At 46.2% G+C, this 244904-nt stretch overlaps 5 protein-coding genes across 14 annotated transcripts; 3 read left to right on the top strand and 2 right to left on the bottom strand.

Annotated features, from left to right (window-relative positions):
- Positions 1 to 12374: 12374 nt before the first annotated feature.
- On the bottom strand, positions 12375 to 37354 carry EIF2B5 (eukaryotic translation initiation factor 2B subunit epsilon). Its single transcript, XM_084638810.1, has 16 exons — positions 37150 to 37354; positions 33803 to 33927; positions 32724 to 32909; positions 32448 to 32625; positions 32201 to 32281; positions 31338 to 31415; positions 29897 to 30209; positions 28983 to 29128; positions 28477 to 28615; positions 27656 to 27757; positions 26307 to 26414; positions 25211 to 25301; positions 23904 to 24027; positions 16984 to 17109; positions 15254 to 15364; positions 12375 to 14164 (listed from the first exon to the last, which is right to left on the bottom strand). The coding sequence occupies exons 1-16, from the start codon at positions 37303 to 37305 to the stop codon at positions 14099 to 14101; spliced, it is 2130 nt and encodes a 709-aa protein (XP_084494936.1). The 5' UTR covers positions 37306 to 37354; the 3' UTR covers positions 12375 to 14098.
- A 117-nt stretch (positions 37355 to 37471) lies between these two features.
- ABCC5 (ATP binding cassette subfamily C member 5) lies at positions 37472 to 131542 on the top strand. Of its 6 annotated transcripts, XM_084638804.1 has the most exons (31): positions 37472 to 37916; positions 51840 to 52117; positions 66827 to 67009; positions 90114 to 90274; positions 90538 to 90693; positions 91498 to 91645; positions 96219 to 96452; positions 96551 to 96724; positions 98379 to 98526; positions 99057 to 99205; positions 99982 to 100089; positions 103037 to 103387; positions 105681 to 105752; positions 106325 to 106449; positions 107053 to 107125; positions 107612 to 107815; positions 108752 to 108895; positions 110935 to 111037; positions 111993 to 112177; positions 115440 to 115586; positions 116018 to 116147; positions 116982 to 117135; positions 117271 to 117399; positions 118062 to 118248; positions 119010 to 119099; positions 123283 to 123472; positions 124342 to 124501; positions 125358 to 125436; positions 126312 to 126425; positions 128195 to 128359; positions 129946 to 131542. In XM_084638804.1, exons 3-31 carry the CDS (start codon positions 66881 to 66883, stop codon positions 130045 to 130047), a joined length of 4311 nt encoding a protein of 1436 aa, XP_084494930.1. In that variant the 5' UTR covers positions 37472 to 37916; positions 51840 to 52117; positions 66827 to 66880; the 3' UTR covers positions 130048 to 131542. The 6 variants fall into 6 exon arrangements, with proteins under 6 accessions (XP_084494930.1, XP_084494931.1, XP_084494929.1 ...); XM_084638805.1 differs by lacking the exons at positions 37472 to 37916; positions 51840 to 52117 and adding an exon at positions 65046 to 65156 and having other exon boundaries at positions 90117 to 90274; XM_084638803.1 differs by lacking the exons at positions 37472 to 37916; positions 51840 to 52117 and adding an exon at positions 65046 to 65156.
- A 3915-nt stretch (positions 131543 to 135457) lies between these two features.
- On the top strand, positions 135458 to 168123 carry RNPEPL1 (arginyl aminopeptidase like 1). Of its 2 annotated transcripts, none has more exons than XR_014712947.1 (11): positions 135458 to 136346; positions 146838 to 146978; positions 147588 to 147739; positions 150009 to 150125; positions 151925 to 152160; positions 160270 to 160383; positions 161449 to 161561; positions 162880 to 162988; positions 163945 to 164172; positions 164374 to 164631; positions 165321 to 165456. XR_014712947.1 is itself a non-coding variant. In XM_084638809.1 (11 exons), exons 1-11 carry the CDS (start codon positions 135591 to 135593, stop codon positions 165591 to 165593), a joined length of 2382 nt encoding a protein of 793 aa, XP_084494935.1. In that variant the 5' UTR covers positions 135458 to 135590; the 3' UTR covers positions 165594 to 168123. The 2 variants fall into 2 exon arrangements, 1 of the variants encoding a protein (XP_084494935.1); XM_084638809.1 differs by having other exon boundaries at positions 164374 to 164516; positions 165321 to 168123.
- Positions 168124 to 183885: 15762 nt separating this feature from the next.
- CAPN10 (calpain 10) lies at positions 183886 to 212943 on the top strand. 4 transcript variants are annotated; one of them, XM_084638678.1, is made up of 15 exons: positions 183886 to 183947; positions 186552 to 186628; positions 186717 to 186918; positions 188907 to 189038; positions 189309 to 189505; positions 192629 to 192846; positions 193238 to 193379; positions 197269 to 197435; positions 200312 to 200595; positions 202605 to 202807; positions 204695 to 204747; positions 204865 to 204950; positions 205574 to 205773; positions 206214 to 206259; positions 212480 to 212943. In XM_084638678.1, the coding sequence occupies exons 3-15, from the start codon at positions 186775 to 186777 to the stop codon at positions 212507 to 212509; spliced, it is 1902 nt and encodes a 633-aa protein (XP_084494804.1). In that variant the 5' UTR covers positions 183886 to 183947; positions 186552 to 186628; positions 186717 to 186774; the 3' UTR covers positions 212510 to 212943. The 4 variants fall into 4 exon arrangements, with proteins under 4 accessions (XP_084494804.1, XP_084494802.1, XP_084494805.1 ...); XM_084638676.1 differs by having other exon boundaries at positions 204695 to 204950; XM_084638677.1 differs by having other exon boundaries at positions 183942 to 183965; positions 204695 to 204950.
- Positions 212944 to 214622: 1679 nt separating this feature from the next.
- LOC311526041 (cytochrome P450 2J2-like) lies at positions 214623 to 244406 on the bottom strand (the record flags this gene model as incomplete). The annotated part of the gene is made up of 9 exons (XM_084638680.1): positions 214623 to 214801; positions 215177 to 215318; positions 218341 to 218528; positions 219306 to 219447; positions 220299 to 220475; positions 224388 to 224548; positions 235943 to 236092; positions 236695 to 236857; positions 244236 to 244406. The coding sequence occupies 9 exons, from the start codon at positions 244404 to 244406 to the stop codon at positions 214623 to 214625; spliced, it is 1473 nt and encodes a 490-aa protein (XP_084494806.1).
- Between the last annotated feature and the right edge of the window lie 498 nt (positions 244407 to 244904).

Below are 244904 nucleotides of genomic sequence, written 5' to 3'. Positions count from 1 at the left end.
GAGCCCCCCGAAACCACAGAGCCCCCCACCCCGCTTCCCTACAGCCCCCCGAAACCACAGAGCCCCTGCTTCCCTACAGCCCCCCCGAAACCACAGAGCCCCCCACCCCGCTTCCCTACAGCCCCCCCGAAACCACAGAGCCCCCACCCCGCTTCCCTACAGCCCCCTGAAACCACAGAGCCCCCCACCCCGCTTCCCTACAGCCCCCCCGAAACCACAGAGCCCCCCACCCCGCTTCCCTACAGCCCCCCCGAAACCACAGAGCCCCCCGCTTCCCTACAGCCCCCCCGAAACCACAGAGCCCCCACCCCGCTTCCCTACAGCCCCCCCCGAAACCACAGAGCCCCCCGCTTCCCTACAGCCCCCCCCAAAACCACAGAGCCCCCTGAAACCACAGAGCCCCCCACCCCGCTTCCCTACAGCCCCCCGAAACCACAGAGCCCCTGCTTCCCTACAGCCCCCCGAAACCACAGAGCCCCCCACCCCGCTTCCCTACAGCCCCCCCGAAACCACAGAGCCCCCCACCCCGCTTCCCTACAGCCCCCCCGAAACCACAGAGCCCCCCGCTTCCCTACAGCCCCCCCGAAACCACAGAGCCCCCCACCCCGCTTCCCTACAGCCCCCTGAAACCACAGAGCCCCCACCCCGCTTCCCTACAGCCCCCCCGAAACCACAGAGCCCCCACCCCGCTTCCCTACAGCCCCCCGAAACCACAGAGCCCCCCACCTGCTTCCCTACAGCACCCCCCGAAACCACAGAGCCCCCGCTTCCCTACAGCCCCCCCGAAACCACAGAGCCCCCCGCTTCCCTACAGCCCCCCCTGAAACCACAGAGCCCCCGCTTCCCTACAGCCCCCCCAAAACCACTGAGCCCCCCGCTTCCCTACAGCCCCCTGAAACCACAGAGCCCCCCACCCCGCTTCCCTACAGCCCCCCCGAAACCACAGAGCCCCTGCTTCCCTACAGCCCCCTGAAACCACAGAGCCCCCCACCCCGCTTCCCTACAGCCCCCCGAAACCACAGAGCCCCCCGCTTCCCTACAGCCCCCCGAAACCACAGAGCCCCCCGCTTCCCTACAGCCCCCCGAAACCACAGAGCCAGCCACCCCGCTTCCCTACAGCCCCCCAAACCACGGAGCCCCCCACTTCCCTACAGCCCCCCTGAAACCACAGAGCCCCCCGCTTCCCTACAGCCCCCTAAAACCACAGAGCCCCTGCTTCCCTACAGCCCCCCAAAACCACAGAGCTCCTGCTTCCCTACAGCCCCCCTGAAACCACAGAGCCCCCCGTTTCCCTACAGCGCCCCAAAACCAGAGCCCCCCGCTTCCCTACAGCCCCCAGAAACAATAGAGCCCCCCACCCCGCTTCCCTACAGCCCCCCGAAACCACAGAGCCCCTGCTTCCCTACAGCCCCCGAAACCACAGAGCCCCCTGCTTCCCTACAGCCCCCCTGCTTCCCTACAGCCCCCCAAAACCACAGAGCCCCTGCTTCCCTACAGCCCCCCCGAAACCACAGAGCCCCCCACCCCGCTTCCCTACAGGCCCCCGAAACCACAGAGCCCCCCGCTTCCCTACAGCCCCCTGAAACCACAGAGCCCCCCGCTTCCCTACAGCCCCCTGAAACCACAGAGCCCCCACCCCGCTTCCTTACATCCCCCCGAAACCACAGAGCCCCCGCTTCCCTACAGCCCCCCAAAACCACAGCCCCCCGCTTCCCTACAGCCCCCCAAAACCACAGAGCCCCTGCTTCCCTACAGCCCCCCGAAACCAGAGCCCCCACTTCCCTACAGCCCCCCAAAACCACAGCCCCCCGCTTCCCTACAGCCCCCCAAAACCACAGAGCCCCCCACCCCGCTTCCCTACAGCCCCCCAAAACCACAGAGCCCCTGCTTCCCTACAGCCCCCCCACTTCCCTACAGCCCCCTGAAACCACAGAGCCCCCCACCCCGCTTCCCTACATCTCCCTGAAACCACAGAGCCCCCCACCCTGCTTCCCTACAGCCCCCCGATACCAGAGCCCCCCACCTTGTTTCCCTACAGCCCCCTGAAACCACAGCGCCCCCGCTTCCCTACAGCGCCCCTGCTTCCCTACAGCCCCCTGAAACCACAGAGCCCCCCACCCTGCTTCCCTACAGCACCCCAAAACCACAGAGCCCCCTGCCCCGCTTCCCTACAGTCACCCGAGAGCACAAAGCCCCCGCATCCCTACAGCCCCTGAAACCACAGAGCCCCTGCTTCCCTACAGCCCCCCGAAACAACAGAGCCCCCCACCCCGCTTCCCTACAGCCCCCCGAAACCACAGAGCGCCCCACCCCGCAACCACAGCCCCCCCGCTTCCCTACAGCCCCCTGAAACCACAGAGCCCCTGCTTCCCTATAGCCCCCAAAACCACAGAGCCCCCCACCCCGCTTCCCTACAGCCCCCCAAAATCACAGAGCCCCTGCTTCCCTGCAGCCCCCCCGAGAGCACAGAGCCCCCCACCCCGCTTCCCTACAGCCCCCTGAGAGCACAGAGCCCCGCATCCCTACAGCCCTCCCGCTTCCCTGCAGCCCCCCAGAGCACAGAGCCCCCACCCCGCTTCCCTACAGCTCCCTGAGAGCACAGCCCCCCCACATCCCTGCAGCCCCCTGAAACCACAGAGCCCCCCCACTTCTCTACAGCCCTCTGAGTGCACTGAGCCCCCCCCCAGCTTCCCTTCAGCCTCCCGAGCACACAGAGCTCCCCCAGCTTCCCTATAGGCCCCTGAGGGCATGGAGCCCCCCCAACCTCCCTACAGCCCCCACCACACAGAGCCCCCCCTTTCCTACAGCCCTCCGAGTGCACAGAGTCCCCCAAACCTCCTTACAGCCCCGAGCACACAGAGCCCCCACATCACAGAGTTCACCCCCACTTCTCTACAGCCCCCTGAGCTCACAGAGTTCCCCAACCTCCCTACAGCCCCCGAGCACACAGTCCCCCCATCACATAGAGCTCCCCCTGCTTCCCTACAGCCCCCTGAGTGCATAGAGCCCCCCGCTTCCCTATAGCCCCCAAGCACATAGATCCCCCAGCCTCCCAATATACAGAGTCCCCAACCCCACTTCCCTACAGCCCCCCAATATTCAGAGGCCCCTAACCCATTTCCCTACAGTCCCCCAATATACAGAGGCCCCCCCCAGCCCATTTCCCTACAGTCCCCCAACACACAGCCCCCAGCCCCACTTCCTTACAACCCTCCCTGAGTACAGAGTCCCCCCTGCTTCCCTACAGCCCCACAATACATAGCCCTCCAGCCCTACTTCCTTACAGCCCCCTGAGCACACAGAGCGCCCCCCATCCCAGCTTCCCTACAGCCCCGCAGCACACAGAGCCCCCCGCCCCCAGTCCTGGCTTCCCTGCAGCATGCAGAGCCTCCAGCTTCCCTACTTCCCCCCAGAACAGAGCCCCCCAGACCCAGCTTCCTTGCAGTCCTGCAGCACAGAGTCCCCCACATCCCTACAGCCCCCCAACACACAGAGCTCCCTTGAACATACAGCTCCAGCTTCCCTACAGCCCCCTCCTACACCCACCAGCTTCCCCCCCACCCCCCGCCACAAGGGTCCAGCACAGCCCCTACCTGAATATACACAGCTTCCCCCAGCCCTAGCTTCCCTACAGCCTCCTCCTACACCCACCAGCTCCCCTGTGATGCTGGCAGACCAGGTGCTAGCCGGGCTGGTGTAACCTCTAGGTGAACTAGGCGGCCGCCTAGGGTGCTGAGATTTGGGGGTGCCAAAAAGCGGTGCCCCCCAATTTTTTTTTACACTATTGATGGAAAACGAATGAATAAAGAAAAGAGAGAGGTTGTTCTCTCGCACGTTACAGCTATAGCCTACGCCAGCTCTGCGTGGCGGGCACAAGCGTGCTGCTTCACGACGGTACAAAGCGGCCAAGGCGTCGTCCTTTTCATCGCGCGTGGCCGTCACCCGTCCTGACAGGCCGGTTATAGTGCTAAGTTGACTAGGTTTCGGAGATTGTCGACAGAGGCTAATTATTTTTGTTGAGTTGTTTCAGATCTCAGTCTCTGGCACTCGCTGCTGCATCATTTCGCTAAAACTCTGCGTCAGGTGTGTGCGTATGTTAAGTATTTGAGTGTATATGTTTATCATGTGCGAATATACGTGTGTAGGTTGTTGAAATTTGTCATACTGATATTGTCAGTTGTTGTATGACGGCGTATCCGCCATTCTAATTTTCAAAAAGAAAAGGAGTACGAGTGGCACCTTAGAGACTAACAAATTTATTTGAGCAGAAGCTTTTGTGAGCTTATGCTCAAATAAATTTGTTAGTCTCTAAGGTGCCACTCGTACTCCTTTTCTTTTTGCAAATACAGACTAACACGGCTGCTACTCTGAAACCTGTCATTCTAATTTTATAATTTGTATTATTAACAATAATTGGATATTCTGGAGGGATAGCTCAGTGGTTTGAGCATTGGCCTGCTAAACCCAGGGTTGTGAGTTCAGTCCTTGAGGGGGCTATTTAGGGATCTGGGGCAAAAATCAGGGATTGGTCCTGCTTTGAGCAGGGGGTAGGACTAGATGACCTCCTGAGGTCCCTTCCAACCCTGAGATTCTATGATTCTAAACATGGAAGTTTCATCTAGGGCGCAAAATATCCTTGCACAGGCCCTGGGCCCCACTGAACATTGACAAATGCATAGCTGGAAACCAGTCTGGCTCGTCTGTGCGTTACCATGGTTAAAAAAAAGATATAAAAATGTGTTTAGTGTTCAGACTTTATTAAATGCTTGTAGGCTGCTTACTTAAGGGCATGGCTACACTGGAAATGCCAAAACACTGTCACGGGAACGCTCCCGCCGCAGCGCTTTGAAGTGTGAGTGTGGTCGCGTAGGAGCGCTGGGAGAGAGGTGTCCCAGCGCTCCTGGTAATCCACCTCCAGGAGGGGATTAGCTCTGAGTGCTGGGAGAGCAGTTCCCAGCACTTGGAGCCTGTCTACACTAGCGCTTTAAAGCGCTCAGACTTGCTGTGCTCGGGGTGATTTTCCACCCCCCTGAGCCAGCAAGTTAGAGCGCTATAAAATGTGAGTGTAGCCAAGCCCTTAATCTTACTAGCAACATCTTCACCCCCTGTTATAAGGTAATATTTAAGTGTTTGCTAAAACTGTAAAACCCACAGTCGGGAGAAGCATTTAGTGTTAAATACTATTTACCTTACCTCCTCCCCAACAAAAGAAGAGCCAGACAAACCACAGTGGAACATCAGTGAACAAAAGACTTTGTTGATGGCTTCCCTCACGCCCATGAAGAGGGTACCTCATCCTATCATAGCTCGAATGCTGGGGGAAGGGAATAAAAATCCCTGTTAAAGAGAAATTATCATCCCTATGCTGCTTGGCATTCAGAAAGGGCAGTATTTCTAAGCATAAGCAAGGGATCCCCAAGCTGTTTAGTTTGGGTTAGCCCTAAAGAACATAGAGAGCTTGCATATCACCTTTTGGAACCTAAGACTAACTCATTTGTGTGTGTTACGTTCCCCTGCTTTAATCTTGTAAATAACTCATATATTTTCTTAATCTAACTAAAGATTTATTAACTACTACAGGATTGACTGCCAGTGTTGTCTTTGGTGAGAGATCTGGGATGGAATTGATTTAGGGTAAGTGACTGGTCCTTTGGGATTGGGAGTAACCTGAATATTATTGTGAGTTTTGGTAAAAGGGACCAAGGCAGCCTCTCCTGGGTGGCAAGATAGACCAGAGCACCTGCTCAGGGGGACTATGTGTGACTCCATGGGAAGGTTGTTCTAGTGCTGGCAGAGTTCACACTTGTTACTTGGTGGGTGAAATTTAGTTATAGAACACACAGCCAATTTGGGGTTTGTGTCCTGCTTCTTGACAGTCTGCCTTGAGGTTGGCACCCATGTTCGTGAGCTTCTCCAGACATCTTGATTTCCCACCTCCCTTCCCCTGGACTCTGGGACAGCTCCCCACTCCTGAATACACACAGCTCCCCCAACCCAGTCTTCCCAGCAGCCCCCTACTACATCCACCAGCTCCCTGCACCACCAAATACACATAGAGCTCCATCCAGCTCCAGCTTCCCTACAGTCCCCTTCTATAACCCCAGGGCTCCAGGACAGCCTCCCCCAAGACACACACATACCCACCCCCCTGAGCCCTGGCTTCCATACAGCCCCCTCCCTTACACCCATCAGCTGCCCCACAGAGGGCTCCAGGACAGCCCCCACTCCTGAACACACATACTTCCCTCCAGTCCCGTCTTCCTGACACCCACCAGCTGCCCCCACTCCTAACAGAGCTCCAGGACAGCCTGAACACACACATACCATTCATCTAACCTGCTCTCAGGCTCCCCTGTAGGCTCCAAACCCTCTCTCCACCCCAGAGCTCTCTCCCCCACCCCAGCTTCCCTCCAACCCCAGCCCCCGCCAAGGGACACCTAATTGCGACTCCTGGTTCTCCTACAAACAAAGCCCCACATGTGTGCACGGACCCTGGGGTCTCCCAAGCTGTCCTTTGACCCCCCCACCCCCTTTCTTTCTCACCCCCACCCCTTTACGATCTCAACCCCTCGCAATCATGTGCCCCCCCCCCAGTTCTAACACTCCCCATCTCAGACTCCCTCTGCGTCTCTGACACCTCCCTTCTTTGCTTCTCCACACTCCTTGCGATCTCCTTGGATTTCCCCATTAGTGCCCCTGAGGGCTGCAGGGAAAACAGTCCCCTCCCAGCAGTAGATTCCTCATCAAACGCGTGCAAGTTGGTGGCTGGTTAGGAAAGCTTCTTTCTACCTGAGACCCGGGAACTCCTTTCACCTATGTGACTAATGTTATCCCTTTGAGAAACGGTCTCATTGACGAGCAAAGTTGTAAGGGAGCTGCTGGGAGCGTTAGCCAGTTCTACTGGAGAGGGATTCTGTTGCACTGTCTAGTACCCGCACATGAGGGTGCTGTAGGCAAAACAGTGAAGCCAGGAGAAAGCATCCTACTGCCAAGGGCTCAGCACAGACGAGACTCTGAAAAATCACCCACCGTCAGGGCTAGAATCCCATGTGTCGGGAGGATAAGCTGTTCCCCTTGGAGGGAACAGGCCAGTTTCCTTGGGTTCCCAGACATCCAGGGTGGAATCCCCACTTGATAATTTCCAGGCAACACTGACAAGTCTTGTGACTGTTGCCGATGGGCCTGGGTCACTCAGGCAGTGCTGCTGGCAGGGAGCTGCACTCGCTTGGCTGGGAATCTATTAGCCTGACATTAAGTTTAGCTCCGCACCCCCTGCCAAAAACAAACAAACAAAAAGCCTTCAAGAATAGCTCCTGAGAGTACGACGCCTACAGCAGCATAGCTCTGGCGGTGCACCTGTGCCGATGTAGTATAGATGTCTACTACGTTGACGGAAGGGGGTTTTCGGTCCATCCACCTCTCTGAGAGCCAGGAACTAGGCTGATGAAAGAATTCTTCCGTCGACCTAGCTATGGCTCCAATTTTTCACAGCCCGGTGTGAGGGAGATCAATCTAATATTTAACTGGAGCCCTAAGCACAGAGCAGGAAAAGTTGGCAAATAAGCAGCAGCTATAGGAGGCAGGAAGAGGGGAATGGGTGGTTTTTCCACTTCAGCCCTGGGGAAATTGCCACATGCCTTGGTCTGGAGTTCTTTCTGTAGACAATGGCCCTTCACGCAGAATAGTGACTGGCAGAGGAATGGTCCAACTCCACAGGGATCTTGGCAACAGTCCCAGCCGTGCAATGGTCTAGTTTAATGTGCCCCTTCTCATCGGAGAGTGTCATCAAGGCATGAGGGATCCACTGTAACTGCCCTCCTAATGCAGTGTTAACGCCTCAAAGATATTCAAGGATGTAGCATAACTCTCTCTTCTTGTGTTGTAATGCTCTTGGACATGTGGAGGTCTGCTGTAACAGCTCCCCTCTCAGTGTGTTTGTATCCCCCTATGGTGCAACTTCAGCTCCTGCCTGTCCAGCAGGCGATGCCCTGGGACCATACAGGGAGCTAATGTTAAAGATTTTCCTGGGTGCCCACAGGTGGGGGTGGCTGGTACTGGGAGGGTCATCCTTCTGCACTCCCAACTCCTGGCAGACTCTTTTCTGCTAGGTTTCAGAGTAACAGCCGTGTTAGTCTGTATTCGCAAAAAGAAAAGGAGGACTTGTGGCACCTTAGAGACTAACCAATTTATTTGAGCATGAGCTTTCGTGAGCTACAGCTCACTTCATCGGATGCATACTGTGGAAACTGCAGCAGACTTTATATACACACAGAGAATATGAAACAATACCTCCTCCCACCCCACTGTCCTGCTGGTAATAGCTTATCTAAAGTGATCATCAGGTTGGGCCATTTCCAGCACAAATCCAGGTTTTCTCACCCTCCACCCCACCACACAAATTCACTCTCCTGCTGGTGATAGCCCATCCAAAGTGACAACTCTTTACACAATGTGCATGATAATCAAGTTGGGCCATTTCCTGCACAAATCCAGGTTTTCTCACCCCCTCACCCCCTCCCAAAAACCACACACAAAAACTCACTATCCTGCTGGTAATAGCTCATCCAAAGTGACCATTCTCCCTACAATGTCCTTTTCTTTTCTGCTAGTAAGGCTGCAGCACAACACGAGGGAGTTTTCAAAGTATTCTCTAGTGGCAGGCTCCTCAACGATAAGGTAGGTGCGGACAGGCCATGTAAGGTTGAATGGAGAAATTAGACTGTACGCACTCTGTAGTTGTAATGTTGCTCCAGCTCCATAGTTCAAATCCTGCAGCTCATATCATTAACAGACTCATTACCGCAGCTGCTTTTTAAAAATAGGATAAGTGATTAAATACTCCCAGCTGATAAACACCGACTTAATTGCTTGCAAAAGTCTTGTTATGTGTGATTCACTCAATGCATGGGAGTAAAGACCCCAGAGCCAAGGAAATGAGGAGTAAGGGACTAGGCTAAGCAAGCCAGTTCCAAAAGGAATCCTTGCTGAACAGACTGTAGGCTTAAATCTACACGAACTACGGGTCCAGGGGTGCTGAGAGCCATGGAACCAAACTGAAACCCTGGATATGATGGAAACCCCTTCAAGTCAGGTGTGGCACCTAGTTCCAGCACCTATGCTGAACTGCCACAGCTGCACCACTGTAGTGCATCATAAGAACATCAGAGCGGCCACACTGGGTCAGACCAAAGGTCCGTCTAGCCCAGTATCCTGCCTGCCGACAGTGGCCAATGCCAGGTGCCCCAGAAGGAAAGAACAGAGCATGTAATCATTGAGTGATCCATCCCATCGCCCATTCCCAGCTTCTGGCAAAGAGGATAGGGACACCATCCATGCCCATCCTGGCTAATAGCCATTGATGGACCTATCCTCCATGAATTTATCTAGTTTTTTTTTTTAACTCTGTTACACTCTTGGCCTTCACAACATCCTCTAGCAAGGAGTTCCATAGGTTGACTGTGCGTTGTGTGAAAAAATACTTCCTTTTGTTTGTTTTAAACCTGGTGCCTATTAATTTCATTGGGTGACCCCTAGTTCTTGTGTTAATCATAGAATATCAGGTTAATCATAGAATATCAGGGTTGTTTATAAGGAGTAAATAACACTTCCTTATTTACTTTCCCCACACCAGTCATGGTTTTATAGACCTCAATCATATCCCCCCTTAGTCGTCTCTTTTCCAAGCTGAAAAGTCCCAGTCTTATTAATTTCTCCTCATACGACAGCTGTTCCATACTCCTAATAATTTTTGTTGCCCTTTTCTGAACCTTTTCCAAGTCCAATATATCTTTTTTGAGATGGGGCGACCACATCTGCATGCATTATTCAAGATGTGGGCATACCATGGATTTATATAGAGGAAATATATTTTCTGTCTTATTATCTATCCCTTTCTTAATGATTCCCAACATTCTGTTCACTTTTTTGACTGCAGCTGCAGGGTATTTTCAGAGAACTATTCACAATGACTCCAAGATCTCTTTCTAGAGTGGTAACAGCTAATTTAGACCTCATCATTTTATATGTATAGTTGGGATTATGTTTTCCAATGTGCACTACTTTGCATTTATCAACATTTAATTTCATCTGCCATTTTGTTCCCCACTCAGTTCTGAGAGATCCTTTTGTAGCTTTTCAGTCTCCCTGGGACTAACTATCTATCTTGAGTAGCTTTGTGTCATCTGTAAATTTTGCCACCTCACTGTTTATCCCTTTTTTGAGATCATTTATGATCCTATGTTGAATAGGACTGGACCCAGTACAGACCCCTAGGGGACACCACTATTTACCGCTCTCCATTCTGAAAACTGACCATTTATTCCTACCCTTTGTTTCATATCTTTTACCCAGTTACCAATCCATGAGAGAACCTTCCCTCTTATCCCATGACAGCTTACTTTGCTTAAGAGCATTTGGTGACGGACTTTGTCAAAGACCTTCTGAAAATCTAAGTACACTATATCCACTGGATCCCCCTTGTCCCACATGCTTGTTGACCCCCTCAAAGAATTCTAGTAGACTGGTGAGGCATGATTTCCCTTTACAAAAACCATGCTGATTCTTCTCCAACAAATTATGTTCATCTATGTATCTGACAATTTTGTTCTTTACTATAGTTTCAACCAGTTTTCCTGGTACTGAAGTCAGGCTTACTGGCCTGTAATTGCCGGGATAACCTCTGGAGCCCTTTTTAAAAAATGGCATCACATTAGCTATCCTCCAGTCATTTGGTACAGAAGCTGATTTAAATGATAGGTTACAGACAACAGTTAGTAGTCCTGAAGATGCTACCACGCTGATGGGAGAGCTTCTCCTGTTGGTATAGTTAATCCACCTCCACGAGAGGCGATAGCTAAGTCAATGGGAGAAGCCCGGATCTTGACATAGCACTGTCTACACCAGGGCTTAGGTCAGTATAATTGTGTCGCTCACAGGTGTGGATTTTTCACCCCCTCTGAGTGATGTAAGTTTATACTGTAAACACCTGGTCTAAAATTTTGTAGCAGCTAGTGAGCACCACTGCTTCCCATGGTGTAAACACCTCCATAGTCTGGCTACAGGTATTTTTAGCACGTCATGAAAACCTGTTCAGACCAGTCTGTGATGACATAGTGGTAAAAATGGTCGGTCTTGAAGTCTTTAAATCAAGACTGGATGCATCTCTGAAGATATACCCTTGTTCACACAGAAGTTACAGGCTTGCTTGAGGAACCAGTGGGTGAAATTCTCTGACCTGTTTTATGCAGGATGTCAGGTTAGATTATCATAATGGCCCCTCCTGGCCTTAAAAAATACATGAATCTACCACTTCCATCACTCCTAAAAATGGGTAGCTAATTTTACAGCACAGTCAAGACCTCTAAGAAAATTTTTTGCATTCCACCTAACTTCTGATACTAGACCAGAGAAAGCACTAAGCCTCGTCCGCTCTTCAGCATTGTAATTAACTCTTTCATAAAATATATAATTATCTGCCCTTTAGAAGTAAGAGTGTCTGTACTGCACTATGGCTGTCCCTTGGAGGAGGAGATCAAGTATGTTATTTTGAGAAGCCTCCTTTGTGTAAAGCACAGACCTGGAGACAGGAGTACAAAAAAAATCCACTCAGAAGAGCCCTGAAGGATTAGGACAAAGTCTGGCAACATAGGAACATTCTACCTAAATCTCTATTGTATGTGCCTATAACCCCTGGGTGAGAGAGAGGCTCACAACAGTAAGAAATGGGCCACTTTAGCACAGAGAATTCAGGCTGTGAAATGCAGAACACAGAAAGCAGAATTGTTTGTTCCTTGGCACAAAGAATCCAGATCCTCTGCTCAAAACAAGTTAGTTATGCAATTACAAGCAAAACCCATTTGTTTTAAACCATCTTTATACTATTAAAAAAATACTCAAGACATCCAGGGAAATTTTAAGCTGCCTGGATCTTGCAGCTGGCTTGCAAACACACTTGAAAAAGGGCTTTGTTGCCACCCTCTGCCCCTCAAAATCACATAATATCAGGAGGGCATAGTGTTATATACACTTTGTAACTCTCAGCATTGGTTCATTGAGATTTAAGATGCATCTTTGTAACTTAATTCTGAATAAAAGGGAGCCTCTCCCGGCTAGTAGAAAACTGAAGTGCAGGAGTTCTAATCAGGTAAACTGTTCTCCAGCTCCTATCTTAGATGGTGGTATTGCTGGACATGGTTGAACAATTATCCCAATTCCATATTGGGCTGATTTCACATCTGCATATTATAGGCATACTTGGATCCTGTTGAGAAATAAAGCTATTACATAAGTCTCTTCATTAGACTACGTATGAGCCCTGCTCAGGCTTGTGCCATGATCAGAGACATCTGTTCAAAGTAAACAGAGGAGAGAGGTCATTGTTTACACCAGGATGTTTTTAATCACTCCCTGAATTAAATATTGGCAGATATAGAAAGTTCATATATCAGCTATTTTCCCCAACATTTACAAGACTGGGTTCCGTGATGCCAGAAGCCGAGGGCCTTCATGCACAGTCCTGGCAACTGACCCTGTGAGTTCTCAAGTTTGCCCCCTTCCCAACATCCATCTTTAAGAGGCAGCATTTTCTGACCCGCCCTCCCGCACAGATCAATGTCCCCTCATTTAGAATATGTGGCATCATCCAAAAAAACCTTGAGTGGGCAGCTTCAATGTATTCCCCTCACAGAATTTATTCCAGATCCCTCCTAAAAGGACAGTGGCATGGTCAGCATGCTTAACATATGACCTACCTATTAAGGGTCAGCTGATCTGCTCCATTCTTGGGGGAGAACAGGGGCGGGAAGTGGCACAATGACATTTACAAGAATGCTGCTCCCGAGGGCTCTATTACCTGCATGGAGGAGGATGCAGTAGAGGGATGGATGGAAAGGACACATTCACTCCTGCTGCATACCCATGCATTACCCTGCAATTGCTGACCCATAGATTTTTCCCCCAAAGGAGAAAAGCAAAGCTAGCTTTTAAAAAATAAATAAATAAATAAAACACCTGGTTTGAGCTAGTGTGTCTGTCGCTAGCATGGGAAGCAGGATGAGAGAACATCTGGTGTCACAGCTTGCATGCTCAGAACCATGCAAATCCCTGAACCAGGGGCCTTAACAAGAGTCAGGCATCTTGTTCCCTTTTACAAGTTAAAATAAAACCTCACCCAAAGAGCCAGCAACTAGGGTGACAGAGAAGGTAGGTCATATCTGGGGCATAATCCTCTATACAGTACTTTATTCACTAAGTGTGTTTCTGTTATTAGCTAGCCCTCCGTGAGGTAGGAGAGTGAGTATTAGCCCCACTTTACAGAAAGGGAAAGACGCAGAAAGGTTACATGGTTTTGCTATGATCACAGTGCAAGTCCATGTCAGACCCAAGATTTTAACTGGCCAGGTGTGCCTGATGGTAAGAGGTTCTCCCTCCTCGAAAGACAGCACAAGTGCCTCTTTTCATTCCAGGCTGCCAAATGCCTTGGGCTTCCTCTGACAACTGTGCTTTCCCCTGCCAAAGGAGTTCCTGAGGCCCAACCCTGTGCTTAGATCACTAAGCCATGTCTGTCCACCTGCCCTGCCAGTGTCCCTTCAGAAGGGGCTCTCCACAAGTGAGTGGGAATGAATTGTCCATTCTTTACAGCTCCAGGAACGTCAGTAACTCCCAATAACCAGGCCATATAACCACATTTACACAAACCAGAAATGGTTCAAACCCCAAGAGTTAGATTTACATGGAATTCGTACGTATTTGCCTGTCACCTCTACATTAGGAGTGAGTGGCTCCCTCCCAACGGATAGCTTATAATACATCACAGTCAGGCCACAGAAGGATCTTGGACATTGGTGTCCTGCTTTTCCCTTGTGGGTCTCATGCTGTGCTGTGACTATCCCGCGTAAGATGCCATTTCCGGGGCTGGGAATACACAACAATTAATGCTGGGATTGTCAGTCACTTGGATTTCAGGTCCCACACCTACGCCCCCTGCACTGACATTGCTCTTGCTCTGCCCCCCTTGCCAGGCAAAGCCTGGCCAGTAAGAGATCCCTCCCTCCTCCTCTAAGGGCAGCAGGAGTGCCTCTTCTCATGGCAGGGGGCCAGGTCAGTCTTGGTCGCCCTCGGACGACTCTTCTTCCGCCTCCTTCAGCCACTGGATGAACTTTTGAAGCTGCAGGGACAATGAAATGTAGTGAGGAAAAATAAACCCCTGAAAACACCTACTTTAATGAGACAACTGCAGTTTCTTGGCATTTGACCACCTCCACATTAGATGGGGGGGCCGAGGAACAAGGAAAACAGACATAAAAATGGACACTTAAATCCAGGTGGTGTGGGCAGTACAGACTCTTTGGAACCCCCAAAGGAGGCCTCATGGCCAAGGTACCCCCAAAACCCTAATAAAAAGAGGCAAAGTCTGCTTGGGAGAAGGGAAGTTTGGACCCAGAGTTGTTCCATCAAGGGCTCATGAGAAGGAGGCATGACAGCTCCACCTAATTTTCAAGCCCATAAGAGGGGCAGTGCAAGGAAAGCTGCTGCTAGTAGAAACCTACTCCCTGACGGGCTGCTGAGGGTATGTACTTTGCTCATTTTGCCTTCTGAACCCTGTTTAAATAAGCAGCTCCAGGCACGGACAGGTTTTTGTAAAGGGAGTTGACTTCATGTGGGCTCTAAACTAAGCAGATCTGGTCTTTTCCTCAAAGAGGGTTTTCCTTCTGTACTTTTTGTGGGAAAGGCTTTGGAACTGGGCTTGGCCACATCCAGGTACAGAGTTCCAACTGATGGAGAGGAGCTTTATGCTTGTTGCAGCACAAGCCAGTTATAGAAGAGCTATTCTGATATCAAGCCGCTCAGCAGAGCCAGTGCTCAGCGAACCACGCAAATGGATGAGGAGAGAGAGCCAGGTACAGCAGCTTCAAAGGAAACATGTAAGGAGTGATAGTTCATTTCCGTGAAGCCCATTTCAAGTAGTTGCCTAGCTTAGAGAGGCTTCTTCATTACTCAGAGCATAGGGTGCTCCCAGCAGGTTCTCGAACACCTGTCAGTAAACATCTCCCTCTCCCACTTCCTCATCCTTCACCCCAACCAGAACACTCTGGTTACCGCAGAAGAACATGGCAGAAAGCCAGGCTGAGCTGCCGTAAGCCAATGCATTGTGTGTTTCATTACCTGCCCTGCTGAGAACCCAGCTTTACCAGAACCACCCCTGCCCCAAGGCTGACTGCAGCTGCTAGTGAATCCCTCCAGGACTCGAACTTACCTGCTGGTTTTTACGAAGCTGCCTGCCCTTATCAGATGCATCCCGCTGAGAAAACCAGAAGAGAATCATCTCCTCTGCCAGGATTTCCAGCTGGTAAAAGGTCATCAGCACCTGGACCAATCAGAAAACCATAAATGGGGCAACAGAACAGGCAGTTCTTCTGGGACTGGTTCACTTAATAGCCAAAGGCTGTGTATGACAATCTGGGACGCCCACCGCAAGCCTCAGTGGGCGAGAACAGGGTGTATATCATTGTGCTTTTATTGTCCCCAATACCAACACTTTCCCTGCTGACACTGAGCCCCTGACGTGAGGTAGCTCTGATGCACCCAAGGTCCAAATCACAGCTCCCCTCACGGCTTTCAACTCCAAGGATGCAGGGAGGGGTATTTAGGAGTTGAAAGCAACGAAGGACCCCAAGGGGGCTCCACAAAGTCATCTTCCGCTCCTTGGTAAAGTACACTAACAACAACCACCGAAAGGGATCTTTCAGGAACCCCTTGTGTCCGCAGATCCAGATGCACATAATTCTGGCAGCTGCAGTAGGGAAGAGCACTAACTCTGGTTGTCCTAACCAGCCAGTCCTAACTCTGGTCGTCACATCTGCAACTCAACCCCACATGGCCTTTGCTAAACAGTGCCTTATAGTGGGCGTCAAATGCAATTGAACATTTGTAGAATCAAGCTCTTGCTGGACACCATGATGAGAGGAGGATGCTAATGCACTCTCGCTTGGGGGGACCTCATCACCCCTCTGTGCGCGGCCTGATGAGACACTTTGCAGTCAGTCTCCTCACAGCAGAGGACTGATAAAAGCTGGGCTACATGTGCCAGGTCCAGTAATGAAGTGTCATTTCAACTCCTGGCCACCAGGGAAAGCCAGGCTAGAACAATGGATACATGCCAAACAATCTCTGTCATTCAAGGACATGTTGGCTTACTGAGCTGAAGGCTTTTGGCATCAGTCCAGGCTAAGTGCTCATGCCATGAGGCAGAGGCACTGGTACCATGAGATAAGATTCCTCCTTATTGGGGAACCAAGGTGTAGGCGGGTTTTCAGGACAGCTCTCTTCTTGAAGTGACGGGTGTAATGCTGTGCAGGCACTTGCAGAGGAACTATTCACGGAAAGATTTCTAATTGGGGAGTTTAGCTGCAATTTTAGATGGCAGAAATAATCCATTAACACAGAGGGAGCGCGTGTGTGTGTGAGACGTGGGTTTAACACTTTCCAAGACTGACACCTACAGTGGAAAAGCAGATCAGCCACACGCTACCTTCATTTTGTTCATTGATTTCCACCCAGTTCAGCCTGAATAGGAAATCCCACCCTCTTTCCAGCCTTGCCTATCTCCCATCTTTAAGTGTGACAAAAGCCATTTTATACCCCCTCGCTTTTGGGTCCAAGGTGGTGGGTTTGGGTGCCTTCAGAGTGTGAAACTGGCTTCTCCTCCACTACAGCACCATGGAAGGGGTCCCTCTGGGTTAGATAGCTGCTAGATAGCAGCTCCAGATTTCATGTCAACCAGTATCCTCCATAGCAGGGCTCAGAGGCCTGGACAGATGCAGAGGAGAGATTTTAATCATGTTCATAGATGTTCTTTCACCCACCCTTCCCAACAGACACACTAGCTTTCCTTTCCTGATAGATGACAAGCTGATGGCACCAACAAACCACAATTCACCACTGAGCTAGTGGAAGAAGAAGTCCTTGCTGCTGTGAGGAACTTACTTTCGCTATGGATGTGTGGAGGCCATCATGTTCCAGGAAGAACTCCTCAATGGCAGATAAGGCATCCAAGTGATCTGATGCCCGCTTTATGTAGTTCTTAAACACCGGGGACCAGTTCTTCAACAGCTGCAGGAGGAATTAGGGTAAAGAACAAATGCTCTTGGATTATGAGACCTTTAAACACAGATAATGTGCATGTTCAATGCAGTTCCTCAGTGGGAACAGACTGGTCTGGGGAAGCAAAGCACTGTAGAAAGCCACTCGCTCATCACTCAGACCACCTAATTACATACACAACACCTTCCCCAAGAGCTGAGTGATGTTAAGGGGGCAGCTGGGGTTATAGCACAGGACTACGAGGTGACAAGGCCACTTGTGTGTCTGTGTTTTCCTGTCTGTAGCATGAAGATGACGTGTAACTATCTTGCTGAAGTGCTTTAGGAGCTATAGATAGAGTGCTAGGTATCACAAATGAGTTCATGGGAGCAGGGAACTCAAAGGATGTCACTTCACAGCAGACAATGGCGAACAGAGGTACATCACTGAGACTGGGACATGATCACTCCGCAGAGCAGCTAGAGAAGGTCTAACTGAAAAGGAGTAACTCTTAAAAACAGAGCAAAGACTTAAGTTATGTCTACACTAGAGATCTTACAGCAGCGCCGCTGTACGGTCTCCTGGGTAGCTGCTCTGTGCTGACGGGAGAGAGCTCCCTCGTCGGCATCATTCAATCAACGAGCAGCAGTGCTATGTCGGCAGGAGACCCAGCGCTGTCCACACTGACACATCTGTCGGTGTAACTTATGTCGGTCAGGGTGGTGTTTTTTCACACTCTTGAGTGACAAAAGTTTTACCAATGAAAGTGCTACTGTAGACACAGCCTTAGTAACTGTACCCTGCACTGTCCGTCCCCTTTAGCTGAGCCCAGACAGACACAGCAAAATGGGCTGCCTCCAGAACAAATGCACCATAAGAGATATTCCCAAAGGCTCAGTCTCCATTTGCTTGTGTTTGTCTGGAAGCTTCGTAGGACACTGCAGCAGCTACTAGAATCTGTTACAGGTAAAGGGGAGGAGAGATGAGAAGCAGGAAGCTGTCACATTACTGGCTGATCCCTCCCCAAGGTTTATTTTTCATTAAACCTTTCGCGTAGTGATTTTGTGCTGCATTTCTAGCTGAGAAACGGGAAAGTGGATGCTGCCTAATGGGGGTCTGGGCTTGGGGAGGAAAACTCGAGGGCAATGCAGGAGGTGCGCATCCTGATCCCAAACCACAAGATCTTTTACAGCAGGGGTTTTCAAGCTTTTTCCTTCCGAGGCCCCCCACAACATGCTATAAAAACTCCAGGGCTCAGTGGCAGGCAGGGGAGCTCCAGACTTCTGCCACCAGGCAGGTGGAGTGGGCCCTTGGGGCTTCAGTCCCATAGTTGTGCCACAGCTTCGGGCTCCAACCCCACAGCTCTGGCTTCAGCCCCAAAGGGGGAGCTGGGGCTCTCCGTGGCTCCACTCCCAGTTTCAGCCGCACGGGGGTGCCAGGGCGCAGGCTTCTGCTGCAGGGCCCCGCAGCCCCCAGAAACCAGCTCACAGACCCCTCGTTGAGAACCAATGATTTATAGCACTAGAATAAGAGAACAACTGAACACGAAGTTGCCTGATTGATAGTGTGATGAGCCAGGGTGTGCAGCTCCCATTAACATGCTGTGGGAAGCAGGATGTTTATGTCAGTGAAAAGAAAAGGAGGACTTGTGGCACCTTAGAGACTAACCAATTTATTTGAGCATGAGCTTTCGTGAGCTACAGCTCACTTCATCGGATGCATACTGTGGAAAGTGTAGAAGATCTTTTTATACACACAAAGCATGAAAAAACACCTCCTCCCACCCCACTCTCCTGCTGGTAATAGCTTATCTAAAGTGACCACTCTCCTTACAATGTGTATGTGCCAGCAAGGCCCCTCTGCCATGTACATTGGTCAAACTGGACAGTCTCTACGTAAAAGAATAAATGGACACAAATCAGATGTCAAGAATTATAACATTCATGAACCAGTCGGAGAACACTTCAATCTCTCTGGTCACGCAATCACAGACATGAAAGTTGCGATATTACAACAAAAAAACTTCAAATCCAGACTCCATCGAGAAACTGCAGAATTGGAATTCATTTGCAAATTGGATACTATTAATTTAGGCTTGAATAGAGACTGGGAGTGGCTAAGTCATTGTGCAAGGTAGCCTATTTCCCCTTGTTTTTTCCTACCCACCCCCTCAGACATTCTTGTTAAACCCTGGATTTGTGCTTGATTATCATACACATTGTAAGGAGAGTGATCACTTTAGATAAGCTATTACCAACAGGAGAGTGGGTTTGGTGGGGCGGGAGGGAGAGAAAACCTGGATTTGTGCTGGAAATGGCCCAACTTGATTATCATACACATTGTAAGGAGAGTGATCACTTTAGATAAGCTATTACCAGCAGGAGAGTGGGGTGGGGGGAGGTATTTTTTCATGCTTTGTGTGTATAAAAAGATCTTCTACACTTTCCACAGTATGCATCCGATGAAGTGAGCTGTAGCTCACGAAAGCTTATGCTCAAATAAATTGGTTAGTCTCTAAGGTGCCACAATTACTCCTTTTCTTTTTGCGAATACAGACTAACACGGCTGTTACTCTGAAATAAGTCAGTGAGTTCAGTTTCTTTTTACAAGGGTTAATTTAAAAAGAGAGAAACCAATGGCTAAGTTCCCCTGCATGCCCATGGAGATACACGCACTCTTTTACCATGCTCCAGGGATAGCAGCTCCCTCAGAGAATGAATGGGTCTGCCCACTGAGTGGAGATGACACAGCAGCAATAGGGATTTCTCAGGAGCTTTGGGCAAAGACCTCCCACAGCCATATTCCTGGCTAATCAATACTCACTTCTCCCATCAACTCCTGGGAGGAAGCACCTTTGCCAGCTGGAAAGCTCAGACCTCTTCATTGTCACTGTGACACTGGCAGACCAGGTGCCAGTTCATGCCAAGGCCCTTTAGGCCTCACTGAACACTGACAAATGCAGAGCAGGAAATCAGTCTGGCTCACCTGTGTGTAGGATTGTTAAGACAGGTATTGGACTTATTTCAATGCGTAGAGCGTTTAGACTTTATGAAATGCTTGTATGTTGCCACATACATTAATCTCACTTATAATCTCTATATCCCATGCTACAAGGTAATACTTAAGTGTTTGTTTTATAATTGTAAAATGTTTGTTCTGAAACTACGTAACTTACCAAACAGGAAAAAAAACTTCACCTAATGCAAAATGCTGGATTCCTACAGAAGACGTTGTCTCCTGCCTATCAGGAAGGACTACTGAATCCAAATGGGCCATTGTGGAACAAAGACTTTCCCCCACAGCCCTGAAGAGGGTAAGTGCCCAATCCCTCATCCCATCACAGCCTGAATGCTGGGGGAAGGGAATAAAAATACCTGTTGAGCCAAATGTATTATTCCTTTGCTGCTTGAACTTTGAGGGGCAAGGATTTCTAAGCATATGCAAGGAATCCCCAGCTGTTTTGCCTGGATTAGCCCTAAAGCAGTGGTTCTCAACCAGGGGTCCAGAGCCCCCTGGGGCTCCCTGAGCAGGTTTCAAGGGGTCTGCCAAGCATGGCTTGCATTAGACTTGCTAGAGCCCAGGGCAGAAAGCCGAAGCCCCATCACACAGGACTGTGGCCTGGGCACCGAGCCCCACCACCCGGGACTGAAGCCCAAGCCAGAGTAACTTAGTTTTGCGGTGCTCCCTTTGGCGTGGGGCCCTAGGCAACTGCCCTGCTTGCTACCCCCTGACACTGGCCATGGCTTTTACATACAGAAAACCAGTTGCCGTGGTATAGCCGAGCCATGGAGTTTTTATAGCATGGTTTGGCCGGGGGGGGGGGAGGGAACGGGATGGGGGACGACGACTCAGAAAGAGAAAGGTTGAGAACCCCTGCCCTAAAGGATACAGAGAGTCTGCTTACTATAGAAGTTGCTGTTACCTTTTGAAAACCGACTAACTCGTGTGTGGATGATTACTTGCTTTAACCTTGTAAATAAGAGTCATTTATTTTTCCTAGTTAATAAACCTTTAGTTAGTTTATTACAGGATTGGCTACAAGTCTTTGGTCAGAGATCTAAAAATGCAAATTGACCTGTGGTAGTGACTGGTCCTTTAGGATTGGGAGTAACCTGAATATTTTGTAATTTTTGGTGTAAAGTGACCATCCATCACAGAGTCCATCTTGCCTGGGTGGCAAGATAGAGTGGAATGCCCAAGGTGACTGTCTGAGACTCCATGTTAAGGCCGTATAGTGCCTGAGGAGTTTACACTTGTTACTTGATTGGTGAAATCGAAGTATTTTGAACTCACAACCAGTTTGGGGTTTGTGCCCTGCTTCTTAGCAGTCTGCCCTGAGCTTTGTATTCTCACTCCTGAGCCCCTCCAGGCAGCATGACAGCCACACAGGGGACCCTGGGCAAGTTTCCAAGCCTGCAAAGGCTGTGAATACAGAGCACCCAGAGCAATTCCCAAGGCATAAGGCAACACTGAATGGCTCCGGAGTGCCACATTCCATCTCCTCTGCTGGTGGCAAAGTTTACTACAAAAAGAAAAGGAGTACTTGTGGCACCTCAATTTATTTGAGCATAAGCTTTCGTGAGCTACAGCTCACTTCATCGGATGCATCTGATCAAGTGAGCTGTAGCTCACGAAAGCTTATGCTCAAATAAATTGGTTAGTTTCTAAGGTGCCACAAGTACTCCTTTTCTTTTTGCGAATACAGACTAACACGGCTGTTACTCTGAAACCAAAGTTTACTACGACGGAACACGTTCGGGTCTTTGTGACTTCAAGCATCCAGCAGGGGGGAGGAGAGGAGATAGCGTGGGAAATACAAGTAGGATGATTTGTATATTATATCAATGACGATTGGCTCACATGACAATATCTGTAATAGTGCACAAGGGTAGAGTGGTCCTGATGTTGCAGCTTCACAACTTAAGGCGCTACTGTACTACAAACAATCATCATCGTGGTTTTCTGATCATTTTCCCTCATTGCAAAGCTAATGGAAAAACCATGGGCTCAGCCCCATTCTCGTCCACCAGCTCCTCTGACAGGATGCTGCCGTGACGCTTCCATGTCTCTCACTTGCTGGACCAGCAGCTCACTGCAGGATCCAGCAAGGAGCGGCGCTGTATCTTATTCAAACTAGGATCCCAAACAGCAGCAGACTTCAGGCATCCAACTCTCCAGTTGTGTTGCTTTCCACATACAAGGAGAGTCTAGCATCTGCTCCAGTGTGCGCCCCAGTACTCCACTTTCGTTAGGGTACCTTCTGGCCACGAGGAATGGTACATTTTCAATTAAACCTTATAAGGAGAACTGAATTAGTATGAACTGAATTGTTCAACTGCTGCACATTTCCAACAGAAGGCATCTCCCAAAACTGAACTAAGTCACATGTCTGGATCCATCTGGGGAAATGTCTTTTCCCCCACCCTCCCCACCCCACACAATCACACTGCCCAACAGAAAACACAGGAGCTGCCCACTGTTGCTGCCCATATCCCACAAGAGGCAGAACAATCCAAATCAACCCTTTGCAACTAGGAGCCAGACTTGCTTCTTCTAAAACATGCATCATTGCAAGCACTAAAGGGTCACTCAGTCCAACACACACACGCATCAGAGGCCACAGCAGAAAAAGCGGGAACCTGTCCACCTCCTCCAAACTGAGACCAGAGGTCCTGGAACAAGCTCTCACTGAGGGTCAGCAGGTAACATGGCAGCCCCTTTTACACAGCCACATACACCCAGGGCCTTTCTAGGGGTGAAGCAGTGCCCTGCATCTTACTCAGAGGCAGCCAGGTCCTGCCTCTGTCTCTGCAGTGGACACTGGAAAAGTTACCAGTATTAGATCTGTACTGCAGGCAAGTAGTACTCCTGGTGACTGACCAATAGGACTGTGCCTCTTTTGGATCTATTCTCTAAGGAAGGGATAATATTTCCAGTCCTCACGCACAGGAGACAGAAAGCAGCATATGCTACTTAAACAAAAAAGTCTCTTCCAAGCCAGACACCCAGCTGAGCTTTGTCAAGTGGAGTTAACATTGTTGATAATTTTACTGCTTTAGGAGAATCAAGGGAGGCTCATGAGCCAGCAAGTTCCTTGAATTCCCGACAGGCCAGTCCCTAGGCTCAATGATCCTACAGCCAGCAGGTGGCTGGAGGACCCAGACCCACTCCTATGCACCAGGAGAGAAGTCCCAAGAAAGAACAGATAAGAAGTAGTCTTAATTTTCCATTCCCCTATCTTTTAGCTGCTGCTGAAGCCTCCTGCTCTCTGGCTTTCTTGACTCTCATGTCCCTCCAGCCTCACCAAAATGTACTTTCTCAGGCTCTTTATTTCTCTGTCTTCACTTTCAAGATTGTACCATTCTGAACCGACCTGTATCTTGCCTGCTGGCACAAACTGAAGCCCTGTGCGCTATTGAGTCCTTCTCCCACAAGTGCCTGCCCCACTTACTGCCATGCTGTTGTGTACACTGGGAATGTTCTCCCTGCTTCCGCAGGCCATGCAGCCTCCCAGCTCCTTCAGATCCCACTTCTGAACCCCACACTCCAATGCCACTTTACTAGAAGGGTGTGTCCAGTGCAAAAACCAAGAGACTGCCAAGTGCATAACTCTCCATCCCATCCCCAGCCCTCTTCTAAGGTTCATGTTCAAGTATGGTGCTCAGCACAAAGGGGAACATCCATCTGTTGTTCCTGTAATAGTGCCTGAGATTAGTCTGATTTAACTCAGGGGCAGGGACCAGGGCTCCTCTCTCTAAAACACCATGTCACAGTCAATAACAGAAAATATATGCAAACTGAAAGGAGTGGGGAGGTATACTCACAGGTATCAGCATTACACAGTAGTGTTGGGGGTCTAACTCTGTGCCGAGCTGCTGCAATGGGAACTCCATGACCACCTTACTGAGCACCTGCATCACCTCCTTCAGGCCAATGTTATAGGCATATCTGTAAGGGAAAGGGGAGGGGTTGTCAGACTGACACACCTTCTACAACCATAAATCTGTGCAATCTGGCATCCTGCCTCCAGCCATGGCAAACCACTGAAGTCTTTTCTTCTATTGCAGGACAGGAACTTCTAAGAATTCAATTCAATTTTAACTTCCAAGCCCTGGGCCCAAGTCTTTTTTTAAAAAAAACAACATGTTTAGTGTACACATGCAGTCAGAAACACACCTGCATTGCAATGGGTCTCATGAAAGACCACATTCCTAAAGACCAAGTTTCAGAATGTAACATGCTGCCTGGACAGGGACAGCACACTCACATTTACTGGTATGATGCAGGAATATGATGGGGAAAACAAGAGAAACAGACTTGTACTTGAGAAGTGGTAGGTAGAACACACCCAGTTAGACCCTGCGCTCCAACCCTCACCAATTTGATAGCTTTCAATGTGAGATAAGCATTACTTTCATCACCCCTACACAGACCTGGGAGACAAACCAGGTCCACTGCCATCTGTGCTCAGGAAAAAGTCAATTGGTTTGTCTGTGTCTCTAGTTTATAGTCTGCTCCCAGTAGAGAGAAGACTTTAATGAGGCCCAGCGGGTTTGTTCTGCCTAATTATTCTCAGTGACAGCAGACAGTGGAAGGTGAATTCTAAAGCATGGACAAGCTGAGGTTACCTAAGCATGTTAGCAGTGGAGATCCTAACAAGAGCAGACCAGAATATCACGAAGGCTAAAACCCACGAGCTGTTGTGTAAATAAGATGGAAATGCCACACCACACACAGATTCTTGGCTCTGGACTTGCTGGTTGAACGTTGCAATGTATGGAAAGCAGCAACACCCTGGGTAAACTAACGTGTGGCTTAGCTCTAAAAGGACTGGTGTCCTCCCATTCCCTTCATAGGCACCCAATGGATATTCAGTCCCTAGACCAAGAGCTCATGGAACAACAGCTAACGCTAGCTGGGGAGGTTATGGAGCGAGAGCACTCTCTTCATCGCCTCATGTCACTATCTTCAGTCATCACTAGCTCTTAAGCCCCACTGCTGAAGAAACTAACTGGATACTGATCGCCACATGGGCTAGTCACATGGTTCCCTTTCAAACCTCTTAGCATCATGCTCATTAGACAAAAGACACTTCAGAGTCAGGCACTGCAGTCCCAGGTGGAGCACTTACTTGAGAGAGTTGATTTCCAAGACCAGATTATCACAGGAGATGTTCTCCTCTTCACCCCTCTGCAAGGTACCCAGAACCTCATTCTGGAAAACTGTCACCAATGAAAGAATAGGCCATTAGATAGGAGAGGAAGAAGTCCAGCATACAGCACCTCTCACTTCAGAGAAACCAGCCCCATGACAGGAGCAGGGACAAGCCTACTAAACAGCTCCTCATTCCCCTCCATAACCCAACACATGCCCACAGTTATTCCACCTGTAAGTAACTGCAGAGTACGAGTAAAAGTAAAGACCTGCCAGATCCCACCAATTTCATCCTTAGGCACCAGTACAGGACTGTCTCCTACTGCACCACGTGTTCTCCAGGGTTGTATGCAGACCTGTTTTAAACGATTCAGGCAACAGGGCTTCTACAACTCCCTTGACAGGCTATTCCATGACCTAAGGGCTCATCTACGTGGAAAGTTATACTGGTATAAGCTAGGGGGGACTTTAAACTCATGTGGCAAGACTGGCATAACTCCCTAAGTGGATGCACTTAAACTGAAAAATAGCCACTCATACCAGAACAACAAACTCTTTCCAAGTCACATAGGCTAAACTGAAAAAGCACTCATACCAAACTAAGAGTGCCACATGGGGCGTAATTCCAGTGTAACTACATTGGCTTAACTATACCAGTAAAACTTTCCCATGTTGACAAGTACTAACACATCTTGTGGCTTCTTGGATGTGCAGCAGGGGGAGAATTACCACAATAAGCTGCTATGGAAAGGGAACAGTCTCTGACAAAGACAGCCTCAAACAACCTTTGGTCAGGAAGAGCGAAAGTCCTTCTCAACCTTCCCACCTGGGCCCCCTGTGCATATACTAACCAGCCAACGGCACGGAAGAGAATATCAAATAACTATAACAGGAACAAGAGAAATGCTGGCCAGGAAGATTGGGGGCCTCTCTGAAGAGGGAGGCGTGAGATGGAGCAAGGCAGGAACTTTCAGTGCACACCGTTACCACAGCACAGGGCTCACCCCACTACCCACAAGGTCAGGGCCCTTCCCTGCCCCTCACAGAATTCCCTCTAGGCCCAGGCCTCTCACCTTTCACGTCATCCAGCTGAGGAGAAACAGTCCGACTGTCTGGTTGCTCAGAGCCCAGGCTCAGGTCACTCTCTGTCTCACTCTCTTCCTCTAGATTCAAGGTGGGGCCTGATAAACACAGGAAAATGTAACCTTTTAAGTGGGAACCCCGAAAGCAGAGGAGCTGCAGTAATTCCCCAACTGACAAAGCTGGAATCCAGGCAGGTTTGAACAAGCTATCCTTGTATGGGATTTGCTACTTACAGATCCAGACATCCACAACCATTGAGTGGGTCCTGCCACTAACTTGACTGGGCTTTGCTAGATCCCTAGAATCAGGCAGCACAGGTCAGTGATTAAAGCAAAAGCATCCCTCCCAGCCAAACTGCTCACTCGTTGCAAGGCAAGCAATGCCAGCAGCATGGGACTCTCACTTGAGCTGGAACCTTGCAGAAAAACAGATGCAGCCTCTGAGCTGAGCAGTTCTGGTGGAAAATGATGATAACATACATGCCTCCCCCATCCCGAGGGGTGACAGCAGCAGCTTGGTGCCTGGAATGTAATGGGCTCCCTTCACCATTTAGACACAGGTTTGAAGTTTGTTATTGTGAGACAAAAGGCTGGAGCAGAAGAGGCAAGATCCGCGACCATCATTCAAAGAGCAAAGAGGAGCGTTTGGTCAACACAGTGCATCCATATACACCGTACTCTACATGGAGCTCAATGGGAGACTTCATGCCACCCAATCCCACACCTATAACTGAGATGCCATGGACTTCGCTGTTTGGCAGCGATGGAATTTGCCACGAGATCCATCCCTGTTGTGGAATTGTGCTCCAGAATCTCAGCTGCCCTTTTTTTTTTTTTCTTCTCTTCAATAAAATGTATCTAGCCTTTATGGCTGGGAAGGAAGTTTTCCAAACATGTCCTTAGCAGAACTGGGGGAGTGACATCTGCCTGCGTCTGGAGGCAGTCTGAAACAAGGGCTCCAAGAGGGATGGGATTTCCCCATTCAGCTGGAATGTCAGATTTCTAACCCAAGGTTGTTCCCCCCACTCCCTCTTCTCCAGGGTTTTGTCTAATCTGAGTTTTGACATCTCAGTAATGGACTTCACACCACTTTATTTGGGGAGACTTCCTCAGCCTGGTTCAACACATCACCTTCGATGACCTTAGATACTAATTATTATTTGTATTACTACAGCATCTTGGATCCCCTGTGATGGACCAGGACCTGCCTGTGCTAGGCGCCGCACAAACACAGAACAAAAAGATGATCCCTGCCCGTTATTAATGTCCCACTCAGCAACTCGCTGAAATTGTGTACATGCGTTTCCACTCCCAGCAGTCTACATCAAACCTTTCCTCACCCCAAAGACTCTGTCTCTGTTCTTCCTCATCCGCTTCATTCTCATCATCTGCTTTCCAGAGGTAACCTCTGCCCTCTGACCCCACCTCTGCTTTATTATAACCTGAAAGAAGAAGATGGCGTTTAGAAGGAAGGAAGCACACTGGGACAGCCAACCAACCTGAAATGGATTGGCCTCTAGTGGGGGACTGAGGGTAGGGTCAGAATGACCTGCACCAAGCTGCGTCCCAAATACTTAACCCACGGGGGGAGGGCTGGGTCTCCCATCCATGAATACAGGGTGCTGCTCTCATTAACCTAGCCCAGTAGAAGACGACCATACTGTTCTTTCATCTCGCCCTATAGCAGCATGGCCTGGCTGGCTCGACACACTGACTCTCACACTGAATCCTACACAAGTGGGGACTGACAGAACCAATATCCCATGGGGGAGGAGGATTAAGATCCAGGTACTCCCTGGGGTGCAGTGGAAGAGAAATGAGGGCCAGATGTCTTGGCATCTGTCCTGAATTGAGTAACTGTTCAAGCTGTAGCCTGTCATCTATAGAGAGCTCCTACCCCAAGACAAGCGTCCACAGATCTTTATGATGAAACAGGAGGTTGGATGCTAGAGAGGGCAGGTAGTCACCTGTTATTTGACTTGACTATTAGCTTGGTATACTGGATATCCCCCTTTCCCCACTAAATGGGCACAGATGCCAAGTTTAACATAAGACTTTTGCAACCAGCTTTGCATTTCAGCAAATTGGGACCACGGGCTGGTCCCAGAGGATGAAGCCCCACAAAAGACAGGACCCAAGTGCTCAACAAAAGCTCATGCACCTTTCAGCTTCACTTTGTTCTCCTCCTTGTTCACTCCAGAATCATCACTGAACTCATCGTCGTCCTCCTCCTCCTCATCTGGTGAGTGCAGTGAGATCACTGTGCCCGCAGGGAGGCTGATTTTAGGACCCACCACCACCTAAAAATAAAGGACGTACACATTTCTATAAGGAACAGAAGCACAGCTCCCTCCACTGCCACCTCTCATTCCCCTCCTGTCCCCCCCCGCCCCCAGGAGCCGAGGGCTGCCTCAAAGAGTCTCTCCTGGAACTGCTTAACATTGAAACATATTTGGAAATATTAGCGGTGCCTGGGCATGTAGCCTGCTAAATAAAACAAACTCCTTGCAGAAGGGACAAGGTGAAGGCAGTAGCCTATGCCCCAACCAGAAAAAAAGGCCTGGAGCACCCCTCAATCTAGCTGCTGGCCAGGTCCTCTCAGTTTCATACATTCAATGAGCAAGTCTAATAGCTCTCCAAGGGCATGTGGAGAACCTTGCAACTCACCTGGGAAGTCAGGACGCAGTGAGGATTTAATTTGACCTTCTCCTTCACTTCAGCCTCATCGCAGACAATAGACTGCCAGATCTCCACGCGGTCTGCTATGTGGACACCATTCCAGAGGAATGCTCCATCCAGGATAACTTCATCCCCTATTAAACGCCACCACAAAGATGCTGAGCAGGGCAGATCACAGCTCTCACCCCGGGCTAGCACTTTCCCAATGCTGAATGCACCAGAGAGTATCCAACCCATTAGCTCCAGAACTAGAGGGTACCCTTGTGGCTCAGTGAAGGTTAGACGTCATGGCAGAGCCAGCCTCAGATTTCAGCAGCCACTCCTTAGGCTAAGCCAGGGAAAATAAACTGAGTTAAGGTTTCTGTAGAGATTCAGCAAATCTGCAGTACCAACAGGCCTCCCACCTACAGTAATTCAGCAAACCAGGGAAAAATGAGACCAGCGGAGCTGTATTCAAGGCCATGAAGCTGGGACACTAGGAGGTTCATGGGGACGAGCATGGGATACAGAGATTTTCATCTCTAGAATACTGGTCTGAGACAAGCCCAGTAAGTTATTGTCTTAACATATGTACACGACCCCTCTTTCTTTTTCCTGCGTGCCAAGTGCCCTCCCTCTCACTTAGCTTGCACTCCTCACTATACTCCCTGCTGTGGCATTAGCTCCCACCACGCAGGCCTGGACCTCTTTAAAAATTAAACACTCAAAAACTGTACAATATATACTAGCTTAACTATTTGTAACTCCCCTCCTTCCACTTTGGTTTCCCTAATAATCCCATTTCACCCACTGCCTCCACTCCTCTCCTCCCACAAAAAGTACCTTCGATCAGAACTGAATTCACTATAATTCCAAACAACATCAGGCTTCTCCTCCCCACACCTCCCATTTATGGCACTCACCTATTTTGCAGTTTTGACCGACGACACTGTTGGTAATGGAGCAGTTGCTGCCAATGACCGTCCCCTGCCCAATGAGGACGTTCTCGTCCAGCACGCTGCCGTGGCCCAGGCTCACCTCTGCCCCTCGGTAGATGTTGTGCTTGGAATGGGTATAGCTCTGTGTCTCATCATCAGTGAAGTTCATCTCTGGAGTCATAGGATAAACCCAGCGCCGGATGATATCGGAACACACAGCCTCGTACATCAGCAGGTTGGACACACGGGCACCATACTCCTCTGCTGTCACATGCATATGGATCTGGTTCCCCAGGACCTGGGAAACAGACAGAAGCGTGTCAAGGGATTCTTTGCAGAGGAAGGCTCCCTGCACCTTAGCAGGGTTCTATGCCATGTTAAATGTCACCCACACACTTTCCCTCCACAACCCACCCCTCTTCTTTGCACTCTTGCTTCCATAAAGACGTCTCTGCTACCATATTCACTAACCAGCCTTTTCAGACACGAAGGGCATTGCTTCCATGACACACTCAGACCCCAGTGACCTAAATCACATCCCAAGTACTCCCAAACTCCAGCCTCCCAAATGCATTACAAGCCACAGTCACTATCACCCCAGTGGCTTTAGGAAGGCATCTCATTTGCACAAGCCTGCTCATTTGTTTCCAAAGACACCCACTACAGAACCAATATGATTAGCGAGGACTGGTATACAAGGAGATGCTTCAGGTCGGGATGAGGGACATTGGCAGAGCTATATGGGAGGTGGTGGAATGGGAAAACAAGGGTGGTCTTCAAGTCAAGACCCAGGGGCATCAGCAGAGCTCCGTGGAGGCAGCTAGCACACATCTGCTGACATGACACCTATCTCTAGCCAGGACTTTCAGATCCCCTATAATTGCTGAAATTCAACCAAACAGTAAGTCTGGAAAGAAGAAAGGTCAAGAGCAATAAAGTTTTGTTATCGTTATTTGTATTATGGCAGTGTCCAAAGGCCCCAAACAGGATCACAGGCCCACTGTGATGGATGGTGCCAAACTCAGGAGACAGTCCTTGCTCTGAAGAGCATAATGTAAAACATGGCACCATGTTGGTGAAGCAGTAAAGGCTGTGTCAGTTTCTAATTTAACAAGACCAAGCCTTCATATTTCCTTCCGCATACAAGCTAAACCAGGAGCTGAGAGCAGGTGCTGTTGTGAATCGCAGGAGATCTAGTTCCTAGTTTAACAGAGAACTGTTCCCAGCTCCCCAAGAACTTCCAGTGCCTATCACAACTTAGAACATGTTACAGCCCAGCACGCACAACTAGCTGCACTGACATGGAAACACCTCATCCCAGACAGCACACAAAAAGGTCCCAGCCACCCACTGAAAAGATAAGGGATAAGCCAAAGGCCCCTCTCGGGTCAGACAGAAGTGGGTCTCCCGCAATACCCCTCCTTACCTCCTCATTCACCAGCAGGCCACGCACAAAGTCATCCCGAGTCTGATAATCAAAGTTATCTGTGAACAACTCAGCCACCTGGAGACAATGTGAGGGCAAAACTCAGAGGACATTGCCAGGACAGCCCAGTTATTAACCCCGACCAGCCACTCCCAGGGAGCTCAGGAAAGTACAACACAAAAAGACACTGCTCTTGTCCTTCTCCTACTGGCATGAGAAAGGCTCAATCTCTTCCATGGGAGGTGCTGGGGCTTCCCATATCCCCTTCCATAGTGAACATTAGTAGAGTCTGGCTTTCAGAAGGGGTGGGATATTAATTCCAGCTGGTTGGCCCAGTCTAACTTTGTAATTTTGCTTAGCATGAAAGACTGAAGATCAGTTCTCCTCCTGACAGTGGAAGAACAGTTACTGAATCTAGGACATAGCAGGGAACACCCTGAACATTATTACCAACAAGGTACCAGCCAGCAAGAACTGACACTTCACTTGGTCCCCTGCCCCCAGAGATGCCATCTCTGCTATTGCAGCCTGTAACAAGCTCAGCAAGATCAGTTACTTTTCACCTTGTTTAATCTTGGACTAGTTCCTCCATTCATCTCAGACATGGACACACACAGAGGCGCTTCCTTTTGGACCTGTTTCCTCAGCAACAGACACCAGACGCTGAGAGTGCTGGGGCAGCCCAAGAAAGTATCATACTTTCTGTGTCCATGACATGCTCCATGCATGCAAAGTAGCAAAGAATGGGACCGGGGCTCTGGAATCCACTCTATGCTGTAACAATGCAGTGTGCTTCTACCATGTGAGCAGCACTAAACCAGCTACTCAGAACACTTCAGCCCTCCAGAACTACAGCAACTCACCTGTGGGGAGCAGATGCTGATATGGCAGTCCAGCAAGTCATGGCGCACCTCAACCGTCTCAATATTGCTCTGGAACAAGCTCTGGAAAGAGAAGAGAACACAGTACAGCTTGAGTGCTTCTCATGTGGGAGTCAATCCAGAACACCTCTGCACCAGCTGAGGACAACATACTAAGAATGCACTTCAATTGGTTGGAAATCTGGAGAACACTCCACAAGTCATGGCCAGCCACACACACTGCATGTACCATGGGAAAGCGAAAGCGCTTCAGCTCCTGGGTTCTTTGGTAGTGCAGGACACGGTTCGTAGTGCTGTCCATAGCAAGGATGATGTCATCCTCCTGGCACCTAGCACGGTGACCTGGTGAGGACTCTTTGAAAATCATCGTCATCACAGACACGTTCTTGTCCAGCTTACGGCGCATCCTAAACAGGAAAGGAAGAGTTTAAACAATGCCTCTGAAAAAGTGACACCAACGAGCTTGAACAAGCCAGGCCGGTGCGCCTTCTCTCCAGTCACCCACCTGTGCTCCTCCAGAGCTGTGGAAACATTGATGTTGGACACCACATCTCCAGAGACGAGGAGGAAATCAGAGCGGACTAGGGACTTGGCATCGACGTCCCTTAGCACATCACCAAGAGAGCGGTACAGGTCTGAGGTCACAATGCGCACCTTGTTGGGAGAGGTGCAGCGGCACCATTTGGACTTACTGGAGGGGAAGAAAACAGGCCAGAAGGAATGAAAAGGATGATCTTCTACCTTAGGCTAGAATATGGTGCTCCAGTGTGAGGGGTTGTCTGTCCACACATATAAGAAGCAACCATGTTATGATGGCTGGCCCACTGTTACATTTAACCATAGTTATTTCTGTAGCACAGACAAAAGAGGGTAATGCTCTGAGACGATAGCTTAGAGGACAATGACTTTCTTGTGGGCAAGATCTTGTGTAGAGATTCGTAAAAGAAGGGGAAAGACACGAAGCATTTATGCAAAATCAAAGAGAAGAATTTTAACCTGTAGGCAACAGCTGAAACAGGGAAGAGATGAAGCTGTATACTCCTCTTTAGCACACAAGCCTACAGATTATGGAAGCTAAGAACATTGTGTAGCAGAGAGTTGACCCCAGCCTGCTAAGTGCACTTAAAAGTGTTACAGAGCAAGGCCATGACTCCTCAGTGAAAGCCAGTAGTTTAAGGACCATCAGGTATACAGTGTTATTAAATATCTAACCAGGAAAGTTCTGCCTTTAAATACGAAAAAAGAAGACAGTCAAGACCTTCATGTATGCAGTCCTCAGAGAGATATAGCCCACTTACACTGCTACCCACATCCTGCTCTCCAATGGAAGAAATGTTCTCTCTTCACATGTTATTTACCCTGCTGTATTCTCAGCTATTAGCAACAGCTGGTGAATAAGGACATGCAACAAGTATGCTCCCAGGACCAGCAGAAGCTGCTAAAGAGACATTGCTCAAATTATCTCCTCGGGACAATAATGGGAGTAGCATCCAGCTTTCATTAGCCAAAGGGGTCACTGTGATATAAGACCTTGGAAAACATTCCTTTACAGTGAGCCTCAAAGGAAGATGAGGTGTTCCTTACTGTAAATGCTCCTTTATCTCAGCAGACTTCCAGCAGCAGAAGACAAAGGTTTCTTCCACTCCAGTTGCAGTTAGGAACTCCAGGGTGTAGTCAATCATGGCCACGTTTGCCAGAGGAAGGAGAACCTAGGGAAACAGGACAGAGTTAGCTGAACCAACACTGTACACCAAACAAGGTCAGCGACAAGCCAGCTGCAGGAAAGACGACTCAGCCGTGTTGGAGTAATACGGTCACGACTCCTTGTCTCATGCTCTAACCATTAGAAAAAAAATGCCAGACATGAGAGATGAAGCCACAGGAACAATGGTCTTCAGAACAAAATTTAAAAAAACAATTTTTTTTTTTTTTAAAAAACCACAGAACACTTATGCAGGTAATGTCAATACATTCCATCAACTGGAGAGTCAAGTGTTTTCTTGAAGGTAATTTAAAACTGAAGGATCACTTATCAATTGTTTTGTATCCATCATTTTCAAAAAGCATCTTTTTCTGACAGTGAGATTAAAATGAAAGAGGATAACTGTTCAACCCCAACTGAGGTACTGCTGTCTCCTATAGCACCAGAGCCTTAAGATTTGGGCAATTAAAGTACTCTCTTCTTTCATTTGCTGATGATTTCATGGGAAACATTGTTGCTGCTCTGGGCAGTGGCTTAGCCTCTTCCTCATTTACCACAAAGGCATTTGTCCCTCCCGTGAGAAAGGCAGCTGCAGTTCCTATATCATCACTAGCAAATGCAAAGCAAACAACCATAATGCTCTCTAGTCCCCAGTGTTATAACTGTTGTAGTTTGGATTTCTGGTTTATTTTTCCTCATTGTGGGGGTGAAAAAAACCCAAAACATTCCCGCAGAAATAGCTGGTATGTATACGCTATGTAGAGTCAAAATCTTTTCACACACTCCCCCTATTTATGACTTACTATAATTCCCCAGGGTCTAGACTGCAAGAGGGCTACAGGAACATTTATTGGCAATGTAGTTCCCTCAAATGAAGCACTATCTTTCATTCACACCCAGGAGAGGCAGCACAAGATAAGAAAACAAACAGCTGCTGTTATTGCATTTGAAAATATTCCCTCCAAATTGTGCACTTCGAACATGTTGTATGTATTAGCTATTACTGTCACCCTTGTCTTCTCCCTCTCCACATTGTGTTCTACCAACCTGTCATGTCTTGTCTGTAGTTAAGACTGTAAGAGCTTTGGGGCAGGGAATATTTTGTTTTAAATTTGTACAGTACTCAGCACAATGGGAATTGTGCTATAACTGAGGCCTCAGCATGCTACTGTAATACAAATAAGACTATTCAAAATAGTTTCAGAGCTGAGTTTGTCATTCTTCACCCACTCTCCTTTCAACAGTTCAGAAATTAATGCAGTGAAATCCTTCACCCCCATCACTCTCCTTTCTCTTTCAGAGTTGAAAGGTGTGCTTTTTGATCTGGAAAAAGGGGGCACAACATGACATCAGTCACATTAACCACTGGACTCCCGTTAGATTGCCTCATTTGAAAGCCTCCTCCATTCATCATAAACTGATCTTACAAGATATTATACATCAGTGTGTGCTCTACAGGTCTCTTTCCTCTCAAGCAGTTTCTTGCTGTATTTGGGTACTTTGCTTCTTAATATACTAAAATCCCTAAGTAAGGATTTAAAAAGAAATTCACAGATTCACCAAATATAAAGCAAGATAAATTTAATCCAGTCACTCCTGTATTGACCCCAATGACTTGTGTATGGCTAAAGCATGTCTTCTAAAAAGGGATCCAGTCTTGATTTTAAGACATCAAGAGATGGAGAAGCCACCAGCTCCCTTGGCAGTTTGTTCGAATAGTTTATCACCCTCACTGTTAATGTGTGCCTTATTTCTCATTTTTATTTCTCTAGCTTCAACTTCCAGACATTGGTTCTTGTTCTGCTTCTCTTCTCTAGATGAAAGAGCCCTGTGAATGTGCTTATATGCTTAATCAAGACACCTCTCAGTCTTCTTTTTAATAAACTAAACTTCAATCAACTAAAATTGTCTCCCATAGGTTCCAAAGGGACTCTAACAAATACTTTCTTGTTGGAAGATGTCATGGCAGCTTTCACCTCCAAGACCTGTCACTCCACCAGGAAGATCAAATGGGAGATGGTAATAGCATGCTTTGCATAGCAGGGCCTCTCCAGAACTGTGTATGAGCCTGGACACTTTCAGCACATGATGCAACATCTCTTTATTTAGCTATTTTATTAACTCACAGTGGCAATTAGTCCTTCGCTGGTAAACTACCAATTTCTTGTTCTTCTAGCAAAGCCAGTTAGATTGCTATCAGAGATGCAGAATGAGTGTTCCGGAAACATATTCTATTGAATTAAGGTACGTAAGGTACGTAATCTACAATGGCAGCGCTTTAATGTGGCTTGTGTGGCCGCAGCGCTGGGAGAAAGGGTTCTAAAAAACCCACCCTCATGAGGGGCATAGCTACCAGAGCTGGGAGCGCAGCTCCAGGTGCTGGTCCACTGTCTACACTGGTGCTGTACAGCGCTGAAACTTGCTGCGCTGGGGGGGGGAGGGAGGGGTGTTCACCCCCCGAGCAAGAAAGTTGCAGCGCTATAAATTGCCAGCATAGAGAAGGCCTAAGAAACAACCAGATTGGAGAATAGTGGGCACTTTATACTTGCATATAACAAATCAGTATCTCCCCCCCATCACATGCTGTTCCCAGAGAATACCACAAACAGGTATCTCTCAAATTGTTGTCAAAGACCTTTAGGGATACTCCCTATCCTTCCCCCTGGGTATATCAGTACAATTACCCCCCATTTTACAGACAGGGCAGTTGAGGCTTGGATTGCAGAAGGCTTGGGTTGGCCCAGGTTCCACAGCAAAGCAAGGAAAGCGCCAGGAACAGAACCCACGAGTCCTGCCCTCTGATCCCCTGCAGTTCCCTGGGGCTCTCCGGGGCGGGGGGGGTCGCCTTCCTCTGCAGCTTTTGGGGGGTTCGGGAGGATTTTCCCCACAGGATCAAGCTGGCTGAGGCAGCAGAGTTGGAAGAGAAATCAGAGCTGAAATGTGGGCTAGATCCCGGGAGGGGATGGGGAATTCTGCCTTCCCTCTGGTCTTAGGAGGGGCAGCAGCAGCCGATTTGCCCTTCCACCGGGGCGGGAGAGGGGAGGGGGCCGGTCTCTCCAGCTGGGGGGAGGTCCCAGTCGGTCTCTCGGGCGGGGCGGGGCGGGGGAAGGGTCCCGGATTCTCCGTCGGGGAGGTAGGTCTGGAGTCTCCGGCTGCGGCGGGAAGGGGTCCCGGCCGGCCCCGGTCTCTCCGGCTGCGGCGGGAAGGGGTCCCGGCCGGTCTGTCTCACCCGGGGCCGGTCCTTAGAGACGGGGAAGAAGCGGCGATTGAAGCTGTCCGCGACCAGCACGGCCTGCAGCGGGGGTGGCGGCTCCTCCTGCGGGTCCGGCCCCCGGGCCCCTCCAGACCCGGCTCCCCGCCTCCCAGAGCCCCGGGCCGCCATCATCCGTCTCCTCAGGCACGCACGCGGCCCCTCAGCCGCGTCCGCTTCCGGGCTGCCCCGGGTTCGGATTCCGGAAGGAGACGGCGCCTCGGCGAGGACACACCGCCCCGCGCAGAATGCGAAGGGGGACTCCTGACACGCATGCGCGTGTTCTGGCTGGGTGCCCCTCAGGCAGGCTGCGCACGTGCCCTAGGGGCACCACGTGGGCAGGCCTCCTGGCCCCTGGAGGTGTGCGGGCAGCGCCTGGAGTGAGTGGGCGCTGCTGTTCGCATGGCTGCTCCTCCTGGCTGTGTGGAAGCCTCCAGCCCAGCCCAGCTGGGGCTGCCTTGGCCATGGCCATGGCCGTGCTGGCTGCTTGCAGGGCATGTCCCCCAGGGCAAGGCCAGGCTGCCTTGGTGCAGCCTCCAGCTCAGCAGGTCCCTGCCAAAGGGGTGTTGTGATTTTCCTCAGTTTCCTCTCAGGGCCTCTCTTGGGGACCTCTCTATTTAACCACAGTGGTCCCAACTCTGGTGATTTTGTCGAGAGTCTCCTGATCACTGTTGTTTTCCTTAGAGCTCCAGCTCTCAGAGTCCAGCGGGTCTGTGTGGATTTCAGCCTTCATTCTTCAAGACAAAGTAAGTTTCTAGCCCTGGTGGCTGTGGAGGAAGCTTCAAAATGTGACGCCAGTGCACGTTAGAAAGCAAAAGGCAAATAAAAAGAACGCTACAGCCATTACTCTTGCATAACTTCCTGATTTGAGAGCCAATCTCCTGCTTTTTGGTGAGCCTGACTCATGACTTTTGAACATAAGGGGTTGGCAGTACTGTGACCACCATATAGGAGGAAGTTGCGCTGTATGTGCTGGGCTATGAAATGCAAACCGTATTGTCGGTGTGCGATGGAAAAGGGAGCACCCCAAAATAAAGGTGTGTGTTTATACACACGCACGTGGACACAGACACACGTGTACATACTGGTGTACAGTCAGTGCTACCTCAAGGCTCATTCATAAAACTGAAGGCTTGTGTATGCCGTGGAGGGCTTTGTTCTGGATTTCTTTCAAATGGTCTATCTATGTTTATGTTAGAGAAGGCAGGTCAAAGAAGTGCACCTTGCACTTGGAGCGGAAGATGGTGAGATTTGTGATGGTCCTTAGTTCCTCAGGGAGTTCATTCCACTGTCTTGGCCAGCACCAAGAAAGTTCTGTACCCTGCACAGACAGGCTTTACCCTTGTGGTAGAAAGGTTCATTGTGCCAGAAGAATGAGGTTGTGGGAGCCAGGAGCATGGATACTGCCTCAAATACTGTGTTCATTGCTAATCATTCTATCTCAGAAATGATATTGCAGAATAAAGGGGGAGTCAGAGACCTTTGGCAAGAAGGTTAGGGACCTGGAACAACTCATAATGAAGAGTGACTGAGAAGACTGGGTGTGTTTACCTTAGACAGGAGACTTGATACAAAAGGGGGCAAGATATGTAAAATAATCCTAAATGGTTTAGAGAGGGTAGATCAGGAACTTACACCCACCTTGATTCAAAAAACAAGAACTAAGTGACATTCAATGGAATGAAGTGGTGGAAAATTCAAAACTGATAAAAGAAAATACTTTTGAAGATAATGGGCGACAAGGAATGGATCACTTGATGATTACCTGTTCTATTCATTCCCTTTGGGGCACCTGGCATTGGCCACTGTCGGAAGACAGGATACTGGGCTAGATGGACTGTTGGTCTGACCCAGTATTGCCATTCTTATGTTCTCATAATCATCCTATGGAACTCGCTGCCACCAAATATAATTGTGGCCAAGAGTTTAGCAGGATTAAAACAGGGACTGGACACATAGCTAAAAGAGAAATCCAGGTTAAAACAGCAAACTCTAAACAAACAAGAGTTTGAGAAGGGGCATAAACCGTCCTGCTTCGGGACATGAGCTAGCCTCTGACTTGGGGGTCTGGAGGAAATTTCTCCTGGGGACAGGTTATCCCATGCCATCAGCAGGGTTTCTTATACCTTCCTCTGAAGCACCTGCTACAGACCACTGTCACTGACCACTAGATGGACCATCATTCTGATCTAGTCTGGCAATTCCTGCATTGCTATGTGGAGGCCTCGCATTGTTTCCCAGTGATTCTGACTGATCACAAGGGGCAATGATGGGTACTGAAGGAAGTTGTGATCTCCTTTGTCAAACTGCTGTGTCTGGGACATGGGCCTGGGGGATCCTCAAGCTCCACCAGAGACATGAAAGTCTTAATCCCACTACTCCTCACTCTGCTCTTTACCATCCCATCACCTGAGAAAACTGAGGGGACCATGGAATCTCCATGGAGCAGCAGGTCTGGGATAAGGAGCAGCCACAGCAGGTGGCAAAGGGGTCTCCTAAGCGCTCTCATATATGTACACCAGTGCTGGTGTGACCTAGTGAAGAACCCACACTCATCCTTGTGCTCGTCACCAGAGCTGGTTTGGCAGCCAGTCTGATGCGAGCCCCAGGTAGGAAGTGGTCCTAACCTCGAAAGGAGACAGGGAGATGCCCAGCAAGTGGGCTCTGACAGCTGGGAAATCCTTTGCTTTGTTGGATGCCATTGTCTCTTTGGTCACTCTGGATATCCTGCAGCCTTCCAGGCCTTTATCAGGCAGGAGGTGTTGGCAAAGACCAGTGTGAGGACTCCTGGGTCCTGTGCCAGCAGGTGGTTCAGGGCCTTGGGGGATATCACTGGGTCAGAACATTGCTGGGCATGTTCTCAATGGAATTAGCAGCATACTTGTACAGCTATGAAGCAAGTAGCAGCATTCAGTCAGGTTTTGCTTTGCTGGTGAGAGAAGCTTCATACAACAACAAGGTGCTGGAGCGTATGAGTAGCACATCAGGCTCAGAGCTCTGGTGTGAGTAGCCCACGGCTGCTGATGGCCTTACCTCACCTGCATTAGCTGAAACTTCTGTGGGTTCAGATCAATAGCGTCTCGCGGGCATTGGGAGTGAGGGCTTTGTGATGAAACCAAAGTGCCGAAGCACCCACTCTGGAAGAATAGAGACCCAAAGTATACACTTCAGCCACCACTATGGAACAGCCATTTCTGGGGTGAAACACAACAGCTGTTTAATAGCTCACAGTAACACTACACAACAGTTTAGGGCAAGAAGTAAAGAAGAGTATTATATCCAATTGCATTTGCAGGAGGATGTAGGGAAGCAGAATACAATAATCAGAGTTGAAATTTGGCTGTGACCCTGTAGTTAACATCACAACTGTTATGAAAGTGTTATGGGAACTTTTGACGGCTACGGATGGGCCAGAGACTTGGGTTTATTTCCTATCTGCCAAACTCCATGGCATCACCCTGGCACCATTCTGGAGTGAGCTAGTGAGTCCTCCCTTCTGAGTCCTCAGCAGTACTTCCTGCAGCACTGGGTGTTCCTTGGATTTTCAGTGCTGGTTAAAATTTACAACTAGAGCAATAATTAGAAAGATCATTTATTTGTTGCCATCCATCTTTGTTAACGCTGCCAGGATTGCAGCCCAATGCTCCACTGTACATGCTTGGGAAGTTGCTTGACCTCTTAGGGTCTGTCTGCACTGTAATTGAAAACCTATGGCCGGCCCATGCCAGAAGACTCTGGTTTGCAGGGCTTGGGCGAAGGGGCTGTTTAATTGTGGTGTAGCTATTTGGGCTTGGGCTGTAGCCCAAGCTTTGGGATCCTCCCACCTTGCAGGGTCCTAGAGCTTGGGCTCCAGCCTGAGCCCGAATGTTGACACGGCAGTTAAACAACCCCTTAGCAGGAGCCCTGTGAGCCCAAGTCAGCTGTTGTGGGCCAGCTGTAAGTTTTTAATTGCAGCGTAGACATTCTCTTCATGCTTCAAGTAAGGATGCTGGCAGGTAGAAATAAAGCAGCGAGGAAAGATGTAGCTGAGAAATGAAGTGCTCTGGAGAAATAAATCACCACCCCTCCTACTAAAAATAGAGGAGAGGCAACACAACATCAGCATATGAGCATCGGCTTGGAGTGAGGCTGCCTCAGCAAACAAACTGCGGATGGAACAAAGGGTCCAGGCTAATGTTAGTGCCAAGGTTACAGCCTTGGGAAGTGATCTAGAAAGGAAAAGGCAGATTTATTGTGACAGCCTTAGGGCAAAGACATTGTCTTCCTTTTTGTGTGTACACCACCCAGTATACAGACAGCTGAAGAAATCTGGTCTATCCCAGCTTCCATCGATATGAGGATTGGGCCCATACAGATTCACAACCAAATTATGGCCCAATTTATGAATTTATCTATTTATCTGTCTATCCTAGAACCCCAGCCATGGGCTAGTGCACCATGGTGTTAGGCGCTGCACAAACCCGGAACAGAGAGTCTCTACCTGCCCCAAAGATAATTCCATCCTATTTTCCTCAAATGCAGCCAACACCTGAGTCTCCAGGTTGGCGCCCTGGAAAACTGGCAGGGGCAGGAACAAGCCACTTCTGAACTAGGGGAAGTTACAAGTAAAACTTTCCACTTGGGGCAATTAGCTGTAACGCCAAAATGGCTTGACAAATCCTCCTCAGACTTGGTCAACCTGTTTTCCTGAGGCGCCAGAGTAAATTTGTAGGCCAAGCATATTTTCCCAAACAAAATGATAAGGGGGGGAGGGGACAGTATTGAGAGAGCTTTTTAATGGAAGCTGGCTGCAGCCTTAACTATGGAGCTCCCAAAAGCTCTTCAGAATAGCAAAGGGTTAAACTGCTGTCATGGTACAAAGTGTCAGCTGCCAGCCAGTTCTGCCCCATGTATCCACTGAGTCACTTCTGCTCTTGGGTTGCCGCCCAGTGGAGGGATAACCTCTGCTCCCGCTCCTTTGTGCTGCTATGGTGGAGTACAGTGGCCATGAAAGCTTCTGGGAGAGAATCCCCCAGCACAGGGATCTTGGTGGACAGCTGTAGGCTGTCCCATGCAGGCTCCCTCCCACTCCCTGGCTAAGGGGGTGCGCCACAGACAGGCTGGGGTGTGTTAGAGTGAGAGGGGATGGGGCTGAAGTCCATGCTGCTGTGGGGGTTCTGGGGAGCTCTAGGTTGTGGAGCTGCCCATAGGTAGCCCTCGGGAGGCTGGTGTAACTTAGAGCTGCTCCCTGGAACTATCTGAGTCATACCACGGGCTATTTCGGTCCCCAGCCATCCTAGACTCCACCTTTGCACCCCACCCCTGGACTGCAGTTGTGTGTGCTGTGCTTCACCCCAGGGTTTCACTTCATTTGGCCCCACAAACTCCCGAGAGCCACACAAAGGTGGGCTGGGATCTATCCACCTTAGGCATCAGCTACAGAACTGGCAGCTTCATGCGAAGTCTAGGATCGTGGTGGCTGGGGCTGAGGAGCATGAATCTAGCTGGATTGTCAGGTCCCAGGCTGAACCTGCCATCCTGTGCCTTAGAGAAGTGCCACTCTCCTGCCTGGAAATGGAGGAGTAACATACCTTTGGGAATAATTGCCACTGCAGAGGGGTCAGAGACCAGCGTGAAATGGACTCCCCCAAGCAGGACTAGCAAGGCACAACGTTCCCTGACCAGGAATTCTGTTCTACTCGTCGCGAGCCAGCAGAGTTTAGCTGTGCGACTTCCAATGAGGTCAGTGGGGATCACATAGTTTAAAACCCTGCTGGGCACTTGGAAATAGGGTCAAACTTTTTGAAAGCCCCTGGGTTCCATGTTTGCCATTGGAGGGCCAGGGCTAGGTGGTTGGGAGTTTCTGGGATAGCTGCTAGGCATGGGTGTAGTTTGTGGGAGCATGGGGGGCATTGCCCCCCAAATTACAAGCCTCGGGCAGGCACGGAATTTGCCCCCCACGCACAGCCCCATTGGCCTGGCTGGAGGTGCCCCAAACATAGAAGTCAAACTACAGCTATGGTGCTAGGGGGACCTGTACCAGGCTGTCCACAGGGTGCTGAGTAGATCCAGAAGAGCAGCATGTCCAGCATGATCTCAGTCCATTCAGTCTCGGCCTTCGCTTGCTGCTCTGGATGATTCCCGGTGGCTCACAGACCTCACAGAGCCCCCTCACGTGCATCTCCACAGGGCTGGTTCCTGCACCTCCGGCACAGCTGTCTGCTTTGTGCTGTCTCTTACCCCCATGTTTCCTGCACAAGAAACGGTATGAGGCAGTCACCTGTAGCTCTCCAGATCAGGAACCAGCTGAGTGTAAACTAACCCCTGCCTGGAATTTGGGGCCTGCAGTGTGTGAACTGCCAGCATACACCACTGCAGAGGCATGGTGACTCCTGGGACAAAGCTATCCCCTCCATCCCCTGCTTAGAAATGGAGGGTTACAATTAACAAGCTTTCCCCAGATCTGCATGGAACAATCTCTCCTCCACCAAGGCCTCTCCCCTTCCTTCCTCACCCCTCCCCTCCCTGGGCTGCTCGCTCTTCTCACCCCTGTTGTCTCCACACGCTGGGTGCCTGAACTCCTGTCCTGTCAGGTCTGTGTTCCTTTATGAGCTCTGCAGGGAAAGGACCTTGGGTTGGATTCTCTGGTCTGCTAAGTCCACTCCCATAAGCAGCCCAATATGGGTTTAAAGTGGACAGAGATGGCCTGTGGCGACTTTGTGCAGGGGAACTCTGCCAGCATAGCCACTTCCTGGACCAGACACCCCCCAGAACCTCTGGCGTAGAAGTGCAAAGCGTGTTGGGGAATTCCAGGTGGGTGGCAAGGGTGCGGTGAAGCAGAAATCTGCTATGCCCAATCCTCCACTGGCATAAGGTCCCCGATTCTTCACCTGCTTAGCTGACAGTGTAATCACTCAGTTCTCTATTCACTTAGGCCTTGCTCCACTCAGAGTAGCTTCCTGGCAGGTCTAACTTTGTGATCCCCACCTGTCTTGGTCCCAGTGGAAGTTGCAGGCTGCTTTCTGATAACCCCTGTCTTCATTGTACCAGAGCAGAGCTCGGGCAGCAGGGTGGATCATTTGCCCTGTAAATCACCACGTGCACTTACCGTGGTCTGGCTAGCATGGAAAGAGGCACACAGAGAAGAGGTGACTTGCCCAGGGTCACACAGCCAGTCAATAGCAGAGCCAGGACTAGAACCTAAGACACTTGACTCCTAGCCCAGCGTCCTCGCTAACTAGCCCATACTGCCTAGCCACAAAGAACCCTGAAATCCCCCCACCCCAACTTTACCTTGTACAGAAGGCCAACCTGGAGGCAAAGGAAAAGCTCACAGGTTTGGAGTCCCCCTCTCCCCATTCTCTATTAATCCAGCTATTCTTCATCTTCATCCTCTCCCTTCCTTGCTGCCCTCCCCTTTGCACCCTGGAAATCCTGGGCTAATGGTTTGCCAGCTCCTGCCAACCCCAGTGTCCTGGCTTTGATATTGCAGGTGTCAGCTGCCCTGATCTGCCTCCCTCTAGTGCAGGGAAAGTGAGAGTGCTGCAGGAGAAAATCACACATCCTGCTTGGAGCCGGATGTTCTTTTGAGTCTGGGTGACAGGCAGGAAGAGGTACCCTGCAAATCTGCCCCAGGCTCCAGCCAGGATCTGCCTGCAGACAATGGTCTCCACATTAGTGAAAGCAGCTTGGTGTAGTGGAAAGGGTGATTTCACTCTTACTCCCTATAGACTTTATTTCACAGCTCTGCTGATTCTTCACCTGCTTAACTGAGTTTATTGCTGAAGCATCATTTACTGAGGCCATGTCTCCACTCAGAATGCCCTGCATCAGCAATCAACGTAGCTGCTTCTGCGTGCTGACCCACACAGGGGCAAGTGTGGGCAAGGACAAGCCAAAGTTTGCACTAATTCAGCTGCTGGGGTTTACCCTGACTACACAAGCATGGGGAAAATTCCACCACAAGGTATCTCGGCAGCTCTCACATCTCTCTTCCATTGACCCACTTGCTGATCCTCTCCACTACTCGGCTCACATGAATTCAGCTACCCATCAACTTGCCTCTCTGCTCCTGACCTATGTCTCCAGACCTGCATCTCAACACAGAGCTAGCTGCCCCTGCAGCTTTCCCAGGAAAAGGGAACCCAGAACGGCGTGAAGGGCCGCCTGCCCCAGAGTCCTCTCATGCTTGTGTCTGGCCTTCACAGCCTATGCACTTGGCTCTGCACTAAACCTTGGCAAACCAGGCTTCAGCCTGAGAGCCGATTTGTTTGCTTTGTTAGAACAATGCTGAATTAGCTGAAAGCCTCTGTCTGTCTCTGACCCCTGAGAATTAGAGATCCTGGATGTGTCTCCCAGTCCAATGAAATGGAGGGGGAAAGAAGGAGGCAAATGTCCCACTATAACACCAGCTCAGCCCCCTGTTTCTTAACTGGATAGGCTCCGGGAGCATGGGCGGCGGGTATTATAGGCCAGGGCGGGCTAAGCCTCCCCTGACCCGGGCTGTGGTCCCACCCATGTTGCATTCCGAGGCCCCAACCTCTCTCTCTGGTTGAAGCCAGTGTCACTGGGGTGGAGGGAGTTGGGCCAGCAGCACAGACCCGCTCTGGAGCTGGCCTGGCACTCGGTGGGGTGGGGTTGGCTGGGACTCCTCCAGCCACGGGGGGGTTGTTTGGGGCTCATGTCTGGGATAGATTGTGCCAGCAGGGATTCTCAGAGTGGGCAAAAGGCCTCACTGGTGTGCTTAGAAGAACGCTCTCTAAGCAGGTGTGAAGAAAGCACTGGGGAAGTTTGGATTTCAGGAATACACAATGGCCAAGGAGAGGGGATCTTGAGGTCTGGGCCAGGGGGAAAGGAGACATCATTAGGAGAGCCTGAAAAGACACAAGAGTCTGAGCTTCCAGAGGTTGGAGCAGCAGAAGATGGTGCTGGCACCCACAGTCGCTGCATCCTGAGAGAGGACAGGGGTGTCCAATGCTAGATACGCTGCATGTGTTCAGCTGCCACAGGTCTGCAGAGGATTAGAGCAGTGGTTCTCAAACTTTTGTACTGGTGACCCTTTTCACATAGCAAGTCTCAGTGTGACCCCCCCCCATCCATTAAAAACATTTTAAAATATATTTAACACCATTAGAAATGCTGGATGCAAAGCGGGGCTTGGGGTGGAGGCTGACAGCTCCCGACCCCTCATGTAATAACCTTGCGACCCTCTGTGGGGTCATGACCCCAGTTTGAGAACCCCGGGGTTAGAGAAACAGGAAGGGCAAGTCTGGGCTGTCTTTCCCATTCAGCATCATCAGAGCCAGCCAAGCGGGGAGCCAGAGGAGTTGTCTGAAGACAGGCTTGTCTGGGACAATGACAGAATTGTTCCCTAGAGTCTGGGAACCAGCGGCAGCTCTCTCCCAGGAGAGCCTGAGGGAGCCAGGCTGTGCCCCTGTAGCAGACCCCGCTCGGTGCAGCTGCTCTCCGGCCCTAGCTCCCCTTGTAATCAGCTGGGACCTGGGGACTTGCCTCTTACTGCCTTTTGTCAACCCCTGGCTATCCCCATGGCACATCTTTATCTCACCCGACCGCAGCACTCACCCTTTGCCTGCCAGCCGCTTATTGGAGCTATTGCTCTGCCTCTGCTGGCCTGTCTCAAAGGCAGGGCTGTTTCACTTCCCCTGTGGGAGGAAGCAGCCCTAGTAGTTTTCTTGTTTGGGGGAGCAGAGGATCCTCCCTGGCTCTGCCTGCCCTTTAGCCCAAGGAGCGAGGCCCCAGATCTCTGAGCGGTCAGTGATGCGGAGGACAAGAGCAATACTTCCCCATTTACTCTGTTCCAGCAGCTGCTGGCACCTGATTTGTCAGTCCAGGATGCAGGCAGCAATGCGCCCTGTCCTTCCTGCTTTTGTCACCTGCGTAGCAGACACCAGGTTGCAGGGCTTGGTCAAGCCAAAGCTGTCTGGGCGTTTCTGAGCCCTGCAAAGTCCTGGATGCTGCCTCTGCTGCAGGGCACCTTGTTCAAAGGAGAGGGTGACTTGGCACCAATATCAACCCCCCCCCCCCCCAGTAATCCCCAGCATTGTGCTTACAGGGCTCAGAGATCTCATTCCAAGGGGCCCAGAACTTAACTGCAGAAGAAGGCCTGAAATCATGATTTTTCAGTAGCCAGGTTGAGCAGATGTTGTTTATTGTCTTGGGACCCACTGAGCTGTGCCCATTATTCGCCTGTGTAACCACTGACCCTGTCACCGTTACCCTTGGCCTCTCCGCCACACCCCGTCTATTGTTCATCACACTCACTCATGCCTCATTTCAAAAGAGATTGTTGCCCCATGGGGCAGGGACTGTGTGTTCCTGTGGGTTTGTGCAGCACCCAGCACACGGGGAGCCTTGTCCTGTACAGGGCCTCTAGGTGCTATGGTAATACAAGTACAATAAATAATAATAGCAGTAAACTTTGATCCTTCGGGCTTGCAAATAGCCATGGCTGGAAACCTTCCGAGCCTGTGTCTCCCTGCAGCAGGTATTAGCACCCGCACCTGTGCACAGTGGATGTAATGACACCCCCATCCCCAGGAGGGAGTGGGGAATTCTGAGTCGGTGGCATCTGACACCTACTTTGCACAGGTGTCAGTGATAACATGAGGTGCAAGGAAGGGCAAAATCTGGCCCACAGACACCAATAAGCATATTAGGTGACATCCAGAATAGAACTCAGGGCCTGCAGCTGTAAAAATGCTAGCCTGCTTAGTAAAGAGAACGGCATCCCACACAGGCAGGGGCTAAATCTCCTCCATCCTGTAGGCAGGCAGAAGTGGTGCACACACAGAGAGGCCCAGCTAAGAGGATGGTCTAATTTTGTCACCCATGAAACAGGCTGTAGGGGTAGAACAGCCTGTGGCTGCAGTGACATAAAGATCACTTGACAGGCAACAGCCCGGATGGAGAACTGGATTCAAACCACTTTTTGCTGCTTCCCTAGCTCAGGTGCGGATGCCTAGCCTGTGCAATGCTGAGTTGGTCCTTTGTCTACATGAGGAAGCCTGAGGTGCTGAGGCCCATACTGCTTGCTGGGGGAGGGGCAGATTTCTCTGAACAGGGCCTGCAGAGATTTGGGACCCCAAGACACTTTTTGTAGAACAAGACTAGATGTCTTGAACCCTCCCATCCAAGACTTCTCCGAGCATGAATGAATTGGGCTTCCCAACCTCCCTGCACAGCAAATCAGCATCACTAGCTTTACTTTGCAGATGGGGAAACTGAGTCTTAGAGAGGAGCCGTGACTTGTTCATGATCAGAAAACAAGTCAGAAGCAGAGCCAGGAACTGAACTAAACTCCTGGCTCCCGGTCCTGTGCTTTAACCACACAAGATTAGCCTTGTCGTGCCTTTATGGCCTTGGTTTTAATGTCCTCCCTGTCCCCAGGCCATAGGGCTATGGGTGCTGGCTACTCCCTGCGCAGTGCCATGCGGCTGGGTATAGCTGTCCTAGTAACCCTTGGGGAGGAGGGGATGCAGAAAGACACACTCAAATGGTTTGATTTTTTTAACACTATAAACACTGCAGGGGCTATTGCTTATTTTAATCTGTCTGGATGCTTCTAGGATTCTCCCCCCTTGCTAAGGATGGGTAGCAGGCCTCATCTTCGCTGCTCCCAGTGCAGTGACTCCTAGCATGTTATAAGTGAGTTGAGAGGGAGCTGGCGATGAGAACCGGTAACCAGAGAATTTTGCTACTAGCTGACCTGGCTAATCCCAGATTACACACGGGGCTTTTTGTGTTAGTGGCTGAAAAATGCCCAGAGGGCTTTTTTCCCAGCGGTAGAGCATGTGACAGGACTGCACAGCTCAGCAACATACAGATCCTACAGACCTATGTTTTCCCCATTGAGCTGTTCCTGTAGACTTAACAAATGGTCTCAAGGGCTTGGCCTAATTGGTAATTTCTCTTTGGGGTCTCTGTTCACTGGAGAGTTAGCTGGGGCTCTTATTCAGGTGTTATTCCTATGTCCCCTCCTGTCCACACACAAGATTCTGTCAGGTGAATAGGGTGGTACCTTCACTCTGAGCTAGCTGGTTGGCTAGGGGGTGGATTAGAGCAGGGGGTCTGCTTGCATGCTGATAATACACGCACGTTGCAGCAAGTACACAAGCTAAGCACCTGAATGCTCTAGTCCTCTCATGCCTTGTGCCCAGATGGGCAGACAACCTCCCCTACAAGTCACTGGACGCCCGCCCTTCCCCAGCTCCTCACTAGGTACAAGTCACGGGGAAAGCACCATGAAGCAGCTCAGCTCAGCGCAGAGTTAAGGACAATGGGTTGTGCCCTCGGAAGTCCTAGCGACACACACTAGCGAGTGCAGCAACAGTCAGGGCCCGGTAGCTCAGGTGTAGCTTTGCAAGGGCAGCCACTCACACCTGGCCAACCCTGGTCCCACCCTGGGCTATCACTGCAGTGACTCTATAACCTTATTCTCTCCCCCCCCCCCCATCAGCTCCTTGTGAGAGCAGAGAGCTGGGGGACTAAAGAGCTCCCCTATCTCTGACTCAGACTCAGACAAGACTTTGGTCTGGTGTGGAGCTGAGCACAGGTGCTGACAATTGGCCCTGCTTCAGCACCCAGCCACACATGCTTTAAAAGGGCAGTGCACAGAGCGCCTTAGGGCTTAAGGAGACTATAGATAGCGGCTGCTGTTACAAACCTTTACAGACCATTCTACTTGTTCTCTGGAGCCCAGCAGTTCAGAGGCCTGTAGTGGGGGAAGGCAGATGCTTCCCTTTGGCAGCCAAACAAAGTAAGTTTTCAATTGACAGTCCTGTGATTCATTGCCACTCCCTTAAGCAGCTACCTTGTAACTTGTTCAAGTAGCAGGACAGCCCTGGCCATGCAGCCATATGTGGGGAGAGTTGCATCCCTTAAAGGTCTTGCTGTGACCCCAGAGACCCAAGTGTACTTGGGTTGTACCTGTAGTTACAGAACCAGACATACCGTTGCTCCTTTGTTCCTCCCGCCCAGCTATGTGGGGCACTGTTTCCCCCAGGATTATCTTGCTGCCCTTCTGCTTTTTGTCCTGTTTCTCTTCTCCCCTCCCCCCCCCATCTTAAATTCAAACTGAAGCTATGCCCTGGCCTGAGAGAGACCGGCTGGGACTTAATTGGGTTCTTCCATCTCTTGTTCTCCTGGTTTTGTGAGTCACACGATGTACTCACCTTATTCTATAGCACCTTGGCTACCTGGCATTCTGGTCCGTTAGTCTGTGCTAGTCTTACAAGAGGCCCCCGTCTGGATTGGGGCTCCATTGTGGTAGGTGCTGTATGAACAGATAGCAAGGTCTGGTCCCAGCCCCAAAGAGCTTTCAGTGTAACTAGATGGAAAAAGGATGGCATCATTCCCACTGAAGGACCTTCTGATGAGAGACTAAAGATGCTTCAACTATTAAATTTATCCCAGAGATAGACTTGATCAGTCAACAAGTACCTAGGTGTGGAGAAGATTTCTGATCACAGACTGCTCTTTAACCTAGCAAAAAAAGACATTCTGAGGTACAGTGGCTGGAAGCTGAGGCTAGGCAAAGGCTAGCACTAAGGTATGCATTTTTAACAGTGAGGGTAATTCAAGGTTGGAGCCACTTGCCTAGGGTGGTGTTGGATTCTCCAGCATTTGCAGTCCTTAAATCAAGACTGGCTCTTTCTGAAAGCTCAGCCAGAAGCTATGGGCTGGATGGAGGAGTTACTGATGAAACTGTCTGGCCTGTGTTATGCAGGAGGTCAAACTAGATGATAGTAAAAGTTTTGTAAAATCTCTGAATCTCTTTCCATCCCCCATGCCTCAGAGGTGGCATGCTAAGCCAGCCCTTTTGCTGGGGCTGGACACTGGGAGTGGGCTTGAGCTCTGGGCGATCCTAAGGGTTGGGGGGGTTGGAAAAGGGAAGAGTTCCTGGCTCTAGTTCAAGAGTGGGGCAGAGCATCTTTTGCTCATGGTGGAATGGCCATGCCTGCTGTCCATCTTACCTCAGCAGCTTTGTCCTTGTTCTCTGTCTTTAGCCACTCCCATTCCAGCTGGGTTCCAGGATAATGGTACCTGCTGGTCTCCCAGGACCACTTCTCCTGTAAAATATTTTGCTTCATGTAAAATTAATGTTGCTAATGCAGACCTGGTTTCTGCCTGTCCCTGCCCTGAGTGGAGCTACTGTAATGCTGCTGTGGGTTAGCAATGGAGGTAGCGCTCTGGGAGCTGCTACTGTGGTGAACAAAGAAACCCACCTGCTCTCTCTGGAGGTACCTTCCCGTTGTCCAGAAGCTTCCTCTAGGGGGGTCCAACAGTGCCATGCTGAAACATCATCCCTGTGTCATGGGGGGGGACAGTGAGTTGTCCAAGGTCACGTAATCTTGGCCAAGTTGGGAATAGAACCCAGATCTCCTGAGTCGTAGCCCTGTGCGCTAGCCACTAGACCATGCTGTAGCAGGATTAGATATGTGTGCTGCCTGCCAGTTTGGGGGTAGGGGGAGACTGTTCCGTGTGCCACGCTGGGACTATTCCATTCCAAGTCCTTGTGGCCCACCATCTGACCTACTCCCCTTCTCAGAGAGTGGATGGACAGGTCCTCCAGCTGCTACATCTATTTTCCAATTTATTGCATCCTGTAGCCGTGGTTCTATGTATATTTTAAGGTCACTGTTTCTGACCATCTCTGCTTTTTTGCTGCACAGGGAGGATGAGCCAATCCAGACACCCCACCCCCAGAGCCACATTGCTGCTTGCACCATCACAGCTGTTAACTTCACTGCTGTCCAGTGTGCCTGCATGGAGAGGGGGTGACCCGTGGCTGGCTGCAGCACAGAGGAATGCGGCTGTCAAGTGGTTAACCAGTTGCAATGGGAGGCACATTAATTTCTGCTCTACTGTGAGGAGGAACCCTGTTTATTAAATGGAATGTCACCAGGCCAGAGGGGAAATGTCCTTGTCCAGCCTCAAAGAGGGTGTGCTGGTGAGTAACAAACCCATGCTGACTTGCAAGTGTCCTCTGAATCCCAGATGAGTGGCTTGTCTAAAGCCTTCTGGCTGCTCTGGGTAACTGCACGGGCCAGAGCTTTTAACACTATCCTGATCAAACACAAAGCAACTGCCTAGCTGCAGAAACCTCTGCTGAGATGAGTCTTGTCTGAGTGATTACACCAGTGGTTTTCAGTCAGGGGTACGCCTAGGTCTTCCAGGGGGTACGTCAGCTCATCTAAATATTTGGGTAGTTTTACAACAGGCTCCATAAAAAGCACTAGCAAAGTCAGAACAAACTAAAGTTTCATACAAACTATGACTTTTTTATATTGCTCTGTATACTCTACACTGAAATGTAAGTACAATATTTATATTCCAACTGTTTTATAATTATATGGTAAAAATGAGAAAGTAAGCAGTTTTTTTCAGTAATAGCGTGCTATGACACTTGTATTTTTATGTCTGATTTTGTAAGTAAGTAGTTTTTGAAGTGAGGTGAAACTTGGGATACGCAAGACCAATCAGACTCCTGAAAGGGGCACCGGTAGCCTGGATAGGTTGAGAGCTGCTGACTTACACAGCTGCTGGCTGAAGCAGTGAATTCCAGACTGTGCAGCGATTCAAACACCCCTCCAATAGCCCTGGATGTTGCCGAACAAATCCACATTCACCCAATCTGAGCTCAGGGTTACACCTCCCAAGCAGCCATTATTGGGGGCGGGGGAGTGAAGGTGCAAAGTGCGGGGAGCCCTAGCTGGCACATGTGATCTTTCTGTGTAACCGTCTATGACTTCATGTATTTCCTCTTAGCTGATGCCACCGACTGACTCTCCTGACAATGTTTGTGATCCTCCTATACAGCCCCATCAGGTTCTCCTCCCAGTTACTGGGATTGCTCCATGGCACACTGCTGTTACGCTGCATGCTATGATGGGGCTCCTAAGTCTGGCTGTCATGCCAAGCAGGACTACCTGGAAGAACCTGCTCCTGCAGCTGAGTTACCAGACTGGGAAAATGGAAGCCCCTGGATCCCTAGATGATACAAGAGCACAGTTAAGCTGCTGGGCCTGCCTGGCTAGCTGTCCTAACTTTCCTCCTTCAGGGCAGAGGCATCTCTTTCAGGGCTGGCTCTAGGATTTTGAGGCGTCTCTGCAAGCACCCACCCCATTCCATTCTGTGATGTTTGTAGGGAGGCAGTGGTGCAAGGAGAACCCAGACGTGCTCGGGACTCCAGTGAGTGGGTCAGCACAAGAGACCGGCAGAAGGGGCTCTCTGGTTTTGCTGCTGTCCCTGTGAACTGGCAGCCTTGGTAAATTATGAGTAGAGCCCCACTAAATTCACGGTCCATTTTGGCCAATTTCACGGTCATAGGATTTTTAAAATTGTAAATTTCATGGTTTCAGCATTTAAATCTGGAATTTCATGGTGTTGTCATCATAGGGGCTCTGTCCCAAAAAGGAGCTGGGGGGTGCAAGGTTATTGTGGTGAGGGTTGCAGTACCGCTACTCTTACTTCAAAACAGCTGCTGGCAGAGCTCTGCCTTCAGAGCTGGGCATCCAGCCAACAGCCGCTGCTCTCTGGCTGTCCATCTCTGAAGGCAGTGCAGAAGTAAGGGTGGCAATACCGGGGCACACACCACCCCTGCCTAATATAACTGCTATCCCCCATTTTGGGTCAGGACCCCTAATTTGAGAAATGCTGGTCTCCCCTGTGGAATCTGTGTAGTATAGGGTAAAAGCACACACAAGACCAGATTTCACGCGGGAGACCAGATTTCATGGTCCGTGACACATTCTTTATGGCTGTGAATTTGGTAGGGCCCTAATTATGAGAATCAGGCTTGTGCTATTTGAGCCTATGCATTAAATTAAAGAATCTGCAAAAGATCCCGTAGCATCTTGGTCTGACCCAACCAGTAGCTTCTGAATTAGTGTGGAATTTATTTAAAGGGTGCTGGTCTATTTTACACTAGTGTGTGTTCTCCTTACCCCCAGAACACGTACAGGACTGGTAACAGCAAGGCAAACTCCCCTTCCTTCCTCTGCCCTGCCAACGTGGTCCAGCTCTGACTTGCATCTCTAGGGGGATGAATTCAGTATCCAAGGTCATTCAGTTCTTGGCTTCTTTCTTGAAATATCCAGCCAACGTGTCAGTTCGTGCCGTTTGGGATGATGGGACATATTTCCACTGCCCAATGAATGGAGACCCACCAAACTGATCTAATGTAGGCTGCCAACAGATGGTCACTGCCAGTGGCACCTGAATTAATTTTGAACAAGGAGCCTGGAGCTGAAAGGCTCTGTATCCTCCAATCACCCAGCAGGTACCAGGACATCTCTGGCTCCTCCTGGGCTTCCCCAGGTACAAAATGCCTGCATCAGCATCTGTCCATATTTGACTGGAGTCTGGCACTTTCCCTTGCAGCCCTGGGGCCTGAGTCACTAAAGATATTGACTCAAATGGCTTCGTATGTGAAGTCTGACTGGCTGCACGGCTACCAGTATCGGCGCCTTGTCTGACGTGGATCAGACACTGATGATGCATTCCTGAGCTCCTGTTCCTCTTGTGGAGCTGAGGTTTCCCAAGGGATCCAGAAAGCTGATTTCGTCCTGCTCCGATCCTCTCAAAGCCGAGATCGCTTTCCAAAACCCAGGCCGGGGTCCCTTCTTTGGAGCCTGAGCCCAAGAGTCTGATATTTCCCCTTCGTGCCCGGGGTCCTGTATGACAGCCCTTGGTTACAAGGTGAGCAGGTGGGGTGAGGGGTGTGACATCCATCCAGGGGTGTGACAGCCATCAGTTTCTGTAAGATGCCCTCAGGAGTCTGACAAAGGTATTAACTAAACAAGCCCCTGATGGATCCCTCCTAGTGCTAAGAGCGCTGTCTGATCAGAGCAGCAGAGTCTCTCTCAGTGGCTCACCACCCAGCCTCATAAACAGAAGCAAAAGGCCCCCTGAGCCTGGGAACCTCCGCTCGATCTGTGGGAAAGGGGCAGGCTGGGGCTGTGCTCAGAGGAATCTGGAGGCACATTGGAGTTGGTAGGCAGCACTGACCAGGCCAAGCACTAGCTACTAGGCAGTCTGCACCCCCGTGGAGGGTTCTAGCCAGGCTGTGGGCTGAGTGAGCAGGGAGAAGCCCATGTGACCTACTGGCTGCAGCTCTGGATGACCCTGAGTGGGGCAAGTCCTGGTACTCTCATAAGTCTTGAGAGGTTAATCCTTTGGGGCCTGTACCCCATCCTGCTGAATGCTGTCTTAACGGTGCTGCACATCAGCTGCCGGGAGTGCTGGTTAGTGACAGGTGAGGCTTCCTTCTGTGCCTTTAGGGTATGTCTACATTGCAAGTAAAACCCCACTGCTGGTCTGTGCCAGCTGACTTGAGCTCCCAGGGCTCGGGCTAAGGGGCTGTTTAATGGCAGTGTAGATGCTCTGGCTGGAGCCTCCACTTGAGGACTCTGTGTGGTGGGAGAGTCCCAGAGCTCAGGCTGCAGCCTGAGACTGAACATTTACACTGCAATTAAACAGACCCTTAGCCTGCATCAGCTGGCATGGACCAACTGCAGGCTTTTAATTGCAGTGTAGACATACCAGCTGAACCAGCCACTAAGGGTAACACCAGTGCTATCTAATAGGATTTTTTGGGCTCTGCCACTCTACTCAGAACCCAGGTGCTGGTTAGGAGGAGGTCCAGAAAAACGTTCTCGTGGTCTCCAAAGTGAACCAGGCCAGCCAAGAAAGCATGCTGCACTTCAGATGTAGCCAGTGAAGAGTGCAAGGCAGGTGTAGGGCCGTCCTGGCTGTTCAGCCTGGGAAGGAGGCAGCAGCAGCTGCCTCCTGCACGACCTAGAAGTTTTTGCTGGTGGCTGCTGTAAAAACAGGCCTGAATTTCCAAGAGGGCTCAGCACCCACAATTGGGATTTGAGTTTCAAAAGAGCCTGTTTTTTTCTCTACCTAAAGAAGTGGCTGGATTTTTCCAAATACTCAGCATATTGGGTATAGGTGAGGTGCCGAGCTCTCTTGGAAAAACCTGGCCTTAAGTGTCACAGTGGGAGCTGCCAGGTGCTGAGCACTTGGCCATGAAGCTCAGGTAGGCCTTAATTTGTGCTGGGGCTGAGCCCCGGGGGGCACCTCTAGGCTTGCCACATCAGTCATGGTTTGGTTAAATCTGTATTTTATTAGTGTTTTTCCATAACTTCTATCACAGCAATTCTCAAACTAATGGGGTCACCAGGGTTGGCATTAGACGTGCTGTGGCCCGGGGCAGAGGTCGAAGCCCGAGCTTCGCTACCTGGGGCTGATGTCGAAGCCCAAGCCCCATTGCCTGGGGCAGAAGCCCCCTGGCTGTGGGGCTCAAGCTTCAACTTCCGCCCTAGGTGGTGGGGCTCAGGTTACAAGACTGGGGGGGCTTTGGCTTTGCCCCACCCATCCACCTGGGGTGGCAGGGCATGGGTGGGCTCAGGCTTCGTTTCCTCCCTCTTGAGGTGCTGTAATGAACTTTGAGAACCCCTGGTCTATCACATTGATGGGGCCTGGTGAAGTGATTCTCCTGATTTGAGGAAAGCAGCTGTCAGTTACAAAATCACATGCTGACATGACCTAGCTAAGTAAACTAGCTGCTGTTTTGATTGTCCCTGTGCACCTCCAGAAGCATGAACACCCCTGGCTTGTCTAACCATGGACTCTTGTCTTCTGGCCCTGCTGGAAAAGAGTATGCTGGTACAGGCAGCAGGACTGATTGTAGGAGTCAATGGAAAGGAATAGTCTCTTGTACCATTATCTCTGGCCAAGGATTCCAACTGCTCCTCAGTCTAGAGACTGGTTCTCAACTGATAGCAGCCAGGGCTTGTATTTAGCAATAGTGAGGGAGTTGCTTAGGCCTGAATTGTTTTTTGGGCCCTGGCTGGTTCCAGTGCAAATACAACCTGCCAGAATACAGAGCTGAAAACAAATCCAGGAACATGGCCTCTGGGGACCTGTCTCTTGACATGACCTTTGTCCTCACAATGTAAATTTGCCAAGTGAAAAAACATAGGCAGATCTGGGAGGGATGGGGGAGGTGCGCCCTATGGTTTGAGTGCTAGATATAGGTCCCAAACCAAAACTTCTACTCCACATCCCAGAACCACGGGGAGTGGGGGGAAGGGAGGAGGTAGGGTTTGAATCAGAAGCATCCAATCCAATTTCAAGACCAGCATCTCTGTCCCTTTTTGCTTCAGCCTTGTTAGACTGTAATTCTGTTCATTTACTAACCAACAGCTAGAGGTGGCTAAGCCTTAACTCTTGTCCATTCCTTGCCTGTAAGAACGTGCAGACATCAAACTCTAGCTGTGGAACAGACTTCTAATTTAGCCGTCACTCTGGATCTGGCATGAGCAGTATTAAATACAGGGTCAGCTATTGTTAAGAGGCTGATCCACTGCTGTTGTTTAACATATGTTTTGTCCTTGAAGATATCAGGTTTCCTAAAGATATCAAACAGTCCCACACTCAGTACAGATTAACTGCTCTGGGCTTGTTCCATATATTTAATTTTACTCTTGACTTTGCAATAGTTGACCTTCTGATTCCATTAAATCTGATCCCAGTCAAAAATAGTTTCAAACTCGTGGCTGCTGGATTTAACCAGTGCATTATCTCTTTCACAATAAGGAAAGGGCTCTTGAGGCAAGGTAAAGTTAGATGGAATGCTCTGTCATGTTCCTTACTGCCTGACCTAAACAATAGAACAGGGTGAGCTGTAATAGTGAGGTTCCCCTTTACATATTCACTTTAAACTGGAAATCTCACGAAACCAAAGCTTTCTAACACAGACCTGATTGATACAGTGAGAATAGCCTCTTGCAAGACTTCTGAGCTTGGCTAAAACCAAAGGCACAGAGAAATATCCCAGTAATATGAGGTAAGCAGAGCCTTGTGCATAATGTGATTGTGACTTACATTGCTGCAAAATTGTGGATTATTTTAAATTGCCACATAAACTTTGCTTCAGAAGCTTAACTTTCATTTAAGCAAAAGTAGTAATCCTTGGCCTTTATGGTTGGGGAAAATACTAAACTAATGCTGTGATGTTTGCCTGAATCTGCAGCTCTGAAAAAGTGTGAGCTGCCCAGTTCATTCCAGTGGGGGTTAATTCTGAAACACAATGACAGTTTGAGTGCTAGCATGAACTATTTCACATGGCTGATCACTTTTGCAGAAACATCCAGCTAATGTATGTGTGTGTCAATTTTGCATGTAGGGGCAGATGTCAGGGGAGGTACGCAGTGAAGCAGCAAGTTGCGAGGGTGGGGAACAAGGAATTAAAACTTCCTCCAAGTTTTAGTTCCTCTGCTGCTGCTCGAAAGAGAGGGAAAGAGGGGGTAGATCCCCTCCCCAGCTCCAAAAGCATCACATCCCTCTTGGACACCAAAACCAGCTTCCATATCTTCATGCGTGTCAAAAACCCCAACTGCTCCATGTCCAAACAGATCCTGCTTTCCCGCCCCCCTGCCCCACCTTACACAGCATAGCTACACTGATCTGCAGCATAAGGAACGTTGGGAGCAGCATAAAATAAACTGAATATTGGAATACACCAGTCTCACACACACACACACAGAGCCCTGATTGGATTGGGGGGGGGCAGTGTAGGAGAGAGAGCTTGGAGGAAGTAGTGATGCACTATTTGGGGTCCCTGGTGCATAATTTAGATCTCATGTGTCCTCATAGGACCTAGGGCCTTGGAAATCCGTTGAATTAACCCACCTTTTATTTGTTTAGAGAGCTCTGGGTTGGTTTTCAGTTGCGAGCTGAGGTGTAGATTGCTTCGATCTGATCCCATCCCCTTGCCTCCACACGACACTTGGTTTAACAAGGGCTTGGGGCAAATCCCAGTTACCGTAGCCCACCAGCTTGCAAGGTGGCTAGCATAGTAGGTAATACTTCCCATCTAAGGGGTGCAAGTTGCAGGGACCATCAGGTCCCTCATGAAAAAGCTGAGCTCCTGAAAGATCTTAACCCTGGCATGAAACTGGAAACTAGCTTGCTGGGAAAATTCCACTGGTGGGTGGGTGTGTAACTGTTTTTCTGCCTGCCCCACTGGGACTTCGTATCTGTCCTGCACTTATCCCCTTAGTACTGGAGTGGCTTACATGAAAGTTGATTGTTGTCTCTGCTGGGGAGAGTGATGCATAATCCTCTTTTGTGTTTATATATTCTTACTGTGAGAAAGTTATGGGGAAGGGCAATCTCTTGCACTCTGTTCTGAAAGCAATGAGATCCATGGTCATTCTAATCTCTTACAGAAGATGTTCTGCATCTGATGGGGCCCTCTGCAAAGAGAGCTCAGATCCCAGTTTTGAGCTCCTGAGACGGCCAGTGTAGCAGAATCTGGCTTTGCAAGGATTTGAAATGGTTAATTTATTGTGAATAGCATAAAACACTTGTGAAGTGTGTTGGTAACTCTCATTTCCCATTGCAAATGGCCCATTAGTACAGTATGTGCCACAGTTTTTCTTAAATTGAAATTGTGACTGTCCCGTTTCCTACCATGACAAAACTGCCACCTTTGTAATGACTTCTTATCACAAGGTTATCCCTAGCTGTTAAACTCGCTGGCTTGTAGGAAAGCAGAAGTGACCTCTGTCACTTGACAATTCCAATCCAGCCTACACTGCACACACACATCCTTTCCAGTGCTGCACTTCAATTACAGGACCTGTTGATATCTGGGTAAATCAGACTGGTGTTCTGGTATTGGCAGATCTGACATGGGTGAGAGTTGAAAAGAACATAAAGTCCCTAGCGTGCTGTTACAACTTACTGAGTGGTGTTCCTGAAACAAGCTGGATAATAGCCAGGACTGGTTCTTGGGGGCTGAGAGATTGATCGGGCACCCCTCTATCAGTGAGCAGAATCTAACTAATAGCAGAAGCTCTGAGAAATCTTCTGTGGAATCAGAAGGGTCAGAAACTGAATGTATGTTCAGGTCTAATAAAAGATCAGCCACCATAAAGTGGATTTAAAAAACCAGGGAACAAGCTGATTGCAATCCCTTCAGCTCTCCCCAGGGCTTGTGCTTTTTATTGGAGCTGGTGGGAACTAGGGTGCCTCAGGCTAGACAGATGGTCATAGGACTCCTGGTTGACGCAAGGAAAAGGAAGTTAATTTCTCAATCCTGTTTGTTTTGTGGCTGAACGCACCACTCGGTGAGAAAGCAAAAGCACAAACTGTTACCGGAATCGAACCTGGGGTCTCCAGAACTGTACACATGAGCCTCTGCAGCTTGAACTGAATTCCCTACCTGGGAGCTGCTGTGGCAGAGTAATAGCCACTGTGGACTGTGCACACTGGGGCCGAGTAACTCACTGAACAATGAGTTGCAAAAGAACAAAACTAAGCAGAGTGCAGGTGGCATCTAGCTTTTAAAGTTGTCAAGCAAGATGCACTCTCATGCATCGTCCTACCTGAATGAAATACAGGGATTGAGCATCCTATTGGCTAATCTTGCAGGATGGGGAGAGGCTGAGACTGGTGGTAACTGTTAGACTAGGTATGCACTAGAAGTGCTTCATTATGCATCTCTGCTATCCTGCAGCATCTCCTGCTATTCCAAAACTAGGTCTCTTGATAGACCCTGTCAGTCAGCCCACACTTAGTTAAATTACATTGTTTCTCCTTTGTGGACAAACTTCCTTGGACTAGGAGCACAGCCTCCAACTCATGTCCACTTAGGGCCTTAAGCAGAATTTGCAGCTAGTCGTGCAGCAGAGATAAATTATTGAACTAACCCACTGTCACATCTCCTCCTCTTTTTGTAGCTGATGTTGCCTGGTTTTGTCCAGGGTCTGGACAACATTAAAACTGCAGTCCAATTTTATTTTTGTGCAATTGTGCATGTTACTAGGCTTTCCACTGGTGGGCTGTGGTGTGCTTCTAAAAGGAGATACCATACTGGTGATCCAAACCACATTTGCAGTAATGCTTAAACTAGCATAGGAGTTTTAATTGGGAAGAACTCCTGAAGCACTCAGCAATGTCTGCTTGTTTCTACCCAAGAGACTGAAGTAAGTCTGGTAAGTTCAGGTAAGGTAACTAAGTAATTTTCTGCAACATGTGCTCTGATGCAACATGTGCTCTTCAGTGGGTGGATGCAAGTGCTCAGATACAATAGTGATGGATGTGGTGTAAACAGCTGGATAAAGGCCATCACTTCCATACACTGAATGTGGATTTTCTGGGTAACTTGGTGACACTCCACTTATCAAATCCAAATGGCTTAGATCCGACAGTAACTTGGTTTGATTTAAGCTTCATCACCCTCCCTTCTGCGGCTCTGGCACACTTCTACTCCTGATTCTTTCTGCATCTTTGGAGGCCAGCTGTTCCGAGCTGACTTTGCTCCTTCTCTGCACAAGTTCTCAGCTTTTGGCTTGCTTACAGGGTTGGTTTCTTGTTAGTGGGTCTCAAGACATTAAAATAGTGTTTACATTCAAGTGGCAAACAAACAGGTTGGTAATCAGAATGAGGTGATCGTTAAGGTTCCGTATCCTCTAATTGCCAGGGCTAGAAGCAGATACTTTATGTACTCTGAATCCCAGCTCTGATGGTATCCCACTTGTCAGATGATAGCAAACATTTTCTAGAGTTGGTGATTCCTCAGACACAAGTCTCAAAAGCTGTCACTGGTCCCTTGGTTTGGCTATGTCACTTTTTAAAATTCCTGTTCTGGGACTGAATATAGAATCAGTGACATTTTTTAATTCCCTACGTAAAGTCTATCGTTGGTCATTATGAGGGAATGAACCTAGCACTAAAAGCATGAATTTCTGCCACTGGAGTTAAATAAAATAACTCCTCTAACTGGTACATGCATATCCTCTGGACAGGCCACTAGCAGAGACTCATAATGCAGACCTACCAGTGGGTTATGTCTACACCAGTATTTTTCTTCAAATTTCCTATCATTGCACCAGCATGGGGTGTCTATAATTGTAGGAATGCAAGTGTGAATAGGCTGCTGGTGGTTCAACCACTGTTGCCTTGACCTGACCTGAGCAAAGATAGGTGATTCTGGTTAAAATGTCAGCACCTGTTCTTCTAGTTTTCCTACTATTCCTCCCACCAGTGGAGCCGCCCCTGTGCTAGTGGAAAGGTGGCGGACATAAAGGAAAATGCCAGATAGTCACAGCCAAGCACGCTCTACTTCTGCTTCATTTATTGGGATGACCTCCTCTCCTCCACTTGTCTTGTCACCATCTCATTTTCAATGGTTTTGGTGTTTTTGCTGAATGTTCAGTCTTTCTGCATGTCTCCAACCAGATGCCACAGAATTGTTGAGCGCTCTCATTTCTTCAACTTAAAAAAAATAAAATTTAATTATTTTCCTGTTTCTTCCACAATTCAGGCTCCAAAGACTCACTTGAAAGCTACTCTGTGCCCTTCTGGGGTCAGGAAGGCTGAGAATTACATGCTGGATCCCACTGGTAACAAGACTGCAGCATGCAGATTTGTTTAAAAAAGCACAATGCAAGCATTTCTGGATCAAGGGCTACTTCCCCATTTTTGTGCTGGAGGACGAAGTACACTTGTTCCTGGCCTTCTTAGAATTATGACCTTGGAATGAGACTCAAGGCAAACTCCTCATTGGGAAGCCTGTGTAAGGCCCACACTTGGTACAGGATGCCCAGAACTCACAGCTGTGTTAAAATATTTGGCAGGTATTTTATTCTGGTCAAGATGACTCATGTCAACACACTATAAAATAAATTATTTATATTTAATTTAAACCATGCTGGGTTCTTGGATTATTTCTCACCATCAGGGGACTAGAGTAGATGACCTCTCGAAGTCCCTTCCAGTTGATTCCTCACACCCTGTACTACTTTGGTTGTGCTGTTTAATTGCAGCTGTGTGTATTTTTATACCAGAACTTGTGTGTTGTTAATAGGAGTCCAGTTTTATAATTCCATTCAAAAGCGTTTTAGGTTCCCTTTATCCTTCTGGCTCCTGTCCAGATATCTGCCCTTGTTTATAAAACATGGAGTGCACCCTGTCACTTGGTATGAAATAATCCCCAAACACAATAAAATTCCAACCAAACCAGTTTGAAATTGCACAGCTGAGTTCTCAGTGGAATATTTTAAGGGAAGACACATGATTACCCAACATATTAGCCCTGTGCTTTCATGGCTGCCCTGCTGTGGTCATTGCTATTCTTCTGCCTTTGGTCAGTAATTGGCTTGTGGTTCTGCTGTTCCAATATATTAGTGTGTCCTCCATGGAGATGATTCTCAATTTTGCCAGAAATAGTACAGGCTCAGAGTGATGTGAGTGTGCTCATGAATGCTCCTGGGGTTATGTATAGGATGACCCTGAAACATCTGTCAGTGGTGCCATTATTAGATAGAGGCTTGGAAGGATTGACTGATAAAGATCTAATGTTGGTAAATGTCAACTTCATAGGCACAACCAGTGAAAAAATATTGCTATTGATAGACTGAAATGTACGAAAAGGCAAAGAGGAATGGCAATTGAGAACTTAGTCTGATTTAAGGATATTTGTTTTTTTTGACATGTGACGTTGACTATATGTATTTAACCTTTTCCATTTCAACGTCTTCATTAGATTCTGGTCTCTCGCATATTCTCACACAACTGAACATTTAAACAGAGACCCATTTATTAAGCATTTTATCTAAAGAATTTATTAAGTAAGGTTGGCAGAATTCAATATTTTTTATCTGTGCTCTTATATTCTGGACCCAAAACAAACATTCAGGGTCCAGTTTACTTGTTGGTTCCCACATGCCAGTTTTACAGTGAGTCTGTTTCAGCATCTTGAAAAACACCAGCTTTGATGTAGAAAGTTTACTGACAGGAGAACAATTGCTGTACAGATGGGCACCTGTTTCATATAAATTGCTTACCTGCGACATCAGCCAAGATTAACTTCTGAAAGTAACATAGAATTGCTGGGCTGGGGTAAGGCTTTTTAAAAACAGAGGAGAAACTAGAGTCCCCTTGTTTTTAAGGGTCTTTGCTAGTGAAAAGCTGCCATCTGTTTCTTAGTGGATGAAGTGTGTTTAGGGATACAGCTGTATTCTTATCTCTCAATCTGTTAATATCCATGAAGGATGTGAGGGGAGAGAAGGGGGTCTAGTTGTTAGTCAGGATGTGGGCGCCTGAAGGTCTGGCTGTGGTAACTGTACCTGTCCCTTATTCATAGGGTCTGTTTCTGCTGCATGTGGCTATGTATTTTGCTATCCTAGGTTGCACTCAGCCCTGGCTGAACGATACTCCAAATGAACACGATGAGACTGCAGATCCTCCTAATGCTTTGTCTGGATGGCCTGCAGCAGGGTCTTTCCCCATGAGACACAACCTCCAGTGGAATCTGTCTTTAAATTTGTGTGTGTGTGTGTGTGTGTGTGGGGGGGGGGGGGTGATGGGTTTTTTGTGGGTCTCTCTAAGCTGCCCCCCTGCAGCCAGGCCTAATGCAATGTAAATGACCTGGCCTGGGTGAAAGAACAAGGGCAGTGGAAGCCAGGGGCCTCGCTCCAGCTGTGTCTGCCGCCAGAGAGACCCATTTCCCCCCCCCTCCCCGCCGCTATGGGCCTGGCCCTAGTCCCGTTCTGTAGGGGCGCGCGCCGCCCCGCGGCGAAAGGGGGGGGGCGGCTCCCGTTTGCAGAGCGTCCTGCCCCCACCCCCGGTCCCGCAGCGGGGTCGGACCCTCCCCCAGGTTCACCCCTCCCCCTTCAGCTCGTGGGGGGGGGGCCCAGGACCGCGGAGAACGTTCCAGGCCCGGCGGGCGCTGCGGCACCGGCCGGGAGAGTGCGGGAGCCGGCCGGCGCGGGGGCTGCCGGGAATTGTCGTTCCTGCCCCCGAGGCTCGGCTCCGCAGCCTTAGCTGGGGGGACTACGCTTCCCGTCGTTCCCCGCGCGAGACTCGGCCCCGCGCCGGCGCAGTGGGGCCGCCGGCGCCGCTATAAGGTTGTGGTTTGGCTGCGGGGGCCGCTGAGTGGCGAAGCCGCAGCAGCGGGGCAGAAGCCGGGCGAGGTAACGGCCCGCGGCGGCGGGGGGCGCGCGCGCGCTTTCCCCTCACACCCGCTCCCCCGACCGTGCGCCGGGGACTGGTGCGGCCGGGCCGCCCGCAGGGCGGGAGGGGGAGGCCGGTGCCCTGGGCACCCAGGCGGCGACCGGGCTGGGAGGGGGCATTACCCCCTGTACCGGGGGGGAGACCCCCCCCCCGGGATCCATGGGACGGGCCGGGGGGGCGCGCACACCACCTCCCCCCCGGTCCCATGGGGGTGCAGAGGCAGTCAGGGCCGCGGACCCCTCCCTTGTTTATGTGGCGGGCAGGTGCAGCGGCGCGGGGGGGGGGGGGGCTACACCCGCCCTGTGTTAGGGAGCGGGGGGGGGTGCACGGTGGCTTTGGGGCGCGGGGGCAGCGCGATGAAGAACCGCTCTCGCCCGGCGCAGACAAATAAGCCCCAAGGCAGGCAAGGGTGGGGGCAAGGCGGCCCATGTGTGTTCGGTGGATTCCTGCTCCAGTGGGTGGAGCTCTCTGGAGGGGCATAGTGGGGAACCGTCTGGTTCTCTGTGAGTAAATAGGTTGCGTGGTGGCCGGGGAGGGGTCGCGGGATATTAGAGAGGCGAGGTGGGTGAGGTGATACCTTGTCCTGGACCCGTTTCTGTCTGTCTCTCACCAGCAAAAATTGGTCCAATGAAAGATCTTACTTCACCCACCTTGTAAGTCAATAGGGCCAGTTGTAAATATGAGGCAAAGGGCATGTTACAGAAATAGCCTGGATGATGATCTTTATGCAATTAATATGGGAGGCTTCTGGTCCATTGCACCAGACCAGACCTGCTGCTACATTTTTCTTGCTGCAGTATGATTTAAGCTGACCTTTTCACAGTGACTTGTTTTTTTTAAATCAACAACTATGGAGATATAAAATGTAATGCCGTGGGACAAAGTGACTTTAAGGCCAGCAGCTTTATGGATAAATTTGCTATTCTAACCTGAAAGACTTAACAGTCTGAAAAGAACAGCAACCCAAAGCGTTTCTTTATAAATAAATGTACAGGCAGGCATGTAATCTAATGCAAATACATTTTAATGCTTGTACAAATTTGTAATGAAGATGAATAGTACTTGTGTGGGAGAAAAAATTATCTTTTTAAGAATAGGCTTTTTTCATAGTGTCTGTGGGCGCTGTAGAGAAGACTGACAATATCTTGTGCTAGATTTGCAGAGATGCATGCTGTATGTCCTATGGGTGTTGAAACTAGCATACTATTTTGAAATGCTAATATGTAAAATTACACAATCAAGAAAATAGAGCTCTAGATGTTTGATATTAAAACATTTTTGAAAAAATTATAATTTGCTAGAATCAAATGACTGATCTCTAGCAATTAAGATTACATAAGGATACAAATACTTGAAAATTATAAGTAGGCTAGATATTATAGTGGCGCTTCCGCACTGAGTCACTTTAGTCTCATGGTTACTTATGGATACCCTTTAACTAGCTTAGCAAGGGGTTCATGTGCTCTTGAATCAGTTCTCCACAAGGCACTGTGGAGTAGTTTGGTCACATGTTATAATAGGATTTCAAAATTGCTGCCCAAGACCTTTGGTTAAAAAGCTTCCTATTAATCATATAGGGTTGTTTAGGGTGTAGGACATATGTTTTAAGTGGGATTTTAATTCTCTTTAGATTTTTCTGAGGTGAAAATACAACTGTAAACCCTGGCGTTTACGGAAGGAGAAGATGAAAGACATCGACCTAGGAAAAGAGTATGTTATACCCAGTCCTGGGTATAGAAATGTGAGGGAGAGAGCCGGCTCGGAGCAGTTCCAAGAGCAGGAAGGGTTGAAATTCCAGCAAGCTAAATATAAGGTCAGTTTCTCTTTTCCACTCTCCATGTCTCTGTGTGGCTGCTTAATAAATTACATATAGCAACCCCTATTTTGCCATGCCAGCTTTGTTACCTTGAAGGTCAATGATGGACATTCTGCGTCTTGCATAGGAGAGGTCATTTGAAGGAACGCTGTACATATATTAACCTCTAGTGCAAAATTGCACTAGTGAGGGAGACTAGTGCTTAACAGATGCTCAAAACTGAAATACATTTTCTCAAGAAGTACTAAATAAACTAAACTGAATTATGCCAAATATTCTGACAGACAACATTTTCTGATGCACATTTATCAGGCCATCTGTATAATTGTGGTGATATAAAGCCAAGAGAAATCTGTAAGCACAAGTCAGGTTTAACCATTGGAATGATGCTTCTGAACACAGAGGCAACAGAAATGACATGAAAACATAAAGAGCTCTTGCTAATCAAGCTCCAGTCAGAGCTAGCAGCTTAAAGATATTCTTAATCATGCACTGCGTTTGTTCTGGATTATTTTCCTGAAGCAGATGTTTAACTTGCCTTAGTAGGAATTGTTTGTACTTAAAGGGATGAATTCGAATCTTTATTATATCCCGTATACCACTACATATCTCTAGTTCTTTACTATTTAGTGCTGATTGTGTTTCCTGTGCTGTACACTGAAGTAGTTAACTGTCCCTGCCAGTTAAGAACCAAACTCTGGCATTGGCACTGCCATTCAGCTGCTGTGCTAGTGTTCTCCAATGTTATCTGGACTGGTGAGTTTGTGATGGGTTAATAAGAATGGAGTTATGCAGATGTATAGCTAGCGGTAACCTTAACAGGAACATAAACACTGCAAGACAAATTGGTGTGCAGAAAAACCCAACTACTCAATAAATCTTGACCATCATGATCCACTTTTGTGAAAGGTGTAGCTCAGAACCAGTTATTTATGCCAATTCAAGTTAGATTAGGGATGTTTACTATAACTACTGACGCTTTTGGAATCTAGTGGGGCATATCTTTTTCTCAAGAATTTTTGTATCTAAATGCTAAGGAAGTAAATACTAGTTTAAACAACATATAAAGTAAGTGATTAATACTGCAAATGTGTCTTGCTTAGGTTTGGATTCTCTGTTATTTGTATATGCACACAATATGAAACTCTAGTAAACATGCTAATTTGTCAGGATTCATAGTAAACACCTTAGAAAGATCAGCTGTCTGAAATCCCCAGTATGAAAAATAGTTACCAGTTACTTTTTTTTTTTTCACGAGAAGTCTATGAATGTTTTAAAGCAAGTATTGAGAATGTTGTTGTAAAGGCTAATATTAAATGTCAGGTAATCTGAACTTGTGTTTTTACATGTAAAGTACCAATAAAGTAAGATAAATGGCAATAAAGTTGTGTTTTGGCAGTTGGTTGTAACCCTGGCTAAAGCATTGCAGTACTAGAGGCTGAATTGTTATAGAATGGTCTGTTCTGCAGTGGGGCAGAATGCCGAGTGTACTTGCATTCTCTGCAGTTCTCTTAGTTTCTGCACAGTCTCTGTGACTCAGCATAATATTGATAACAGACATTGTTCAGGGCAAGTCAGAACATCTGACTTCTGCTTTAATGCGGGCAACGGTAATGAAGCAGGGCCCCTCTGAAGTCATGGTGCAGCGTCTGAGCAGCATTGATTACATTATTATGATTGGCTTACAACCCAATATACATTATCCAGTAGCAACTCTTCACTGTTGAATTGGTGGTGACAACAGTGTTACCATTGGTGGGGAGCCTTGTTTCTTTTCTAGCCAATGGGTTTTTAGTCCAGCTGAAGCCATGTTAGGATGGTTCTTCTGATTGGCCTGCATCCTAAGAACATGCTCCTGCATAGGGTAATTCCTGCAGTGAGCCTATTAAAGCTGCTGGGAATGAGCTGCTGTTTACCTCCTTGTAAACTGCAGTTAGTACAGTACCCCTTGTACTGATGGGGGTGTTGTGCTTCAAATTATTCTCTTGGAACAACTGAGAAGAAATAAACTTCATGGTCATTTGCTTTGAAATTCACTTTTGAGCTACATTCAGGATAGTCTTTGGAGATGCACCTCTACGCCTGGTCCCACTGAGGAGTTCCCTGCTGTGGATGGTCAGGAAAGGCCATGCACCCTCTGAGTGTTTGGAACTTGAGGGGTGCCTGCTGTGTGGAACACTCTGTACCTTTCTCAGCCACAAGTGCGGAATTCTGAGTGGAAGGCTGAGAACAAAGGTGGGATGAATCGTCCAGGGCTCCAGGCTGGACAGGGAGCAGTAGGGCTGGGTTTATGTATTTATATATGTTTAAAAACACAAAAAACCCCACGGTCGAAGGGTTAACCGAGAAGGACAAAACAGGAAGCTATGGTAAAAAATCAGAAAACAGGTAAGTCTCAAAGAGGGGACAATAAGATTTAGAAAGTTCTGGTGTAGAACAACAGTGTAAAAAACAAAAAAACCCCACAAAAAAACCCTCAAGTCAGTTCTTGTTTAAAAAAAAAAAAAAATCTGCTGGTTGCTTATCTATCATTGTTACTCTTTTTTAGCGTGTGAGAGCATGCGTGTGTGCATGCAGATTGCCTAGCACAGTGGAGCCTGGGCAGTAGTGCCCAGAAGACCCAATCAGATAGTACAAATAAATAACGTGAGGGTCCTGGCAGAGGGCGCTCAAACAATTTTGGTCAGTATTTATTAAATGTAGAACAAACAACCTGTACAGAACACTTTGCTTAGTTTAAAAAAAAAAAAGTCAATTTATTTTACTAAACTGCTAAATGTTGCTAATGCTAGCTGGATTGCTCAATATTTGTAGTTTTGTTGTTCCTAATTACAACACAGCTGAAAACGTGAGTTGTGTGAAACTAGAGTTTCTGTTCAACAAAGTTGCCGCTACAAAGAGCTGAAATGAAAATGCTGAAATGTGGACATTCAGAGCTGTACTGCATTGAAACCGAGCCTCAAATGTACCACAGTACACTTGTTGCGAAGTGTGATGCCAGAGAAGTGTTTGCACAGCTTTTTTTTATTCTGAGAGGAAGATGGGGTGTTAATTTCCTCTTGTCCATGCATAGGAGCATGAAGGCATGTGCCTCCTCTTGTCCTGGGGAGCGGGGGATGTCCTCTTCAGTGGCTCTCATAAGTAGTGGGAGCTGCAAAGTAAGTGGAGTGCTGAGTAATGACACTTGGCCTCCTTTTGTAAAGTGCTCTGAGATCTATAGATGGAAAAATGCTATGTAAGAAGTAGGTGGTATGTATGTACGTATGTATGTATGTATTTTTTTTATTAGTCACCAGGTTCTCATGCTTCCAGGCAGGGCTGTAGCTGCATCAGACCAGACTTGCCTCTGAGTGTGTCTTCCAAGTTCTGGTTTCTGCATTTCTCTGTGTGCTAAAAACTGCTTTTAAGAAGCAGTAGTTGTGCACATCCTACTTAGTAAATTGAGATCAGCAAAATGTTCACTTGTCTCCTAAATTAGATCTTTCATGGGTGAAAGGATGGCGTATGAGCCATTGCATAGCCAAGACCCTAGAGGCTACTGGTGGATGTCATGTCAATCCTGGGTCGCTCTCCAATCCCGAGCATGTGAAGATTCTGTGTTGTTTTGCCCTAGGGAGTTCCCACTCATATGCTACTTATTCCATCCGCTCCCAGGGCGTGGCATTGTGGCCTCGAGTCTTCTGTCAAAAGAAGACTGAAAGGGCTATTCCTAAATCTCTAGGGATGGCTGATACGGGGTAGGTATAGTATTTGCTGAGTGAGTTGCTCCTTTCATGAAAGCTAAGGGTATCATGCTCACAGCACTATCAGATCTTGGCTGTGTGGATAAAAAGATATGGTATTTATCTCAGGCAGGATTCCTGAAATATTAACTCTCAGTGCCCTGTCATACAGGTAAGAATAATCCCCAAGGAAACCTGATGCTACCTGATAGAGGCATTGTCATAGAAACTTGGACCTGTGAAAAGTGTTTTGGGAAGCTAAAAATTAAAAGCAGTATAATTCCAGTGAAAATCTTATTGACCCAAGATGGACATAATAACAATAACAAATAAAAATTATACATGTGCTTTTGCCACACTGGATTTTTAAAAGCCGTGTTGTAGAAGAGACCTTAATATTCTATTTTGTAAGATGCATTAAACACTTAACTTTGCTCCTGTATAAGGAGATGCTGTGCTAATTAGCACCGTTGTGTTTTATAGTGTTTAATTTCCTGATGAAAGATGCTGCTCTCTGGTGCTAACAAATCTAAAGGTAGTTGCAGGGTTCCACAAACAATCCTTTTACTGATGCTAAAAAGCCAGTGTGTTTTACCAGATTAAATATATTCTGCATGTTTCAAAACATCCCATCAATATCTCACCAGAATTTTAATACATGCGTTAATATCCTTTGTTCTCAAACTTCTTAACCATGTACTTTAAAGAAGTATATCAGAAAGATTGCATTGCTTATATTTCCTTAGCTGGGACCCTATTGGAAGTTGTGTCCATGAAGTCCACTGCAGAAAGAGAGACATTACAAGGAATGGAAAGAATTTGACATTCCAGAAAAGCTTTAAGGGCTATGGTAGGAAGTAATTTATCAGAAAGGCCTAAAAACCAAAAGCATTTTGAAACAGTGATATGTAATACACCAGACCCTCGCTAGAACGCGCGTCTATATAGTGCAAATTCGCATATAACGCAGTTGCAGCCATGGATCCCAAATTTAATTACTTCAATTGCAATTCATTTTAATGTGGTCCCTACTATAATGCGGTTAACGCGGTACTGCGCATGGATCCCAAATCCCGCGTTCTAGCTAGGGTCCGGTGTACTCCTGGAAATTCCTGAATTTGCGGTGTCAGTTTTTAACTTGAAGCAGTAATTAGGGGGTGTGTGTGTGTGTGTGTGTAAGTAATATAGGTTAAAACACCGTAATTTATCTCCACCCTGCCCCAACGCACTCTGCTCAGGCTTAGGGTACACAGCAGCTGGGAGTGTGCTTCCCAGTGTGGGTAGACAAACACTAGCTCCACTTCAGTTAGTGTGTTAAAAATAGCGTGACCAGACATCCTGATATTAGGGACTTTGTCTTAAATGGGCAACCTGTTTATCCCCCTGTTCCATTCCGATTGGTCACCCTAGTTAAAAATAGCAGCGTGGTAGTGGCTCAGGCCATTGGTATATACCCAGAGGGTGGGTTGGGTTTGTGTTCGGGTGGCTAGCTTGAGCCACTGCTGCCATAGTCATTTGGCTGCCTGTAGTATGCTAACTCGAGAAGAGCCAATGTGTGTCTGTCTACCTGTGCTTGGAGGCATGCTCCCAGCTGCCACACAGACATACCCTTAGGGTCTTTGCCACGGGACCTGGATGTGACCGCCTCCCAAACGTGGTGCAAACACTGGTGATTGGTGCTGCACCCACATTGATTTCTTTCTGATCACAGTGACTCATCAATTGAATCAGGTAAAATCCATGTTGTCAAGTTGGAGTGGGTGGAGCCCTAGTAATTCTCTCTTCAGTCTTCTCCCATTCTCCCCATTCCTACTCAGGATTACTTCCTGAATGCTCTATTGGGTGAAGACCGTTTGCCTAGGTAGGCGTGTTTGCAGGCCTTGCAGGGATAGCACTGAACATTCATAAGGCTTAAAGGTCTCAAGAGGGCTGGGATTCAGCACCACATTTTTAGGTCCTGAAACAGACAAAGGTCCTGCCTACACTAGGAAAACTCCTAAAATTTCTCACTGTTGTTGGCACCCATTCACCTCCACCATTGGGCTGGTCTATAGTATTGGGAGCCTGAGTGTAGACTGGCTGATCAGCAATCCACACAATTGCTATTGGACATTAGTAAGACTCCTATTACATATACTAGGAGCTCTACAAATGAATCTCGCTGAGATTCAGGTGCTGGGGGGAAAAATGACCAAAATCTGTGGAAAATACTGATACGCACATTTTCCAGATAATCTTTTAAATAGTCAAGCGCTCTATAAAACCGTCTCTGTTCCCATGTAGTCAGTGGACTCAAATGGGCTTTAGAATTTGTTCTGAGCTGGCATTTTTTTATATCTGAAGACGTTCCTATGTGTCTTTAGTTGTAGGTGATGTTTGAAGCTAATCCTGGTGGATTAGCTGTAGAAATAGGGTGAAGCACCATTGGCGCCATTTATCAAGATGACATACTTGGCACAAAGTTCTGAATTTGTTTGCTTAATTGCTGCCCAAGTGAGCAGATCCATCAACATTTGGCTGTGTTGCAGGCGATATACAGGGGCAAAGTAAACATGGCTGTGTTTACATGTATGCTTTTTGAAAACTTGATGATAGCAGTCTGTTCTGCTACTTTTACAACTGTGCTCACCAGCTTGAGGCATTTGTTTGCACATGTAAAATCTCTTATCACATTGGAAGGTATCTTTGTGCATTAACTTGATCCATTTAGCAAGTTCAGATAGAAACTGTTCTAGGATTTGGCAGTTTTACCTTCTCTTCATCTTCTACTAAAGTAAAGTAGAAGTCGAATTCTGGTCACTGTCTCATAGTTCAGTTTACTACGCTAATGTGACCCTTCTGCCCCTCAGAGTTGGCAGCAACAAGGGCCGGGTTCAATATCTAGGGGATCCATTCCAATAATACAATGCAAAACCGGCTCGAGCCCCCACCCAGGGACCTGGGACAAATATATACCACCCCCGCTGGGCGCCTCCAAGAGGCAATACTTCCCCTCTCGCAAGCACAGAGTCTGAGTGTGGCAAAAAGCCTTTTAATAACAGAGAGAAACAATGTGGCATTATGTTGGGGAAACGCCACCAACAGAATTCATAACACAACCCATGAGCAATCCTCCCCCCCCCCCCAGCAAATTGGGTCGTGTCCTTTCCCTTTGGTTCTTGAGTGCAGCAACCCGAAATCACCCAAAGTCCCATGACGCAAAAGTCTCTGTCCCTGGTCAGGGCAGCCCTAGAGTTCGAAAGTTTATCTGCAGAGCTTTACCTCCCAACCTGGGTGGAAGAGAAGTAAGGGGCACCTTACATGATCTGAAGCTGACTGCCCCGCAGCTCCATAGGGCTCCGCTCCGCCAGCAAACTGCTCCATGTCCCACAAGCAGCTCCCGCCGTCCTATGAACTGCTCTGCCAGCCTGTCCACAAGGCACTCCAGCCGTCCCGCAAACTGCTCCACAATATATCTTCAGGCTCCCCCACTACTTAACACAACGCTCAGTGATTTCAGCTCTTAGTCTGTTCAGCTCTTTGGTGAATTCAGCTTGTAGTAGGGGAGCCTCAGTGCTGGCACCATTAGCCCAAAGTGAGCTTAGCAGCCTGTAACTAGACTCCTAATGGAATCAAAATTAGCTCTGATAATCCACAGTGGAGAGAGGCGGAAGTGCAATCAGCATGTAAGGCCCTCACCAAGAGGCCCATACCACCAAGCATTAATACTTGTCCCCAGTCTGTCAATTCACAGTTTTGGAACCCATGACTCTTGCCTAGCGAGTGCTACTTAGTTGATGGTGAGTCCCTCCATCATAACAAAAGGCCAAGTACAGTTCCAAGCACAGTTCCCATAATCAGGGTAATAGCAATTTATTCTTCCTGCCCCAATAACAGAGACACTGGGGATCCCACAACAGCCAAAGTGACCATTTGGGCAGCTATGGCCTCATTCTAGGCGGGGTGGGTGTGCCTATGCAAATGAGATCGGCCCCTGAAGTTCTTTTCCACAACTTGCCACACCTCACCACCAGATGACAGGGTGGAGCTCATCCTGACTCTGCTTACACTAACATAGAAGAAAAACTGCATACAAGGTACACAATCCCCAAAACCTGCCACCAGAAATCTTAGACGTCACATCCCATACTGTAATAATTAAATTTCTGGGTGTTGGAAATTAATGATTGCATTTTTTTCATTCTGCACTTGGAGATTCCGGGACTGCAAGGAACCATTCATTTTATCTAATCATGCAGTAGGATACTGGGGGATCTAAAGGTATGTCTACACTGCAGTTAAACACCCAAGGCTGGCCAATGTCAGCTGGCTCAGGTTGTGAGGCTGTAAAATTGCCGCATTGACCTTTTGGGCTTGGACTAGAGGGTCGCAGCTTCCCAGGGCTCGGGCTCCAGACTGAGCCCCAATATCTACACAGCAGTTTTACAGCCCAAGACCTGCAAGCCCCAGTCAGCTGACAGTAGTCAGCTGCAGGCGTTTAATTGCAGTGTATACATACCTTAAGAGCTTATCAGAGTGTTGTTAATTTTCGTCCATGAGTGGAAAAACACTCCTTCTTAAAAACCCATCTTTGCTTCTGCCAGGCAATTAGCCTACACCTCATGTATTGGAGGAGAAATTCCACTTTTGTGCTGTTTCTGCTCTGCTAATGCTGTGAGTAAATTGCTGCAGTAGAGGGGTGCTTACTAGAACAAACATACACAGGGAATCCTGTCACTGACAGCGTGTGTATGGGGAGGAGAGAAAGTGGTTTCTGTGGTCAAGAGGAGGGAAATAAGATACCATCTTCAGAATTTTTATTCTTAAAGCTGTGAGCGTTCCTCTCCCCTCTGATAGAACTATCCCACCAGCCTCTGAGCAGACACAGTAATCTAGGAGGACCTACAGTGTGGATCTCTGAGGCATAGGCAAGTGGGGAATGAGCGCAAGATTATTCAGTTTAGATGTTTGTATTGGCTCAACAAAAACAAGCAACAGACTAAGACACAATCCCCCCCACCCCATTCTGGATGCACTCTTGTCCACTCACCTGCCATATGATATATGGACACAACAGGCTTTGTAAATTCTGTTGAGCCTGATTCGGGACAAGGACCTTACTGTCTTCTGATCAAACAGATTGTTGAGCCTACAACCCATATTATCCAGATTATTATTAACCTCCTGAATCAGGCAACAGATTACTCCCAATCCCAAAGGATCAGCCACTTACCCCAGGTCAATGGATACTCTCCATCTTGTGCCAAAAACTGGCAGCCAGTTTCTCTAATAAACTAACATAAAGGTTTATTAGTTAAGAAAAGAAAATGAGTTAGTGAGAGGTTAAAGCAGGTAAAATACATTAACAGGTGAGTCCAAGGTTGTAAATCAAAAGTGATAGCAGAGATGTAGTGATCTGCTAGTTTTCCCTAAGAGTCTCAGAGTTACCCAAAATAACCCTTTGGAGATCTCTGTCTTGCATCTGGAATGTTCTCTGAAAGTGTCCAAACAGCTCAGAGAGACAAGATCATTCCCTGGATTCATTCGTACAGCTGTTTTCCCTTGAAAGCAATCTGGCAAGTGTTTTCATCACAGCATGGGCTTTTCCTTTGACTAAACGCATACTGGGTCTGTGTGGATTTTGCACTGTCAAACCCAATGACCCATGCTTTGAAGTTAGCATGCATTTACAATTACAAAGTTCCAATCTCGTGATGAGCAATCCAATTACAGAGATGTACACAATGTGTTTAGTTACAAACAATCTTTCATTAGTTTTCATAAAGCTTACACATAAAGTAAATTTTTATCTTTACTCTAACATATACTTTTGATCTAGGTTTAATAAAGTATGGGATAGATGTAATGTGGTGATAAACAGATTATAGGCAAGTGAAGACAAGAACATTAACATTTCTTTGATATTCACATACAAGTGAATTGTCCTATGGATTTGATTTGAGCTGGCCTGTCGGTGTCACAAATAGGGCTGTCAGATTGCGTGGTGAAGCACTCCGTTTTGAAAATGCAGGTTGTTTTATGTACAAACTTAACTCTTCCTCTTTGCACATATGTATTTTTGCCACATTCTTTAGTTACACAATCACACACTACTACTCAAATACAGTGCGTCATCCATTTTTTGCAACTTCAGCCCTTACACAACCGCTAAGGTTTTTGCTGGTTTGCAGCTAAATATTCACAAACAACACAGCATTCCTGAGCTGCATCTCTCAAGTTTAGCAAAATATCTAATCTGTATGTCCAGCTTGACTCCGTGCATCTAAAGGAGTGGTTTTTTACCCACGAAAGCTTATGCCCAAATAAATCTGTTAGTCTTTAAGGTGCCACTGGACTCCTTGTTGTTTTTGTGGATACAGACTAACACGGCTACCCTCTGATACGATGTCCAGGTTGGTGACTTCCTTTTCTCCTGGAGGTTAATAACTTAGTCAAATCAAACCACTTTCCTACAGAATAGGCAGGACTACTGCTGCTCAGTGAGAGATGTTACCATACCAAATTGAAATGTTCAACCCACAGCGATTTTGACAATATGGGGGAGGGATAGGTCAGTGATTTGAGCATTGGCTTGCTAAACCCAGGGTTGTGAGTTCAATCCTTGAGGGGGCCATTTAGGGATCCGGGGCAAAAATTGGAGATTGGTCCTGCTTTAAGCAGGGGGTTGAACTAGATGACTTCCTGAGATCCCTTCCAGCCCTGCTATTTTATGATATACAAGAATGCTAGCAACTCTTTTGTAACAGGATAAACTTTCTTACTCTCTGTGCCAAAGAATGGCTGAACTGATTTTGCTCAAACTTGCGAGGGTAGTGAATCTAGTCAGATACGCCATGAAATTTCAGCCTGGAAACTGAGCTGGCCTGTCGGTGTCACAAATAGGGCTGTCAGATTGCGTGGTGAAGCACTCCACTAATGCAGGTTGTTCTATGTACAAACTTAACTTAACTCTTAACTCTTCTTCTTCTTGATGGAAAATGGGTTACAATGGAAACTGTTATGAAGTCTTAACTATAATTGCTGCTCTCGTACTATATGCCCAAGTGGTTAAGTTTAAATATTAAAACTTGATCCATGCAAATTGTTGGAGACCTAGAATGGAAATATAAATGTTTGGTTTCAGAGCTAAGATGTAGCTTCAAATGTTGTTTTGGGGGGTGGTTCCATAAAATATAATGCTTCCCACCAGTAATCTGTAATTGGGAATGGAGCTGGTCTACATCTTCCTCTCTTCCCCATCTATTTTTTTAAGACCTGGAATTTTAAAAATATATTCATCTGTGAGGCCTGTGTATTTTCTTTGTATCCGTGTTACATAAATTAGTGATATAGTGAATGTTATGGATAAGTCTGGTGTCAAAATGTTTATTAAAAAAAATTGACTTGTCTCTGATTATGTATGTAGTGGCCAGGGCCTAGGTATGTATTTATACTTTTGGTTTAAAGACCCTGTAGAAAGCAGTTAATATTTAAAGGCCATTTCTAAACACACTCAACTCACAAAAAAAACTGGTCAAACATATTACAGCTTTAACTTACTCCCTGATTCTTAGCTAGTATGATGTGAAAAATCATTTGTTTGTAGACTCCTGCAGTACCTATGTATAGAGTGGGTGTGTTAACCTAAACCTGCATTTACATGTCCGTAGTTTAACATCGGGTGTGTATGGTTTTGTAGTGTAAGCTTCCACTTAGCCAGGCTCAGAAAATGAGCAACCACATGTAGGAAGAGGCTTTGTGTAGTGATGGTGATCCCCAAATCGCATGTACTGGCAGTGTGTGGGATTATAGAGGGTGATTGGATTTTCAGTAGCTGTGTCTCGGGGGAGCTTCCAGGCAAATCAGAGTTAATCAGTTCTAAAGTCACTCGCTTGGGTAGAAAAGTCACATTTGTCTCTGAATTGAGATGGGTGGTGGAGCAGGGAGGAGCTGTTTTTCATGTCTTCTGCAATGGAGCAGCTCATACTAGGAGGGACCCTGAAATTTTCATGCATTCTTCCATTACATGTCACTGGCAAGGAAGTGAAGTGAAAACCTGTTTCAGAGTAGCAGCAGTGTTATTCTGTATTCACAAAAAGAAAAGGAGTACTTGTGGCACCTTAGAGACTAACAGGTTTATTTGAGCATAAGCTTTCGTGAGCTACAGCTCACTTCATCGGATGCACATCACGAAAGCTTATGCTCAAATAAATTTGAAAACTTGTGTAACCAAAGCTGCATCTGTCAGAGGAATTGCAGGTTATGTGACTGCTATGATGCCTAGGACAAACCAAATCAAGGAATGAAAGTCTGTCTCCTCCCCTTTCATACATACCATTAGGTGAATGAGGTGTTCCTGTGAACTACCAAAAACATGCAAACATTAAACTCACACCCATTGTGTCGCAGCACCTTGCTGTGAATGTATTGTGGGTTGATGGGGAAGTATATGTGCTTGAGTGGCTAAATCGCATGGGGGAGGGAGGAAGAAGAGGGAGGAAACTGGAAACAAATTATTTTTAAAGTGCCTCCCCTTTTTCCCACTGAGGCACTTGGAAGTGGGCTATACAGCAGGTTGATCTTTTTACAAATATATAATTAAATACAAAGTATGCAATGAGCCTGTTGAAACCATCCTGTTCTTATAGCTACAGCATATATATACTCAAAGAAAATTGGCAGGGAGGTGAGGACAGACTGATGCAGATGTAAGCTTGCACAGTCTGGACAAAGAAGGAAATCCAGGCAGGGGAAAAAGTGCAGCATTAATCTTAGAAAAATGTAATTGAAACACTTCTCTGCCCTCAGGCAAAACAAACTAATGTTGGTTTTAAACCATAGCCAAGTAAGGCAGTGGGCAGTAGGAGCTTCTGTTAGTATCCTACACTTGAAGCACTGTTCGTCTCTGAGTTCTGCTAGTACACAGGGTACATTTAGAGTACAGTCAGGGCTTATGAGTCTGATGTCGTACGGGCAGATGAACCATCCCATTCTGTTCCTTGCAGTATATGCTGCTCTGCCTGTGCACTTAATCCTGAGCCATAGTCTTGCTGCTCTTAGTCCTTGTTTGACCCCTTTTACGTGGACTCCTGGTGCAAGAGTGAGCACACAGATGTCTCTCCTTTTGTGTGAGAACTGGTTCAGGGGAATGCTACTCATATCCATTCTCGTTTCTTGTTAAAAACGCTGCTTGATACACCCTTGGTTCTGAAAAAATAAGGGAATTGCATTCAGCAAAATATCTGCTTCTTCCTGTTACCCTGGAGCTGTCCTGGGGACAAATTAATTTAAGTAACTGACTATACCTGTAAACTATTCAGGTAAAAGCTCACATATTCCAATCTCTTAACTGCAGAAAAGATCCCAGAAGAATTCTGTACGCAGACTAGTTCTCCATTTTGGCCAGGAAACTCCCCCAACTTCTTTCTAACTTTTTGGGTCGCATGTATATTTGGGTTTTTATATACATTTAAGCACATCAAACTTTCTTCTCAAGCAATTTATATATCGGGGTTCTGAAACTTAGGTGACCCACCAATTAAATTTTTTTTTTGGGTGACCCGCCACTACATCTATGCACTGTCCACCCTGGCACTGCAACCCCAATCCAAGACTGGTGTGCCCTGGCACTGCAACCCCAATCCAAGACTGGTGTGCAGGGAAGGCCCAGGATGGGCACGGGGGAGACGTTTTGGAGAGCAAGCCTTCCCTACACTCACTCTCCAGTGGTGGCTCATGTTCCAGCCCCTTCTGAGGGTTGTGACTTGGTGCCCGGCTGTCCCAAACCAGAGTGATACTGTGATTCCAAGCACCAGGTCAGGAATGGGGAGAAGATTCCTGGGCTGGGCTTCCCCAGCCCATAGGGGGAATGGGCCAATGGGGCTATCTTGGGGAACCACATGGGGCAGGAGCTCTCTCAAATCTAGAGGTGAAGAAGAGATCAGGCTGGGTTTCCCAAACCCACCACCTGGACCCAGTGGTTCATCCTGCTCTGAATCCCTCACCCCCTTTCTGGAAAAACAGCCTTCTCCTGCTGCCAACTTAATGTAATTAGTCCTGTAGTTCACGTGGTAGTAGTCTGTGCTGCAGTGTTGAAGGTTCAGGTTTCCAAACTTGGTGTTTAATTTTGAGGGGTGCTGTTTTATTACAGTTGCATGTAGTATAATTAAAAAACACAGCATCCCCCTTGCTGGGAAATTACATAAGTTATCTTATATATATTTTTGGCTGCAGAGTCAAATACCTGAAAGTTGGGAAATGCTACACAGAAAGGGTGTCTGTGCAATCTTAATTTGTCTCCCTTGTGCATATAGATTATGATACTTTCCTTAATTATTTGAGAACATATTATCACAGGTCCCACTTTACTCAAGTCACAGGATGGATGTGCAAAGGGCATCTATAAACCTGTCGTTTCCTAATCTTTGAGTGCTTGACTTTGCAATCTAGATGTGCTTTTATTGTATTTGTATTTTAATATTAAATAACCCCCAATGCTGCATTAGCAAGATAGTGAATTAGAAAAAGTGTGGTAGGAATTGCCCCATTTATTGGCATGCATGCGTGTAGAGAGTGTTTGTCGGGGCTCGTCCCTCTCCGGGGCAGCAGGGAACCACACCACCTCCCTTAGTCCCTGCACTGGCCCCTGGGGAATCAGTCATGCCACAGGAGTCCTGGCTCAAGCCAGCCGACAGGGGATGAGCAAACACAGGTAACAGCAGTTAACAGGCCCAAGCCCTAGGTCAGGGCAGTAAAGAGTCACAGCTCAGGCCCTTGGGCAGGGACTGAGAAAACACAGGTAGCAGTTAACATGGCCAGGCTGTAATGAGCTCAGGCCCCCAGGCAGGGGCTGAGCAGCGCACATGCACGCAATGAGTCTATGGGCTTGGCTACGCTTCCAGATGTAGAGCGCCAGGAGTTAAACCAGTCTTCGGAGACTGTAGCAGGGAAAACGCTGCTGTGTGTTTACACTGTCAGCTGCAAGTGCACTGACGTGGCCACATTAGCAGCTCTTGCAACACCACAAAGAGCAGTGCATTGTGGTAGCTATCCCAGTGTGCAAGTGGCTGCAGTGTGCTTTTCAAATGGGGGTGTGTGTGGAGTATGATGGAGAGTGTGTTGTGTGTATGTGCGGGGAGAGACTGTTTTGGGGGGCAGAGTGTGTGTCAGCATGCTGTCTTGTAAGTTTAGACATTAGCAGACCCGCCTCTCTCTCTCACACACTCGCAAAAGCAGCATTTTCACACTAATGGTTGCTTTGTCCCAGAGCAGATAAGCATGCCGGCTGTCAGAAATGGAGCTTTGAAAGGGAATATCCGCATGCCTGCAGCCAAGTTCAAAACAATGACAAGAATGGCCAGCTGACTTCAGGGGATTATGGGACGTTTCTAGAGGCCAATCACAGCGCAGTAATGCAACACGTTGTCCACACTGATACCCGGGTGTTTCAGCCAGGGTGCAGCAAGCTTTATGCTTCTCGTAGAGGAGGATTACCAGGAGCGCTCCAGGTGCAGAGTCCATGCGCTCTAGGTGCCTTGCCAATGTGGACACCTCAGGAGTTAGGGCACCCGGGCTGATTTAATGCACTCTAACTTACAAGTGTAGCTAAGCTCTCAGGCTCAGACCCTCAAGCAGGGGCTGAGCAAACACAGGTAAAGAGCACACCCAGGCTTCAGGCTCTAAGCCGCCTGGGAGAGGGGGAGACTGCCACCCAATGCGTGGGTGGCCGGGGGAGATTCAGGCCCTCCACTCCACTGCGTCCCTAGCAGCAGCCAAAGGCCCACTGCTGCGTCTGGGAATCCTAGCTGCAACACACTGACGTGGGTTCTGGCAGTGTTGCAGCTAGACTCAGATCGGCTGCCTCTGGGCTACTTCCCAACTTCCCCTCTGGAGATATCTTGGTCAAGGTGGTGTCCTCAGGGAGGTCGATCACCATTGGATCCTCGGGGTAACTGGAGAGGGGCAAGCTCAGCGACTCTTCCGGGTAGCTGGTGAGGGGTAGGCTTGGCAACTCTCCTGCACACTGGTCCGCGTCAAGGATCAGCTGGTCAGGCCAGTCTCCAGATCTGCCACTGGTTGCTGGAGTGTCCGCAGTGGGAGCTGGGCCAGAGACGTTTGTTCCTCTTGAGTGAGTGCTGGGGTTGGGCTCTTATACTTCCTATCTGGCATCTGACCCTCTCGGGGGTGAGCTTGGAGTGCTCTGGTTCCACCCACTCTGGTGTCCGGCGGAACTCGTCCCTCTCCGGGGCGTTGGGAACCACACTGCCTCCCTACAATGCTTACAACTTGGATGTCATTGAATCCAGTAGATATGAGTTGAAGCCTGTTATTTTATGTATTTTCTGATGTACATGCTAGTTTACTTACCAAGTGAAATAAAAGAAACCTATGCAACAAGGCGAGATCTGCACACTGTCAGTGCTGGACAAATGATAATATAAACTGAGAGCTCAGAAGCCTTGGACATCTGAATTTGATATTCACTAAAAACACTGCTAAGTCTGTTGCTGTGCATTGATGATATAATCAATGTGTGTGTGTTGTAGAAGTCTCATTTCACTGTGGCCTTGTCTACACTGGCAGAGTGAAGCTGTTGTGTGTTCACACTGTCAGCTGCCTGCGCAATAGCATGTTCACACTTGTAGTGGCATTCAGAGTAGTGCACTCTAGGCAGTTATCCCACTGAGCATCTCTTCCTCTTCTGCCGCTAAGAGTTGTGGGAAGGTGGAGGGGGTCGTGGGGCATCCTGGGTCCTGCCCAGTGCCCAATGATGCATTGCTTCGCATCCCAGCAATCTCTGTGCTACCGTCTGCATTTGGCACCATCTTTCAACGTTTGTGTACTGCACGCTCTGCATCTTCGGTCTGCAGGAATGGATCCTGCACTGTTGACCAGTATGCTGCTCGCTCTGACTAACGTTGTGAGTGGCAGTGGAGTTATTCCTTAAACTACAAAGGCAAGAGGTGTCCGACATTGATCTCACCACGCATAGTAGCAACAACATGAGATTGCTTGTGGCATTCACGGAGGTGCTGAGCCCAGTGGAATGCTGCTTTTGGGCTCAGGAAAGAAGCACTGGGTGGTGGGATCACATCGTCATGCACATCTGGGATGATGAGCAGTGGCTGCAGAACTTTCAGATGAGGAAAACCACGTTCATGGGACTGTGAGCTTGCCCCAGCCCTTTGGCTCAAGGACACGAGAATCAGAGCTGCCTTGCCAATGGAGTAGTGTGTGGCAATTGTACTGTGGAAGCTGGCTACTCCAAACTACTACCAATCGGTCACTAACCAGTTCAGAGTGGGAAAGTCGACTGTTGCAGGGCCATTAATCTAATGCTGCTCCAAAAAATCATGACTCTGGGCAATGTGCATTTCACTGTGGATGGCTTTGCACAAATGGGTTTCCCTATCTGCGGAGGAGTGATAGATGGCACGCATATTCCAATTCTGGCACCAGACCACCTAGCCACAGAGTACATTAATTGGAAGGGGTATTTCTCTATGGTTCTCCAGGCACTTGTGGATCACAGTGGGCATTTCACAGACATTAACACAGGCTGGTCCAGAAAGGTGCATGACTCTCACATCTTTCGGGACACTGGCCTGTCCAGGAAGCTGCAAGCAGGGACTTTCTTCCCAGACCAGAAGATCACCATAGGGGAAGTCGAAATGCCCATTGTGATTCTGGGAGACCCTGCCTACCTCTTAATGCCGTGGCTTATGAAACTATACATGGGGCACCTTGACAGCAGCAAGGAGCTGTTCAACAACAGACTGAGCAACTGCAGAATGACTGTTGAGGGTGCTTTTGGCTGTTTAAAGGCCCGCTGACGCTGCCTATATGGGAAGCTGGACCTGGCCGATGACAATATTCCTATGCTTATGTGTTGTACGCTCCATAATACTTCTGAAGGAAAGGGTGAAAGCTTCACTCAGGGCTGGACCGCTGAGGCTCAGCACCTGGAGGCTGAATTTGAACAGCCAGAGACCAGGGCTGTTAGAGGGGCACAGTACAGGGCCATAAGGATCAGGGATGCCTTGAGTCAGCAATTTGAAGCTGAAATCTACTAATATTTGTTGCTGTGCTCAGGAGTGCAGTGCTTATAATGCTAGGAGGTGATTGTGATTGGTGCAGATGATGCATTATGAAGGTTTAAGAAAATTGCCTTTTGCTTTGCAGGGCTCTGTTTGCTTTCAATTAATGGAATAAAGATTGCTTTCAAACCAAAATTAATGCTTTTATTAAAAAATAACAACCGGAGGGGAGAGACAAAAAAACACATCAGCACTGTGGGGGATGGGGGAAGGGAGGAGTTGGAGTCCCGGGACGGTTAAAGATCTGTGTATGTCCAGGTATCATATTCAGCCTTGTCCTTTGGAATACAGCGCAGCAGGTACTGTACTTCAGCAGGGCCAAACTGCAGAGGGATGGGTCTTGAGTGCAGTGGGTACTGGGAGTCTGCAGGGCTGGACTGTGATGGGGCAGGAGTAGAATGCATCAGGTACTGACCAGAGCAAGGTTGTTAAGGGTGTGTTGGTTGTGTCTGGGGGGCGTATGGGAAAGAGTTTTGTGATAGCAGCTGCAGGGGAGGGAGCTTCTCGGTTTATAGTGTTAGGAACGCCTGGAGCGTGTCTGCTTGGCGCTCCATAACTTTTAAGAGCCCCTCTGTGGCTTCGTTTTGGTGCTGCGTTCTCGTTTTGGTCCCTCTTTTCGCTGTCCCGCCACTCCTTTAATTCTTGTTTTTTGGCCACGCAGTGCATCATGACATCACGCAAAAAGTCCTCTTTAGTTCTTCGTGGCTGCTTTCTAATTGTGCGCAGCCGTTCAGCCGGCGATAACAAAGCAGGAGGCTGGGCTCCCAAGGTCATATCTGTGAAGCCAAAATGCAACATTTTACAGAAGCAGTATTTGCAACACACAGACCACTGATTCTATTCACATACCTGTCACTAATTGGCTGACTTCAGACAAGCACACACGGGCCACAAGACCCCCAAAATGTTGAGTAACTGCAGGGGCAGGGGAAATGAATGTTCCAGAACCGTACTGTACACTGGCACGTGGCTCCTCTGCCTCTGGGATGGTGTTGCCATCGAGTATTGCGTCCAACTCTTCGTAGAACCGGCAGCTTGTGGGCACAGCACCGGAGCGGCGGGTTGCCTCCTGCGTCTTGTGGTAGGCGTTCTGTAGCTCCTTCATTGTGACCCTGCACTGCATTGTGTCCTGATCATGGCCCCTTTGTCATGCATCGTTAAATCTGTCCGTAAGTATCATCATTTCTATGGCTGGAGTGCAGCTGAGACTGCACAGCCTCCTCTCCCCAAATGCTGATGAGGTCCAGCAGCTCAGCATTGCTCCAAGCGGGGGATCGCCTGGTGCACGAAGCAGGCATGGCCACCTGGAAAGATACGCTGAAACCACTGCATGCATCACCGAGCAAACAGGAAGGGGACTTTCAAATTTCCAAAGGAATTTAAGGGGTGGGGCTGACGGTTGGTCACCTGAGGGCAGGGCAGTAGAGTTCAAACTGATGACCAGAGAGGTGAGAACAGGCATTGTGGGACACCTCCCAGAGGCCAGTCGCAGCGCTGTAATCGACCAGGGTGTCTACGCTGGCACTGCGGCGCTGTACCCCGGCGGAGAAATCTCTACATCTCTCATCGGGCTGTTGGTTTCTTTGTTTTGTTTTAACAGTGCTGCAACTGGGCAGTTTCTGCGCACTAAGTGGCGTGGCAGTGTGTACATCTCGGGAGTCGCACTATAGAAAGCTGCTTTCCTGTGCCGAAACTTGCCTGTGTAGATAAGACCTAAGGCTTTATCTACACTTCAACTGCTATAGGGGCACAGCCGCAACACTGAAGTGCTTCAGTGTAGCCACTGAGTACAGTGACTGGAGGGGTTCTCCCGTTGCTGCAGTTAATCCGCTTCCCTGAGAGGTGGCGGCTAGGTCAGTGCAAGAATTCTTCTGTCAACTTAGTGCGGTCTACACCAGGGACTAGGTCAGCTTAACTACATCGTCCAGTCCACACCCCCTGAGCAGTGTAGCTGGATCATCTTAACATTTTAGTGTGGGTTTGGCTTAAAACTGCATGCTTTTAATGGCTTTTTTTAATATGACACAGAGCTGCAGACCTCGTTATTATACAGCAGTGTGGTGCACTGCTTTCTGGTGACTCAAATCTGGCATTTACAGCAACTCATCAAGCTTCTGTCTGCTGTGCCAACACCATGAGATGCATTCTCCTCTTGCTGCCCAGGGGTTTACACACACCTTTCCCCTTGTGTATTGAGAAGAATATAGACTCCTTTCAAAACCAGTTTCCTATTCATGTACCATTCAGTCACTTCTAGGCATGTGAGAGAAATTCTGTTGAGTGGCAGCCCAGGATAACCAAATTGTTTACATAGGGTGTGCTTTAGAAAGAAATCTTTGGATTGTCTAAAAGTTGAGAGACCGGGGTGGGTGGGGCGAGTTAATTTGGACCAATTTCTCTTGGTGAAAGAGACAAGCTATTCAGCTTACAGAGGCTCTTCTTCAGGTCTGGGAAAGTGTCACAGCTAACTACAACGTGGACCAGAGTGTTAACTCCTTATGTTTAACACATGTTGCAAGAGGCCGTTGGAGGCAGTTACGACATGGACAGCCACAGGACAAAGGAGGGTTAGTGAGTTAGATTGTTGTAATGGGCCATATATACAGTGTCTTTACTGAGTCCGTGATTTTTAGTGTCTAGCTAAGTTCTGAATTTAAGCTCCCAGACTCCTCTTTTGAAGGTGGTGTGCAGGTTTCCTTTGGTAGAAAAACTGAGAGATCAAATAGGCAGTGATTGTTTTGCGAAAAGTGTTTACCCATGATTGATATGGTGTGTTTTGTCATTTGTGATTTATCTGTGTGAGTTCATTCGGAAGCATGAGCTTTATCTGCCAAATACAGCTTCTTTGGTTTTATTTAGATTGTTGAATTTTAAGTGATTGGTTATTAATATTTGCTCGTTACAAGACTATCCAGCTTCCAGGTGTATATTGCAACTGTGGCCAGTACATTCTAAACTCTCCTCTCCTTGCCAGACCTGCTATTGGGGCAGTATACGGTACATTCTCTGCAGCACTGGCTTTACCTTGGGGCTAGTCTACACTGGGAATGCTCCACCTCCACGAGAGGCATAGCTACCAGCCCGCTCCCAGCGCTGGTGCACTGTTTACACTGGCGCTTTACAGCGCTGAAACTTGCTGCGCTTGGGGGTGTTTTTTCACCACCTGAGTGAGAATGTTGCAGCGCTGTAAATTGCCAGTGTAGATAAGCCCTTGGAGACAGCAGCTAACTCTACAGTGAGAAGTGCTGGTCCCGAGAATTTGATCAGTGTTGAGGTGCTCGGACAGCTCTGTCTGTGTCTTGGCAAACAGAGGCAGCAGGGCATCATTGGCTAGGGATTGCACTGCTGGATCCAGTTGGGGAAACTGTGCCAAAATGGTTCCTATTGGGATCTAGGAGCTGCCAACTCAAGTCAAATCTTCTTCAGTGTTCCATGAGATGTTTGCTCCTGTAGAAAAGCTTCTGTGCCCAGTGCATTACACCGGCTAGGCTTGTGTCCTCTTCATGTCACGTGGGCCACAGAGAGGGGCCCAACTGTCAGGTCTGTGCTGATAACTGGAGGATGCAGCGGTAAGGTGGGTCCAACAGACCTACTTGCTTGGCTGTCACTTTTTAAGCGAATGGTAAATGTTGATTTGGGTAGGCTTAGTAGGAAGGCATTGCCCATAAGAAGTGAGTCAGTTACATTATATTAAATAAAATCTTAATTCAGTCTTCAGTTTGTACATATGCCTGAGTCAACGCACATTTGTTTAGATTTAGATGGTAAGCTCTTTGGTGGTGGGACCGTGTATTTTTGGTTTTCTGCAGGGTGCCTGGCCTACTTTGGGGTGCTATTTAAATAAATGAAAGGTGAATTTATGCCCCTCTGAATTTGTCCTTGTCTCTTGTACACATTGGGGTATATGGAGGCCTAATAATACCATAATGCTTTGCATGTTAATGGACTGTGAGCCTGAATCCCAGACAAATATCAATACTTCTAACACAGTCATATAACCAGAGAGAATGGGAATCAAATACTTGGTATTGATGGCCTTTTAGGACCTTTAACCCAGAGGCCATCATGCTTCAGGAGACTACTAGCTAGCTACAGCTGATATTTTCAGAGAAGTAGAATAATCTCACCATTGATAGGGCAGTTAACGGGGAAATGTTGCATGTTGTATCCGTGTGAAAAGTGGCAAAGATTTTAAAGTCAGGATGCTGTACAAAGCATACTGGTCTCTCTAAGATCTAGAATATTCAGTATCACTTTTTTCATGTAAACGGGCCTAATCCTGCTCCCATTTAAGTTATTGGGGTCAGTACTGAGCACTGGGCTTGTGTACACTTTGGTACTATGTCGCCTGGTACCCTTGCTATGTCTGGCCCCTCAATAAAGGGAGTTTCATGAGACTCTCTGACATGTTGTATGTCCAGAGTGCTACTTTCTCCTCCCTTCTTTGGAACTCAATTCCATCTTTTCAGACAGCTGTGAAAATATCTCTTGGCCAAGATGAGGGTAGCGTATTTGCTTCCTCGGGAGGTGCCATGAAGCAATGGGAAAGGGATTTTCTGCTCTCAGGAGGCTCCTCTGTGAACAAGTGTAATTGCCTTTTATTGGATATCCCTGTTCTGTATTATGAGAAAGTAAATGGCAACGGTTGTGAATATCAAAGGAAATACTTTTTCACACAATGCATATTTAACTTGTTGAACTATTGTAGGGTATTTTTGAAGCTTAGAGCTTAATAGGATTCTGAAAATGATTATACCTTCGTATGGATACAGATATCTTGAATTACACTAAATAGGATACAGGTTAATAAGGTATGTTAGCCTTCATGTTTCAGAACATAAGCCAATAACCAACTGCCTAAACTTTGGAATAGTCCTCTCCATTGGGCATGGTGTTACCTAATTGTCCATCATGAGCATTCTACATCTTTCTCTGAGCATTTGGTACTGGGCCAGAGACCAGTCACAGGGCAGGATGGACCATTGTTCTGATCTAGTCTGGGAAGTCTATGTACTTAATCCTCTGTAACCCAAAACATATGGATACCATGCTACTATTTGAGCTCCACCATTCTAGAAATCCAGAGAGCTAAAGTGGATCTAGACTATATGGGACCCCCGCGTTGATTTGCTGCCCCCAAGCTATCAATTTGTCCCCAGAGATCTTTAGTTACAGTGATTGCTCTACATTATCACAGTGATCAACAGCAGTAACAGGTATGAAGTTGCTGGAGACAGAAATGATTGATTTTAAGACTATCGTGGGACTCTTGAATTTCTGACTCCATTGTCTTGTTTGTAAAAGCAGGTGGAATGTCAAGATGCCTTGGAAACAGCAGCACGGGCAGAAGGCCTTGCGCTGGACATCTCCGTGCATTCCCAGCTGAGAATGTTGGATGAGCAGCATCACAAGGGCAAATATCACCATGGCTTGAACTTGCTAAAACCCATACGGACTACTTCCAAGTAAGACTTTGTGCTAAAAAAGAACTGATCTGGCAACCTCAGCCTTCTTGAAAATAGACTGTCAGAATGTGATTGCAGCTCTTAAATTTGTTGGTTGATGCTGAAATGTCATCTTTGAAAATGTATTTAGCAAGTATTTATTTGTGTAGACCATGCAGAATTCTCAGATGATGATTGTATTTGGAGGGGATTTTGTTTTTCTTAAAGGTTATTGCAATAGTTTCTCTTTTTCATTTCATTGTAATTTCTCCCTCGTCTTTTAGACACCAGCACCCAGTAGACAATGCTGGACTTTTCTCCTGCATGACCTTTTCATGGCTCACTCCTCTGGCCCGCACAGCGTACAAGAAAGGGGAGCTGTTTATGGACGATGTGTGGCCTTTGTCAAAGCATGAGTCTTCAGATGTTAACTGTAGAAGGTAGGGATATGCTGGTCCATATTATTTCCCTTGTACTCTAGCCCTTTGCAGCCTGGTATATACTGTAGTCTGGTATTTTTGAAGATATTTGCATGTGCTAATATTGAAAAAGCAGCTCTTAAATCCTTTCTATCAGAGGAGGGGATCTTAAACTTATTTATCCTGGGGCCAGTTTCTTCTGAGATACACTGGTGTTTCAACCTCACTGACTTCAGTGGGGTCGCACTGCTGTAACTGAGCAGGTTTTATCCCCATGGGTGTTTCATAACTGCTTTTCCGCTTTTGCTCCTTATCAGAACTATTTTTATGTTTTTAAACAAGTTCTGGGGGTCTCAGCCCAGATTCTGAACATGCAATGCTGAGTTAATGACCAGATAACAATGATAGTAACCGAATATGGTCTGATTACAGGCCAGATCCTGCAGTCAGGCTAAACTGTTGTGGTCAGTGAGATATTTGCTCAGGGCAAGAGCTATAAGATTTAGCCCCAGGGTTTTATTGCAGGATAGAACAGAAAAGGGGAGGAGGTGGTGAGATTTGTGTTCCTAATAGGACTCTGGATAAAGTAAAAAGCATTCTAACTTTTTCAGTTCTGCTCAGTGTAGAAGCCTCTTTGCACAGAAATTCAGGATAGAACTATTTTCCCTGGCTGTGTAGAAGATGCTATCCATGTTATGAAGCTTGATGGTTTGTGTTGCTCACAGTCGTGTGTCTAATGAGACGTTTATCAGAGAATAACCTTTGAGATATAGCATCTGTTGTCCAGTAGAAAGATTTGTAACTCCTGGTTTGTGCTTCTTTTAGGTTAGAGAGACTATGGCAGGAAGAACTGAAAGAAACGGGACCTGAGGATGCTTCTCTCCGGAGGGTTGTATGGATCTTCTGCCGCACCAGGCTCATAATTTCCATAGTGTGTCTGATGATCACGCAGCTTGCAGGCTTCAGTGGACCAGTAAGTAATATCCATCCTTTTTTTAACAACCATAGAGGGCTCCATCCCATGGCCAGCTCTAACATGTTAAGGTTTCATTGCAGGGTCACTGACACAGTATGATTAGTTAGAAATATTGGTCCTTACAGTTTGCTGAGAGAAGATGATGTTTCCAGAACGAAACAGCAATGCAAGATAGCTTTCATACGGCTGGTGGATCATTTACTGATGGGGCCAGGTTTCTGGAGAGGTAGTGGGTTTAGGTGTCCTGAAAGAAAAACACACTTGGCTTTTCTCTCTCGTTTTGAGTGTAGCTTAAAGTTCCTCCTTAACTGGTGTGATCATATTGCACTAAATTCTTGCCTAAAGTTTTTTGCTTTTAGATAGGTAATTATTTTGGAAGTAAAATTCAAACTGGCAAGACATCACTTTGTAGAGCATTCGCATTAATAGTGCAGTCTGCAAGAAATGAAACTGAGTGGTGGTGTTAGATCATTATTTAAAAACCAAAGGAAATGGGGCTCAGGAGAAGTCTGCAAACGTGGGTATCGATGCTACAAGGATTGATCAGGCGGGTTACGTTTAGAAGCATTAGAATATGGAATTGCCATTAGGAACTGCTGCTGCTTGCACTAGTTAGTAATGAAGATTCAACGTATGGGCCTTGACATTCACACCATTTTCTTGTCACCTGTTTGTTGCACATGTTGTGCAGATTTACAGTTGCGATCTTGACTAAATTTATTCTCTACAAATTTCCCTTGAGGAGTAGGAGCAGTATTACTGCTTGTAGTACATGTTTCAGTGTGCTGTTAAGATGGAGGTTCATTACTTGGGTAAGTACAACGGGGGTGTGTTGTTAGGTTTAAAAGTCTTCTAAAAATGTTTTTCTTGCTTTTTGAACCTTTTAAAAGTTTGCCTTGTTTCTTGTAATAGGAATAACAATAATTGTTCTCTTGGTATTGTTTCACAGTAATAACTAATTAATGATAATAGCTTGTGGTAATTATGAAACACTTGGACAACCTGTTGAGTGCACTGTTGATTATCAAAATGTTGAAGTATTAAGGTTTTAACAGAACCAGGTTCCCCCAAGAAGAGCTTCTGTCATTGTTTCACTACAGGGCCCAATAGCTGCTCTTATCTTTAGCAGAGAACTTACAGCAGGGTTGTCCCTAATTTCTTTAGAATAATTGTATCTATTTGTCAGAGCCAAACTGCTGAGTGGGAAGAAACTTCAATAGGTTGGGTTTTTAGGTTCCAATTCATGCTCAGTTTGGATGCTTTAAAGTTATCCTTCAAACATTTGCCTATATCTAGTCAAGATTGGACTGCTCTCTGAATAAGGAAAGTGCCCTTTTGGGTTCCATCACTTGGAATGAAAGATGAGTCTTTACCACCCTCCCCATAGTGATACACCTATGCTGTCTCCTCTGAAGTATCAGTGCTTTCTTGTACTGATGCACCTTTTCAGTCACATTGAAATGAGAAGGGAGATCTGGAAAAGCACTTAGCTTGTCCACATGTATTGGTGAAAATTACCAAAATGGAGTTAAACATTTTCCCAAACTTGAAAATTCTGAATTGAACTTCCATGACATTGGAATGCTAGTGGAAATGGCGTAGTGGTGGTCTCACTAATAAGCATTGTGATGGTTATAACTGAGGGGGTGCTTATTGGATTTCATATTTGGGCTTTTTGATATCCTTCAGGAGTCTTGCACATCTGGCACAATTTCTAACCTTGTAGCCTGTTCAGAGACTGCTTATTTTCCTGTGTCAGAATACCTTCTAATAACCATCAGAATGCACGAGTGCAGGTGAGATACTTCTCATCTCCAGTTGATACAGTTGCTGCCATTTAACCAGCTGCTAAACCTTTTATGTTCAGATGGAGGGGAGGGGCAAAGAATATTTCTAATTTACTAAACAAAATCAGTTTAACTCCAGGCCTGAACAATTTGTATGTTTGCTCAGAACTAGCCTTCCTGTTTGGGAGATGGGGAAACTTGCTATCTTAGTGGAGTACAGCTTGACCGTTCAGACAGTTATTGGAGGGGGGAGTGGTAAGCCGTTTGAGGTAAGTTTCCCACTCTTCTAGTTCCGCTCCAGTCGCAGCTTGCTTTGTGCTGTCAGATACTGGATGTGGGTGGGGAATCTTTCTCTGTAGTGGAACCAATGACAGAAGCTGTTCTTTAGAATTTTCAGGATGGCTGTATTCTGCGATCAGAATGAGACAGTCAAGCTGGTCAGAATCCAACGCCAAGAGTAAAGGTAAGGTAATGTTTATTCAATGGGAATGCTTAAGACAGCCGAGCAGCTAATACCAATTACTATGGTAACAATCGCAGGAGTCCCTTTCCCCACTTAGTTTAAATTAAAATTTTTAAAGCTTTAACTCCAATTTTGTAAAGAACTTTGCTGGATTTCTTTTTTTCATTAAACTTCTTCAAATGGAATGTTTTGAAATGTAAATGCTAAATATTGTGACTTCTTTTTCCTTTTTCAAATTCTTTAATCTGCTGTTTCCTCTTTTTTTTTTTTTTCCGTTTGAAATGTTTTTTTTTTGTTTTTGTTTGGTATAATGTAAGCATTGTCTTTTATCTCACCACGGGAGATGCTGATTCTATAGAACAGTGCTGAAAAATTGCACTTAAAAGGTTTTGGGAGGAAAGAGACCCCAGGAAACATCTGCTATCTTTACACACCTTCCCTTGGAGACTTTCAGCAGTGCTGTGGGGTGCGAGAAAATGCTTGCTGTGCTGCGATCATGCTGAGTTACAGCTCGTGAGGAAAAGGGGGGCTTTTGACTCCCACTACTCAGTGACTCAGTTGTGTATGTTGGATTGAAAACAGGAAAAGAAGCCAATCTTCTCATTAGTAACTGCAAACCAACTGTATACAGTTGTGGCCAAAACAGTTGATGTAAAGCTAAATGTAAGTGAGGAAAAAGCTGGAATACAGTAGTTCTGTGAATGTGAGCTTCTCACATTTGATCAGGGACTAGTGTGTAAATTTCTCGATGGGCCATTCCAGAACCTGATGGACATCTGGCTTTAATTCACACTTCGAAAGTGAATAAGCAAAACTATATACAGCATGTTTCCTTGGTTCTGGGATACAGAATCAGCCACTTCAGGACAAACGCATTCAGCCTCCATTTTTATCTGTTGTTCGGTGCTGGGCTATAGCTGCTGTTACCTTTGCTGAAGTAGTGCCTTTTTGTTTTTCCTCCCTGCTCACGCTATGCAGAACTCTTATTTGCAAAACCTGTTTTAGCCAAGAGGACTTCAACAGACTGTGAAAGGCTTTCCAAATCATTTCTTTGATCTCACATTTTTGGCATTTTGTTGTGTTGTGGGCAAAGGTAATTCTCAGCTCTGTATTAAAGTACCAACGTCTAACCGTATAAACACCAGCGTCTTTAAGCATCTTTGTCGAAAAGCCTTCTTTAGGGAACCTCCATTTGTTAGCTGTGAGGCCTTACTGTAGCATACCTCTTAAACCAAATTTAAGAATCCATGCACCCTCGGGAGCCTGCCTGACTAGCACTGCAAGTTTCACTTCTTCTCGGACTTTGTGAACATATATCGGTTCTGTTTTTGTATCTTTAATTTTGTGTGTGTAGTTTTAACTTAGTTCGCGTCAGAGGCTAGACTGTTTGTTAGATTCTAGCCTTTTATAATTCTCTTGTATGTTCAGATTGTATGTTTATGCGATGCTCTTCCTGTTGTACAGTGTTTGTGAGATGTTACCCATTTTAACATGGCACTTGATTGTTTTTAAATAAAAGACTGTTATTTCTCAGTTGATAGTATTTAATGCTGCTGATGAATGTGATTTACATGATGATATACTATGCTGTTGGCTAACACACAACTGGAGGTGGGAATCAGTGGTTCTTGGGGCTGTCCTGTCTTTCGGCAGGTGATGTTTGAAATGTGATTCCTGAGGTAAAATATTTTTGTTTTTGGAGGGGGGAGGTGGGTGGTGGGGCAAAGCATTTTTTTTTTTTTTTTTTAATAGTCTGGTATCACTTACCTGTGTTTTCTGCATGTTCTTTTCTTTACTATTAAACTGCTGATGTTTATTTTCAGGAATGTTTTGCAAATGCCCTTCTCACTCTTCCCCAGTACAACTGTAGGTACATTGTTCCTTTTTATCAAATAAGCACGTTTGACGCAAACAAAAAAGGTCTTAATGTCACATAAAGGAATGTCTCTTAATGTGTTCAAATGTATAAATACAGACTATTTTTAAAAACTTTTTTGTATGATAAAGCATTGCTTTCAACTAACTGACAGATTTATGTTAAGTTAGAAGACCTAAAGAATAAGAAGTTTTTATTGCAAGGAATAAGATTCCAAATTTCAATTCCCCATACCTGCTAAATTTGACTCTCTGCTCTCAGCAGGGCTTTGTGTAACAGTACTGTGTGTTTTGACCATTTTTATTTCTAGAAAGAAGATTCCATGTAATACAAATCGCTCATTGACAAACAAAGCAGCCCACTCATTTCTAACTTAACATAAGTTGTTGCATGGTGCCTCTGGTACATTGGGGTGTTCATGCGAGTTTGCATTTCTTCCTGTAGGCTTTCGTTGTGAAACACCTTTTGGAATACACGCAGCAAAGTGAGTCCAACCTGCAGTACAGCTTGTTGTTAGTTTTTGGCATCCTAATGACGGAAATAGTGCGCTCTTGGTCTCTGGCCCTAACCTGGGCTTTAAATTACCGCACTGGGGTCAGACTGAGGGGAGCTATCCTGACAATGGCATTCAAGAAAATTCTCAAGCTGAAGAATATCAAGGACAAGTCTCTGGGGGAGGTGAGCTACAGTACCCTGTTGGAAATTACCGTACAAAAAAGGATACTTGTTGATTACCTCCTTCTGAGGATAATACTTATGTTGTTTGTATTTTTCAGCTCATAAACGTATGTTCCAGTGATGGGCAGAGAATGTTTGAGGCTGCAGCAGTTGGCAGTTTGTTGGCTGGGGGCCCAATTGTTGCCATTCTAGGCATGGTTTATAATGTAATTATTCTAGGCCCAACAGGCTTCTTGGGATCTGCTGTCTTTATCCTCTTCTACCCGGCGATGGTGAGTAAGCGGCATTCAAACTCTTATACAAAATAGTTTGGAAATATTCTTGAAATGTGCTTCACACCTCACTCCAAGAATATCCGTGTCTGTGTACTGAACAGAAGATGTTGATAGATACTGGACTAAGTCCCTTTAGGGTCCTGCATGTAATTTAAAAGACATTGAAAAGTAAAAGTTCAGAGGCAAGAAATTCAGATAATAAAGGGAATTAGAAATAATAATAGAAGTGACTGATGGAAATAAATTTTGGTGAGATGGAAAATTGGCAACTAAATCATGGAGTGATACGCTTCCAGGCTGGATTATTGTAATTCACTGGATTTGGTACTGAAGGTGAAAAATGCAGGGTGTCCAGCTTGTTCAGAACATGGTGACTTACCTCAGCAGCAGGCTGGGAAGCCAAGAGCACACCACTTCTGTGCTCCTCATCCTCTGTTGGCTTCCAGATCACTTCTGATTAATCTTCAAGCCTATGGTTCTGATCTTTAAATACATGAACCGATCAAGACCCAGTTACATCAGAGACAGTCTCTCCATCCATGAACCACGAATGCAGTTCCATTCCTCTGTGACAAGAGAGCTGACATAATTAGGACAAAGTGTGCTGCACCTGGAGAAAGAAGTGTTATTGGCCAAGGCGGGCGGTTGGGGAAAGAGCCACCAGGAAAACAGAGCCAAAATCTGTTTGTCTGTAGACCACACTGCAAGACTGCTGTAATTTTCCCATTATAATAAAAATGTATTTTTTTGAAAAAGTTACTCATGAGTGAAGGGCAGAATCCTGCAAGATCTCCTATGGTCTAATTTATCTGCTCAATAGTAAGGGAATAGTGATGAGTACAACAGGTAAATAATTGGATTGTGACGGAAGGGGTGGAATTTAATAGCCTTGACCAACTATTTTCACTATTCACCTCTCTCCTCCTTACTGCTTTCTGTATCTGAGAGGGATTAAAAAAGGAGTAAGGATGCTTAAGATGGGACAAACAGTTGAAAACTGTTTAGTGAGGTGGGTTTTCTTCTGGGTTTTAGGAAAGAGAAGGGGTAAATGTCACTGACTGTTGACAGAGTGAGAAATGTCTATGAGGACATGGCTACCATCTTGTCTTAGACCTGATTAGTAAAGGTGCAAATATATTGTTTTACCACCCTTATACAGTAGTGTTGCTGTAAGATTTGGTATACTAAAGAAATTGCTCGGCATGTGCAAGGCCCATCTCTTTCTTGGGCCTTAGGGGGGGAATGAGTATGGGATGTGGATATGTTGGGTACCTTGTATTCTTCTGGTGTGAGGGTTCGTTTTATTTGAGGCTAGTCTGTATTTTTACTTGAGGGATTTTAAAGAAATCTAGTTTGGTTAAATATTAGTAAAAGCACTGAGAGCCTTTTGGAAATCTGAATAAAACTAACCCAGTTGAGAATAGAACTAGAGAGAGAGCCCAGTGTTCAGTGCATTTATGCTTGCTAAATGAAGTGTGATGCTCTGAAGGGGCGTTTCCAGCTCATCACTTTGGCCAGGGAGGGTATCCGGTTGTCCTGTCGTTGATGTCCCTTTATCAGACTACTTGCTTTCTTCTATAGTTAGTGGAATTGGATGCATTTGCCATTTCTGAGTTGCTGCTAAGATGTATGGTGCCTCTTCTTGTTTCAGATGTTTGTATCACGGCTCACAGCTTATTTCAGAAGGAAATGTGTGTCAGCGACCGATGAGCGTGTGCAGAAGATGAATGAAGTTCTTAACTACATTAAATTCATTAAAATGTATGCCTGGGTCAAAGCATTCTCTCAGAATGTTCAAAGTGAGTACAGACACTCTGTAAACGCATCTCCCTTTAAAAAACACGCCACCCAGCCACATCCTGCTGGATCCTCCTAGTTCACTTCGGTAGATGCTCTTGCATGTGTGGTGTGCTAGATCATCCATCCCTCGGACGTCCTGCTATTCTTCTTTACAATGGGCTGGCATGGCAATCTCTGTTCCAAAGTCTCACCTTTTAGCACAATGCTTCCCTCTAACTTTTGGGCTTAAAGACCTTTATTAACATTGGAGTGGCTTCTACTATGAGTACTAATCTTGACTGACCTAGTACAAATTGGTCAGTTTTTAAATGTAATAAGAGTGATCAGGATGCCAGCCTCACTGAGTTACACGTACGCTTATTTTTCTACCCTCCTGTAAAGGTAGCTCTTTCTAGAACATGAGAAATGCTAAAGCAGAAGAGGGTAATTCTCTCTTACTCCTAGTGTTCCCAATGCATTAGTTGTGCCTGCTGCATTTGTATCTGTCTGAATTGCACCTCAGATGTGGTGGTGGTTTTTGTATTTCTAGAAATCCGAGAGGAAGAACGTAAAATCTTAGAGCGTGCAGGTTACTTCCAGAGCATCACTGTGGGAGTGGCTCCAATTGTTGTGGTTATTGCCAGTGTCGTGACGTTCTCTGTCCATATGATCCTTGGCTATGATCTCACAGCAGCTCAGGTAATTGACTGGCTCATCACAGAATGTTGCTTTATAATATCACTCCTGCAGTAGCCTTTCTTGGTTAAACTGTTGTAATCCTAAGTGGGTGCAGTTCAAAATACCCCAGATCTGTGAGAGTCTTCTTTATTTTGTGGCTTGGCTCACAGAAGTGAGTATTTGATGGCACAAAGTAGAGGCAGGAGTTACGCAATCTTCCTGTGCACAGGTTGGCCAATGCTATTAAGTCCTGGCCTCCCAAGAGCAGGGGCTCAGGGCCAAATTTTCATCTGGGAAGAAGACCCAGTATCCTCGTTTGTGGGCATGATCTGCACCTGTGTTCTCTTGGCAGAAACAGGCTTCTGCAAAAAAGAGACTGGGACACTAGAGGTTTTTGCTGAAGTTGTGCAGCTGGATGTAGGAGACCAGTTTATCTTCCCTTGTGACCTAAGGTAGAATTTGAACCCAGGTCTCTAGAAGTGAGAGGCTAAAGCCGTAACCTGCAGCACCCTGTAGGTCTTCTGGTTATGTCATTTCCAATGGAACTACAAACACTTGGACTATATCTCCCCATTTAGTTTATTCTAAAACTCTGTGATGGGGAGGAACCTGCCTTTTCCTGTATCAGGTTAGAGTATGTTATATTTAAATGGCTCGTCTGGAATTGCAGACCTTTCCTTCTCAAGTGGAATGGTCTTGAGTTGCTGCTGTTGATGGAACTTAATCCTTGGTGGTTTGGAATTGTTAATGGATACTGCCACCAAAAGCTTTTTGTTTTGTGTCTGTCCTGTGTTTAGGCTTTCACAGTGGTCACAGTCTTCAATTCCATGACGTTTGCTCTGAAAGTAACCCCTTTCTCCGTGAAGTCTCTATCTGAGGCATCTGTGTCTGTTGACAGATACAAGGTGAGTGGTCTTTTGGCCATATAATTTTATCCTTACGTGTGGAGCATCTCTTACAATACATGAATGCAGTTGACTATGCTAAGGAATCATTTTAATGCCAAGGGTATTTTGGAGCAGGCCAGAGGTTGTTCTCTGGTTATATGTGCAGCTCTTACTCCCTGCAGAAAGGGTATAAAACCTCATACTCGGGGCTTAAGCCAATCGCAAACTATTAGGGGTTAAGATGACACCTTCCTGAGGAGCAGGCTGTCTCACATCTGATGACTGCAGGATTTCTTGCACCTTGCTGTGAAGCACCGGTGCTAGACACTATTGGAGACAGGATACTGGACTAGGTGGGGACCACACATCTTATCTAGTACAGCAGTTCCTATACTGTCTTTTAAGAGCAGTCTCATAGAGGAGAATTCACTGTAGCTAGAACTCAATGGTATATTTCCTCAGTGAAACCCAGCATGTGTTACATTTGTACTTCTGCAGACTAACTTTCCAAGAACTGGGAATACATTTTTTTATTTGTAACCAAAAAAGGTTTGTGGTATTGGAATTCTGTTCCATTAAAAGAAAAGGAGGACTTGTGGCACCTTAGAGACTAACCAGTTTATTTGAGCATAAGCTTTCGTGAGCTACAGCTCACTTCATCGGATGCATCCTTATCCTCAAATAAATTTGTTAGTCTCTAAGGTGCCACAAGTACTCCTTTTCTTTTTGCAAATACAGACTAACATGGCTGCTACTCTGAAACCTGTTCCATTAAAGCATCTGAAGAGTAATCTGTGTCCAAGGTGTAAGTCTTTAGTGAGCATATGAGTCTTTGTCACTATGATCATTTTTGAATTTTAATTTCTTGATTTTTAAATTATTTAAGGTCCTTTTGATCACTTCTTTCTCTGCTCCTTGACCACCAGAGATTGGGCCCAAGCTAGAATATCTGGACCTGTATACCTGAAGTTCAGGTGTCCTGATCTGGAATGCTGATTTTGATCCATCTGTACATTAACATACATTTAAATGGCAGAGAAATGGGAGAATTCCTAACCTATGTGTATATAATAGACCTTCTCTAATATCCAGTATTAATCAGGCCAATGGTCTGTCCTATCAGCTATCCTGTCACCAACAATAGCCAGTATAGCAAGTGCTTCAGAGAAAAGTGCAAGAAAGTCCATAATGGAGAATAAAGGAATGTTTCATCCTAACCTCTGGCAGTTATTGGTGGCCCTATCGCCCTCCTGTCCCATGATATATGTAGCCCAAAATTGCACTGTTTTTTCAGCCATATGGTACCACCAATACATGTCCAATTTGCTTAGGTGGTTGTTCTAAACCTATGTTAGTGGAGGTTTGCAGCTGCAGAGCAGAAAATGTAATGGATGCTAGAAATGTGTGTGGAGGGGAACAGAACAGGAGAGAGCAGTGACTTTCAGTTTCCTCACATACGAAGTACATGTAGTTGTCAGTGACAAAGCCTCAGACTCTCTACTCTTGCTTTAACTCTAACTGCCAGAAAGAAAATGCCTAACCCAAGGTGGTTGTTGCTTAGATAGATGTATATTCATGTGGCATGAAGAATTTTGGGAATAAAATGTAACATTGCAGTCTGTCTAAACTAAATCTAAGGCAGTAAACTTGCAGTTCAGATCACAGAAACACTCTTCTCTCACCTCTCAATCTCTGAGAGCACACTTGTGTTTGTGCTCTCCCAGTGCAAACTCCCTGGACAAGCCAGTGATCTGTTTTATCTCTTAGATAGTTCTAGGCTTTTAACATCTCACTGATGTTTCCAAACATGACTGTGTATCCTGAAGTCTGCATACAGGTAATGTCAGTTAGATGGACTTCATGTAATCAATGGCATGAAAGAAGCCTGTGCCTAAGTACAATCAGACAGCGCAATCTACAGTGGAATACCTGGGAAATCCAAAGGCTCATGAGGCACCTTCTTCATTTGATCCTAATTTTGAATCGCCCTAAAATCAGACTTCTTTTAAATTCAAAAACACTGAAGGCAGTGTCTTTGTGACGAGGGGAAGGTGTGAGGTAATATCCCTCAAGTTCTTTGAGGCTCCTACTGTCACCTGTGCAGAGGGTAATGGGCTGGCTGTGGTGGTCGGTAATACTACAAATAGAAACGTAGCTGACTGCTTGGCTCTCTCCTGTGTCTGACGCTTTCTTGCAGGTGCATGATTTAGAGGGATGACTCACGAGTACTAGAGTGATTCTTGTTGGCAGTTTAAAATGCTCCTAGTTGAAAAGTGCCTGTTCAGTTCAAAATGCAGGTTGTCTAATTGAAAGCTGTTTTATCGTGTGGATTTGGTAACTGAACTGTGGGGAAAACCTCTACAGAATCTGTAACTGTGGTCTTAAGGAGAGATGGATGTGGTGGAAAACTATACAGTGGACTTTCTGTGTTAGTTGTTACTGCTGCACATTCCCAAGACTTCACAAATGAGCTAACTTTGTCTCAGGTGGCTTTTTCCAGCAGAAATTATACCTCTTCTGCATGTGGGTGCAACAAGCCATCCCATCCCTTCTAGTTATGGGAAAAGTCTGTAAGGAGTTGTTGTGCTAGGCATGTGAGCACCTTTCCTTCATTCTCATGCCCTCTGCTATTATGCCTTATATTTGGAAATATAATGCAAGCAACTGCAAACATCTTTAAAAGTGCTAACCTCCCCTTCCACTCCACCCTACAGCATACATATCCGTGTCCAAAATATAATAATTCTGTGAAAGTCTTACAGTATCTAAGAGCTTCCACCTCATTCAGGAATGCTCAGGCCCCTTAGCAGGCCTGGAGTTAATTTACACTAATGAGCTACCTTTTGCTCTTCAGCTTCCTCCTACTGTACAGCCTGATGTGTTTTGCTGCATGAGTGTGCCATAGGCTTGTCTCCAGTCTTGACCAGGTGTCTCATCTTTACACCTCTCTCACAACTTCTATCAGAGTTTGTTTCTAATGGAAGAGGTTCATATGATAAAGAAAAAACCAGCCAGTCCTCACATCGCGATAGAGGTGAAAAATGCTACCTTGGCTTGGGAGTTCTCCCACGCCAGTGTCCAGAGCTCACCAAAGCTGACCCCTAAAATGAAAAGAGACAAGAAGGTCACCAAGGGCAAGAAGGAGAAAATGAAGCTACAGCATGAGGGACCGCAAGCGGTGCTGGCTGAGCAGAAGGGCCATCTTCTAGTGGACAGTGATGACCATCCAAGCCCTGAGGAAGAAAACAAAAACATCCATCTAGTTAACTTTCGGCTTCAGAGGACTCTCTACAATATCGACCTGGAGATTGAAAAGGTGAGGAGAAAAAACTATAGCATATCCCAAGAACCCTCCTGACCTGGCATTCCTGTGGAAAAGGCTGTCTTAATTCGTATTAAATGGAGCAGATCACTGCTGCCATCTCTCTCTAATATGCATGTGCAGCCCATGACAACTGTAAATACCAGTATGTAATGTCCCATCTTGATCCAAGCAGCTGTGCCACTTTTATCCACCTGGATCATTGCAAACTGGTACCATTAGTTGCAGAACTCTGGGCTCTATCACCCCTGCCATGGGCTCAGTGAAGGTTTTGTTTGTTTTCAGTATGGTATCTATCATGAGCAAGCTATTAAGTATGCAGAGATCTTAACATTGCAGCAAGGGTTTTCAGCACAGGACTTATTTCTACAGCTGTTTGTAACTTTGCAGATATTCAGTTAAACTGAGGACCTTGTGCAGGTGCATTTGGAATGATCGACATTGCTGTGGTTTAGCATAGCAGAGGTGTTTCACTGAAGAATGTTTAGTCCTCAGTACTTCTTTAGAAGGATCCAGAGGGACTTATAGATGCTACAAGCACCTGGAGTTTAGGTGGATAAAAATACGATAAAATGTTGAACAAAAACATCAAGCTTAATCCAGAGCATATTTAATAAAAATGTTTTTGTACGTCCGACTACCAAGTTACTTGTTGGAAAAACTCAGAAAATCTTTTGTATAGTCAGATGGTGGTGTATTTTAAACCCTGTGACTTAAACAGTGTGACCACATAGTCATAGGAGTTTTCAGGAACCTTGAAAGAAGACTAAATTCATGTTTGATAGTATAAAGCTACATTGTTGTAAAAGCAGGAAAAACTTATGTACAAGAGCCCAGCAGTGTTCTTATCCGGTACCAGCAGCTGACAACTTTTTTTTAACAGATGCTTAATTTTTTTGGTTCTTTCGTAATCAGAGTAATTCTGATAAATTCATTGGGCATTTAACGTGGTGTCAGTAGGACTTTCTCTGTTAAGTACCATTCAACACTATTGTTAAACTGTTGACTAGGACTCAGACTACTAGAAGCTTAGAGATTGTGATTAGAGATGGAAAAGACTTCTCGGATCCCATCCCTTCTTTCTAATTGGGAGCCAAGGCAAGATTGGCAAGGAGCTGGGATTGTTTAGCCTGCAGAAGAGAAGAAGGAGGAGGGATTTGATAGCTGCTTTCAACTACCTGAAAGGGGGTTCCAAAGAGGATGGCTCTAGACTGTTCTCAATGGTAGCAGATGACAGAACGAGGAGTAATGGTCTCAAGTTGCAGTGGGGGAGGTTTAGATTGGATATTAGGAAAAACTTTTTCACTAAGAGGGTGGTGAAACACTGGAATGCGTTACCTAGGGAGGTGGTAGAATCTCCTTCCTTAGAGGTTTTTAAGGTCAGGCTTGACAAAGCCCTGGCTGGGATGATTTAACTGGGAATTGGTCCTGCTTTGAGCAGGGGGTTGGACTAGATGACCTTCTGGGGTCCCTTCCAACCCTGATATTCTATGATTCTATGATTGCTCCCTATTGCCCTATTTCCAAATGTGTTGTCCAGTCTGTTGGTAAAAGTTCCAAGTGATATGCTTCTAGCTCTTCCCAGAGAGGCTGTTCCTAAACCAGAGCCATCTCACAATCAGGAAGGTATCTATCTGATAGCTGTTCGGTGCAATACGTAAGGATATAATCAGGAATAATGGAAATGAGAGAGATTTAGGCTATCTTCACTCTTTAGTGTTAAAACCTTAACATGTCTTGGGCTGTTACCTTTCCTCTCCTCCCCCTTAGCTGTCTCCTAGACAAACTGTGCAAAGTTAATCTTTCCTCATAAGTCAGTCCCTTCACTCCTTTGGTCATTTTGGGACTGATCCAAAGCCAATTGAAGTTAATGGAAAGACTCCCTTTGGTTCAGGTAGCTCTTCAGTGCTCTGTCCAGTCAGGCAATATCTTTCTGGTATTGTGGTGCCCAGAGGTGAATTCAGCATTTAAAGTTTGGTTGCATCAGAGCTGTATGGAAAGGAATTGGTCACCTGTCTTTACACAGAGGAAAGCTTAGTGGCTCAGCGGGTTAGTGAATCTGCCTTTCACCTATCCTGTTCACTCTCAGTTTTAGTTGCTGATGGAAAATATTCACCAATTGTTTTCTTAGGCTAGACTTGGTCAATGTCTCATTCTTTCTCCCATTTGATATACCCCATTTCCATTAGCTTTAGTGTTAAATCCCCTTTCTCTGTTTGAGATACTGCAGATAGTCTAGGGGGATTGATTAATGTGTTACCAGAACTTACATTTTTTTCTGTTTTAGGGAAAACTTGTTGGGATTTGTGGCAGTGTGGGGAGTGGAAAAACTTCACTTATTTCAGCCATTTTAGGACAGGTGAGAATTTATATTTTTATGGTTTCTCCCTTTTTCTCTTCTCTGCCAGCAGCTGCATTTGTTTAATTGGTCTCACTCCATATGATGATTAATCTGACCTATAATTTAGATCATACACTGATCAAATAGATCACATTTAGGTTACAAACAGTCTTAAAATTGCTATAATCCATTAGATGAATGCTTTCTGGACTGTGGAACAGATTTTCATAAGGGCTCTGTATCCAGCAGCTTCTTCTGCTTTCCTTGGGAATTGTTCGTGTTGAGCAGTTCTGAAGATCTAGCTACTTCATTTAGGTGCCTATCTAGGGCCTGAGCTCTTGTGACAATCTATCCATGTATGCCCAGTATTTGAAATTCAAGCTTTTGTGAAGTTCAGAATAAACACACGGTATTTGTGTGGGACCTTCAAAAAGACAAACACATACACACACTGGATCTTTGAGTTACATTGTATGCTGGTTCTGCTTCCTATGGAGATTTCCAGTGGGGTCTGTCTTGTTTTATATAGGGGGATTACACACAAACCCTTGAAATAGCATAATTTCAAGACCTTCTGTCTTGTCTTCTAGATGACCCTGCTGGAGGGTAGCATTGCAGTGAATGGAAATTTTGCCTATGTAGCCCAGCAGGCCTGGATTCTCAATGCTACGCTTAGAGACAACATCCTTTTTGGAAAGGAGTTTGATGAAGAAAGGTTTGTCAAATAGAAACTTTCATGAGCCTGAAAGCTTAGGGATTCTTGGGCCAGCATCAGGAAAGCTGATGCCAGATAGACTTACCCCTCCCTGCCTAAGTCACCTGCACCAGAAGGGAAGTTCCATCTGGCAGATGGTAGTTGGTGTTTCTGCACCCATCCTCTCTAGGATGGCAGCTTTAACTCTCCTAAGAACACTGAGGTCTGATGGTAGCTGCTGCTGTGGTGAGGCACTGGCTTGGTGCACTTTGTGGCTTCCTTAGCCATGCCCTCCTCCTATCCAGTGCAACATCTGTTCCTGCTGCACGGGTCTCTTATGTGACCCTCCCGACATACAAATTTTCCACCCCAGGGATCTCTACCAGAGTCTGTGCTGGCATAGCCTCTCAAGTGAATTTGGCTTCTCTTCACTGTGCTTCTTGTAGTGGTTCTGAAATTGGTCCCAAAGTTCTATCTGCAGTTTACTGATGAGGCAGATCAGTAGTTAATTGCTCAAAGCGAGAAGATTGTCTGGTGTTTGTGTGGGAATAAAAATAATGCTCCATTAGCAGGGTACCCTCATAAGTGCTAGTGCTCACTGCTTGTCTTATCCATATTCTTTAGGTACAACACTGTGCTGAATGGCTGCTGTCTGAGACCTGACCTAGCCATCCTACCTAATGGGGACCTGACGGAGGTAAAAATCCTGGCTGTGATAACACAGAGTAGGATGGGTGGATTGAAGTGTTAGCCTGACATGCTGTGGTGGGGTAGGGAGGGCATCAGTCTGGTGTGCTTATAAACTGATGGGAAAAATCCTCTTCATGTAGATTCTGGACTGTATGGAGACTGATTACTCCAGGTTTTTTAACTCTGTAATGTGGGAATTTTTCATTGCACTCGGAATTAGTTTCCTTAGAGAGACCTTTTAAAACTTAGATTAAAAATAATTAATAAAAATCATAGTATCTGCTGGCTGTTTAATAGGAATGTTTCAAGCATGTTAGCATTAGGGGTATTCACTATAAGTTTCCTTTTACAATAAATAAGTCGCCTAAATTTTAATGTGGCCCATTCTAATTCTCGCTGTTACTCCATTAACTGTATTAGTTACACCAGGGATCTCCGGCTTTGTGTTAAGTGTTGCAGAAAGAAACTCAATAACTTTGCGTATATTATACAGATTGGTGAACGAGGGGCTAACCTGAGTGGAGGCCAACGTCAGAGGATCAGTCTTGCCCGAGCCCTGTACAGTGACAAGAGTATTTACATCCTTGATGATCCTCTTAGTGCCTTAGATGCACATGTAGGAAACCATATTTTTAACAGTGCAATAAGGAAGCATCTGAAGTCAAAAACTGTCCTGTTCATCACCCATCAGCTTCAGGTACAGTATCCCTTACGCTTCCTTGCTTGGATCTTTTCTAAGTGTTCAGATAGAATGCTTTTTGGTTAGTCACTTTTGCCTCTTACTGTAGATTCCCATGCTCTGGTCTGTTACAACATGGCACCCTGAGGCTGTGTAGTTTAAGGGCTTGCCTACACTGGCACTTTACAGCGGTGCAACTTTCTTGCTCAGGGGTGTGAAAAAACACCCGCCTGAGTACAGCAAATTTCAGCGCTGTAAAGTGCCGGTGTAGACAGTGCACCCCTGGGAGCTGCTCCCCTCGTGGAGGTGGTTTTTTCCTCCCAGTGCTGTGCCGTGACTACACAAGCCACGTTAAAACGCTGCCAGTGAAGACGTGCCCTAAGTTTTATTCATCTGTGTGTTGTACACAGAGCATTGGCAGTGATGTAAATAGCCTATGCCAGGGCTGTCTGGTAGGTGGCTAACAGGAGCTGGGAATGCTTGGCTGAAGATGGGTCTGGTAGAGGGATGACCCGGTCAAAAGCAGTTTTTCTACTAACCTGAATACTGAAGTGCATAAAGCCTGTTTATCATTTTAGAATATGTGGGAATTGAAGTCGGTGAATCCAGCCTAGTGTTGTAAATAAATGTACTCTGAGACTGGGGTCTTGTCACCTGTTCTGCTGATAAAACTCATTGTAACTGGTATGTCTTAATTTTTAGTGTTCAAAGCCGCCTGAATGCATCTCCCCAACATTCTGCAGAAAGTAATTGTTAAATCACGCAAGCTGTGTTTTATATGTACTGTAGAAGTAATCACAGTGCTCTAATCAGTACAGGGTTCTTAATCAATCAGGTGTGCGCGGAGGAGTACTGACTTTCATGTCCAGAAGGCTATTTACTGAGAAAATTCAAGTGTGTTTTTTCTGACAATCTGAGATAATGAAGCCATGTTCTCACTCTCATTGTCTCCAGTATCTTGTTGACTGTGATGAAGTAATCGTTATGAAAGAGGGCTGTATCACAGAAAGAGGAAGCCATGAGGGACTGATGAACTTAAATGGCGACTATGCTGTGATTTTTAATAGCCTGCAGCTGGGAGAGGCACCACATATTGAGGTACTCCACTCCATTTTTTAAAATATTCTGACTGATGCCTGTACTTAGAATTCAGATGAACCACGTTCTTAGTCACTTGAAAGAAGTTTGGAAAATGACTTGCTATGATGATTTGGCAGTTTGAATCTGCTGCAGGCTGTTTTCTATTGGAGTGCCTCTCTCATGCAGTACTGCCCCTGAACTAGTTGATCTAATATGGAGGAAAGGTATTGGTTTATGCTGTCGTGCTCACAGGAGGATACATATCCCTTTCTTCAATGGGCATCTCATTTTTAGATGGTATCTTCCCAAGTTAGCTCAGCTCAGTCCAGCTCTTGGTTTTATATTTCTTCCTGGCTTCTTACCCATTTTTCTAACGTGAGATGACTGAGACACAACAGAAGTAACATTACTTGTCCAAAAGTCCTACTCAGCAAAATGCTGGAATTTAACTCCAGACGAGTCGTCATCTTCTGATTGAAACGGGCCAAAAAAAAATTTTTACTGGGGCCTGCTGAGGAGGAATTGCCGTAAATGAAACTGGGATTTGTGTGCTGCACTTCAGTCAGCTGGCCACCCTTTAATGCAATTACCGAAATGGCTTCAAGCAGGAACCATTCAGTGGGAGATTGAGTTTGTCTCTACAGTGTTAAAAGTGTGACATTTCACTCTCATCCTCTCCCCACAGTATTTTCCTCAACAGCCATGCCTGGGAGGTAGCAGTGTTCTTGCTTTTTATTGGAGAGAGTTTTCAGAATTTTGTTCTGAATGTTTAACAGAAATCAGTGCCCTTATCTTAATTGAATTAGATTAGGAAAATAACCTGGTGTGTTTATCAAGAGACAAGAGGCCGGTCATTCATGGATTGAATACATGCCTCTTACAGACATCAGACCCAAGACATGCTGGTGAGATGGAATCGTGATGTGGTTGGAGATGGGTTTAGTGGTAGGAGGTGCTTGATTGGATTTTCTTCTTGGTAGTGCTGATGGAAGAGGCAGAGGAATGAATATAATCAGTTACCTCACATGGTCTTTCTCAGTGCTGTGACGAGTGTGGTGCTGTCATTTTTAAATTAAAGCAATCCTGGTTAATATGAGATTCTCCAACCTGCTTACTTGGCTGGCCTCCATTACCTCTCCATAAGCACGAGCGCATGGAATGGGCAGTGGATTTGTAGTCCGTATGGAATTGGAAGAAAGGGCTCAATGGAGATAGATATTCTCTCTGGTTTGACAAGTGTGAATGATCTCTTTTTAGCATAAAGCCTGGGAAGATGGTCCTGAAGACGTATAAGGGTTTCAGTGGGGTTAGCCTGAAAATTGAAATATACATTCTGTTCGCAGATTGTAACTTCCTTATTTGGGAGAATGACCCAGGTTTAGAACAGTAACTCTGTGTGTGCTTCTCAGAGGTTGTGCGTTCAGTGTCTGGGGATGTAAGGCTCTCACTTTGCTCTGTAATGCCTGCTTAGGCTGTCTTGGGAGCAACACTGTATCTGGAAGAGACTATCAGCTCCTATGTACCTTCTTGGAAGGGAGCTTGGGGAGGTTTCTGAGAAAGATGTCTTGATTAGATTGTAGACTCTCTTTGAAAGAGGGATTGTATCCTCCCATGTGCATTGGCAGCACCTAGCACAGTGGGACTCTCATCCTGATTGGGGGGCCTTTGGACATTACCACAGTACAAACAGATAACAGCACAGGACAATAGGAGGGGAGAACTTACTCTGTCTGTGGTTGTCAGTCAGTCTTAGTGAAATCATGCATAGTGGACAAGCATTCTTTCCAGTGAGTGTCCTGTCTGGGTATGTACACTAAGCTACTGGAACTCAATATCTGTCTGAAAAAATAGATGACTCTCGTACTGTAGTTCTCAACCTGTGGCCCAGTCAGGACACAGCTGTGGCCCATGTGACCTCCTCAGGGCCATATAGGTAATATATGTACTGTGTGGATGCACCCTACTTAACCCAGAGAGAGCTGCAGACACAGCCCACAGTGGTAAATAGGTTAAGAACAAGTGCTTTAGTATGTTTCAGTGTAGCTTGTTTTCTACAGATTAATGTAAAGAAGAGCACAAGCAGTTCGTTAAAAAAAAACCAGGATAAAAGCGCCAAAGCCGGGTCTGTGAAGAAGGAGAAAGTGGTGAAGAAGGAGGAAGGTAACCGTGGAATCAGATTTCTGACTTTTTTATCATAGCATACATTGGTGACCCTGAAATGTTCACTTTTTGAAGCTCAAAAGTTCTGAAAGCTGCCCTGCATCTTGGTCACTTGTCTTGCCGATAGCACATAGTACACGTGTATTGGACGACCAGTGACCATCCATTAGAAATACGAGATGGTCTGTTCAGCACTATTCCAGTTTAAATAAGTTGGCACAGTCAGCTGTAATCAGCAAGTGACATGTTGCTGGCTTTAGCTATCAGCATCCCTACCTCCCACACTTCTCTTCCCTGCTGTTGCAAGAGGGGCATTTGTGTTTACCTACTGGCATGCTTAATTCTGGGGAGGAAGCAGCATCTGGGCATAAAGAATGGAAAGCTCTGATCTTCCCCATCAGCGTCTTTTTTGTTAACAATAAACTGGTGAGGATCAAAAGATGCTGATTTTGGCACCAGTCTCATGTTGTTTGAGCCCTCACATACTTTCCAGGCTGTTCATGACTCTGCCATTGAAATGTCTTCTGTGGCTTTCTTCTATTGCTTGAATCTTTGAGTTCTGTGTGCAAAGTAACAACTAGGCTCTCAGAACTACTCTGTACAGCAGTGGTCCCCAAACTTTTTTCTGTTGTGCCCCTCTTACCCATAATGGAATCTGTCCATGCCCCTCCAGAAGCTGGGGCCGGGAGCTGAGGCTGAGTCCATGGCTGGAAGCGGAGCTGTGGCTGGGGGGGCAGGGCTGGAGCAGAGTCGCAGCTGGGGGCAGAGTGGAACATTCCTTTGCACCCCCTAGGAGGGCACACCCCAGAGTTTGGGGACCACTGCTGTACAGCGAGTGTTCCTCCTATGGGTCTATGGTGATACAATCCCTTATATGTGAAGTAAACAACTTTTTAAAGTCTTATGAAGCAACTCTTCTCCCCTCACCCTTTTTTTGTCCCATTGTATTTCGTAGGCCAGTTGATGCAGTTGGAAGAGAAGGGCAAAGGCTCTGTCCCCTGGTCTGTTTATGGCACCTATATCCAGGCAGCTGGAGGCCCCGTTGCATTCCTGATCATCATGGCACTCTTTGTGCTGAATGTGGGCAGCATGGCGTTCAGCAACTGGTGGCTGAGTTACTGGATCAAGCAAGGCAGCGGGGTAAGAGAAATCGGAACTTCTAACTCTCTCTAATAGGCGGGGGGGATTACCTTCCTAGGATTGCTTGGGGTAGTCTAGGACAAATCTAACTCTACTTCATAAAGGAAGATAGTTAGGAGGGCTCTTCGGGAGATGATCTCATCTGAAAGAAGCTAGCCCCTGAGCCTTACAGAAATCTACGGGGGGAAAAGAAAATAGTCAGCAGCTCATGCAGTCTGGTGTTGGCCCCTTCTTCCTCGGCTCTGTCGACGTAAGGAATGGGAGCAGAGCAGTGCAGTGGGGGGTGGCTACTTTACAGTATTCAAGCAACAAGTGCGATAGCTAATTTTGTCCATTGCTTTGCTGTCACTGTGACCTGGACATCTGGTGGGATAACACTTTTATATTGTCAAAGGAGATGACTGTTAAGTAAAATGAGTATTGGGAATAGTTTGGGAGATGGGGATGACAACCTAGGATGGTGCAGCATTTTCTCCATTGGCGGGGCTTAGGTTGAGAGTGGATACATTTAAAGATCTGAAGGTCATTTATGACAGAGAAGAACCTTATTAAGTGAAATAACCTGGTGTGCGTGTGTGTGTGTTAGCAAAAAGCCCGGTTGGTGAAACTTGACTGGCATTTAAAGAGGTGGTGGAGAGGCAGCTTGTGTGAATTATATAAAATTCATCCCTGGTATACTGGTAATCCTCATTGGAGTTCCAGCCTGGATGTCCAAACCAGTGGGAATAAATGACCAGTTGTTCTAAACTAGCTGCAAGAAAAAAAAAACCCTGCACTTTTCTTTTTTTAATAAGAAGCAACTGAGGGAAGGTAAAGTATGTATTCACATGACTAGGCGCAGTGGAGCACAACGAGCGAGGGTTGTTAAAGTAAACAATGGGGTGCTTAACTACGATGGAGGACAGGAAAATGAGAGGATCAGAAATAAACAGGAAAAAGCCTACGTCAATCAATCAATAAATAAATAATATTAACAGTAAACAAATGCAAACTTCTGGGGGGAAAAATGACTGGCTAAATAATACTAATAGCTAATTACGTTAAATTGGACAATTTACTGCATTCTATTTTAAAATTAGCCATTTGCACATACCAAAAAGACCCCGAAACAACAACAACACGCACACTCCCTACTGTTTAAAACAAAATAAACAACCGACCAAAACTGAAGTACACCTTTATTCCCTAGCCGCTAGAGCCCATATTTCCATTCCATCAGACCAAAAGCCAATCAAATGCATACACTCTGAAAATTCAAAACATAGGTAAAGCTGTTTTGTTGGCGGAGGGGATCACTCTTCCTGTTACTGTTGTTCACCTCCATGAACCAAAGTCTTTGTTCAAGTAACAAAAGCAGTTTGGCTTTTAACTAAATGAACTGGCAATTAACACAAAAAAAGCACAAAATAAATAAAGCACTGCCAAATGGAGGTTGGGGGAGGGGGAGACGGGACAACTGTGTGTGCGTATGTGAGAGGGTGTGTGTTGCGTGCTGTCCCTTTAGCCTGAGCGCTTGTTCAGTATAGCAACAGCTGCAGCTCCCACTCCTGAGCCAGAGCCACCAGCACAGATAGGCTCCCAGTCCCCCCTCTCCAGCTCAGCAGAGACCCCCTTGGGCATGGCCACCTTGAGCATGGCAGTGGGTGAGCTCCCCAAGCGCCCCACCAGTCATGGATCAGGTTCCCAAAGAAGGGGCGACTGTCACAGTGGGAGCTGCGTGCCCAGTTCTGGGGAGGGGTGGCTCAGGCAAATTTTGGGGTGCCTATGACCCCCACAGGCTCCCCCCACCCTCCCTGCAGCACTGCCCCTTTATACAGTGACAGGAATGCTTTGCTACTAAGGGACAATAACTTTGTATTTGAGGAGAGTATTAACAGCCCGCTCCTGATGCATGTGCCTGTGTAGTAATGACTAAAAATAGGAGCCTGAAATTATTGAGCAAGTATCTGGCAAAGATGAAGGTCAGTAAAACATCAAGTACCATATGTGAACAAGACTAGATTAGGGCTCATATAGTCAAATCGTTAACCATTATTTTTAGGGCGACTTTGATACTGCAGAAGTACCCAGGAGCTGGAAAACAGCAACTGTTGTCCCAATGTGATTAGTTTGCAAAATGAAATGTGGGTCTAAAGTAAAATTCATGGTGATTGGGGGTTTATATGTGTAACAGGAGTATTCAGCATTATAACAGTTAATACAAACAAGGAGTTTTGGAGGAATAAAAACCTCATGCTTCAGGGTTTAAGAAAGTCCCTTAACTACTAGGGATTAGGGTGAGTCCTTCAAGGGGTGAGTGTGGGGCATAGATTATTTCACATTTCCCTACTGTAGGGTTCTTGCTCCTTTTTGGGAAGAATCTGTTTGCTGTTCAGTGTTGAAGACAGGATACTGGACTATATGAACTAAGTATCTCTGGACTTTTCAGAAAGTTCCTAGACAAAATTTCACATGAAACCTTAAATACCCCAAATACAGCTAGAGAGATTATTTCAGGAGACTAAAGAACTAATGCAAAAGAGGGTTGGAATTAGTGTGTGTATTTCATGGACGTTTGAAGAGTGGTTTTTATTTTAATCAGTATGCTCTAGTATTGTATTAATGACTGAGATAAGGCTAGAACGTGTAAAGTTGTTTCATTTACTGACGATAATAAAATGGGGGGATGGAGCTACAAATTGAAATGCCGTGTGCCTAAACATACACTGGTGCACTTGGGTGGAAATAACACCCAAGAAACCTATCGTTAAATGCCACGGAATTAGTTAAGAGTAGAGAGAGAGATCTGGGTGTATTGATAGACCTAATTTATAGATTAAATACTCAGTCCAGAGTGCAGCTGCAGTAAAGATTAAAGGGACATTGGCTTAAATCAAAAGGGGTGGATCATCTTGTGTTCATACAGTGCCTTGCATAAAGGAGCACTGATCCTGACTGGGGCACAGCTGGAATGGGTTTGTAGGTGGGTACATAGGCAGACGGTGGCTATGTAACTGAGTCAGTTAAAAAGATCTTCGCTTTCTACTCGAGCTTCCCTTTTAGGGTGGGTGTGAGAGGATTTGGATTTCTCTGCTACTCCAGATTGGCCAGGTTCTTTTTTCCATGGAAATTTTTTTTTAAAAAAAGAAGCCTATTTAAAAAAAAAAAAGAAAGTTTTAAAATACTTAAGAAAGAGAGTCATCAAATTGCCCCAGCCACAGTGAGCCTCTGGCCTGCTCTTGTCTTCTACAACCATGTAACTGGGATCTTGGATTTCACACAGAACACCACCGTGATGTTGGGAAATGAAACTGTTGTGAGCAACAGTATGAAAGATAACCCTCACATGCGCTACTATGCCGGCATCTATGCGCTCTCTATGGGAGTCATGTTGATTCTGAAAGCTGTTCGTGGGGTTGTCTTTGTCAAGGTACGCACCAAGGCCAATTGTGTTTCCCTCCCTCTCTTTCTGCATGGCTGGGGCCTCTGGCATTCTGATTCTCTCCTCTTGGTATTATTGTGAGGAGGCTGCCTTCAGCTCCCAAGAAGGACTTCCTGAATTTGGGCCAGCCCAAGCATGAGTTGGGTTGACTGCAACCTTCTATCACCTGGGGCTACTACCTTCTTCACTGTTAAAACCTCTTTTGGATTATTATCTTCCTTCCAACGCATAGCAGCACAGACTCTGTAGCTGCCTTCAAGACTGCAAGAGCAGAGATTTGCTTTTGGGTCGTGGCTGATGCGAGGTTCGGCCCCTTGGTCACAGTAAGCCAGTTCAGTTGTTTGGCGGTGGGCGTGATGTGAATGACAGCATAGCCAGACATCCCTACACAACCCCAGTAACCTTTGCTGTGTTACCAGGGAACACTTAGAGCTTCCTCCAGGCTCCATGATGAGCTCTTCCGACGAATTCTTCGCAGCCCCATGAAGTTCTTTGACACTACACCCACTGGGCGGATTCTCAACAGATTCTCCAAAGATATGGATGAAGGTGTGTCCCTCTCTGTCCTCTGTAACACATCACAGTCTGCATTCAGACCTTCCAGTTAACTCACTTGTGCATGCCAGTCACTGGCTGCAGAGATGAAGATTAGAAGCCTTTGGTGCACGTGGCATATTTGAAATAGACAAATCAGTAATTGGGCCATGCCAGGGTTAGGCTATAGGCTGTCTCCTGTGAATGGAAAAGCCCCAAATCAGACCAACCCAAAAAGAAATATAGCAAACCAATTTCATATCTAAATCCAGTGCATATGGACACCCACCAGTCAGTGCTGGGGTACTGCTAGTAACTAGCCCACAGGATTACTAGGATAAAATTGATTTTATTGCATGTTTTTTTTGTTATGTGTTCATCCCCAAAATAAAAGTAATATTCATTTCTCTGTGCACTAGAAGCTCTTAAATTGTTTTGGAAGGAAGGAGACTGGCAGGCTTTGAAGGCTCAGCCATGCCCTGTGTAGTAAGGTTGGTCCTGGGGACTCCAGTCCAGTCCTGATGCTCGTGGTTGCTACCAGACCTGCCACCTTATTGTTCCCATCCAAACCACCTTGATGCCTTTTTTTATGGCAAGTTAAGAGCAAAGAGTTTAATGGCCAATGCTGCAGCAGTGACCTTACCGGTGGGGTGGGAACGGGAGGAGCAATTACAAAGATCACTAGCATTGTAGAAGACAAAAACACTCATTAAAGAGCAAGGCTTTATACCTAAATTAGTCTTGGAAACCAGTATCCTGGACTTCGTAGAAGCTGGACTGAATTGCTTTATTTAGGTTATTTGGCTCCCTGTTTCCAAGACCTCCCTCTTTCTCTCCCATCTTTTCCAGTTGATGTCCGTTTGCCATTTCAAGCTGAAATGTTCATTCAGAATGTCATCCTGGTGTTCTTCTGTGCCGGGGTGATCGCTGGGGTCTTCCCATGGTTTATGGTAGCAGTGGTGCCCCTCACCGTCCTCTTCACAATCCTGCATGTTGTATCTAGGTAAGCTCACCAGTCGCTTTAATGGGTCAGAGCCTCTCTATCTTAAATTAATTGGGCAATGTATTCTTCAGGCTGGTGTAGTGTAGTATGGATGGTTGTGTGCGTCCATCAGAGTTGCTCCTTCCTCTCTTCCAGAGTCTTTATTCGTGAGCTGAAGCGCCAGGACAACATCACGCAGTCTCCGTTTCTGTCTCATATTACGTCTAGTATACAGGGTCTCTCCACAATCCACGCCTACAACAAAAGGCAGGAATTCCTGCACAGGTCAGTACAGCACTCAGCCTGGAGTTCGTTAGCATGGGATAGGACTTGCATGAACCACTGTTTCAGGACCTGAAAAACTGGCAGCTGGTCTTGTGAGCCCTTCAAAACCATCTTCCATTAATTGCATTTCCTTGGTTACACAGAGCTGGAACTACAAATCCGATGCTAATATCTGTTTTAATCATCTAGTCTCATTAAATCCTATCAATGTGCTGTAATATCTCTTGAAATAGTACTTGTACGCTCAGTGTTCTGTGGCACTGTAGCTTTTATGGGATTAGTAGCTTGTAGCTATTGGGTTTCTCCTGGAAGATGCTGCTCGGTTTATGTGGGGAAAGGAGTTGCTATAATGTTAGTGAATGCTGAGGCATCCCTTGTGGTTTGCTGTTGTTTATGTTGGCTTGTTCTTGGCTTGAGAACCACAAAGATCAGCAGATCCCTTATGTGATTTAGGGGCCAGAGGATAAAAGGATTTGCGAATCCCCTACCCCTAGGCCTGGTTTGGAGTGTGTTCTGCATGACAGGCAACAACCAGGATTAGTCCATCCAGATGAGTTCTGATATTAGTCTCGTGCAGCAGTATTAGAAGTGTCATAGTTAAATACAAAGCTTCAAAGTGGTGCAACTGCCCCTCTAGAAATCTCTCCCTTACCTGCTTCCAGGTACCAAGAGCTGCTGGATGACAATCAAGCACCATTTTACTTGTTCAGCTGTGCAATGCGCTGGCTGGCCATACGACTAGATGTTATCAGCATCGCCCTCATCACAACCACCGGCCTGATGATTGTCTTAATGCATGGCCAGATTCCTCCTGCATACTCTGGGCTCGCCATCTCTTATGCTGTGCAGGTGAGGTGCTGTCCACATCTGTCTTCTAGAATCTGTCTGAATCTCTAACCATGGTGCATCTTGGTGTAGGTAACAATAATGTCTTACTGAAAAGTTTTTGCTTAATGCAGTGTTGTGGGAGAGGGCAGAGAGACTGATGCTTCTGTTGATAATGGAGCAATAGTGATCAAGGATTAGGGCCTTTCCAAGTGATTAGGGACAGGCTGGGAGGGGAGTCATGCTTGAGATTGTTGCTGTTGGTGGCTGAATTTCTCTCTTTTAATGTTAGAGTGGAAGCTGTTTTGGGCACTTGATAGAATATTTGCACATTTTTCTTTCCTGGATATTTCTAGAGAAGTAACACGCACGTTAGCCAATCTGATGGCTTGATGAGGTGTGTTACTGTGATCTTTAGTTTATGGTAGTAGTGCTTAGAATACATAGAGGTTAGTTCCATTGTATGCCCCCTTCTTTTTATGCCCCCTTCTTGTAATAAGGTGAAACTACAAAATGAAGAGCTTAATATTATACAATGTTGTAGCCATGTTAGTGCCAGGATATTAGAGAGATGAGGTAGGTGAGGTAATAAAGAATTATTGATGGGGACTGTAAGCCTTCTAAAATTAACGATTAAGCTACCACAAGTGAGGTTATTTTGCATCAAGGCATCCAAGTTCTGTGGGGTATTGATTATGAAAAGCTCTTAGACATGTTAAGAATGAACAAATCCAGTAGAATTCTGCGAAATGAATGGTTCAGTTCCTGTCTCTTCCCCCTCCCAGTTAACAGGGTTATTCCAGTTCACAGTCAGACTGGCCTCAGAAACAGAGGCTCGCTTCACCTCAGTGGAGAGGATTGATCACTATATCAAGGTAAGGCATCAGTTCACCTTCTCACTCTCTTGTGCAATTCTTTGTTGCTGTTCATGCTCTTGACATGAGCGGAAGGAGAGCTGGCCTGTATCTGCATTGGAACCTGCTTTAGAATAGGAAATAAGGCACTGCTCCTGCAAACATGCATGTGCTTAAAATTGACTTCACCGGGGGCTAGTGCTGCACTTAGTTAAACACATGCTTAGTGTTTTCAGGACTGGGGCCTAAGAATTCATTTGCTTGGTGAATAAATTTACAGGGCTTCTGCCCAGTTGCAGTGAAGCGTAATTACACTCTGAATGTTTGCAAGGAGTCCTGCAGCAAGAAGGAAGGAAATGTGGGGGTGAGAAGGGCTCACTGCAGGAAATCCATCCAATATTTTAGGGCAGCTGCATAATACCCACTCTCTGGCATGTTTGCGTCACTTCAGGGTCTGAAAGGTTTACTTTATTAGTGGCTCTTTTAAGACTTGACTCTGCTTGCTCGGCGTTTAAAGTCACTGTGTCCCCATTGAGTCACTCTTGTTTTCCACACAGCTGTCTGCTGTAAAATATATTTTGAAAATTGTGGAATCCTTTCCAGAATTGAAGTTGGCAGCTGAGAACCTTAAGACAGCTGAGAGGGGGAGATGGACGGGGATGAGTCAGGACAGCGACTAAACAACATGCTGTCCTTGTACAGATGTGCAACTTGCCATGCTAAATGTATAGCAAGTTACTGTTGCTCAAGGTAGCAGTAAATCCTGCTCCACACCTTTTCCTACACTACAGTGGGCTCTCTGTGTTGGTACTGTGGGAAGAGAGGGGTCCCGGAGAAGCTTGTACAGTGGGTCTGATATGTGGGTTTGCAGACTAGCCTCTTTTTCAGGTCCACAGACACAGGAGTCGCAGAGTGCGGCTCCCCTTGTGCCGTTTGAGGAGTTGGTCAGCAATCTCAAACAATCGCCATAGACATGTATCCTCTGGAAATTCCAGGCCTTTAAGCAGTCCATATGTGGGATAGTTTATCCTGTTCTATTCTAGAGACTGCATGTGCAGGGGAAAGAAACATTAGTTTAATTTTGTAGCTACACAAAGAAACAAAAGGAAACTAGCAATCTTGTGCAGCCATCCGAGGTGACGCTTTCTACCTGCAGAAGCTGAGGGAACCATCCCAGGTATTTCTGTACCTTCCCCCTGTGAATGGCCAAGTGTAGCTCTCACTGAGCGGTGCTGTTTTTGTCATGGCCATGTCTTCAGGGACAAAACCCAGGCCTTTCATAGGGTTTTGTAAAGTCATTGTTTGTGTCACCCTGGACGGCTTGCTACTGAGCAAGACAACTCTATGATTTCCTACCCTGTTGGCTGTCTGAATGGTCATTGTATCATGAACTTGTTTAAAACTGTTTTGATTGCAATATAAAGCATATTTGACTTTTGTTGTCATTTCCCATCACAGTTTTTGCTGTGTGCTAGCCGTGGCTTTCTGTATCTTTGACCATAGCAAACAAAGAGCCTCAGTTCTCCATCTTGGGGATGGCATGGGTATCTGTGTGCTAGAAAATAAGCTGCCAGCAGCTTCTGTGCCCCATGAAACCCTAGGCTTGGCATCTTTTCAATGTGGCTGTTCAGATTTCTTTTACTAGCACCTAGTTCAAGGAAATACAGTACTACGGTCATTGAGCAGCACCCCTTTTGAACACCAGTAGATCTACTGTGTCCACTAGCCAAATCTCTGCTTTCTAGCAAGAAGATGCTCTTGGAAGAAATTGGGGAAAGTGGCAATTACTCACATTTTGAAACGTACCAAAGAGAAATGTGCCATCACATGGATTGCATCTGATTCTTAATTTTTGTTTTCTATGGAATGTGATGTTTATAACTACTTAGCAAGGGCTCTGACAGGGTGCCAAGTGTAGCAACAAAAGGAAAGGGCAAGGAGCCAGCCCGGTGGGTTGGCAGATGAAGTTTGAGGGGAACTACTCGTTGAATTTCATGTTTTATCCACCTTGTAAATGCAGATCACGCTTGACCCATGTGCAAAACTAATACGTGACCCTGGCACAGCAAATGTGGGTGAATCAGCATTTCTATGGCACTATGTAGCATTGCCGTAAAATTGTGATTTGAAGATAGTTGCTGTGTCCCATTGCTGTGTCCCACAGCCATAAAATCTCCCTGCAGGCTCCCAAGAACTTCATGGTTTCTGTCTATAAACAGTATCTAGCTCTTAGCATTTTCCATCTGCACTTTTTACAAAAATAAAGCTTGAATTAAAAATAAAATGTCCCATTTTACAGATGGGAAACTGAGGCAAGAGGAGGGGGAAGTGACTTGCCCAAGGTAACCCAGCAAACCAATAGCAGAACCAGAAGCTGGGAATGGGTGATCGGGATTGGGTCACCTGATGATTACCTGTTCTGTTCATTCCCTCTAAAGCATCTGGCATTGGCCACTGTCGGAAGACAGAAAAGGAGTACTTGTGGCACCTTAGAGACTAACCAATTTATTTGAGCATAAGCTTTCGTGAGCTACAGCTCACTTCATCAGATGCAAACTGTGGAAACTGCAGAAGACATTATATACACAGAGACCATGAAACAATACCTCCTCCCACCCCACTCTCCTGCTGGTAATAGCTTATCTAAAGTGATCACTCTCCTTACAATGTGTATGATGATCAAGTTGGGCCATTTTCAGCACAAATCCAGGTTTTCTCACCCCCCCCCCCCCACAAGCTCACTCTCCTGCTGGTAATAGCCCATCCAAAGTGACCACTCTCTTTACAACTACAGTACCCACCTGCAGAAGTGAAGAAACAGATTGATAGAGCCAGAAGAGTTCCCAGAAGTCACCTACTACAGGACAGGCCTAACAAAGAAAATAACAGAACACCACTAGCCGTCACCTTCAGCCCCCAACTAAAACCCCTCCAACACATTATTAAGGATCTACAACCTATCCTGAAGGATGACCCAACACTCACAAATCTTGGGAGACAGGCCAGTCCTTGCCTACAGACAGCCCCCCAACCTGAAGCAAATACTCACCAGCGACCACATACCACACAACAGAACCACTAACCCAGGAACCTATCCTTGCAACAAAGCCCGTTGCCAACTGTGCCCACATATCTAGTCAGGGGACACCATCACAGGGCCTAGTAACATCAGCCACACTATCAGAGGCTCGTTCACCTGCACATCCACCAATGTGATATATGCCATCATGTGCCAGCAATGCCCCTCTGCCATGTACATTGGTCAAACTGGATAGTCTCTACGTAAAAGAATAAATGGACGCAAATCAGATGGCAAGAATTATAACATTCATAAACCAGTCGGAGAACGCTTCAAATCCAGACTCCAGCGAGGAACTGCTGAATTGGAATTCATTTGCAAATTGGATACTATTAATTTAGGCTTAAATAGAGACTGGGAGTGGCTAAGTCATTATGCAAGGTAGCCTATTTCCCCTTGTTTTTTCCTACCCCCCCCCCAGACTTTCTGGTTAAACTTGGATTTATGCTGGAAATGGCCCACCTTGATTATCATACACATTGTAAGGAGAGTGGTCAGTTTGGATGAGCTATTACCAGCAGGAGAGTGGGGTGGGAGGAGGTATTGTTTCATGGTCTCTGTGTATATAATGTCTTCTGCAGTTTCCACAGTATGCATCCGATGAAGTGAGCTGTAGCTCACGAAAGCTTATGCTCAAATAAATTGGTTAGTCTCTAAGGTGCCACAAGTACTCCTTTTCTTTTTGTGAATACAGACTAACACGGCTGTTACTCTGAAACCTGTCGGAAGTATCCTGTCAGATACTGGACTAGATGGACCTTTGGCCTGACTGAGTGTCGCCATTCTTATGTTCTAACCAGGAATTGAACTCAGGTCTCTTGACTCCTAATCTGGTGCCTTTGCCACTAGGCAACATTGCCTTCCTCAAATGCTCATTAAGGTGGCATTTAAAGCAGCATGTGGGGCTGACCCTGTAGTGGGGAAATGCAGAGCACCATTCAAGGGACCTGGGATCAGTTTTGGGGGCACAGCTTCCCTCCCCAGCTTAGCAGTGAGAAAAGAAGGGGAAAAATCTACAATACAAAGAAACCAACTCCCGTAAAGAACTGCAGTAAACGATTTGCCATGTTGATGCATTTTGCTGACTGGAAACTAGACTTTTCGGTCTTGTTTTTGTTTTTAAAGACCCTTTCTCTGGAGGCTCCAGCTCGAATTAAGAATAAAGCTCCCCCTCTGGACTGGCCCCAAGAAGGCGAAGTTGTCTTTGAAAACGCAGAGATGCGGTACCGAGAGAATCTCCCACTGGTGCTTAAGAAAGTGTCCTTTACCATTAAACCCAAGGAAAAGATTGGCATCGTGGGGCGGACGGGGTCAGGTGAGAAGGAGCTTTGGGTGGAATTAAATAACTTTGCTGGCAGGCTTGACGGTATAACTGGTTAGCTCTTATTGATGTGAAAGCCTCTGCACCACTGTGAAGATGCTTCCTTCAGGATCTGAGCTGAAGGCATTTGAATGGGATGCAAGATGTCCAGCTGGACAAGAACGGTTTACTTACCTTATGTAACTGGTTCTTCAGAATTGTTTGTGCAGATCCCATTCAAGGTGTGCCATGTGCCTTCTGTGTGGATCCCACTTGCACACCTTGAGTGGGATCCACACGGACGAAGACTTGAACAAAAAATAATCCCTCTTGAAGAGGGAAAACCCAGCTACGCTCTGGCCAACACAGTACTAATTAACCCCTCTTCTGTCATCTACGGCTGTTGCCCAGCATCGAGTAGCAACTATTTTTGTCTACTCAGCCAACATATAGCTATCCAACTCTTTCTTTCAATGGCCAAATTGTTCCCCTAAAATCTGCTTGTTGTGGTTTTGCTGGGAGGAGTTTGCATAGATATGGCAGCCACATTTGGCCCTAAATCTTCTTAAGAGGCCTGTAATGTGAAAGATGCTGTTCGTTTAAAACGGCAGTTGAGTAGGAAGATATCAAATGAATAGCTAAGTTTCAGTATTCTTGTTTCTAAATGAGGAATTGGTGTTTAGGATTTTAAAGATTTTGAAGCCCAGCCTGGATTAGACCCACCCAGAACTGTTTGGAGGCCACTTTGTATCAATATTTTGAAACACTTCTATTCTTTTAAACTGTCTCTGTCCCTACAGTACCAGCTATACGGAGCTGTTGCTCCCAAAAACCACTGGCTGACTTTTTTTTTTTTTTTCCTTCCCCCCCGTCCATCCATGCAGGGAAGTCCTCACTTGGAATGGCACTCTTTCGTCTCGTTGAACTGTCTGGAGGCTGTATTAAAATCGATGGAGTGAAAATCAATGACATTGGTTTAGCAGATCTCCGCAGCAAACTCTCAATAATCCCTCAGGAGCCTGTGTTATTCAGTGGAACTGTGAGGTTAGTAAAACCATAGACAATGGAGATCGAAAAGTGCCATTAGATTGACATGAACCTTGAAAGATTATTTCTGTGGTGTATTGTTCAGTCTAATTTTAAATGTCCCAAGCAGTGGATCTCCCCCCAGAGCACTAACTAGAGTGACTCAATAGTGTAGCATCCAGCAGTTCATCTTGGCTGATTCTTTTGTGGCATACACATCCCTTCTCCTATGTTCATTTTCTCATTACATTTTGCACCATGTGTGGATAGCAGGAAAGTGAAACTGACTAAAATCCTGATCCTAGGAAACAGCAGAAGCTTCAGAAATCTGGGTGCCACGGAATTGCCATTTGCTGTTGTGTGTGGTACCTGGTGCGATATGCTGGTTTGGGAGCAGAAGCTGGGCCTTCTGGCACTGGCCTGCTCCTGCCATCGGTGTGTGTAGTGCAAGAGCCTAGGAGTGGTGGTCTAGTTAGAACGCTTCCAACCTTTCATTTTAGTATAACCGTTCTAACAGGCTTTTAAAACTATAACAAGCTTGTGACACAGAAGCAAGTGAAATCTGAGTTCAAGCTGGGTATTGGTAGAGACTCTGAGTTGGGCATGATCATTGCTTTGTGTTGTCTTACAGGTAGCCTCCCACTTTAAATCTCCCTTAGATTCTTGCTTTTTTGTGGGTTTTTTCCACCTTTTTAGTTTTTTTGGCCATTTTAACCGTGGTGTGCCAGGAGTGCCTGACTTCTGTGGTGTGAATTCTGTTGCTGCATTGGGTGGATACGAGCTGTCCATGCTGAGGGGTTAGAACTCCACAGTTTTGCCATTCAGTGTTGAACTGGTGAGAGATTCTTGTTATATTTTCTCCCTCCTCCTCTAGATCAAACCTGGATCCTTTCAACCAGTACAGTGAGGAGCAAATCTGGGATGCCTTGGAAAGGACTCACATGAAGGAGTGTGTAAGTATGATGCACAGTGGGAGAGAGGAGAAAGGGTATGGTTATGTTAGAGAGAGAGAGAGAGAGAAAGATCTTACCTGCGTATCCCACTAGTAGCCACTGCTGCTTTAAAGACTTGCAGGTAAAGTTCAGTCTGTCCTTGCAGTCTCTTCTGCTTATGGGAAAGGCTTGTGTCACTTTTCTGGTGATGTGATGAGGGTGTGTACACATATAGTGAACTCTAAATCTGCTGTGTGTGCTTGCTATCTGCCGCAAGTCTCATTGCCACTTCACCTTCAGCTCTTTCCTTTTCCCACAGTGGATCGGTCACATGGCATTAGGCTGCCTATTTGGCTCTAGAATGTAGGAACTTGCACAGCACAGGGCTAGGTTCAGGGTTTGCTCTTGATGGGGGAGGATGTCAGGAGACAGGGTATTCATACTGATGTGACTTCTGAATACGCTGTAGGCTTTTATGAATGAGACTTGTTCACTTATTTTAAGCTAATGTCACTGCAAGGTTACCTCTTGAAATCATTTGGGTATTCTAGTCTAGCCCTACATGTCCAGAATTCTAGTGTAAATTCACAGTAGCATTATCAAATACATGAGGCATTTCAGACAGACTGACTAGATGTTCAAGCTATCAGACCTGCTTAGTTTAAACAGGTTCTAGTTCTGTAGGTTCTTTAGTACGACCTGTTTCTTCGGGAAGATGGAGGGAGTGGGAAGCACTTGGACGCCAGGGTGAGGGGCACGGGATGGATGGAACTTTTCTTAGCCCCGTGGTGGGATTGAATTTCCAGAGAAGCAGCAGTGCGACTTGTCCTGTTCACGTGGTGGTGGTGCAACATCTCAGTACAGTGGCTTCAATCTTCCCCCTGCTTTCCCTGCAGGTTGCTCAGCTGCCCATGAAACTGGAATCGGAAGTGATGGAAAATGGGGAAAACTTCTCTGTGGGGGAGAGACAGTTACTGTGCATAGCCAGAGCCTTGCTGCGTCGCTGTAAGGTGAGTGTCTGCGGGAGGGGAAATAGCTGGAGAGGTCACAGTCACTGCAGCATGAGAAGACGGCTCTGTGGGCCAAATTCATCCCTGTTCTAATTCCATTGATGTCAAGGGAGTTACACCAACAAGTAATGTGACCCACAGAGTATATGGGGTCAGGAGAGTGGGGAAGGCATTCCTTAGGCAGATGTTAGTTCTTCAGGACACCCTACGATTCATAGGTCTCCCAAATACTGTATCCAGAGATTTGTTGTTTAACAGCTAGAGTCTTAGGCTGTGCTTGTGGCTTTGTCCTGTTGCATGACAGCACTAGGTGCTGTCTCCCGCCCCCCGCCTTTGCTAGTGCTCGCCAAGATTGTTGCAGAGCTGATATTTTACATTGCTCCATTCATCCTGACAGTATCGAAGTATTTTCTTTTGGTGTAAGGATCACTTCCTCTTCCACTTAAATGTAACCCCTAGAAGTGGAACATGGGACCTATGCTGCCAAAAATTATCAAGGTTTTTGTTCCTTTAGGAGGGGAAACTGAATAATAATTTAAGTGAAGAAAGGATTTTAGGTAGCTCAGAATGGATGGACCCAAGTGGAACTTGACCAGGACTCAGGGTTAAACTGCCTTTTTCTTTTTAAAAAGTGGCTCTCATTGAGTTTTCTCATCCTCAGTTTTTATATCTCATCAAAAAATGGCACCTCCATCAGCACAGTGCCTCCCCACCCCCCCCTTCCCACCTTCACCCCATCACTCAGACCATCAGATTCATTGCAAGCTTGGAAGGACCTGTGGTCTCATCTAAGATCCCCACACGTCTCTCTGCAGTACCCTGGGTTTTTCTTGTATCACATGAAATACCAGCGATGCCCACCTAGCTTAGCCAATGAGATTTGATGAGCTGCCATTCCAGTAGTGTGGTTGTCTGGATCTGGAGAGAAAGAGGGTGTCCTTGTTTAACAGCGATCCCCTCCAGGTTACTAAGGAGCAATATTGACTAACTCTAGATGGGAGTGGCAACATGGAAGCTTGAGAGAGGGGGGTATTCTCAGAAGTCTGTAGAGGGGAATAGTGTCTCTGAATTGTAGTTCTGTGTATGAAAACTTCAAAGCGGAGACTAAAGAGAACAATAAATACTATGTGAGTTGCAGTGTTCAAGCTATTGTCACCTATCTATGGTAATGCGGGCATGGTCTTGAGCTAAGCAAGGGCTGGATGGTGGGAATCTCTTCCTTTCTCAGGCTAGCTGTATGATATAAGCTAGTGAGAGCTGCTACAAGGTAGACACCAGCATTAATGCTGTTAAAGGAGCCAGCAGTCCACAGCACAGTGCTTTTAGTCCTAGACAGCTGATTGATGATACAGACTTCCTAGCCTCCATTCATCTCCTTCTCTCTCCAAAAGCCTTCTCCTGAGAGTGCTGAAGGTGCTTGTTCCTTCAGGAATAGTTCACTGGTTAAAGCTCAAATCTGAGATTCAGGTGCGGAATATAAAACTGAATAAGGTTGCTGTCTGAGCCCTACGCGACGGCCCCATCTGTTATAGGGCCATGGGACAGGCGCTCGTAAAATGCTCCCAGCAAACAAGGCCCAGGGAGTGACTGCGTCCAAGGCAGTTGCACAAGATGCCCTTCTCAAGTGCAAGAGGCATTATTAGGATTATCAGTCACCCTTGTTGTCATGGCAGTCAGCAGAATTGTCTTCAGACCACGCTGTGTGCCTGTGTACTTGGGGGAAGTGGGTTAGCTAGAATGTAACAGCCTGCATTATGTGCCGTTTGCAGGTTTTGATACTAGATGAAGCAACAGCTGCGATGGACACGGAGACAGATGTACTGATTCAGGAGACTGTTCGGGAGGCATTTGCAGATTGCACTATGCTAACAATTGCTCACCGCCTGCACACTGTGCTGGGCTCTGATCGGATCATGGTGCTAACACAAGGGCAGGTAATTAGTAGCACTTTGCCTTTGTGGCTGGCATTCTTGTAGATTGCTTTGGCTCTAGGTATAGCCTGCTTGCTGGTGCTGCTTACATAGCCAGGCTGAGCTTGTCTCTCCATAGCATGGAAAGCCATGGTACTTGTGGCTGTATGTTCTTTCACCCCTGTGACAGTAGTTCTCTGTGTTGGAATAAGGGACTGCTCCATCATGATGAGATCAAAGGGGATGAATGTTCCTTCTCCCGCTTTTCCTTAAAAAACACCAAACCCATCTAGAAGCAGGTATGTAGGAGCAAGCTCATCACTTGGAAACTCCACAGACAGATTAATTCTAACCGGTATAAGAGCTGCCTGCATCTCGGTAGGGTTCAGTGCCATTTGCCCTGGCGCTGTTGTGCAGCCCTATGGTAATAATTGGCTGTGAGAGACATGCTTCAGATTTTCATATAGGGGCTCTATACAGTAAACTCCAAATGTGAAGAATATGGTGTGGTCCTAGAAGTCAGAGAAGGAAAGACCTGTTGGGTCCCACCAAGTCTGTCTGTCTCTGAGCCAGTGCAGGGTTGCTCACTATTGTACATTCCTAGTGTTTTGTCCAGTCTCATTTGAAATGTTCCCAGAGACGGGACATATGCACCCCCGGCCCCCAGGAGACTATTCCACAGCTGGATCAGTCTCATCTTAGGAAACTTTTTTTTCTTCCTAAAGTTTAGCCTACATTTTCTTAATTTTTCCCCATTCCTCCAAGTTACACCCCTGTCTAAGTAATTCCTATCCCTGCTTGATGTTTACACCCTTCAAATAGGCATAGACTGTTACCATGCCACCTATCATTGTCCTGCTGCTGGGCATCAGAGTTCGCTCTTGCACTCTGGGCTGGTAGGGAGCTGGGAGAACTAATTCTCATTAAAACTCCAGCTGGCACGTGGAGCAGGAGCCATGTCTAGGTTTTTAAGACTAATTTGGTGAAGGCACCAAGAGGCATCTGTGCCCTCTGAATAATTATGCGCTCTTATTGTTGCCTTCATCCATTACTGGGTGCTCTTCATTCCTCTCTCTTTATCCTGTGCCGCTCATTTATGTCAGAACAATGCTCTTTGGGGAGGGACTCTGTCTTCCTGTGGGGTTGGATGCTAGGAAAAAAATAATAATGGAAACTCTTGACGGTGGTAAGAAAATGAAAGGGGGAAGGTAAAAGACGTTTCAGTCCTAACAGAATACAATCTAAAATCTTAAAGCAGATGCCATTAGTAGGCTAAAGCCAGATCTGCAAAGGGAGGCCTGGATAATGAACCAGGAGGCTGTCAGCTGTTGAAGTCTTTCTAGCATGTGGGCATCCATGGAATGATTTGAAAAAAGATGCTAAGCAAATAAGGGGTGCTCCAAACTTGGCATTATGCAGTCTGTCTGTGTGGCCTCAGGAGATGATGTGGGCAGGGAGTCGGATTGGGACCTGGAATATAGCTGCCCTGGGCATAGTCCCTTGCATTGAGTCCCCTGATGCATCACTATGATGTTAGCATACCCTCTGTTGTGGCAACCTGTTTTATGCTGAATTTCATTAATGAAAACTCCCCACCTTGTTTGTTTTAGGTAGTGGAATTCGACACTCCGCCTGCCCTTCTGTCCAATGAGAACTCGCGCTTCTATGCCATGTTTGCTGCTGCAGACAACAAGGTTGCGGTCAAGGGCTAAAATTCAGGATACAGTCACTTTAATTTGGAGGTTTCCAATCCCTGCCTGTGGCAGGCCTGCTCCTCATTGTCAAAGCAGATTATTGCCTTTTCATCTTTTTAATTTTTAGCACAATGTGTCAAACCGGAGACTTTTTAAAACCCTGTAAGATTTCTTCCTGTTTTTATTGTATTTATTCCATATTCATATTACTAAATTTTTTTGTTACTAAATGCACTCTACAAGTGGCTCAGGGAGCCATAGTTATAAATGTATCAGAGGCCTATAATGAAGCTTTATACATGTAGCTATATCTATACATAATTCTGTACATAGCCTATATTTACAGTGGAAATGTAAGCTGTTTATTTTATATTAAAATGAGCACTGTATTAATAACAGTGCATATTCTTTTCTATAATTTTTGTACAGGTTACGGTACTAGAGAGCTGGCTTTATCAGACTGTATCAGACACCATTTAGTCTCTTACAGCTGGTCTTTTCATAGTGCCGGATTTTTTGCGTGTCTGAATGGAAGTGAAGCTTTGCAGTAGTGTCCTTCAATGTCCCATCGTTGTCGTCCTGCACAAGGGGGAAGGGCTCTGTGGTGTAACTCTATTGCATCGTAACTATTGTTAAAGCTGTTTGGAGCATCACTAATGTTCATGGTGGCAGCTGCTTCCAATGATGCTTTCCCAGGGTAGCTTTTTTTATGATTTCCTGAGTGGTTCAGGGAGAAGACCACTTCTGGGTCACAGGAAAGTTCCACGATCACTGTGTCCTGGTGCAGTGATGGGAATGCAGCAGCTCTTCCTCGTGCAGTGTCCTGGGGCAATTCCCTCATGTATCAATGGAGTTTGGGTTTTGTTTCTATTAAAATAACCGAACTCCTGCTTTGCTGATCTAACTGGTGACTAGGATCTAAATGTTTATAGAACAACCTATAGTAAAACAATTGCTCTCTGAAGTTCAAATCCAAACCCTGGGTTGCTGGCACTAAAGTCTTTTCTTTCCTGAGCTGCTCCAGCTGAATCATTTATCCTGAAGCTGCTAATGCTCCTTACAGGTTGAGGTTGGTTCTTATAGGCATACATAACACTCACCCTTCGAGCTGTTCACTTACACTAACCTTATAATACATCAGCATTTCTCGTTTTGGTCTTGCACACATATTACCTTAACACTTAACACCCCAAAGTCTTCTGCAACTTTGAACAGGTTCCTGCTGATCAGGGTGTGACACTGGAAGGAAGTTATTTTCTTACTGTAAAGAGACCTACCTCAGGTTGCTGAGTCCTGTGTGGTACGTTACCATGATTACTGTACACCATCCCTGTTCTGTGGGCCCCGGGGCCCAGGTGGGTGCGGTCACTCCAGTTATAGCCGTGACTTATTGAATGCTCAGCATTGCATGTCTTTGTCAACTTGGACATTTTGTAGCCTTAGCATGTTTGCAAAATGTTTCGTCGAGGCAAAAATCTGAAAAAGTGAATAAAACTATTTTGGGTTTTGTAAACTCTTGTTGTGTGAAGCAGTTTCTTTGAGGCACACAAATCGCTGGCTGAGCAGCAAGGCCGTTGCGGCCGTTGGCAGAGCTCCACTGCTGAATAGTTCTCACCGTCGGTGCGGTTTTCGTGATGCATCAATCTGGAGCTGACTTTCCCTTTAAGACAGATCAGTTTCTTTAAGAGTACAGCAGATTATTTCCACGTTGCCCGGTACAGGATGCTACAAGTTTAAGTGCTGAGCAGGACAGGGAGCATGGGGGACCCCAGTCTCGCATTAATGAGATTCTGCCCTGTAGTAGGAGGGAGGCCTGAGAGGGGAGTGTAGAGCTTACTTAACCCCCCTATTAGCATAGACTGGATCATGTTTATGCCCATGTCTCCTTAAACACCCATCCTCTACCCACACCAACTCTTGTATTTCTGGTCATGTCACATACAGATTTGCAAGATCTAGGCCTGAATATAATAGCAAAGAACCTGGTGCTCGCAGCCCAGCCATCACTGCCACAGGGAAACCACAAAAGTAGAAAAGCTTTCTGGGTGTTGGAATGCAGATGAGTAGCACAGAAAGCATTGTTCGCTTCATGTTTCTTTGTATTTAATGATCTACTTCGACCACAAGTCGCAGATTCGTTAATGAAGAGTGGGTTGGAGCCTTTCACCCAAATCCATATTTTGGACAGTTCTTGAAAATCTGCTGTTTTGTCCCACCCTCAGCCGCAATGCAATTGCCAAGTTCAGATCACATCAATGAGCTAACACCAGGGCTCCTGCCTTCGGTTCCTAAGCAGAAAGAAAAATATGGAGATCCAGGGAGAACTTGGCCAGAAGGTGCAGCTGGGCCCACCACAGGGCTGTGGAGGTTTCTCCAAGCTGCTGTCACCAACCCTGCTGCCCCTTGCTGAATAGATGTCTTCAACAAAAGGGGGAGTGGAATTTGGAGTCAGCATGGGTCAGAGTCAGGTTTCCTGTACACCATCCCTAGAGAGGTAGGCCTCAGGCTTTGAGGGATTTACTTACGTTTGGATCCAGCAAACCTCCCTCTTTCACCTACTTCTTTCCCCTACCACTGCCTGCAAAAAAGAAGTTTCATAGAGACAGAAAGAAGTTAGTGTATAATGTGGGAGAAGCTTGTTACTTGGTTCAAAGTGGTTCCTGCCCCTTTCCCATCCTGTGGCAGTGGCATCCATGTTCCCTTGTAATCAGAAAGCAAGTTATGGGGGACATGAAGGCTTCAGAATTGGGGTCTGGGACATTTGTTATGCATAAGGTGCTGTTGGTGCTAACCGAAGCTGACTGTCCATCCCGTCTCCACTCTGCAACATTGCTGCAGGGGATAAGTGACGAGAAAGAAGTGTAACTTCTCCCCACCCCCTCTGCCCCACACACATACATACATCAAAGGTGACAAGTTCCCATCATAGCCACAGCACAGAGGGTGATCAGATTTTGAAAATTAAACAGGGCCTGTTTTCTTAATCCAGGGCGGTCTGCAGGCTCGAGCAAGTGATGGACACTTATCACTGTGATTGGGAGGAGAGGGTAGCTACATTTCTATCTGTGCTGCAAGCACCCTGGCAAAACTGTCCCTTACTTAACTTCAAGGAAGCCATGGGGGTGGAGGGGCTAGGAAGAGAGCAGTGGAGATCAGCAATTTTATTGTACCCTGGCAAGACAAAGGCTCTGAACTTGCAACTGGACGGTTTGGGGCGATGAGATCAAAGGTTCCAGGGGGGCCTGTAACAATTCCAAGTGGGCAGTGGCTGGATGTCCGAGAAGCTGCACACAGGTGCACCCTTTATGGAGTTCAGTGAGTGCTGCTCGAGGCACCATTCTTGAGAAGGCTCCATCTCCTCCTCCTCCTGCTGCTGCAGAACCTAGGGCCAGGCCCTATGCATCCCCTACCAGAGAAAGTACCCAAGGTCGAGCACTGCATCGGCTCCCAGTATTCTGCCCTGGCGCTACCATGCCAGCCTCCCATCTCCTTGCCAATGCTGCTGCGACCATAGGGTTTGAACTGGAGCGCTGTCCTACTACACACCCAAACAGACCAGAAGGAGCGCTGGTAGGGACAGGTGGAACTGGGCCTGGTAGTGGTGGCAGTTTGGAGTAGGATGGGGTGGGGTGTTTGAACTGGGACAGTTGGAACTAGGCAGGTGTGAACAGCTAGTCAGGAAGTAGCAGTTTATATGGACCTGTGGATCTGCATTAGTTTGGAGTGATAGGTCATGGGAGAGCGATGGCTTGTCTACACTTGGAAGGCTACAGCTGTGCTGCTGTTGTCTGCCTACACCAATGAGAGGGGTTCTCCCAGCGGCATAGGTAATCCACCACCCCAAGAGGCGGTAGCTAGGTCTACAGAAGAATTCTTCCATCAGCCTAGCATGTCCACAGCAGGGGTTAGGTGGGTATAGATACATTGCTCAGGGCTGTGGATTTTTCACCCTCCTGAGTGACACAGCTGGGCCGACTTAACTTTTTAGTGCAGACCAGGCCTAAGAGTTTGAATTTGCCGTGTGGAGTGAACTTGAGAGAGGGAGCTGAGCCATGGGGAGTTGGGGCACCTGGGAGGGAGAATGAGAAATGGCTGGTAAGAAAGGGTCTTTTGGAAGGGAATTTGAAAAGGGAACGATGGCTGGGAGCAACAGATGGGATTTTAGGGCTGATTTAGGGCAGCTGGGACCGTGACAGTTGAGGTTTGGTTGTGGGGAGTGATGGTCTGACTGGCAGTTGTTGCAGAGGACATTTGAATGGGGTTTTGGGGAGGTGACAGTTGGGAATGGGGATGTTTGAATGTGAACAGTTGGGAAGGGCAGTTTGAACTGGGGACTGGGAGAGCTGGGACGGGGCGCAGCGTGATTGTCTGTGCAATAGTTAACAGACCGCAGGGCAGAGCGGGTGTGAAGAAGGACAGAATCAGAGAGGCCTTGTCGTCATCCTCAGGGGACCGTGGGCAGGGGCCAGGGTAGCATTGCTGTCACTTGGGTTTGTGTCCTACTGACCCCAGCAGCGTAAATTCCTCTCTGGGAGACAGTAGGCTCTGGGCAGATTAAGGGGTCTGGGCAGCCCTCCTGGAGGAGGGAGGGATATCTGTGTAGCTGGTGGAGGCAATGTCTGGGCTGGCTCCTGTAGGAGGGGGTGTCTGTGTCACGGGGGGACACTGGGTCAGGGCTGTTCCCTGCAGGGAGGGAGCATCTGTGTGGCAGGTGGACATCAGATCACGGCAGTCCCCCTGGAGGAGGGGGGCGTCTGTGTCACGGGTGGACAATGGGTCCGGGCTGCCCATCTAGAGGAGGGGGACAATTGTGTTGTGGATGGACACTGGCTCAGGGCCATTCCCTGCAGGCGGGGGTGTCTGTGTCATGGGTGGGGGACATCAGTGTGGCGGATGGACACAGGGTCCGGGCCGTTCCCAGGTGGAGGGGGGCATCTGTGCTATGGGTGGACGCCGGCGTGGGCTGTGCCCCTGGAGGAGGGGGGTCTGGGTGGCAGGTGGACGCCGGCGTGGGCTGTGCCCCTGGAGGAGGGGGGTCTGGGTGGCAGGTGGACGCCGGGCGTGGGCTGTGCCCCTGGAGGAGGGGGGGTCTGGGTGGCAGGTGGACGCCGGGCGTGGGCTGCCCCCAGTAGCCCAGCAGCAGACTCCAACCCTCCCAGCCATGCCAGGGGCTGGTGGTGCCCCCTGCAGCGGGGTCCTTGGGGAGCCAAGCATCGGCCTAGCGCCCCCCGCGGGGCTCCAGCAGGGGGCGTACCCGCGCTACGATCCCCTGGCTCCCGGCACGGTCCCTTCCCGGGCGCCCCCTGGCGGCCGCGCCCCGCCGATCGCTCGCGCCCGCCGGCGCCCCCTGGCGGCCGCGGCCGGGATGTCCGTCCCCGGCGCCCCCTGGCGGCCGCCGTCCCGCCCCTTCTCCGTGCTGCCGGCCGGGTCCGGCGCTCCCGCGGGCCGGTGCCGAGCGGGGCCTGCGCGGCTCTCCTCCCCCCGGTGCCCTCGGCCGCGGGGCCGCCCGCCCATGGATTTCACATAGCGGCCGCCGCCGCCGCCTCCGCCTGCGCCGCTCCATGGCGGCTCCGGCTCCGCCCGGCCTGTGCTGCTGCCGCAAGGGGCCCCCGCCCGGGCCCGAGGCGCCGCCGGCCCCGCCGCCCCCGCCCGAGCCCCCGCCGGACGTGGCCTCGGCCTCGAGCTCGCAGCTCTTCCGCCTCCGCCACCTGCACCTGGGGCTGGAGCTGCGGCCCGCGGCCCGGGCGCTGGCGGGCTGCCTGGTGCTGGAGCTCTGCGGCCTGCGGGCCCGGCCCCGGGCCCTGGTGCTGGACACGCACCCGGCCCTGCGCGTCCTCTCGGCCGGCTACCGCCGCGCCCCGGCCGGGGAGGGGCCCTGCGCCTTCGCCTTCCCCGCGGGCCCCCCGCCGCCCGACCCGCTCCCGCCCTGCGGCCCCGCCTGTGCCCTCACCCCGCTCCTGCCCGACCCCTCCACGGGCTCCTCGCCCTCCCTGTCCGCCCCTTCCACCGCCTCCACCCCCCTCTCCGCGCCTGCCACCCCCGGGCCGGCCCCTGGCCCCGGGGCCCGGGCCCAGCCCGCTGACCTCCCGCCCAGCCCCCTGCCGTGCCCCTCGCCTGACTTGCCCCCTGCCCCCGCCCCGCCGCCCCCGCCCTTCCCCAGCTTCCCCGACCCCTCCGCCGCCCCCTGCCCTCTGGTCTTCAGGGTAGACCCCTTCACCGACTACGGCTCCTCCCTCACCATCTCCCTGCCCGCTGCCCTGCAGCCTCACCAGCCCTTCCAGATCATCATCCGCTACACCACCGCCGACGGCCCGGCCGTAAGTAGCCTTTCCGAGCCCCTGCCAGCTTCGCTCGACTGTTTGTTCCCCCGTCGAGGGGGTGTCTGGGTACCCGGACAGGCAGCAAAAATACCAGCGGCCAGGTGGGAGCCTGGTGGGAGGTCGAGTCTGTGCCCTCTGCTATCTTCCCAGACGTACAGAGACCTAGGCCGCGATTTCTCTCTCCTTTTGCCAGGGTAGAGCAGAAGGTGTGGCTTGAAATAGTCTTCACTGCTAGGCTGTGCTTTGGGGTTTTGTGGGCTTTCTCCTGGGCTTTTGTCTGGGCCCAGCCAAAAGGACTGTGCCCGTCATTTCGAAGCATTTGTTTTTGTGGATGGTAGCGGTAGGTGGTTTGATTACATGGGAGTGGCAGTGGATCTGGTTTCCCATATTGGCAGTACACCGTATCGTTATCCATATATCGTCCTCCGAGTGGGTAGCTCTTCAGACACCTACGAAGACACAGAAGACACAGTGCTCGTCTGAGGCACTTACAGTCTAGGTTAGATGAGCCACAGCTTGACCCAGGGAGACACGACAGCAGACAAAGTGGGGTTGTAGGAACGAGGGGGTGACTACCGTATGTAATATCGTGAGGTTACTTATTTTCATATTATTTTTTCGTTTTTGACCTATAATTCACTATCTGTTAAGTTGGTGTGTGCGTGTGGGCTGGCATTAGAGAAAATCAGAATTTCACTGCTACGTTATCCTGCCATTTTTTCTGATTACCAGATGGTCTGTGTGTAAACAGCAGCTTTCCCCTTCCTACTCAGCTTGCTCCTTCTGATTCAGTGTTTGACATCTCTCTTCGCTCAACAGGGGCATACCTCAGGATGTGACACTGAATAAACAAGTTTCAGAGCCTTCTTCTGAAGCACCAACCTGTGATGGGTGCCAAGGCTTTTTACAACACGTGCACTAACTGAGCCACTTGCTCTTTCTATGGCTCTCAAAAGTTGATACCCCTGTTCATTGCCACTATGGGCATAAGCAGCTGAGTTACGCCTTTAAATTGAACATAATTGTTGGCAAGTGGTGTACGCTCAGAGAGGTCTACACTAGAATGCTTTGCCCATATAGCCGTATTGGTATCTGTACTGCCAAAGCACTCCTTGCTTGTTGTGGGTATATCTTATTTTAAGCCCCAGCTGCAGTTTTGCAAGTATAACTGCGTCTACACTAAGGGCTTTTGCTGGCACATGTGTTTGGTCACAAATCACACCTCATAGCACCCTTGTCTATGCCAGCTATGTCTGTAATGTGGACCCGGCCTCGGTTCCTTTCCTTTTCTGCCTCATTGAGAATGCTTCTGAGCAGGTCGGGTATCTGCTAGTAAGCCAGAATACAGTGGACTTTTGCCAAATGTTTGCAAAAATTAGGCTTTATGTAGCCAGTTACATTTTGGTAAACGATCACAGGGAGCTGGAATTGTTATGCTTGCATTTAATACACAATTCAGGCATGAATAACAGTGTACCAGTATTTTGGGAAGACATTCTATTGGATGTGTATGGCTGTGGCAGTGTTTAATTGGATTATAACACAGTATGCTCAACAGGCCCGCCTAGTGGTGGCCCCTGACTGGCTAATCTGCATGGGACTTTTTCCTGCAGTAAAGAGAGATCTTTACAAATTTTGCTGCTCATTTTGATTCCCACAGTTCTCTGTAACCAGTTGGACCCTGAGCTTTCAGTCAATACCCAACTGATATTGAAATTCCAAGGGATGATGGAAACAAACATATCTAAGCAACCACTGGACTTCATTAAATTAAGTTAAATTCAGCGCTCTCTAGCTGAAAAGTACAATATCCATTTTCTTTGTATTTGGCTGTAATACGAAGGTACTATGCTCACTTGGCCTGCCTACGTTCCTTTGCAAAATGTAATAAGGTCTCGAGGCTTTTGGGAGACTCGCAAAACTTTTATAGTCTAATGCGATGGACGCGCTCATTTTATCTGATGTGACTTACCCTTACCTATCTCAGCTTGTTTGTTTAGTATCATGTGCTGCATCTAGTGTAATTGTTTTAATTGCTGAACATGATTCAAACAGAAAACCTAAGGGGGGAGAAAACCAGAAAAAATCAGTTTGTGGCAAAATAATCTAGTAGACAACAAAGAGTAGGTGTCACACGCTTGTGAAAAGAACAGATTTCCAGGTAGAAGTGATTTACCAGATTTCTCTCTCTCTCTCTATTTTAGGTACTTATCGGGTCCCCATTCATTTCTATAGTACTTGTGCACCTCACAACCTGCACTGAGGTAGAGCAGTGCTATTATCCCTTTTGGACAGAAGGGGAATGGAGGCACAGAGAGACTAGGTGACTTGCTCAAGTTCACGCAGGAAGCCTATGTCAGAGCTGGGTATTGAACCTGGGTCTCAGATTAGCACCCTGACCACTGGACCTTCCTCTCTGTATTCCTCTTTCTATAGTGCTTCACATGCAGTCTCTGTAATCTTGACTTTAGAGTCTTTAGCTGGGGTGCTCTACAGACTTTTCTCATTAAGTCCCCAGCTACCGGGTCAGGAATGATGATCATCCTGGAAATGTCCCATGAAGAGCCATCTCTCTGCCTGATTTAGAGCATGCCAGAAAATAAACAGCCATGTTGCCACTTGAGAAAGTGGTTAAAATTCAGAACACAAAGAAATTATTTTCTAGTGGCTGTGATCGCTGTCTCTGTCAAGCCCAGATTGTCTGGTAGGCTTGTATCAGATTACCACTGCTCACCATGTCATGAAATTGGCAGTCCCTAAGATAAGGGTTCCCATGAGATTTGCCATGTTGATACGATCAGATCAGTTTCATTGTCCTGCCACTGATGTTGCTTGATGCCTGATGGTATGGAAGAAAAACCTCCAGAATGCACTTGGCCAATTGCACATTTGCTGCATGTGGTAGCAGGCGGTGAGAATGGGGATTTTCTCATGACAATGACAGGCAATAGGGCATAAAATTACCTAATCACAAAGCATTTCTAAAGCACTGTGAACACTGGTATCTAGGTCTTATTATAGATTATAAAACTGCAAAACCCCTCGGTGGTCTAAAATTATCCAGCCACTTAAAAATTTGACTCAGCCGTGGCAGTGAATTGTATATGCTATTTGCTACTTAAAATGATGATTCCTTTTGGTCTAAATGTGCTGATATTTCAGGTGCAGTTCTGTCCTGAGAAGTGGCAGTAAAAATTGGCCCCACAACTCCAGATCAAATTTGCTTAGCTTACAAGTAAGAAAAGAGTATCTCTGGCTGTCACCCCAGAAACTCTACAACAGTATATATATTCTGTCTTGGTTGTTCTTGTAGAGCTCCTCACGGTAGCTTCGAAGTACTGAAAAGGTAAATTAGATCTACGTGCTGGTTCTGGGAGCTGATTCCACAGTCTAGTCATCTGGACTGAGAATGTTTTATCTTGCTGCTGGATTTTGCCAGCTGCCTTATGCCACAGGCAGAATTGTCTTGGGTCATGGATGGTCTCAGACGTAGTTGCATCCTGAGCCAAGACTGTTGGCATTAGAAGTGCACTGAAACCTTGGGTGATGTTCTCTTATTGTCTCATCCTGCTTATGTGGGCTGCCTTGTTCTGCATGAGCTTCTGCTTTTACACTTGGATACAATGTATTGCAGTAATCTAGTCTGGAGATGACAAATGCATAGATGCTGTGTCCAGACCCTCATCTGGATTCTCCAGTCCCATCATCATTGGTTTGGCCTTTCCTGGATTGAGTCCTATTGAGATCCAGGAAGTACTGCTAAAGGACCTTCTCCCAGCCTAAGGGGAGGATCCACAGGTCCGGGATTCCAAATAATTGCGGGGGACAACTAAGGAGATAACAGGAACGGGAGAGAAGTTAAAGGGTTAAACGAAGGGAACCTGACAGGCACACCGAGCAGAGAACCCCAGAGAGTGCTCACTGCTCCTTAAAGGTGTCAAGGGAGCCAGAGGATGCCGCTCAGAGGAACTCTGCCCGGATGTGTGAACGGGCTGAGGAACGGAAATAGGTCCCACGGTCGCAAGAAACCCCGTCGGCCAACCTCCTCTCCCTGGTTTTGTAGATGGCCATTTTGGCCAGGGCTAGGAGGAGGTTGACAAGGAGGTCCCATGACTTTGTGGGGCCATGGATAGGGAGTGCGTAGATGAACAGGTCGGGGGAAAAGTGCAACCAAAACCGTAATAATATATCCAAAATGAGCTGGAATAGGGGCTGCAACCTGGTGCACTCCAGATATACATGCGCCAGGGTCTCCCTCACGCCGCAAAAGGGGCAGGTGTCTGGGAGGGGCGTGAACTGTGCCAAGTACACACCCGTGCTCACGGCTCCATGAAGGAGCTGCCAGCTGATGCCCCCAGTGGGCCTCGGGATCAGGTTGGAATATAGGCTGGCTCACGGGGGTTCCTCACTCTCCAGAGGTGGCAGGATGTCCCGCCACCTCGTGTCAGGGCGGGACGTGAGGGTGAGGACTTGAAGGGTGCGGAGCATGAGCATGTACAGATGTTTCTTTGGCGTGGTCTGGAACCGAACTGGCTGCAACTTGTGTTGCCGACTCACGGTAAAAGGGTGGGGGCCCAATGAAAAGGTCCGGAGGGCCTGGGGTGGAGGGTGGGTGGGGTGTGCCCTCTCACAGGACCTGGTCGAGGAAAACCCAAGCAGTGGGCAGCAAAGCGGCCCTCATTTCCTGAAGTATGCTCCGGGGAGTATGAGGCCTGGAGAGCCCCATGCGCTGAGCGAGTGTCAGGGGATCCAGCCAGTCTCCCTGGTCATAGTCCAGGAGGTCTCTGACTCTGGTGTGTGAGGCAGCTATTCTTTCTCCTGGGGCTTTTCTCTTGCAGCCTTTTTGCTCTCTTTCTGATTGCATTGACTGATTCTGTTGAAATAGAGTTATACAAAGCCTGTTGTCCTAAGGATATTGTTGGCAGCAGGGAGTGGTCTCGCTTTTGCTTCACAATCTCAAAGCCACATTGTGTTTTCTGACTTGCACAGTGTCATAAATACTCTGCAAGCCAAATTATGCCTTCAGTTAACATCTGCTCCTCAGCCCCATCATGTCTGAGCATATGGTGTCACTTACACTTTTTCCGTCTTATTGGCACCAGAGCAATTGAGTGGTGGGAATGTGGTGCCATTGTTTATTATTGTTTTTAGTGTAGCTCTACACTATGAGTACAGGTGAGGCTGTGTTCAGAGTGATTTGTTTTCACTCTTTATAATTGTCAATACATTAGTAAACTCCTCACAAACTCTCTTCTCTTTGCAGGCTAAATAACTGTAGATTTTGAGACTTCTCTCTCATAGAAGTCCTACCTAGACTTAAAACCATCTTCATTGCCCTTCCCTGGATCTTTTCAGTCTTTGCAAGATCTTTTTAAGATGATTTTTTGCGGGGCAGGGACTGTTTCCTCTGAGGCCCCTAGTACATTTGTGGGTGGGGTTATTAAATAATGTTTCAATCCAGCATAGAGGTATCAGCAGTAAGGTAGCATGAGAGGCTAGAAATATCTGATTGAAACATGGAATATTCTATGATTCTATGGAATTGTGTTGCATTTATTTATTTGGCTTTAGCTGTCTGTGTTCAGCTGTCCATTATTCCTCATGCAGATCTGGCAGGAGCCAATATAGTTTTATGGTGGATGGCTCTTAGGGGACAGCTGGGAGATTAAATCTGCCTTTCACAGAGCATTCCAGTTCCTTTCTGGGGCTGTGTTCTGTTAGGGAACTATGATCTGTATGCCACCTTCACGCTCCAGGAGCAAGCGCTTGTTAAGCTCAGCACTACCCTAGTGGTGTGTGGACTGCATACAGTAGTGAAGTGTGTTGAAGTGAGGGGAATTCAGCCCCAACCTTTCAGGACTAGAGATGTTCTGCAAAAAAAATTTTCTTTGTGCCATTCCGGGGAAAGCAAATTCTACTTCACCTCTCCAGCTGTGACATGTCTCTGACTTGTCATTTACTATGTTGTCATCCACTGTTGTTTTCTTTCCATGACAATGGGACAAGCCAAGGTTTGCATTTCAGGTTATAAAACTTGTTAGTATTTCCTCCTCCCTGTGATACAGCACACAAGTCAACCTGTGTTCAGACAGCTGACCTCTGTACCATTTCAGTTTCCTAGTTCTTTCTACATCCCTGAAAAAAGAAAAGGAGTACTTGTGGCACCTTAGAGACTAACCAATTTATTTGAGCATAAGCTTTCGTGAGCTACAGCTCACTTCATCGGATGCATACCGTGGAAACTGCAGCAGACTTTATATATACACAGAGAATATGAAACAATACCTCCTCCCACCCCACTGTCCTGCTGGTAATAGCTTATCTAAAGTGATCATCAGGTGGGCCACTTTAGATAAGCTATTACCAGCAGGACAGTGGGGTGGGAGGAGGTATTGTTTCATATTCTCTATGTATATATAAAGTCAGCTGCAGTTTCCACGGTATGCATCCGATGAAGTGAGCTGTAGCTCACGAAAGCTTATGCTCAAATAAATTGGTTAGTCTCTAAGGTGCCACAAGTACTCCTTTTCTTTTTGCGAATACAGACTAACACGGCTGTTACTCTGAAATCTACATCCCTGAGTGACACTTCACTCCCTGGTCCCCAGGTGTGGCTCTCTTTTACCCAAGTCCTCTGTATTTCAGATGGGCAGTTCAATTGCTTCCTATAGATCTGAGATTCATGTTTCAGATGGAGCAGCCCATTCCTCACCACAGGTCTGAATGCCGACCCTGCCGAGAAACTGGCACACTGGTGGTTTTTCGGTGGCTTGACCACTAATAAATACAGTATCAGCTGTAGGTTTCAAAGCTGCAGAAAGCTCAGCTATCTGCCTTTGGGGCGCACAACCAATAAATATAAACTCTTATCTGGTTCAGTAAACTATGAAGCTTTGTGCTGCTTGCTTGAGATGCAGTGTCCGTACCCCACTTCTCTTCCGTCCATGTGGAGAGAGAGAGCCAGACTGTGGGAAACCCCCTTTCTTTCAGTGGAGGGTACGGTGACCAGGCCACAAGTGTGAAAAATCGGGCTGGGGGTGGAGGGTAGTAGGAGCCTATATAAGAAAAAGACTCAAAAATTGGGACTCTCCCTATAAAATCGGGACATCTGGTCACTCCAGTGAAGGGAATTGGGCAAAGCAGCCACCCCCCTGTTTCTCTAAGGTAGGCGTGGCTGGGTATTTCACACACCTGGAAATGTCTCTCGGGGAAGCCACGACTGGGTGGTAAGGGAAGGAGCATGTGTGAAGTGGCTATGGGGAAGAGTGAGGTTTTTCCCAATCTCAGGGGCAGGCGGCAACACAAGCCGGGACATGGCTGTTTGTGGGGTTAGTTGAGCCACCCCTCAGTAACACCGTGCAGCATAGGGGGATGTGATGGTGGGGTAGACGGGATATTCTTCTGAACAGGATTGGAATGGTCTGTTGTTGTAGGATATGTGTTGATCGTAAGATGATGTTGGTTTATGTAACCGTATGAGATATTGCAAGTTTATACTTTTTTATTGTTAACTATGTTGCAGCTAATATGTTGTGCTGAGTAATGTTGTAGTGTGTTCATGTTACAGAATATTGGAGATGGATCCTTGAAAAGGAAATAGGATTTTATAATTTATTAATTGGTTGGTTTTACCTTTGCATATATTTGTGCAAATCTAAAGTTGAGAGAGGGCTACAAGTTGGAAGGGGGTATTTAATGAATGATGAAGAGTTATGTGGCAGTGAAGAATGGACTAGATCCTTTCACAATTTTTATTTTTTTAAAGAAAATGTAATATGAATTCTTGGGCATTAAGTGGAGGCCACTGAAACACGCATCCAGCTGTAGTTCTTTTTTAAATGTATTTTTTATTTGGGACTTTCCTTGGTGGTGGTGTGTTTGTGTTTTTTTTACTGAGCTGTTAGTATAAATCATGTTGGTGTGTACGGCCTATAGGAGGGGAGCTCCGCTTCAACAGAGCTTATGAGGTGCACCAGAGTCGGGCATCTTTTTTGCAGACCTTAGAAGTCCATCAGAGGCATGTGTGTTTCCCCTGGTTCGGGGATGTGGATAATGGAGACGGGGAGGATTTCATCTGTGTTGTAAGTTCTTTCTTTTAGAACATTTAGAAAATGCTAAGAATTTAAACCAATTTAAAAAAATATATAAAAGGTCCTGCTTGCTCCCCCTAATTCCCTGTACTCCCCTCTATACCTTCCCCAGCCTGTGCCTCCCAGGCTACGTTAGCTCAGGTTCTATCCAGCACCTGTAGCAGCATAGCCTGGAATTAGTAACTGGTCTGTTTACAGTGGCCCAAAGAGACAGGACTATCCCTTTATATTCTGGTTGGAACTGAGTTCCCCGATGTGACTCAGTAGTAATAATCCTGAGGCTAATGTGAAGCAACAGAAGAGCTTCTCTCTTTCCATGCAGTTCTTAGCCTGCCTGCATGCAATGGGGGTATTCCAGGTGAGACAGAAGAAACCGGTGCCGATTGCTTTGCTGGATACTAAAGATCCTGTTGCCCATTCTGTTTAAAACAAAAAAAAAAGGGCATTGCGTCCGTGCCATTGGCCAAAATTTTCTACTCTTTGAATGTGATGTGTATGCTGTGTACCCCTCTGTTTGGCTGCTGCCCATGTTTCCCCGGAGATGGCTGCATTTCAATGGTGGTGGTTTTGTGGACCAGTGGTCATAAAATCATAGAAATGTAGGATTGGAAGGGACCTTGAAAGAGTGTCTAGTCCATCCCTCTGTGCAGGACCAAGTATACCTAGACCATCGCTGACAAGTGTTTGTTCAAGCTGCTCTTAAAAACCTGTATTGACAGGGATTCCACAACCTCCCTTGGTAACCTATTCCAGTGTTTAACTGTCCTTCTAGTTAGAAAGTTTTTTCTAATATCTAGTCTAAATTTCTCTTGCTGCAGATTAAGCCCATTACTACTTGTCCTACGTTCAGTGGATGTGAAGAAGAATTGACCACCTTTCTCTTTATGACAGCCCTTAACAGATTTGAAAACTATTAACAGGTCCTTTTCCATTGTCTTTTCTCCAGATTAAACATGCCCAGATTTTTTAACCTTTCCTCTTAGGTCAGATTTTCTAAATCTTTTAAAATGTTGGTTGCTCTCCTCTGGTCTCTCTCCCATTTGTGTATATTTTTCTTTAAGTGCAGTGCCCAAAACTGGACACAGTATTCCAACTGAGGCCTCACCAGTGCCGAGTAGAGTGGAGCAGTTGCTTCCCATGTCATATATGTGATATTCCTGTTAATACATCCCAGAATATTAGTTCTTTTTGCAACTGCATCACATTGTTGACTTGTATTCAGTTTGTGATCCACTGTGAAGCCTTCTCTACACTAAAGGGAAAAGTCGATCAAAGCTACGCAATTTGAGTTACGTGAATAGCGTAACTCAAATCGACATAGCTTAGATCTAATTACTGTGCGGTCCACACCACGCAATGTCGATGGGAGACGCTTACCTGTCAACTCCCCGTACTCATCTCGATCAGGTGGAGTACAGGAGTCAATGGGAGAGTGATCGGCGGTCGATTTAGCAGGTCTAGACCTGCTAAATCGACTGCCGATGCATCAGCCACTGCAGCATTGATCCTCTCCGGTAAGTGTAGACCAACCCTAACCATCAGATCCTTTTCTGAAGTACTGCTGCCTAGCCAGTTATTCTCCGTTTGTGGTTGTGCATTTGCTTTTTCCTACCTAAGTGTAGTACTGCACTTGTCTTTGTTGAATTTCATCGTGTTGATTTCAGATTTTCAGTTCTTCAGTCTACGAAGGTCATTTTGAATTCTAATCCTGTCCTCCAAAGCACTTGCAATCCTTCCCAACGTGGTGTCATCCACAAATTTTATAAGCGTACCCGCCACACCATTATCCTAATCATTGATGAAAATATTCAATAGTACCAGACTTAGGACAGACCCCTGCTGCATCACACTAGATATATCCCCCAATTTGACAGCAAACTATTGATAACTATTCTTTGAGTATGGTTTTTCAACCAGTTATGCACAATTTGTTCTTGACAAATCCATATTGGCTATTACTTATCACCCTGTAATTATATTTACACTGTTTTAACCTGCTTTTGGAGGCTTGCACTACTGACCCCATATGTTCTTATTTTTTAACGTCAGTACTACATTTTACTCAAGGAGAGAGTTTTTTTCAGGTTTGGCAGGTGATTACTCCACAAGAAAATCCATATTTCCGGTTATTGCAGGGCTTGAGCTGAGTGGGGTTATGGTTTGCTGTGCACTGCGCTACGTAGCCAGATAGTGAAAGAAAATTACTCTGTTTGGATAGCCATGGCAAATGTATGGCGGCTGAAATTATTGGAAATGGAAATATGCATTACTCCAGTATGAATGGAGAATCACTAACTCCCTTTGATTCTTTCAGCATACCTGTTAATTTCAGCTCCTCTGCCCCGTGTATCTATTTTGTTCCTTTTTCTCACCTCTGCTCCATCTGACATTCCAACAGATCTGGTGGCTGGATCCAGAGCTAACGTGTGGCAAAGCCAAGCCGTTTGTCTTCACCCAGGGTCATTCAGTGTGTAATCGGTCCTTCTTTCCCTGCTTTGACACACCAGCAGTGAAATGCACCTATTCAGCTACAGTCAAGGTGGGTAACTCCAGTGGCTATCTTGGGTAGGAACAACACAGTGCTACAGTGACAGCTAATGAGAGAGAAGAAATGGTTATCTGGTAGCAGACATGAGACTTTGGGTCCTCCCTGAATGGAACCAGCATAGCCATTTTGAAGCAACTCCCAGGCCTTGCATTCCAATAGCCAGGGTCCTCTGGGACCATTTGTTCTGCAGTGCATATTATGAAAGAGGAATTAGATTGGGTGGTAACTTCCAGCAATGGTTTTTGAGGGGTAACCCTCCCCAGTGATGACTAGGCAGTGCACAGTTCTGAAAAAGCTGTACCAGGTAATGTGATCTCTTGTGTGGATGGAGCCCCTTGGTATGTGAGCGCTCCTGGAACACCAATTGCCACATGTACATTCTGTAATAGGGTTAGTCGTGGTCACTTCAGACAGCTTATCCAGATTAAAAACAAAAACAAAGATCTGACCTTGCTCTGTCTCTTTCTCTCTATATAAAATGTTTTCCCATCTATTAAATTACATCCTTCCAGGAAAAGTAAGACCTGCGAGTCTGGCCCCTTGGCCCCAATCATCTCAGCCTGTTGAGCCAGCTTAAGTAGATGTGTGTTGATGTTTCAGGCCCCTGCGGGTATCCAGGTGTTGATGAGTGCCACCCAAAGTACCTACTTGGAGCAGGAGGGCATATACCAGTTTTATATGGAATATCCAGTTCCTGCCTACCTCGTGGCTCTGGTGGCAGGGGACCTTGTATCTGCAGACATTGGCCGCAGGTGAGATTGGCAGCGAGCTGCTTCTACTTTATTCCTTGTGTCCATATAAAGCTGTGTTGGGGGGTAGGGCAATAGTGTGGGTAAGGGTTAATGCTGCATATCGTGCTACCATCTGGGAGTGAGAGCTGTGACCCTTCAGAGAGCAGGAGGTTTACTTGGGTATAAGAAACTCCACAGAATTGGATTGTGTGAGCTCTTCGGACGGTCTTTTTGTCCTGGGTTTGTACAGTGCCTACACACTGGGGTCCCGTCCAAGACTGGGGCTCCTAAGCACTGTGATCATATAATAACACATTATTGCTGTTATTTATTTGTATTAGGGCTGTCGATTAATCGCCGTTAACTCACGCGATTAACTCAAAACAATTAAATCCTAATTAAAAAAGTTAATCACAATTAATCACAGTTTTAATCTCCCTGTTAAGCAATAGAATACCAATTGAAATGTATTAAATATTTTGGATGTTTTTATACATTTTCAAATGTATTGATTCAGTTACAACACAGAATATACAAAGTGTACAGTGCTCACTTTATATTATTTTTTATTACAAATATTTGCACTCTAAAAATGATAAAAGAAATAGCATTTTACAGTTCACCTCATACAAGTACTGAAGTGCAATCTCTTTATTATGAAAGTGCAAGTTACAAATGTAGATTTTTTTGTTACATTGTTTTGTTTTTGAGTGCAATTATGTAACATTTTAGAGCCTTCAAGTCCACTCAGTCCTACTTCTTGTTCAGCCAATTGCGAAGACAGACAAGTTTGTTCACATTTATGAGACATAATGCTGCCCGCTTCTTATTTACGATGTCACCTGAAAGTGAGAACAGGCGTTCGCATGGCAATTTTTGTAGCTGACATTGCAAGATATTTACATGCCAGATATGCTAAACATTCGTATGCACCTTCATGCTTTGGCTACCATTCCAGAGGACATGCTTCCATGCTGATGATGCTCATTTAAAAAAATAATGTGTTAATTAAATTTATGACTGAACTCCTTGGGGGAGAATTGTATGTCTCCTGCTCTGTTTTACCTGCATTCTGCCATATATTTCCTGTTACAGCAGTCTCAGGTGATGACCCAGCACATGTTGTTTGTTTTAAGAACACTTTCACTGCAGATCTGACAAAACGCAAAGAAAGTACCAATGTGAGATTTCTAAAGATAGTTACAGCACTTGACCCAAGGTTTAAGAATCTGAAGTGCTTTCCAAAATCTGAGAGGGATGAGGTGTGGAGCTTGCATTCAGAAGTCTTAAAAGAGCAACACTCTGCTGTGGAAGCTACAGAACCCAAACCACCAAAAAAGGAAATCAACCTTCTGCTGGTGGCATCTGACTCAGATGAAGAAAATGAGCATGTGTTGGTCCGCACTACTTTGGATCGTTATTGAGCAGAACCCGTCATCAGCATGGATCCATGTCCTCTGGAATGGTGGTTGAAGCATGAAGGGACATATGAATCTTCAGGGCATTTGGCACGTAAATATCTTGTGATGCTGGCTACAACAGTGCCATGTGAACACCTGTTCTCACTTTCATGTGACATTGTAAACAAGAAGCGGGCAGCATTATCTCCTGCAAATGTGAACAAACTTGTTTGTCTTCGCGATTGGCTGAACTGGGGACTGAGTGGACTTGTAGGCTCTAAAGTTTTACATTGTTTTGTTTTTGAATGCAGGTTGTTTTTTTTAACATAATTCTACATTTGTAAATTCAACTTTCATGATAAAGAGAGAGCACTCCAGTACTTGTAATGCTGGAACTGAAAAATACATTTTCTTTTGTTTTTTACAGTACAAATATTTGTAATCAAAAATAAATATAAAGTGAGCACTGTACACTTTGTATTCTGTAATTGAAATCAATATATTTGAAAATGTAGAAAACATCCAAAAATATTTAAATAAATGGTATTCTATTACTGTTTAACAGCGTGATTAATTTTTTTAATTGTGTGACAGCCCTAATTTGTATGTGTTTATTACTTGCCGTCATCTAAGCTTCCGTGTTCCTTGTGATGGGTACATCTACTTGAGTCTTAATAAATTGTAAGATCTTTGGGGCAGCGACCATCTTTCCCTGTGAGTCCATGCAGTGCTTAGCACAGAAGGGCCCTGATCCTGACCTGAGACCTCTCTATTCACTACTGGAATACAGATATGAAATAAAAGTGTGGTGGAAAGATAAGGTTTTATTCTTTTGGAGAGGGAATTAATTCTGTTTGAATTATTAGCTCCAATTTTCTGCTTTGTTGCAGGAGTAGGGTGTGGGCAGAACCTTGTCTGTTGCCAACAGCCATCAGCAAGCTGTCTGGCATGGTGGAGAGTTGGCTGAGTGCTGCAGAGAGCCTTTATGGCCCCTACATATGGGGAAGGTGAGTTCAATAGAATTCTTCTGGATACTCATGACAGGAATATAGTAAAGCAATGTGGAAAATGGACGTACATGATGGAGTTCTATCTGGCAGGCCTGATAAGCATCTCAGGAGTGTATGGTGTGGAGTTAATAATTGACTGCAGAGTCTCGGTTCAGCGGTGGACCTGCTTTTGATGGAGGTCAATGCAGAGGATCAAACACACAAACTTGTTTTTCAGTTTAGTTTTTCAAAAGAAAATTACAAGAAAATCTATAAACACAGCATACATATAAAATAAAGTCTTTAATAACACACCTTATCTATTCAGTACACTTATAGAACATGTATTGAGCAGTATATAAGTTCTGCACAATAAAATACTACAAGATATTAAAATAAAAAGTGAAGCTCAGCTGGCTAGAATTGACCTTCAGCAAAAGCTTAAAGGATGTGGCACAAGAGCAAAGTTCAGTACCTTCCAGGAAGCTGCAGACAATCTGAACGAACTGGGCTTAACCAGTTCTAAATGACATGCTGACCTCTCAGTGGTTTATTTTTTTTCTTTTGTGAGCAATCAATATAATTCTTTATACCATATTTCCCAGGAGACTTTGGAATTTTCAGCCGAGTTGAGAAATTATTTTTCTAATGTTTGCCAAGTCCCACTTGACTTCATGTGTCATCCTGCAGTATTTAAACCGTTTGTATATTTTGCTACATTATCTTCCTCTGGATTTGTGTAGCCTGTGTAACAACGTGAAGGCAGATGATAAAAGTTCCTTCTGTATTTGCCGACATTCGTTTTTGTTAAAGTGGAAAATGTCTGTACTTCAACTTTCACCGCATTCCACTTGTGAGGGGGAGTGGTTCATGCTATGGTTAGATGATCAATCTCTGAAATTCAGAATATCGCAAAAAGGAAGAATATGGAGGAAGGAAACTTCTTTTATTCAAAACAAGAACAGCAATCCCCCAATCTCCCTCTTTCATTTTTGCTTTGGAGAATCCATTTGTCTCTCATCGTTTGGTATTTGTACTCGTGATCATCTGGGTGGGCAGTGTTGAGGACCGGAGCTTTCTGGACACTGGGTCTTTCCTGTGGAGTGGTGAAGTCCTTCAGAGGTGCCATGGCACTTTGTGATGCAGATTTCCTTCCTCTACGGACTAAGCCAGAACTCTCTCCCTGTTTCCTTCATTTCAACCCTTTCTTTTTACTTTTGTTTTATGTCCTTGGGACAAGGTGGGCTTGAACCTCACCTAGCCAAGTGTAAGAGTCAATACTGTGCTTGGAGCCCAATCTTGCAAGGTGTGAAGAGCCTTCCGTGAGATACTAAATGCGCTCATCTCCTACTGAAGTGGGAGTTGATGGTGCTCAGCACTTTGCAGGGGTGGGTCCTGTACCCCCTATAACTGATTGTTGGAGTTCAGTCTGACTTTGATTCGAAGCCTTGGTACTATCAGTCTGTCAGTTTTCAGGGAATTGCTTTTGTTCTTGGAGTAAGCTATATGCACAGGGCTTTTGTATTTCTTTGTTAAGAATAGGCAGGAGGAAAGTTTTCCTACCCACCAAAGCTGATTGCAGTGCTCTCTGATCATGGGCCAGTGCTGATCACTTGGTGGGGGAGATTGGCGGGTTGCTGCAGTCTGACCTGGAATGCATTGACTAGAGGGCTCAAGTAATGAGTTAGGAGGTGAAATGGGGAAAACCCATTAGCCCTCAAGTAAGCTTTCCTTCAACAAAACTTCCGTGTAAGCTTGGATAAATTAAAGTAATTTGGCTCCTCTGGCTTCTCTCTTTCTGTCTCCCTCCGTTGCAGGTATGATATTGTTTTTCTTCCTCCATCCTTCCCCATTGTTGCTATGGAGAACCCATGCCTGACCTTCATAATCTCTTCCATTCTGGAGAGTGATGATTTCCTCATCATCGACGTCATTCATGAGATTGCCCACAGCTGGTTTGGCAATGCAGTCACCAACGCCACGTGGGAGGAGATGTGGCTGAGCGAGGGGCTGGCCACATATGCACAGCGCCGGATCACCACCGAGACCTATGGTATACATGTTGCGATTTTTTTTTGTTTGACATGTGTGATTAATGCTGTACTTCTCCCAGCTCATGGGAAGAGGGTTAAGGAATATTTGAGCTTTGAGTAAAATAAGAGGAAGGAGGCATGCAAAGATTTGACTTTTAACCACTTGGAGCTGAGAATTGGGATTTTGAAGTCCTAATATAAAATATTAGTGATGGGAGCTCAATAGTGTCATAAAACAACTAGAACATTGCTGTTAATGCTTCTGGTTCTTTTTCTTACTGTTCGTGAGCATACCCCACAGTGGATTAGATGAGCGTAGCACCCTTAATTCTGAATCTCTTTGGTTTGATTTGCTTTGGGCCAGGGTGGATTTGATTTAAATCATTATTTAAATCACTAGTCTGGAAGGCTCGATTTAATCATGGTTTTCTACATAAAAGTGCATTCTTGTTGGTTGTTATAACCTTAATATATATTCTTCACAACTCTGAGATAGATGTGGGTTTCATTTTTAGAAGGTACACACTATACACTTTTAAACAGTGATTTATTTTGAAAACTTTTCAGATTAGTTTTACAGATATATCAGAAAATGAATGATTGTTTGGTTATTTCATTTACCAAAGGTAATTGAAGCAGATAGTTATGAAGTCATTGGGAGGTGAACTATCTCCAAATCAACAGGTTAATCATTAATATTTGGAGGATTTTCTTGTCATGCTGTATTAGGAGGAGAACATCACCAGACAGACATTTAAATTGTTTTATTTAACTAGAACAACAACGTTAAGTATTCTGGATTTTTTTCCTTCAACAGCAAACATATAATATTTTAACAAAACAAGCCTATGTCCCTTGCTTCTCACATTTATCTCCAGACTTCTTCTCCGTGTCCAGATCTATTCTGCCCCCAACAATCTTCTATTCATTGAACTTTTTGAAACTTTGCACTTTTAGAGAGAGTTAAGGGATTGACTTTGTGTACACAAATTTGCAGAGGGACAATAGAGTTGAGGTCTGTTATTTCTCACCTCTATATATTATTTATTTATTTTAAAACATTTTTGCTGTTAACAAGCATGTTACCTCTGGAGACACAAATCCACAGTTTGAGAACTGCAAAACTAAGCATCTCTGATGGTATCTTCTAGACTGAGCACTGGGTCCCATTGGGTAGAGAGAAAGATTAATCTAAATAATCTATACAGAAGCCCGTGGAACCCCCATAAGATTGGGTCCCTAATCCATGAACTATTGGAACTCATTTAGAAAATGTTTCTTAAACATTACACAAATATATTGTCTTATACTATAGAATTGGAATTTATAATCCCCATTCCATGGTGAGGTATCTTTGAGCTATAATGTTTCTTAATTCTTAATGTTTCTATTCGACATTGGTGAGGCCTCATCTGGAGTACTGTGTCCAGTTTTGGGCCCCACACTTCAAGAAGGATGTGGATAAATTGGAGAGAGTCCAGCGAAGGGCAACGAAAATGATTAGTGGTCTGGAACACATGACTTATGAGGAGAGGCTGAAGGAGCTGGGATTGTTTAGCCTGCAGAAGAGAAGAATGAGGGGGGATTTGATAGCTGCTTTCAACTACCTGAAAGGGGGTTCCAAAGAGGATGGCTCTAGACTGTTCTCAATGGTAGCAGATGACAGAACGAGGAGTAATGGTCTCAAGTTGCAGTGGGGGAGGTTTAGATTGGATATTAGGAAAAACTTTTTCACTAAGAGGGTGGTGAAACACTGGAATGAGTTACCTAGGGAGGTGGTAGAATCTCCTTCCTTAGAGGTTTTTAAGGTCAGGCTTGACAAAGCCCTGGCTGGGATGATTTAACTGGGAATTGGTCCTGCTTCAAGCAGGGGGTTGGACTAGATGACCTTCTGGGGTCCCTTCCAACCCTGATATTCTATGATTCTAATTAAGACTATCTTGAGATAGGTTTTTCCCCTCAAAAATCCAATTTAAATAAAAAAAAATCCAATTTTTTTTTTTTTAAATCATTGATTTTTTTATCCACCCGGCTTTGGGCTGATGTCACACTGGATACCATAAAACTGGTGTTCCTATTTGTGCTTCAGCCAAAGATCTCAAAGAGATTTACATGCAGTAGAAGGAATTCTTGTATTGGATCAGGCCAGCGGTCTCTCTGTAAACTCTGCCTGACCGTGGCTAGTGACAGATGCTTCAGAGGAAAGTAAAAAAACTTGTAATTACTTATGGGATAACCTGCCCATGGTGAAGTTTCTTCCTAATTGTCCCTCAGTCAGTGGCTGGCTAATGCCCTGAAGTATGAGGGTTTATATCCCGTAAGTTAGCCTATCAAATCTAACTCAGGTTGGTCTCACTGTCCAAAAAAAATCAATATTTTTTTTTTATCCCGCTAAGCCCTTGGCTTTCGTGCTACCTTGTGACAGTGAATTTCACAGGTCAATTATGTGTTGTGTGTTTTAAAATAGTGTTTCATTTAATCATTTCTTAATTTGTCGTCTTTCAATTAGGGATGTAAAATGTTTACTGGTTAACCGGTAAGCATTAGTCTTACTGGTTAATCTGCCTTAACTGTTAACCCCAGCGCTGGCCGGCCCGCCGGCCCTGCACCAGCCCCAGCTGCACTGGCCGGCAGGATTGGCCCTAGCCACTTAATCGGTTAACCATTTAAATGAAATATTTTTAATTGTTTAAATGGTTGACTTTTAAAACGGTATTTACATCCCTATCTTCAATTTGACCGGCTTTCCCTTGCCTACCCTTTAGGAGAGAGGGTAAGCAGGAGTGCCCAATTTACCTTCTCTTCTGGTCATTATTCTGTGTACGAGTATCCTATCCCCTCGTATGTTTCCTCTCTAAACTAAACAGTCCCTTTTTATTCAGTCTTTCCTAGCAGCCTTGCCATGCCTATAATCAATTTTGATGTCCCTTCCTGGTCTCCTATATCTTGACTTTTTTTTTTTTTTTTTGAGGTAGGTCTACCAGAATAGAGCTCTAGGAGAAGGGATGCCAGCAGTTTACAAAAAGGCATTCATTATAATATTTGTCAGTGTCCTTTGGATTCCATTGTAACCTTTTGTTCCCTTGTTGGACTGCCATTATGCATTGAACAGAGCACAGTAATGCTGAGGTTCTTTTCTGAGTGGTCACAGTTACATTGGTGAAAGACAATCTGTCTGAATAGTTCAAATTATTCGTTTCCAATACCCATCTCTATCTCTGAGGGGTAGAGGAAGACTCTTGCTGGTTTCAGTCTCTTCTCCTCTCCTTCCTTTAGAACTTGCTGCTGCAAAAAGCAGTTGTTTAGGGCGTTCAGAAACTGCTCTCCTATATGTTGTCCTGATGTGACAATTGATCATTTTATATGTGATTAATATATAAAGTCACCTGTTATTGCTGTTTCATTAGACTTAGTTGCCTCTTTGAACTCCCTCCTCACTGTTTCCCGAACATCCTTTTCCTGATCAGGAGGCCAGTAGTATAAACCTATTTGTAGTCTTGTGATTTAGGATTTGTATCTATAGTCTAGTGCAGTGTTTTTCAAACTTTTTTTCTGGTGACCCAGTTGAAGAAAATTGTTGATGCTCGTGACCCAACGGAGCTGGAATGAGGGGTTTGGGGTGTAGGAGGGGCTCAGGGCTGGGGTAGAGGGTTGGGGTGCAGGAGTGAGGGCTGTGGGGTGCAGCCGGGAATGAGGGGTTCAGGGTGTGAGAGGTGGCTCAGGGCTGGGGCAAGGGGTTGGGGTGCTGGAGGGGGTCACGGATTTCGGCTGGGGGTGCAGGCTCTGGGGTGGGGCCAGGGATAAGGAGTTTGGGGTGCAGGAGGGGGTTCCAGGTTTGGGGGGGGCTCAGGGCTGGGGCGGGGGATTGGGGTGTGGGGTTGGGCACAGGCTTACCTCCGGCGGCTCCCAGACCATGCTGCACCCTGGAAGCAGCCAGTAGCAGGTCTAGCTCCTACGAGGAGGCGCACAAGTGGCTCCACGCGGCTCTCGCCCACAGGCACATCCCCCCGCAGCGGTGCTGACCAGAGCTACCGTGACCCAGTGCCTTACATTCCGCGACCCAGTACTGGGTCACGACCTGCAGTTTGAAAACCACTGCTCTAGTGTATGGTCCTCTCCACTCAAAAACTGAACCTCATTAGATTACGTGGAATCTTTTAGGTGTATAGTAGAATGTCACCTGACTTCTCATAGAATCATAGAATATCAGGGTTGGAAGGGACCTCAGGAGGTCATCTAGTCCAACCCCCTGCTCAAAGTAGGACCAATCCCCAATTAAATCATCCCAGCCAGGGCTTTGTCAAGCCAGACCTTAAAAACCTCTAAGGAAGGAGATTCTACCACCTCCCTAGGTAACGCATTCCAGTGTTTCACCACCCTCCTAGTAAAGAAGTTTTTCCTAATATCCAACCTAAACCTCCCCCACTGCAACTTGAGACCATTACTCCTTGTCCTGTCCTCTTCTACCACTGAGAATAGACTAGAACCATCCTCTCTGGAACCACCTCTCAGGTAGTTGAAAGCAGCTATAAAATCCCCTCTCATTCTTCTCTTCTGCAGACTAAACAATCCCAGTTCCCTCAGCCTCTCCTCATAACTCATGTGTTCCAGACCCCTAATCATTTTTGTTGCCCTTCGCTGGACTCTCTCCAATTTATCCACATCCTTCTTGTAGTGTGGGGCCCAAAACTGGACACAGTACTCCAGATGAGGCCTCACCAATGTCGAATAGAGGGGAACGATCACGTCCCTCGATCTGCTCGCTATGCCCCTACTTATACATCCCAAAATGCCATTGGCCTTCTTGTGAACAAGGGCACACTGCTGACTCATATCCAGCTTCTCGTCCACTGTCACTCCTAGGTCCTTTTCTGCAGAACTGCTGCCTAGCCATTCGGTCCCTAGTCTGTAGCTGTGCATTGGGTTCTTCCGTCCTAAGTGCAGGACCCTGCAGTTATCCTTATTGAACCTCATCAGATTTCTTTTGGCCCAATCCTCCAATTTGTCTAGGTCCCTCTGTATCCTATCCCTGCCCTCCAGCATATCAACCACTCCTCCCAGTTTAGTATCATCCGGAAATTTGCTGAGAGTGCAATCCACACCATCCTCCAGATCATTTATGAAGATATTGAACAAAACCGGCCCCAGGACCGACCCCTGGGGCACTCCACTTGACACCGGCTGCCAACTAGACATGGAGCCATTGATCACTACCCGTTGAGCCCGACAATCTAGCCAACTTTCTACCCACCTTATAGTGCATTCATCCAGCCCGTACTTCTTTAACTTGCTGACAAGAATACTGTGGGAGACTGTGTCAAAAGCTTTGCTAAAGTCAAGAAACAATACATCCACTGCTTTCCCTTCATCCACAGAACCAGTAATCTCATCATAGAAGGCGATTAGATCAGTCAGGCATGACCTTCCCTTGGTGAATCCATGCTGACTGTTCCTGATCACTTTCCTCTCATGTAAGTGCTTCAGGATTGATTCTTTGAGGACCTGCTCCATGATTTTTCCAGGGACTGAGGTGAGGCTGACTGGTCTGTAGTTCCCAGGATCCTCCTTCTTCCCCTTTTTAAAGATTGGCACTACATTAGCCTTTTTCCAGTCATCTGGGACTTCCCCCGTTCGCCACGAGTTTTCAAAGATAATGGCCAATGGCTCTGCAATCACAGCCGCCAATTCCTTTAGCACTCTCGGATGCAACTTGTCTGGCCCCATGGATTTGTGCACATCCAGCTTTTCTGAATAGTCCCTAACCACCTCTTTCTCCACAGAGGGCTGGCCATCTCTTCCCCATTTTGTGATGCCCAGCGCAGCAGTCTGGGAGCTGTCCTTGTTAGTGAAGACAGAGGCAAAAAAAGCATTGAGCACATTAGCTTTTTCCACATCCTCTGTCACTAAGTTTCCTCCCTCATTCAGTAAGGGGCCCACACTTTCCTTGGCTTTCTTCTTGTTGCCAACATACCTGAAGAAACCCTTCTTGTTACTCTTGACATGTCTTGCTAGCTGCAGCTCCAGGTGCGATTTGGCCCTCCTGATTTCATTCCTACATGCCCGAGCAATATTTTTATACTCTTCCCTGGTCATATGTCCAACCTTCCACTTCTTGTGAGCTTCTTTTTTATGTTTAAGATCCGCTAGGATTTCACCGTTAAGCCAAGCTGGTCGCCTGCCATATTTACTATTCTTTCGACTCATCGGGATGGTTTGTCCCTGTAACCTCAACAGGGATTCCTTGAAATACAGCCAGCTCTCCTGGATTCCTTTCCCCTTCATGTTAGTCCCCCAGGGGATCCTACCCATCCATTCCCTTAGGGAGTCGAAGACTGCTTTCCTGAAGTCCAGGGTCTGTATCCTGCTGCTTACCTTTCTTCCCTGTGTCAGGATCCTGAACTCAACCAACTCATGGTCACTGCCTCCCAGATTCCTGTCCACTTTTGCTTCCTCCACTAATTCTTCCCTGTTTGTGAGCAGCAGGTCAAGAAAAGCTCCCCCCAGTTGGCTCCTCTAGCACTTGCACCAGGAAATTGTCCCCTGTGATCTAATCCATCTTTTCTGTATGGTTTATAGTCAGGTATTACATTATTCCCTGACTTTGTCATTTCACCATGATCTCATGTCCAGATCTCTTTCACCACAGGCATTCTAGTTCATTTAACTTGATCTTCTAGCTTCTCCCATTGCTAGACTCTTACAGATCTTATTTTATTGCTGTATGGCTCTTTATTAAACTCCTCTGTCTGACACCCTATTTCTTTTCCAGACAGTACCTCTCATCTTAGCCCTCTTCCAGTTCAAATTATTCTTTCCAATACATGTTACTCTTCCCATCTCTATCTCTGTGGGGTAGAGGAAGATCCTTGCTGGTTTGTCTCATTCCTCTCTCCTTTAGAACTAGCAGTTGCAGTTATTTATGTACTGTCTTTTTACTAGATAGATACCTTTGTATTACTGACATCCCTAGGTCTTTGCCCAATTGGAGTGCTCCTCTACACCAATTGGGTCTTCCCCGGCTCCGAGTTGAAAAAATGGGCCCCAAATCTTATAAATTTTCTGTGCTAGCAGTTGGTTCCACTTTGATTTAACGTAGAGCCCCCCCATCCCTCCTGTACTGGTTCTTCCTTCCCTCCCACCCCCCCAAGTTCCCCAGGACTGGATACATTTAATTTCTGTCCTCCTTCTTTACATAGCCCTTTCCAGACACTGAAAAACTGTGACGTTGCCCCTGTGTAGCTGACTCTGCAAGTGAAATTGGAAACCTTTCAGAGAAAGCTCCTGTAGAGGGCATGGACTTAAGTCATTTTCTTAATCAAAAGTTAGCTTTTAGGTCCTCTCTCCAACACCTCCCTATGTCTGTGAAGGTATAGGTGAGATCACTTCACTCACCAAAAAATTTCAGCCGGCTGTAGGGTGAAAGCAGCAGTGCCTTAACAGCACAGAGCAATTCTGCACAGAAATTAGGGACAGGAAATGTAGAATAATTTACCTAATTTCAGCTACAGGGGAGACAGAAGGAGATATAACTTGAATCAGAATTTGGCTAGGAGACTGTAGGTAAAGCCCTTACTGCTTCAAAAAGAGCCTAGCCACGCTTTGTCGGAACGTCACTCTAGATTTCATCTGTGAGATGCATATCCTTCAGCAGTGTCCCAAACAGGCTGAGGTACTGATGAAGTACTGAACCATAAGAAAAGAGCCCACTACTCTACTTCCAATATCACTTCCTGTATCACCTGGGTGTTCCTTGAAAGTTTCCCATTCAAAGATTGCCCAGGTACCACTCTGCTTGGCTTGTAAAATCTGTTCAGATAAGAGCCTGCGGTGGGAAATCTAGTGTAGTTTTTCGTGTTGTTTAATTCCATAAGTTCCTTTTGTTTCAGACTGATATGTAGCCAGAATTCAGAAATACAAAGTTTCAAGTTCAGACTTCCATTGCAAATATTTTTCACTAATTGCAAGGGTTTTCTATGGTTGGTTTCCCTGTAAAGTACTTTCATGTGATTTTTCTCCTGTTGTGATATTTGTCTTTCACTTTCCAGTAGTCTGTATCTTTTACATGTATCAGTGAGGCAGTTATCTGCCTGCAACTGGATAGTGTGTATAATCTCTCTCTCTTGGGGCAGGTGCTGCCTTCACATGCCTGGAGACCGCATTCCGTCTTGATGCCCTCCACAGACAGATGAAGCTCCTTGGGGAGGACAACCCTGTTAGCAAGCTTCAGGTTAAGTTGGAGCCAGGTACGGCTGGTTCTGGAACTGCTGGGAGTTGGTGTTGCGAGAAACAGCCCAAATATTTAAATGCCTAAATATGTACTCGGGAGTCTAAGTGTAGACACCCAGTTTTTTAAAATCTTGGCCTATATTTTCAGTCTGTTTAATTTGAAGAACAATTTAAATATAAATGAAGGAACTTGCCTTTGGTGAGCAGCCAGTGCCCTGACATTTTTCATTCCAGCCCTGTCCTAAAAATAACCCTTTCTAAAAAAAAATACTTTTTTAAAAATTATTTATTTTAACCTTTTCTAAACTCAGATGTTTGAATGGATTTTTTTTTCCAGTTTCCAAAATAAGTATCATTGGGCAAAGACCAAATGTAGAAAATTTCTGCCCTGAAAGCTGAATACTTTTGAGAATTTGAACATGTCAAAATAAGTGGTTAAAATGCAAACGATTTGTTTTGCAACCTCTGTGAAAGTCTGCTCTGTTAGATGCCCTGGTGTGCACATATATAATAATTTTATATTTGTATATAGTAATGTGCACACACAGGGATATATGCACACATTAAAATGCATGGTTTGCTTTCCTGTTGATACAGCTCTGCAGTATTAGAGGCTGATCTGTTGTTACTCCCTCAGCTAAATTTATTTCTACACCCTGATATGTGCTTTTTTTTCTGGTGCTGGTTTTCTGTCTTTGTACTTCGTTTGTTTATTTTTTGACTGTGTAAAGGGGACACAGAGCACCAGACCGTGAAGTAGTCTTACAGTCTAGGTGCTACATAGAACAAAATAAAATGCACATAAGAATTTAGTGCAGGTTGAAAAATACTGAAGGTGCCAAGTGTTGGCATCTCAAGAGTCACTGACAAGGAAATTAGCAGCACTGTGTGTATGCTGAGAGGTTCCGAAGGTTTGCATTGAAGAATATGGAACTGAGAAAAAGATCGGTCTCCAAAAAGAGGCCTTAGAGACTGGTCTGGAATTTGAAATGGCTGAAATCATAGGGATTTTATGCTTAGTTTCGATGATGTCCCAGGCTATATAGTACCCTACAATGCTGTTGTTTATCTTTTCCTTTCAGGTGTGAATCCGAGTAATCTGATGAACCTGTTCACCTACGAGAAAGGCTACTGCTTTGTTTACTACCTGTCCCAGCTTTGCGGAGACTCCAAACACTTCGACTCCTTCCTCAGAGTTAGTGTGAATACATACCTCGTCCTGCACACATTTCTGCCTGTGTTTCTAACTGCTGTTGTGTCAGGTTTTGTCACTGCAGCTAAGGCCATGTCTGTACTAGCGAGCTTATCGATGCAGTCGGGCCACGGTGCGATTGCTCGTGTAGCCGCTCTGTGCTGACGGGAGAGAGCTCTCCTGTCAACCTAATAAAACTACCTTCTCACTACCACTTGTGTGCTGTGCACGTTAAGGTCACTCAGGGAGATGTGTTTTTCATATCCCTGGGCAGCGTACCTTTTGCCACCATAAGTGGTAGTGTAGACATGGCCTATGTGAGGAGAGGCTAGGAGGCATTTAGGTCTGAGACAGCAGAAGAATAATCATGCCATCACTCTAATTCTGACAAGACACCACAAGAGAGAAGTGTCTCCTGGGTTACCTCCTAACTGAACGGGGACAGGCTCCTGTCCATCTCCAGCTGCAGGCTGAAAGGGTGTCCTGTGATTGCCAATGACTTAATTAATAGTGCTCTGACAATCAGATATCTTTGTAACTCGTTGTTTAGGGCTTCAAATCCATGGAAAACCCTGCATGGAATCGTTTAGGTATCACTGGGATTACCTTCAGTTTGCTACTGAGAGTCCCTAGTTTCTGGTGGTTTTCGCATGTGTGACTAGCAAACCCAATGATCAGGACTTCTTGGACAGAGCACTTTTTATTATAGATGGGGAAGCCTTGGTATCCTGTGGCACTGTAGCATATGCTGTATAAATTGAGGTCTTCTACTGCATTGTGTTTTTAAAAACTGACAACAAAGCTCATTTGCTCTTTTCTTGACTTTTCTCTCCTTTACTTGCACATTGGTGTCACCTCACTATGCTCTCTTTCTCTCAGTATCTTCTGACTCATCCTCTTTCTCTCCTTAATACATCAAGCATGTACAGAGACATCTGTACGTCTCCTGTAATCCATACCCAGTTGGTGAATACCTTGGTGGTCAGTTGGTCAGTTGTGTTCTAATTTTCACAAGTGTGAATGTGTTGAAACCTTCCCCTCCTTCCACTGATACTTCAGTGTGGCAGGGCTCTTGCTTAGCGCAGTTTGTACTGACCTTGGAACCTTTCTGTGACTGCACCATTTTTCTGCATACAATGGTGCTTCCCTTACCTAGCTTCTCGTACAGATCTCCCCTCCTCTTTGCTTTCCTTTCGTACCAGAACCCCTTTCCAATAGCTGTTCTCACTCTCCCATCTCTGTATTTTCACATCAGGCTCCTTGATTCTTCCACAAACTCTGTGTCTTCCTAACCATAATTCACTCTTTCACTCTGTTTCAGGCGTACATTGAGAAATACAAGTTCACCAGCGTTGTAGCCCAAGATCTTTTGGATTCCTTCCTGAATTTTTTTCCAGAACTGAAAGAGCAAAGTGTTGACAACAAAGCAGGTGGGAAAGAGAGAGTTTCTTTGTTTAAGCATAGACTTTTGAAAGGAACAGCCTAGGCTGGGATTAGAGGGTGTATAGGGAAATGCTGGATCTGAAGAAAATGAAACTTCCTTACTGATTCATCTTTGGCATTCAAACCATTAGAAACGTGATTCATGCCATTGTCACTCTGCTTGTAATGTCAGTCATCAAAGCTAGAGAAAGAGGATAGAAAAGAAATGTTTTCTATAATTAAAATAAAAGTGGAATTTAGATAATTTCTCTCACTATGAAGCTGCAGCCTGTATACTTCCCTGAAGTTCATGTATAAATGCCTTTCTGTATCCTGCCATTGATTCTACAAATGGGTTTGCAGGGCTCTGTGTATTATAGGAGGTTATTTTCATCTTTCCTTTGATAGTGGGAATAAATCTGAAATCACTTACATTCCCACTAGTGGGGCAGTCACCTGTCCCCCTTTCTACAGAGCTGAAGCTCTCCCCCAGTTCTTACCTGCGTTTTAATCTCTACTTGAGTCTTTGTCAGAACTGAGGTCTTAAAATTGCCGAGAAAGTGACGTGCATGAAGGGGAGTCTGAGAGAAAGTTGGATTCAAGTTGCCTCATCTTTCTTTCTGTCTATCTCAACATCATCATCTTGGGTATTTTGAGTTACCATCACCATAGTGACTAAGCACTAGATAGCATCAGGGTTAGAATTAGACAGAGAAGTGTTACAGTTGGAAGGGAGCCAACAACAACCTAACCCGATAAATGCTATATAGTGCAGAGAAAATAGCTAAGACTGGTAGGGTCACTATTAGGATCTTGCTCCCTGCTGTATTGCTACCATTAGAAGTTGATCCAATTGCTATTGATAGAACTTTTTTTAACTATGCTTGAAGCAGTCCTGGGCCTTGAGACAGTCAAGTCAGCTGCAGAGACTCCTGCTTGACCCTTTCGGTGCTCCTCATTCCAGGACTGGAGTTTGAACGTTGGCTCAATGCTACAGGACCTCCATTAGCTGAGCCAGACTTATCTCAGGGATCCAGTCTGATCAGACCAGTGGAGACACTCTTCAAACTCTGGACCACTGAGCCTCTTGATGCCGTTGCTGCTGCTAGCAGTGTTGACATCACTAACTGGAGACCGTTCCAAACTGTGCTTTTTTTGGACAGATTGCTGGATGGGTCACCGTTGCCTCCTGGTGAGTACTGCAGCAAAGCAGTGGGCAAGTGTTTCTGGTACAAACAGTGAAGGAAATAATGTTATCGCTTACTTTGCTCGCTTAACACATAGCCCCTCACCCCTGGTTAATGTTTTTCATCCGCTTTTTTGTAATTTCTTTCAAACTTGGCAAAATATCTCCTAGTAACAAACTCTCTCTTTGTGTATATGTTCTCTTTAGAGGTGATAAAAAAGCTTTCAGAATGTTACTCCTCTCAGCTGGACGCCATGAATGCAGAGATCCGTATCCGCTGGTTGCAGATCGTAGTCCGAAACGACTATTACCCAGATTTTTACAAAGTCCGACTCTTCTTGGAATACCAGGTACTAACTGCTGGATTAAACAGCACTGCACCTCTCAGTGCATGAGACATGTGCATGAGACATGCGACGTGAAAGAGACCTTGGAACTTCTGCTTCTTGGCCAAGTATAGATCAGGTGTGTTGCGAAGGGGCTGAGCTTGGTTCACCTGCTAGTGGGTGGGGATGGCTGCAAGTAAGGGAACACAACATTGCCCTGGCCATATTTCTGTTCAACGCCTTCCTTCTGTGATGAAGGATTGGCTAGGACATAATCTGACTTCCCTAAGCATAGTCTGTACTATTCTAGTCTGGCTCCCCACCCCTAGCCTAGCTCTGCCCACCTCAGTCTTGTCCTTCTTTTCCAGGCCTGGGCCCTCTAGAGCAGAGACTGCAACCCATGCCAATCTGTGATAGTTTTGTTGTCCAGTGGATAAATGTCCATAGACTAAGTTGAGGCCTATCAGACTCCATTCGTTCATTACTGGATTGAGCAGAAGTGTAAAGCTGATGCGTTTCATCACCGTGTCTTTTCCCCTTGGCCTGCTGTTTGAGCTATTTTTTGTGCACGAGTAGTGGAATTAACGATTCTTAGACAGACATTCAAAGAAAAGCCTGTTGTCTTACTGATACCAATCTGGCTTCAGGTTGACCTGATCTAAAGTAATTTGCTAAAAGTCTTACCAAAGAGAGAGTTTGAAGAAATATAGTAACTGCCTCTGATCTTGGAGGACAGGTCATGGAGAACTGTCCGGTGTATTCTTTGCATAGTTGAGTCTCTTAACCTTTATATGTATTATGTGTTATCCAGTTTTATTTTTATTGTAGATGTCTCGAATGTACACAATTCCACTTTATGAGGACCTCTGTACTGGCACCCTGAAGTCCTTTGCCTTAGAAGTTTTCTACCAGACCCAGAACCAGCTGCACCCGAACTTGCGGAAAACCATTCAGCAGATTTTGACACAGGGCTTGAATCCTCTTCCCACCACAGACACTACAGCAGTTGCCACAGACACACCAACTCTGGTGCTTGAGGACAAGCCCTCAGAGGCCGCTAACAGTGCCATTTCACTCAGGGATTGTAACGTGTCTGCTTAGATCACCATCTCATGCCAGGCACAACGCTTCAAGAGCGGGGACAGGAACAGAAGAAAAATAAAATGCATTGCCTCCTTTTCCTCAGCCCTGCAGCTGCCGTCTTCTGTAACTGGATGTTTTTAAAATCCCCAGACACAAAGCAAATGTGCCTTCAAGTGCCCAACACAGTGACGCTGCCAAGTTTCAGGGATCTCTTTCCGATGCAAGCGGGAACTACTGTGGGATGGATATTTTGATTCATTGCATCATGGACAGGGACTTCATGGAGTTGTTTCCCCTCTGCAAGTGGATAGTTCTCTTTTTGGGGGCTCTTATGGATGGGTTTGTTGAGTAATCTGAGGTGCTCTGTGTGTGTGTGTGTGGTGTGTGTCGGGGTGTGTGTGTGTCGCCAGGAGGATCAAGAAGCAGGATGATTGGGATTTGGGTCAGAGCTCTGTAAAGAAAGGACTTTTTAGAATTTGAAGTGGTGGCGAATATGGTTTCTGCTTGTGCTCCTTCCTGAGACACAAACGTGGGACTTGGAAGGTGGAGAACTAATGCTTATATAATTGAGAATCTAGTTTAAAACAGCACCTGGATTTCTTCCAGATGGATACATATGGAGAGCATAGAAATCTCATGGAGGATTTAAAATCCTCCCCATTAACTCAACTCTGCCTTCTGTGTTCCCTTTGCACTGATTAGGAATGATGAGCAAACAGATTGGGATTTTCAAAGGGGCCTAATGGAGTTCAGTGCACAAATGCCATTGAATTTCAATGGAAGTTGGAAACCTAAATCCCTTAAACTCCTTTGACAAGCCCAGCGTCAACCCTCGCTAATTTCCTGGCATGTAGAGCATCTGCATCCTTCAAATGGCCTGTGTTCTTCCTACTTACTTGCCTTTGCGAATAATAAATGGGACCTTTTATTTAATTTAAAAAAATCATCTGCGTGCACTGGACCTGCAAGACAACCATGGAGATGGTGACCATGCTAAAAATCTATTGTATATTCCCCCCCGATCTGAATAACAGTCTGTTAGAGGGATGAGGGAAGCAACCTTTCTCTGGATGCAAAACGCTGGAGCCTGAACCCCACTTTACTCAAGTCTGTTCCCTGACTCCTAATGGCCGTGCAGTGCCAAGGCATATACCCAGAGTGCTTCCCCAGGTTCGCAAGCTAGGCACACCTGACTGTTACTAGCAAAAAAAAAAAAAAAGAGAGAGAGAATCTCCACTGTCCATTCCCTGTGGGCAAAGTGGTGGTGTAGTTGCTCATCAGAAATAAACACATGGGGCATCCTTTGGGAATCGCTAGTGCAGCCCTAATAAATGACACAACACAGGCAATACAGTGGGGATTCTAAAGAACTTTTTCTATTCTAAAATGTGGGCAGTCTCTCAGTGCCTCTCTGCGGGTGCCCTGCGGCTCTCTTGGAACTGATGTAGCATTGTAGCAAGTAAACTAGCTTGAGTAAACAGTGAAAGCTTTGGAGTATGCTCAGCTAAAGGAGAACTGAGCTGGAAGCTGCCTTTTTCGGACGAGAGAGTGTTTTTAAAATACGTCTGCCTATGTTTTCTAAGAGGGGCTGTTACTAAGTGCCTGTTAGACATGCCCGCTCTAGTGACTTCCCCCGTGTTTTCCAGGTAACATCATTTGTTCTGACAGACGTTTTAGCACTGCTGTGAAGATGTACATAGCACTGGCAAGAAAGGAAACTTGGGGGATATTACTCCAAATGAAATCAGTTTACACTCATGTACTGATGGGGATTTAGGTGCTGTTATTGACCTATTTTTCTGGCCTTAAATGAAGTTGGATTTCACATTCACCTTAGCCTGGGCCAAACTGGGATAAAGCAATAATGAACTCAGGCCTGCATAGTACTACAGTCCTTTCCAAAATGTACCATCAGCATTTGGGAGCTTGACATCTCCAGGCTGTGTTCTTTGCTCTTTTAATGGGGTTAACCTTTTTTTGTTCAGTGGGGTTTTCCATACAATTCTCTTTCCTTTTGTTCATTGTTACCGTGTTACGCTGATTTATGCAAATTGACCTTTCCGCTTCCTTTATCGCCATTGTTGGCGCTGAATATCCTGGACACCACTGCCGACAATGACAGCCTGGCTAAAACCAGTGACCACTAGCCTCATTTGCAGCACCAGGCCTCGGTTTTGCAGCATTTTATTTTGCGGGAGAATGTATATGACCCTGGTGGAAATTTTTTAATTTACATTGATGATTCACAATTAATTATGATTAAATATCAAATTAAACTAAGCTTTGTGACGTGTCTAACTTTTCTGCTGTCTGCCTTACCCTGTTCCTGCCAGATATCAGTGAGCTTTGTACTGTTAACTTGAGAGGAAGCAAGACAAAGGATCTTGGCTGGAAAGAGGAGTGGGGAATAGGGTGCGTGAGAGAAAGACGCACAATTGTGTGGGAAGTGCAGAAGTAATCTGTGGGAAATAGACTAAACAAGAATTTTTCAAATCTTAATGTAGGGTGACTATTTTTGTTCTTTGTGCCCATCCAAATGCTGTGCATTTTTTAAGGAAAATTGGTGGAATGTTATAAACAGATGGGAGAACAAGGAGGGTGTGTTGTCTTTGTTTTGTTATTTGCTGAAAAGATGTACCACATGCCTGGATTTTAGAAGCTATGGCAGACAGTCTGGCAAAAACATGGCATGAGCCTCCAAGAGAGGGAAACGTCCACAGTCTAAGGTAAATGTTATCTATTATATTACAGTATATTGAAATTGTTGCCTAATCTATTTATTGTATATTAATAATTTAATAATCCCCAATTGACAAATTAATACTCTGAGGTTTGACAGGTTTGAATTCCTAGGCCAGGCCCAGAATTAATTAGAATTACAGTTAAATTGGAAACCCCGAAATGCATGGTTGCAACAGTCACACTTAAGCAAAAATGTTCTAAGCTTTCATTTGTTTTATTAACAGGGTTAGTAAACACACACAAGATCTGATCCAAACAAGATTGTAACAGTAATGCAATATTAATTTTATGTCCAGCGTCATGTCCTAGGCATGCTCACACAATCCTTGTGTAGACCTAGGAGTAGGGAGACTAGTGGTGGTCTGTGAGGGTCCTTTCCTCTCTCTGGCATGCCAAACTATTCCAATGGTTAAGGTCTCGATGGTCTAGGCCATGGTTAGCCCTGTTATAGGGTCTGGTGGCTGCCTTGAATATTCATAAAAATGTTTGGCCTCCTTTGCCCATAACTAACTTTCTCACACTAATAATATTGCAGTGTCCTTGTTCTATAGGTTAGTATATTTATTAGCTCAAACTTATTAGCTATACGTCAGTTAGTTACTATTAGCAACATCTGCTGATGTTCCTATCCTGAAATACCCAAACTTGCATCATCTGACTTCTTGTGGTTACCTGTGAGCGTTTTATTTGGAATTTCAGCAGAATTGCGTATTGCAAAATTATATCCTATGTCATCTTGTGACTTTGAGTCACTGTTGGTCAACTTACTTATGCTAAAACCTAAATGCTAAATGCTAAAGTTAATGTCTTAGAGGTATGGACCTTGCATAACTGCTTTATACCTATATCCTACGTAAAAGCTAACTTTAAACCTGTAGTTTAACCCATTGGCTACAAAATCCAGTCGATATAAGTGCATAGATGGGAAGGATACACTCCTCAAAACCAATAGATCTTTTTCCTGAATAAAGAATGGAAGATTTGGGTTGGTGTTTCCACCCTGATCTCTGTGAAATCTTATGAAGAGATTATTTTCATGAGAATTGTCCTCTGTCTCAATTGTTCAAAAGCTCACGGTGAAATTTTTGGTAAAAATATTGTATATTCCATTATCCAGGGGCTCAGGATCCCTCTATGAACTCGGGGTGCATTTCTGTTTATTGCAAAGGGATCAGAAAAAATGAAAATACGTTTGTGGCAGGTCAGCTTTCCTTTTGCTGATACAAAGTAAGAAAATCCTTCAGGCCGCCTCCTGCTCTGACATTTTAAATCCTTTATAAATCTAGTGATACTTGTTTTACATGTCTCTCTCCATGTATTTTAAGGCCAGAAGAAACCATTATGATCATCTAGTCTGACTTCCTGCATAACACAGGTCATAGAAGAAATCACGGGGTGAGGTTCATTAAGCCCATAACTTCTGTTTGAACTATAGTGCATCTTTTAAATGATGGAGTGAATGTCTTTCTAAAGTCTTTAAATCAGGAGAATCCATTTTGTTCCTAGATAAGTTGTTCCAACTGTTAATTACCTTCATTGCTAAAAAAAGAAATTGTGCCTGATTTCTAGACTGAATTTGTCTAGCTTTAGCTTCCAGCCCCTTGATTCACACTCTGCCTTTTTCTGCCAAATGAAAGAGCCATCTACTGCCAGAAATCTCTTCCCCATGCAGGTATTTGTAGATTGTGATCAAGTCACCTCTTAACCTTCTCATGAATAAACTAAATAGATTGAGCATCTTAAGTTGCTCACTGTAGGGCATGTTTTCCAGATCGCAAAACATTCTTGTAGTTCTTTTGTGGACCCTTCCCCAGTTTTTCAACATCCTTTTAGAAGTGTGGGCACCAGAACTAGATGCATATTCCAGTAGCAGTCTCAAGAGTGCTAGTTGATTGTATATTCTGAACCATCTCCAAAACCTGTTTTATTGTTCTTACTCAGATTAAACACGTCCTGTTGTTTGAGTTGTCAGCACAGTAACTGGGCACCTGAATACACTTTCCAACTTGCTAGAGTAAAGGCTGATACACCTGATAGGGTGCCTGCAGTTACTGCTTCATTCTTCCAATCTCGAGTCTCCTGCAGGACACTGCCAGCTCCCAGCAGGTCTCTCTCTTCCTAACCAAGCTTCTTGTTGGGCTTGGATCTGAGGCCCTGGTGATCTGATGGCTATCACCTATCTCTGGCCACAGACCCATCACGAGGGGGGGAGCGAATTAGTCAGAGATGGGAGTTAAGATTGAACTCCCTTAAAGGGCCATCTCACCTGGTGAGACCTTGGCTCTGAAGTTACCGACTTCTGATCACCCAATAATGTTGCCTTGGCATTTTGTTAAACACTGAATCAGAATAAGGTTAAAGGGTATGAGTGTAATCTACAAGCACCGGGAAGGTCCCACGGTAAGGGTCACTCTGCAGGGGTTCATAGTTTATATGGTTTAATAAAGGTGAGGTATGGATGGGTTGGCACCTTTATTTCTGGATTTCTTGCTTTTGTGATTCTTTACAGTTGATGGGGAAAGAAATGTATTGATCATTATAAATAAGGAGATCCATGCTTTTTTATTTTTTTTGTCACCACAGCTTGTCGATCTCCATTTAATGATAAATAAAGGTACCTCAAATGTGATCTGTGCCATTGTCTTTGGAAATTGCTTTGACCAATGGTTTCTAGCCCTGCTGGAAGAGTCTATAGAAGTGGTGGAAGGCTCTGGGTACAGGATTCTGTACTAGGTTTATTCTCCTCAAGGGTAAAGTCTCCCTTGTTGTTCTACAGTTTCAAATATCCAGACAATTTCCTTAACAACCCAGCTTTCTTTCCTGTTTGTGGTACGTGATTCCCCTGGTCACACAAGGTTTTCATGAATTGTGATTTTAGTGTTTGCATCAAGGTGTGTCGAGCAGCTGCTGTGGTAGAATCCCAAGGTTTGCCAAAGAGGAGTTTACATTTTAATTCAAGCCTTTGTCTTTGAAGAACAGCTTCCTTGTTGAGGTCCTGGTGCTTTCAAATAATACGACTGAACTACCCTTCAGTTTAAAGTTCATTACAGCTGCATCCTACATGATGTACATAGTGGTATTCTTTTGTTATAACTTGTTCATTACATTGCATGTGAATGTACATTTGACAATATTAGGTGCACTCCACATCTGAGCTCCAGCATCTTCTTGCTTTGTCTTATGTCACTGCTTGAACTAGTGAGACTCATGTTCAGTTGGTCTGCGCTTCCATCATGAGACACTCAGACTCTTTTCTGAAGTATTGGGGGTTAGCCTTGGTACCATTTGTGATTGAGGTGATCTTGCATTCAGGCCCTGGAGGGTTATTCATCAGCTTTTCAATTATCTGAAAGCAGAGCTTCCAAAGTGGTGCACAGCATGGCCGTGGTGTGGAATACTCTAACCCTGCACTGGAGTGCTATGGGAGATAGCCCAGCTGGTAGAAGCCTGTGAGTATCAATTTGCCATTCAGGAATTAGTGTGAGTAGTGAGGGAATGTCATACCAAATAAACCTTTTTGGGGACGGCAATGTTAGGTTACGCTTTTACCCAGTAAAAGTCTGTTATGCAGCTGCCTACTTGGTGCCAGTTCCTATTGCAATAAGATACCACTGTAATTCTGCCAATAATAGCTTTTAAACTTCTTTGGATTTTTTGAAGCTGTACAATGCCTTCACATTCCTCATGGAAATCAGCCCAGGGCGACATGAGAGGATTTCCTGTAACTGGGAGGCGATGGAGCAGTTTGTGAGGGAACAGATCAGCTGCCACTTGGAGAGCGATGACCCAGAGGAGCCGCTCAATGTCATGGACTGCTGAATGAAAAAGCTCATCTCACTCTGGTAAATGGGAGAGCTTTCACCCTAGAGACTGCCAGGACTGGAACAGCCGGTGACATTGACAGGGCTGGCTGTGCTGGATCTGCCAGCTGTAACGTTTCTGGGGAGAAAATTAAGGGCAAGATTGAGTGTGCTGTGGGAAGGTTTAAAATGAAGAGGGATAATTTGAGCCCAATAATATTTTGCCAGTTAAATGGTGACCATTGGGTTTCATGCTCCATGGGGTCAGCTGATTATCTTGAAAGATATTCTTCCAACTCTATCGGGAATTTTTTGTGCTGCCTTATCATAGAATATCAGGGTCGGAAGGGACCTCAGGAGGTCATCTAGTCCAACCCCCTGCTCAAAGCAGGACCAATCCCCAACTAAATCATCCCAGCCAGGGCTTTGTCAAGCCTGACCTTAAAAACCTCTGCGGAGGGAGATTCCACCACCTCCCTAGGTAACCCATCCCAGTGCTTCACCACCCTCCTGGTGAAATACTGTTTCCTAATATCCAACCTAAACCTCCCCCACTGCAACTTGAGACCATTACTCCTTGTCCTGTCCTCTTCTACCACTGAGAATAGTCTAGAACCATCCCAAGCAATTATGAAACATCGGATATTAGAAACTGCCAGAGGCAAGGTACTGGGCTTTCACCCACGAAAGCTTATGCTCCACTACGTCTGTTAGTCTATAAGGTGTCACAGGACTCTTTGCCGCTTTTACAGATTCAGACTAACACAGCTACCCCCTTGAATTTAAAATGTATTTCTCATCAGAGCTGAAGGCTGGGCCATTTAACGTTTGGCAGTTAGGTTAGTGCAAAAGTGGCAGTTAGCATGGGATTTCGCTGGTTGTTTTAACCTATAATTCTCCCTGCCAACATCACACCAACAGGGGTCCATGGGGATGTCCAGTTTCATGGTTACCTGATTCCTAAAGTAAGTAGTGGGTAGAGTTTTTGGCTTTTTAAAAATCTTCATTCTTGTTTCAAGACAGTGTGAGAGCAGCTAGAAAAAAATCTGAAATGTGCTGTTGGTGAAGTCTGTAATGGTTGTACCTCCCAAGGAGTGAGTGGTGGTGTAGCATAGCATCAGAGGAAAATTAAGGTAGAAACAGCTGTAGGGAAAGCTCTCCCCAGCTGCACTGCACTGAGTTACAACCGTCTCCAAGTAGACTGGGGAGTTTGAAGGCAGCAGGCGTGAACATTGATAGCTTTATTAAATAAACCCTGTGCGTGGAGAGTGCACGCAGTTATTTCTTTACAGATGCACGAATCGTTCAGCTTTGTGTTTTTTCTCGGATGATGTGTTTTTCAGGGGAGCCTGGGGCCAGCATGAACCTTGTCGTCTTTGCCTCACTGATTTGGAGATTCCACTTCCAACTTCCCAAGCTGAGCCTGAAATACCAGCTGGGGGTGATCCTCTCTAGAACCTTACAGTCTCATTGCAACTGAAGGATGAGCCAGATTTTAGAACTGAATCATTTTCAAGATTTATTAGCATATGTTTCCAGATTTATTAGCATATGTTAAGTGTCTTTACTAGGACTTTGAAGGACTTTGTGTGACTAAGGACAGAGACATCTGGCAACACAAGCTCATTAATCCAAAGGGTACCTGCAATTCACTGGTTGCAGTTAGCCAAATCAGTGGTCAGATTTGAGGGCGTCTCTCATCCCACCCTGTGCGCTGGTCGATGAACCGCTCAGAGACTCTTGTATTGGTCAAACACCTTGTGTAGCTTATTTGCAATGTGGATATCCACCTCCTTCATGCTATATACAGCTCTGCTCCAACAGTCTTAGGGAGCCTGCAGCTCCTGCAACAAACAGGGAAGGGCAATCTCTCTCCTCTCCCTGCTGCCTGTCCCTCGCCACACTTCCTTCTTCTGCCTATTTCTAGCCTCAGCCTAATTGCTTAATTCCAGCTCTCCTCCATCCACAAATTCAGCCTAGCGCTGTTTTAACCAGCTCCATTCTGCATTGTTTGATTGGACATGCCAGGACCAGGGTGCTGGTTCAGCCGTTCTTGCCTAACACTCTGTCACAGTCCTTAACCTCAAATATTTATTTCTCGTACTCAAGTATCTTTTCCAAGTCAACTGCTGCTGCCCGGGATCTTTCCTACTTCTTCTCAGTTACCACTTTACTTCATATCTGCTTCAGAAATAGAAAAAAGCCCCCAAACCTGCTCATGCAAGCACGTTCACTCTTGAGACAGGACCTCTTGGGGCCTCTGTATTCAAGATTACATTTTCTGGATTATTTGTTGGCCTGAAGGCTCTTGCTTCCTGCAGGGGAAAAGAAACTCACTTTGGAACTGTGCTGTCCTTCCTCTGCTGGAGCCAATCAATATATTGCAATGGAGCATTCTTGCCTACCCAGTCCCTACAGTTCATGTACTGGCCAGAAGGGGAGGCCCCTGTCTTTTCAAGTGCACATATTACTTGGTTAAAAAGGGAGCAGTTGCTACTGGAATGCATCCAGTCAAGTGAAAGTCTGGGATGTTTGCCTAGATTATACTGGAGTACATAGACACATGCTTCAAGATGACTGGCAGTAACTGGTCCACCAAGCTGATCACAGGGTGGAACTTAGAATTTCCATTTATGCTGGTTTATGCTGGCTGACGATCCCAGTCCTGTATATTTTAGTGAGTTCCTGGTCCTGATAGGAAATGGCTGAAGTTTACTGTGTTGAAATGGAGTAGTGAAGGGCACTCGCATAGAGTAGTAGGCCTGCAGTGTGCAGCCTGGCCCCCACCTCCATTGCACGCGGGGTGCCCTTTTCTTCTGCTTTCCCATTGCTTGTTCCTGAGAATGGTAATACTTGGCTCTACACCTTCAAAGCACTTTGTGAACATAAACTCATTCTCCCCGCAACCCTTTGGGGGACAGACAATGAAAGTGCAGTTAGACCTACAGCAAGGCATTGGCTTGAAAAGAGATTCCATTAACCAGGCACAATCAGGTGGAGCAGGAAGGACGCCAGGAGCTGATGATGGAGGGGCCTCCATTTTCCTGCTTCCATGGGAAACTGGAATTAGCCTGGCTGGAAGCAGAATGAGGGTTGCATTGTTCCTGCTGAGGGATGTGAGTATGCTTCTTTCTTATTGTTTGCCAGCTTTCCTGACTGATGTGAAGAGGAGGGTGTGACAGGTCCCCCCTGCCCCCCCCCCGGGTACAGACAGGAACTGGGGTACCACTGAGCCCTCTGTCTCACCAGCCTGGGCTCCCTCTCACACTGTGCTGCTGTGACAAGCTGCAGACTGCTCCCAGTCCTGCACTCGCACAAACCTTTACGCAGGCAGGGATACACCCAGCTGCAGTTTCACAAAGGCTTCTCCCCAGCTCCACAGCCTAGGACCTCAGAGCTCTACCGTCTTGCCTTGGTCAAAAGCTTGCCCAGTATAAATTTATTACCCAGTCCACCTCTCCCTGAATCTGGGGAGGAATATGCAAAAGCCTTTGACTGAGCTGAGATTTTTCTCCAAGCACTTCACTTAACCCACACTATTCTTAGGTAAATATAAAATAGATTTATTAATTACAGAAAGAGAGTTTTTAAGTGATTTATAAGTAATCGCGTACAGAGCAAAGTAGATTACCCTAAGAAATAAAACAAAATTGCAATCTAAGTTCTCTAAATCAGATAGGATTTGAATCTAGCAGTGTCTCACCCTGTTAGATAGTATAAACAGTCCACCAAGCTTTCATACACAGGCAGGCTTCCTTCTTTCTCACCTGGGGCCCCAATTCCCCAGTTCAGACTTTTGTTCCTAAGGTGTTTCCAAGTGCTCTGTTGTAGGGGAAGTGAGGCCAAGTCATGAGGTCACTTCCCCCTTTTATATCTTCTTCCAACTTACTGGAAATATCTTTTGCTGTGACATGAGTCAAACAGTTTCCCTTGGGTATGCGTGATCTCTGAGAGGTTTCCATTCTTCACAGTTCCTGGGCTGACCCTTGTGAGTGTTTGTATTCGCCTCAATGAGCCATCAACATTGTTTGGCCTTTTTATTGTCAACCTGAAAGGCTGCTTGTGGGTGTTCCCAATCTCATAACGTGTTTCAGTGGCACAAACACAGCAAAACTTCGTACACAATGAGAGCACAGACAACAGGATATTAATGGTCAGCTGATTAAGACTTCTAAAATGATACCGCACAAGGCAGAGTTTGTTCAAAACATATCACAATTATATCACCATGGTGAATATGGGGCGTGGTGTGTCACAGAGGGACCGACTCTGAAACTGCACAGATGGGTCACAGAACGAGGCAATAGCGGTTCTCCAGAGAGGAGGAAGTTACAGCTGAGGTGACAGGCCTGGGGTAGAGTTAGATTTGAGAGTCGTCCATGTATCATGAAATTGCTTGGGAAATTAGTTTAGCAGGAGGAAAAAGGAGGGGTCAGAGGCTGGATCCTGATGAATGCCAGAAGAGAGGACGAACAGAAGTCACTGAAGGGGAGACACTGAAGGAGTGGTTGGTGGGAAAGGAAGGGATCTAGATAGTGTCAGAAGCAGAGAGAGGGGAAAGGTGTGAGGGAGAAGGGGCAGGTCAACAGTGATAAAGAGGAGAAAGGGAAGAGATGGTGCATTGAGAAGAGTCCCTGAGATTTGGCCAGGAAGAGGTTGCTAATGACTTCAGCGTGGGCATTTTTGGTTGTTGAGGATGGGAGGCATTTTGGAGGGGATTGAAGGGAGCAGGCAGAAGCAGGTGAAATAGGTTGGGAGGGAAGGTATGAGAAGGGCCTGAGCCCTGTCTATACTAGTGTTTACACCATTGCTGCCAACAGGAGAGCTGCCCAGTTGCTGGCAGTTGATTGGATGCAGGCACTAATGCTTTTAGTATTGACAAGGCGCTCACAGCTCCACTAACATTTCCGAGATGGTGTTGAACATACTTTGGTCCTGTCCACATTTGCAGTTAAATTGTTCCCAACACTGGTTCACGGCACATGTTACCTGCAATGGTAAGTTTCCTAGTGTAGATGTAGGACTATGGAACACGGGGCTATCTTGGCATAGTTGGTATTTCTGTAGAGTGATATTCCTACCCAGAAGCATGTTTCAGTTGTTAAATTGAGTGTTTTGTAAGGGGACAGTTAAAATGAGAGGTGTAGTTCTGAACTAGTCTTCTGGGAGAAGACCAGCAACACCACTCTGAGAAGTATGAGAATGGGTGAGGGCAGGAAACTGACCCAGGGAAAAACTAAGCGAGGAGTGTGGGTAGATGGCTGGCCTCCTCAGTGTGACAGTGGGGAAACTGTTGGAAAGTTAGAGATGCCCAATGCAAAGGTGTTCTAGGGGAATTCAGGGGTTGATCGAATTCAGTACCAAAGAGCCCTGTGTACACAAGGAGAAATGACTCTGGCTGTTTAACTGTTATTGCAATAAAATTCTTTTCATCTTCTCCAGCGTCTCTTGCATTTGGGATCTTCTCCCACTCCCCCACCTACGCCTTCTAATGTTCCGATATCCCATCGTCCCCGTGTCGCCCCTGCAAGAGAGGCCAGTGGAAACAAGATGGAGAAGGAAAATAAATTAGATGAGACATGCATTAACTGATAAAGTTACTGTAACATACCACTAGCATCATTTCCATTGGGTTCATGGATTTTAAGGCAGAAGGGACCTTTAGATCGTTAGTCTGACCTCCAACTCAAAAAGAAAGTCAGTCACTTGGCTAAGTTAATGTCTGTAAAGCATTTTAAAGTAAAACAATATACGAGTGCTGGTTTTCAGTATCAATAAAGTGAAGAGCACACTAGAGGCGCCCAGAATGAGCCTCTTTACACCATCCCGGGTGTTTTGTTTCTGGTGAGTTTATTAAATTGAGTTTATTGACTGGCTCCATATTTATCAAACTGGGAGGGATAGCTCAGTGGTTTGAGCATTGACCTGCTAAACCCAGGGTTGTGAGTTCAATCCTTGAGGAGGCCATTTGAGATCTGGGGCAAAAATTGGGGGTTGGACTAGATGACCTCCTGAGGTCCCTTCGAACCCTGATATTCTATGATCAGGCTAAACCTGTATGAATCAAACATTGGTATCCAAAATAATTTGACAGGTCTGCTGTGTTTTTGCAGGCGAATGTAGACTACTAATACTTTGAAAAAATCCACCTTTCGTTACCTTTCAATCTTTTTGGAGACAGCAAGTCCATGTGGGACAACTGGAGTAACTGCTTTCACCCTAAAGGTGTAAACCTGAACAAACAGGATTGTACTTAAAACACAAAGAAGGGGAGAATGAGAAGGGAGAAGTCTTGCTGAGTCACTCGGCGTGTAAGATAGGAAAAGATACAGTGGGGTCTGTTTTCTAGACTAAATCCAATTTTGAAATTCATACAGAAAGCTGGTAGAGCACGAATTACTGCATCTAACCACACATCATCTGCTACTCCTGGGGGAATTCTATGCCAAAAAATTAAAAATTCTGCAAAATTCTGCATATTTTATTTGTCAAAATAATGCAATATAATCACACCAGTTTCACTTATTTTGGTAATTTATTTAAACTACCATACAGAAAAAAAAATCACAATAACTGATCAGTATTTCCTAAACACATGAAAGTTAAGTTACAAATACTTGTAACCAAAATACTTTGCATTTCAGTTATAATCCTGGATTTTCATTTAAATTACATTACAGAACACCAAAATAAAAGTAAAGTAGAATGTTGCTTTAAATTGCTCAGACTTTCACACATGAAAGTCATACAGTTTTGCTAGTCATTGTCCTGCATTTTTGTTAAATGGGTAAGTAAAATAGATCCTGCATTATAATCTAACCCCAATGTGCCTCTCTGGCACAGGAAAAAAAACATGAAAGTGGCACATAGCTCAGCACTTTTTGAAACCTGTGCTCCTTTGAAGTGTCTCAGGTTGGGCCACCCAAAGACTGAAGCACCAAAATTACTACTCTGTCCCTGTCCCTGAAATCTAATAATTGTGGCATGCCAAGTGAAGGTAGCAAAAAGCAGGGAGGGAAAAGGGCAAGGAAGGATGAAATTAGAACAAGAAGATCACCTAGATATTCAGTTTAGGACTGTGTGTGTCTGGATGGTATGGTTGAGCTGTGTGTTTTTGTTCTTTTTGTAATTATTAATACTGACTATTGCCTCACTGCTTGCCAGTAATGCATAAGAGGTGAGCCTAAAAAAGGATTTGAATGAAGAGCGAATATTAATTTAGGAGCCTGTCAGTCATGTCATCATAAAGAATGCAAGAGGATTAATAGGAGGGAACATGAAGGAGTGGAAAGGGGAAATAAATAAGAGAGACCCAGATAGGACCAAGGAGCCTTTGAGAAGAATGAGGATGCAGAAGAGTTCATGACACAGATATTTCAGTCTCCACAAGTGCAGTAGATTTTCAGAGAGACCCGAATAAAGAGAAGGACAAAAAGGCAAGGAGATGATGTGGATAAGTTTCATAGCTCTGGCTGCGTGTTTCCTGCTTGTGCCGTATCTGAAGCTGCGTTGGGCAGCTTAGACGGCTTGCCCCTGGTCCGACCCCCAGCCCTCATCATAGGGAACACGTGGCAGCTGGGCTTCAGATTTCAGCATGAGACTCTTATTGAGGTATTTATTTGTATATAATCATTTAACAGAGCTCTTTTTCCAGTCAATTAATAGGATTTAATGACCAGCCTCACCTAGTCTCCTGACTTGCTTAGTTGTTGGGTCCTAGAGAAACCCACTTCTTGTATTTCCAAAAACCTGTATGGGGCTTATCAAAAGCGTCTACTAAGTAACAGAATTCAGAGTAGCAGCCATGTTAGTCTGTGTCCGCAAAAAGAAAAGGAGTACGTAGCTCACGAAAGCTTATACTCAGATCTAAGTTTGTTAGTCTTGAAGGTGCCACAAGTCCTCCTTTTCTTTTTAAGTAACAGAAGTTTTGGGCCGGGGAGGGGAAGCACAGCACGAGGGTGGGAGACACTCTGGGCTGCGGTCAGCCTGTGGCTTCTCCAACCGAGTGGCATGCACTGGGCTGTGGCCAGCTCGGGGCTCTTCCAGCCAAGGGCGGGGAGCGCTCAGGCTTTCAGCCAGCCCAGGGCTCCTGTGGCGGGGAGAGGGAGAACTTGTGGCTCTGGTTGTGGGGGCAGGGTGTCTTGGGACTCTGGCTGTGGGGAGGGTGTGGCAGAAGGGGTGGAGCCAGGGACTAGCCTCCCCAAAGGGGGGATTCTCCTGCCGTCCAATTAGGTTAAGATAGGTTTTCTGTTTTATACAGATGTGAACACCTAATTCTCTTGCCAATTTTCTCTCTCCAGCTGGCAAAGATTTATGGAAACATCTACACTTTGTGGCTGGGACAGACCCCCATGGTGATACTGAATGGATTCCAAGCTGTCAAAGATAGTCTTATCTCCCATTCAGAAGAGTTGGTCAGCCTGGGACCCCCAACTTAAAAAGTCTTACTGGGGAAAAGGGTTATTTCTTTCTTTGCACCAAAATAATGTAAGAATGTTAAAGTGACACTTGAAAGTTCTTTCCCAGTATTTCTTCCCCATGTTGTGTCGTGGGCTTATATGTGGCAGGGCTCAGGGGCTTCCTGGAGAATTGGTTTATTTGTTTGTTTAATCAATGTTTTTCTCCCGCCACCTATTCCTACACCTGCTAGAGCCCTCTCCCCGCCAAGCGCTTACAGAAATAACTGTTAGATTTTGCCAAGGAACTTTCTTGTCCCTCTCTAACCAGTTATCACAGTATCCTCCCATGTTTGGGAAAGATGACAGAGAAGGATGTGGGGAGATGGCGCGAGCGGTACTTTTGTCCTGAGGTCATTAACCCCAGTTAGTTTGGTTTCAGACCAGTGTATAGTGTGCTGGGAATGTTGTTTGAGGGAGGATAATAGGCTGTCCAATGTTAATTCTTTTAGAGCTAGCAGCTGCTTTTGATACCAGTGACTGTGAGGTGTTGAAATGCCTTGGGGGACACCGGTCTAATGCAGAATGCACTTCTACCCATGGCTGTACTGTTATATTCTATGACTATCAATGCACTTTTATCTATAGGTGCTGACATAATTTGTCATTTATTGTAGTTATTTCCTTCCACCTGTAAACATCACCACCTGTTTTCAAGATGGGATTCTTGAACCAAGGCCACTAACCAATATTCAGACACCTATGTAACCCTTCTGCCCGTCAGAGTTGGCACCAACAAGGGCCGGGTTCAATATCTAGGGGTTCCATTCCAATAACACAATGCAAACCGGCTCGAGCCCCCACCCAGTGACCTGGGACAAATATATACCACCCCCGCTGGGCGCCTCCAAGAGGCAATACTTCCCCTCTCGCAAGCACATAGTCTGAGTGTAGCAAAAGTCTTTTAATAACAGAGAGAAACAATGTGGCATTATGTTAGGGAAACACCACCAACAGGATTCATAACACAACCCATGAGCAAAAACAACCCCACCCCAGGCAAATTGGGGCATGCCCTTTTCCCTTTGGTTCTTGAGTCCAGCAACCCCAAATCACCCAAAGTCCCAAAAGTCTCTGTCCCTGGTCAGGGCAGCCCCAGAGTTCGAAAGTTTATCGGCAGAGCTTTACCTCCCAACCTGGGTGGAAATGGGACAGGGGTAAGAGGCACCTTATGTGATCTGAAGCTGACCGCCCCATAGCTCCATAGCGGCACTCCACTCCACCAGCCGCCCCACGAACTCCTTCGCTCAGCTGCGCTCCGCTCCGCCAGCCGCCCCACGAACTCCTTCGCTCAGCTGCGCTCCGCTCCGCCAGCCGCCCCACGAACTCCTTCGCTCAGCTGCGCTCCGCCAGCCGCCCCACGAACTCCTTCGCTCAGCTGCGCTCCGCCAGCCGCCCCACGAACTCCTTCGCTCAGCTGCGCTCCGCCAGCCGCCCCACGAACTCCTTCACTCAGCTCCACGGCCCACAAGCAGCTCCTGCCATCCACACACTGCTCCGCGTCAAACTGCTTCACCAGCCGTCCCGCAAACTGCTCCACAATATATCTTCAGGCTCCCCCACTACTTAACACAACACTCAGTGATTTCAGCTCTTAGGTGAAGTCAGCTTATAGTAGGGGAGCCCCAGTGCTGGTGCACTGTCAGCCCAAAGTGAGCTCAGCAGCCTATAACTAGACTTCTAATGAAATCAAAATTAGCTCTGATATTCCACAGTGGAGAGAGGAGGAAGTGCAATCAGCATGTAGGGCCCTCACCAAGGGGCCCATGCCACCAATGTATTAATACTTGTCCCCAGCCTCTCTCCATTCACACAGTTTTGGAACCCATGACCCTTGCCTAGCGAGTGCTACTTAGATGATGGTGAATCCCTCCATCATAACAAAAGGCCACGTACAGTTCCAAGCACAGTTCCCATAATCAGGGTAATAACAATTTATTCTTCCTGCCCCAATAACAGAGACACTGGGGATCCCACAGCAGCCAAAGTGACCATTTGGGCAGCTATGGTCTCATTCTAGGCGTGGTGGGTGTGCCTATGCAAATGAGATCGGCCCCTGAAGTTCTTTTCCACAACTTGCCACACCTCACCACCAGATGTCAGGGTGGAGCTCATCCTGACACTGCTTACACCTACATAAGTGGTCTGATTTTCAAAGGTGTTGAGTGCCTGTATGAAGTCACCGAAGCTACTGACACTCTGTTGCTTCAACAATCAGGTGTCTCATTTATGTGCCTACTGTGGATTTATGGGCTAGGAGTAAAATTTTCAAAATCACGTAAAGTCCCCTTTTCTAAAGCGACTTAGGGTCTGTCGATACTGAAAAACCCCCCCAACAGCCCAAACCCGAACAAAAACCAACCTGGCAGCAGCAAGTCAGAGCCTGGGTCAATTGACGCAGGCTCATGTTTCAGGACTAAAACGAGCAGTACCGATGTTTCCACTTATAATGGTGTTAAATATATTTAAAAGTGTTTTTAATTTATGGGGGGGAGGGGTTGTCGCACTCAGCGTAGCTGGTCCCTGCACTGGTTGGTGTTCTGGGCTCGCACGGAGGCTCCCCTTTGAGCAATGGGGCCATCGCCTTCTTCGAGTGTTTGCGGTGCCGGCCGAGCCTCTCGACAGCAGCTTCATCAGCCGAACGAAGGGCCCGAAGGTAGGGTGACCCGCTGTCCTGGTTTTATAGGGACAGTCCCGCTAGGTGGGGATTTTTCTCATGGTGGCACTGATTGCCCCCTACCCTACCCTGGTTTTTCACATTTGCCGGCTGGCCACCCTCCCTGAAGGCCACGGTGAAGGCTGGCTAGTTGGCGCTCCCCAGCAGCGCCCGCCCTGGACCCATGGAGGCTGCATCGACAAGCCGGTCCTCGGGCGGCCCCTGCACGGAGAGGTCGGCTGCCTGTATTGCTCGGCCCATCTGGAATCTGTCCCGCAGGGTCCAAAGGTGACAGGCCCCTGGGCTGACTCTCCCCCAAACTCCCCAAGGCCCAGGCTGTAGGACCCCCCACTCCCTCTTCCCCCGCACAAGGGCTCCCTGCAGGTGGAGCTGGACACGTTTCACAAGAGGCAGCTGCAGAGGGCCTGGACCTCAGCCTCCCAACCCTCCCCCCGCCCCGTACCCCACGTGACGGAAGGGGGTGGCGCGAGCGAGCCCCCTGGCAATGCATGCTGGGGGCTGTAGTCTTTCTGCCCCGCAGCGCATGCTGGGATCGGTAGTCAGCCGGCTCCCTCTTGGGGTGCTAGGATCAGGAGTCGCCCGCCTCGAGGGTTATAATTGGTCGTACGCTGTCACGTGCTCCGATCCTGGCTCCTGGTTGGCTGGTGGTCCAGTCGGCTGTCTCCGGCCCGGGGAGAGCGGGCGGAATGGAGCCCAGGTAACGGGTCGGCAGCGGGTGGGTCCCGGGATGGCAGCTGAGAGCCCGGGGCGGGAATCCTGAAGGGAGGGGATGTGAATGGTTTGCGGGGGAAGGGGTCGCGGGGGCGGGGGCCCGGGGGCAGGTGCCCGGGAGTGTGGGGGGGGTCAGGGGGGCAGGTGCCTGGGAGCGGCTGTGGGGGTCGCGGGGGCAGGTGTCCGGGAGTGTGGGAGGGTCGCGGGGGCAGGTGCCTGGGAGCGGCTGTGGGGGTCCCGGGGGCAGGTGTCCGGGAGCGGGAGGGGTCCCGGGGGCAGGTGTCCGGGAGCGGGTCCCGGGGGCGACTGTTGGGCGGGGGGAGGGGTCGCGGGGGCAGGTGTCTGGGAGCAGGTGGGGGGAGGGGTCCCGGGGGCAGGTGTCTGGGAGCGGGTGGGGGGGAGGGGTCCCAGGGGCAGGTGTCTGGGAGCGGCTGTGGGGTCGTGGGGGCAGGTGTCCGGGAGTGTGGGAGGGGTCAGGGGGGCAGGTGTCTGGGAGCGGCTGTGGGGTCGTGGGGGCAGGTGTCCGGGAGTGTGGGGGGGTCAGGGGGGCAGGTGCCTGGGAGCGGCTGTGGGGGTCGCGGGGGCAGGTGTCCGGGAGCGGCTGTGGGCGGGGGGAGGGGTCGCGGGGGCAGGTGTCTGGGAGCGGCTGTGGGGTCGTGGGGGCAGGTGTCCGGGAGTGTGGGGGGGTCAGGGGGGCAGGTGCCTGGGAGCGGCTGTGGGGGTCGCGGGGGCAGGTGTCCGGGAGCGGCTGTGGGCGGGGGGAGGGGTCGCGGGGGCAGGTGTCCGGGAGCGGATGTGGGGGGGGAGGGGTCGCGGGGGCAGGTGTCCGGGAGCGGATGTGGGGGGGGAGTGGCTGTGTGGAAGAGGGAGGGATTTGGGGAGGGGTCTAGGCAAGTACTGGGGGGGTGAAGAATCTGGGTGGGAGGGACAGAGGGAGGGTTCTGAGAGGGAGGGGGGAAAGGATCTGGGAGGGCAGGGGTCTGGGAGGGCAGTTGTGAGGGACACTGAGTAAGAAAAAACTAGGCCGGCAGGTCTCTGGGGAATGTGTGTGGATGGACTGGTCTGAGGGGGGATTGTGAAGGTTGGGGCTGGGTTGGCATGTTTGTTGGGGAAGGGTCTTGGAAGTTTTAGGAGAAAAACTCTGGGGAGGCGTCTGGCCAGGGATGTGTAGAGAGGAGGATTAACAGGACATGACTGAGAGGAGAGTGGGTATTGCTCCAAATACTTTGTGAGATCATATCCTGAGCAGTAGCAGGTGTCTACTCACATTGAGGTTTACTTCGATTTCATACTTCTCTCTGTCTGGCCTGTCATTTAATGGTGAGATTACTTAGAAGAAGGTGTCAGGCTGCACTGGGATAACTTACTCCTGGGGGAATTTTGCGCCACTGTGCGTGCGCAGAATTAATGTAGTCTCCCCCCAGATTTCTTTGCTTCCTTGCAGAAAAATAACTTTCTGATAGGGAAGCAAAGGGAAGCTCCAAGAGCACACCACTCCCCAGCTGCACAGGTACATGGTTTCAGGCACCCGGGGCAGCCAGTGGAGAGGTAAATCACCGCAGGGCTGGGGACACCCCAACCAGTGGCTCCTACCCTGAGTTGGGATCAGCTGCTAGTCCCAGCTGTGCTGGAGGCAGGAGAGGGTGGAATTTCCTCTTCCCCTGCAAGGAGTGGCTGGGGCTGTGTCAGACCCACCCCCAGAAAGCTCAGCATCCTCCCCTGCTTCCAGCCTCCATCGTTCCTCAGCTGCTGGAGGAGAGGTCACTGTATGGGGAGCTGCTCCCCCAGCCTCCCAACCCCAGACACCCATACCCGGAACCTCCCATACTCAGACACCCCTGCCAAGCCTCACCCCGTACACACAGAACCTCCATACCTGAACCACACCCCACTGAACCTCAACCCCTGCACTCGGATCCCCCTGCACTCGGATCCGCTGCCTCTGGACCCCCACCACTCCACCCAGACCAACCCCACTGAGCTCCCTGCACTCAAACCCCCACCTTGATGAGCCCCCACGCCACTGACTCCCAACTAGCTGCACCCAGACCAAGCCCCGCTCCCCCAGCACTCAGATCCCCCTGCTGAGACCCCCATATCCAGACCCCTCCACTAAGGCCCAACCACTTTCACCTGGAAGCCCTTGCAGAGTCCCATTGCCCCTATACCCCACCCCATGAGCCTCTGTGCATCCAGATCCCCCCACACCTAGATCATCCACTGAGCCTCTCCACACTTGGATCCTGCCTTGTTGGGCCTGCCTGCCCCACACCTGGGCACCTGGCACAGAGGGGAAGGGCCCCAGGGTGTTTCTGGGGTAGGCCCAGGCCTTGTGCTCTGTCAGGGTCAGGTGCAGCCTCACCACTGAGTCCATGTCCCGAGGGTGGGGAGGCTGTAGGGTGATCTCCCACCTTTATACAGCCACTGGCCTGTGCTCCTCACTGCCATGCTGGAGCTTCTGCATTTATTTATTGACAAATACATTTTGCAGAATTTTAAAATATTGTGCACAGAATTTTTAATTTTTTGGGGCAGAATGCCCTCAGGAGTAATAACTACTCAGACAGTTTGATGTGTTCTTTTTTTGCAGTATTGGATTCTTCAGAGCCAACAACTGATTTTGAATACAATTTCAGCTAATATGGTTCAAGCGATTAAGTGGAAACGGTTAGTGACTTTTCGCTTATGAGTTTATCAGCCTCACTCACCCACTCCCAAAGTTATGATTCCTGGTTCATTTTAATTTATATTATAGATTTCAGTTAGAGACGTAAAGTCTTGGAGTGACCGACAGAGCTTCAGTTGTGTTGAAAATGCTGGGAGACAGAGTGCAGTCAGCTACAAAAGAAAATCTTTACAAAGACCCCACATTTCCAGCAAGCGACACCTCCCTCTTTTTTAACTGTTCCACCCCACTCTCACAATTCAGAGGGGAGATTTCCTGGCTGAGACCTCAGGTGAGTTTTGAGATGGGATAGCTTAATGGTTTAGCAATATTTGACTTTCCATTAACAACGGGATGACTTAGTGTTCAGTTACTGTTTCTAGTTCTTTGTATGGTTCTGAAATACAAAAATGACAAAAGTAGTGTGCTATGGTTGCTGGGCTAACTGTATCTTTGGCCACTTTGATTGAGAGCCTTTAGTACTCTGTGTATCAAATGTGTTTACCCAGCAAGTCTGACTAAGTTTGACACCTGTGATTCTTCCCTTTAGGAATCTGTCACTAGTGGTCAATGTGATAACTTGATGGCCTTCTAAAAAAACAAAGTATTGTTTAATTTCCCCTTTTTTCTTCCTCTACACTTTATCCCTAGATAATCTGATTTGCAAACACAAATTCAACTCCATCTCTATGCTAAAGACTCACAGGTATACCTCTCTACTCCAGATCCCTGCCCTTCTGTCCAGACTAAGATCTTGGCCTATCTCTCTGAAGTCTCCTTGTGGATGTCTAGCCATCAGTTCAAACTCAACATGGCTAAAACAGAGCTCTTAGTCTTCCCCCCCAATCCCATCCTTTCTCAGTCAGTGTGGACATCACCACCATCCTGCCTGTCACTCGGGACCATAACTTGGGTATCATCTTCAGGTTAGGCCTCTCTGTAGGTCTTCACGTCAAGGCTATGTCTAAATCTTGCCCAATCTTTCTGTACAACATCTCAAACATACGGCCTTTCCTGTCCATCCACACAGCTGAACTCTCATGCAGGCTTTCATCAGCTCACATCTTGATTACAGCAACATCCTTTTCTATGGCCTTGACAAATGCTATCTTGCCCCTCCCGTATCCATTCAGAACACTGCTGCAAAGATTATTCTTCTTGTTTGTCACTTTGACGATGTCACCCTTCTCTTTGAATCCCTCCACTAGCTTCCCCTTCTCTGTCTCATCAAACATAAGTTACTTGTCTTCAGTTTCGAAGGCCTTCATGCCCTATCACCACCCTATCCCCCCACAATAATCTCTCATTCAGTATTGAAAAGTTGATGCCAATCTCCATAACCCATTTGTTAAATTTTCAAACTAGCACCTTTATGCTTTCTCCTGTGCTTGCCCCCATGCTTGGAAGGAGCAAAGCTATCTAATTACTTTTCTTTACTGACAAAAACCTGACAAGCTGCTGGTGTGCTGAGACCACTACCTGTTGTGTCTCATTGTTTCCTTGTATTCCCTTGTCTTCTATATTCATCTGTTGTTTCTTGTATATTTAGATTGTAAGCTCTTTGCAGCAGGGACTACCTTTTTGATCTTTGCTTGTACAGCATCTAACACAATGGGATCCTGATCCATGACGGGGGCTCCTAGACCATATGGTAAAACAAATAACTAATAAGCATATTTCCCAGAGTAAAGTGTGGGGCTCCGCTAGCCAAGGAGAAAAGTAGCAAAGCAGCAGCTCAGGGCTAATTCATTCAGTTTTCTGCCCGCTGTAAAGTTTACAAGAAAAAGTGTTTTGCGGTTTAGATCAATAGCTTGCTTAGCAATGGCAAACTGAGTTTTGCGTGGCCAGACAAGGGTGGGTTTTTTTGTTCTGGGATGTTGAATTCTCTCATAGCTTGTATCTCATGCTGCCCTGCTAATGTACCTCAACCTTGCTTGTGAGTTGTGACCTGCACAACTACTAGGGAGTGGGTTATTTCTCTCTCTGTTCATTCACTTCTTGTCTCTTTGCTGAGATTATCAATAGTAATGTATTATTGATGATGGAATCTATCTACCAAGATCTGGACTGAGATCCACCAGTCTTATTTCACATAGGTCACCTACTGAATAGTCATACTGTAACAACTCTCAATTAGTGGTAACCTGTACTGTATTCAAACAAGAACGAAAGGTCCCTTATTGTGTTAATTGTCTTGTGAGCCATCCGATCCCACAAAACATAGCTTGTTTGGCTTAGACTGTCATACAGGATTTAACCTTAACGTTTGCTTTGTTTTAGGAAATTTGTTCTGCTCCTCAATTGTTTTCAGACAATCCACAGGAGGTGCAAGTGAAGCAAGGGATTTTGGGAGATTGTTGGTTCCTGTGTGCCTGTGTTGCTTTGCAGAAGAGTAAATACCTGCTAACTAAGGTATAGAACAGCTTCTTGTAATGTTTCATGTCCTAGCAGATTTTCCTGTATGCTCCATTAATATTTTTTTCCCCTAGTCTTTTCCAACTTAGTGAAACTTCTAAGATGTACTCTGATGCTCTGTCTTTACTCTTTGATGTTATGACATATTATTTCTATCTATGCTATGATGTAGAATAGCTGGAATTGACCATGTTTTAAGTGGTGGTTTCCTCAAAAGAAAGTCCCTGTTTGTCTTGATTTTGCTAATATTGTCTTGTCTTCTTCCAGGTAATCCCTCCAGGTCAGCCCAGCTGGACAGATGAGACGTACACAGGCTGTTTCACTTGTCAAGTCTGGCAGTTTGGACATTGGGTGGAGGTAACCATTGATGATCGCCTGCCTTGCCTTGGGGGTAAACTCTGCTTCTCCCAGTGTCAGACAGAAGATGTGTTTTGGCTTCCCTTACTGGAAAAGGTCTATGCCAAGTAAGTGAACTTAATTGGAGGAGGAGATTTAAATTGCAGTAATGACTAGCACATATTCTACATAGTGCTTTGTTTGATTGGATTTCATGCCATGTGGGCTTCCAGAGCCCTCTCTAGGACTTGAGCTCTTTATATCTGAAACCTGTATATAGACTGATAATTTCCAGAATTTTTCCTATATTGGATTCTGTAGAGGTCCAATGTTTATCCTGGATCACCCAGATACATTTTCGCCTTCACACAGGGTGAGATTTTCTTACTGAAAGGAATTGTGAAAAAAATAAGAGTTTTATAATGACCCAGCAGCTGCTAGACTGCAGTGATGCTCAGCTAGCTACTAGCTGCAGATCACCTAGCTTAGTAAGACTGAAATAAAGTTTTCCCTGGTGCATTATTTGAGAAGATTTTAAGATAGACATCAATGGACAGATCTTCAGCTATTGAAAATCTATGATGCTCCACTGAAATAATGAAGCTACACCAACTTATGTTAGTTGAGGCTCAGGCCCTGAATATTTCTTTCCTGCATACTTCTGTCTAACCATCCCTTGCCACTCATTTGCTGGTTTTATCAGGAGTTATGGACCCTGGAATATTATTATTGTTGTTGTTTTGTTTTATATCTGGCAGTGGGGCCATTGTTTTATAAAATAAGCAGCAAAATACGACCTCAGCCCAGTATACAGTGTAGACCGACAAAGCAGTTCAGAGACCAAATGCTTTGGATAAGAAGGACACCAAACAGTTACAAGATCTTAGAGAAGGGTTTGTTTAGCCCCCAGCAGAGGACAAACACCTTTTAAGGTGAAGTTACTCAGCTAGCAGTAGATATGCTGAAGTTAAGGTACATGTTTCTGTCAAGGCACCTTTGGCACATTAACCTTTTTTTCTTACTGTGGGTTTGCCAGGCAAATGTTATTTTGACCATTTCTTACAGAAATTTTATGAATCTGGCTTAGTATTCTTTCAGTGTGTTCATTCACTCTGCTTTGTAGTTACCGCAAATAATAACACAACGTCCCTGACCCCACAAAATGAAACAGCTGGGAGAAAAAACTAGTTTGACTGTGTTTAGCAAACAAAGAATATATTAAGGGGAGGTATGTTAGAAATGTTATTTTTTAAACATTACTAGCTATATTGTGCTTCATGAAGGGTGATGAAAGTTTAAAGATGAGATGCAAATGACAAGCAGTGAGCAGTTTCTGTACAGGAAAGGATTGTATCAAGCTTTCCATAAGGCAGTGTGATATCTTATTTTTCTTTCCCTTTTCCCATCTAGTTGGAGTCAGGTAGCCTATCAGTGTTTCCAGGTTTGCTGGTCCAACGCTCACTCCATATCTACTTCGTCCTCCCGTACACCGTCTATTGGCTGTTTTCTCGGCCATCCTCTTGTTCTCAGCCTGTGAACTCTAGTCCCAAATGTCTCCTGTTAGGGAGCTTATTCCTTCACCCACTTACTTCCCTGGTCCTTCTTGCGTGAACAGAGAGCAACAATACCCATAGTCCAAAGTTGCAAACAATTTCATGTTTATTGGAGTGAACTTCCAGCAAGCATGATTTCAGTTTCCTTCCTTAGTGTCCTCCTTCCCAGCTCTGACACCACAGAGCCTTACACCTGTGTCCCTGTTCCCATTCCTGCCCTTAGCCAAACATGATTCCAATTTCCCTACCCCCATTCCCTGTTCCCATTTCCGCCCCAAACACTCACTCACTTCCTGATTGACTGCAGACTATATAGTAAAACTTGTGTTCTGCTTAGCTATACCTTAACCGATCATTTTCCTGAAATTTAACTAACTAATCCTAACATATTGTAACATGATTATGTAACCAATTATATCCCACCACCTTAATTAGTTTACACCCAGCAAAATTAATTATACAGCAGACAGAAACAATCACAGAACCAGACAGAGATTATACAGACAAACAATAGCAAAGTGGGAACTATAATGACAAAACAATACAGAAGTGAGGATTTCACATCCCAGCTATTGATAAGTGAGTTCTTGCCAGACAGGATGCTATCAAACTAAGTTTCCTTTTACATTTTCTAGGCACTTCCCTTTCTCTGGAGGTGATAAGCACTATCAGGACAGGATTGTATTCCGAACAGCCCAATAGCACCTTATTTCAATGTGACTAGTTTGGACTCCCTTATCCATCCTTCAAACATGCCCATACCGTCTCAGCTTCCTCTCCTGCAGCTTCTGTCTGATACCACAGACCTTAGTCTCACTCCTGATGTCATCATTCCACGTGTGTTCCAGCAATGTCAGCTCTTTCACTGCCCTCAAACATCTCATTTCAATGGCTTCAGGTCTTCTCAAATGCTTCTCTTCCGTCACCCATTTCTCTGATCTGTAGAGAAGAGCTGATCTTACCAAAGTTTGGTATAGTTGTCTCTTAAGTAGTCATAAATCACACCACCTATCTTTGCCAGTTTTGTCTCGCGCGCAGTTCACTGTTGACTACTTTGTTTGCTGCTAACCAGCCACCAAAGTACTTGAATGCAGAAACCTGATTTAGTTGCTGGCCCTCAATGTTAATATTCATCTATTTTGGTCCCGGGTGAATTACCCACATGACTTCAGTCTTTTCTTTAGTCATTTTGGGGCCATAATTTGTTAGTTTCCTGTTCCAGGTATCAATTGCCTGGACCAAATCTTCTGCACTATCGGCCATGGGTGCAATATGGTCTCCATACATCAACTTTGGACCATCACCTATTTGGATTTTCTTACTTATGAAGTCCATCACAGTTTTGAATACTAATAGTTTAAGCACTGATCCCTGGTGGAGCCCAACCTTCACCTCAAAACACTCTGTTACACCGAAGTGTGTCCACTTGTCATGAAAGTGTCATACAAACCTGTCACCATCTGGACAAGGTCCTCTGGTACGTCACAGAATCGCAGCAGAGGCCCCAGCTGTCACCTAGATACTTTGCTGAATACGTGAGGTGTCTGATGGCCTAAATATTTCATCGCTGCAGTGGCACCTTTTATGTCATACTAACATCAGGCTCCCAATGGGGACATATGTGTGATTAAAATAAAGCCAAAATGATGTTCATTTAAGTTTGAAATATGTGCCACTGTTTCTTTTTTGTTTTTATAGGGTGCATGGGTCTTATGAGCAGTTGTGGGCAGGGCAGGTGGCAGATGCTTTAGTTGACTTGACTGGAGGTCTAGCTGAGAGATGGATCCTAAAAGACCCTGGAAGAAGCATGGAAAGAGAGAGGACTGGTAAAGTTTTGGAGAAGATGGTATTTAGGAGACTGATGAACCTGAAGGAACAATGTGTGATAAGTTGCTCAGTCCTCAGCTCCAGGCAAGGTAATATGAGCATTCCAGAGATTCTTAAATATGGCAGGTGTGTCTTTTTCTTCCCATAAAAGGGAAAAAGTAAGGGAAAGTAGTGCTTCAGCACCACTGGTCTATGGATACTCAAAGCTAACTAGCATGTTTCTAGGGATTCTGGTGATCAGCATTTCTCTTCACTCTTCTAATCATAGATGTATAAACCAGGCAGTTATTTGTCTCTGCGTACAGGGTGGGTTGCATGTTCATCCGTTGTGTTCACAGGCAGAGCAGTTGACTTGTAGCAACTTTCTTCAGTACAAAGTGAATCTTCTTCACAGGGGATAGCGAGTTTACTTCCTCTTGCCTTGAAAAAGAATGCTGGGTAGTTTTCTACCTCCTAACGATGGTTATCTTTCCTGTACAGGTGCCAGTGAACTGGGAGAATTTCATGCCTTTATTGTCTCAGATATGCTTCATCTCTCCAGAGTCTCGGGCAACGAAATCATCTTGCTACGGATACGAAATCCTTGGGGGAGGAGGTGTTGGAAAGGACGCTGGAGGGAAGGGTAAGTGGCTTGTTTTCATTTAGAATACTCTCTTTTTAAGGTACTACCATAAAGATGAAGATATTTACTGTGTGTGAGCACAAAATGTGTGTGTATATTACAGAGTAGTATTCCTAATAGGCTACAACAGAGGAGAGTTGCAGAGTACGGTAGCCTTATTTCTTAGAACCTTTTTATGAGTTCAGCATACAACATTATGGTTCTTGTGGTCTTGATTTTTTGGGGTTTTGGGTCTGGCAATCCTGATTTCCAAATACATGATACATTGATAGGAAATATGTTTTTTGGGGGTGGGGATTTAATTGGGTTACAGATTGTTGTAATAAGCCATAAATAATAATAATAATAATAATGTTGTAATAAGCCACAAAATGGGGAAGAGATGGCCAGCCCTCTGTGGAGATAGAGGTGGTTAGGGACTATTTAGAAAAGCTGGACTTGCACAAGTCCATGGGGCAGGACGAGTTGCATCCGAGAGTGCTAAAGGAACTGGCGGCTGTGATTGCAGAGCCATTGGCCATTATCTTTGAAAACTCGTGGCGAACGGGGGAAGTCCCAGATGACTGGAAAAAGGCTAATGTAGTGCCAATCTTTAAAAAGGGGAAAAAGGAGGATCCTGGGAACTACAGGCCAGTCAGCCTCACCTCAGTCCCTGGAAAAATCATGGAGCAGGTCCTCAAAGAATCAATCCTGAAGCACTTGCATGAGAGGAAAGTGATCAGGAACAGCCAGCATGGATTCACCAAGGGAAGGTCATGCCTGACTAATCTAATCGCCTTTTATGATGAGATTACTGGTTCTGTGGATGAAGGGAAAGCAGTGGATGTATTGTTTCTTGACTTTAGCAAAGCTTTTGACACGGTCTCCCACAGTATTCTTGTCAGCAAGTTAAGGAAGTATGGGCTGGATGAATGCACTATAAGGTGGGTAGAAAGCTGGCTAGATTGTCGGGCTCAACGGGTAGTGATCAATGGCTCCATGTCTAGTTGGCAGCCGGTATCAAGTGGAGTGCCCCAAGGGTCGGTCCTGGGGCCGGTTTTGTTCAATATCTTCATAAATGGTCTGGAGGATGGTGTGGATTGCACTCTCAGCAAATTTGCGGATGATACTAAACTGGGAGGAGTGGTAGATACGCTGGAGGGGAGGGATAGGATACAGAAGGACCTAGACAAATTGGAGGATTGGGCCAAAAGAAATCTGATGAGGTTCAATAAGGATAAGTGCAGGGTCCTGCACTTAGGACGGAAGAACCCAGTGCACAGCTACAGACTAGGGACCGAATGGCTAGGCAGCAGTTCTGCGGAAAAGGACCTAGGAGTGACAGTGGACGAGAAGCTGGATATGAGTCAGCAGTGTGCCCTTGTTGCCAAGAAGGCCAATGGCATTTTGGGATGTATAAGTAGGGGCATAGCGAGCAGATCGAGGGACGTGATCGTTCCCCTCTATTCGACATTGGTGAGGCCTCATCTGGAGTACTGTGTCCAGTTTTGGGCCCCACACTACAAGAAGGATGTGGATAAATTGGAGAGAGTCCAGCGAAGGGCAACAAACATGATTAGGGGACTGGAACACATGAGTTATGAGGAGAGGCTGAGGGAGCTGGGATTGTTTAGTCTGCAGAAGAGAAGAATGAGGGGGAATTTGATAGCTGCTTTCAACTACCTGAAAGGGGGTTCCAAAGAGGATGGCTCTAGACTGTTCTCAATGGTAGCAGATGACAGAACGAGGAGTAATGGTCTCAAGTTGCAGTGGGGGAGGTTTAGATTGGATATTAGGAAAAACTTTTTCACTAAGAGGGTGGTGAAACACTGGAATGCGTTACCTAGGGAGGTGGTAGAATCTCCTTCCTTAGAGGTTTTTAAGGTCAGGCTTGACAAAGCCCTGGCTGGGATGATTTAACTGGGAATTGGTCCTGCTTTGAGCAGGGGGTTGGACTAGATGACCTTCTGGGGTCCCTTCCAACCCTGATATTCTATGATTCTATGAAATGCAGTGTCAATTCAGTCTGTGATTTTTGATATCTAGAAAATGTATGAATTTAAGCTCCAGGCTCATCTTTTGAAGGGATTGTGCAGGTTTCCTTTGAGGATGAGGACGGAGAGGTCAGATATAGAGTGATCGCTTTGTGAAAAGTGTTCACCCACAGGTGATATGGGGCTTGTCGTCTTTTATCATATTTCTGTATGAGTTCTTCTGAGAGCATAGTGGTGGTCTTATCTCACCTACGTCAGTGGTTTTCAACCTTTTAAAATTTGCGGAGCCCTACACGTATTTTGAGTGGAGTTGTGAACTCCTTTGGAAAGTCAACCTGTGGTCTGTGGACCCCTCCCATAGACCTCTTAGAAGACAGAAAACTGACTGAACAGAATTCAACCATACATGTTGAACATGCTCAGCATGGCATTTGACACAGCATGAGAAAGGGTGCTAGACAGTGGACTTATATGGTAATGAGAACACTTCCAGGTTTTGATCTGTAGGTGGGGATATTTACATACTTTTGATTGATCAGAAAAACAAAATGCCTTTTCTGGATCTGAAATTTTATTTTCATAAAAAGAAAAGGAGGACTTGTGGCACCTTAGAGACTAACAAATTTATTTGAGCTGTAGCTCACGAAAGCTTATGCTCAAATAAATTTGTTAGTCTCTAAGGTGCCACAAGTCCTCCTTTTCTTTTTGCGAATACAGACTAACACGGTTGCTACTCTGAAACCTTTATTTTCATAGTCACCTTTTGTAGACCCCTTAGACATAGTCCGCAGACCATAGGTTGAAAACCACTGACCTAAATCGTTGTTACCTGTAATCCACTTACCTCCCTGCCCCCAGATTCTTTTTCTTTTTTTTGTGACAGGAAAGGTATGTTATCGGGCCACTTCACTTGAGTGGTCCCTTGAAATATGTATGAACTATTTATGCTAAACAATCTGTTCCATCTCGTTCTACCTTGTATTTAAAGATGGTAGTCTGAGTACATTTCCCAGACCTGAAGAAGAGCTCTATGTAAGCTCAAAAGTTTCTCTCCCCCCAACAGAAGTTGGTCCAGTAGAAGATATTTCCTCACCCACCTTGTCTCTAATATCCTGGGACCAACACAGCTACAGCAACACTGCATAGAGAAAAAGACAGGCTAATTTAAAAATTAGTGTTGTGCTGGACACCGCATAAAACATAAAGGAAGACACACACTCCTTGCCTCAAAGAACTTAAAGCTGTAGTACCCTGTTCTGTGAAGTGCAGAATGTTTTTCAGTCTCAGTAAAATTAATGGGAGTTGAAGGTGCCCAGCAACTAGTAGGACCCTAAATAATTAGTTGTGGCTCACATCTTCAACTTGCAGTAACTTTGAAGCCAACATGCTAAAAAGGTCTTGCCCTACTGCTCTATGGAAATGGTGTGTCGCTGATGTAAGGGGTTCAGTAAGTGGCACCAGAAAAACCTTCCAAAACAGCCATATTTAATTTTATTTGTTTAACCACTTTCGTGTGTTTGGAGTTGTGTTTTTCACTTCCTCTTTCCATCATGCACAAATTCTAACACCTGCTTTTTTTTTAAACGATAAAAAAAGGTACAAATACTTTGCACATTGTTCAGTATTCATTGCAAATAAACTATTTGTTTTACCTGGGAGTATGTTCCATAATCCCTTACTCTCTGGTGTAGCTGGTTTCTAGGTCTTCCTGCAAGGAGATTGCCTATCTATAATTTCTCTTTCCAGTCCCAATTGATTAATAACTAGACGAAATGTTGCATGGATGAACACAATAGTAAAATGAAAAAATACCTTTTTTTCCCTCACGAAGCAATTTTTATAGAAGATTTTTGTAGAACTCTATTGGGAGTGTGAGCAAAGAGCTTAGACATTGACTTTTGTGCATTTATTTGCAGTGGTCAAGGGTGGAGCCAATTGGATCCAATAGTTGCTTCAGAATTGCTTTCCCAGATCCAGGAAGGAGAATTCTGGGTTGAGGAGGAGGAGTTTTTCAAGGAGTTTGATGAGATTACTATTGGGTTTCCAGTCACTGAAGAGGGACAGCTTCAGAGCCTCTATACAGGTACAATGTGGACAAAGGGACTATTGGTAACAAGTCAGATTAGTTTAATGGGAAAGTCTGATTTGAATTAAAAAGGGCCAAAATTAGACTTGTTTAGCACTAGATCAGGGGTGGGCAAACTTTTTGGCCCTAGGGCCACATCGGGTACAGAACTTGTATGGATGGCAGGGTAGGGAAGGCTGGGGGAGGCTATGCCTCCCCAAACAGTGAGGTGTGGCCTGGCCTCTGCCCCCATTCCAGCCCCCGAGAACTCCCACCCTCATCCGACCCCCCCCCCCGCTCCCCACCCCTGACTGCCCCCTGGGACTCCTGCATCCTATCCAAACACCCCTGCTCTCTGCCCCCTGACCACCCTCCCCCCCCAGATGCCCGTACCCTATCCAATCCCCACTGCTCCCCACCGCCTGACCACCCCCAGGACCCCCGCCCCTATCCAACCCTCCCTGCTCTCCCTGCCCCACGTTACCTGTGGAGTGGGGGAAAGGGGGGCTCAGTCCTTTTCCCTGTGTGTTTCCCCTGCTTGTTTGGCTGCTCTCCCTGGCAGTCGAGCAGGGCTCGCTCCCTGTCTGGGCTTGGCTGCTGGGGACAGGGGCCAAGCATGCTGGAGGTGGAGGGGGGCCCTGGCTTGCTCTGCCCCTGTCCCCAGCAGCGGGCCCAGGCCCCTTGATCCCTGCAACCCTCCCTGCTCCTCGCCTCCCCCCCCCCCCCGACCGTGCCGCCCTGGAGCACCAGGTCTGGCGGCGCTATAGCCGGGCTGCCCGGCCGGAGCTGCAGCCACGCTGCCCAGGTAAGTGTGACTGCAAGGGAGGGAGCCAGGGGAGTAGAAGGGGAGGGGTCAAGGGCTAGCCTCCATCCCGCTCACCATGCTGCGGGGGAGTTAGGCTTGCAGAGGAGCCATCCCGTCCTGACCCCACTCCCTGGCAGGAGCTCGGGGGCTACAGGGAAGTGTACTGCAGGCCGGATGTGGCCCGCAGGCCGTAGTTTGTCCCCCTCTACACTAGACCTTTGTGGTTTCCAAAACGTTTTCCAAATTTTATTGAGTATGCCCTGAATGCGTACTCTGGGAGAGGTTGGAGAACAGAACTGGTGTCTACTGGGTAATTAAATTAAACTTCTTATTAACTTTTCTCTTTTTCTACATTTCTCTGATTTACTGGAAAAATCCTCTTCCTTATTTGCCAATAATTTTAAGAGTTGTAAGTGAAAATGCTTATGCAAAGCTTAGGGACTCATGTACTTTGAGGCTGTGGAGATTGCTGCAGAGCTAACCTGCCTGCTATAGAATTATGCTCTGAAATCTCATCATTTAAAAAAATGTTTCTAGCCCTTATAGTTTCAGTGCATACTCCATGCAGCCCAGACATCAGGAGGTTTGGGAGTGATAGCTGGAGTCCAGCTTGCAGGCAGCGAAGGGGTAAAACAGAAGTGTAAGCTGTCAAGCTAGGTTGTCTGGAGAACAGTGCAGTAGCTGAGGCCTGGGGAGATAAGTTGCTCATGCCATCTTCAAACTCTCACCTTCCCTGGCACACATGGGGAGAATCTGATTCTGAATTGGGTCATCTGAACAGCACCAGAGGAACAGAAACCTGGGGAATGGAGCCAGATATACTTAATCCTGCCTCAGTGTAGGAGGCTGGACTTGATGACTCCTTAAGGTCTCTTCCGCCCTTCATTTCTATGATTCTGTGCTTATTCCAGAGAGACCAGTAGGAGGCATTTTGGCTTTGATTTGGCAAAACATGTAAACATATTTGTAAGTAAATTCCTATTCACCAAAGTATTAAATCGTGCTTAAATGTGAAGTAGGTGCTTTGTGGAATACAGATTGTTTGCTACATTAAATAGTGTAGCAAGTTCTCCTCCTCCTGCTCCTCCACACCCCCAGAGGTGTAGGTGTCGCAGTTACTCCTTCATCCCACCTCAAGATGATCTATGGAGAATTGGAATTCTGACCTACGCTTGCTGTAAAGTTCTTATCAGCCCACGTCTGCAGATGAGATGATCTCTATGTAGGTTATTTTATGGTCCTCGTTTGCTGCAGTATCAGACACAAAATATTTAAAAGCAGAAATACCAGTATTTTACTCTCTTCCTTCCCAACCTGTAGGCCCAGGATCGGCAACCTTTGGCACGCGGCCCATCAGGGAAAGCCACTGGTGGGCCAGGACGGTTTGTTCACCTGCAGCGTTCGCAGGTTCGGCCTGTCGCAGCTCCCACTGGCTGCAGTTCACCGTTCTAGGCCAAATGGGGGCTGTTGGAAGCGGTGTGGGCCAAGGGATGTGTTGGCCGCCACTTCCCGCAGCCCCCATTGGCCTAGAATGGCGAACCGCAGCCAGTGGGAGTTGCGATTGGCCAAACCTGCGGATGCTGCAAGTGAACAAACTGTCCCAGCCCACCAGTGGCTTTCCCTGATGGGCCATATGCCAGAGGTTGCCAATCCCTGCTGTAGGCCTTTCCTGTGTCTGTTGCTGCTGGGAGGAAAGAAGGAGATTTCACAGGAGTTTTTAAACCTTTTTTTTTTTTTTTTTTTTTCCCCCAGACTAAAGAATTGTTTGCTATGTTTGCCCCCTTGGTGTGGGAGTTAGTCGTTTCCTGAAGACAGTTTTACTGGGGAGCCCTGTAATGTTCTCTTCCAACTGGGAGACAAATTTGAGGTTTCAGACTTGTAGAAATAGTCTGCATATGATCTTTAAGGATAAAGTTCTTCAGCTTCCCACTCTGACTTGGATTTTATACCTCTTGGGATATCTTGGCCGTGAACATTAGCTCACAGAAAGTGGCCCTGCCACAGGACTGCTTTCAGTCTGGAGACTCTTGAGCCACAAAAATGAATTGTTTCCAATTGCTGATGTGTGGTACCTGTTTTTTTTCCTTAGAGAAAGTGCTGAGTCATACTCGGAATCTCTGTGGATCCTGGGTGAAAGGCCAGTCTGCAGGTGGTTGCCGTAACAACAACAGCTTCCCTATGAACCCCAAGTTCTGGCTGAGGATATGTGAGCAGAGTGAGGTGTGCATTGCTCTTCTGCAGAAACCCAGGAAGTACTGTGCTGATTGGGCTGGAAGAACTCAGAATCTGACCCACTTAGCAGAGAAAGGTCCATCTCTGACTGAAGGCATTCAAGGGCAGAATTACCAGGCTGTGGGACTGCACGTCTGGAAGGTAATTGGGGGTAACTTTTCAAACTTCTAGTTGGGCCAAGAAGAAAAGTTTCCAGAAAAACAGGAGCATCTGACATAGTCATTCATTTGTGACTGCAATGCCATGAGTCCATTGTTCATGGAAGTCAGGGGTGTAAAAGACCTTTTAGATGAGACTTCCCATCTCACAGGGTCATTGAAGGATCGTTGCCTATAGTACATATACCAGGGCTTTATTGAATTTATTTTTAAACATTCTAAGCAATGAAGCTTCCGCTACTTCTCTTTGGAGACTGTTCACACAGTCAGTTACATTGCAGTATTAGAAAGATTTGCCTGATAATTTTTCCCTTTCTTAATGTTAACTCCTTTCTCTTAGTTCAACCCCCTTGTACTATCCTAAGAAGTTCTTCTCTCGCTTTGGTGTCTACACCCTTCACATGTTTGTATACTGTTATGTCCCTCCCTTAATTATCACCTCTTATATATGTATTAATCTTTTAAAATCTCTGTTAATCTTTTCTCATAAGTCAGTCCTTTTACCACCCTACTTGTTTTTGTTGCTTTTCTCTGGGTTCTTTCTAGTTTGTTAAACTCTGTCTAATAATGTGTGTACCCAGAATACAACACAATGTGCATAGGAAAAAAACTAATTTCAGAAATGCCTAGTGCAACTGAAAATAATTCTACTCATTTGTAGCTACAATTTTGTGCAACTCTATTTTTGCGTACTCAAGCTATCATCGAGGTGTTCAAAAACTTCAGAAATGTGTGTTTATGCTTGTCGTTGCACAGTGATCAGTGCCCCTGGGTTCATTAATATAATTTCACCTCCAAGTTTAATTTGCACCATGAAAATATCTTCTAACAACTTTTTTCTTTTTAATTACTTTCGTAAACAAGAACATAATTAGTAGTGGATGAAGGCTTATTTTACTGATGCTCAGGCCAAACGCTTTAACTCAAAATATGAACAGTATTTTTCTCCTAATCTCTTTTAATTCCCCACAGATCTCTGTTACACTTGTTGTACCTAAAATATTGTGAAAGAATTAAAATGTTTGCCCTTCGCTGAAAACGTTTAATTTCAGCTGAAATGTGGTAGACAGGTTTTCAGTCTGGGCCTGGTTTGCTCCAGCCTGTTCCTTTTTTTTGTTTTGAAGAGAGCAAATTAAAACAAATTGTTTTCACTTTTTTTGATAAGTTGCTCACTTTTACAAAATGTGCTCAGAGTCTGGTAGGTGCTGAGCTTTAACCTGCCCTGAGACTACATGAGATTTCCAAAAAAGTGATTGTTTGAAAAAGTAGCTATTGTACATGAGCAATGTTCAGCACCACTGAACTTTGCATGAAAAATGAGAGCTTCCCATGGTTTATAGTCTGACCATGTTGGCTTCTGGGTAAATCTAATCTGAATGAAAACACAACAGTGTATCAGAATTTTGTGTTTCCTTTGGGCAAAATTCTGCCCTGAGGCATGCTGGTTCGGTTCTGCATGGGGCTGGTTTGTAACTGATGCCCCCAAGAGCAATTCTAGCTGGGACAGAATTCTTCCTGGGAACTCCCAGGATAAATATGCCAGAGGAATGTTCTGTGACCTTTTGAGATGGTATAATGTGCTATATGTGTGGTCTGCTCCATTGGCTGATGGATAGATGGTGGACCATTTCCCTATACTCATCTCACCCTTTCTTGCCCACTTACTGGCATTAACTTCCGCAGGGAAGCTATGTGGGAGAAGGGACTACAGTCCCCAGTGAAATTCTGTCCAGCACTGCTCCAGAGCACAAGAAGGGGGAAGCAGCTTTCATTTTCCCACCCCGAATTGCTCACCCTCATGAGTGCGATCCTGAATCTGACCCTTTGAGACAGGTTTGGAAATAATACTTGCATGGTCTGCCAGATGGCAAAGCACACACTTGTGGTACTATGGATTTGGGGTTTGTTGACTGAATATTTGACCCCATTTAACTTTGCTATAATCTTGTCAACTTTCCTACAATGCTATGCTACATTATGTGTCTATTTTAGGTGGAGAAGAGGCGCTTTAACCTACCAAAGACCCTCTCTGCTCCTCCGGTTGTAGGTACCATTTGTCATTCTTATGACAGAGAAGTACATCTGCGCTGTGACCTTGCCCCTGGTTATTACCTTATTGTCCCTAGCACCTTTCTGAAGAATGCAGAGAGCGACTTCCTGCTTCGTGTATTCTCAACAGGAAGAATCTGCCTCAGGTATGTTCAAAAAGGAAGAGAAGTAGCAAATCCCACAAAAACCATGTTGACAGTTTATGTAAAGCCTTATGCCCTTTACGAGGGCTTGCTGTGACCTGAACTATGGTTAGGAGAGGTACATGTAAAGAAGGTGCTAAATCTTTTGAGTTCAGGTAATTAGCGTGGCTGTATAATGGGCACCTCTTCTGGCTCTTTTGAATGGGGTCTTGGAAATGCTTGAAGTCCTTCCTGTAGTACAGGGGTGGGTAACCTCGAGCCCACTGCTTCATTTCGTCTGGCCTGCGGCAAGTCTCCGTGCCATGGGCCGAAAGCCCCGAGCCTTGGCGCCCCCCGCCCCCACTGGGCTGAAGCCATGAGCGCCGGATCGCCGGCATGTCCTTGTGGCCCCTAGGTGGAGGGGCGATCAGGACAGCTCTGCATGCTGCCCCTGCCCCCAATGCTGGCTCCGCAGCTCCCATTGGCCAGGAACTGTGGCCAATGGGCACTGGTCGCGTGCACTGCACTGAGCCGCCTGGCCCCTCTGCCTAGGGGCCGGACATGCCAGCTGCTTCCGGAAGCAGTGCAGAGCCCGGGTAGGCAAGGAGCCAGCCTTGGCCCTGCTGCGCCACCAACCAGGAGCCTCCTGAGGTAAGCGCTTCCCCGACTGGAGCCCACACCCCAAACCCGCTCCTGCATGCCAACCTTCTGCCCCAGGTCAGGCCCTGCTCCCGCACCCTAACTCCCTCTCGGAGCCCACGCCCTAAACCCCTGCCGCAGCCCTGAGCCCGCTCCTGTACTTCAAACCCCTTTGCCCCTCCCAGAGCCCCCTCCTGCACCCCAAACCCTTCAGCCCTCCAGCCAGAGCCCTCACCCCTTCCCACAACCCAATCATTTCTGGCCCCATCCCAAAGCCTAGGGGAAGCCACGAGCTTCGTGCCACCCCGCACGGGGCTAGAGCCGCGACCACTTGCTTGAGCCTCTGCTCCCACCCCAGAGCTGTGTGTGGCCCCTGACTGATTTTTAATGTGGATCAGTGGTCCCTGATAGAAAAAAGATTCCCCACCCCTGCTATAGTACCTCAAGGGACCTGGGGGGTGGCCACCTAAATCTTTTTTTGATCCAAGAGAGCCCCAGTGTCTGGAAGAAGTGCACACTGTTCAGAGGTGAACTGGTGTAATTCTTTGCGGTGTGTACCTTGTGGAGAATATACTTCATACAAGGTATGGTGTGTTTTATACAAGAATGTTACTGCTGCACAATTACTGCAGGCATCAGTACATTTTGGATGTTGCACAGGTCTGTGGTGTGCTCACTTCATCCAGGGTAGATGTTTCCTGGAGCTTTGTGGGCGGTGGGGAAGGCCTCCGAGAGCTACATTGTTTTCATATTTCTTTCTTTTCCTCCTTGCCCTATTTGCGGGGGCGGGGGACTCTAGGGAAATTAAATGCAAAAATGTAAATTCATGGAACATTAAGGTTAAGAAACCAAATGCATCAATGTTAGGAAATTCAAAAGATAAATTTAATCAATAAACTAATGCAGCATGTTGTATTTTCTATTGCTATGTCTTAAATACATATTTTAATGTGTTTATACTTTAAATTTACATTGTGCAATGTGGCCAGATTCAAGGTGCTGTAGATATCTTAAATTTTACTTTATTTATTTTCTCTGTTCCACAAATGTTCAGGTTTTGCATTTAATTATACTTATATGTGGCATTGATTGGCATTGAATTAACAGTTAATGGGAATGCTTGACTGGTAAGAGTTTGCATTTCTTGACACTTATTTCATTATTGGTATTTGTCCATATTTTGACAGCTGAGCACTAAGGATGGTGAATTGCAGTCATGGAAACCTTTCACCTTTTGTACACTACTTTCCCTTTCTTTCTTACATTTGATAGTGAGATAAAACCACCACCCACTGATGCTGCCCTCTGTGAAGAGCTCCCACCAGGTGAATGGGAGACAGTGCAGCTACAGGGATGCTGGAAAAACGGCCAAAGTGCTGGAGGTAGCAGGAACTTCCACTCCTTCCATACCAATCCCTGCTTTCCCCTCTCCGTCCCTGCAGGAACAGAAGAGCGCAGCATGAAAGTCACCCTCCGCCAGCACTGTCAAGATAGCAAGTGTCGTCCAATAGGGTTTCATATCTTCCAGGTATGATTTACCCCAGTCAGTCAGATTAGTTGATTCTTGTAAATGAAACAAATCCATCACTTATTCAGGTGCCTCTTACCTTGGAGAAGGGAAATGCACCCTATAAATGATTATATTTGGGCCAATACAAGTAGACATTTGAGCTGTATTAGTTCACAGGTACAGTAGGTATAACAATGCATGAGTGGATAGCACAGCAACCAAATTTCTGGTTCCACTGAACCCTTGTCATATTCCGGTTTAGAAGTCATGCAGCAGCCAGTACTTATAGATTTTTCTGCATGTTTGAAGGGTTTTATTTAACACTAAGACTATAGCCAGGTAACTCTATGTTAAATTATACGCTTTTTTTTTAAAATGCGTGGATTTTTTTTTCATTTTTACACAGATGCAAATGGTTGGGCATGCTTGGTGACTAAGACCCAAGCTTGGTAATTGGGCTTGACTCTCTCCTGCCCTTCTCCCCTAACAATTTTTTTTCCCCCCTGACAACTGATAAGTGACCGTGAGCGAACCGTGATCACTCTATGAAATAGGGCGTGTATTTGGAGGGGTGGGTTATTTGTGGACCACTCTGATTTGTTTTAAAGGTGTGAGATCTGAAATTATTTTAATCTCTTCAGGTGCCTAACGACAGTTGGAAACCACAGAGTTGTTCTTTTCTGCACTTGGAGCCACTGGTTAGCTGTGTACCTCATTGCTACTCACAGGAAGTGAGCCAACTGTGCAGACTCTCTGCAGGGAATTATGTAATTGTACCTTCAACGTACTTGCCTAATACTGAAGGCAATTTCACAGTGGTCATAACAAACAAAATAGACAGGTAAAAATATATAGGTATCTGTTTGGGTTTAGACTGTTTCTAAATTCACATGTAACAGAGCATAGGACAACACTACACAATAATTTATAATAGTAATGTTTCCATATTTATTATAACATCTTTGTACCACTACCACAGGGTAACTGGGGTGACTGGCCCTTTAAGGGAAGTAGGGCTGGCTCCATCTGTGCCATAATTACCAGCCCGCAATCTGAGGGGGTGATACTAATGGGATCAGATGTTAACCTGATGAACAATTGGGCCTCAGAAAGAGGAACTACAGGAAGTAGGTTAGGCCTGTGGGAGGCTCTGATCGAAGGTCTGCAGGAAGTAGGGAAGTTAGGTCTTGAGAGAGACAGGTAGAGTTCCCTGGGAGATGAGACAGTAGGAAACTATTTATGCTTTGCACTGAAGTAATTTTTTCTTTCCTTTTCAAATAGGAAATGCATTCAGAGCCAGGAGATCCTTGGACAAATATTGCAAGAAGTAGGTGGCATTTGAATTTCAGTGGCACTGAGATTGATGTACACTGGAAGTCAGAGGCAAACACATAAGCATTAGCTAATGATTTGTACCAGGGACTGGGAGACAAGAATTTGAAAGTTCTAATTCCACTCCGTGCTAACTGTTTGTTCTTAGGCACATCAGTGAACCTCTCTTTTCATTTTTCCAGTCTGCAAAATAGCAATTATACTATAACTCTTTGTCTTCTCTCATGCTGCCTCAGACACAGGGAATCCCCTCTCTGAAATGATCTATAAAGCCATACTGACTCCTTCAAATCCATCCTCAATACCCACCTCTGCTGTAAAGCCTGTGAGAAGCTGGTGGACTAATAGCTGTGATGGGCTTATGGCAATAATTGACACTTATATTTGCATTTTAAAAGTTATTAATATTCATAGAATCATAGAATATCAGGGTTGGAAGGGACCTCAGGAGGTCATCTAGTCCAACCCCCTGCTCAAAGCAGGACCAATCCCCAACTAAATCATCCCAGCCAGGGCTTTGTCAAGCCTGACCTTAAAAATATCTAAGGAAGGAGATTCCACCACCTCCCTAGGTAACGCATTCCAGTGTTTCACCACCCTCCTAGTGAAAAAGTTTTTCCTAATATCCAACCTAAACCTCCCCCACTGCAACTTGAGACCATTACTCCTTGTCCTGTCATCTGGTGCCACTGAGAACAGTCTAGATCCATCCTCTTTGGAACCCCCTTTCAGGTAGTTGAAAGCAGCTATCAAATCCCCCCTCATTCTTCTCTTCTGCAGACTAATTAAGCTCAGTCCCCACAGCCTCTCCTCATAAATCGTGTGCTCCAGACCCCTAATCATTTTTGGTGGCCTTCTCTGGACTCTTTCCAATTTTTCCACATCCTTTTTGTAGTGTGGGGCCCAAAACTGGACACTCCAGATGAGGCCTCACCAATGTCGAATAGAGGGGAACGATCACGTCCCTCAGTCTGCTGGCAATGTCCCTACGTATACATCCCAAAATGCCATTGGCCTTGGCAACAAGGGCACACTGACAGGTTTCAGAGTAACAGCCGTGTTAGTCTGTATTCGCAAAAAGAAAAGGAGTACTTGTGGCACCTTAGAGACTAACCAATTTATTTGAGCATAAGCTTTCGTGAGCTACAGCTCATTTCATCGGATGCATACTGTGGAAAGAGTGGTCACTTTGGATAAGCTATTACCAGCAGGAGAGTGAGTTTGTGTGTGTGGTTTTTGGAAAAAAAAAAAAAAAGGGGGGGGGGGAGAAGGCCCACCTTGATTATCATACACATTGTAAGGAGAGTGATCACTTTAGATAAGCTATTACCAACAGGAGAGTGGGGTGGGAGGAGGTATTGTTTCATGGTCTCTGTGTATATAATGTCTTCTGCAGTTTCCACAGTATGCATCCGATGAAGTGAGCTGTAGCTCACGAAAGCTTATGCTCAAATAAATTGGTTAGTCTCTAAGGTGCCACAAGTACTCCTTTTCTTTAAGGGCACACTGTTGACTCATATCCAGCTTATCGTCAACTGTAACCCCTAGGTCCTTTTCTGCAGAACTGCTGCCGAGCCATTTGGTCCCTAGTCTGTAGCGGTGCATGGGGTTCTTCTGTCCTAAATGCAGGACTCTGCACTTGTCCTTGTTGAACCTCATCAGATTTCTTTTGGCCCAATCCTCTAATTTGTCTAGGTCCCTCTGTATCCTATCCCTACCCTCCAGCATATCTACCTCTCCTCCCAGTTTAGTGTCATCTGCAAACTTGCTGAGGGTACAATCCACATCATCCTCCAGATCATTTATGAAGATATTGAACAAAACCGGCCCCAGGACCGACCCTTGGGGCACTCCACTTGATACCGGCTGCCAACTAGACACGGAGCCATTGATCACTACCCGTTGAGCCCGACAATCTAGCCAACTTTCTGTCCACCTTATAGTCCATTCATCCAGCCCATACTTCTTTAACTTGCTGACAAGAATACTGTGGGAGACCGTGTCAAAAGCTTTGCTAAAGACAAGGAACAACACGATCACCGCTTTCCCCTCATCCACAGAGCCAGTTATCTTGTCACAGAAGGCAATTAGATTAGTGAAGCATGACTTGCCCTTGGTGAATCCATGCTGACTGTTCCTGATCACTTTCCTCTAAGTGCTTCAGAATTGATTCCTTGAGGACCTGCTCCATGATTTTTCCAGGGACTGAGGTGAGGCTGACTGGCCTGTAGTTCCCAGGATCCTCCTCCTTCCCTTTTTTAAAGATGGGCACTACATTAGCCTTTTTCCAGTCGTCTGGGACTTCCCCGGATCGCCATGAGTTTTCAAAGATAATGGCCAATGGCTCTGCAATCACATCCGCCAACTCCTTTAGCACTCTCGGATGCAACGCATCCGGCCCCATGGACTTGTGCTGGTCCAGCTTTTCTAAATAGTCCCGAATCACTTCTTTCTCCACAGAGGGCTGGTCACCTCCTCCCCATGCTGTGCTGCCCGGTGCAGCAGTCTGGGAGCTGACCTTGTTCGTGAAGACAGAGGCAAAAAAAGCATTGAGTACATTAGCTTTTTCCACATCCTCTGTCACTAGGTTACCTCCCTCATTCAGCAAGGGGTCCACACTTTCCTTGACTTTCTTCTTGTTGCTAACATACCTGAAGAAACCCTTCTTGTTACTCTTAACATCTCTTCCTAGCTGCAGCTCCAGGTGCGATTTGGCCCTCCTGATTTCATTCCTACATGCCCGAGCAATATTTTTATACTCTTCCCTGGTCATATGTCCAACCTTCCACTTCTTGTGAGCTTCTTTTTTATGTTTAAGATCCGCTAGGATTTCACCGTTAAGCCAAGCTGGTCGCCTGCCATATTTACTATTCTTTCGACTCATCGGGATGGTTTGTCCCTGTAACCTCAATAAAGATTCTTTAAAATACAGCCAGCTCTCCTGGACTCCTTTCCCTCTCATGTTATTCTCCCAGGGGATCCTGCCCATCAGTTCCCTGAGGGAGTCAAAATCTGCTTTTCTGAAGTCCAGGGTCTGTATTCTGCTGCTCTCCTTTCTTCTCTGTGTCAGGATCCTGAACTCAACCATCTCATGGTCACTGCCTCCCAGGTTCCCATCCACTTTAGCTTCCCCTACTAATTCTTCCCGGTTTGTGAGCAGCAGGTCAAGAAGAGCTCTGCCCTTAGTTGGTTCCTCCAGCACTTGCAACCAGGAAATTGTCCCCTACCCTTTCCATTGTCCATTGGATTGTCTGTGCACCCCTGTATTGCTCTCTTTCCATTTTCCATTGGATTGTCTGTGCACCCCTGTATTGCTCTCCCAGCAGATATCAGGGTGATTGAAGTCTCCCATGAGAACCAGGGCAATGCGATCTAGTAACTTCCGTGAGTTGCCGGAAGAAAGCCTCATCCACTTCATCCCCCTGGTCCGGTGGTCTATAGTAGACTCCCAACATGACATCACCCTTGTTGCTCACACTTCTAAACTTAATCCAGAGACGCTCAGGTTTTTCTGCAGTTTCATACTTGAGCTCTGAGCAGTCATACTGCTCCCTTACATACAGTGCAACTCCCCCACCTTTTCTGCCCTGCCTGTCCTTCCTGAACAGTTTATATCCATCCATGACAGTACTCCAGTTATGTGAGTTATCCCACCAAGTCTCGGTTATTCCAATCACATCATAATTCCTTGACTGTGCCAGGACTTCCAGTTCTCCCTGCTTGTTTCCCAGGCTTCTTGCATTTGTGTATAGGCACTTGAGATAACTTGCTGATCATCCCTCTTTCTCAGTATGAGGCAGGAGCGCTGCCCTCTCACGCGCTCCTGCTTCCTCCTGGTATCCCACTTCCCCACTTACCTGAGGGCTTTGGTCTCCTTCCCCGGTGAACCTAGTTTAAAGCCTCCTCACTAGGTTAGCCAGCCTGCTTGTGAAGATGCTCTTCCCTCTCTTCGTTAGGTGGAGCCCATCTCTGCCTAGCACTCCTTCTTGGAACACCATCCCATGGTCAAAGAATCCAAAGCCTTCTCTCCGACACCACCTGCGTAGCCATTTGTTGACTTCCACGATTCGACGATCTCTACCCAGGCCTTTTCCTTCCACGGGGAGGATGGACGAGAAGACCACTTGCGCCTCAAACTCTTTTATCCTTCTTCCCAGAGCCAGGTAGTCTGCAGTGATCTGCTCAAGGTCATTCTTGGCAGTATCATTGGTGCCCATGTGGAGAAGCAGGAAGGGGTAGTGATCCGAGGGCTTGATGAGTCTCGGCAGTCTCTCCGTCACATCGTGAATCCTAGCTATATTAATAGTGTGTATGTATATATGTGTGTGTGTGTGTGTATATATATAATATTTTTAACTGTACTCTCCTTTTGTGTCTCCATCACTCTTATTTTATTTATATATTCAGTCCTTTTCCTCACCCAATGGGCTCTGATCTGTATTGGGGTCTTTAGGCACTACTGCAGTATTTAGAAATTAATACTAATCATATGGGAAAAAAAGAGTGGGGAAAACCTGGAGATGATTGCCCTGTATGCCTTAGTAGGTCTACGTTTGTGTTTGCTTGTACACACAATATGCTATTATGATAATTCACATTGGGCTGTGAGCTGTTTTGGTCAAGTTAATGCAACATGTTTAACATTTCACTGATTATTTTTTTTCTCCACTACACATGCGCACAATGTGGTTGCAGGATTGGGCATGAGTTCTGAGTTCCTGACACTTAAGATATTTTTATTTTAGGGGGGGAAAGATCCAAAAATATTATTTTTTGCGACTGTGTTAAAATAAAATCTTTCTTGCATTTTAAATCAGAGGGTGTTCTTCATAACACTGTTTACTTATTAGGCAAGACAAATACCAACCTGATAAAATCTCCCAGAGGTAAAAAGGCCAATTACACACAGAATAAACAAGCAAATAAAAAAACAACCACATCACCACACCAGGTATCAGTTGGCTTACTAATTTTCCTGCTCTAGGTTATGTTGACCAGTGATTATACTTTGTCCTCAAAACCACACAACAAACTAAGCCTGGACTTTTATTTCACAGAAATTGGAGATAGAAACATATATGTACATTTCTAATGGTGGCCTTGCTTTAGAATCTAGGAGCTGTAACACCTAATTAATAATAGCATTATTTCCATTCCTTGTTCATTATTCATTTCTTTCTTAGATGTGGTTCTTGCCTGTCTCTAGGGCAAACGTTGATAGGCCCCTCCCTCAGTAACAACAGCCTATCTAGTGAGATTATTTTTACATTATTCCCTAAGGGTAGTCAGACTTGGGCCTACCCTGCTGTCCAGTAGTAGGGTAAAGTGCCAGTGGCACTCCCCTGAGAATACCCTGCTTCAAACCTCCTGAGAATTTCAGTTTGGAGATGACAGCCACAATCTCCTCATTGATTCCAGCTAAGATACAGAAAGAGATAATCTCTGAGTTTTTAAGAAATCCTAGCTAGGTGAAGGTTATAAAGACTATAACCTAGAAGCAGTTCAGGTTTTTGAAGGGGAACCGGTGGAGAGCATGGACTGCTTCGGTGATGTGGTTTTGTTAGTCTGCCTTACATAGAAGTGGGCTGCTGTGTATTAAAACAACTAACGCTTCTATGTGCCCTTCCTGGTCTATGCCAGGTGCAGTACACTGCAGTAGTTTAGCCTGAAGGAGATGGAAACATGGCTGACTGCGCTGGGTCTATATCTCGAAGAAAAAGGTGCAGTCCCTCTGTTAATCAAATATTAAAGCACTTTTGATTACAGCTGCTGTTTGGTTGCGTAGGAGTGGTGACGAGTCCACTTAGAACCATGAGACTATGCAGTGCTTTCCCCTTTCCTCCCAGCCCCATTACTTGCTTTTCATTCAGGTAGTTGTGTGTCTCGGGCACTGGGACAAGTGGATAATGGCACTGAGAGAGAGACGTAGAGCGGGTGCGAGTGGTATACTGTATTGTATATTTCTAGGGTTCTGTCCAGTCTAGTTCCAAATTACTGAAGTTATGGGATTTGCATCACTTCCTTGAGACTATTTAAGTGTATCAATTAACAGGAAGAGAATGTGTAACAACACATGGCCTTAATTCCTGAATTTTCCTTTTCTCTGTCTAGCTAAGGCATATCTGCCAATCTTTTTCACCCTGAGACTGTTAACATGTTACAAAACTACAGGTTTTAACCTATGAAATAGCTTCAGTTCAGCCTCTTTTTTGCAGGTCTCCTTTACAGCTGTGATGAAAAGGTAATTTGGAATTCTCGCGTCAACATCATAACAGTAGAGAGACTGGAAAAGCCTGACCTGTGGCTATTTTCAATTTGAAATGAATTAACCAGAAAATACCCTGGTCCCAGTGGTTTTCCATTCAGACTGACTTCCAGCCTGGTGACGTCCTCTCTGAAAAGATACCTCCTTGATCATTCGCATCCTGATGAGCATTCTTCCCCTCCATGTTTTACTACCAGCAACATACAAATGAACTTCATGCTATACCTCAGTTCTTCAAAAATATGGGCAAAGGGTGTGTGCACGTGTTTTAACTCAAGCTGTAGTTTTAACATTAAAACAGGAAAAAAAAAATGTGACCTATGTGTACATAATGAAAGAATGTTTGGTGAAGAGTACCCAAGTTTACAGAACAACCTCAGGAGACCAGCAGAGGAAAGGAGGAGTGTAGGGGAAAGAAACTGGAGTCCCTTTTCCAGGAAGGAAAGACTAGGATCCAACGAAGTACACTGGAACAGGTATAGACCAGATCTAGATCTACCACTGCCAGTCTTATTACTGAGCACTTTATCATGGGCCCTGCTACTATGAATATTTGTCATGAAACTGTAACTTTGGAAAAGATAAGTGTAGGCGAGTTTGTCTTGCACCATGTGAACACCTGGAAGGGAAGGAAGAAATAACTTATGCAAAGCTGTTGGTTTGAAACTCCATATAAGACAGTATTTTTACTAGTAACCAGAATGTTGTTTTCTTAATTCCTGTTAAAATATTTCTTACTCAAGTGTGGGTTTTTTAGATATTGTATTTTCTTTAATAAATGTAAGGTGATGTTAAAGAGTTTAAAAGGTCTTCTGTTAATATCATTGATAGTTTCAATCTCTTTGTGTTTCTTTAAGCTTTATTTGTTGTGTTGTGGCAAGCTTTGCAATTTTTTGCAATCCCCAGGTTTCCGTTAAGTGGGAGTTGAAAAGCAGACCTAGAGGGCCCAGTTCTCCTCTGACATTGACTTTACAGCAGCTTCACATGCACAATGATACTTTCAGCGTCAAAACTCACTCCAGAATCTTTTACGGTTTTCCCTATTGAGCTTCAGAAACTGAAGAAAACTAGGCTGCACGCAGCCGATTTGGAAACGGAACCTTTTCAGAAGTGGAATCAACAGAGCGCGATACGTTTGGTTGAGATTAGTGGGATGGTGATGCAATAAATGGTAGTACCAAGTGCACCTAACCCTTAATTTTCATAGAATAGTGTTATATCTAGGGGTGATCCTAAGAAATGGTGGTAATTTGATCTAATTTCTTCAGTTCTCAACTGCTCAGTGCCCTCACTTTAAGTAACCAGTAGTAGAATGTTGTCCCACTAACCTCTCCAAAGAGGATGGAGTTGTAAGGGGAAACGAGGGATTCTTAAGAAAAAAAAGAGTTGGTTCCTGGAGATGCCGTGATTGATATAACAAAACAGATGCATAAGCAACTTGTCAAGAGACAGTAGCTTTAATGAGGAAACCAGGAGAAGAAGGCGAACAAAAAGAATCTGTAACACTATAGTGACATGTCACATTGCCAAATCCAAAGGGACATTCAAAAGAATGGTGGTTGTGAGAGGACATGAGGCCCTAAAACTGCAGACATGTGCATGCTTAACTTTACTACTGTGAATAGTCCTCCCAGAGAGAGTAAAGGAAGGGGGACCCAAAGTACATTGATAGCCTTTGGATAAAAACATGTGAAATGAACTTTGAAGGAGAGAGGAGAGGTTTTGTGAACACAGAAGAGTGAATGGTACACACTGAAGTTCAGTTAAAATAATGCATCTTTATTATATCTGGACAATTGTGCAGCCGTGGTGGGACTACAGCTAGTTCATCAGTATCTCTACTGTGTAGAAATAGTTTAGATAATTCTTTCCAATAGGTGTTACCTTGCACTTTTGTACACTGAAGATCGCTTGATCTTTGGCAAATGCATTTATTTTTTAAAAGTTAAAATTTAATAAGTCTGTGTTCCTAAATAAAACTATCTCCATCCACTGTCACAATACTGAATTATCAAATAAGACTAATAAGATAAAGTACAAGATGAATATTAAAATCCCTGACAGAATCACCTCCATTTATGGTTCATTTCAGACTAGCGTGGAACCACATGGAGCTTATATGGATGTGGCTGCAATATAGCCCCTAAAATATAGTTTAGATTGACTTCCTTCACTCCCTCTGGAAGCTGGAATGTGAACACCCGCAGCAGGTTGACAAAGAAGATGAAGAGCTCAGTTCTTGCCATCTGTTCCCCCAAACACACCCGATGCCCTACGGAAGGAACAAGAGAAGGGCATTACTCCTACAAATGATTGCAGAGTGAGTCAGAGAAAAGTGAATTTCCAAACAAAATTCTGCTGAGTCTCTTGGACGCTAAGGTGAGAAGTTGCCTCAGAGGGACATAATCTGTATAATTTTCTTTACCTGAGATGCTAGATATATATCTGGCTTTGGGTATGTCTATGCTTCGAGCCGGGGATGTAATTCACAGGCAGATCATGGAGACATGCCCATGCTAGATCACTAGAAATAAAGCATGGCTGCCACGGTGGAACCAGCGGGAAGGGCTAACTGCCCCATGTATGTAGCTAGCATCTCACATGCTTACATACTTGGAGCAAGCAGATTTAGATGCCAGTGAAATACCTGCTGAGAAAGGTATGAATGCTTCATTGTTTACAAAGTTGCCATCTGAATCGAGAAAGTGACTCGGGTTGAACTTCCATGGGGTCTCCCAGTGTTCAGAATCGTATACAGCAGAGTGTAAGTTTGGCAATACAATTGTGCCCTGAAAAAGAAGCAAAACTTAATTGTCTTCTATTTGTGAATTAGTCTTTGTTAGCTAAGCATTAAAAACAGGAGCAGGTTCTCAGCTTGTGTAAATCAGTGTGGCTTCATTGACATCAACAAGTCTATGCCCTTTTATAGCAGCTGTGTGGCTCAGACTGTCTAGCCTCATTTCTCTGCTTATCAGCGTGGTTCACCAGGGTCACATCTGATAGTACTGTACTCAAATGTTCTGTTACAAATTGTCCTCTTTTTCCTTTTATCATATTCTCTCCTTCTCCTCTATTACTGACACAGAGGTTTCTCATCTGCCCTCCTTTAATCCATCTGTCCCAGCAACCCGATCCTACTCTACCTCCCTTCACCCCATTCACCCTCTTCCTTGCTCTCTCTTAACCACTCACTCCTCTCAATAAATGCATGCTTTTCTCTTCCCTATCATGAAAAAAATCTAACCTTTACCCCACTTACTTCCCTGTCCCTTTCCCCTCCACCTCCACACATAGAATATGTCTTCTGTAACTACTGCTTTGAGTTCCTCTCCATCCAGTTCTACATCTGAGATAGCTTTTCTAACATTTCTTCATGGATGTCCAGCTGGAACCTTCAATTCAACATGGTCAAAACTGAGTTTTGGCCTTCTTCTTTCTCCATTTACTCCATCACTGTGGATAACACCACCACCCTCCCAGTTGTTGCAAGACCATAATTTGGATGTTCTCATCAACTTGGCCTTCTCTCCAAACTCACAAATCTAGACTGCAGCCAAATCTTGCTGCTGCCACCAATATAATATTTCAAAGATTTGGCCTTGTCTGTGTCCAGACTGTCATCTAATCTCATCATTTTATGCCATGAGCCTTATAATCTCTTCTTCTCTGGCCTTGATGCCAGCTACATTGTCCCTCTCAAGTGTATTCAAAATTCTGCTACTAGGATTGCATTCATGGCTTGTCACTCTAACCACATTAACCGTCTCTTTCCATTTCTTTGCTGGGTCCGTCTATCACACCACATCAGACACTAGCTCCTTGTCTTTGCATTTCTGGCCCTTCACCAGTGAGCCCCATGCTATCGGTAAGATCTACTGGCACATTGAATAGTTGGCTCCTGCCTTTGCTTGGTATTGACGGCAGCCCTAATCATCATCTCCCTCAAACGCCTCCAGGCTTTCTCCTGTGATCCTCTCATATGTGTGGGGAAAATGCCCAATCAAATTGATAAAGCACACCACCATCTCTCTTCCCCCACCCTTAAAACCTTGATGCCATGATGCCTACAGGCCTAGACTACTTCTGCAAAGCTGTGGTCATTTTTCAACTCCCAACCTACTTCCACCCTATTTGCCTGTTCTGTCCTGTCTCATGTATAGACGGAAAGTGTTTGGGGGCAGGGACTGTCGTCTTGGCTATTTTTTCTGAAGTTCTTACCACAGTGGGGCCCTGATCCTTGATTAGGATAGCGAGGCATGAGTGTAACATGACTACTTAGGCCTGGTTTACGCTACACAGTTAGGTGGATGGAAGGCACTTTACATTGACCTAATTATGTCAGTGTACACACCACAGCTTTGTCCCACTGATGTAAGTGCCCTGCTACACCGACATAATAACTCCACCTCCAGGAGAGGCATAGGACTTACGTTGGTGTAGTTATGACAACACAGTGTCTGTGTAGCCACAGCAGCTGTTGGCTGTCTTGTCAATTTTACAGCTCCATGCTGGAGCAGTGAAATTGACAAGAAAGCTGGGTAGCTGGAGCCTGGCTGGGCTGTTGCAAGGCGGCTTCCCACTCAGGGAGCCGAGAAGCCCGGGCAGCTGCCCCCTGCACCCAGCTGTGAGCAGGGAGGCACGAACCCCAGGTGGCTGGCCTCCACTCACAGGTGGGAGTGGGGAACCAAGAGCCTGGGAGCGGGGGGGAGCAGCTGGGCTCCCAGTGGGGAGCTGCAGGGAGCTGAGAGCCCTGGCTCTTAGCCTCCCTACACTGCCCCTCTTCAGTCAATGGAAGTGCTTCTAGTGAGGATGCATGCCACCAACAGTAGGAGGGTAGTGTGGACATCAGCCACAGCAGTAATTACAACTGTAAATCTGTAGTGTAGACTGTAGGCCAGGGGTGAGCAAACTTTTTGGCCCTAGGGCCACATCGGGTACAAAAATTGTATAGAGGGCCAGGTAGGGAAGGCTGGGGGAGGCTATGCATGGCCTGGCCACTGCCCCCTGGGACTCCTGCATCTTATCCAAACACCCCTGCTCTCTGCCCCCTGATCATCCCCCCAGGACGTCCGTCCCCTGTCCAATCCTCCCTGCTCCCCACCCCGTGACTGACCCCCTGAAGCCCCCCTGCCCCCTATCCAACCCTCCCTGCTCTCCTGCCCCACGTTACTTGTGGAGTGGGGGAAAGGGGGGCTCAGTCCTTTCCCTGTGCGTTTCCCCTGCTCGTTTGGCTGCTCTTCCTGGCAGTCGGGCAGGGCTCGCTCCCTGTCTGGGCTTGGCTGCTGGGGACAGGGGCCAAGCATGCTGGAGGTGGAGGGGGGCCCTGGCTTGCTCTGCCACTGTCCCTGGCAGCAGGGCCCAGACCCCTTGACCGCCCTCCTGCAACTCCCCCTGCTCCTCGCCCCCCTCCCCCCCCGTAACTCCCCCTGGCCACGCTATAGCGGTGCCGCCCGGCTGGAGCTGCAGCCATGCTGCCCAGGAGCTGGGGGAACTGTGACTGTGAGGGAGGGAAGAGGGGAGGGACCAGGGGCTAGCCTCTGGCCCGCTCACCACGCTGCGGGGGAATTGGGCTGGCTCCTCTGCAAGCCTGTCCTGACCCCGTTCCCTGGCAGGAGCTCAGGGGCCAGAGGGAAGGGTCCTGAGGGCTGGATATGGCCTGCGGGCCGTAGTTTGCCCCCCTCTGCTGTAGGCTGTAACAGTGTCTGTAAGTCGACGTAACATAAGTTGATGTATGTCTCTAGTGTAGACGTGCCTTTAGTAATAATGATGCAAAAGAAGCAGGGGTCATTAACATGGGGAATACCGTTGTACCTTTTCAACGGGAAACCCCAGCACTGTTGTATCCTTCACGCACTGCCGAGGGGCCCCGACAGCAGTAATGTTGCTGCAGCGCAAGATCTCATGAATCACAGCGTTTGTGTAAGGCAGTTTCTTCCGGTCCTCATAGTGGATTAGTTGGGAAGGTTCCAGAACCGTGTCTAGTTCCTTCTGGACTCTCTCTGCAAAGAAATACTCGGTTTTACTGATAACCGGTGAATATTTTTCGTCCCTTTTTCTGGTTTTCTTTTTAATACGCCCATCTCTTTACAAAGCTGTGTTAACTTGCTGTGTGTCCCTTGACTGGACGTACACAATCCAGGGTTTTGTAAAATAAGAATACGTTGCCTTGAGATGCTTTGGAGTGTGGTTTGATCCCTGCATTGGTTTGAAGTTGAGAGGGGGAGCGTTTCCCCAGAGCTCATGGTAATTTCTCAAATGGTACTTCTCTTTCAAATTAATCTTTACAGAAGTGCCTGCGTATTCCCGTTTAGATGAAACGAGGGACATTGACATATTCCCATTATATTCACCATATCTTTTGACAGGAAAGTTATAAATACATGTCAGATTAGGTAAATTTTTAAGTGCTGCTCACTGTTTCTACTTTGGCAATGAAAAGGTATTCGTGAGAGAAAATATGCTTGTTTTACTTGTGAAATTGCCCCTTTAGCCTGCTATCTTCCCTCGCTATTGTCTTAGTATGAAGGGGGAGACCAGTAGCCTGCTGGTGTTGCATTTCAGGCAGCTGATGGGGTGACAGCATATTTCTATTTCCTTTCATGATATTTCATAGATTAAATTCTCTTTTCTGAGCTGTTAGATATTAACAGCTAAGCACTGATGTTCATTGCTGGCAGGTCACTTTGTCTTACAGCACCCTGTTAATCTGAGCTAATATTTGTTTAGTAATTATTGGCAAACTTTAATGTGTGTCCCTTCGATGCGCATCCACTCACCTTGGATATCTGGGTATTGCAGCATATAGAGGAGTGCCCAGCACAGGGTGATAGTTGTGGTTTCTGTCCCTCCCAGCAAAAGATCAGCCACAGTCTGAACCATGTTATCTTCGTTAAAGGTGGAGGTGGGGTCATCTTTGGTCTGAAGGTGACATTCACAAGATTTGAAAGCAGAAGGTTCTACAGGAGTACGGTTGACTGTGTGGTAATTAACACATTTTTCACAGGTTGGCTGGCCCTTCTAAAGGGACGTATCTCTCAGCCCACCTGTGACACAGCTAATTTTCCTCCCCTGGCGGAGAGAAGGAAGCAAGTCATGTGACAGGCAGGTGTGTGACTAAATCGAACCTCTGGGGAGGTAGAAAAACAGAGGCTGGTGGATGGCCAAATGGATGGGGGCGACAGAGTGAAGCTGCAGGGAGCGTGTTTGCCTCCTGTAGTGATTCCTGGGAGGGGATTTGGGGCTGGGTAGAAAGACCCCTCTGGACGATTTTGTTTTCCTTTTGGGGAGAGACCAAGAAGGGGGCCAGGCCTGGCGTCTGCTCCAGTGGCTTAGAGAACAGAGGAAGAGACAGTACCTCAGCAAAAAGGGGCTCTGCCCAGCTTAAGGCTGAGTGGGAAAGCTTTTGTGTTTGTTCTGGAACTTCGTTAAAATCAGCCCAAAGAGGTGCTGCTGCTGCTGGACTTGGGAAAGCCTCTTTTGAGTGTGAGGAACCAAGAGCGGAAACTGAGGCTGGGTATTGCAGCACCACCCTTAGCCACAAGGGGGCGCAGGGGAGGCAGCTGACACGGTTAGTGTTGCTTGATGAAAACGTCTCGTGAAATGTCCAACAAATGGCAGGGGGGAAACAAAAATGCTTCTGAAGTCCCAAATTACAGGAAGATTTGAAATATTAATCTATAAAATTATTTAGCAATCCTTCAACTAAGTCTCTCTGCAGTGGACAGTGAGGCTAAGGAGAAGCTAGTGTTATACAGAGTACAGGCACTTACTTTTGCTATCTGAGCCAGGTAGAAGTCAATGAGATCCTGTGGATCATCTTCTTTCCATCTCTCCTCATGACTTCGGACTTCGTTCTTAACTAAATTATGCATAAAATTGGTGTACACAAACACTTCCTGGTGAGGTCCTGGGAGATGATGCATAAACCATGGGAAAGCATCATACATCTATGGGTAAAACATAGGGGAGATGATGTGAGTTCTCTGATATAAGCAAGTGAACCTGAGGAAGTTTAAAGTGTCATGAAAACTTAAATAAAAGTATGAAGGGACTGGAGGGTTTACATTTCTAGTAGGAATATGAAACCTTTTAACCTCTGCTTTAAGTCAGTTCTGATCTGGACTAAACTGATCTGTTCTACATACATTTTTGTACTGTGCTTATTCATGGTAGTATCTGAGTGCTCTCCAGTGTTCATTAAACAACGTGTGTGCACACCTATCATGGAGTTTGTTCGCTCATTCTCTCCCCAGAGCACGTGCATTGGAGAGTCTTGTTTCAGAAGGGTGTTTTTAATATAAATATACTTGTTGCTCTGTGTTTAGGTAAGAGAAGGCAAGGTTAAAGAAATGCACCTTGCATTAGGTGTGGAAAGTAGTTAGGTCTGTCATGGTCCTTAGTGCCTGGGGGAATTCAATCCACAGTCTTGGATCACCCCCAGATGTGGAGCGTTCCTTTGTGCCAGAGGGGCACAGTTGCTGACCACGGTCTTTTTCCTGGAGCTTTGGACTGTTTTTAAGTTATGTTTCAGAGTAACAGCCGTGTTAGTCTGTATTCGCAAAAAGAAAAGGAGGACTTGTGGCACCTTAGAGACTAACCAATTTATTTGAGCATGAGCTTTCGTGAGCTACAGCTCACTTCAGTGAGCTGTAGCTCACGAAAGCTCATGCTCAAATAAATTGGTTAGTCTCTAAGGTGCCACAAGTCCTCCTTTTCTTTTTAAGTTATGTCTACTCTGCAATAAAACACCCTTGGCTCATCGCTATCAGCTAATTCGGGCTTGCGGGGCTCAGGCTGCCGGGCTGTAAAATTGCAGTGCAGCTATTGGGGCTCGAGGTGGAGCCTGGGCTCTGGGTCTCTCCCCCATTGCAGGGTCTTAGAGTCTGGGCTCCAGACCAAACATCTCCACTGCAATATTATAGCCCCGCAGTCTGAGCCCCACAAGCCTGACTCAGCTGACGGGCCAGCTTTGGCCGTTTTATTGCAGTGTAGACAGACCCACAGGCACCATGAGCCCAGGCCATGGAGCATGTTGACCAGAAGCTGCAGAGAGGTGACATCTGCTCAGTGACATGTGTGGTCATGGAGCAGGTGGTAGTACCCCAAGTCTAGTTACTAGGGAGCAGGCGCAGCACCTATGCTATTGTCGCCCTGTTTAACTTCCTCGCTAAAGAGACTGAAGACTGAGTGGGTGTGGAGGCTGAATTCCTAGATGTGTTCCCTCCAAAACAGAGATGAGATGCACCGTTAGGAAGTCATTTGTGGGAAGCTTTCTTTTGCATTGCTTATGCTGTGCCTCTTCTGTGGCTAGAGGATTTTGGTCTCTAGGGCTGTAAGCAGAGCAACTTCTGCAGTGTTCGCTTACATTTATGTTTTAATTTCTGAAGCACCCCTACTTGAAGGCCTCCGGGTACCCAAAAATACTATCAGTGAATACTAGAATGCCAGAAAGGTGACATAGCCCAATAAACAGATAAACTTCAGATACGTTTAAAATAGGGCTGTCAAGCGATTAAAAAAATGAATCGTGATTAATTGTGTGATTAATCACAGTGTTAAACCATAATAGAATACCATTTATTTTAATATTTTGGATGTTTTCTACATTTTCAAAGATATTGATTTCAGTTACAACACAGAATACAAAGTGTACAGTGCTCACTTTTTATTTATTTTTGATTACAAGTATTTGCACTGTAAAAAAAAAAATAGTATTTTTCAATTCACCTAATACAAGGACTGTAGGGAAATCTCTTTATCATGAAAGTTGAACTTGCAAATGTAGAATTATGTACAAAAAACTTGCATTCAAAAACAAAACAATGTAAAATTTTAGAGCCTGCAAATCCACTCAGTCCTACTTCTCATTCAGCCAATCACTCAGACAAACAAGTTTGTTCACATTTGCTGGAGATAATGCTGCCTGCTTCTTGTTTATAATGTCACCAGAAAGTGAGGACAGGCATTCGCATGGCACTGTTGTAGCCAGCATCACAAGATATTTACGTGCCAGATGCACTAAAGATTCATATATCCCTTCATGCTTCAACCACCATTCCAGGGGACATGTGTTCATGCTGATGACGGGTTCTGCTCTGTACCAATCCAAGGCAGTGTGGACCAACACATGTTCATTTTCATTATCTGAGTTAGATGCCACTAGCAGAAGGTTGATTTTCTTTTTTGGTGGTTCGGGTTCTGTAGTTTCCACATAGGAGTGTTGCTGTTTTAAGACTTCTGAAAGCATGCTCCAAACCTTTTGCCTCTCGGATTTTGGAAGGCACTTCAGATTCTTAAACCTTGAGTCGAGTGCTGTAGCGATCTTTAGAAATCTCACATTGGTACCTTCTTTGCATTTTCTGAAATCTGCAGTGAAAGTGTTCTTAAAATGAGCAACATGTGCTGGGTCATCATCCGAGACTGCTATATCACGAAATGTATGGCAGAATGTGGGTAAAACAGAGTAGGGGCCATACAATTCTCCCCCAAGGAGTTCAGTCACAAATTTAATTAACACATTATTTTTTTAACGAGCGTCATCGGCATGGAAGCATGTCCTCTGGAATGGTGGTCGAAGCAAGAAGGGGAATATGAATGTTTAGCATATCTGGCATGTTAATACCTTGCAATGCCAGCTACAAAAGTGCCATGTGAACAACTGTTCTCACTTTCTGGTGACATTGTAAATAAGAAGCGGGCAGCATGATCTCCTGTAAATGTAACAAACTTGTTTGTCTTTGGTGATTGGCTGAACAAGAAATAGGACTGAGTGGACTTGTAGGCTCTGAAGTTTTACGTTGTTTTGTTTTTGAGTGAAGTTATGTAACAAAAAAAATCTACATTTGTAAGCTGCACTTTCATGATAGAGAGATTGCACTCCAGTACTTGTATTTTTCAATTCACTTCATACTATTTCTTTTGTTTATTATTTTTACAGTGCAAATATTTGTAATAAAAAATAATATACACCTTGATTTCAATTACAACCCAGATACAATATATATGAAAATGTAGAAAAACATTCAAAATATTTAATAAATTTCAATTGGTATTCTATTGTTTAACAATGTGATTAAAACTGCGATTAATTGCGATTAATTTTTTTAATCGCGATTAATTTTTTTGAGTTAATCACGTGAGTTAACTGCGATTAATCGACAGCCCTAGTTTAAAAATATGCTTTAGTCATGATGAAATTCTATGGCCTCTGTATCATACAAGAGGTCAGACAAGATAATTTGATGGCCCCTTCTGGCCTTAAAAGGAGAAGAAAAAGCATCATCCATACAGAATATACGTGCAGATTAGTTTAAACATAAATTCTGAGAGAGAATGCAGTATAGAACATACATTTAGGATTTGTAGATCAGATCTTGAGCAAGACTGATCAGAAATCTGCTCAAAATGACAGGGCTTCAAAGTTTTGGATTTTATTAACTGTACTTTTATGTCTCAGTTTCCAAGTACAAAATCAGCATTCCAAGAGTGTTAGGTTTAGTACTAGCATTTAGAAATCTGGTTCAAGACGCACACGTTTATGTAAACGTTTCTTGGTTTTGAAACACATTAAATGATTTGGAAATCTGCTGCCAAAAGAAGTAATGATTTGTACTAATAACTCAAGTCTTGGGCCACATGATTTACTGATGGTGTCCTATAAATAAGACATGAGATCTATGAAGTGTGTATTTACTGCTTCATAAGCAAAAATCCTGCATAATACTTTTTGGAAATTACATGCTGTGGTAATGTCCATCTCTCTGTACTATGTATGTACAGTAACCATTAACCCTTTGGTTTTCCTGGTGAAGCATAGATAAACTTTACAGTGATAAGAACCGGAATAACTGTATGCTCACCCTGCCCCAGATCGTGGCCTGGAAGAAGATCACAAAATAGATGGCTTTGATGAGCCGGTTGAAGGAATCATCCTCACTGGAGAAGCGATGGCCAAAAACCACAGTGCAGATCACATTTGCGACAGCATAGACGATGTGGGTATGGGGGTCGAAGGATTTCCCTGAAAATACGGCAAGTGTTACTTAGAACCACTGAATGGACTGTGGTGAGGAGTGTTAAGGAGGACCATGAAGGAATCTGCACAATAGTACAAGCAGTTGTACAATGTAAAGGAGATTGAATTACTTTTAGATAAGTGAGACATTTTACAAAGGAGTGAATTCTATTTAATGTAAACTAAACAGAGGAACTAGAACCTGGAGAGGACTTCCTTTTTCTAAAAGAACTGAAGATATTTGTGAAGAGATGCTTGGAATTTATTTATGTTAGTCCTTGTCCTTTACAATGGAACGATGCTACTGAATATAATACGTTTGGAGGAAACAACCCTTGCATCTATGTTTCCCTGTTTGGTCTGTGGCCTGTTTTGTGTGGAATTACTGCATTTTTTTCTCCCCTCTGTGCTGTGCACTGAAATAAGAGCATAGGTCCTCAAGCTTCTAGGCAGGAGTTTTAATTTTTCCTTTCTACTGACAAAGTTTTAGTTTCTTCCAAACTTTGAAATGACATCAAGTTTGGAATGTCTTTTCTCCCGTGAAAAGTTCCAGGACTGTTTACAGGCACTAACTGTGCAACATCAGCATTACAAGGCCTTTTAACATAAAGTGTGTTTTCATGTATCACTCTTAACATGTTCAAGGGTTTTTTCAAAAGATTAGGCACCTTGTACATTTTTACAGTTCTATATAACATATTAGTTAAAAAAATAACCATTAGCAATAACATCAAATCTATTGCAAGTGTCCATTTACAATTATTCTTGTCATGCCACACCTTTGGCTTAATACCATTGGGGTTTGGGCCTTTTAGGGTTACCCTGTGGCTTCCCTTTGCAAAATCAAGTTTTCTTTTTCCTCCTTGTCCTGAAGGATCAAACCCTGATTTCTCTTGCTTAACAGAATTCACTGGCTGGTTGGGTGTGATATCTTTGCTAACAGCTATTAGCAAGTCTTTCTTCTCCCTGTCAGCAGGTAATTTGCATCAACACAGGCAGGAACCTGTTTACCGGTTTTCAGATCGGTGACTCTACCAATTTCAAGGCTGGACTCTGTCTTACAGAGGCCTGGTCTACACTATGAGTTGAGGTCGAATTTAGCAGCGTTATCTCGATTTAACCCTGCACCCGTCCACATGACAGCCATTTTTTTTTTTTTTTACTTAAAGGACTCTTAAAATCTATTTCTTTACTCCACCCCCAACAAGGGGATTAGCACTGAAATCAGCCTTGCCGGCTCGAATTTGGGGTACTGTGGATGCAATTCGACAGTATTGGCCTCTAGGAGCTATCCCAGAGTGCTCAGTTGTGACCGCTCTGGACAGTGCTCTCAACTCAGATGCACTGGCCAGGTAGACAGAAAAAGGCCCGCGAACTTTTGAATCTCATTTCCTGTTTGGCCAGCGTGGCGAGCTCACCTGCACAGGTCACCATGCAGAGCTCATCATCACAGGAGACCATGCAGTCCCAGAATCACTGAAGAGCTCCAACATGGACCGAACGGAAGGTACGGGATCTGATCGCTGTATGGTGAGACGAATCCGTGCTGGCAGAACTCCATTCGAAAAGACAAAATGCCAAAATATTTGAAAAAATCTCCAATGGCATGAAGGACAGAGGCTATCCCCGATAATGTCAAGGCAAACCTGGTGGCTGAACTTGGTGACTTTGTCCTCACCCATAACTATTTCACATTTGGGGACAATGTATATCTTCAAATCAGCGGCACTGCTATGGGTACCCGCACGGTCCCACAGTATGTCAACATTTTTATGGCTGACTTAGAACAACGCTTCCTCAGCTCTCATCCCCTAACGCCCCTACTCTACTTGCGCTATATTGATGACATCTTCATCATCTGGACCCATGGAAAAGAAGCCCTTGAGGAATTCCACAATGATTTCAACAATTTCCTTCCCAACATCAACCTCAGCCTGGACCAATCGACACAACAGATCCACTTCCTGGACACTACGGTGCTAATCAGCAATGGTCACATAAACACCACCCTATACCGGAAACCTACTGACCGCTATTCCTACCTACATGCCTCCAGCTTTCACCCAGACCACACCACACGATCCATCGTCTACAGCCAAGCTCTACGATACAACCACATTTGCTCCAACCCCTCAGATAGAGACAAACACCTGCAAGATCTCTATCAAGCATTCTTACAACTACAATACCCACCTGCTGAAGTGAAGAAACAAATTGACAGAGCCAGAAGAGTACCCAGGAGTCACCTACTATGGGACAGGCCCAACAAAGATAATAACACAACACCACTAGCCATCACCTTCAGCCCCCAACTAAAACCTCTCCAATGCATCATCAAGGATCTACAACCTATCCTGAAGGACAACCCAACACTCTCACAGATCTTGGGAGACAGGCCAGTCCTTGCCTACAGACAGCCCCCCAACCTGAAGCAAATACTCACCAGCAACCACACACCACACAACAGAACCACTAACCCAGGAACCTATCTTTGCAACAAAGCCTGTTGCCAACTGTGTCCACATATCTATTCAGGGAACACCATCATAGGGCCTAATCACATCAGCCACACTATCAGAGGCTCATTCACCTGCACATCTATCAATGTGAGATATGCCATCATGTGCCAGCAATGCCCCTCTGCCATGTACATTGGTCAAACTGGATAGTCTCTACGTAAAAGAATAAATGGACACAAATCAGACGTCAAGAATTATAACATTCATAAACCAGTCGGAGAACACTTCAATCTCTCTGGTCACTCTATTTCAGACCTAAAGGTCGTAATATTAGAAGAAAAAGACTTCAAAAACAGACTCCAATGAGAGACTGCTGAATTGGAATTAATTTGCAAACTGGATACAATTAACTTAGGCTTGAATAGAGACTGGGAGTGGATGTGTCATTACACAAAGTAAAACTATTTCCCAGTATTTCCCCCACCCCCCTACTGCTCCTTGGACGTTTCTGTTAACTGCTGGAAATGGCCCACCCTGATTATCACTACAAAAGGTTTTCTCCCCCCTGCTCTCCTGCTGGTAATAGCTCATCTTAAGCGATCACTCTCCTTACAGTGTGTATGATAACACCCATTTTTTCATGTTCGGTGTGTATATAAATCTCCTCACTGTATTTTCCACTGAATGCATCCGATGAAGTGAGCTGTAGCTCACGAAAGCTTATGCTCAAATAAATTGGTTAGTCTCTAAGGTGCCACTAGTACTCCTTTTTCTTTTTGCAAATACAGATTAACACGGCTGCTACTCTGAAACCTTTACAGACAAAGAAGAGCTGGAGAAACCTTCCGCTTTAACAGACACACAACTTGGGATCTCATTCCCCTTGTCCCAGCACACACAGCTGTTCACAGGCAACTGCTTGGAGGCTGGGGTAGCTCCCTCCATAGGTAAGCCATTACCCCTGACAGACACAGGCACATTTCCTTCACTGTCACAATTCTCCACACAGGTAAGGTACAGGGACACTCATCTTCCACCATCCTTGCCTTTCCAAACTGCTGACTGGATAAAGCCATCAGCTCACAAGTCTGTCTAGGCTCATCCAAACTTTCTTTGTCCTCCTCTCCCATCAAAAATCTACCCTTTTCTTCCTCAGCTAGGGCTTTAACCTGACCATCCACTTTAATCTGCTCCTGTGAAACATTTTCTTGACCAATGAGTTTTTTCTGTGCTTGATCTAATTCCAGATTCACTTCTGAGACCTTAGACAGACATTCAGAAACTGCATTCGTGGACAAACAGCTTTTTTCCACGGATAAATAGCTAATTCCCACCAGGTTAGAATCCCCCTCTCCCTGGCCATAGCAAAACTGGTTAAACACAGAAAACTGCTCAGAGTAATATATAGTATACCAATATTGTTATAAACTGGACTTCCAAGAGGATACAATTTTAGCTGTTCTTCCATTGCTTTTTTGACTTGGAGCTGAGGTCTGGCCATCTCCTGTTGCATCTGGTGAGTCTCCTGTTGCATCTGGCGAACCCTCTCGTCAGCAGCCGGCAGCTCAATACGCTCCTTACGAGCCCTTTCCTCTCTTATAGTAGCTTCTCTTTCCAATTCAGCATTCTTTTGCTTTTCCAGCAGTGGAATGTCTGCTAGTTTCTGTTCATGCTCGAGGTGCAGTTTACTTGCTGCCTTTTGCATTCTAATTGCTTCTGCAGCTTCTGTAGTATCAGGTAAGGGCTGTGCTCCTGCCTTCTGATCACTGGCCATTAACAGCTCTCTCAGTTCTTGATTTGTAGCTTTCTTTTTAAAGGTTAAAGAAAAGGAGTACTTGTGGCACCTTAGAGACTAACTAATTTATTTGAGCATGAGCTTTCGTGAGCTACAGCTCACTTCATCGGATGCATACCGTGGAAACTGCAGCAGACTTTATATACACACAGAGAATATGAAACAATACCTCCTCCCACCCCACTGTCCTGCTGGTAATAGCTTATCTAAAGTGATCATCAAGTTGGGCCATTTCCAGCACAAATCCAGGTTTTCTCACCCTCCACCCCACCACACAAATTCACTCTCCTGCTGGTGATAGCCCATCCAAAGTGACCACTCTCCCTACAATGTGCATGATAATCAAGGTGGGCCATTTCCAGGACAAATCCAGGTTTTCTCACCCCCCCACTCCCATACACACACAAACTCACTCTCCTGCTGGTAATAGCTCATCCAAACTGACCACTCTCCAAGTTTAAATCCAAGTTAAACCAGAACATCTGGGGGGAGGGGGGGAGGAAAAAACAAGGGGAAATAGGCTACCTTATTTGTCTTGGAAATGGCCCACCTTGATTATCATGCACATTGTAGGGAGAGTGGTCACTTTGGATGAGCTATTACCAGCAGTATAGTGAGTTTGTGTGTGTGGTTTTTGGGAGGGGGGTGAGAGAACCTGGATTTGTGCAGGAAATGGCCCAACTTGATTATCATGCACATTGTGTAGAGAGTTGTCACTTTGGATGGGCTATCACCAGCAGGAGAGTGAATTTGTGTGGGGGGGTGGAGGGTGAGAAAACCTGGATTTGTGCTGGAAATGGCCCAACTTGATGATCACTTTAGATAAGCTATTACCAGCAGGACAGTGGGGTGGGAGGAGGTATTGTTTCATATTCTCTGTGTGTATATAAAGTCTGCTGCAGTTTCCACGGCATGCATCCGATGAAGTGAGCTGTAGCTCACGAAAGCTCATGCTCAAATAAATTGGTTAGTCTCTAAGGTGCCACAAGTACTTCTTTTCTTTTTCCAATTCAGCAGTTTCTCGCTGGAGTCTGGATTTGAAGTTTTTTTGTTTTAAGATAGCGACCTTCATGTCTGTGATTGCGTGACCAGAGAGATTGAAGTGTTCTCCGACTGGTTTATGAATGTTATAATTCTTGACATCTGATTTGTGTCCATTTATTCTTTTACGTAGAGACTGTCCAGTTTGACCAATGTAAATGGCAGAGGGGCATTGCTGGCACATGATGGCATATATCACATTGGTGGATGTGCAGGTGAACGAGCCTCTGATAGTGTGGCTGATGTTATTAGGCCCTGTGATGGTGTCCCCTGAATAGATATGTGGGCACAGTTGGCAACGGGCTTTGTTGCAAGGATAGGTTCCTGGGTTAGTGGTTCTGTTGTATGGTATGTGGTTGTTGATGAGTGTTTGCTTCAGGTTGGGGGGCTGTCTGTAGGCAAGGACTGGCCTGTCTCCCAAGATTTGTGAGGGTGTTGGGTCATCCTTTAGGATAGGTTGTAGATCCTTAATAATGCGTTGGAGGGGTTTTAGTTGGGGGCTGAAGGTGACGGCTAGTGGCGTTCTGTTATTTTCTTTGTTAGGCCTGTCCTGTAGTAGGTAACTTCTGGGAACTCTTCTGGCTCTATCAATCTGGTTCTTTACTTCCGCAGGTGGGTATTGTAGTTGTAAGAAAGCTTGACAGAGATCTTGTAGGTGTTTGTCTCTGTCTGAGGGGTTGGAGCAAATGCGGTTGTATCGCAGAGCTTGGCTGTAGACGATGGATCGTGTGGTGTGGTCAGGGGGAAAGCTGGAGGCATGAAGGTAGGAATAGCGGTCAGTAGGTTTCCAGTATAGGGTGGTGTTTATGTGACCATTGTTTATTAGCACTGTAGTGTCCAGGAAGTGGATCTCTTGTGTGCACTGGACCAGGCTGAGGTTGATGGTGGGATGGAAATTGTTGAAATCATGGTGGAATTCCTCAAGGGCTTCTTTTCCATGGGTCCAGATGATGAAGATGTCATCAATATAGCGCAAGCAGAGTAGGGGCTTTAGGGGACGAGAGCTGAGGAAGCGTTGTTCTAAATCAGCCATAAAAATGTTGGCATACTGTGGGGCCATGCGGGTACCCATAGCAGTGCCGCTGATCTGAAGGAATACATTTTCCCCAAATGTAAAGTAGTTATGGGTGAGGACAAAGTCACAAAGTCCAGCCACCAGGTTAGCCGTGACATTATCGGGGATAGTGTTCTTGACGGCTTGTAGTCCATCTTTGTGTGGAATGTTGGTGTAGAGGGCTTCTACATCCATAGTGGCCAGGATGGTGTTATCAGGAAGATCACCGATGGATTGAAGTTTCCTCAGGAAGTCAGTGGTGTCTCGAAGGTAGCTGGAAGTGCTGGTAGCGTAGGGCCTGAGGAGGGAGTCTACATGGCCAGACAATCCTGCTGTCAGGGTGCCAATGCCTGAGATGATGGGGCGCCCAGGATTTCCAGGTTTATGGATCTTGGGTAGTAGATCGGGGTTCCAGGGGTGTGTCTGTGTGGATTTGATCTTGTGCTTTTTCAGGAAGTTTCTTGAGCAAATGCTGTAGTTGCTTTTGGTAACTCTCAGTGGGATCATAGGGTAATGGCTTGTAGAAACTCATGTTGGAGAGCTGCCGAGCAGCCTCTTGTTCATATTCCGACCTATTCATGATGACAACAGCACCTCCTTTGTCAGCCTTTTCGATTATGATGTCAGAGTTGTTTCTGAGGCTGTGGATGGCATTGCGTTCCGCATGGCTGAGGTTATGGGGCAAGTGATGCTGCTTTTCCACAATTTCAGCTCGTGCACGTCGGCGGAAGCACTCTATGTAGAAGTCCAGTCTGCTGTTTCGACCTTCAGGAGGAGTCCACCTAGAATCCCTCTTTCTGTAGTGTTGGTAGGGAGACCTCTGTGGATTAGTATGTTGTTCAGAGGTATTTTGGAAATATTCCTTGAGTCGGAGACGTCGAAAATAGGATTTTAGGTCACCACAGAACTGTATCATGTTCGTGGGGGTGGAGGGGCAGAAGGAGAGGCCCTGAGATAGAACAGCTGCTTCTGCTGGGCTGAGAGTATAGTTGGATAGATTAACAATATTGCTAGGTGGGTTGAGGGAACCATTGCTGTGGCCCCTTGTAGCATGTAGTAGTTTAGAAAGTTTAGTGTCCTTTTTCTTTTGTAGAGAAGCAAAGTGTGCATTGTAAATGGCTTGTCTAGTTTTAGTAAAGTCCAGCCACGAGGAAGTTTGTGTGGAAGGTTGTTTTTTTATGAGAGTATCCATTTTTGAGAGCTCATTCTTAATCTTTCCCTGTTTGCTGTAGGGGATGTTGATCAGGTGATTCCGCAGTTTCTTTGAGAGCGTGTGGCACAAGCTGTCAGCATAGTCTGTGTGGTATGTAGATTGTAATGGATTTTTTACCTTCAGTCCTTTTGGTACAATGTCCATCTGTTTGCATTTGGAAAGGAAGATGATGTCTGTCTGTATCTGTACAAGTTTTTTCATGCAGTTGATAGATTTCCACTCCATACGGCTAAATGCAGTGCCTTGCACAATGGCAGGTTTCAGAGTAGCAGCCGTGTTAGTCTGTATTCGCAAAAAGAAAAGGAGGACTTGTGGCACCTTAGAGACTAACCAATTTATTTGAGCATGAGCTTTCGTGAGCTACAGCTCACTTCATCGGATGCATGCCGTGGAAACTGCAGCAGACTTTATATACACACAGAGAATATGAAACAATACCTCCTCCCACCCCACTGTCCTGCTGGTAATAGCTTATCTAAAGTGATCATCAAGTTGGGCCATTTCCAGCACAAATCCAGGTTTTCTCACCCTCCACCCCCCCACACAAATTCACTCTCCTGCTGGTGATAGCCCATCCAAAGTGACAACTCTCTACACAATGTGTATGATAATCAAGTTGGGCCATTTCCTGCACAAATCCAGGTTATTGATTATCATGCACATTGTGTAGAGAGTTGTCACTTTGGATGGGCTATCACCAGCAGGAGAGTGAATTTGTGTGGGGGGGGTGGAGGGTGAGAAAACCTGGATTTGTGCTGGAAATGGCCCAACTTGATGATCACTTTAGATAAGCTATTACCAGCAGGACAGTGGGGTGGGAGGAGGTATTGTTTCATATTCTCTGTGTGTATATAAAGTCTGCTGCAGTTTCCACGGCATGCATCCGATGAAGTGAGCTGTAGCTCACGAAAGCTCATGCTCAAATAAATTGGTTAGTCTCTAAGGTGCCACAAGTACTCCTTTTCTTTTTGCAAATACAGACTAACACGGCTGTTACTCTGAAACCTTTTTAAAGCTTATCCCCTTTTCTGAACACAAAACTTCCAGGGCTTTTTTGTCAAGGCCCTCATATGCTCTTTGCTCACCCATTGCAACTGCTCCTTAACCAACCAGACTCTCAATACCAAAATTCAAATTTGGATAGCATGGGGTTTTGATCCAAAGCTTAATTGCCTTGGTTCTGTGGATCCTAGCACAACTATGCTACTGTAACAATGCTGCCTTTGGTGGGACACTTCTGAGAGTATCAATTCAGGACAAATTGCTTAGAGCAGAGCAGGGCAGTTAGAGCCCAAGGCTGGGGTTTCTTTGCACACCAAACCAGCCAAACAGAGAAGACTTCGGTTTTACCCCACTGGCTAACCATAAGTCACACAAGCAATTCCCTTAGACACTCCAGTTTCCCAGTATCACCACCGGTGCCATTCGTTATGGGGACGAATGATTATGAAAACGAATGCCCCAGTAAAAGAAAAAATGGTTCTCCCAATCCCAAAGGACCAAGCCCCAGACCCAGATCAATGTACAAATCAGATCTTATCCACAAATCACGCTGTTGCTAATCCTTCAGAATCTAAAATCTAAAGGTTTATTCATAAAAAGAAAGAAATATAGATGAGAGCTAGAACTGGTTAAATGGAATCAATGACATACAGTAATGGCAAAGTTCTTGGTTCACGCTTGTAGCAGTGAAAGAATAAACTGCAGGTTTAAATCAAGTCTCTGGAGAACATCCCCAGCTGGGATGGGTCATTCAGTCCTTTGTTCAGAGCTTCAGTTTGCAGGAAGGTTCCTCCAGAAGTAAGAAGCAGGATTGAAGACAAGATGCAGCAGCCTTTTATAGTCTCTTGCCATGTGGTCTCTGCGTTCTTTGTCCCAAAGACAAGCTATCCAGCACATGGCATAGAAAAACCTTAGAGTTCTGTCCATAGGCAGATCCCTGCACACCTTGCTGAGTCACAAGGCATGTCTGCCTTCTCTCAGTGGGTCAGCTGTAGAGCTGATGGTCCTTAATGGACCATCCAGCAGGCTAGGCAGTGCTGATACGAAATTGTCTGGGGTGTCCCCCAGAAGCATAGCACAAGTTCGCAATACAGACAGTATAGAGCCAATACTTATAACTTTAAATATAAAATGATACCTGCATACAGACAGCATAATCATAACCAGCAAATCATAACCTTGTCTTAGACACCTTATTTGACCCCCTTTATACAAGATTTGGTGCCACTTTACAGTACCTTGGTTGTAACAATGATCTATATGGTCCCCGTTCATATTAATAATGTCACACAAGTATTCACATTTCCTAAGCTATCATTAAAAGGTAAGGTATATTATTCATTTTAAATATATCTGGCTTCAATCTAAATTGATATCACATACTACAAAACTGCATTACAATAATGTTATTTAGGTGGCAAAGAAAAGTGCTCAAAAGTTAGCAAATGCTAGATTAAAAATTGTCTGGGCAATGTTAATTTTGCTGTCTTGTGCATCCAGAGTGAATAAAAGTCCTCTGGGCCTGTGTGTATGAATGAATGAACAGGTAATGAAAGGTTATAATGAATTTTCACAAGAGGGAAAAATTCAGGTTCCAGCAGCAATCTTCATTCTGGCATTTCGTCTCTTTCAAGTGCTTGACTTTGCAACCAAAATGACTATGATTCTAACGTGGTTTTCTTTGTGTAATTCCCGGGGGAGCGGTTCCAAAGGGAAAAGGCAAGCTATATTTTGTGCACCAATAACGGCTCCATCCGCACATCATCACGGTTTTTACCCTGAACCTGCAGCATTGCAACAGAGACTGCTGCCTCTGGAGCGACAGGACTGTTTAAAAAACAACAAGGAGTCCGGTGCCACCTTAAAGACTAATGGATTTATTTGGGCATAAGCTTTCATGGGTAAAGCACCACTTCTTCAGATCAAGAAGTGGTGTTTTACCCACGAAAGCTTATGCCCAAATAAAGCTGTTAGTTTTTAAGGTGCCACCGGACTCCTTGTTGTTTTTCTGGATACAGACTAACACGGCCACGCCCTGATCCTTAGGACTCTTTAGGCATTCCCCATACAGCATGGGGTGCTACTGCTTTGGTGGGGTAGACCTCATTTTTTTGAATATTTATATATTCAAAATATGTATTTTGAATTCATAAATATATTCAATTCATAAATATATATTTGTTATGAATATATATTTATGTTCAGTTATTATTCTCTTGGCATTCTGCCACAATGTTACTGAACAACACAAGCGAGGGAAGATGGTGATTTTCAGTGGCTTATATTTCATCCAGGCCTGCATGAAATTTCATGGGAAAAGGGAAAGACATGTTTCTAGCCTGAGGGCCCATTCCCAGCTGAATTTCAAAGGTCTCCTGCAAGCAATGGAGTTGTAAAGCCTCACACAAAAAGGTCACAAGAATTTGGTGTGATGGAAAGTGTTAGGTGACTCTAAAGATAGGGATTGTTCCAGCTCCCTGTGTTTTCAATAGGACAGTGATATGAATGAGAAATAAAAATTGGTTTTGGTGTATTTATTTTTAAAACCCGTTAAATGTCTATCTGTACACTCAAACCTGAGCACTCCTCCTAAAGTGCTTCGTTCACTTAGGCAATTAAGAACAGGTGGACTTCTGGCACCTTCAAGACTAACAAATTTATTTGAGCATAAGCTTTCGTGAGCTACAGCTCAATTGAGAAACCCATAACAGTCCCCACCAGCATGAGCATCTCTGTGTCATTCAAGAACAGAAGTGCTGTTAGACTTGTTATCACTCCCACAGCCTGTCTTATATATAGGGAATAGCTCTAAATTACAATCTTTCAAAGAATTTACCTTTCTGACTGGCAAAGACCTCCACCAGGTGTCTGGTCTCCTCTTGTATTCGGTGCTCCAGGCTTTTCTTACCCAGTTCCAGGCGCCTTAGAAACGTCATACCAAAGCGTCTCTGCTGCTTCCAGGTGTGACCGCTTGTCAGGAAAATACCTGAGGACAATAGAAACACCATTATACTCTTGCTAGGAAGGAAACCCTTTTATAGCGGAAGGCAAGTTTAAATTAAGATGCCTTTTTCTAGTAAGAGGAAACAATGACGTGCTTTACAGATTTTGAGCTGTGATCTGTTACTTGGGTTTCTATCACCATTAGTATAATTATATATCTTGTTATAGTCACATCCCTGGAAACTCCATGGGGGCAGCTTTTGGAGAGGATAGAATAACTCATCTATTGGTGTGTCAGATGTGCTTATAGGCAAACCTTTGAATACATGTCTGTTGTGGGGGTTTTGTATATGGAGACATTGTCTCTTTAGAATTAAGCCATATTAAGGCCAACTTGGTGGGCAAATTTTTCTCCAAATCCTATGGAAAGAAGAGAAGCATAGCCAGTGGTGTGTTATGTAAGTTGTACAGGATTTGCCTTTTTTGGTCTGTTTTTCTTTTTTAATATTGCAGTTCTGCGTGGAGCCCTGCTATCCAACTGCATAAGTACCACGTGGCAAGACAGTATCTGGGAAGAATAGTCTGCCTTAGAATGCCACCTTTATGCTTCAATATTATTCCTTGCAAAAGAGTAATATCTTTTACCTTTTTCTCCCATCAGATCCCTATAGAAGGGGGTGAGAGGCCGTCCAGAAATCTCTTCTGAATGGGAGATAAGGCCATCTTTTACTGCTTTGTATCCATTCAATACAATCACAGGTGTCTGCCCCATCCACACTGTGTAAATGTTGCCATAGATGTTGGTTAACTGGAGAGTTGATAACCATAAGTCAGAAAAATTGAAAGCAACCGGCAGATCTATTAAAAGGCTTCTTTCGGATGTTTTCTATAACTCTGACTAAACCCATTTGCCTCTGACTGAATTGGATTAGAGTTTACAACAGAATTTAGCTGCCTAACGTAACACACTTTGGGTATGGAATGCCAGTCCTACTCCATTTTATGCAACATGGACACTGAGCGTTAGAACATCACTCAACAGGAGGGAAAAGGCGACAAAAGGAGAACCAGAGAACTTTGACTAAAATATTACATCAGCTCAAAGTTAAAGTGAATAAACAGACACTTGTTGTTTTTTCTTTTTTTTGTATTTGTTTTTTCCTTTTTGTTTTCATTTATTGCGAATTATTGTATGTGTTTGCTTTTCTCAATGTCAATGTAGGAAGATAACTATTTTTGCACTCTACGTTTCTTTTCTTACTGCTTCCCTGTGATTTTTCTTATCTTCCTTCTCATTGCCTTTTCTCAGGTCAGACTTATATTTTCTCCTGAAACAGAGTCTGAAGTGAATTTCTTACTATTGTAATTATTTAAACTGTTTCTCAAGAGAATGGCACTTCAGCAAAACAGGAGTACAGTTTTTCCTACTCCATCTTAAAATCAATTGTCTGGGTTATTGCAAAACTTTGTTTTAGGGTGTACAGTTGGTCATGCTATGGAGATCAAAGTTCTCACAGTCTGGAGACATTTCACTGATATCAATGTTGTGACAGACCCAGGCCAGTTGGGTACAGCAGAGTAGCAGAAGGCAGATATACTGGCCACTGGATTAACAGTTTTCTGTTCCCTGACTGACCAGAGCAGGGGCTAGGCTCCTGGCTAATGAGAACACCTGACTCTAATTAACCTGCAAAGAGTCAGGTGAGGCCATTAAGCTAATGTGAACACCTGACTCTAATTAAGGCCCCTCTGGTACTACAAAAGGGCTCACTCCAGTCAGGCGGAGGAAAGCTGGGGAGAGGAGGTGTGCCTGAAGGGCTGGTTCATGAAGACACGCTCAAGTCATTGGTTAGGGAGCCCTAAGGTAAAGGTGAAGAAGGGAGAAGCAGGAGAGCTGTGGGCAAGTGGCACAGGGAAATCTAGCAACTCTGGCAGTGAAAGGCTGGTTGTCAACAGCTGCTACCATTGGGGTTCCTGGGCCGGAACCTGGAGTAAAGGGTGGGCCTGGGTTCCCCCCAACCCACCACAACAGAAACACCTCCTGGGAGGGGAAGACAGGCCCCTGTCAGGACAGGAGGCTGAACTGTTTTGGCATGAGGCCGTAGGAGCAACAGAGACTGTGGGAGTTCTCTCACCGACCTCCTTGCTGGCTTATGATGAAAAGGGGTCAGTAGACTGCATCCCTGGCCCTAGAGAGAGAAGGGTTACATGGAGGGTTGCAGTGAGCCTCTGAAGCTAGCATAAACCGCCTGGAAGTGTGGGACCCACGGGGACAAGGTCGGAGCTCTGCCACAACTGGTGTGAGAAGTGGGATACTGATTGTTCACAGTGTGGCGGAACAAAGAGGGTTTGTTTGTTTTTTAAAAAGTGCACTAGGGTTTATGGTTTGGGGTGTTTGTTTGTACCACGATGGAGGAGGTGGTGAGAGCGCTGGTGCAAGTCACGGCGGCCCAGCAGGAGGCCACCCGGGCTCAGGCGATGGCGCAACGGGAGTCCATGAGGCTACAGTAGGAAACCAACCAATTATTGATGAGCCAGGCGACCCAAGGTCGAGCCCTCCTGTGCGAGGTAATGGACCAGCTGACGATCCTCACCACCCAGGCCCGGCAGTCCGATGGGACCCGAACCCTGAGGACCACCGGTTGTCTGCCAAAGATGACAGCAGAGGATGACGTAGAGGCATATCTCCTCTCATTTGAAAGGTCTGCTCAGTGTGAGGCATGGCCCCAGGAGCAGTGGGCCAGCATTTTCACCCCTTTTTTGTGTAGAGAGGCTCAGAAGGCCTACTTTGATCTGCCCATCAAGGACGCTGCTGACTATTCCCGGCTGAGGGCAGAGATCCTAGGACGATCAGGGGTGACGGCAGTGGTACGGGCCCAGAGGTTCCAGGAGTGGAAATACAGGGAGAATAAACCTCCGAGGTCCCAACTATTTGATCTCATACATCTCGTTCGGAAGTGGCTACGGCCCAAGGCATGCAGCCCGGAGGAGATTTTGGAGCATTGATAATGGACCATTACATGTGGGGACTGCTGCCAGATCTCCGCAAATGGGTATGCCAGAATGATCCGTCCACCTACGATGAAATGATCACTTTGGTGGAAAGACGGATGACAGCCAGGGAATTGACCCAACTCCCCAAGGAAGGCCCCTCCTGAAGCAAACACTTGACCCTGACCCTGGAGGGTCGGGTGGCCAAATCCCCAGGGAGTCCTAGGTGGAAGAAGAGGGGGACCGAAAACCAGCCAGGAACCCAGAAGGAAGGAAAAGGCCTGAGTGGGGGGAACCCTGGGACTAAACCCCCTAACCCATGTGACGGGGGAGTGACTAGAAGTAATTATAAGTGTTACGGGTGCAGGGAGTTGGGGCACATAGCGGTCCAACGCCCCAATGTCGTAGAGCCCATGCAGTGGAACCTGGGGGACGGGACAGACCCGTACAGCCTACTCAATATTGTAGGGGTTGCAGTCACCCCACCTAAATATACAAGGCCGGTAAAGTTGAATGGGGTAGAAACCATGGCACTCGGGGAGTGCTATCACCCTAATTTCAGGTAAGTTAGTGAAGCGCAGCCAGTTAATGCAGGCTAAGCGTATGGGGGTAACCTGTGTCCATGGGACTGTTAGTTACTACCCCATCATACCAGTGAAAATTGAAATTCAGGGAAATGTCACGGCATGAAAGCAGGAGTAGTCCCAAACCTCCTATAATCCATGATCATAGGTAGAGATTTCCCTTCGTTTGGAAACTTGCTCCTACTGGAGGGACTGGAGGAAGGGGACTTCCCCGAACTTCAGGAGGCGAATGTCACCTCCCACTTTTCGTGGAAATGTCCCAGGAGCTATCCTCTGTCCTGGGGAAAGGTAGGAAGACCAAGAGAGAAAGGAGGGTGGCCAAGCCCTTGCGTACCCGAATCCGGATACAAGGACCAAGGGCTGCCTGTGTAGGCAGATGTACACGGACAACCCCCCAAGACAGAGGGGTCAGAGACCGCTTCCAGCCCCAACCTCACGGAGCCAGCCGAGAGGGCAGAGACAGATCCCTCAGAGTTTGGGCTGATAAGTCCCGGGAGAGAGACTTTTGGACGGGACCAGGTGGAAGACCCAAGAGAACGCCAGGAAGGAGGTGGCTGAGATAGATGGGGTACCTATAGAGGGGAAAGACCTGGGGGGTCAGGGCCTTATTTTGTGATCAAGAGGAATCTCCTATACCGGGTCGTGCAAATGCAGGAGCAAGAAGTACACCAGCTCCTAGTACCCCGGAAACACCAGAAAGCAATATTAAGCCTCACTCACAGTCACCTTTTTGGAGGGCACCTGGGAGTGGAGAAAACCCAGGTGCGATTCTCACACAGGTTCTTCTGGGTGGGGGTACATAAAGACGTCCGGCGGTACTGTGCCTCTTGCCCCGAATGTCAACTGCACAGCCCTCGTCCACATCTAAGAGCTCCTCTGGTACCCCTGCCGATCATCGAAGTTCTGTTCAAGCGGATCACCATGGGGCTGCTAGAGAAAATGACCTGAGGCCACCAGTATGGCTTATCATCCTAGACTATGCAACCAGATACCCAGAAGCTTACAAAACACAGCTTCCAAGAGCATTACCAAAGAATTAGTGGCAATCTTTGCCCGAGTAGGGCTACCAAAAGAAATCCTCACAGGCCTGGGAACACCATTCATGTCTAAGTTGATGAAGGACCTGTGTTCCCTGCTCCATGTCCAGACGCTGCAGACCTCAGTTTACCATCCACAAACCGATGGTCTGGTGGAAAGATTTAACCAGACCCTCAAGGCCATGATAAGAAAGGTGGTAAGCAAGGATAGGAAAGATTGGGACAGCCTACTACTGTACCTCATGATCGCCATCCGTGAGGCCCCCCAAGCTTCCACCGGATTCTCTCCCTTTGAGCTGTTGTATGGACGCAACCCCCGAGACATCCTGGACCTAGCCAAGGAAATTTGGGAGGAGGAACCCAGTGAGGGAAAGAACGTAATAGATCATGTGCTATGGATGAGGGACCGGATAGCCTGGGTCATGCCCATAGTGAGGGAGCACCTAGAGAAGGCCCAAGAGGCCCAGAGATCCTACTACAACCGTCAAGCCAAGGTTTGTCAGTTTCAACCCGGTGACCCGTGTAATAGTACTGGTACCCACGGCAGAAAGTAAGCTGTTGGCCCAGTGGTAAGGGCCCTACAAAATAGTCGAACCCATAGGGGAAGTAAATTACAAGGTGCGACAACCAGGACATCAAAAACTAGAGCAGATATACCAGGTCAAATTTCTGAAACCCTGGCATGCGCGAAAGGCATGCACAGTGGTTCGGGAAGAGTTGTACCCAGGGAACAAAAATCCTGAGCAGGTGAGGGTGTCTCCTGATCTAATGACAGCCCAGAAGAAAGAGGTAACTGAGACGATCGCCCAATATCAAGACGTATTCTCGACAAAGCCGGGTCACACAACCGGGACATATCACCATGTCATCACGAACCCTGGGGCTAGAGTAACTATGAGGCCCTACCGGGTGCCAGCAGCCAAAAGGGAGGAAATAAAAGCAGAAGTCAGGAAAACGCTGGAGGTGGGGATCATCGAAGAATCCCACAGTCAGTGATCCAGACCAATAGTGTTGGTGCCCAAACCTGATGGCACCACGAGGTTCTGCAACGACTTCCGTCGACTAAACAAGATATCCCAGTTTGATGCCTACCCTATACTCCGCATCGACAAACTAGTGGACCATCTGGGGAATGCCCAGTACTTGACAAGCCTGGACTTGACAAAGGGGTACTGGCAGATTCCCCTAGTCGAAGATGCAAAGGAAAAGACGGCGTTTTCTACACCAGAGGGTCTCTTCCAATATACAGGCCTCCCTTTTGGACTATATGGGACCCCAGCTACCTTTCAGCACCTCATGGACAAGTTATTATGCCCCCATGCCAGTTATGCTGCGGCCTACTTGGATGACATGGTGATTCATACCCCAGATTGGGAAACCCACTTGAAGGCGGGGGCGGTCCTTGATACCTTCAGGCGAGCTGGCCTTACGGCGAACCCTGTTAAGTGCGCCGTAGAATTCATGGAGGCCAAATATCTTGGCTATGTGGTAGGGAAAAGGTCTGTTAAAACCCCAACTGAATAAGTTAGAGGCCATCCAAAATTGGCCACGGCCAAGTCGTAAGAAGCAGGTCCGAGCATTCCTAGGGGTGGTGGGGTATTACCGGCTTTTCATCCCCCATTTTGCCACAAGGGCAAATCCCCTAACTGACTTAGTGAAGGCCCATGGTCCTGATCCAGTCAGATGGTCCGGTGCAGCAGAGAGGGCATTTGCGGACCTACAGACTGCCCTCTGCAGTAACCCCATATTGATAGCCCCGGATTTCACCAACGAATTCATCCTACAGAAAGATGCATCTGAAGTGGGGCTAGGGGCCGTCCTGTCGCAGATGGTTGGGGAAGAGGACCACCCAATTCTGTACCTCATAGGAAACTCCTTCCGAGGGAACAAAAATATGCAGTGAGAGAGAGAGAGTGCCTCACCGTAAAATGGGCCATGGAAACATTATTACCTGTTGCGGTGCAGATTTATCCTTGTGACCGACCATGCCCCTCTTCAATGGGTGCAACGGAACAAGGAAAAGAACACGAGGGTAACCAGGTGGTTCTTATCCCTCCAACCTTTCCAGTTCCACATCTAGTGGAGAACAGGGAGTCGCCATGGCAACGCCGATGGCTTATCACGCGCACGCTGTCTGGCGTCCCAAGCTGCCCAACCCCTTGGTGTTGAGCAGGGGGGAGGGATATGTGACAGACCCAGGCCAGTTGGGTACAGCAGAGTAGCAGAAGGCAGATATACTGGCCACTGGATTAACAGTTTTCTGTTCCCTGACTGACCAGAGCAGGGGCTAGGCTCCTGGCTAATGAGAACACCTGACTCTAATTAACCTGCAAAGAGTCAGGTGAGGCCATTAAGCTAATGTGACCTCCTGACTCTAAGGCCCCTCTGGTACTACAAAAGGGCTCACTCCAGTCAGGCGGAGGAAAGCCGGGGAGAGGAGGTGTGCCTGAAGGGCTGGTTCATGAAGACACGCTCAAGTCATTGGTTAGGGAGCCTTAAGGTAAGGGTGAAGAAGAGAGAAGAAGGAGAGCTGTGGGCAAGTGGCCCAGGGAAATCTAGCAACTCTGGCAGTGAAAGGTTGGCTGCCAAGAGCTGCTACCATTAGGGTCCCTGGGCTGGGACCCAGAGTAGAGGGCGGGCCCGGGTTCCCCCCAACCCACCACAACAGAAACACTTCCTGGGAGGGGAAGACAGGCCCCTGTCAGGACAGGAGGCTGAACTGTTTTGGTATAAGGCCGTAGGAGCAACAGAGACTGTGGGAGTTCTTTCACCGACCTCCTTGCTGGCTTATGATGAAAAAGGCTCAGTAGACTGCATCCCTGGCCCTAGAGAGAGAAGGAAGACATAGAGGCTCACTGCAACCCTCTGAAGCTAGCATAAACCGCCTGGAAGCGTGGGACCCACGGGGACAAGGTCGGAGCTCTGCCACAGTGTCAATATATCATAGTGCTTCCTGCAAGAAAAGTCCTGCCATGGATGCCTTATAGAATGAGATACCCACAATATATAGAGAGCAGAGAGTGAGTCCAAACCATCAGTAGAATATAATGAGTTGCTTTTTAGAAGAAGGCTGAGTCTTCTGTATCTATTACCTAGTGCCACTCGCAGTCTGGAAGAAATACCAGAGAAGCGACGAGCTGTTCAGCCTCTGGCAAAACAGGATATCTGAATGGTCTCGGAACTGCTTTGGAAACAATAGGGCCTGATCCAAAATCCAGTGAAGGCAATGGAAAGACTCCCATTGATATCAATGGGTTTTGGTTCAGGGTCTCAGTATTATTCACACACTGGACGTGTGATAATAAAGTCTGTACATTATAAATATGCCTATTTGGACATTCTTAGAGAGAGAACAGCAAAAGCAAAGAAGAAAAATAGCAATTGAAAGTGATTATTCTTTTTTCCTAGTAGTGCAGTTCCCCACGTCGCGTGTGTTTGGGTAATAATTAAGTCAGGTTGCGGAATACCCTATAATTGATTAGGTAACTCCTGTGCAATGCCAATTTTAAATCCACCTGAATCATTCCAAGCTTCTCTATTTCAGCCAAGTACAGAATTCTGCTAAAATAAATACCTTAACAAGATTTTCTCGGTGAAGTTTAAAGTCCAGCAGCCATAAGTTGCCAATAATGGGTAGGGGAGTTGGTCCAGGAGGAAAACGTCTACGTGTCCATTGCAACTTCAGAAACTGTGCAATCAGGAGACACACAATCAGAGCCACTGCAACCTCAGTTATCCCCAACATCTCACCGTGCTGTGTTATCAATTTCCTTTCTGCTGAGGGTACTGTCTCTCTGAAAATTGTCCTGGAGCTGCATACACTGAGCTCAGTTTCTGTTAGATTCTAGCTCTTTGCTAAGCGCATTTGCCCTTTCTAGTCATCTCTCGCTCTCTCTATTGTTTCCTCTCTTTGATACACTCTACACTTGCCAAACTAACGCGTTTTTAGTAAACTTTGAAATAGGTGATCCATTTCAGTTAGCCAAACCACTCCCACCCTGTTCTGTGATCTCCCAGTGTGACCTCTCTCTCTTTTCAGTGAGAAACTCTCCTATTAGGATGGATACTGGGGCTACATGCTATTGGCTCTGAAATTGTGATCCATCGGCATCTGGACTCTCATATAATGGTGACAGGTTTCAGAGTAGCAGCCGTGTTAGTCTGTATTCACAAAAAGAAAAGGAGTACTTGTGGCACCTTAGAGACTAACCAATTAGTTAACTAATTAGTCTAATTGGTTAGT

The sequence above is a fragment of the Lepidochelys olivacea genome (genome assembly GCF_965140295.1).
Source record: "Lepidochelys olivacea isolate rLepOli2 genome assembly, chromosome: 9".
Classification (NCBI taxonomy): Eukaryota; Metazoa; Chordata; order Testudines; family Cheloniidae; genus Lepidochelys; species Lepidochelys olivacea.
Note: the sequence above shows the minus strand (reverse complement) of the source record. Positions and strands in the feature narration are given on the sequence as shown.

Bases quoted from the DNA above. Each gene is read 5' to 3' on its own strand.
- ABCC5 (XM_084638804.1), top strand. From the start codon at position 66,881: ATGAAAGACATCGACCTAGGAAAAGAGTATGTTATACCCAGTCCTGGG. The intron at 99,206-99,981 runs GTAATTGACTGG...TCCTGTGTTTAG, and splicing joins ATGATCTCACAGCAGCTCAG to GCTTTCACAGTGGTCACAGT. The intron at 111,038-111,992 runs GTAACCGTGGAA...TGTATTTCGTAG, and splicing joins AGTGGTGAAGAAGGAGGAAG to GCCAGTTGATGCAGTTGGAA.
- EIF2B5 (XM_084638810.1), bottom strand. From the start codon at position 37,305: ATGATGGCGGCCCGGGGCTCTGGGAGGCGGGGAGCCGGGTCTGGAGGG. The intron at 27,758-28,476 runs GTGCATGAGCTT...TTCTTCTTTCAG, and splicing joins GAACAAAGTGAAGCTGAAAG to GTTATAATAAAGCAGAGGTG. The intron at 14,165-15,253 runs GTAAGTTCGAGT...TTGTCCCTGCAG, and splicing joins AGCTTCGTAAAAACCAGCAG to CTTCAAAAGTTCATCCAGTG.
- CAPN10 (XM_084638676.1), top strand. From the start codon at position 186,775: ATGCTGGGAGACAGAGTGCAGTCAGCTACAAAAGAAAATCTTTACAAA. The intron at 189,506-192,628 runs GTAAGTGAACTT...TTGTTTTTATAG, and splicing joins CTGGAAAAGGTCTATGCCAA to GGTGCATGGGTCTTATGAGC. The intron at 192,847-193,237 runs GTAATATGAGCA...TTTCCTGTACAG, and splicing joins AGTCCTCAGCTCCAGGCAAG to GTGCCAGTGAACTGGGAGAA.
- RNPEPL1 (XM_084638809.1), top strand. From the start codon at position 135,591: ATGGCGGCTCCGGCTCCGCCCGGCCTGTGCTGCTGCCGCAAGGGGCCC. The intron at 161,562-162,879 runs GTTAGTGTGAAT...ACTCTGTTTCAG, and splicing joins ACTTCGACTCCTTCCTCAGA to GCGTACATTGAGAAATACAA. The intron at 164,173-164,373 runs GTGAGTACTGCA...TGTTCTCTTTAG, and splicing joins TGGGTCACCGTTGCCTCCTG to AGGTGATAAAAAAGCTTTCA.